The sequence below is a fragment of the Toxotes jaculatrix genome, chromosome 3, assembly GCF_017976425.1.
Source record: "Toxotes jaculatrix isolate fToxJac2 chromosome 3, fToxJac2.pri, whole genome shotgun sequence".
Classification (NCBI taxonomy): domain Eukaryota; kingdom Metazoa; phylum Chordata; class Actinopteri; family Toxotidae; genus Toxotes; species Toxotes jaculatrix.
This window is the reverse complement of record NC_054396.1, coordinates 9357442-9570765: the sequence shown is the minus strand read 5'-3', so window position 1 is coordinate 9570765 and position 213324 is coordinate 9357442. Positions and strand designations below refer to the sequence as shown.

Below are 213324 nucleotides of genomic sequence, written 5' to 3'. Positions count from 1 at the left end.
TCCCCGCAGTTTGAATGATTCAGGGGGGCCCAGAGCCAGACAGGGCCCCTGGAACATGCAAAGGACTATGGTTATTTATTGTGTCAAAGCTGTTGTTGAGTTGAGCTCGGTGGGGCCCAAAATGTTCCCCCATGTCCATCTTTATGTGAACAGCTGAGGATGCATGTTTTCACACTCACTCACATATCTGCCTCATTCTGTTTCCTGCTTATAAGTTAAGTTTAAGTTCTTAAGTTTTTTTTAGGTTTTATAATGTAGTATTTAAAATTCTGTATTGTTGTAACATTACATTTGCTGTTGCCACAGCCACTCTCTGAAACAGGTCCATCCTAAATAGGTCAGGGAATTCCCAATCCTATTCTAGGCTAGTGATGCCCTCCACTGACACACAGGATGACATCGGATCTTAAAAACACCATCATGAAACTGTAGATCAGCGGGCTACCCTCTGACACTTAAATAGTTAAACAGTCCTTTCCCTTGTCGGGCAATTAATTTGGTTATTCATGCTAGCATAATTTTCTCTGGGGGCCCAAAGTGGCACATCTCTTAATTAGTGACAATTTTGCCCCAAGTTAGGCTTCTCAGGCAGTCCTAGCTCTGTGTACAAATCCCTTCTCTTTTGTTCCTCTCATCCATTATAATTACATTCGAACCACTGAGCTAAATCCATTTTACTGAGGTATACATCCCTGGCGAGCTTTGAAATACCTCTTTTAACAGCAGCATTCAAATGCCTCCTCCGTTTGTGTGTGATGTGTTAGGATGGTTTTGCGTGGGTGTGCTTGAATGGGTGTGGCCATTCAGTTCAAGTCTGTTGAACTTTGACCCTGAGCGGCAATGACCTTGGTGAGTGAGGCCAATTGCTGTTGATCTCTAATGGAACTGAAAAATGGACAAAATACTACCACTACCTACTACTACTACTACTCATACTAATAATAATAAAAATAATACTAATAAAGTGAATTGTGGTACCATGACAAATTGGCCTCATAGTGAGACAAGACAAAAAAGATATTTTGGGGGAAAAATATCAGCATGCAGATGCAGCTACCAGGTTTGTTTGGCCTCTTTCCAACCATGTGGGTCTATTTCCTTGTCCAAATAAAGATGGTTGCCAGAAACATGTTTGACTTTTTTTGGTTTTCAAAGGGCCTCTGACATTTATCTTTCAAGTAAAAAAAGAAACAAAAAAAACGAATTAGCTCTGTGGCTTTCTGATTGTAATGATAGCACACCAGAAGATCACACTGGGGTTAAAGTGGCCCATTTGATTTAGGGAGTTATTGCCTGGGAGCCTCAAAGACATAATTGAGGGGGAAATCGCCCCATAAGCTGCAGCGCACGGTTAGTGGCTGACAGCCGCAGCGTAGTATCTGAGTTTACTATATATGGACAAAGCCAGGCTGTGCGAGACCTGCACCCGCTTCCGTGTTTGTGTGATCGGGGAGTGCACAGCCGGGGGAAGCTTCGCTGTCTCATTCATTTGGAAGAGTAACGTCAAGAAAGAGACTAGCAGAGAAAATGCCGCATGAACTGAGTAAGTCTGTCTTATTTTCAATGGCAACGGCCGAGAGGAAATGCGACCAAACCCTCATTCTGGGCGACACCATTCAGCACATCGAGCTAGTCAGCCAGGTAGCCCTCAGCTAGCTAGCCTCGCCCATACACAGCTGCGCGATTTTTGACACTTCGTCTTGCAAATGAAAGACACAATCCCGAAATGGCGCTGATTACACCAGATTTACTGCGGAGCCGTGTCCGAAAACCACGGTTTGCCGTGAAGATGCTCCGTCTCGAAATGCAGTCCATTGCTGTTCATTTAAGTTAGCGTTAGCTGGTTGAGCTAACGTCAGCCAGAGGAAATAGTTCAGCTCACATCGCTTTGTTATGACATGTCCAGACAGTCAGGAACCGCTGCTGGGGAAGTAGCTCACAGATACACTGCCTGTGGCTGCTGATCAGGCTCGGCTGTAATTTTAATGTCCATCTGCTGGTGAGCTTATATTTTCAGTTAAAAAAGTGATTTTTTTTCTCTTTTTTAATCTGAGAGCCAATGCGGAAGCTCAATAACTGCACCAACCCAGTTACGGCTGTCTTGTAAGCATTGAGATTTAATGATCTCTCCTAATGGTGAAAAAAAAAAATTGTTGAATTTACATGAATGTTTAAAAAAAAAAGACAGTTATTAGGTTATGTTGTTTTTTTTCTCTCTTATAAATAAAGAACTCAAACAACAAAATAAGCCATTAAACAATCTGTAATACATTTGGAAACAATTTGCCATCTTAGCACATAATGTTGCCAAAAAAGATTTCAGGAAGTGAACAGCAGAAAGAACATACTACATTTATATCCTTCTTCTTTTTTGTCATCTTGTTTTACAAGATAAAAACCGTGTATAAGCTGAAACTCCTCCGTTATCTTACTGATAGTCAGGTGTTTGTGATGCAGTGTCCAAACTCTCAGTGAACTTCATTTTTCAGGAGAAAAGTAAACTTCTCATGTACGCTGCTGTGGCAGCTTTGTACTAAAGTGGTCTGAACACTGTTTAGACCAGTGAGGACAGACCTGGCAGTGTGAGCAAAGTGTCTGGAAAGATCAATGACGTGTGAGAGACCATGTTCAACACATCAAGTCCCCAGAATAGCTAATGGAGAATTAGACAATGCTGATTAACTCTGTGTACTCTACTCTTTATGTTGTATCTAATTGTATCTGGAACTGTCGTAGTATGAGATGTTAGTCAAGGCAGAAGAAGTTACAGGTTTTCAAGCTCTGTCAATATATATATATATATATACTGTGTGGTCATTTCTGTCTGCAGACAATCCCTTATTAAGCTTAGTGTTTTGCATTTCCTGTCATGTGTCTGGCAACACCTTTCATCTTTCTTGTCATGTCTACTCTTTCAGAACATGTATTCGCCAGTCTCCCACAGATGGAGAGGGGAGTTGCAAAAGTGATAGGCGGCGATCCCAAAGGCAACAACTTCCTTTATACCAACGGGAAGTGCGTCATCATCAGGAACATCGAAGTAATTCTAATTTTTGAAAGCCATGTTCAACATATGTTGCTGATTGATTGATTAATTCATTCATTCATTCATTTATTTGGGTCTTGGCATTGGGTGTTGTTTTGGCCATTATTCGTATAAGTCACATTGACATTTTATTCACTAATTAGACTAAATTATTGTGTTTGTGCTGAGATTGCTGAGTCAAATTTTAAATAAGTTGACACCAGCCTCAGAAGTATAACTTCACTCCTGCTTAAAAATTTCAATATGGTTGCACCTCTGACCACACCCAGCGTCTGAGTAAGGTGTGCTCTGGGTGCAGACTCTCACTGTCACAGTGCCAGATTGTGCCGGTTGGACATAGTTTCCATTTTAATTCAGCACACAAAAGGGCACATGCAGCTTATGCTGACCTGAACTGATGTCTTGTGCGGCAACTGATTGCGGCAATGTCATGTGTAACAACATCATGGCATAGCAAGAGAGACTAGTAAAGACATGTATTTATCATGACTTGTCATTCCAAATGGAAATGGCATGGTTACCTTCTGCCAACACTTCCAATCTGTTTAAAGATGAAATCAAAGTCTGGCTGCAATGATAAGTTCAACTAGTTGCATACAAAGGGTTTAGCATGCTATTTAGCACTCCCCTCCCTTTTGCCACTACAAAACATGCGACACAATGCCTTAGTCAAATGGAGCACGGCCTGTGCACCTGTAACCACACCTTTAAGGGTGAGATCAGGGTGCTTTGAACACTGACTACAAAGCTGTGTTGAACTTAGATGCCTGTTTGCCTTTATCTCTCCTTAATCAGTCTTATGAGTAAAATGTAACAGAATTTTCCATTTCTTTGTACTGATTTCAAAGGGAACCACTTGTACCATTTGTCAGGCGCAGACTTGCTGATGTCTCACATTTCCTATGTATTACAGAACCCGGCTATCGCAGACATTTACACTGAACATGCCCATCCAGTTACTGTTGCCAAGTATGCCCCCAGTGGATTCTACATTGCATCTGGAGGTAAACAACCCAGAAATAAACTTGTGTCAACAAGCGTGTGCATGTAGTTGGTTATGTCGATGCTATAGTAAAGTAATTGTATTTAAAACCTTTTAGATGCATCCGGAAAGATCCGTATCTGGGACACCACCCAGAAGGAGCACCTGCTCAAGTACGAGTACACCCCTATTTCGGGCAAGATCAAGGACATTGCATGGACGGAGGACAGCAAGAGGATTGCTGTAGTTGGGGATGGAAGAGAGAAGTGAGTCCGAGGGGGGGGGTTCACACCATCAGAAATGGTTCGCTCATCCTCAGTAAATGAAAGCAGTTAGCCTCATTAAACTCTGAGTACACTGATTCATTCTCATTAGAAACTCCTCCTAAAGCAGGAAGTCACAGTGGCGAGTGTGCACTGGGCACAAGTCCATTATTTGCTTTAGAAATATTTCTTTTCAACACGCCAAGGTGTTTTTTTTTTTTTATACAATTATAGTACAATTATTATTAATGATTACTCAAGGCTCTGTCTAAAATGTCAGTGTGTGAATGCTATTTAAAGTATATTACTATGGAGCAGTTAAGGGCTTTCCAGCATGTTACTGGTTTTACCAAATCTGCAGGGCAAGATGAAAATAAATAAATGTCCGTAACATAATCATGATGCAATATTCTCTGTATGTTTTTTTTTTCCCATTTCATCTAGAGAGGCTTGTAGATTTGTTATTATATTAAAGTCTCTGAACTATTTTTATTTCTCTCACACACACAAACCTGGCACAACTTAATGTGTGTTCATCTCTTCCTGCAGGTTTGGGGCAGTCTTCCTGTGGGACTCTGGCTCCTCAGTGGGGGAGGTCTCTGGCCACTCCAAATTAATCAACAGTGTAGACATAAGGCAGAAACGGCCTTACCGCCTTGCCACTGCCAGCGATGACACCTGTGGTTCCTTCTTCGAGGGGCCTCCCTTCAAGTTCAAGTTCACATTGCGTGTGAGTTGCGGAGATTATCATATGCTTTTTTTTTTCCCCCCCCACCCAAGGCATTTGATAAATTTTTTGAAAAGGGCAATTGTGTTTAAGCCAAGTAGTTACATCCAACAAAGCGTTAGATTGAGGATCTTTCTTGTGACTTTGAACTAGCTGTCTTACTTGTAATGCCTGTTGGTCATCTCAAGTCTGTCTAACCCTGGTGGTTTTTGACAGTGTTGCCTTGTTTGTCTGTTTCCGTGTTACATAACCCACTTCCCCCATAAAGTCTTGGAGAATGCGCGAGTCACATTCCTAAAACCAGGCCTTCTCTCTGCAAACATTGCTGTATATTTTTGATCAGCAGACCTTTAAAATGTGTCTTCTACCTAAAGAACATGGACGTCTGGTTTTACAATTCAGTCTGCTGTTTTTTTTTCCACTATACAAGTTTAGTTTTAAGTATAAAATGTTTTGCACTTTTTTTTGGATAGATATAAATATATAGTTTTTTTTTATTTTAAATCAGCAACAACTGTTCTTTTGGTCTCGGCAGCAGTCTAAGGATTTTGTTATTGTACAGCTCTGAAAATATTCAGCACGAAAACTGTTTAGTTATTGTGTAAATAAACCTGAGCCTCGACCAGCACTGATGGTCTAAAAGGAAGGACTGAGAATTTGTGTTGTCTGATTATATGTTGTGATTTATCATAACAGGCTGAAAGTATAAGGGGCTGTGCCACATAAAATACTAATATGAACTGTATATTAAAGTGCACAGTCTTTCTTTATGAATAATTTTCCACAATTTTCTCTTCCCCTCGGTTTCCCTGGTGATTGCTAAAGGACCACAGCCAGTTTGTCAACTGTGTCCGTTTCTCTCCAGATGGAAGTCGGTTTGTCACAGCCGGTGCTGATGGCCAGGTGAGTATTAGATCACCAGGTGTGGGTGTGAAGGTTTTAAAGTAAGATTACCTTAATAAAGTAACTATCACTGTGATATTTACTTAAATAATATATGTATGATCTAGGGATAAATTAATGTAAACTACAGTTGTGTACAAAATAATGTGCCTCGTCTTCCTAACGAGTATAATTTCCACAGATTTTCATCTATGATGGAACGAATGGTGAGCGTGTTGGCTCACTGGGTGGAGAGAAGGCCCACAAAGGAGGAATCTATGCTGTAAGTGGATTTTTTTTCATGTAAAAAATGTAACACTACATTCCATATATTTTTTTTAATCTGTATTTGGTGAACTTCAACAAATCATCACTGCAGTGTTTTGCTTCTTTGGCGTTCTCTGGCCCAGTAACTTGGTTTACTGCATGGGTTTTGTTTTTCAGTAGCATCAGCTAAAGGAGAGTTGGCACGCAGTCCGCCCAAATATTCAAACTAGGGATGTTCTATGAAAACAGCCTCCTTCTGTACTCAAGTTACAGATTTGACTTTCCTTTGATTTATTTGTTTTCCAAATAGCATTGGTGTTTCTGTTGTTTCAGTGAATGTTTACAGGGCACTTCAGCAGTCTCTCACAACTTTTAGTACATGCATATTAAAGTTACATCATATTCTTTCAATCCCTGCTTCTTCACATCCTCCAGGTCAGCTGGAGTCCTGACAGCTCCCAGCTGATCTCTGCCTCAGGGGACAAGACCGTGAAGCTCTGGGATGTTGGTGCAGGTACGGCTGTCACCACCTTCAACCTGGGCTCTGATGTGTCAGATCAGCAGCTGGGCTGCCTGTGGCAGAAAGACCACCTCCTCAGCATCTCCTTGTCAGGATACATCAACTACCTGGACAAGAACAACCCTGACCGGCCCATACGCACAATCAAGGTAAGACTGAAATTTTTTACGTATATTTATTGAATATTTAAGTAAATATATTGAATATTATCAGTAGAGTTCCCTGACACAGGCAAAACCTCACACTAAAGCTGACATGAATGGAAAAAGAGCTGCTTTTGAAATTTCTGATTTGCTGAAACACAGTGGAAATGAAAACTTGTTGGTATTTATGATGTGTTACTGCACATTTGTTTAACATCTTGCATTTGTGAAATGTAAATCAGCGTCTCCAGATGAATAGAGGCTTGTTACTCTGTGCCCAAATGTGCAAATACATCCTGTGTATTTTAAATGTGTAGCAGGTAACTAGTGTTTCGTGCAACTCGGCGTCCAAAAGACATTTCAGTTAATGTCCTCTTGTTATGTTCCAGTTGTTCACACACAGATGTTGTTAATGTAAATAGCTAGATCAATATGTTTTGTTGTCAGGAGAGCTACCTCTTGCATAAAAGAATTTTGATAGAGATAGAGATAAAACAACCTTTCACTGGAGCTTAGACTGGAAGCTTCTGACTGACATACACATTTATCAGAAATGGCAAAGGCGGGTGTGTGGTGTAAAATTACACCAGTATTCTTCTTTAAGCTTCTGTCCCTCAAAATGTCAACTTGCAGTGGGCTGACCCAGTCACTAGACGAGATTTTATACACTGATTTATATTATATGTCACAGAAGGCAGCAGGACAGAAAATGCCAATCACTCTGTATCAGGTTATCGCAAAAGGATCTAATAATAACATGCTGCCAAATGTCTGGATGCTAACCTGAAATGCCCGTCATGGCAGGGGGTCAATATTGTGCAAAACTAGTCTCATGTGGCCTCATACATGTACCCCACTTAAAAATATATACTTTCATCCTACAGGGTCACAGCAAATCCATCCAGTGTCTGACTGTTCACAGAGATGAAGGGCGAACATTGATCTACTCGGGGAGTCACGACGGACACATCAATATCCTTTCAGTGATTAATTAGTGCCAGAAACGACTGTGAAGGACACTTGCTCACCCAAACCTGTCCTTAATATTCTATGTAGACATTTTTCCATTAAGAGGTGATTCATGTACCTTTTCACTGTGCATATAAAGACAAAGTCCACCGCCACAAGTCCCATCAGACAGCAATGATTCCCTGTCCTTTCAGTCGCGAGTTAGCCCATGCAGCTCGACGGCCGTGTCCAGAATGTTGCTGTGTAGCCGTGTTTCAAAGAAAACAAAGACACAGCAGTTCTTCATTTCATGGTGGCAGTCCAGTGTACTCACTCTGCCAATCTCCGGAAGATCCTGGTGGCTGTGGCTGAGTTTCACTGCTCTTTCTTTTTTTTTTTTTCCATTTGAAGACATGTGAAGGCACACAAACATTTGGTCCATGAGAAACTGCTTGCATGGTCATGGCAACCACATAGTATCCCTGCTAACGAGATATAATTGCCTATTGGAGGGGCTCATTTTGTATACCAAATTCCCAAAAATGCTCAGAAATGTCAGTTTTATATATTTCTGTTGTACAATTTCATCACAGTTGCTGCAGCAGAATGGTGTGGTCCACAGGGCTGAAAGCAGCACCAATGGCTAACGAATAAAAGTGAGGTTTTGTAGTCTTTGGCAGCTAAAGACATAGCCGTTCTGTTACTGTGACATTAAATGTCCATATTTTGAATGAGCTTTGTCCTTAACTTCCACCTCACATTACTGGGATGCTGAAACTGGGGAGAATGATTGCTTCGCAGGGAAGGGCCACAGCAACCAGGTGAGCAAGATGGTGACTGACGACTCCGAGCTGGTGACATGCAGCATGGATGATACGCTGCGCTACACCAGCATCAACAAGAAGGAGTACAGGTGGGCTTCGTTATATGTTGCTGTATAGATAACAACTATGAGATGAACTTAGTGGGAGTTTTAATGGTGGTGTGCTTTTTGTCTGGTAATGATAATGGAAGTCAGCCTGGATAAAGCAGGTGTCTGGTAGAGGTGAGATTCAGTTTCGATACTATTAACATATTCAATACTAAAAACAACTTGTTGGCATCTTTTATTGGGAATTAAACACTAAAGTGTTAGAAATCAATTAATAAAAGTCCCAATGATGTAATTAGAGTAAGCATCAATATGCGTCCATCCTTATGTCTTGACATCTAAAATCTTCAATGTCATGTCACTGGAGTTGTATGTGTCATTGGAATATCTGTCTTTTCTCGGCTTTTACCTGAAACTACATATTAATGTTCAGAATTTAAAAAAATGTATAATTATATTATAATGTATAATTATCATGTTAATATCCCTTTCTGCTGGTTTTCAGTGCCTCTGATGTGGTCAAGATGGATTTCCAGCCCAAAAGTGTGTCAGTAGCAGCGGGAGGGCTGTCACTGGCTGTGTGCATCGGGCAGGTAACATATTTGTCTTCATCTCTTAGCCTGATCAGGTGTTTAATTTAATATGCAAGGCTTTACATCATCCGCAAGGTGAAAACATGTATAAAAATGTAGGTCTTGGCCAATGTTGTGTCTTGTTTGGATGAAATCATTTCCTCCTTGTTTTTCCTAGATTGTCCTGCTGAAGGATAAGAAGAAAGTTTTCACACTGGACAATCTCGGCTACGAAGCAGAGGTCGGAGTTATCCACCCTGGTGGCACCACTGCTGCGGTTGGGGGAGCAGTAAGTGGAAGACACGTTATCTTGCTAAACATAAGCTCAGTTTTTGGCTGCCTCAGAAAATGCTTTTTGAGTGTGGAATAATGATATATTTAAATAACCTTGACAGGAAGCAGTCTGCACGCTCTTCAACACACCCTGATGACATTAGATGTGATATTCATTCTTTCCTTTTGTTTTGTTTTTGTTTTGTTTTTTTCTCCTCAGGATGGCAAAATCCATCTGTACTCCATTCAGGGCAACACTCTGAAGGACGAGGGTCAAACAGCTGATGCCAAAGGGCCAATCACAGACATGGCCTACTCTAATGATGGAGCCTATCTGGCTACCATTGATGAGAAGAAAGTTGCCACAGTGTATAATGTGGCAGACAACTACTCGGTAAAAAAAAAAATTGTCTGTCCTATAAATACACTTTTTGAGGATTATTTAAGATGCAGTATCCAGGCGAAGTGTAAAACTGAGTATCTTATTTATAATTATGTCTCACCTTTTTTAATTAATTAATTAATTTTGTTCCCAGGTCAAAAGTGAGTTTTACGGACACCATGCCAAACCAGTGACCTTGGCCTGGTCACCTGACAATGAGCACTTTGCAACTGGTGGGATGGACATGATGGTGTTTGTCTGGACGGTCGGTGACGCAGAGAAGAGGATCAAACTCCCAGGTAGGCCATGAAAGTGCACATGTACATTCACCCACGCCTGCCTAGAAGTACCTGGATGTTGCTCTGTAAGATCTATATTAATCCACTTTGCAGCAGTAACCAGTCATTCAAAAGAAAAGTTAGAATTTGAGTCAAGTTATGCATTAAGAATATCCAGCTGGGCTTAAAGTTCTAATCCTTGAGATTCCAGTCCTGGTTTGTTTAATTTTTTTTTTTTGACTGTTGGACTGAACTGTGTTAAGATGTCTTTGTAGCAGGTTGTTTAATGCTCTGATGTCTGCAGACACTCACCGGTTGCACCACGTCAGCGGCCTGGCCTGGATAGATGAGCACACTCTAGTCACCACCTCCCATGATGCCAGCATCAAGCAGTGGACTATTACATACTGAACTGCAAGCAAACATCCACATCTCCAGGGACAAGGACTACTGTAGAATTCAATCTTTTTTTTTTTTTTTTGTATTTTCACAATCTAAACGGTGTTCAATGCTGTCTGTAAACATCTGAATTGTAAATGGTTATGGATGGGAAAGGCTCCCATAAACGTTATCCAACATAATGTACCTTTGATGCGGCGAACCTCCAGTTACACCGAGATGAAACATACTATGTAACCATGAGTGCTTTTTACATCTCTTTGAGCGTTATGGACCCGGAAAAATTATTTGTAAGCTCAACATTCCATAGGAAATAGCTTTCACTCAGTTTAACTGAAATACTTGTCTGTGGTTGGGCTCAACGCATCCTAACTTAATGGATGAACCAAAAGCGAGTTGTTTCTCTTGTTTTTTTTGTTTTTTATCGACAAATTGTGGTTGAAAGAAATGAAACCTTTTGGTTACATTCCTGAAATGAGAAGTAACTGGTCCTAACTGCAGTTGCCTGTCACTTTTTATTTTCAAGGTTTTAAAGAGGGTGGGTGTTGTTGCTTTTTGCTTTGTCTTAGGTTTCATTCTTTTTTGTGATTTCATAACTCTTAATGTTTGGACTGGGGAGCAATAATAGGGACTGAAAGAACAAAGTATGTATGTACTCAATCAAGATTCTGTCTCTTCAGCTGAAGGTCCTGTGTTGTTCCTGTGTTTTTGTTTGGGCCCACTATGCTTGTCTCACTTTTTTTTTTTTCTTTAATATCTTTATGCATCCGCTTCCAATTTGGAAGTGACTCATCATTAATAATAACAATAATAATAATAATTAAAACAAAACAAACACTTTTTATGCATTTTCTTTCTTCAAGCAGTTTTGCACTTATTCTACTTGTCAGACCCATTTATGTGCAGGTTGTTCAGTAGGAATCTTAATCACACTTTCATGGTATTCAGGAACACACTGAACTGTGGGTGTTGACCAGTAAGGTCGCCTCTTAGTGGGGTGCAAATGAAAATGCCTCTTTAAAGGGAGCCTCCTCACCCACTTCTCTTCCAGGATTTCCCTGTGACTGAATGAGTAATTTGGCCGTTATGTGACTAATTGTTCTCTGGACTGAACCATCGTCACTTCAGTGTCTCCATCTTTTCTGTCTCCCTTTATTGTAAACTGTTTAATAAAGCAGAAATGAAAAGTATCTTTAAAATGGTACTTTAAGGGTCTGGTGCTGTACTTTTCCCTGTAGGTTTTCAAATGTTTTAAGGAACATTAAGGAACAAATAACTAATAGTCTCAAGGAGTTAAAAGACTGGCCGTGGTGACTGTGGCCACACGTGGTGCCACCTAAAGTATGAATCTATAATTACATTTTTAAATACTTTTAATTGTATTGCTTTACTAACAAGTACCCAATCCAATCCAAATCAAGTCTGCACAAATGCTAATTTGTGTGCTCAAATCGTTATTTTTATTCTATTGATTGATCAATAAGTTTAGTCAAAGCATGGTACAGAAATTATGTATTATTTTGATTATTATATACCCCATAACAGTAGTAAAAAAAGATGTAGCACTTGTCTACAATTAATAACCTAAATCTGTTGATACAGATCTTGAAACCAAGCCATTTTTGTTCCTAAGGGTTGAATGAAGGCAAATTTACTTCTTGTTTGAAGCTTGAAGACGTTTCACCTCTCATCCGAGAAGCTTTCTGAGACAGACACTGGTAAACCCCAAAGACAAAACTCCCAAAAACAAGCTAAGTGATGTCATCTATGCAGGCAAATGCAGCGAGGAGTGCTCCGACCTATACATAGGAGAGACTAAACAGCCGCTGGACAAATGCATGGCCCAGCATAGACGAGCTAACTCCTCCGGTCAAAACTCAGCCGTTCACCTGCATCTCAAGGAGAAAGGACACTCCTTTGAAGACAGTGATGTCCACATTTTGGACCGGGAACATAGATGGATTGAAAGAGGAGCTAAGGAGGCCATCCATGTCAAAACAGAACATCCATCACTGAATAGAGGGGATGGTCTAAGACACGAGCTGTTTTGAGATCCCTCCCCAAATGACTAACCCATCCACACCTGCTAACGATTCCATTTGTTCAGCAGGGTGAATGTTCCACCAAGTGGTTTCAGTCTCTCCCAGAGGTACCACCCACTAGGTGGGACAGGGATGAGTTTAAATGTTTGGACTCTGTAACCAGTCTCTAGAACTGAAGAAGCTTTTCGGATGACAGGTGAAACATCTTCAAGCTTCAAACAAGAAGTCCAGTTGCCTTCAATCAACCCTTAGGACCTGAATGAGGTGTTTGCCACAGTATAATGGTTTCTAATGGAGCGATGTGAGTAGCATATCCAAGTTTCTCAAAACCCTGTGTAAAACCAAGGTATGATGTTTGCGTGTGCAACAGATAAGCAAAATGCTCTAAAAATCAGATTGTAATCGGGATTCTCATGCACGTGTAAACACGTTTGACACTGAGTGTAATCAGAAGTGAAACAGGCTTGAAGCTTGCAACCTGAGGGGGATGGTGAAACACTGCTTTTCAGCCTGGTGTTACTTATTACCTTAGCTATGAATTGAATGAGTGAAGAGAACACACTCTCAAGCTAAAGTTCACTTAATGCTAAGTAAACCAAAATCTCTAAAAATTACTAATGGTATCAAGACACCAAACTAATTAAAATTTATGGAGGTCTGACTCACCTGCCAGACCGCAATGTCTCTCATGCCTCTGAGGAGACAGTTAAAAGTTTCTGCTGTGCTGGCTAGTTCACTCACTGTACATTAGGCTGATCACTTGTTCAGCTCAAATGTTAGAAATGTTCATCTGTCAGACTTTAATTTAGTTACAGCACAACCTTGAATTTACAACAGCTGGCTAATTTTCTGCTTTTGTCCATCAGGTAAAACAGTATTTAGCTGAAGTATTAGGGCCTCTATGAAAACACTTTGCCATTGTTTTAAGATACCTTCATTTAGGCAGGATGGCAGGAGTAGAACACAGATAAGAAAGAAAAGATAATTCAACATTCATTTGTTCATCTAAAATGTCAATATAAGGAAAGCTGTCCAACATAAACAGCAGTTAACGATAGATGCTCCTGTCTTGGTTCTTTGTTTTCTCAAGTCCACTTTCTTTCCAGTCCTGCTGCTCCAGGACAGAGGTAGGTGTATAAAATATCTGAAAAATAGCTGAAAGAAAAAATAGTCAGATGGTTTGTATTTCACTCACAATGTTTAGGCACAGTTTGCTCAACAGTCAAGAAACTGTAGAAGGTCAACAGAGAACTTATTCCTCTGTCAAACAGTAACCTGCCTTTCGGTTAACTGCACAGCATATACAGCAACATATTTAACACGTCTGTTAGAAGATGCAGTAGGAAATTGAAAGATTTGACTGAAACACACCGTCATTAATAAGGTTAGTGGAACAGAAACATTCATGTAGTTCTTAAATGTAAATGGCTGTGAAAGTGGTGTTCAGCATTTTACTCCATATGAGGTTGTATGCTGCAACAATGTGAGGTAAAACAACCTCAAGTATCATTAATGTCAGAGTTTAGAAATTACAGTAAGAAAACAGCCATGTGTAGACCACCTAAAATGAAGTGTTACTGCTGTAAAATTAAAAAACAAAGAGGAAAGGCTCAATGGGCAGGTAAGCTTGTTACGTCATTTAATTATTTTTATTTTTTTTGTGCCAGCTAAAGTTTATTATGTAACATTATCAGACAGAGAGCATACATTAGAGGATTCACTGAAAAGGAGGTGGCCCCTTTTACCAGTACTCCACACTGTGACTCCAACCACTTTTGGTTCATGTCCAGCTTCAGTAAATTAAGTTAGGAAGCTAGTTCTCATGTGATAATGGTGTCTTTTTAATTATGTGCCTGCAGTTGCTTTGGTAGTGGAATCTGCAAGAAAATCCCGATTTTGGACGGTGAGAGTCCTGACAGTTGGTTGGTGAGTTTTCTTTCTCTAATCAATTTTTTACAGACTGAATGACCCTGTTATCAAGTACGTAGTTGGGAGCTTCTAATCTTTCCATTCATTCACAGCAACAAATTTGTAGTGAGACGCAGCCGTACAGATAGTTCTCTGTGGCAACCAAGTGAAACTGAGCCAGTGATAGAGTGGGAAAGTCAATGTTTAACGTGGCTGCTTACTTCAGTTTTAACGACCAGAAAAAAAAGTGATCCCTGTGATAAAACAAAACTAGGACATAAGCTATGGAAAGAACTTTGTAATACTGGCAGAGTCAACACTGGTGTGGCTTTAACTGTCTGCTTACTTATCCCAGCACATGGGGACACGTGACACAAGGGCAGAACTACTTAACATACAGTGAACAGTACTGCATCTATGGATAGATAATTTAAAAAATGGGCCTCCCACCCCTCTTGTGTAGGAACCCCCCAGGCTGAAAGACACACAAATTGACTATAAGCGACTATGGTCGTTTTGTGCCCCTTTGTGGCCGTCCTGCATCCACTCGTTGTAGCTGCTTTTCATCTCTTCGTGTCTCTTGTGGTCATTTTGGGTCTCTTCATAATAGTTTTGCCTCTCTTTGGGATCATTTTGTGTCTCTTTGTGTTCATTTTGTGTCTTTTAACTGAGCTCTGTGACTTTCAAATAGGAAACAGTCACTTCATGCAGAAGCTCCTTCAGTAATCATCCATGAATGTATGATGAGATATTCAGTAGACTGTGCCTATGCAGTGCTGCACAGTAAGTCTGTAGCTGTGCGCTCTTGAACAGAGAGGCATAGGATACAGTAGCTGTAACTGGCATAATGAGGTGTGGAATAGAAAAGTTTGGAGCCAGTGCAAGATTTTGGCTATACACTGTATACTGCATAAACTTGTTCAAAATGTATTTTTGAGATTGAAATGGAAATATAATTTTTTTATAAATTTTTTTTCGTTTTGTCATCTCAAGTACTTTCAGTGGTTTGACACACTCTAACCGTGGATTCTTTTCACACCCCAGGAAACCTAATACTTCTGTTACCTAGACTCCAGGGCTGAGACAAGATGTCCCAAAGGGGGTGCTCAGCTTACAGGCCTGGGTTTCATTACTTGGCCATATCTTTTTTCCCATGGCAGCTCCATCCTGACCCAAAGGTTTCTCCGGCACAATTCACAAGAGCAAAACACCGACACTCAAGTGTAGTTGCTCGAGTTGCTCAATTCTCTTGCCGCATGGTGCAGCATGTCGTGTTTATGTCATGTTTTTGGCTAGTTGATGATAAACTGTAGGTGCTCTGAAAACAGTTTTCACATGCGCGAAACGTGGCTCACATGTTTGTAATATAGATAGCTGCCAGGCAGTAGTTTCAACAGTATAATTAATGTGAAGCCAAGGGAGAATAAAGCAGCCATTGATCAGAGAAAAAGCTGCCTGAGGAGAGGGCTTTTTTTGTGAGTGGGTGGGGGGTTGAAGACAAGCTCTTGTGCTGCTTTTATGTAACAAGCTGTAGTACGTCTACAATAGCAAAACCAGTAGCGGCAAGTTTTTCTTTCTTTTTCTAGTATGGTGTTGTCACTACATTTAAGAGCGATAAGTGGGAGAACTTCAGCTGGCTTTGCATGTTACCTCGACACACTGGTGTGGCAGAGATCTGTCCTGCCGTTATTCTGATCTAAAGTCCGTCTGATGTGGGGACGTCTTCCTGGACTTTGGCAGTTGTGTTGATGAAGGGGGGTGCTCCTCATGCTTACACAGGGTCAAGGAATGCAGCAGAACAATGGAGCATGGATAAGCTGGACATGCACTCTTCACTGTTTTTATGGTAGGAGAAAAAAAAAGACATCTTCGACCAGCATGGTATCTGTAGATTAGAGAATTTAAAGCTTGACAATTTCATCTCCTCAGTGACACGATGAATTTCATTTAGGCCCACACTGTTCGAGGTAAGTAGCAGGGTTTCTTTACTATGACTTAGATTTCCTTACTATGACCCTTGATCCAACTGTTGTCCGCATGTCTGACTGCAGAGGGCCCAAAGCCACTAAACTTTCTTTTGAATTTAGTTTCTGTTAAACATTATACATTGATTATCATGCAAGGCCCTGGTAATTGAAAGGGGCAACTAGGGTCATGGCACCATGTTGGAAGCAAATGGAGGCTGTGAGAGTTTGGATTTCATCATAAGGTTTTCACAACACTGACAGAGCTTGTTGAGTGTTCATGATTCAAGAGACAGTTTTACTATTTGGATTCTCTTTCAGTTTAATTGACCCAAGGTTTTGTTGAAAAATAGTGTCAGAAACAAGTGCCCTCCCCCACAGCCTGTGATGACACATGGCAGGAGAGCACTGATTTCAGGTCCCTGCATGTGGGCCACATCTGGCATTTACTATGCTGTGTTAAAAAGGGGATTAATTCTTTCCGTCAGTAAAAGCTTGAAAATAGATGCCACACACATTTGTGTGACAAAAAAATAGAATTTAAAAGGCTGGTGTGTATGATTTAGGGGGATCTATTGGCAGAAATGGAATATAGTATTCATAACTCTGTTTTCATTAGTGTGTAAACACCTGAAATTAAGAATCACTGTTTTTTTTTCGTTAGCTTAGAATGAGCCCTTCATATCTTCCATGCTTATGTTCAGTGCCATTGATCTGTGAGCATAACAGTCGCAGTTTCTGGCTGTGCAGAAAGGCCCATTGAAACATGTAGTGTGAGCTGAAAACAATGTACCAGATTAATAGAAACGCATCTTGTCTTCCCAGCTATAATCATGTTCAAAGAGAAATTTTAGACTGAAAAGCAGTGTTTAACTGCCCTCTTTGGTTAATCACACCTCCTGGGTGTGATCAGGTGCTTTGTCACACCTGTAACTACACTCAACAATACTGTCACAGGCTCCTAGAGTACACCTGTACATCACTTTCTGTAAGGTGAGACATTACACCACTGGAAGTCAGCAGAAACAAACTTTCCAGGGGATGTTAAATGCTCTCTAATGTCACATGGGATGTTTGGGGGTCATAATGATGGAGTCTGTACGTGGACACTTTCACAGCTTGTGATTTTATTCGTACCACAGTTTCTCCCTTTAAAGCGTGATTAGACTGTGCACCGTTTCCTGAATAAATGTACCCTTTAATGAAGAAGAATCAGTGGCCCATTTTTCATGTTACAATCACCCTGTGCTCTGTGAGGACGACTACGTTTTTGCAAATGAATTGAATTTGATTAATTGCTGCCATAATGCCCTCATTACTGTGACATTATGTTTAATAAAATGGTGATTATGGCTGCACGGCAGACTGCTCAGGTGCTTCTTGTTAAAGTTCTGCCTTGTTTTTCTCAGTAGAACAGTGTTATCAACTGACGCACATGCGTAGTTAATTTTTGTCTTCCCTACGATGTGGCTGACATTCAACTTTCATGATGACATAAGAAAAGAGAGAAGGGGAGAGGGACTCATCAGAGTTAATCATTTGTCAGTGTTTTAATCACGGTTGAATCCAGGTGATCTTGGGTCAGTAGTTTCCCTGCAGACACTGGATACACAGCCTGTGCACAGGTAAGTATGACCACAATGACATTTCTCACTCAGTCTGGTAAAAAATGTGAATCAATAGGAGGATTTTGGAATTTATTTTTTAACTTTATCCTCAGTGCCATGGCCTGAAATAGCTTCCTCTTTAGACTTACTGTTATTCCTTTATACCTGTATGTGTATACATTTTTGTTGCAGAGTGGTCTGTTGTAATAGAAAGGTCTTGCAATTTTATTTTAGATTTTTTTTGCATAACATTTTAAAGCATATTTTTATGTCAGGTAGTGGAGAGTAATGGTGAAATACTTGTCAATATAACTGTTTTATGATTATAAAATTAGTGGACCTTGGTTGCCTTTTTGAGGGCAGAGGATAATACAAGTACAAATACATGTATCCTTATTATAAAGTTGAGGTACAGTATGTTGTAGGGCTGGGTAATAGTTTCATATTATAATTTATTGACTTTCAGTGGAATTATATTGTATCATATAATGAGCTTATCTTTTTACAAGTTTCAATTGTCCAAATTAATGATTATGCATCACATGAGGTTGATCTCTTTCAGTGCACTGGACATCAGTTTGATTATTTTACTGTACATGTGATTTTGCATACATACCATGATCTATAACATAGAACTTTGATCAAATCATCATAATGCAACCATTTCACTCTCTCATACATAACTGAAGAATTTGACTAGAAAAAATGTAATTTTGGTAATTATAGTTTGTTTATTTTAAACAAGTATTACTAAAGTTGTTAGATTGGAGTAGAAGTTTATTTCCCCTCCATTCCACAAGGAGACACAAACTGGTGGTTCAGTGACTTGGTAGTACCGCCTACTTTTATAAATACAATCAACTGGATTGGGATCACCTGGACCTGGATTAAGAATTCCTCCTCTTTGTCTTCAAACACCTTCACCATAATTGAATGTTTGTAGGTGTCGTTTGAATAATCTTTAACAGTGAGTAGCAGTTTCTTTCTATTGTGTATTGTTTATTTATCTTTTTATCATGGTGTGCTGAAGAATTGACATGAAGGTTAATGGATAGGTTTTGATTTACGATCCGTTAAATAATATTATAAGTATGCATTTGGCTTATCATTTCTTTGGTCAAGGTATTGTAATTTGTTTCTGTCTTTGGAACCACGACAGCAATCACAGCAATCAACATTTACTCATTCAGTCATTCTCTAGATAAATTTACTAGATAAGTGATTGTGAACCTTGTTTCTTGTTGCTTTGTGGCTCCAGTTACAACCATAAATCCACATCAAAAGTAACCAAACTAAAAACAGCATCAGACAGCAGGAATAACTAAGATCTAATTGGTGTCTAGTGTTAATTCGTGTATTAATAGACCTGTAAAGCCTTCTTTTAAGGAGGTGACAAATTATTTATCTACAGTGATGCAGTATTTCAGAGTTGTGGTGTACAGAATCTCATACTCACTGTTATGTTGGAATGATAAAATACATGGATAGTATTCCATAATTTGTCTAGCTCAGCCTACAAATGCCTTTAGAAATGGTCTCTAGACTAATTTGTTTAAATACAGAGGTTACTCTGGCCCAGCCTGAGAGTGTGTGGCAAAGTAAACAGGCCACTTTGTATTCTCAATGCTAGAACGGGGACCCTGAAGCCGTCCTCTTTGCGCATAGTGGTTATCTTTAAAGTGACTTTAGGGTCATGGTCTGATGACAGAGATGAGGGGAGGTATCCTAAAATCAATACCCATGGTTCCTGATAACCACCCAAATCAAGTTTCCTCTGCATGTTAGATTAACAGCCAGACAGCTCAGTCCTCTGACATGAATGAGCATCTTTTCTCTGTTGCAGCTAGTGATTACAGTGAAATTACAGACACACTGCAAAACCACTCTACGGGAAGTCAAATTGAGAAGGTGCCAAATTAAATTTGACAAAGAACTCCTCTTTTTTTTCAAGGTCAAAGAAACTTTCACACTCAGCTTTTGATAGCTGTTGACCATAGAGCTGTAACAGTTGGAGGAATTTTTTTTAGCAGTGGATGTTTTTGATGTTTTTTTTTTGTTTTTTTTTGTTAACGTGTTTTGTAAAGTACCGCTTTACAGCAATTTAGGCTGGAAATAACCCTTAAAGCCTACACCCTGTGATAAAAATAGCCTGATGTGGACTGGTATTAAGATGAATGGTATTTAGCATTTCAACATCTCCAGCATCCAGATTAGAAATGAGAGTTATGGACTTAAAATCAAAGTAGTGCCTTAATCAAATGGTTGTAGTAAGTCGGGGTTGGATGAGAAGTTTTTGATGTGTCATGTGTCTCCTTATGAATTCGCTCCACAGCTGGGGTTTTTAATCCCGCACCTCAGGTCTCAGAGTCCTGCTGGTTTTCATTCTAGTCATCCAATCAAGGGACTAATTTCCATTCCTGCAAGCTGACTGAATGCTATTAAATGTAATTAACTGTGTGGTAGGAGAGGAAATCAGCTGTACTACACCAGGAAACACTGACTTCTATCAGTTCTATGGAAAACATCTACTTTTGGATCTTGTCTTCTGTTTGTTCATTATCTGCACAGCCCCTACTTAGAAAGTTACAGTCACATTTTTTCACAAAGACTGTAAAGAATGGACTTGTAGGATGAAATATGTCTAACGGTCCGTTGTCCTGCACCAACTGGGTTTGGTAGAAGCTCTGCCTCTGCCTACTTTCACACTACAGTTTTCATTCCAGTATATGAGTGTTACTGTACTTATTACCACTAGGTGGCAGACTGAGTCTTTTGTGTACCGTCTATCGCACTTGACCACCATTGTGGAACCCTGCACTGTGGTGCAGTACATCCAGGCCAGGCTCTGTTTTTTTTTTTTTTTTTCTGTTGTCAAAAAATTGGATAAAAATCCAGTGCTCCAAAGTGGAGTCATGATTCAGAGGTTTTTTGTATTTGCAAAGTGATCTGACTTTGTTGCCGTACTCACTTGACAGGTATTTTGAGTGGGTAAATCCTAAACTTGTGACCAAAGTTCTGATCTGTAATCCTGGGTGTTCTTGTACTGCGTGTCAGCACATAGAGGCACTGCCGTTTTCCTTTTCAGCAGATGATTCACTCAGTAGTTTCTATAATAAATTCCACTTCCCCCTCCTTGTTGTGAAACGTGTCTTGTGTCTTCCTGTGGGTACTCTGTATGAACTACACGTCTGATATGTTATGACCTTCTCATTCAAGGTTGCTGAAACTTTATGATGGACAAACCACAGAAGGAAGATCCGACTGACAACAAGATGACTGACTCCGAGAAGAATTCTGGAAAGGTTAGTGTGAATAAGTCACTGACAACACTGCAGCTAAGTGCACATTCTTCTGTCTTTTCAGCTGCCAAATGATGATATCTCTTGTGATGTATAAATATTTGACTGGTCTGGCAGACTGACAGTCCAGCTTTGAGAGAGATATGTAGGTCATGTCTGTCTGGCATGTTACTGTTATTTGCCTCTTATGTCATAGATTACCCTGTTCAGATGATAGGCACTGGACAGACTGGACAGGATGTATTTGTCATGTTACTACACTTATGTACACGACCTTTGTCATTTACACATAACACAAACTTCCATGCAGTTATCCTCAGTCCTGCTGCAGCTTTGTCAGACTTTGACCTGCTGCTGAAACAGGCCCTGTTTGAATCTGTGCTGAAATTGCATCTAAATTAATGAAAGTAATAAGAGTTCTAAGTTCCCTAAACCGAGAGGTTCCCATTTAAATCTAAGCATTTATCAAGCAGGTGTACGTTCACGCCTGTGTATCTATATTCATACCTGTACTGTTAACTGCCTACATCAGTTGGAGTGTGATGAATAAAATGCATAGATGCATAAACTGCTGTCATGTAAGGAATATGTGTGTGTGAGGGGAGGGCGAGGCGAGGGGACATGTTTCCTCTCTCTAAAGGTGGCTCAGAAGCAACAAATAGAATATCATGAATTAACTATCTGAAGAGTGAAAAAGTAATTGGATACATGAATAAATAATACAGTAAGCTAAATAATTTACTCGTGAATTGATTGCAAAACTTTTTTTTTTCTTTTTATCTTCAGATAGTTAATAAAATAAACTAAACATAAATGTGTTGTGCTCTTCTTTTTAATCTTATGTTTGGCTGTTTTTATTTTTTTTATTTTTGTTATTTTTTTCATTCTGGCTGATGTTTAATAATTTATCTATATTTATCTATTTTACATGTTCCCCACATAATATTTTCCTTTTTTTTCAGTCTTGCTCATATAATGATGAGAAAGCTAGTCTCAAATCTGGTTGTATCTTTATATCTTATTGGCTAACCACTGTTTGCAATGGGTATTCAATCTCTAGTTTTCATATAAACCCCAAAAATGGAAAATATTTTGAAAAAACTGAAACAAAAGTTAATCATTAAACATGAACTGGGACCAAGAAAATAAAATAAATAAATAGCTGGCAGAAGATAAACGGGACAGTAAAACACATTTGTTTAAGATTTTTTTTTTTTTTTTTTTTATGAAATGAGCAAAGGTAAAATAAAATATAACACTTTGAATTTTAAGTATTGAAATCACATTCATGAATGAATGTATTTTACCATAGTTTTAGCTCAAAATGCTTGTAAGACACAGTAGAAAATATAATTCACTGCATGAGTTACAAGATCTATTGTGCAGCTGGCTGGTTTTAACATTTATTGTGACTTGGGAAGTAAAAAGTCGAATTGTATTGTTTAATTGCCTCTTTCTTAGCTTGAGAACATGTATAATTTAAGTAGTAGTAAGCCATTTATATTAGGCACAATAACCTGACCACCAGTGATGAATCTGATCTTTTCAGAGACAAATTGTGTGTCATATCTATTTGACACCATTTGTTTTAATAAACATGCCAAAGAAAATATTCAATCCTTTTCCCTTAGTGTCTCAAATGACTTTTCCTCTTTCCTCTTAAACCTCTTGACTGGTCTCGTGAAAATCTGTGGATTTCTTAACCATGTGCAGAGATTGCAAAACAACTGCTAGACTGAGCATGTGAGCAAAGTTAAATTGTACAATAACCAAATAGGAAATGAAAATATTCTCTTTAGTCTCAAAATGTCACCAATATACAGTGAATGCTCATAAGTTTTTGTGCACCACTATGGATTAAATAATATTTAGGATGCAGGCCAGGAAGAGTATTGTGGCAAACAGCTTGCATGCATGAATAATTTAAAGGAATTGTATAGTGTCTAGAGCTGTCTGGATGATTGTCATTCTATTATATTCAGCCTCTTAAGTGGTTGTGTGGATTACTTAGCTGTGCATTCAGTCTACCAACCTGGTTCCTCTGTTAAGCAATCAATCTGTATGTTTGAGCTTATGTTTGATTGTTTTTTTTAACCATGCAACCTTCAAAAGGTAGGAAAGCTATCCAGCCATCTTCAAAATTAGCTGACGTGCAATGGCGATGTTGGCTGTCAGCCCAACACCTCCTGTGTTTATCTATGAAGTGCTGGGTACTGCAGAGCAAATTCCTTGATGTTTTTTTTTTTTTTTTGGCTCTTTGTTGTACCCATTTGAGTCTTGGTGATGCTTTAACCTCCACAGTCATGCCTTTTTCCAAAGTCTGTAAGATCATGCTTTAAGCTGACTCTCGGGAGTCCTTTATCATGCAGAACAAGTGTGGTAAAGAAGATGTTGTTTCATATGCCTGTTTATGTGGTGACATGCAAATAGAGAAGAAGGACTTTACTTTGGCAGAGCTCTACTGGGACACATAAAACAAGAATATCATTATTAATTAGCTATTACCATGAATCAAAGATAAATGGGAAGATTTAACTCAGTCTTTTAACTCATGTGGTTCCTTTTACTTTGACTTCTCATTTATTAGAAAGTACTACAATAGATCTAATCAAATTTTATAGGCTATCCTGGGACCATTGTATAGAGCCTAGTCATAGCCATGAGTGCCTAATTTAGTTCTTTTTCTTTGAAATTTAATTTCTCATCGCTGACAGCTGCACTATCAAATTTTAACAAGTGGAGAGGGCAACACTTTGAATGAACTGCACGTTCTTTTGCTTTGCTTCACTACATTTTAGCAGATAACCACCTGTGCTCACCATTATGAACTCTAATCCTTAACATCATCTTCATCTTCTCCTACAGCCTTAGCCCCAGTAGACCATGCTTTCTTTCCTGTTCCCACCACTAACCCTTCCTCTGTTCACCACTGCTGTGTCTTATTCCCATGTTCTGGATCATGTAGCTATGCCTCCAGGTTATTGCTTTGGCCTGTGGCCTGTCGGTGCAAGGTATAGGTTGATGCCGTACATACAAAAGATCTTCATTCTTCACTGAGACACATACAGGAGAGTGATGATTGCCTCTAGACTGGGCCCAAATCTGTTTCAGGGAGTTGTTTTATCATGATTACAGTCCAAACACTGATTAATATAAAATTTTTCAAGTTACAAGACCAAAACTGCATTATGAATCATCATTTTGTTTTTCCTAAAAAAATATTATATACTATTATATTTTATCATAGACAGAAGTATTGAAAAAAAAAGACCATTCTGGCCTGATAATGTCCCCAGTGGAAAAGTCAGGGCATTATCAGTGGGCATGAACATGTGTACCAGATTTCATAGCAATCCTTTCAATAGTTTTTAAGACATTTTGGACATTACCATCCCAAGAGCCATGAATGATCAAAAATATATATAAAAAACAGGTCTGACCTGTTCATGGAACATAATTTTAAACTCTGGATGAAAATCAGTTTTAAAAAACGTATCATTGTTTGAATAAGTCTAGATATTCTTGAAAATCTGTGAAAAGCTAAAACAGTGAGCTGAAGTCCTGTTGCAGATGCATAACATCGCACACATTTGATTTTATCTTGTTAGTTGCAGGAACTAAGTGTTGGTAATTGTAGTGCTGGACAAAATTTGGTCAGTCTGGTCAATGTTGCCATTGACTGTAAACATTATGATAATTCATAGTCACCAGAGGATTCCCAATGTTTCTGGTCACCTCTTAACTTTTATTCTGTCTTGTCAGGCCAAAACCTCAACCTGTATACAGGACACAAGAAATCAAATGCAAGAACTGCCATGAAAATCACAACTAATTTGTGCTCTCCAGAGTATGAACCCCTTCCATTAACACTCTGCACCATCTTCTGACCTAAATGTCAGCTTTGCACACAGGGTATCTCATAATCAAACTGCCACGATGCCGTGATTTTAAACACATTCATCCTCCCTGAGGGGATAAATGGCTTGATTTCCACCACACTGTGGCCTTTTCTCTTGTGCCACTTGTAGGACAAACTTTATGGTTTTATGATTTATGAAGTAGTGAGGTGGCAAAATCTCCATTATGCTTTTTGTTCTGTCTTAGTCCTTTGTATCATGAGGTTCAATTAACTGCTAGTCATGTTTCACACATTTAGACTGGTTATGATTTACTTCAGTACCTGAGCTGCTGATTCAGAGCATCCTTTTGATCTAATAATAGACCTATGTCTGTGTAATTTCATTCTCTCTTTCTAAACGAACAGTTATGTTTCTTTGGTAGCACAAGAATTTTAATGATACGTAGTACACTGCACATTTATAGTATACTGTCCATGCTCCACTGAAAGAACTTCTTCCTAACCTCCAGGGGTCTGTCTTTGCTCCTGTACTCACCACATGTCAAACAGAGCATGCACACGCCACCGTAAACTTGTCCATGTGTTGTGAGTATTTGTTGTTTCAGCAGTGACACACTCAAGGGCAAAGTGAAGGGAATAACCCACTTTTCTGGCCTAGATACCAGGGCCTATATGAAACGTCCTCTGCAGAATTTCCTCGCTTTTGGTCTCACCTTGACGCTGATTAGCAACAATGTGACCGCCACTGACAAGGCCTCTAATATGTGTGCTCGCATGTCTAGTATTAACCCTTGTGTTATGTGCTCTCTCAGCAGCAGCCACTCACAGCCTGTCTGTTGAGCGCAGCCTTCTTTGGTGCCCTGGGGTCATCTTTCCTTTACGGCTACAACCTCTCTGTGGTCAACGCTCCCGCTCTGGTGAGTCAAACTATTAGGTTGAATGTAAGCTGCCTTGCAGGGAACTACCATCGATTTCTCATATTTCGCCATCGGTTAGCACTACTAGAAATCAATAAACACTCATTCAGACGGTGCTTCAGAACTGGGCTTTAATAAATCTACGCTTGAATGAATGAGACTTTAGGTCAGATAGATACTCAGTCGTCTCCTATATTGAATTGATTGTCCAAAATGCAAACATTGAATCGCAGTTGGAGACGCTGTCCTTTGCCATTGACTGTTCTTTTATTTGTCATTTAAGTACTGGACGCAGGGTTTTAGGGCAAATAAATCTTCTGTTTGCTTGTTCCAGTTCTATTAAAAACACAGGAAAAAAGGACTAACCAGGCAGACGGATCAGACAGAACTGTTTAGATTCTGTAATTGGATATAACTAAATAAATATAACACTTTTTTGTTCAAGAATACTTTCATCCCACATGCATTCAAAAGCAGAAAGGAACGTTGATCTCCAAAGTTGCATCACAATCACTTTTTGTGCAAATACTTTAGCTGTTCTTCTTTTTTCTTCTGCGATCTCATTTTCAGTCTCACATGGAGGTAAATGTAATTAAAGTGAATATGTGTTTACTGGGTGGACCTTGTTAGTACAGGGCTGCCTGTCAGATAAAAGAAAAGAAAGACATCAGCAGAAAGACAGTTACATGTATTTAGCATTGCTTGGACCAGACTGTACATTTACACAGTCAGCTGATCATCTCTGACTGGTGAAACTGAAATGACAATTTTCAATAGCTTTCATGTACACGTACAGTTGGGTGAGAAACAGCATTTTCAGAGGTCACACATTTCCATCTGGCCCGCTGTTTGTTGCCCTACGGGTCATTTATTTAGTATTCAAACATAAGTCTCAGTTCTGCAGCTGCTGATACAAACGCAGGGAAGGATGTTGGGAAAGCAGAAAGCAGATTTCAGCTTACACTGAAGAAGTATGATGTTCAGATTGATACCGTATCTGGTAAAACGTGTGTGTTATATAAACACAAGCAGTAATGTTTGTTGCATACAAATAATGTAAAAAAGAGTTGAGGGTGCCATAAATGTTCTGATGTCGGAGTAAGTTTTCTGAAAATATTTAAGAACAGTGGGCAATCAATGTTCTATTGTATTTTTGAGGTTCAGTTTCAGTTTAGTTTTTGTCTTGTAGTATTTTTATAGAACATTAGATCTTCATTGCTAAACATGCAACAATCAAGTTAAGTTAGGAAAAAAAAAGCACCTTTAAGGTGCCGTGAGTTTGCTTTTCCTTTCTAGAGTACAGCCCACACTCAGCCTTGAAAAATGATGTCATGCAACATTTTTGATGCAGGAAATAAATAAATATTAATCAGGGCATTCACAAGCTATAACCAGTACACGAGAGTGATGCAACTCACTGTGGTTTGGGAATGAATAAGAACTTCTCCATTCCCAGAGACAGTGCAGTGGAAACAGGAAACACATGCTTTAATTTTTCTGTTTGCCTTCAGTAGAGGTGAATGGGAGTATATCCAGGATGGAAGTGTAACATGACCATGTTAGTTATTGTGTGTTAAGTGTTTGGCTGTGATCGAAACCAGTCTCCATGTACTACACTATTTAGTCCATTATATTTATTATCCACCATTTTGAGCGTTGTGCAACCCTACAGCTGTCAGTATTGATGGAAATTAATGATGAAATCATTCCCAAATCTCAATTTACTGTTCACTGTTGAGTGAGCTTCTGAGTGTCTATCATATGGGGAGTAGTGAACGAGGGAGCGAGGGAGTAAACAACCATAAACACTTACACAAGGCTTCACAAGGACTGTGTGGATGTTGTTTGATCACATTTTATTGACAGTGACTTGGTAACACAAACCAACAAAACCCCGCTCACATCAAACCAGTGAAAACAAGAAATACAGTCCAGTCTCTCATGTGAACCAAGCAGAACTGTTCCGACCTTGGTAGAAACGTTTATGTAGGACCCCATCATTCAAAATAAGAAGCTGACTGAGAAACTGAGCATAAAGGGTGGACGGTGAAAATTGTCCCTGGGCAGACTCAAACTGAGGTCATAGCTAGGTGCTGTGTGTCTTAGACTACTCCTCCAGGAGGTCCCTACATTTTAACCCAGTCTGACTCACACTGGGATAAGAGTGGAATGGGGACAGTACGAAGGTCATGATGTCAAACAGAGACATGATCCCCACAGCGTCTAAACCCTTCAATGACTAGCAAGAGCTTCACAGGACAAAAGTCACCGCACCATTATGTCTCCTAAATGTGACACTGGTTTTACAATTTACTGATTAATGGAGTTATAAATTGGTCAAATGCCACGTTTGAGTTGGTGTCACACTGTATTTGTTGTGTATTCCCACATTAACATCACCTACTGTACTTGTTGTGATGTTGGCTGCTTTCATGTACTGAACCGTTCTTTCACTGGAACTGTGGGAGAACAACGCTGTCATAGAACTGTGCTGTTTAATTAGGCCTTGTGTGTAAAAGTTGAACAAACTTGCACTATATTAGCCACAACTGCTGATGTGAATTCCCTGAGAAAGAGGGGGATGAAAGAGAAAGAGAGGAAACCTGGCATCCCTGACCTGTGAGTCTAATTGTAATTATGTGAGCTCCATGATCAGTACGGATTTGATCTAATGCCGTGCTATTCACAGTTTACCGTGTCGAAGAGTAAAGGATCATACATTTTCTCATTACTGCAATGTCCGTCATCTCCAATTTGTCCTCAACCCGTCACCAGCAGCAGGTGAATGACAGAAAAATATAGATTTACAAAAAGATGCTATCTATTAAAATTCTGCCCCTGGTCAGAATCACAAATAGCCTATGGATCACCAGCCCCTCAGTGCCTCTGCTATATCCCGCTTTTCTACAGGATCCTTTCTTGTATTTCCTGTTTTATTTTCAAATCACTGACCTTATGAGTTCACTGCTTTTTTACTTCCTACCTCTATGTTTTTCCCTCCAGTTTTCTTTGTCATCTGTTGCTCTTCAGTTAATTAGTCTTCAGAGTATTTATAGCCTTGTCTTCCCCGTTTTCAGCTGCCAGAACGTTATGTTGCTTCCCGTCTTGGTTCCGTGTTTCTGCCAGCTTTACTTGTGTTGTCGTCTTTTGCCTGTTAATTGGATTTTGGATTTCTGCCTGTGCTTTACTGCACTTGCTTGCCTATTTGGGCCGCTTCTCTGGTTTTGACCCTCGCCTGCCTCACCATCCTGTAAGCCTTTGTTCCACTTGTTTAATTAATCACCATACTCCATTAACTCTGCCTCTGGCGTCTGCTTTTGGATCCTTCTTGCACCAGCTGTGACGGCCTTTTATTATTTCTGAAAAGGGGCCAATGATCAGCTCTTAACCTTCTATGGCTTGAAGTTTTACATTTGGGGTTGGAAATTCACCACATATACTGAGAGCTTGGGTGTCCCTGATAGTATATCCATCATGACATTTGACCTCCGAATCTGATTTGAGGATCCTTGAGGATTTCTTTACATAGTCGTGCACATGCACATTTTTTTGTACAAAGCTATTTCAATTTAAACACCTTCAAAAGTGATAAGTAATAAAGTAAAGAGGCTGTGTGTGTAGTCCAAGAAGGTAGCTTTTTGCCTGAGGGAAAAACCATGGCACAGGAACAACACAATTTCTGTTCTGTAGCAGTGCCCAAGAGGTTCAGGGTATTACTGTGTGTAAACACTGTATGTGAATGACCTCCTTGGTGTCCCCTAAATTTCTCAGTAACAACCTACTTACAGAATGGGCAGCTAATGCTTCGCAAAGATGTAATTGCTCAAATTGCCCAGTGCCTTAATAACCAAGGCAGAGTCTGTTGGGTTTTTAATAAAGGTCTCAGGCCTGCACATTCTGATTGGCTTGAATTTTTCACAGGAGGCTTAATTAGACTGTAGAATTAGTTGGTATCGTTTGGTCTTAAAGGGTTGACTCTTGCACTGCATCATCCACCTCATAGCTTCTTCTCAAATAGTCTATTTGACATAGATGGATCATGTCAAATTCCATGCCATCAACCATAAAATATTATAAATAGATCATAATAAATAATAATATAATAAATATTCCATCAACACTCTCCTGAAGCTCCGATGGCAAAAATGTTCAGCATGCAGTGCATCCTTTAAATGGTCGAGCTAAGTCTTGTTTGCACAGAATAAATGACTGATCTACAGCCAGGGAATTGCTAGTTATTGCTCATTAATTCAGTAACTCCTGTCAAAGTCCCCTCTACTGTGCTTCTGCCAATGAAGCTAATTGTCCAGCTCATGTAAGTTGAGCTGTAGTTTGTTATTTATCCTCCTTCATATCTTCTGCTCACCAGCAACACGAGCTGATGATTAGGCTGGAGCTGGCTCCTCTCCACCGCTGCAGGGGGTCCACCACTGCTACTGCTCCTGCTGTTTTGACAAATTTCATGTAATATAAAGCAACAAGTGACTTCCCCCTTTTATGTTTGGTGAATGTAAAGTTCATTAAAGAACTGAGTGCCAGCATTTATTGCAGTGGAAATAACAAAACTTGGAGGAAAACTAAACAGAAGCTATGCTCCATTAATCAAAAGGTTTAATTGACCCCTTTAATAAGCAATCCATGAAAAACACAACAAACACATGGCATTATAAGTCTGTAAACCAACATTCAGTTTCTCCCATTCACAGCACGTGGGCCAATCTGAAAATGTTGTGCTCTGAGTGTCAAAAATTAGTGTAGTGTAACTTTACTAATAAGCAGTCTGCAGAAATTGTCTTTCACTCTCTGGTTTTCTTAACACAGTTGTGTGTCCCTGTGATAACAGCCACTAAAGATAAGTTAAATGGTTCCAGTGATTTCTGCACAGAGCTGCTGTAGCGTTTATCTGATCCCTGGTCAGCTGAACCACTGAATGATCTGTGTGGGTGAGGGAGTGGTGTGAGTTTGAGCCCCTGAAGACAATAACATTTCTGTTTCGTGTGTTTGTGTTGGGTTATGGATGGTTAGACGTCATGTCACTATGAGAAACAATTCATTTTATGTGTTTTTCTTCAAATAAGGCACAAAGGTCATGTATAAAAACCATGCATGCTTCATGTAATTCACTGTATTTCTTTATATACTCTGTTTTCATATAGGCAGTGTAAATTTTCCATACAAGAATAAGGTCTTGGAAGGGAAGGAAAACACGATTACTGACCTGCTGTATAATCTATGCTACTACAGGTTTCTACAGTGCACATAAGCATGTTTAAACCAATTTCCTGCATAACCTGATTGTGTTTAGAAGAAACGATCCTGGTGGAGGTCAGGAGTGAATATTTGTAGATGTGTGATTTCTTTAGTGCAGGAAGAGAAGAAGAGGAAATTTTAGGTGATCACATTACTAACGGAGCTCGGTCTAAGAGTGGAGTCAGATCCTTGGCAATTATTAATCCGTTCCATGTGATCTGGCTGAGTGAACTGTTGTAGGACTAGGGAGAAGGGTGATGCAAACCCTGTAGAAAACAGTGTAACCTGTGCACCGCTCCCTTCTTTTTTCCCAATAAAAGAATGTGTGGAGGTAACGTTTTAGTCTAATGCCACTCAAAACTTGGCACTCACGGGTATTCTGTGAGGTGCTTACATTGCCAGCCGTATCACTGCTGAGCCACAGCAGACTATAAAAATGACTTGGCTTCCAGTGCCAGCTCTGCTTTTGACACTATCAGGAGAATGACAAAGAAAGGCTCTCCACTGTGCATCAGCCTTTTATCACTAGATTTGCAAGGATACTGTTTTAATTCTCTTTGGTGATATGGTAATTCTCCAGATTTTGATTTTCAGACCCCAGAGCCGCCAGCAAAGATAATACAACATGAGCCTCAGATTCAAAATGCAAGATTAAAAAACAAAACAAAACTACCAGGTCATTTAGTTTTGAATGACACATTCATCCATGATAAGGACACTTCAGTCAAAGCTTGAGTGCTTTGAGACACTTGAGGCCGGTAATTTCAAACACAGTATTCACTGACTCATTGTAGCATGCACTTCAATCAATTCATTTCCTCAATGCAGTCACTCAGTTTGCTTTCTGGGCTTAGCACATCTAGTCTGGAAATTGTGACTGTATGCAGTTAAGTTTATTAAGTCTGCAACACAATTCGATGATCATTTAAATGTTAAAACACCAAAAATTACACTGTGAGCTGTGTACATTTCCACAGGGAGATGGATTACTGTATATCATCAGTACATTAGAACAAGAAAACAGGCACATTTAACTGGTAAATCATGCTCCACTGCTGTACACTTAAATGAGTAAATGTAACGTGTTACCTCAGTTTTTTTATTTTTATATTTACCTTCTTATATTCAAGATGGCAGGTTTTGAGTTTTCAAAGTTTAATGGAAAATATGTTATTTACCTTTTAAAAATATGATAAATTTGAAAGGTCTTTGTCTCCCATGCTTCTCCTGTATTGCAGTACATTAAAGCCTTCTACAATAAAACATGGATTGAGAGGTACGGACAGCCTATTGGAGCAGAGACAGCCACCCTCTTCTGGTCCATCACAGTGTCCATATTTGCTATCGGAGGCCTTCTCGGAGCCCTGTCCGTCTCTGTAATTCTCAAAATAATTGGAAGGTGAGTTGACGTTGACACGTGCTCGTTGACACGTGCTCATGATAATAACATGTATCACTGCAGTATTTCTTTTGGAATTGTCCTGGGCCCATTTTGCAAAAAGGAATGGTGGGTTTCACCCAGACTTTCAGATATAATGAAGCTGGTTCACTTTTACCTGAGGCACATGAATAGTAACCTGTGCTGCTGTGGTGTGTTTTCAGTTCACAAAGTTAGATCAAGATATAGAGGGCCAAAGAACCTGCCTGCTAACTGATCAACTGATTGGAAAAATGGAGTCACCATTCTACAAGGCTAAAGTACTGCACTTGAATTACAGTGATGAGAAATAAAGAGCACAAAGACATATCTACAGACGAGTATAATCACTTTACTTTCCATTAAAGTTAATCAGGATACAGTAAGAAACATTTGTACCAAACAGCAGGAAGCTCGTCGACCAGAAGTTTTCAGCGATGAATGATTTTTATTATTTTGTCAATATTTTATCATTATTTTTCGTCTCTTGATTCTGCAGCAGAAACTATTTTACATTTTAAAATGATCTGGGAGTAAGTTATTTGCGAGTTTTGTTCATCTTGAGATATACGTATGAGTAGCAAATGGAGGTCCAGGGGCCAAATTTGCCCTCATGGTCGGACAAAACTACACTTACATTTACATTTAATTTTAATTTTAATTTGGCAGACACTTTTATCCAAAACAGCTTTCAAGTGAGGGACAACACTAAAGCTTCAGCACAACAGGAGACCCTGGAGTATTAAGTATTAAAAATATTCAGACAAAGTGAAGAAGATCAGATAAAGAAGTTTGTAAAGCAGTGCTAGTCAGACATGCAAAGCCTTGCGGGTGCATACACAGACAGCTGCGGACACCAAGGACATGTAGCTGTTCTTACTATACAACCTTATAGTCCACTTGGAGTCTGCTTAGTGGGGAGAGTGTGTAGTTGGTGCCCTTGTATCGTAGTGCCAAACTACTGGGTAAATGGATGTCCACACAGATCTGCACGTACACCCTCTGATGACAAAATTTATGTCACTTGAACACTAGCAGACCTTCACGTACTGGTGGTACACTGGTGTTAAAGATGTTAGGAGAAGAGGCGTCCTCAGAGAAGATGAGTCTTCAAGAGATTCTTGAAGATGGAGAGGGACGCCCCTGCTCTCAGAACGCTTGGTAGCTCATTCCACCGTTGGGGGAACCACAAACGAGAACACTCTCTTCCTTGGAAACTAGGCTAACTTAGTCTTGTTAAATGGGATGTGCTTTCCTTCCAGTTCTAAAAAGAATCTTTTATGGGAGGCACTGCTCTTTTTCCCTTTTGCTCTTCCACTTTTCGTGGCTCGGTTCAAACACATGGCAAGATTAATCTTCATCCTAGCATATGACATGCTATTTATACATTTTTCATCGCCTGGCGGAATGCACAGTGCTGCCTGTTTTGAAGCTTAGGGGACAATGCTGTTTCTTCTCTTTTTTCTTTGTCAGGCTCTCGGTTCTTACTTTCTTTTATTACCTCCCATACCTTATGCACTTTCTTCTTCCTTTCACTTACAGCCTCTCTAAATCACTGTCTGCGACTATCAACTCACTGCAGGAAGTGTATGAATACACAGTGTGCGTTTAAACTTGCCATTACACGGAAGAGGAAATGGCACAGTGACTTTTCTCAAGGGATTCTATAATTGGGTCTAATACGACAGCCCTACAACACACATACTACAGTGCCTTTGTGAATCATAGCATCAGCTGAGACCGTCAGGCAGGTGTTGATTCAACTATCTGACTGAACATAGTTTTTGAGGCAGCATTCATGGTATTGAATGTGCAAGTAAAGAGGATCATAGACAGGATACTATCAAACGTCCCATACGTTTTTGTAAGTTATTGATTTGAATTTTTCTAAACGGCTTATTTAAATCATTTAATAATTGGTTTCACTGTCCCAGGCCTTTTTAGAAATTAGGCCTTTTTTTTCCTCCTTGTCTCTTGAGGTCTCCTTTGGAGGATCTTTATTCTGGGAGACACATGGGGAACGTGGTCTGCCTGTGGCTTGGTTTAGGTTTAGTTTAGGCTGACATCTGGTGCCTGAACTGAATCTTGTGTAGACTTGCTTAGGAGCAGCTGTGGTCGTATCACTGGCTGAGGCATAGAGGCATCATCGACCATAAGGTGGGCCTGTTCTGGTAACCCTGATTTGGACTGTGTATAGACAGTCATTCTTTTCTGTAAGTGGGCTGAATCACAGTGGCAGATGTGACAGTAACTGGGCCAGACCTGCTATGTGGGCCCATTTTTTTTTTTTTTTAAATCAAAGGTTTTGGTAAAATACCCTGACAACCTATTTTCTCAGTCAGCTTTTCACTATGATTGATGGGATCCCACATGAGCGCACTCTGTTTGTTTATTTGATAGAGAAATGTCTGTATTAATAGTTCAGACAGGTATAAAGAAAGGCAAAGAGGGAGGAATGAGAGAGCCCAATGACAAACTGTGGATGAAACAGATTAGCTGAGTTTTTCTCTGTTAAATTCTTGATAAATAATTCTTAAAGATATGTTTCCTCCCCCCGACTTTAAATTAGATTGATGCTTATTTAGTCATGAATATTTAATGTTGCAGAGAAATACTTCAGATTTAGAACCAATTTTTGAGGGGCTTGAAGGTTTCTCTGATTTACTTGTCACGTATAAATATTCTTTTTGTATTCTAAGTCTTACTCAAATAACCAAAATGTTATGTTTTTCTTTATCATACATGAAATCTGTTTGAAATCATTGCTCTCCAAATTCACTGAAGAGGAAAATTCAAGCAGACCTTGTTTGAGAGACCTTGTACCGCTGTGTGTACTGACATTTTCCCTGTTGTGTGCACTTACAGACACTTGGGCTCAGTTAGTATATTGTTTTCAGTATGTACGAAGAACTACACTTTACTGGTTTTCAAAAAGCTGTGGTGAATGCAGTGTAACAATCAGAACAAGCATAAGTTGTTATTACATGAATGCTTGGTGAGTGAGACAGTTGTTCCTATAAAGAACCAGTTGTAGTGGATGTTGATACTAATCCGGAGCTGTCGAACTGTGGCTTTTATCCCCCACTTACCGCACACAGGAGGTAGCATGTTTTTTACATACAAAGTTACAGTCATCCATACATTGTCTTCATGGACATAAATGTGTGGGGGAGAAAAAGTAATTTGCTTCAGACTGAGGCAGTGGCAGTGGTTTGATAACTTATTCTGCACTGTAAGATCCAGTCTCACAGCCGGTATGATGAGTTTTGTCAGGTTTCAGCCTAGCTGTGTTGAATCACCACCTTCGTGCAAGACTGCAGAGCTGTACGTCCTTCAACCCCCCTGGGACAGACTCCGGCACTGACAATATCACCCCAGTGCTCTGAAATGCTATACGTTCAAAGGAATCTATTATCCACTAATGATGAGGATGTCACTCTTGGAGCAGAGAAAGACTTATGAAGATTTTATTCTGAGTCGTTTGAGAAAATTAAGATGCCCTTAAGATTCACCTTGGATTTCTCAAGTGGCGACCCTCACAATGTTGATTAGGCTGAGTCATATTATTCATTCTCCCTTTATATTCTCTGCTAGACATCTGTGGGCCATCTGCTACTTTTGCACAGTGTCTTGGAAAGGTTGAAATTCAGATGTCAGGGAGAAGAGATGAATATATATTAGCAGATGAGGACACATAGAGCAATCTAAAAGAATAGTGGCCAAGAAGAGTGACCAAGTGATTCATTAAAGATTTGCCAGTGAAGCCAAGGGAATGGGCTTTTTTTTTTTTTTTTTTTTGTAAATTGTGATATCTGAATATTTCAACACTGAAACATTCTTCATATATAGAGATCACATGAAGGTCAAAGTGGTTAAAAAACGCTCTTTGCTTGCCAGTGATATCCCCTCAGTGAATCAGAGTTTTGTTAGATTTACACACGCAAAAGAGAAACAACATTGATCTATCTAACAAAGCAAACAAAGGAGATTATGATGCTGCTGCTGTAGTGTACGTGAGTGGATTTGAAATACTTCAAAAAGTGCTTCCTCAGACAGGGTTCAGTGAAGAAGCCTTCCAATTCAGATCAGACCCGCTCCTCTTGAGACAATCTCGAGTGCGTAGGAGTAGACCTTAGTGTGAGGGGAGATTTGGATCATATATCAAACTGCTGCTAACCACCTCACTGCAGCAGCAACCAAAATCAACTAGAAAACACATTTACCCTCAGTCTTTGACATTAGGTAATAGAACTTTACTCACCAAACACCAGAATTTCCTTAAACTGATTATTCTTATTGGAGCCTCCTAACAATTCTCATGCTCACCGACAAGCTGTTCTTATCATTTTCCATTTCATCTATAGAGAAAAGAATTGGTTTTGGGCTCCACTGCTGAGTCCAATTCTGTGACAATAAATGAATCATATCCATCCCCATATCCTTTCATTGGATGAACTGCAGTTAAAGTTAAAGTTTTTTGTTGGAATCAACTATTAAAAAGAAAGATTTTGATAAACTATATTTGGGTCATGAATGCTTAGTGATCATTTAGGAATTACCTTTTGGAGTAAAGCGATCTTCGTTCAGCAAACATTTAGGCTATTTAGGTCTGTGGAAGTGGTAAGTGAGGTCATAAAGAATTACCTGGTACTGTAAGTTTGTATTCACATTCCAAAAAGCCACTGCGAAGTGTAAATAAGTCAGGCATGAACAGCAGTTTGTTTATGCCTGGCTGTATGCCCTGTGCTTCAAGGGAGTTGAACTTAAACCGATACATTTACTATTAACCTGGCACATTGTTTGCCAGTTGTTATGCATCAGTGCTAGCACCAGCCATGACCAGAGGCTTTTAGGCTGTGACCACATTTCCTGCAACTTGACTGGTTGGCAGACTCAAAAAAAAAAAAAAAAAAAAAAAACAACAACACAAAGTGGCAATTCTAGTTGCTCATGTTCTGATATGAAGAAGTGTGACAGCTTGTTCTGCGAACTTGGTAATCATGGAATTTGTCCCAGTTTCCCTGTGGTATTTACACTTTGTTGGCTGTTTGAGGGCAACATCCTTGTAATAAACTTAGAAATGTTTGATGTTATGAGCGCATGAGGGCTGCCTGGATGCACCATTAGCCGAGGAGAGGAGGCCCAGATTCAGCCTGGCCTTCAGGTTCTATGTGGGAACTATGTTAATAGGCTGCGTCCCTCGGTGTGACGAGGGTGACATTTCACTGTGGTTTAGTTGGTATAATTGCTAAATTTTTTTGCTTTGTGGACTTGTACTGTTCTTCAGAATATCCACTCAGTTAATTCATTTCTTTATCCTCTTGGAGCCATGAATGTCACTCTTGATTATTCTTTTCTATTTAAGCTATTTAAGACCATTCTCACCTCTGCAAGTTTTTCTTCAAAACACTTCATTGAAATACTTCAAAAGTTAGATGAGCCTGCTGTGATTTCTCACAGATAAATCAGTGTATTTATCATGACAAAACTGAATTGATGTGAACCTTTAAACTTTGAAATGGATTAAGATTTATACAAAATTTAGAATCATTTTAACCTGTGCCTGACATAGTTGTTCTCTTTGCGGCTGTAGAAAGGGAACCTTGCTGCTGAATAACAGCTTTGCTGTGATTGCTGCACTGCTGCTGTCCCTGGGGGAGATGGCAAAGTCTTTTGAGATGCTCATCATTGGCCGGTTCATAATCGGGGTGGACTCTGGTAAGATTTTATTTACTCACGGCTTACCAAGCAGTGTCCAAACGTCACTGTGGAGCAAAGTACTACATTGTACCAATATCAATTGTTTTAATCATGTAAATCAAGCACAGACTTTGACAATATATTGGACTATATTCAAAGTTTAATGTAAATCTATACAGTGAAACTTACCTGCATTCAAACATGTGAAAGCTTACCATTGTACTTGCATTACACTGAGTGCCCCATATTAAAGTTGCCAAAACTTGGATATGAAGGTAAATTTTGCTGAGTCATATTTATCATAAAAATTACTTCACCATAAGGTTTTAACAGTCTACACGTTGATCACAGCTAAACAGATCTATCAGCCTCCAAACAGAGAAATACACATGTACCTGGGTTGCTGAAGACCGCCTCAGACAAACACTGTCAACTGTCAACTCATCTGCAGCCTCAAATGAACTTCATTTCTAAAGTGTTTGGTTAAGCTAATCAAAAAAAAAAGAAGAAAAAAACAAGTAACAAATCATGTAGATTTACAGGCTTTTGGCACACCGCCACCTCCAAGGAAAAGAAAAATCTACGGGAGTTGGCAGAGATCAAGGACAGCTTACTACTGGTGATCAGTGCCTTCATCTGTAATCAAGAGGAAGAACAGAACATCAGTGCTCATTCATCCCTGTCGTATGCGTGTTATGTTGCCTACGGACATAAATTTTAGGGTGATCAAACTGCAGTTAAATTGTCAGACATGAGCTTGACTTAGACCTGCTGCTGGCGAAAAAAAATTTAAATGTGCCAGAAAAACAGTTTTTTTTCCCCCAAGTTGATTAGAACCAAGCTCCTGATTATTTGGAGAAATTAGTGATGCCTTAACTTTTGGGCAAGTTTGAGCTCTTAATTCTGAAGTAAACCTCAGTTTTGGTAATAACCCGGCATATTTTTATTCTTGATTCTTGCAATCAGTGACTCTCAGCAATACACTATATATGTTTAACTGGAACAGACTGGAAATACACACGTTCACTGTGCAGCCCGATCCCTTGTTTGCAGTTTCTAAACCACGATATTAGTGCTGACCGTTTCTACTGCACAGGCCATCCATTCAGATATCCATGACGATGCCCTGCAGTTCATGACAGTTTAGTATTTCTTTTATGTTGCTGAAGGTTGAATACCAACAGTGCAGATGTTAGGCTTGTTTTTTTTTCTGTGCTTCAGTTCCTGTATTTGACTGATCTGCAAAGTAGCTAATGCATCATTTGATTTTTTTTTCTCTCTGACAGGTATAGCTCTCAGTGCTCTCCCCATGTACCTGGGAGAAATTTCCCCAAGACATATCAGAGGGTTCATTGGCCAGTTCAACTCCATCCTGATCTGCTTGGGAGTGTTCACAGGACAAGTGCTGGGACTGCCTGAGCTGCTGGGCCAGGTCAGTGCTGTTAAAGATGTCACTCATTTATAGTTTTTTGAGGCGATATTTTGAGGGCTTGAGTTTAGGTTTACAGTTGGTGCCATCTTTTACTGTTACTGAAGTCAGAAAATCCAAATTGGGACAATAAAGTGGAGCCTGAGTGCTGCTAATATGAGGTGAACAATACACAACCACCACAGCAACTTTCATAGTTTTTCCTCCACTCTTTCTGGAGAAGATTTATTGACTTTCTATGTCTGGAGACAGTTTATTGTTTGTTTTCTTTGCTTTGGGGTCCACATTCACCAGTGGTATAAGAACCACAATTTATGGCATTTCTACTTCACCTGCAGCGCTCATGGATGTCATGGATGCTGTCGGTAGGTAATTTGTTCTGACTCAACATTAGATATTGAATTTAAAGCTTCTACCAGTAAAATGTGAACCCTGAACTAGACATCTGTTGTTGCCGAGACACTTGTCATTTGTTCCAGCCTACTCTACAAAGACAAGGCCTACGTGCAAGTTGAAGGAACAGAACAGGATTTAAAATATGCAGTATATCCAGATGTTTTTCCTCTTTTCAATAATGTCAAATATGAATAAACATGGGTAATAATCAAAAACAGGAATCAAAAAAACCTGAGTGGGAAAACAGATTATTTATCTATGGCGGAAGATGTGCTAAAACAACAGCAGCTCTGAAAATTCTGCTTTTGCTGCTGTCTAGCAAATAAAAAAAATCCCATTCTTGCACAGTGTAGCTGCATCTCAAATGTTTTATCTATATTTCAATGCTTAGTATCTCTGTGCATTGTCAGAGGTGCAGCACAGACCATATCCAAACACACCAATTGTCTGTGCCATATAAATATAAATATAAAAAACAGTGAAAGATTCAATATTCAGTCTGTGGATTCATCTCATTCATTCATTTAGTTAAGACAGTGTAAAATCAATATGAAACCACAACATGATGAACACGTCCTTGGCATTTTAAACTTTGCATGTCAGTCAAACCTTGAGGTCACATGGGAATCAAAACAATAAAAAAAAAAATCCTCCACAAATGCAGCATAGAAAAGGAGTTTACGCCCTATTTACAGGAGCACAGGCACAGTCAGAGGACAAAAATGTGCAAAAATGTTAGACAGAATAGACAGATGGAAGTTACAAAATAGACCATGTCAGTCTATTTAAAGAAACCTTTACTGAACAGGAGAGTAGAACTGCAATGCCAGCTGCTTCACTTGATCTGTGTTTCTCAATTACAGCCCAGCGTGGCTGTGGTGCTCTCAATCTCTAATCCGCTACCTACGATGCCATCCTGACATCATTAGGTTTCACACCAATTCACACTTTAATTTCACATGACTCCAGTGACTCTCATATGTCTGGCACGTGACCTTAAAGACCTGAGCGACTCTCTCGTGATGTCAAGGTGTGAATTAGACAAAGGCTGAAATGCCAAGGACCTTCTGTGTGGCAGTGGAGTTGATGAAGCCTCATGGGCGAGTGGCAGACTTCTTCACCTCTGCAGCTACAGTCCAGTGGATAGTTTTATTTTCGACTTGACATTCAAGCTTGGAGAAAAAAAAGAAGAAAAACAAAACAGACTCCTCTGTTCACACATAATGACTTTCCATCACTTTTTTTGTTGGACAAATGAATAGTGCCGGCCATCTGACAACACTTTGCCCTTCAGCGACATGTCTTCCTCGGCTGCTTGAGTAATAAACTCACATTTTTTCCTTGCTCAGTGTTTGATTGGTTCTACCTGCCACTTGTTTCAATAAGACACTGGCATGAAACCTCAATCACACCTCATTTACCCTGGAGGAAATATTATCCCGTTTATCTTTTGGGGCTGAAAACAGACATTAGCCTGAGGCACATATGCTTTATGCCAAATTCAGTTGTGTAATGTGAACAGAAAGCCACCGATATAAAACGCTCTACTCCTGGCACATTCTGTTGACTCCAGCTCACTGCTTACTTTTGGCACTGTGCTGAAAAATTAATGACTGAATGCATTTCCTCTAAATTGCTTTCCCAAATTTGAAGCATGCAATTGTATCCAGTCGTGTCTGTTCAGAAAGTGTGAGTGTGATCAGTGGCATAAGTGTTGCTCACTACCTGTTATGTAAGGGTGACCTTGCGTTTGTGTTGCTGTTGTTCTTGGGCTGTAGTCCAAATGAATATATTACTAACCCATACACTGTGTTGAAGTTGGAAGATGTTAAAGAGAAAAATAAAAATACGCAAACAAATTCAGCAAGGTCAATTATAATCTGTCAAGCGAAACTGAGATATTTATTTATTTATGTTTAAAAATCTTGTTTCTTTCAATGAAAGATAGACAAGATGATTAAAGCTCGTTAAAAAGAATCCTTGTATTTTACAATGTGGCTCTTATTGTTGTAGATTTGACTTGTACATGACATGTACATCATTATTGTAGATAATGCTGCAGCTATAAAAGTGTAAACCTTAAAACTAAAAAGATGTGAGTTTGTCCAGCAGCAGCATTTACAGTGGCTCAGACTGGTGTTACAGCCCTAAATTAAAGACATGTAACTACTCTGGGCAGCTTCATTCACTCAGAGCTGTAAACCTGCGCTACTCCCTCGCTGCCCGCTTTTTATGCCTTCAGCCTGTCGTCACACTCGACTGGGAAAAAATGACAGACAGATACCATTGCTGTCATACACACACACATCATGTAACGCATTACAAGAACATTACCGTTTACGTTCCCAACCAATACCAGGATGTGTTTTGATGATTTTTCTAGAGTTTTGTCATTAAATTAATTTGAGATTGTTGGTGGTGTGCAGTAGCTTCAGATTTGACAAATTAATCACTGCTCACTGAAATATCCATTAGCATTTTAATACAATATGACTGAGTTTAAGAAAACAGAATAGCTTCTGTTTTCTTCTTAGTGACTATAGATTGGTGAATGAGGTGAATGCAATTCCTACATGTGTGTGGGTGCATTCAGCAACAGCAACAGCTGTCCCTGCATACCTACTGAGACAAGATGGCATGGAAGCATGCAGTGTCTGGATTCATCTGTATAATTGTTTGCAAATGATAATATACTTCAAAGCCACCATAGCCACTAACGACTAGACTGCATCAACATCCTGTTTTGTTTGGAGCTTATCCTTTGTGGTGTAACATATTTGCAGAACACAGTACTGCACACTTCCAGCAGTGCATTTGCTTTCATTCCAGCAATGACGATGCGAGCACAGCAAACACATTTCTCAGCCAGTGAATTTTGGATGAAGCTCCTATTTTCCATAATTTCTATAGGTCCGTGCATATACTGCATGAAGGCTTGAGTATTGTTGTGGCTAATCTGTGTTCTGTTAGCCTTGCTATGTCTTTTCTATGGTTTTCCTTTGGATCGAATTCACTGGAAAAGAAAAATATAATGCGTTTCTATGCCATGTCTCTTTCTTTGGATTAAAGATGATTGCCACCTTTTAAACCACTTGACTTTGATGTCAGACTCTGAATACTGTAGAAAGTAAAACATTTTTGAAAGCACAATTTATTCTTCCCTAAAATCAATGTGCATTTTCACTTTTACTTTAAAGTGAAAGAAAATATCAATACTCTTTGGATTGATATTTGTATGTCTCAGACTGTGAATCCCCTTCTTGGTGTTATTTTCGGATTTTCTTGTTTTCTTTCTGTCACTTTGCACTGACATTTACACATGGGCATAGTGTCCGAGTGTTGAGCAAAGCAGATACTCATTTTTAATTTATGAGTATTGGTTTGTTCCATCCATCATTTCGCCCTGCAGACTACCTTTATAAATATCAAATGGAGTTGTATGTCTTTGTTTTGTATTCATGTCACCTTGGTGACTGCCTGTCCTTGCCATTTGACAAGAGCGTCACAGACATATGTGACATATCTGACGATAATGCCACCATGGTCTTTGCTGGCCTTTGGTTATGAAACTCAAACAGGTTTCCTCTCAGTGGAGGCTTCTGTTAATGGGAGATGTCACTTGTTGAGAGTTGCAAAATGATGATAAGCTTTGACAAATGATAATTACTCTAACCTTCATGCTTTGCCACTGACCTTGTGCCAGTAGGGAAACATGTTTATTCCAGCATTACAGCAGGAACAGGCTTTTAGCCAGTCTGTCACTGAACTCTCCTGAGACACTGAACTCATCAGCATGCCTCAAACGCATCTCACACAAGTGCTGTTACATTCAGTGGCCTTAATGGGCCCTTATATGTACTCTAAATCCTCCATCACACCTAACCATGGCTTCAGAGGGTTGTGTAAATGGACAAAAAAAAAAAAAAAAAAAGATATGGTGTGTGTGTGTGTACTATGTGTGTACTATGTGTGGCTTAACATATACTGGACATCCACAGACCAGAAACAACCAAAACCACAAGAGTAGCTGAGTTTTTAAAAAAAAAATATTTTCTCACTCACTTCTCTTTGGCTATTTGCAGTCCATGTAATTGAATATTAGAGTTCTACCTGACTTGAAACAAGAAACACTATAAAACCTGTGGTCACATTTCCTTTAAGTAAGTTAACACTTAGGGTTATCCCTTTCCTGTAAAATGTCAGTCCCACTGAAATACCAGTTCCTTCAAATATAAGGCAGATCCCTTTAATATTTTAAGAATGGGACAGCACACACCTGCAAGGGCCAACTGTCAAATTGCTCTTCAGAGAGAGTATCAGGAAAATAGGCTTACAGAGAAGGTGACATTCATTACAAACAGCCACAGGCAGAAGGATGATGGGCTTTTCTTCTGATCCTGGCAGATCGCCACCTATATGATATTCCAAAGGCTGAGATTCTGGTGACGTGAGGTTTTTACCAACAAGGTTTTTATTTTGTGAGAATTTAATGTGGAAGAGGTGTTGTATTTATCCTATTTACACTGATATAAAGTCAGCTCTGGATACAGTTTTTTTTTTAATCACTCATAACTGGCAGACTAATTTGACATGACTAGAAACAAAGTATAAAGGGTAAACCAGTCCATTCCCCTCAGTCAGTTAGTTAGTCAAAATACTATCTTATCCCTTTAGGAGTTTAATCATTTTGGATGCCTCATGTGTTCTTGAATTGATAAAATTGTTTTTTTCCCCATTTACGTACCACCTGATGGCACTTCCAGGAAAACGCAAAATATTTCTAAAACTCGGGTAATCCCCGGTTTTCTTCCTGTAACCTACCCCATAATCCATCATGTGTTTAACCAGCGAAGCGAGTGACAGCTAATTAAATCTCACTGCCCTCTGTGGGAACAGAGATTTGCTGAGAATTAACTGTTACTGCCTGTGCCAAACTTAGTAAAGATTAGTACAGAGCAGGATCATTCCTTACTTGGGGAATGGGCTTGACTAAATTAAATAATTAAGACTGACCCAACACAAATAATATTATCTTGTATAATTAGATTTGTCAAAGATGTGGTCCACCTGACATTTCCATTACTTCAATCTGAGAACTTACCACTTCACACCAACCCTCTCTATGGCTCTGTGGTGGTGGTCCCTCCTGCAGCAACAGCAGTCAGGGATTCACGAAATCCACATTCACCTCTGTTCCGTTCCTCTCAGCTTCAGACAACTAAGGTGTGTTTCATCCTTTGCTTTTGTTCAATCACAGGATGACAATGTACACCCTCCAGCCTCTGCATTCTCAGTGGAGACAAATGAAAGGAAAAACTACATGGCTGTTGGAATACAGCAATAAACCATTTGTCTCCTTTGTTTAGTTTACTGTAAAAAAAAATGTATCACTCTATGTCATAGCTGAGCTTTCTGAGCTGTGCTTTGTTTTATCACCAGGGATGATAGGATCAGGGCCCAGGAGGGAGACACAGCCCAGCTTGCCCCAGTTAAAAGCATACTATAAGGCGTACATTTAGATTGTACAGTAAACAAGGCTGACACTGCACGTTTGAAGTAGAGAAGTGCATGTGAGCACTTCATAAGTTACTTTTGCCATGACCTCGTTCTGTACCTATAAATTATCCTTCTTTAACTACCACGTCAACTATGGTTTTCTATATTTATGCCAAATAGGCACAGTCCAACCTGATTATTAAGTGTTCTATGTGAATGTTGGATTGTGAAAGCCTGCCTCCTGCCAGTGTTCTACATACCTGGTTACTTACACATCTACATGCTGTAAACCCTCCCGTGATCAAGCCTTCAGTCGAGTTTTTTTCTTGTTTGGGGATGTACTTTTTAGGATGAAAATAATCAGTTTGTGAGTGAAGTTAGCATCAGCAACCTGTATTGTATCATACGAGAACAGAATATGGAGATAAAAAATTGATCTCTTATAAGATGTATGTAGTACAGACCACAGAAATCAATGCTCGTAGAACATGAATTAGATTCGTCTGTCGGAGCAGCCTCTGAAAGGTCTAATCTAATCGCCCACTGTAATCTCCAGCTGAGAAAAGACAACCCACAACTCAGCATCAGTGAGACCTCTGGTTTGTGCGGTATGATTACATTTACGCAGGTCACGCAGGATTTAGTGCACAGAGGATCACAGGGAAGATTTGGACTGTTACCAGTGTAGACAAGCCTGTTTTATCAGTCATATATATTTTTTTAATATTTATATATTTTAAGAAACATCTCTAAAGGGCATCATACAGAAACATAATTAAGCTCAAAACATCAGCAGCATTGTGCAAGATAATTGGGTTGTGATTAACTCATTCAGTCTTCTTTCCATGCTCATTTTTAACCATTGTTAGATGTAAATGTAATATGTTTTCTTCTTGAAGCTATTTACAAACTTGGATTCGTGAGTCATACCAACTCAAACATTTTTCTGTTTCCAATTTTTACTAATTTAAGTAAGAAACTGATGCAAAATTGATATGGGAAAATACAAATATGCTTAGAGATGAGTAACAGACATGGAGCCATACTGTAGATTCACATAAAAATAGTAATCTCTCTTGATTGTGGGATTGTGTTTATTTAATTGCATGGTTGTACACATGACTTGGTTTTGCTAGAATAGTCAAATACTTTTTCCCTAGCCATCTAAGATTTTTAATGTACAAATGTACATTAAAGCTGTATGTACATTGTATAGCTATGAAAAACTGTATGCACTCTATGTAATACTCAAAAATGCTGAAATACATTTCTGTTTGCATGTTTACCTACTGCCATAAAGTTTTTAATTAGAAATCTTTGCCTTAAAACCCATCACTAAAATGAATACATTTGGTATTTTCATTTGAAATTTGAAATTTTAAGCTGCACTTCTCAATAGTTTTATATTAACAGTGGATAAATGTGCAATGTCTAAGTGGTTGCTTGTTGTGACAAACCCTCAAATTATCTCTCCCCTGGTCTCCCCTGCTCTTTGGGGAATTTTATCCTCTTTCAGCAAATTGTTTTGATTTTACAACCCACAACTTCAGTGTTTTGGGAAATTTTCATGCAGCAGTCAGGTAGCGGACAAAGTTAGGGACAAGCTGGTGAACACTGTGACTGTGGAGTATTTAACAGATAAATAGCCAGATATTTCCCTTGAATGTTGGTGCATACAAAAAAAAAAAAAACAGATATAAGAGTAGAAGTGAATATTTACATTTATCACTTGAACAGAGACATGACTCCAAATGAATGCACATGTTGCTTTGTGTCTGATGGATGTGTAAAGAAGCAGCTGTATGCTAACATGTTGTGCTAACAGGCAATGATATGTAAGTGTTGTTTACAGCTTTTTTTGCCCTGCCCCCACTCGTCCAAAGAAATTATTAATATTACTTAATCTTCCACACTGTTGGAAGGCTCTGTATGTAGCACACAGAGCACAGTACTTTATGCCTTAAAGTATGATGACGTTTTGTTGGGCACGCACTATATAATATAAACAGTAACTTGTGAATATGGAGTAATTTACAGCTTAGGCTGAATAAATCTGTGTTGTTAAAGAAAAGTTAATAAAATTATTTAAAAAGTTTTAGTCTGATGAAGAAAAAAAAAAAAAAAACATCCAGTAAAGGTTAAGGAAGCGAATCCCCAACAGACTTTTTATTAGTTGAGAGCTGACATTTTCTCTCCAAAGGGCACCTCCTTCCACAGTCTCTGCTTAACAACACATATTCCTCTCCCTCATGTGAAATTATGAAGTATAGATTCTCTAAATTGATGCACTTGTGTGTCCTGTTTCCTTTTCCAAAGTATACGTACATATGTGATCAAGATCTAGTGAGCAGATGGAACATGGTTCAGGAGACTCAAGATGTCTTAAACAGAAGCACTTTTTGAAACTTGACCAAGGAGGATAGAGATGAACAACACAAGTTAGCACTGTGATGGCACCCAATTCTGAAGGATTCCTTCCTGGTAAACCAAAGGAATCCTTCAAAATCTTTCACATCATACTTTCTGCATGTCCAAATAAGGTTGTTCTTCATGGAGCCACATCACATCCACACATGTTCAGATTTTATTGGGTATCCAATCCTAAACATTAAACCACATTTACCTAAATCAAATTGTATATCTTCTCTATTTAGAGAGAATTTGTGTAACTAATTGACCTTTAAACACTGAAACACGGGTTGTTTGTTATGGCTGTTTATTTCTCTCAGCCAGAGGCTTAGCTTGTCATGTCCTGCATAGGGTCTGTTTCATGACCTTGGTTGCTATAGCAACTACCAATGGGCTCTGGCCAGCTATCAGTGTCTTCTCAGCCATCTTGGAGAAAAACAAAGAACTATTTTTGGTGCTATACTTATAAATGGCCATAGGCTCTAATGCCTATTACTACCTAACGACCTGGTAAAGGAATAATATTCAAAGAAGGAAAAATGCCTTCACAACATATAGGATGTGTGGTGACTGTATGCTGTCAGGTCAGTGACCTTCATCAGTATTGACTGGTACTTACACTGCTCTTAGATTGAATATTAAGCCAAGGAACATGATGTCTACAGTGTGTGTCAGATTCTTTCAGTGCATTCAAAGTATACTGTAATGGCATTTCTGGGAATTTTTTTTCATGATTTATATATTCATGCTAATTAACCCTGAATATAGTGTCCATATTATTAATCCATTACATTCATGTACTTCAAAAAAGTATACTTTCCTTTTGATCTCATGCTAATCCACCCTATCTCTAATACTAAATTAGATTTGGCATGTTCGCCTCAAATGAGGCGAACATGCCCAGCTGAGTAATCCATTCACTGCAGGATTTTACAAATAGTGGGCTGCATATTAAGATGTACATTGTTCTTAACAGCCTCAGATATTTTGTTCCAGACAGCTTGTAGATGTGATATAACAGGGCTAGACTTCAAATATAAGGATAATTTGAATGATAAGAAGGTGGGGAGATAGCGGGGTAATGAGGCTCTGTTCACATCCTTCCCAAGGGGGAGCCCTGACTGTTGGCGGAGTCCATTTCACTACATGTCTGGGAGAGAAAGCAAAATCATACAGCTGTGAGACCCAGACTTCCATTATCAGTTTACACTGTGTTCTTCTCCAAGCATACTGGACATTTCCCATGTTTAAAGACCTTATGAGGAATGCTGATTGTCAGAGGTTGAAGTGAATAATTCAGTTTAGGTATGCAATTTGTTTCAACAACATTAACTTTTTCCCATATTGATAATAATAATGGTGACCATCTCTTTGTATCTCATGATAACTTAAGAGGGGATTCAAAAATTTCTCCACTATTTTGTTTATTTCCTGGAGGAAAAGGATGTCCAGGTACGACAATCCTTCTACAGCTCACTGAAATTACCCTGTTTGAAACAGACTTTTAGGACGGCCTTTAGTAGGCCCGGTAGGGCTTCAGACTTAGAAGCCCTAGGGTCCACTCTGTACCTTGACAGCTTTGAAAATGAAGCAGTACATTCAAGAAAAGCAAGTATTGATCTCAATGGATCAGAGCATAACCATAAAATATAGTCAGACTATTACATTAATTTATTTACAGAATTTCTAATTAATAATTAATAATAAAATGAATAATAAAAATAATACCCAATATATTTAAGTTTTTGCAAATGTCCACTGCCAGAGATTAGAGGGCCAGAGGACCAGATTTTTTTTTGTAGAAAGCTGGTAACTTGTATTTTTCCAGAAATGATTAAAATCCAAGGTTATCTTGAATGACAAGTGGTTTTTGCTGTTGTTAGTAATGTTTTGAAAAACACTATGTTGCAAAGACCTTGTTTAATTTCAGTTTCTATAAATCTACCAGGCTTTGATACATATTTAGCCTCTCAGGCATTTTTTGAAGAGATTACTGTGTAATGGAACAGAAGCAACAGAGATGCATCTTTATGACCGCAATTTTTCTTCTCTGTATCCAAGCAGTCCTGTCCATACATTTTCATACCAAGTTGGTAACATCTCCAGTGTTCCTTACATTTCCTGTCTATACTTTGGTGCAGCTCCATTCCTCATGGGCAAGGATGTGGAAGAGGGAGTGTAGCTGGCAGAAGCAGGAGAAAAGGCAGATTTTGGAGAGTAACTGATTCCAGTAGCCTGCCCTGTGCATTAGCACGAACGGCCCCCTGTAGCTGATTTGCTGGAATAGTGTTTTGTGGCTAGCAGAGCACGAGGAGATATTCACTGAATCTGACAAAAAGTGGATAGAAATAGAATCGCTGTGCATACTTTTAATTTGGGAAAGCCCTTGACCAAAGTCACTTCCAAGACAAGAAGGAGGGAGAAATTAGAAATATATTTTGGAGCTCCCTGTTGTAAACATACTGAAAGTTAGTATACAGTCGCAACCAGAGTACAAGAGAATTGCCTAACAAGAATTATGATTTAGTATTTTTATTTTTTTTTTGTTTGGACTTCATGGATTAACAGCAGTAAGCGGGATTCCGTTCACAGAGACGTTTCAATCTTACTTCAAGGAAATATATGCATGAAGAAATGCTTCACTTGAAGACACATCTGTATGGTGTAGCTGTTCCATGTCTGAAGCTTTGATGTAGTTCTTTTGTTGATGTTTTGACTACAGGAGTCCAGGTGGAACTACCTGTTTTCCTTCCTGGCGTTGCCAGCATTGCTGCAGCTCTGTGTGCTGCCCTTCCTCCCCGAGAGTCCTCGCTACCTGCTGATGGAGAGGAGGGATGAGGCTGGAGCAGAAAGAGGTATTGCACACACTAACAGAAACTTGCCAATCCTCTCACTGATGTACATCTGCAGAATACATGCAGGCTGTCACACTAGGCTCTGATGTCTCAAATACTTTGTGCTTGTTATTCTTTAAGAGCTTTTTTTTTAAGAACTGAGACTCACCAATTACTTTTCCATTTGCTGAGATTTGTTGCTGTTGCAGTGGTGCGTTTTGCCATTGCCTTGACTCCGTTTTCACAACCGAGTTTCATTGTGTAGAACTATAAAAGGATAGATCCTTAAATTTTTCAAATCCGTCTTAAAACAAAAGTCAGGAGCCCATATGAACACTGAAGCAGGTTTTGCTTTCCTCTCCAGCCACCTCATTCATTTACAATTTATTTCAAATGTAAGGTATTAGTAAAAAAACAAAAAACTTCTCTTCTTACTGTCAAAACATTGTCTGTTATAGTTGTATAAATTGTTGTTTAATGTTGCTTTACAGCATTATAGTATAACTCTAGACTCCATGTGCCATTAAGTATGATAAAAGTTTAATTTGTCAGTAGTAGTTTTTTTTTAACCCTATATTTGTTTTCATTTTGGACAGTGGCTCCATTAAAAATATAGAGAATTAGCGGTTCTTGTTTGCAATGTACCCATGGATGGAGAGACATCTGTCACTGGATTACTTTGTTGCTAAAGAAAACTTAAAAACCTGATGATTCAAAAAAAAAGTTCAGAATCATCTTTTTTTTTAAATATATAATTTATAAGCAAATTTATGGATGTACATATACTATATGTATATACATATGTATTTCATATCTGTGTGTTAGCAGTTAATCCATGACCCATACCTTGTTTTTGCAACTCCTTTTTACCCCTTAGTTTTACATTGAAGTAACATACATGAATTTGGATCTGTGCTCTCAACTCTCAATTAATGTATATGCTTTTCCGAGACTTAAATGAGTAACTATAGTATGATCTTGTCCATATAAAATGCTATGACATAAAAGGAAACAGCATGGGGTACAGGCATAGCTCAAAGTGCATGTGTTAATGAAGCATGTAGAAAAATGTGACGTCAGATTTGGCTTTGATCAGGTTGTGCTCTTTGGTGGTTTGAGCTCTTTGATTTCTATGTCTATACATTATAGATGCATACTCTCTTAAGTGACTGGTTGTTTGTCTTCTTTGTACAACGGAACATCCTAGTTATTTGAGCTACCACTGCACATGGTACAGTATGTGCAACATCATGATATCTTTATGGCATCTGCTCACCTGTCTCATTCATTTGAAGATAATAACCTATTAACCACACGTGATAGAAACATATTAAGATTAAAAGAATACATTATGATCACACCACTGGTGTCCCCTATAGAGCGAATGTCTGTCGCTGACTGACTGACTGTCGGCTGATGAAAGTACACCAGCCGAATGCCGCGTGACAGAGTGATGAAGTTACACCACTGGTTGGCCAGCTTAATGTTGGAGTTTCCCCACTGGCCGCTGCAGACAACGTTGCGGTTATAAAATCAGGATTTTAACAGAGCAGAGCAGAGCAGAGCAGCAGCTTGAAAATGACTTGAAAGTAACTTCTGGTTAACATCTGGTCCTAATCACATTTCAGTCACTATTTCATTTTGTTCCATTGTCTGACAACCAAAATTTAATAAAGCTGAATTAACAACAAAGCTGTTTACATTTAAATGAAAACCGCTTTATTGGGAATTCATCTGTGTTAAATTACTGTATATGGGAACATAGAGAGTAGGAGACAAGCAAAAAGATAAAGAGCTGAAACCAGCCGACACTAGGCAGGGTGTAAATATGATGTGATAACATCACTAATTAGCACATTACATCATCTAGTGATTTTTTTTAACAGGCTTTAGCTACATCCCATTGAAAGTCGTTGACTTATTTCAACTACGTCCTCAATTTCGCATATTGACCATATTTGGTCCAGCCGTGTAGCAGGTCTTGACCTATTCTTGTGTAGATCAGCTTCTGGGAAAACGCACACCAGCTTGAGTTAATGAGGAACAAATGATTGGCTTTAAATTGCTTGAGGTCAATATATTTACAGTAGAAAGCCGAAAAGTAGTCTTCTGTTGATGAACGTTAAAGAGCAGAAGCATGTTAAACAAGTTATTTTCTCAGGAAAGACGTGTGTATCTGTATCAGAGACAAAGAAAAGAGCTCTGGAAAGGTCCTAACCAGTTAAGAGCTCCCACTTAGATCCTGAAATATGTTTTGTGACACAGTTCATCTGGCATGGCATTCTAACTGTGTACATCGAAAACAGATCTGGTGCCATCTTGGCAAAGTTATTGCATGCTTATTTTTCTTGGCAGCTCAAAAACAACATCAGAAAAATATGACTAACTAACCCACAGCAAAAAAAAAAAGGAAGAATTGTCTTTAAAATTTTCCATTTGCTCAAAAAAATGTACACACATTTAATAATTTTCCATAATATAATTTACTTTGTATTGTGTTAACATCTGATCTGTATCTGGATACCTTATCTGGATAAGGAAAAACACACTAATGCAGGGTGTAAATGCATTCAGAAAGCATTTTGATAGGAATGCGATTGGATTGGCCAGATTTTATCTGGAAGTGGTTGTTAGATACAGTATTTTATCAGTCTCAAAGGGAAATTGCACCAGTCACTTCACATAAATCACAAAAAACAATGAAGAAGATAACATGCAAAACTATTAAAAGCTAAATTATATGCAAGAACTAAATAAAGTATAAAGAATAAAAAAAAAAGACAAGCCCATAGCTTAACCATGCCCTGAATAAACACTGTACACCAGTAGTACTATAATACCGTATAATATAGTAGTAGTAATAGTATATCATAATACACTATACATTAGTAGAAGTTGGGTGGATATACAGTATATAGAGTGACACTTTATTGAGAAGTCCACCAGCACCACCTGATTCCTGATTCCATTCTAATTTCTAATTCTTATTCTTTAAAGTCTGATTCCTAGGAGCACACACAAGATGCTTTACACCTTTGGAACTGCTCCATTTGTGCTGTAAAATTATGTTACTCTGACATTTTTTTCCTTATTAATGCTTTTTATAATATCTGTAATAGTGTATCTTTGAAAACCAATTTGAACTTTGTGCATTGTAGTTAAGCTTCAAACTTTACTGTTAGAGTTGTTGGAATTAAGGAAGGTGCGTGTACTTCTTGATGGAACACTTTTATTTTTAGCCTAATTTCTCTATTTGCCATCTGTCTCTGTATATGGCTGCTCTCACCGATGCCAACCTTCAGTCAGAGAAGCAAATTGGAATCAAGAAAATGTGTTTTTCTCTCTGTTTAACCCTTTGATGTCTTCACCAAGAAGAAAGCAGTGGGAATTTCCAAAAGCTCTACAACAGCAACTGGACTTGCTTGAGGTTCTTGTCTCATCTCTCATCAGAAAGGTTATTCACCTTATTGTAGCATTGTTAACACCATGAGGGTCGTTGAGGTCACATCTGAGACTTTAGGGTCACATGAGTTATCGTGTGAATGGGTATCAAGCTACCTAGGGAGGGGTCTCAAGACTGCATTGCAAGTGTCTGATAAGTTGTGTCATAGACCACCTCCTCTGTTGAGTGATGGTCGTTCCAGTATGACGTAGATGACGTCAATCTTCTCTGGCCAAAATTTGCTCATTGATGTTCTCAAATGAGTGTCCCTTATCCTTCAGATGTAGGTGGACTGCTGAGTCCTGCTTCGAGGAGTGGGATTTCTGTTTTGTTTTGCCAGTGTACAGGTCTGTGCTATGCTCGCTGCACTGAACTGCATGCGCTGCATTGCTCTGCTTATGCCTGGGTGTTTTGTCCTCAGGAGCTTCTTCCTCAGAGTATTACTAGGCTTGAAACCCTCAGGGATGTGGTGTTTGTTCAAAATCCTCCTGAGATTTACAGATAGTCCTGTGACATAGGGAATGACAATGTAGTTTTGTTTCCACTCTGCCTGTTGTATCTCTTTTCAAAGTTTTGACAAAGGTCCAGTTTAGGTAACTAAATATTTCAAGTGCTCTCCTGATCTGTCTTTACTCCTTCTCCTTTCCCTCTGTCCTTGTGGACATGTTCTGAGGGTCCTGATGGATGTAGGGTCCTGATAGCCACCAGCATGTGCTCTAGTGGGTGATGAGAATCAAGGAGGAAATATTGATCCGTGTGAGGGGGGGTTCTGTGTACTTCGATGTTGAGGCTTCTGTCATCTTCAGTGTCCATCACATGGTCCAAGAAGGCCTGACTATTTCCCTTGACACCCTTCCAGGTGACCTTGATATTGCTGTCCACAGAACTGATGTGTTCTGTGATGCCTTCCACTTTCTGTATTTTGATTGAGATCCAGGTGTCATCCACATACCTAAACGAGTGGCTGAAAGCAGTTCCTGTGAAGGAGATCAGGGCTCTGTGCTTACTCCTTCCATATAGAGACTGGCCACTATTAGAGACATTGGTGAGCCCATGGCCCAGCTGTGCGTAGGGCACATATGTGGTCTGGAGTGAGGTTGGTTCTGATGGACAGATTGCTGTCTCGTGTCAGTCACTTCCTTATAGTCTTTACTGCTTCTGGGCTGGGAATGTGAAGAGTGAAGTGACATCGTAGGAAATCATGGAATCATCTGAGTCCAGTTATAGTTTTCCAACCATGTTGACAAAATCTTGGGAGTCTCTGATATGGTGTGGAGTGTTACCGACCAGAGGGACCTAAGATGCTGGCTAGGTGTCTGGCAATGTTGTAAGTAACTGAGTTGATCCTACTGATGATGGGGCAGGGATCCCTTCTTGTGTATCTTGGGGAGTCAGTAAATGTGAGGGGTGGCCGGATAGATAATAATAACTCACATGTGACCTCAGTGACTCTCAAGGTGTTAATGACCCCATAAGAGGTTAAATACTGGGGACCCCCCACCAGTCAGTCAGAATTGAAGAAGCATTTGGTAGAGATGGCTCAATCAGGTTGATTTAAGTTCATCATGTTTTTCAGTAACATACAGTAACTCAAAATGTACTCGACCAAATAGCAGAGCAGAAGATTGCTGGCAAAAAAAGACAAAGAAGCAAGCAAGTAGAAAACTTCATAAATCATCAAGTAATAACAAAAGTTAACATGGTGGGAAGTTAAACAATTGGTAGATTCTCCAGATTGTCCAATTATATTTAAAGGTTATGCTGAATTCTGATTCTACTTAATGGCTGATGAGGTATTGTGGTAAAATACGGTGTTCCTTTCTGCTGATTTATGCAAGCATTAGACAGCTGGTGTCAATGACAGGTTGTGTGAATAACTCCTTGAGGAAGAGATGGCTGGATAAAGGGCATCCTGCCCAAACTCCCCTCACATCTTCCTTACAACATTTTGCTGGCACGAGTCTGAACAGTGCTGCAGATCCATGTTGCTGGCTTGTGTTACAGCGCTGCGGTTGGGGGAATTGTTGTCAACACACAAATCTTGAGGGGTGGCCCTGTAGTGTCCTATCATCATCATCATCATAATACAGTGTCAGACAGGAACAGCATGTTCTCTTGCACCTCATCTTGTCCCTTGTCATGTCGTATATCTGCAGTAGTCTTGCCCTCAATTTAAAGGTTACTGAGGCTGAAGACGAAATAAGTTTGTGTCCTAAAGGCTGTCAGTGTCATTGCAAAACTACTCTTTCTTTTAGGATAGACTCCACAGTATTCAGTATTTCTAAGTTTATCTCCCTTTTCAGATTTCAGACCTTTTCATCTCCTAGAGTAGGACTATTAACTAAAAAAATGAGCTCTTACCTTCTCAGCACACCGATTCAATCATAAGTCATCACGCTATGTGCTTGCGTCTTTTATTTTTCACTTTTTTCTATATTTGTAGGTGTCAGATGGCTGAAGGCAGGGTGCCAAGGTTACTGGTCTCTGACTTAGCGTAAGGCGTGGGATTGAATCCAGCAGTTTTATTACTTTTTTGGCTGGCGGTTTCTGTATGCTTTCAAGCTCCCGATGAATACGTTTTCCACACTTATTTTGCTATTAGTCCCATTTTCGCCCCATCAAATCACCCTACCAATGCTATATGTTATCCTTTTTACATGTTTGTTAAGGCACTTCTTGATAGTCATTGTACAGAAATGAGTGGACCAACCAGCTAAACTAAAAGAACAAAGCTGATGATATTCTGTATGTTTGTTATCCCTATACAAATCCCATGAAAAGACAAAACCCACAACAAATTTATCCTGTAAACAAGTATTGTCTGTGTAGCGTATTCCTCTGTGTCGCAGAGATCCATTGTTTTCCAAAACTAATTAAAAACACACCACACTGTTGCATGCTGACATGTTCCTTTCTTACAATGAACATGGCCACTGTAGTTTATTTTGATTCAATCAAAACACACCATCCACATGTCAATTCACCAGAGTACCAGCAGCGTGTATAAATCTCCAGCTGGAAACAGTCCCCAACAAATGAACTATTTACTCTTGCTTGGGGAACATTTATTAAAAGCTACACTGTCTAACCAATGTAGGAAATTACTAACGCTTTTTTAAAAATCTTCATCTTCATTAGGAACCAGTGGGTCAGGAGCACGGTACTACAGACAGGGTAGGGTATTGTTGGTCTTTTCATGGGACTTGTTGAAAATGAGAAAATTAAAGATTAAAACCACCGTTATCCTATAAATTCAAGCAAAAATGCCTCCATACTAACCCTCTAGCCAGTACTGACCTGCGTTAATAAGAGTTTTTATTCCCATAGAAGTGAATCAGTCTGTCAGACAGGCTATATGGTCCTTTAATGGTTCTTTGTTGTGCCATATCCCTCCACCTTGTGACACTACGAGGGTTCAGGCTGCAACAGTGACATGAAGAGGAGCCTTACTGTCCTCCTGCAGAGGAAATAAAATAGGTTGCCTCCGTGGGGACAACACCACTGTTGCATATCCCACCATACTCTTACAAACATCAATATCATGTCACACCACTCACAGTGACAGCCCCAGTATGACTCTGGATTAAAGCAGGTTTCCATATTTTCTGCCAGCAGGGAGAAGCAATTGAGTTCTCATTTACATGTGCTAATATAAGTAATAATTACATAGACCTCATGAGGGGTAACCTGAGGGGTGTTTTCTCTCCTTTCCCTCATTGACTTATGGTTTTTACCTCACTGTAGGTTTTTTTTTTTTTAGATAATGGCTTTTAAATATTTGCAATTTTCAATGTTACTGTTTACAAACTGTAAAATGTTTATTTTACCTTTGTTCATCTGCTGACTTGAATGGGTCATTACTGGTGCTAAGTGTATTTAAGCGCTGAAATGTTCCTTTTAGGAAGGAAAACATTGCATTTCTGCTTTACAACAACAGTGAGAGGTACTTATTTGACACATTCGATGCCATTTTACAATTATGCGGTATCAAAACTGCAAAAAGCTCATCTGTGTGGATCTGTAATTCTTTGTACCAAAAATATGTGTAACATAGGTGTTTCCTGCTTTCTCTGCACTCGCACACCGTTAAATAATTATGTTACATCATGTACTGTATGTTGTGGACTGTTGGCCCTGAAAATACAATTTGGCATTGAAAACAAAACCTGTACTGAAGGAAACACTGGCAGCACTTAACTCTTAAAGGTTGTATTGTTTTTATTTAAACTATCCCCTGTGAGATAGATTTGTTCTATTAGAGGTGTTTTCAAACAGTATTTTTCAGGTTTGCGGGAGAAAAGAATTAATTAAAGGATTAGGACTAAGAAGTTGCTTTTTCAAACAATCAAAGGACAAGTGGGCAAAGGTTTACTTTTCAAAAAATGGGCTTTATTTTACCCCACATAAACATGCCAAAACACAAATTAATGAGAACAAGCAATTTTAGTAGCAAACTGGGCCCTTAGAAGAGGTCAACCACTCTACAACAAAACAAAATTTAAACTCAGCTAATTGAAAAAAATGAGACCTGGGGAGACATATATACTGGCTGATCAGACCATTAAAGACAAGGAGGGGAAAACAGCATACACAGTAACTTCAACTCTACAAAGAAACACCACTATCCCCCCCATGCTAATGCTGCTCATGGTGTGGTCCATTTCTTGGCTTTTGTATTTAAGCGGGCTCTGCACTCAGCCACCTCTTTTGGCCAGACCAGGAGGGAGGACTGATGCAGCAGACACGGTAACTGAAAGACAAAGAAAGTTTAGTTAATGCAACTTATCTACAAGGATTGTGACTAAACAGTGTAAACCAAATGTAACAAAATCTAGCAATAAACAAAATTTTAAATTGAATAAACCGTGGATGTTTTTTTATGTAGCTTAAATGACAAAGAAACAACAAAGACTGTGGTACTTGTCTGGGAGAGTGTGTGAAACCATAAATTTGTTTTGTATGTTGTGTGTGGTGAGACTTGAACGAATATAACCCCATTTCTATTTCAACTGTGTGGCTGTGGATACAGCCATCTCACAAACGTATATCTGACCAATGGCCCCATTTAAATGGTTTGTCGAAGTTGGTAGCAGTTCATTTACTTTGTAACATAGGTTAGCTAGCTGACACATAGCTAACATTAGCACTTAGCACCTCTGCCAAATCAACATGGCGTTAGCTAAAAGGTAACGATAACCCAGCCCAGTTCTGTGTAAAAACACCTACAGAGGGAAACAGACTGATTTTTGAGAGTACCAAAATTAGTGGGAATTTTTATTTTTATTAGTATTTTATTTTTCTTCAGTATTTTCTGAGATGGACACCATTAAAATTCTGTCTACAGTCCTATAGGTCAAACAGCAGTGTTTGCACACACACAGTCCTCATGCCTTACAAATTCTGCACAGTGGAACCATGTCGACTACAGACCAGGCTTTAGTTTGCAGGTCTTCCTGTCTCCTGTGTGGTAACTGGGACATGCAGACTGCTCTGCATGTCACCCACATCCTCATGACCTGCTTTTAGTCCCTGTCGGTGAGCAGAGATTAGCTTTTCTGGGTCACGTCCTTAACCTGTACCAACCTTGACTTTCCATAACACCAGGGATTCACCTTTACAGGAGAAAGGATTAAAGTGAGGAAAGAAATGTCTTAGCACCCACTCATTCCTTTCAGTACATCACATTCAAGTTGTCCAAGTTCAAACAACGTTCAAATGGCCAGGCTGTGGATGACTGCCAGAAACCTGGTTAGCTGTGTGCACTCAAATCTAAACCGTGACAGTTAATGTTTGAACGTGTATAAATAGGCAAAGCTGTGCAAACAGCTGATTCTTTCTAAGAAAGATCCACATTTAAGAGGTCTTACAGTTCACACACAAATCATTACACAAATTAAATTTATATATTCTAAATTTTAATAAATTTAGTTTCAGTTTATTCTAAGTGGCTGGTCTGTTTTTAACAAATTCATCTATTTGTGAGGATGTTTCTTCATTTGCTGCAGAATGAATTCAAGGTCTTTCATCTCAGAAGGACAGGTTTTTTTTTTTTTTTAGGCTTCTTCCTCCCTTTTTTTTTCATGTGTGGATATTTTTAACCCAGTGTTTGTGTGTCAGCCTTCCAGAGGTTTTTGGGGAAGAAGGATGTGTCTCAGGAGTTGGAAGAAGTCCATGCGGAGGCTCGAGCTCAGGACAACCTACACACTGTCTCCGTGTTACAACTGCTGAAGAACCCAGCTGTTCGCTGGCAGCTCATCACCATCATCATCGTTATGGCCTGCTATCAGCTCTGTGGCCTCAACGCGGTAAGCTGCAGCTCTTATTTCACTTTACTCAGATATTCACTGGAATCTTGTTCTTTATGTTATCTCATCTGACATTTAATGAAAAAAAATCTGAGATTCAATTGGTATTTCTAAAATAAAATTTAAAAATGTATGGGATATAAAAGTACTTTCTTTGAACACCATTTATAGTGCAAAGATTATGTGTATCAGACAGAGACTTTCTTAAGGATTCTCTGTCACACCTGCAGTTACACCTCAACCTTGTCAATTAGTTTTGGGCTTTGGTGGACAGATTTACATTAGTGCCATGACAGGAAGGTGAAAAGTCTCTTTTACTCGAGAAACTAAAACAAGAGAGAGAGTCATTCTGCTGCCTTCTTACCAGGCTACTCAGAAAGTGCCCAGTTGATTGTAACATTTCCCTGATGTAAGGAAGAAATCTCAGACAAAACAGCACAATATACATAAAACCCAGCTGAAAATACAGTACTGGCATATTGTTACCTTACAGAGTTGTTATGGTAGCTGCATGGTTACACATCCAACGGGAGCAACAGTAGCATTTATCTGGAGTCAACAAATGCATGTGCAAAATTCATTCAGTGGCAGTCAACCTATCAAAAAAAACAACAAAAAAAAAAACAGGTTGAGCTGAGGAAAACTACAGATTCAGGTGAAACTTTGCTGTGGGTTCATCAGTATGAACAGATTTTAATGCTTAGCCTGGTCACCACCTCATTGGAACTTTAATTTTTGTCAAGTCAAACATAACACATATTAAGCTTTGAGCTGATCAACCATTGTAAACCTTTTACTGAGACACAGCTGTAGCCTTGTGTAGCCTTAGTCAACATGACACAACTCCTACATCCCCAGGGCTGCACAAATACATAAACATTTAAGTGCCTTTTAGTAAGTTTTAGGTAATTTAGTATGAACATTTCCAGCTCTTTAAAAAGCACCAGTAATTTTAAGTGGATTCGTTTGGGGGGGAAAAAATGAACTGTTGGGGTGTGCTGTTCTATCACAGTCCCATCAGTGACCGAAAAAAACAATCAATACTGTCACAGCCCTGCATGTCAGTGGAGCAGGTGCGACAGAGTCCCTCTGGGTCTGTGCATGCACAGGTGTGACCCCATATTTGTTGTCTCTTAGAAATAAGGCCTTTCATTTGCACAGTTTTAAATTCTACTCTGAATAAGTAAATATTTTTTGAAGGTTAAAAGCTGTAAAAAAAAAAAAAAAAAAAGGAACCATAAAATAAGAACTCTTTGAGCCAGTTTCTTGCTCCTTTTATTTGGTAGTCTCTGTGTAGGTTTTCGGTTCAAGGCTATTGTGTATGAGAATGTGTGAGCATGGAGAATTGTGAGTCACTCTATCCTGTGCACTTTATTGACCAAGGGAGATGTTTAACCATCCTCCACCTGCTGTGTTGCAGTGCAGTTGGTGGGTGTTAATGACTGTTGTCCAATTATGGGACCTAAGCTCTTTGTCTTGGTTCTGTAGATGCGAAGAGTACCTCTGCATGAGGAAGAGTTATTACTGCTCACTGCTGCCATCCACCACCTGAAATAAAGAGACTGACAACAGTGAACAAAGAAAAAAAGACTTTAGGTGTTTTAAATTCCAAGGACAGCAACCTCAACAAAAACAACAACTTAAAATTAAAAAAGTTTCTACTGTAACCTTTAAAGACAGGCTCTGCTTTGTATTTAAATCTGTATAGAGCAGAAAGGTGAACATGTTCTATGGAGAAAAGCTGTAGTTTCAAATTTCCATGTGTCTATTAAGTCTATACTGGAAGGATGCAATCATCAAAGGTCTTTTTGAAACTGAAGTGAATGAAAATGACAAAAACAAACAAAAAACGAACAAAGAAAAAACGCTTATTTGACAGATGTACTGTGGTGGGCTGTATGCTAGGCATGCAAAAGCATTGTTAGCTTGTCTGTAGATTCATATTCAGGCTGAATATCATAAATAACAATATTTGTGCTTTATTTCTCATTATCAAATTTTCATATTTGATAGGTTGATGGAGTTTTCAGTGATATATGAGAAGACTAGAAATCACAAAGCTCATTTAAATTAACATAGATATGAGCATGACTTCATTTACATATACTTTCATTCCAAGAAGACAGGAATGTAATTTAGATCACTCTGGAGGTTTTCGTTTTGATTGTCGTATACTATTCACTCTCCCATCGCCATCAGCCCAGACTAATGGTTCCAGTAAATATTACAGTCTGAGAATGACTTGGTGATGTTTCAGCAGTTTATTGGGCTGCAGTCAAACTGAGGGCTGATGCTAACTTGACAGCTGAGAAATTTTCCTGCAGCCAGTGTCACAGTATCAGTGCTTCAGCCTGTCATAAGTCTGAAATTCTAACAATTGCGTGCATGTTTTGTACTCTCGCCGTTGTCTGTCAAAAGGACCATTGGAGAGAATAATGAAGGACATAGGTTAGAGGAAAGCAGAGAAAACAGTCAGCCAGGGAGTTCTATATGTTAAGTGTCCAGACAGTCTGTCAAGGCATGTCACTTAACTTCAGATTCTTAACAGAGTCGATGAATGACAGCCAGGTTTCATAGAACTTGATTAAAAGAATCAACCATCTAGCTTTTAAAGCAGCAAATGCTGTAGTATTTTGTCTATGTTTGGGAATGTTCTCATCATCACCTTCCTCACCAAATAGTGCAGTAAGGGAGCAGCAGTTCAAAGGTTGTCCCAGGATGCCTGTCCAGTACTCGTTAAGTGAAGAGCAAGACCCAAAGGAGTGAATAAGAAAACTGGTCTGGGACTCACCCCAGGATACATCTTAGCAAGTTTAGAAAGATGAAGGGCAGTAGGTACAGTGGAAGCCTGTATCTCACACAAACAGAAGAGTTCCAGATGTTCTCATCTATCTTAACCTGGACGTCCACCTCTCTGTGATCTTTGATTATTTCTAATAAAGTTTCTGATAGAAGCATTATTATTTTATGTAAGCTGGTAATAAGACGCTTATCCTAGGGATCTGTAGTGAGGATATCATCCAGAATAGAACTGTTCAAGGAAACTGGGGTAAATTAGACCTGATAAAATCCCTAATTTGCAAGTAAAGGCACAATTGAGAATCAGAAAGACTGTGTCTTTCCTGTAGATGAGCAAAGGAGGAAAATACACATCGTCCATATAGAGATCTCTAAAAGACAACATGCCTGCCACAGTTCAAAAGCTGAATCTTGTAGCGACGGTAGGAAAAGATGGTTCTGATCTAAAGGATTAAAAAAGCGACGCTGCTACATGCCCAGATTCTTAAAGAAATAAATAGGAGGACAAGATTTTTTCGTTCAGAAGGATAAAACCAAGGTTAAGGATGATGTGAGGAGAGCTGATGGAGAGAAATTTTAAGTGAGTGTAACCTCAATATTGACCCACGTGGACCATTTTCGGTTGGTAGAGAGAACGCTACGAATACTGGCAGCAAAATAAGATTCAGATTTAGGCAGGGCCATCCCTCCCCTTTGCCTTGGTCTTTGTAAGAAAGTTTCTTGGTGAGTTATTGTTCCAAAGAAATTGTGATAAGTTTGTCTAATTCAGCCTAAATTTAAAAAAAAAAAAATCTTCATCAGAATTGTGATACATTGGAAAAGGCAAAAGAACTTGGCTAAGATATTTATCTTGAGAGAGTCAACCCAACCCCGCCAAGGAGAGAGGAGAAGGAAGATCCTTCTTAAAGTTTTGGACCAACAGTATGTTGTGGCATGTGGGAACCTTCACACCAAGATAAGATCCACAATATTTAATTTTAATTTACACCATGTCTGCACAGCAGGTGCAGAAAGCAGCACATCAGCAGCAGCATTTTAGATTAATTCAGTGTCTGCACATGAGGTGCTCAGGTACAGTTCTACTATGTACGTCATCTCAATTTTGGCAGCACTTAGACACAATGTTATGCCCTGTTGTAATGAAGTGAAAGCATAAGTTCAGCCTTAACTAATAACATTGTTTAAATGCAATAAGAACATACTGTACATTTTATGAAATCTTTTAAACACCTATGAGCTCTAAAGCCAGGACAAGAGCCTGAGTGTCTGCAATGAAACCTACTGTATATAAAATTTCATGTTGTTCATATTGCAACAAAAGCAACAAAAAGACGAGTGAAATTTGGTTTATTTTCTCACAGATCTGGTACTACACCAACGGGATCCTTCGGGAAGCAGGCTTTGCAGAAAACCTTCTCCCCTACATCACACTGAGCACCGGGGCTATAGAGACATTGGCTGCCATCATCTCGGTAAGCATTGCTGCTTTAAACAACCAAACTGGTCTGGTTCTGGGCAACAGCCTGCTCTTGGAATAAATATTCATGAGACAGGTTTTGTTTCACTTTAGGGGAGGCCTTCGACCTGGTATTTGAACAGTTTTTTTTTCCCAATGCAAAAACAGCCAGAGGTTCGATTTTACCATCATCTTCTTTTTAATATCAGCAGGTTAATGCAACACCCTACCACTGGCAGCTCATTACTACAATATATATTAGTTGCATTGTTTGCTGTATTTAGAAATGTTTGTAATGCTAGTGTTAGATTAGACTCCTAAAATTTTCACAAATGGGATGAAAACACAAAAATCTGACCCGTACAAAAAAAAATAAATTTTAGCCGCTCAGCTGTAATCCTAATGCTCTTGACCACAGTTGGTTGGTGTGGAGGAACCTCTCAAATGAAAGCTGCTCAAACATTGTCAGCTGAGTTGGCAGGGCTGTCAGCAGGAGTTCATTCCTGCTCTGGCAGCTGATCTGTCACTAAATGACTGAGCAGAAAGCACTTTGCACCAAATATTTCAGCAGAGTAATTTGATGGTGGGAATGTCTCTGTCGGCAGCTTGTTAGGCAGACACTGTAGTATTTTATACTCGAGCATTATGTGGTGATTGACGTGCACTCATCACTTTACACAACACACTTAAAAATATAAATCATGCAAAAATCAATGAGAAAAAACTATGATAAAGTAAAACTACCAACAAGCCTCTTTTCTGTTATAAATGGTTAATTCTGATATAGAGCAGCATCAAGAGATGAGTCCTGTTGCAGCTTGCAGATATTTAACCTTCCATGTTATTTCTCCTCTTCTGAATTGCCAGTTAGTAAGAAAATCTGAGATTTTCTTACTAACTCAGTCTGAGATTACACCTGAGTTGCACACAACAGATCAATGAGTATACTTGAGTGTGATGTTGAGGTGTTTTTTTTTTTTTTTTTTTTTTTTTTTAAATTGTGATTCCGTCACAGCTTCTGTTCCCAAGCAGCAAAGAGCTGCAAATGACTTGTGTTCCTGAGAGGTAGCGTGGTGTGAGACGATGGTTAATTGCGGCTTTGACGCAAGTTGTTTCAGACAAAAGGAGTCGATAGTTTGCTGTATTCAATTTAAACCATTTTTACTGTTGCTGCAGGAATACATATATATATTTTTAGAAATCTTTCTTGTATTTTGAAGAATAAATTGTGGGTATAATTTAAGGTCCTGTGCCATAGCCCAGCTCTCTAAAATGCAAAATCCACCCAGGAAGGAATCTGCTTGAACTTAACACTGCTGAACTTTTATAATTCTAAAATAATAAAATTATATTGTTTTTGTTTTATATTACTGTTATTCTCTGCTGTTTTTATGTGTGATTGTGTATATTTTTGCCACTTTTATGTATTTAGAGTATATTTATTTAATTTCTGATAACTTTAATTAGTAAATTGTTTTGGCAATATTGGAGTTGAAGATTGTTATAATATCAATATTGTTATAATAAAACATGGCTGTTCGGGGGTTAGAACAGCATTCACATTTCAGGCAAAAGTAGAATATTTACTCATTTGTTCATAAAGCTGTGTTTTGGTGTCCATTCCTCAGAAAAAAAAATCTGACACATTAGATGCTGAATACTTCACTGCGTTCACCAGCTAGCTGCTAACTATCTGTCTTTTTGCTGTTTGGTGTTGGGAAGGTTGAGTGCAGTGCGCACTGCGGATCACAAAACCAAAGCAATGAGCTGAAAGAGGCTATAAAGGTCCACACAGCTGAAGGGAAACAGCACAGTCTGGTGATAACTCTACGCAGGGTTCTCACTATGAGCGGCCCCCTTTCACATCACATATAGTCATCTGACCCGTTTGTCTAGATCTATCTGTTAGAGCAGCTTTAACTTTATCTGTTAATTGATTCAATACGGTTATGTTGGACACTAAAGCAGAAGAACCTTACAGATCTTCTCTATTTTGGGAGACCTGCCTTCCACCTGTGCATGTCTCCTTAATTCAAACATCACATTACAGCAATTAAAAAAAACAAAAAAAAAACAAACAAAAAAATCCCCCCAAAAACAAAAAAAACCAACACAATGGATAGGGTCTGTTTTCTCATCATGTTCCAAAATACATCTAAAATTAATCTGTTGCTTTTTTTTTTATTTGTTGTTCATCTAATTTGCCTAAACCTGTTTGAGATGTGGTGGGAAAGCAAACAGAAATGAAAGAAAGCAGATTTCACTTTGTGAGTGCAGTTTCTGCATACTAAACTCTGCAGACTCAGCCAATAATATACCAGTTTAATAACACATCTGTGTGTCAGGCACAATCTTTTGTGCGTCGTTACTTTTCCAGCGACAACACTTTACAAAATGCAGCAGGGAAATACACCACCACAATACTCCGCCATCTTTCCTCATTTAATTAGTGTGTTAATGCCCTGTTTGCAGCTGCTATCTATTTCTGTGATTCTTCTCAGCATGAGCACATTAAAGTTGATCTTTGATCTGCAGCAGGGAGAAGACCCCACTGAGTAACTTAGCTACCAGTTGACTGACTTCAAACATGAGCATGTACCCTTCAGATATGAGTATTCCCTCCAGCCCAACAGCATCTCCCCATCAGCCACAGCCAATTCACCACCCTACTTATATTACTGATGATAATGAGCTACTGGCTGTCTAACTGTCATACACAACAAAGATGGAAATTATCAACATTAAACTCACGTATCCATCGGTTGTAAAACTGAATATGTTAATTAATCAATCAGACTATTTATGATTTTTAGTACGTCAGGTGCCACGTAGCATGTGGGGCCAACTGTGACTGCCGACTGCATCAGACCAGCCTCACATATGTGAATGTCTGCGACTGCCTGATTGAGTGAGTGAGTGACACTAATGGTCGTCCGGCTGAGTGATTGACCCACTGGCTGTTGCTCATTCAAAATAAATAGGTGTCAACAGTTTTTGTTATGTCATCAGGTGGGTGTTTACTAGCGATGGCCAAATGAAGCTCCCTGAAACTGTGAGGCTCTCCAGCCCATTGGTTCACCAGAAGGTTCATTACTTGAAGCTTCACTCAACAGTATTCACTAGCAACATCTACAGCTGAAAGTCAATCTGCAGCAGTCAAATCATGAATGTGGCTTTTAAGATAAAGCCCTGCTATCCCTTATATTACCACTGTGCTTCTCATTGTCATTGGCTCATTACTTATTAAACTTGTTTTTAAAGGGTTGTTAATAAAGATCAATGAACATTTGTGTTGGGGCCCTGTGTTGGGGCCCAGTGCTGGGGGGTGGGGGGTGGGGGGGGGGGGGGGGGGGGGGTACAAATTTTTCAAGGATGGAAAACACCCCCTCACATGGCAAGGAGGATGTGGGTGATAATAGTATTACTGCTACCACTACTATGATAACAACAACTATTACTGCTACTACTACTACTACTACTACTAATAATAATAATGATGATGATGATGATGATGATGATAACAAATACTATGCTAAACTCTGTTGCCAGGACAAGATGTGAACCAAACTTTCACCTATAACAGCCCACGAAGTGCCGGATGTTTAGGACGCTTATTTATATAAGCATCCTAAACATCCGGTCCAACTGGCTCTCAAAACTATATAAACCTCGAAGCGGGGCTTCATCTGCATTTTGTGCACACCTCAGCCACAGCCATTGTCAGTGTAGCTAGAAACTTTTACCGGAGACCGTAATCTACCAGATTGATTATTTGTCTGTTGTTAGCCTCTGCCTAAAATGGTGTGTGCGCGACTCACACCTATGGTTGATCTGGAGCATGTAAGCACAACATGATCCGTGTCTACACAGGCCTTTTCAGTGAAACTTTCATACTTTGACCATTGGTGGTCCAGCCATATAGGTTTTGACCTAATCTTATTTTGTTCATGGTGATGTTCTGGTTTTTTTTCTACAGCAAACAAGATAATGTAACCTGTACAAGGTTTGCTTTGTAACAGTATCTCAGCCACAGTCAGGAAAGGGCAAATGCATACATCCTTTGGGAATAAGCTGAACATCTGACATCTTCCTTTTTGAGAGCACTACTACTACTACTGAACAGATACCATTTGTATGAGCCTTGTGTTCACAGTCAGGGGACATCCGATGAGAAAGATTAATTTGATTTGCGGCTTCAGGAGCTTCAGACATTTATGATATTCAAATCAAAGTCTACACACAGCTTTCAAACGCCACTTTTTCTTTTATGTGGTAAACATTTCAAAGCTGTGTTTTAATCCCTAAATTCTGTGATATGTGCTTCTTAATATGATAAATTGAATGCACCGCAGGGAGCATTTGGCTGTAACTAATCTTATTACATTAGCAACGCCTTTACAGAGCTGCCAACACACAAACAATAATTTCTGACATGTTATTCAGGGATGTTTCATATTAAGAAGGGGAAGAAATAGCCACTATTGAAAGCCCAGTATACGCAGGGGCGGTTCACCTGCCCCTTCCTGCAAATCCTGCACTGAAAATCTGTGAGGAAAGATTAGTTGTCTTTTTGCATTCTGCAGTTTGGTGTTAATGAGTTTTGGGAGTACCCAGGCATTGGGGGCATGCAGAAGATGCCACCTTTCCTGGTATTGCTCTATAGGGAAATCAAGATTTGCTCTGCGATTGCAGACAAGACAGAAGAGGAAGACTGTCACTTATGGCTTGTTGACGTATTAAATCACTTGAAAGTAAGGAATTGTTTGGACCTGTGTTGAAAGAGACAAGAGGTTTAAAGTGATACCGTATTAATTATTTGGCTGTGTCCATACAGCAGTGGTAGTGAATATATTATCCATTGTTATTATGCAGCACATGTGATTTGTGGTCAGTGTAGCTGACACCATTTTCCAATGACCCCACTACTCTTGGTGTTTCGTGGTGCTCACATTCGTTGCTTGCATGGTATGGAGCTGGATTTTCAACCCGCCAATAGTGTTGTTAAAGGCAGTTCTTTTCAGTGTCCTGAATCACTAGAATCTGCTCATTTAAAAGATTTGTTAAAAGGAATCGTTCGACTCGTTCAGTGCTTGACTGGCGCTCTGACTGCACTGTCCCACTCAGTGAAACGAAACACGACCGAACAATGTGTATATTCCTCATGATCCCCAGCTTCCACAACCAGAAGTGCTGTTGCTGTAGCAAACACACCAAACTCTGTTTATAATTATTACTATTTTTAAAGTTTCCTCCTTGTGTATGTTTTTTTTTTTTTTTTTTAAATTACTCTTAGGTCTTTTTAGCCGATCTACGGTTTGCCCTTACTCTTAAACTTGCTGGTCCTGATTCCAGCTTTTTGAGCCACTGACTTCAGGGTTCATGTTCACTGTGTAGTACGTTCAGTGAATGAATCAGTGAACATGTGCTAAGGAGCGTGTGAGTGTAATATTATTGTATTATATCATGATTATTGTATTGTGTATCGCTGGGTTTTATATCATGTATCCCTGCGAATCAGTGGCTTAGATCAGTCACTCATTGATAGAGTGTATCCCTCCACATTTACTCGCAACTGAATGAGAGCTCAGCTGAACTGAGAAATGCATGGATCATTTCAGGGAGTGATTCAGTTCAGTTCATTCTGTGCCTATGTGGTGTGAGAGGTGAACCAGTGACTGTATAGCAGGTCAAAACCACAGTGTGATTTTTGTGTGAAGTAGATTTTCCTCTTTCTTTGCATGTCAAAGAAGGATGAAAGTGCACATTTAACATATTTTATTCAACATGTGTCAATGATGAAATTCCCAGGCCTGTCACTGCACCATGATCACTGAAAACAACATTAAACAGAATGTCTGAATGACATAGACAGGCCGCAGTGCTAAGAAAACATCCTTAGCAGGTCTTTCCAGTAACCGATTTATTTAATAATTAGTCAAACTTTTGTGCTTTCATTCAATAATGTAACATCGTTGAACTGTATGCACATAGAGGCAACAGTTGTCCTTGGACCAGAGCAACACTGTCTGTTTTCACCAGCTCATTAATGGACTCTTATAGTTGCTTGGCAGTTTTGCACCTCTGGTATAAGGACATCAGTCTCTTATTGCAGTACATTTATATGGCATAAGCATACCTCTTGTATTTATCAGGACACTATAGTATACAGTGCACAGGTTTTTAAAGGAGGGGAAAACTGCCAAAACCAGGCCCCATAACATTTACATTTACTGATTATGTATTCATCCAGATACCACCCACCAACCATGCCACTGGTCATCATACCCTTGAATTTCACCTGCACCAAGGGCCCACACATCACATGAATATAGAGTGCTAAATCTTTGAGATTTGATTTTGAAATCCCCTCTTGAATTATGCAGGCAGAAAGTAGTAGGGACATTTAAAGTTTTATGTTTTCTGTGTTCCCTTTGGCACTGCACATATCCTCTTGCTTAAAAAATATGTGTAAGAAGTAGGCGATAGTCTGTCCAATGGTTTTTAGAGGAAAAAAAATGACTGACACTACAATTAATTAGCTTACTGTATACAAAAAAACCCTTAACTGTCAGTCAGCTGTGTGTTCGTGAACAGTTAGCCATCCCACCCCTTTAATCTTTAATCAAAGCTTTGCTTTAGCTGCCTTAATTTTTAAATTCTCTTTGCCAGTGTACTATGCAGTGTGTATGCTTTCTGTCTTACGTATTCATATGAGTTTTATCCAGATGCTCTGGTTGCTTCCCACAGCCCAGACACATGAAAGTTAGGTAAACTGGAAACTGTAAATGTGTTTTGATTACAGTATGTGTGTGACACACACCAGCAATCTGTTCCTACCGCTCTAAAATAAAATGCATGCTGGGATAGACTCCAGTGACAATGACAAAATAAGTAGGTGTAGAAAATATATGGGATGGATGGATGAGTCAGTCCAGCTTTTTTCAGTAAATAACTGTATTTCTCAGCACCGTGGACACCTGTGGCTGGAGGATGGCCACAGATAAAATTTATCGTTTACAAGAAGAATGTTGCACTGACTGTGGAAGCTGCAGGGAATTGCCTTTAAGAAATGTTGGTGACTTTGCTGTGTTGTGGCAGCCTGGTAGTCTATAACACATATCACGTTAGACCCAAACTGGAGATCTATTTTGCATGTTTTCCTCTTTGTCATTTAATATTTCCTGACAATCTCTACTGTAAAATAAAGTTAAACGTGCCATAAAATATGTATTTAAAAAGTGATTAGGGTTTTTTTCCCCCCTCATCAGTCTCTTACGTGTCAAAAGTAAGACAAGGTGATATCTCTCATGTCTTCAAGATTTATCCTAGTACTTGAAGTAGGGTTTTGCATAACCAGACACCATCACACACTATATAATAGAATTTATTTCTTCCATATTTGCTGGCGACTTTGGTCTCTGTGAAAATGCTCCTAATTTCCAGTTACAGACTCAGGACAGGAGTCGAAGCTTTTACCACAGCAGGGCCGAGGTTTTGGAATAATCCGCCTCCTTAAAGATCGGCTGAACTGTTACGGTGCCTGTAGACTGCAGTATTCTGTCTTGCTGTATGTGTGCCAGTTGGACCCCTGCTTTTTAGGTACAGGTTTGCTTACACGCACTGACTCAGTGAGTGTATTTGTGTGTGTGTGTTTGACAGTTTATATAAACCGATTTTAAAACTTGCCACCAACCCCAGCTGTTTCTCTAAATTTCATGGAGGTCCTCTCCTTTTGTGCTCTCTTACTGTTATGATGTTTACAAGTTGAGCCTCCTCACCACGATTGCCTCTCCCCGGAGCGACTTCTTATCTGTTCATGTCTGTTTGCATCTGTTCATATCTTTTTCATTAGCTTTGTATGCATTCATGCCGTTGTTGAATTTTGCATCTCATTAAATCTGAATGCATCATTAATCATCGGTCAAAGACTTATTCATTCAACCCTTTATATTTAAGCTCTGTTTAACTCATTTTCACTATTCTATATTCTCTTTTTTTATTCAGCGTATTCTAACTCCTTTGTGGAGCACATGAAAACAAAAACAGGCATAATAAACGATTACTCAATGCTATGCGCTGACCTCCTGCCCCCTTTCTTGTGCCCTACTGCGCCATCGCCTTTTCACTGCTGCACACTTGTCACTACACGGCTGGCTAACACACAAGAACCGCGGACTGTGTGCCACCACTCATTAAATCACACAAACCCGGCTGTGTCGTCACACTCTGAAGCCCTTTGGCTAATTAAAGTCTAAACACAAAGAAATTATTATGGAACACAAAAACTGACCTTATGGCAGCAAAAACACATTTCATATTACAAGAATATACAAAAGAATAAAGTTACACATGTTATATAGAGCCACAGTCTATTTATATAACAAATTAACATTTGCTTGCTTCTTTAAATTTCTTCTTTATTATCTTTCACCATTTATCAGATAAATAGGATAGGAATATTCATACTGACAGAACTAAATGAATGCTTCATGGTAAATGTGATAAATGCTCTAGCCTGAGTAATTTTTAAGCCTGTGCAAGTTCCAGGTTTCCATGCTGTACAAATATGATTATCTGGAAATGACTTCCTCTGAAGGCAGGAAGACAGCCTCTGATATCTTCAGCTATGCTCACCGACTGCAGAACACCAGCGTTGCTATTAGTGTTCTCCTCTTACGTCTTTGCCCTACAAAGTAATTTGCGTGTTGATTGTCAAGTGTGAAGACAGTCACAGCGTCATTGTCAACGTGTGTCTATGCGACAGATTTCCTCATTCAAAGCCTCTCCCAAGGGTTTTAGCGGGGATGTTGAAGGGCCAGTGGTGCCTCAAGCTGTGTCCAGTTGTCTTTAATGGCTCATCTGCTTCTTGATGTGATGAATAATGACCAGAAAATTTAGTCCTGCCAACCATGAGCGGCTGAAATCGCCTGTCTGACCTCTGTCCATCAAGAAGCAGGAGATTGTGTAGCATATTTTCACATTGTGAGATGAGAGGGTGTTAATTTAATCCAGTTGCATTTATCGTTCACTGTTATTTTTTAGGACAAAACCTGGAAACGCATTATTGTTTTATGCAGTTACAAGTCATGAAAATGATTAGATTTTATTCTTATTATTATTGTTATTACTTTGGTGGTATGACTTACTCACTGATGGTGTTGTTGATACATGGACATTACCTGAAGATTTGAATGATGTAAAAGGGGAACGCTGAGGAAGCACATGGCTTACTAGTCTCACTAGTAAGCTCATAGAAGCAGTACATTTGGACGTAGTGTCAAGAAACAATGACTGTTTGAAACACACTCACTGAATGTCTAATACTCAAAAGGCTTCACGCTCACAGAGGAGTAAACACCTAAATGACAGCGTCAAGGATACACACAATAATACACATTTTTTTCTGTCTCCAAGGTCTCTTCTGAGAGTCTTCTTCACTTCTTTCCCCCCGCTCTTTAGCATAAAGGCTGTTACACACACACACATACAGAGTCTCATAAATATTCAATATTCAGCCTCTTACACCTTCACAGACCTTAATGAGCTGTGACTCTGCTGGTTGCTAGTGGATGGTGTCTGTGTGGGTGTGTGTGGGTGTGTGGGTGTGTGTGGGTGTGTGTGTGTGTGGGAGTGTGTGAGTGTGTGAGTGTGTGTGTGTGGGAGTGTGTGTGGCTGCAGTGTAGGTAGTGTCTGGAAGAGAAACGTCCTGTGCTTTCAGGGACGAGTAGGATGTGTGTACCCCCCCCAACACACATACACACACACACTCTCACACAATCTCACATATTTGTGTTACATTAGTTGTGAGGACACTCGATATAATGTGTTCTCTAGCCCCTTACCCAAACCCTAACATAAACCCAATCTAACTAACTGTAACCCCCCCAAAAAAACAAGTCTTAACCATCAAACAGCCATTTAAACTTGTGGATTCAAGCACTTTGGTCCCCACAAAGCTGCTGGACCCACATTTATAGAGGGCTCCCAATTTTCACAAATATAGTAAAATATAGTAAAACAAACTCACACTTTCTCTCTCTCATTCACACAAGCACGCAGTGAAATCCAATGACTTTTACACCAGATCTCAAACGGATACGGGGGCATAACCTGCTGCCAGTGGGAAGCTTCAAAATAAGAAAATAATAGTCTACATCAAATTTGGAACAATGGGAAAAGTCTTGATCAGGTTTCTTCTGGTGAGGTTATCCAGCACCTCCCCTCCATGCCACATACACACACATAGAAAAGTACCTCATCTTATGCTTTTCTGGCTTCACTCAGCAGTCCCCCTGTATTGGGGATACATACTGTATAAACACCAGTGACCTTTTCCACAACCTCATGAAATCCCACTGGTTTGGCAAGTTGAGGGCAGTGCCATGAATACTTTAATACTCTGAGGCCATGATGGAGGAAAGCCTTGCAGCTGTGGCTGGAGCTTTGCTTGGGGCTCAGTCTTGCTTTGATTGTGGCTGTGGCTGAGTCAGGTTTCCATCTTATGCCCCGCGCAGAGCCAACTAGAAAAGACCTGGCTGGAGAGCAAGGAGTGCCTGTGGAATTATTGATGAGCCACCTGCAGTATTGTGTATGAGTAAATCTTTATGTGTATGTCACTGTGTGTACTATATGATGCATTATATATAGGGCATTCTTTACCACCAAATTTATTTCAGTAGGATATACTGGTGGCTTGAAGGGTCAAGCTAATAAACGTGATATGCTGCCTCTTCCTTTAGCAAATCTTGCTGTCACATTAGTTTTTATTTTCGCGCCCTGTACTATGAAGTCTGGTAACATTTCCATGTGGCACACACAGCATGATTTAGAAAGGTAAAGGAAATGCACAACATTGCACATAGATGGTAGTTTGTGAAAACAGTTGGAGCTGTTGAAATATGACATTAGTGTGGTAACATTTGCCATTTAGGTCTCATCTAAACGAACAGTTCAGATGGGAATGTCAGGCATTTGGTCATAAACCAGTTAGTTGTGGGCAAATTGAAATTTTTCACCTGATGATGGCACTAGATGAAAAGTTAGGTGATCACCAAAATGATCATGATTCATTCGCTATATGAAATTTCATTGCAATTCATGCTGTAGTGGTTTAGATATTTCCATCTGGACCAAAGTGGTGGACTGACCAACCAACCAAGTGACATCCTAAAAGCCATGCCTCTAGCAATGTGTTAAAATAGGTCTATAGTCACACAGCAGTGGCCCAGAAACCCCTGGAAATGCCTCTGATAGTATATTCTTTCTTTTTTGTCCTGTCCCCAGGGCTTAGTGATAGAACGAATCGGGAGGAAGCCCCTCCTCATATTTGGTTTCTCCGCCATGGCCGTGTTCTTCAGCCTGCTCACAGTGTTCCTCACTTTCCAGGTAAGCCGCTCTTCCTTCACTTTGCCTCAGTCCTCGGTCTGGACATACTGTGAGTGAAGAGGTGTCACAGTGCACATAGGTGCTCAGTACAGACATCCAGTTAAAGTGTTAACACATCACCATCAGGATTCCTGCTCTGTGGAAACAATGTAATTATACATCACCTCTGCAAAATGGAATTTCTGCATCTCCAAAACATGAAAATTGTATTTAGTACGGTCATATCATGACATACCTTGTGCATTAAATGTTACCAATGCTTGGATCAATAAGTGCTTATTAGAAATATCTTGAAATATTACATACATCTATTGATTACATTTCTTGTATTTTTGGGCATCCTGGCTCAATAAACAGAAATAACAACAGGATGTAGTGCCATATCATCTCTTTCTCTCTCTTTCAGGACCGTGTGTCATGGATGCCCTACCTCAGTTTCATCTGTATACTGGCTGTGATTGCGTCCTTTTGCTCTGGGCCAGGTAAAACTAGCGACCTACATTACTGACTTAGATTTTCTCCTTTTTCTTTCAGTGTCTTTCTTTATTTTTCCCCTTTTTTGTTCCTCAGTCCTTCCTCTGCGCTCCACTTTGTGATGTAAATTGTCGAATAATCAATGTGAGTGAACCAGCTGCGGTAAAGTCCTCACAGGGGCACTGAGCTGTATTTGCAGTGGCTTTTGGTCTGTTTAAACAATAGGAATAATCCTCCAACTGGCGTGTCAGTAATTAGAATCACAGATGAAGGTGCTGTCGTATTAGCATACTGAACAAGAGCCATACAGTATATGTATATATATATGCACAGGGGACAGTGTGAGCGTGCACAGTGGCTCCTGGTGGGAGGCTGACTTTGAGATTCAAGGTGAGGCTATGGCTGTCATCACACATATACATTCATTGTGAATAATAATTTCTCCAGGGAGTGTTCATCCAACACAGTGCCTCAGTGTATCAGGATGAGATGAGAACAGTGGTGTAGGAAAACGTGGGACCCTCTTCATAGTGATTGCATACAGGAAACTACAGGGGGTACATTTCATTTTCCTTAACCTACAAATCATATGCTTGAATCAAGAGAAGCAAAGGAGGACATAAAAAGGTGAAACATCCATCCATGCGCACACAAAACCCCAGGCCGCACAGCTGCTACTGTCCTCTATTGTAACACCTCCATTGTAGCTTTTTATCATACAGTGCCTTGCTCAGGTGCACTTCTGTGGCAATCGTTAAGAGAGGACAGCCACACAGCAATGATTTATGGCCTGTTGAAACAAACGAAGCCCCTCACTGCTTAGGAACAGTGAATGACTGGGAGGGGATGAGAAGAAAATACACATAAGGGATGACCCCTGTAGTGCTTTGAGCTTGTGAGTGGATAAATGAGGGGCTACAATTCCTCTCAAGTCATTTCACCATGCAAACAGTGGCCTCAATATTTCAGAGTTTGATGAACACAAAGATTATGTTGCCCTAGGAAAGCAAAAAAGGTGATGAATTTTATTTTTGATATGATGAATTTAAGGACATAGCTGCTGTATGTTTGTAGCTGTGCAAAGATATTGCTTATAAAATCAGAGCCTGATTTCATACCTTGTCACTTGTAAAAAAAAAAAAAAAGTGTATGTTTTGCAATATTTTGTTGTATATACACCTGCAACTATGCATTTTCATCTACCTGTCCATCCTGGAGAGATGTGACTATCTTTGTGTTTAACTACAAATAACTAGAGAGATAAACCGCTGTCAGTACTGTGTGGGATTAGCCATGATAGAGATCTCTGTAAACAACCAGTGATCAGTAATGATATTTACAGAAGGCAATTTCACTTTCCATTTGCCAGCAAATCCCACACTTTTTTTTTTTAGAATTAAATATAATAAATAATTAAATATACTGTAAATCTCAGTATATAACAGCTTTTTCTAACACTAACACCGATAGTGTACAAGTAATAGCTCCCTGGCCTTGGTAGCAGTGTGTTCTGTGCCATAAAAATCTTGTGCATGATAAAGGCATGTTTGTGTGTCAGAGGTGCAGACGCTGCAAACAACTAGAATTTTACACTCCTGTTTTTTTGCACACTTAGAGCTTCCCAGGTATCATTACAGGCCTGACATTGATAATTAGAGGATCAAACTATGAGCTTTTTCTTTTGTTCCGTCTTCCCTCCTTTGCGCCTTCCTTTCTCTTTTGAGACTCTACATCAAGCCCATGAAAGCCTTTTTTGCTAAACTGACTTGATGTGAATTTGTTTCTGCATCACCACTTCTCTCATCAGCCTCAGACACTTTCTTCTTGGCCTTCGTTGTGTATTGTAAATTGTCCAGATGTGGCCATACCACACCTGTCCACTGGGCATCCTCACTTACTTTCCTCCTCAGTGAAACACCTGACTACCCTTGTAATCAGGCCCCTGCCAGCACAGCTGCTTCTTTAGCTTTCAGATATGGAGAGAAGGCATTTTTCACTCCTCTTTGCCGGATCGTCTGTGTTGACTTGTTGCTGCAGTGTTCCATCAATTTTTGTTACCTGTATCCCTAATTTGACTACCCGATTCTGATGTCCTGTCAGCTGGCTGATTTTCTATATTTTGTCTGCATTTGGGTCTTGATGCCTGATGTCTGCTACCTGATTGTGTAAAAATTTGCAAGACAATACCAGACAGAACAAGTGCACTGGGGTCCTGTGGTCTGTGAGGGTTCTTGCTTTCTGTCTGCAGGGCAGCTGTAATCACAAAATCAAACCTAATGTGATGCCTTGCTTGTTTTAAAGTGGTCTATTAGAAATAATCTCCTTGTTTATAAGAAATAATCATCAAAATCAATCAAGATATACTTTTTTTCTTGTTTTTTTGGTTTTGTGCTCCATAGCTCTACATACTTTGTGATATTCTGTGAGTTTCTGGTGTTTTCCCTGAGAACATATAACAGGGTTTGGATTAGAGTGTCCTCCCATCTTGTATTTCATTTCAGCAACTCTGTTCACCCAATCCGGCCCATGGTTCCCCAAAACAAGCAAAAGGTACAAAATCTTTGTTTGCCTGTGGGATATTGCTGTAATAGGCAAGAGTGCAGCGGTCAAACCTGTCACACTGTCAGCATAAGATCAGTGACACACTCACATCAGGAGTGGTACACTGATGGCGATGGTACCGTGAGGATCAGCTACTTGTGGCAAATTCAACATTTTCAGCAAATCAGTTTGCTTTTTAAATGTGGATAAACGACTATGCTAGCTACTATGGGTTTTTTTTTGCATTTCAGAGACTGGTTTGCCGCTCTGTACGCAGCGGTTTCCATCGTATTTTATACATTATGGATACTATATATTGTGGTCTGTTTTAGCTTTGCTTTTATCAAGCTTAATGGTGTGGAGCTTCACACTGAGGTACATTAGGAGTCAGATTAAGGCGGTGGGTCTTTATCAGTTTCCCTCAGAGCAATGTTCCAGAAGGTAATGTCTAAAGGACAAATGGTCAATTTGGTATCAGTTTTAATTTTCTCCTTTTGAAGAGCAACCAATGTTTCATTTTTTTCCTCCCCTAACACAATTTGGTGAGTTCTCTGGACTTGCGACTGGCTTCTTTGTCACCTACTGAGATGATTACAGGCTTGAATGAAATAGGTTAGATTAAAATCTCAATGCTGAAAAGTGTTATTTACTGTCGTTTCTCTCTGCAGCAGTAAGACTCTCCAGCAAAGACTGGAAAGAGAATAACTACTCAACTCTAATGTGCCAGACTGCTTTTTACAGTCATGCACACAGTTGAATATGTTGTTAATTAACTACAAAAACGTATGCTCTGTACTCGGTATTGAAGCTGCCATGTCTGAATACATGATTGAAATCTATGTCTAATTAATACCTACTCCGCCTACACATTACTGTTTACATTGTTGTACACGCCCCTCTCTCAAAATCGACCTGCATGCACTAAAGGATAGAGATTATATATCACCCAAATTACTGATTCAGTTCTTGGAACACCTTCATAAGTGATCAGCAGTTTTTTTCTCCTAGTATTTACAATCGCAATTTTACAAGTATTTTTTACTTATGAGACCCAGATTGGGCCAAAGGTGTAAAGTATATTTTCCTATTTTTATGCAAATGTTCATGGTATACATGAACTCACACGCAGCTCCTTAATAATGATACATGCCTTAATTGCGGGGCTCTACATATTTTGAAATATGCACCTTTACAAAAGAGGTAGGTAGCAGTCACTTTTTGTCATGCAGCACCCATCAGTTGTGTTATCTTATTATCTTTACTGCTCCTTTACTTGCTCCTAATACACAGCTGTATACTTTTCACTGTATATTCAGTGTTTAATTTATCTTCCAAGTCATATGTAAGAGTTGTGTGATGAGACAAAAACCTCAGACTGGATGAGCTCTGTTAAAGGCCTCTGCACTGAGGGTAATATCGCAGGTGGTCACACCCGTCACTTGATGATGGATGAGGCCAAACCTGGGGAATGTGGAAAAACTATTGAGATGGCATAGAACACAGAGTGCAGCAAAATACAACAAGATGTAAGGCAACATGGAAACTAGTCAAATCATAGAACTACAGTCTAGAGAAATGTTTAATGAAATCCATAAGTCATGATAAATTGGTTTTTCAGCAGCAATTTTCCTATGTGACAGATACTTGGAATTACAGGCTGCAGTTTTTATTAGTTGGGCTACTTTTTGTTTGAGATACTGTTTAGGTGGAATGATAGTGAGAGTAAACCTTATAAAATACAGCATATGTGGTGGGAGCGGAGGCTTAAGGAAAGAAGTGTTGCGACAATGCCACCTGGGGAATTTCACCCCAGGAAATAACTAAACTATACTAAGTGTAGAGTTGCAGGTTCTTTAATACCAATCGGGCAAGGGACAGTGTAGGAGGGTATAAAAGAAACAATGACTTTATTTAACACAAATAATTGACAAAATTGAAATATCAAAAAGAAAACTACAGGTCAGACACTAAGGGGTTAGGCACTATCAAACTAGCGCTTGGGCCTAGGGGTGCCAACAGGGCAAGGGCTTACCATGGCAGCTGGGAAAATCAAAAGGGGAAGGTCCATAAAACTAGTCACCCGTGACACCGCACACCAACAAAAAGGAATCGTGAAGAACAACACCACCAGGGATCAACTGCCACCTCAGGCCCTTGGCACCTGTTTAAAAGAAAAGAAAATTAAAACAGGCCAAGTGCTTCACACATAGTGCTGACTAAACAAATCAAAAACCCATTTCAAATGTACCAAAAAGAACAAAGTACAACAAATACAACATACAAAATACAACATACAAAATACAACAAAACAAAAAGCTACAACCTAAATAACTCAAGATAAATGATATAAGAAAAGGAAACAAAGAATTAACAGTTTAAAATATTGTGGGGGTTTCAGTGGAACAGACCAGCTCAGGACTCTTTGACGACCAGCACAGCGCCTAGCAGGTCGGCAGTGTGCAAAAGAGCAGCAGTCTGCGCCAAACGCCACACAAAACAGCAATATGGAACAGAAGCATAAAACAGAAACAGAGTCAGACAGAACAGCGACCAGAAACCAGAGCAGCACAGAACAGCAGAGTAAAACAGAACAGAACCACACAGAACAGCAGTGCCTCCCGGGAGTGGTAGCCAGTGGCAGGCCAAGCAATGCCAGGACTCACTCTCGCCTGGGCATACGGCGCAGCTACATGGAGGATTAGGGTTCGAGCCTCAAAGGCCGCGGCTCGACCACACTGCGGCACAAAATATATATTACTGGCCGACCTGAAGCCACAGACACGCAAAGACAGGCAGACAATGGTGACTTGCCAAACGGATACGCGAATGCACCCAGAAGAAATCCGTGGAAACAGGTGCCTCGACGGCTGCCACAAACAACAACTATTGCGTCCAATCGGAAGAAGTCGGCCATGCCACTCTGCCACACCAAGCCACAGTCACCACGGGGGATGAGCGGATCGGGAGGAGGAACCGAAGTATGGGCACACCTGCATATATATAGGGGCGCAACGCGCCTCCCACAACTCCTTGTGCCAGCAGTTGGCACAGTGCCATGTAGTGGCAGGGAGGGAGAAGATCCTTCGGCTACATCTACCCCCCACGGGCAGAAAAAACAAAAACCAAGGCCTGAAAATTACAGACTGGGAATTAGACACGGAGCCTCATTAGGTCGAGAGGCGAGCAAGTGGCCCATAAAACTACGTGGCACATGCCCTGAGTCCTTAGCGACTTAGCAGTGCTTGCACTTTTGAACCCAATCTTTGATGTCAGACCACATCCCTGGCCAATAGCAGCACTGCTGGACCAATTTTGTGGTCCGCACGATGCCCTGATGGCCATGGTCTTGGTGAAGCTGGTTCAGAGCCTCCTGCTTGAGAACTGCAGGCAAGATGAGCTGACCCTAACCCTAACTCCATCTTTCTGCACTAGGTGGTCCCACTGGCACAAAATTGCCATAACTGGCCTGAGAAGCTGCCGCCTTTCCACTGAGGTGGGTGGAGCCTTCCGCCGCCAAAACACCAACACATCCTTCAGGAGAGGGTCATTCTCCTGCAAGGATGAGAGATCAGAACAGAGTGTGATGGGAGGACTGAGACCAGGGTCTAGGTTACAGGCACCACAGGATTTGGATGTGGGCCTTGCTGAAGGCTAATGGGAACCAGAGTGCCAGGCAAGGAATGGGCAATAAGACGGGAACCAGATGCATGCTGCCGTGAAAGCGCATCGGCATTCCTGTTGCTACGGCCTGAGCGGTACTTGATGTCAAAGTCAAAGGCAAGCTGGGCAGCCCATCTGTGCTCTGTGGCACCAAGTTTAGCAGACTGAAGATAGCTCAATGGGTTGTTATAAGTGTACACAATACACTTATGCCCCAACAAATACTCCCGAAACTTCTCCATCATGGCCCACTTGAGCACAAGGAATTCCAGCTTCATTGAGCTGTAGTTGGACATATTGTGCTCGGTGGGCCGAAGGCCTCTGCTGGCATAGGCCACAGGTCCCCAAGGCCACTATGGCTGGCATCGATCTCCAAAATGAAAGGTTGTGCAAAGTCCACATAATCCAGCACCGGGGGCTGAGACCAACTTGGATTTCAAGGCCTCAAAGCACTCCTCACACTGAGGTGTCCATGCAGCACCCAGAGCCTGACTGGAACTCTTCCTGGACTTAGTGCCTCCTAGCTCAGCCACCAGCCGATGCAGAGGGCCGGCCAGCTTGGCCAAGCCCTCCACAAAATGGTGGTAATAGCTGGCAAAACCCAAAAAGGAGCGCAGCTCTGAAACATGACCAGGCCGCTGCCAATTAGCCACAGCCTCAATCTTCCTGGGGTCGGTGGAGACTCCCTGGCTCGAGATGACATGGCCCAAGTAACCAACCTCCTGCTGAAAGAATGCACAATTTTTGAGTTTGGCTTTAAGGCCTTCCTTTTGGAGCCGACCAAGCACCATTTCCAGCCTCTGCAGATGTTGCTAGACACAGGACGAAAAGACGATGATGTTGTCAAGGTGAAGGAGCAGGGACTGACACTGCTGATTACCAAACATCCACTTCATTAGCCGCTGGAAGGTTCTGGGGGCGTTACACAAGACAAAAGGCATGCGATTGAACTCAAAAAGACCAAATGGAGTACAGAATGCAGTCTTGGGCCGGTCCTACTTAGCTACAGGAACCTGATTGTATCCACTGGCAAGGTCAATGGTGGAAAACCACTGGGCCCCAGAAAGTGCATCCAGGCTCTCCTCAATGCAAGGCAGGGGGAAAGCTTCCTTCCTGGTCTTACTATTTAGAAGGTGGTAGTCAACACACAAACGCAGGCTCCCATCCTTTTTCCTCACCAACACAAACGGGGATGCGCAGGGACTACTGCTCTCCCTAATGACCTGGGACTCCAACAGCTGATTGATATGAGCCTTTAGCGCCTCATAATCTGGTGGAGGGATGTGGCGATACCTCTGCTGGACGGGAAAGTCATCAAGCAGTGGTATATCATGGGTAATGAGGTTGGTGCACCCCAAATCACCATCATGGGCTGAGAAAACTGACTCGTACTCATGCAACAGAGACTTCACACTAGTCTGCTCTGGCTCAGACAAGGCAGACAGACATAGTGACTCTATCCTATCAGGCACTGAGGTGGCTGCCATTTGGGAGGACACAGCTGCCACAGTTGACCTCACCTCAGTCACACCTGTGGGTAAACTAATGACCTGGGCAGAACTCAAAACACCAAGACCAGCCCATGGGTAAAGGAGGACCTCTGTCATCCCGACATTGACCACTGGGACGTACACTGTACCCTGGACAACCTGCACAAGGCATTTTGACGCAAGCAGTCCAGCTGTTAAGCCAGACTCAGGGGGCTCAAACAACTCACTCTGACCAGAAAACTGTTCTGGACAGGTGCTAGCAACCAGTTTCATCTCCCCACCGGGTATGCATACAGCTCGCTTGCCTCGAACCCTCACGGTGGCATTGAGGCTCCCTGGAACCTGGGCAGCACACTGGTGACACTTTGGCAAAGCCGCAATGACTGGACCAGGCGCCTATGACACAGAGGGTGAGTCAAAAAGAGAAGAACCATAGGTACCAAAAAATTCCCAATAAGACCGGCAAATCACATCCCAGGGACTGAAGACACCTTGCCACACAGTTCCACATCCAGCTCCAAATAGCCAATTTAAGGAATGGCTAGGCCATTAGCTGCTCGCAGCTGTAGTCAGTGACAAGAGCGAAGGCGATTGTGACCCCAAGGTGCAAACTGTGCCTGGAAAAAACTTCAGTAATGGTGGTTGCCATAGAACCAGTGTCCACCAAACATGGAACAGTAACTCCTCCAACCAAAACATTAATGTTTGGGAAAGAGGCAATTAGCTCAACTGTTGCCCCTTCCTGTGAGCCTGTGGACTCCCCAACTGAGCTGTGGCTCGGCAACTCAGCGGGCTTCAGTTTTCTGGCTGGTGGGAGGACTAGAACACCCTGACAGTGCCCGAATTCGGGCCGGTGAGGGAATTAGCACGAGGCTGCAGAAGAGCATGCTCACCATTACATTCAAAATGCCGACACCTCCTACAAATCAAGGTGCCATTGCGAGAAGCTTGGCCCTGGGAGTGAGGAGCCTGCAGCGAGGCTACAGTCTGCGTTAACTGGTGCAGCTGCTCCTGCTGACGCTTCAAAAGATCCATCAGCTCACTTAGGCCTGGCCCCTGGGTAGTAACAAGAGGGGCAGGTTGGGAACGACCCTGCACATCATACTGCAGACCATAAGTGGATGGCAACGAGAAGCTACGCCCCCTGGCACCCCCTGGAAGACCCTCTCTCTCCCACCTAAGAGCCTCGCTACGCAGCTCCAACAAAGTGACAGTGGGCTGGCGGCGAACTAGCTGTTTGAGCTCCCGGCGGAGAGAACTATCAGTAACATGCTCAATGAACTGGTCACGGAGCAAAACATCAGCATTAGGCATGCCATCAGGAGCACTCTGCTTAACCTGTGCCATTAAAGCCATAAGGGCTAAAGAAAACTCCAGCAGAGTCTCACCTTCTAGCTGGTGACGAGAGAAGAAAGCCTGCTGCAGGGTGACATAGGGCTGAGCACAACCATATAGCTCCTTTAAAATAGTAAAAACCTGGGCTGGGTCACCTCACTCCACACTGGAGCGGTACTTGATTTCCTCCCTTGCTTCCCCCTCCAAATGATCAAAAATAAAGAGGGCTTGATCAGCAGCAGAGAGGTGCCGGGCAAACACACATGCCTGTACTTCCTCTATCCATCCAGCTATTCCTATGCCTGTCTTACCATTAAACATGGGAGACTTACGGCCTCTTGGAACAACAACCAGCTGTTCTGTGAAAGCAGTGGCAACACCTGCAGATGGGGCATGACTAGCTGGAGCAGAGGAAGAAAAAGAAGCCCCGCCAAAATCCTCCAGGGGCACAGCACGCTCCTGACGAAGTCGCTCATTGTCTGCCCTGAGCTGTGATACTAGCTCCCGGAGCTGCTGCATCTCCTCCTCCAAGCTGAGGGGAAATTACAAAAAGCCTCACAAAAATATTACACAAAGTTGGATCCCAGAAGAACACCGCTGTTCTGATTGCACTGCTCATACACAATAAAATGTAAAAATACAGGACAAAACACTCTTAGATTAAAAATGGAACAATAACAGACAAATCAAAAAAGAAAAAAAAAAGAAAAAAAAAAGAAACCCACAAAACACGTCTCTGCCCTTTTCAAAAATAGTATCCTGCCGACAACGCCAGAATGTGGCGGTGTTGCAAGACCTCTTCCCTTAAGCCTCCGCTCCCGCCACACATAGTAGGTATGTATATATGACACCTCTGCAACAAGTTAGTTTGTTCAGATAAAATGCATTTATCAAAGAATCAGCTATTAAAAAAAAGCAAAATCAATAATAAATAACATCCTGTAAGCGGGTATTGTACGTGTAGCTGTATGATATGTGTGGCTGCTGGAGGTCTAGGTAAGAAATGTTTTGCTGATTTTTCACAGGTAGGCAGATATTCAGATGGTTTCAGTCAGATGATTGACAAGTGGAACTCCTGTCTACTGAAGCAAATCCTTTCTTCTGCCAAACACCAGAACTAGTGAGGAGCACCCATGGTGCTGATATGTCTAGTCAAGGTTAATTGGGTCCGTTTACTGCTGGAGGCTGTAACTGGGACTCACCATATAGATTCCTGAAGCTATTTTGTTCTGCTGTCTCTATGGTGACAGGCGAACAAATGGTGGGGAGATCATACTTTGAAGTTTTAAGGTATGGAAATGGTTGTGTTACAGCTGAAGAATAGCTCCAGTCCTGTATTTCCATTTTCTGACTCTCTCTGTTTTCCGAAGTTGTTGAATCAAAGATGTTTTAATGTACGGTTTTTAAAAAATTAAGTCTTAAGACATTAAGACTTTATTTTTCTAACTGAACTGAACTGAAGAAATCAAAACTGTTTTTTTAACTAAATTCAAAGCTTTTCCTCTTTTTTTCTGTCTTTTAGTAGGCTCACACCATCATCTCATTAACTGGGAATGGTTGATTTTCTTGCTGTCGTGTGTGTCAGATTTTGCCACCTTGTCAAACCAGCGAAAACATCTCTCCCCGAGTTGTTTTGCAGCCCTCATGATACTGGTGCCCATGTATGAAAACTAACAAGACCAGATATAAGAAACAAACTAACAAGACCGCATCATATTGTGGCTCTCTTTCTGCATCCTGCATTGAGAATGGGATGACAGTTGGCATTATGATACTTCATACATTATACATGTCAACACTGTAACTGCTGGAGGTGTTGGCATATAAGGGATCACACTGACAGATGCAAGTCAAAAAATATTAACCTGCTGAAAAATGAGAAGTGGGGGAGAAATATTTTTTCCTACAGTCCTTCTGTTCAGTTGATAAGTAAATACCATCAGCACTCAGCGGGTTGTGACTGTTCCCATGTGGCACAGCAGAAACCGACACCTCCTCAAAGATGCACTGATGTGTTCAGTAGTTTGGGACCTTTGGGACCAGCAGATCCCCCACCCCTACCCCACCTCATGCTTCAGATGTAGTTTAGTGTATGACAATTTTGAATTAGAACCACTTTAACATCTTTTCCAGCGAGGATATGATGAGAAACACCTGCAGCGTGATGTTCTTCAGTTTTGCTTTAATTACTGAGACATTAAAGTTCTTTTTTGCTTTCTTTGGTGTCATTTTGTTCCAGAGATTATGAAGACAGGGGTCCTTGTTCTCCTAATATGATGTTTCTGTGGCTGTGCCATTATGTAAATTCATAATAATTAACATCCCCTGATCATACTTCCCATTTCTGAGGCGATTGGGTCTCATCAACATGTAGTATGCAGTATGATATAGTTGAGAACAGATGCTTCTGAATATTTGATGTATGCAGAGTTTGAGTGAAAATGTACGTAGAAAAATATTCAAAAATCATGACCTTTTCATAAATGTAGTCTATTTGAGTCATACTGTATGGAGTGTAATTCTATGGTAATCATGTCATTGAAGGCAACAATATTCTCAGCTTGTGTCTCACCCATGCTTTATGCTCTTCCGGCTCTGGACGATAGCAGCGGCTCAGTTGTTGCCATAGTGTGAATTGCTTGGATTTAATTCTCAGCCGTTGTGCTTCCCCTGTGGATTTTATACATCATTTGCATGGCTTTTTTTTTTTCTCCCCGAGGAGGCATTCTCACAGAAAACAGCCCTGTTATAATAACACAGGGAGCTGCATTGGTGGAGACATGTTGTTTAAAGGTACTGATGAGACAATGAAATACAAACCAGGAGGTCCAGTAACATATTAATGAAAACTCTGGGTAGTATCAAGTATTTTATCTTTCTTATCTTTTTTTTCTGTTGTTACACCCTGTTTGAAGCTGATTTGGTAAAATATGGTAAAACCTTTTATTGTCAATCCAAAATTGTTCCTAGTATTCCTAAATCTCACTCGCATGCCTACAAATAGCCAATTCACAGCTTTGGCAACCGAAATTCTGACGGTGTTAGGAATTTAGGACCAAAGTTTTGCAGTGCAACTGCTGCCACATCCCACGTCTGAATAATGGCACATTACAGCAGCAGATTAGAAGTCTTGTGCTATGCGTTCAAGTTTGGTCAGTGCTGTGTTTATCAATCACTTACTAAATGGCACCATCTTGGTTTTGATGCTAACGTTGCTAGCAGTAGGTGGCTCCGCTTCAGAGACTTACTCAGTGTTTTTACAACAAACCTGGTGGCTGCATCGGCATGTTGATATTTCACCAAGCCAATACCGTGTTTGTTTTACACCCATATTCGGCCAAGTTGTTACTGTGCAGAGCTGAAAATAAACAAGTCATCACAAAACTGTGATGGTGAAATGATAATGAAAAAAACAATGTGGTTAAAGTCTTAAGGTGTGTGCCTCAAGTGACTTAGATTCTGCGCATTGTCCAGAAGCGTGAGCGTTAATATATCTGTATGTGTGGCTGTGTGTTCAGCCAGAGTTCTCTCAGACTCTGTCAACAGTACAAACCTAGCGTGGAGAAAGGTCTGCCAATGCGAAACTAACACTAGAAATATGATGCACAGAGGACCTCATTCATCAAGGTATCATACTTTCAGATCTAATCATAATGTGTAATTGGTTTGTGCTCATTTCACAGCTGAAAAAGTATATTAATTAATCCTGGTGATTCACTTATCACATAAAACAGAGATTAGACTGTTGCCTAGGATGAAAATAAACATTTCACACCCATGCTCCCACCCTTCAAACTTAACACCTAAATCTGGGTATTGTTTATTTTGGTGGGTTTGTTGTGTATCTCGAGGAAGCCTGTACAGAAATAAGCGCCGCAAAAGCTCATATTCTCCCTCACATCACTTTGTGTATGGTACAAACTCATCCCTCCTCCTCTGTATTTCTCCATATCTCACTCCCTTCATGTCTTCTCTTCAGTGAGCCCACTAGAGATGAAATTTGTGATCCAAAAAGAGAGTGAGCCTCCTCTGTTCTTCAGCAAGTGAACAAGGGGTGAGGGATCAATAGAAGCTGAAATTGAACGGTCCACCTAGCCAAAAACGAAAAAAAAAAAAAACCCAACAACTTTTGTCCAACCATTCTTTTTCCCCTGTTGATCAGAGCTGATGTTTTTCATCTGTCCCTCATTACAATAATAAAAATACCTTAAGCTCTTCTTTGTTTTGATTGCATCAAGTAAACGAGCAATAGAAACAATAAAACAATGAAAGCAGACGATCTGCAGGTGGAAACTATGCCTTTTAAATTTAAACATTAAACAAATTTAAACAAATTTAAACAACTACGGTGTCTGACCCATGCAACCTCCCACTCACTGCATTGTATAGTTGGATATGCAAAATGCTGAAAATAAGCATTTTGTAAAATTGCTGGAAAGGAAAACTTGACAGAAAATGATTTTCTTTATAGAAATTGGAACTGAATTTAAATTTGCATGGAAACTATCCTTCAGCAAGTTATTGTATGAGTCCCCTACTTGATTTGAATTTGAGGGAAGATGATATCCAGAAGCAAATATTTTGAGTGAAACGTAATAACTTGCAATATTCATGTTATTCACTCTTTTTTTCTACCTGTGTAAATCGGCCAATCAGCTCCTCCCAAGTGAAGCTCCCACTGTATGTTATTGCTTAGTCTTAGTTAATTAGGGTAAATAAGGAGACAGAAATTAGACACCACTGAAGTGGTTGTTTTACCATATTCAAAGTTCCAACATGTGTTTTGACATGTGTTCCAGTTAAGTAAATCCCAATTTCTTGTGCATTAAACTTTTGTACTTAAAAGTCCAGGAGGCAGGGAACATGCTGAATAATTCTGTTTATTTAAACATTTAGATTAAAAAAAAACAAAAACAAAATAAAACACACAAGCACATAAGAAACTTATGTAAAAGTTGCACACAACCTGGTCCATTACCTGCTTAATGTTCTATTGCTATTATCACTATGTTACATGTTATAACACAGTCAAAAGCTTGTTTCAATACAATTTGCAGACTTATCTACATCTTCACTGGCAACACATCCCCAGCAATGATGCCTTTGCTTGACATAATTGACCTGAAACTAATCCATTCTGTATCAGGTATCCCTGCCTTTACTGTGACGGCATGTGATGAGCTTAATTAGTACAGAGCATAATGAAACTGAATTAAAAACAGTTTCCTTTTGTCTACATAAAACCAAAATATTTAGTTTATGATAGATTGTCTGTCCAGTTCCAGTACTGCTAGGAAAAAGCCAAAGTAAACATCTGTTACTGTCTGCTGTTCATACCTTCCATTGGAATTAATGGTCTCAGTTAATCTAACAATGCAGAAGTTGTACACATAGCGTAAAACTTTCATGCATGTGCGCACTAAGACTGCCTTATAGCACTTTGACCTGAAAATAAATATTAACAAATATAAACATAACTTTTGCGTGGTGCTCATACAATTCACTATTCAAAATATAGATATCTATTGCTTAACTGGCTCTTATATGTATTGTACGTTCTTTTCCATTGCCCTCATTCAGAAGATCAGAACTCAGCTACACACATAAACTGCTTTTGTTGTTTGCAGCATCCCTAATTTTTAATGCATTAATCAACTGAAATAGACTACATTCATTTTCTTACTACTAATTCTTCATTGTGAGATCATTTATTGGATTATAGGCAGGTAGCTAAAAACTTACTTGTCAGTTCCTCCAGTGGGATTCTGTTGTTTGATATTGACCACAAGGTACAGGACACATCAGTTTCCTCCAAGATCAAGATGAAGAGTCTCGTATGCTTTTCCTTCATCTTTTCTATAGCAGGATCAGGATTGTCACACAAACATTTCCTCACTTCAGTAGCGAACAAATAAGCCCACCTGGTGTTTCTGAACTTTATTTGTGAGATAAAATGCTAATGATATTCTTTTGTGCTCTACGGTGAGAAGCTGCATGGAGTTGAATAGGGAAAAACAACTGCGGCAGTCACTATAGATACGCATTGTTCAGTGACAATAGGAAAATAATTGTTGTTCCCTGTCAAATCAAACTGAACCTTTCATTGTCCTAATGTAAATTGTGCGTTAACAAAAGAAAATGGCTTGGTCCACAGTATTTACAGGCAGATCACGAGATACAGCATAAATGCCACCCCTGGCTTTGATTTCCTTTTTGCTCCTTCTGAATACATTTTCCATCACAATATTTGTCCCCCAATTCAAATTAAATACTTCTACACTAAAGCTAAAGCACTTAATTGGTTATGACAGTTAATTCATGTTTGTTAATTTATTTAAGTTCAAGTTCAAGCAAATTATTTACAGCTGCCTCTAAGTCACTTAACAGTAAAGCATGTGCCATGATGAGCATTTACACTGAGCTCTTAAAGCGGCACTAAGCATTTTTTTTTTTTCCACTGTGCCGTTATACTGCAGAAGACCATACATAAACAAGTGAGCTTTTTACTAAATAAATGGCTGTGAATCTGGATCTGTGTTATTTTAGCATCTCCAACACATTACAGGGAGTCATTTGATCCAGTGTTAATATAACAAATAGCAATTTTAAGTCTGAACTTGTATGTACTTGTGGTCACAGACTCAGATTCAGAGCTTATGAAATGCAATGCATTTTTATGCATCAAACTATCCAAAAGTATATGGCAGAAAACTGTACAGTACATACATGTTAATGCCTTAGTAATGATACTCTGTAATTAAATAATATATAATAATGCAAATAATAAAGGGGCCATTGTACTTACTTTTGACATTTTAAGTACATTGTACTTTACTTGAGCAAAGTTTTCAAAGCAGTAAGTGTACTTTTATTGTTTCTTCATGTACAGACCAGGCAGACAAATGTAATGTAGAGCACCCAGTGACAACAGTTTTACATGTCAAAAATCATTGTGACTATGAATACTCCTTCCCTAGAGAAGGACTTAAGAGTTCTTCCAGCACTCTGCGCAAGACGTTCTCAGCAAGTGTGTCTTTTACTGACACTCAGCTCCGTAAAATGAAATGAGAGCCACGTTTGGCCACAACAACAAGGATCATTCATTCGAGTTTAATCTATTCTTTCTAATCATGGTGGTGGTGTGATTTATTATTATGCATGTTATTGGAGCTTTGAGGGGCAGTAAATGAAATCACAGCTGTTGCGGCACAAATAACTAGTTGTGTAGCTGTAATGAAGCTTTTTAATTATGAGTAAATTAAACTGTAAAACTGAAAGTTGGATCAAATATGCATCAGTTTGAAAATTTTGTGCCAGTTCAGAACTATGAGGCTATAAACGTGGGTTATGGTGTAAAATTAAATGGTATTACTGTGTTCACGAAAACTTTTGCTTGTTGATGCATTTCTAATGGAAATGTAGGACAAATCCATCATACACAGCACTCTGAGCTCTCTGCTAGTTCATCTGCAACGCACAATACGCAACTGTGCACCACTGTAGAATTTCCTCTTTTGAACAAGTGAAGTTTTGCTGCAGAGTTATGGATTTTTTTTTTTCCAGTCACTGTACACAGTATGGTCAAGCAGACCCTATGGATTCATCCTTGTTGGATGGTGTATTACCTCAGCGCTCCTGGGTAGAGAAAAGGCCATAGCTGGAAGAAAGCCAGAGAAGCGATCTTAAAGTGCTGACAAACAGGCCATATCGTATAAGACTGAAGACCACTGAAAAAGATGAATCGCCTTTCACCAGGGAATGTGGAAATGAACAAGTACTGGACAGTGAGACATGCTGAGAGTCAGCAGGTAATGAGAGATAACCGGGGTGAGATGTGAACACTTCCTGACAAGAGTGGCATCTGCTGATATATATATTTTTTTTTTAGGAGCCACAAGCAAAATATACAGGGACAGAAGTGACTAGAGGAGACTGTGGAGTGAAACCAAGCCAAGGTGAAACTTAATGATGTGTGGCAGCCAACATTAGATGAAGATGTAATTAAATGAGCAAAAGAAATGAAGGAATAAGTGAAGGCTGATGGGCTGCGAGTTTGTGAGAGAGACATGGTCTCAGTACACCTGAATTTATTTGTGCCTGGGTGTGCGTTTGGTGGCTCTAATCATCTTTGTATTCACCACCTCGCCTGGTTAATGCCTTGTTATTTATCTTATCTTAATCGTGCACAGACATGAAATTGCTCCTGTTTAACAGTCCTCTCTTGCTGCTCTGTATGTGGCTTGAATAATCTGTCATTTAGACTTACGAGTGAAAACTTAATCAAACACCTCTTTTAATGTGAACCTTGCCACAGTAACATTTAGCATAAAAACATAAATTGTGATTATAAATATTGAGAATTCATGTTAATCTCAGTTGTCCCGGGTTTGATTGCATCCCACATAAAAAAGGGGGCTCCCAGAGGACCAGATCCCTCATTGTTGTCATTTCTTGCTTAGTTTCTCCCACAAATATTGTTGTACATCCCAAAGCTGATGTCTACTGATGTGTAATATTCCCTCCATGTACACAAACCCCAGAGAGGGGTTTATTAAAAGCAGGAAACAATGTTTTCTTCACATAGATTGTACGACTGTGACATTAATCTTCTGCCAGGAGCCTGTCCTCCATAGGGAAGGTTTTATTCTCCTTTGGGTCCTGAAACATTTGCTATGGCAGAGTACACTTAAGATGACCCCACTTCTGAATTCATCCCTCGCTCGACAGCACCAGCTGGGGCAGGATTTTCTTCTCAGGGAAACACAAACTGAGGGCTCTGACAGCACTGAATATCAGCTTTTATACAACATCACAGTCAAGAACTGCAATCCCCTTACCACGCTCACCTACTGAACATCTTTACCATGGTGCTATACTCACCAGACTACACTTAGGGGATGGCTACAACCATGTGAGAAGAGCATGACATCACATTGTCACAACAATAAGGCACTAAATCAGTTTTTCCATAGGGCTGGGAATACTCACATGGAGCTGAACCGCAACCTTTCAAGACAAGTTAGCATGGTGTGAATGGTTTTCCACTGCAGCACAGCAAGGTAGTTTACCTTGATGACATGCTGGAGGTGTGCTGATTCATAAAAACCACTGTTGACCGTATTCTCAGTCTTACCAGCTCACTGTGGTTGTTTCTTCCTGCATTATTCCCCAGTCCATTATAAATAAAAATGGTGTAGAATATGTCCATATCTTGCTGTGTAGATTCAGCACTGCTAATGAAATTCCACGAGCTCTAGGATTAAAGAAAAAAAAAAAACATTGTAGTTGCTTTACAATAGAAACCTCCCATTGTTTTACAGATCAAAAGTAAAGCTGCAACAGCAGGAAATGTTCAATTTCCATCACCTGCAACTTAACACAACCCTGACACGGCTGTAAAGCTTAAGACTATTACTACAGATTCAGTTGCATGTGTTGACCAGTTTAGCACAACCGGACAAAATGGTGACTGCAAGAAAACATGTTAAGAGAGTAGCCGGTGATTGCCTTTCAAGCGCTGATGAATAAATTCCTTCCTTAGATGCTTAAAATATTAGTTTCTATCAATCTGTATGACATCTCAACCGCTAAAGAATGCTATAAAGGCATCAACACGTGAATGAGTGTGTTTGAGTTCAGTGCTTGTCAGATCTCTTTCCAGGGCTTCACACTGTCATCAATATCAACATGGATCCTTTTGTAAGTCAGGAGAGTTGTAGTGTGACCCTGAATAACCTCTGTTAAGCTGGAGCAACAATTTGGGCTTTGCAGACTTATAACAAATTAATTTCAGCTACACAAATGCACTTGGTTACAAGAGAAATGGTCATTTTACACAGAGTGGAAAGACTGAAAAGGCATTTTCAAAAATTGAAGAGCTGTTCAACCATTGCCCCACTGCTGTGTAACCCTGACACTTAAAAGTCATTTATGGTGGAGGACACTTCTGAAGGGGCACATTTATTCCTTTGTGACTACAAGCTCCACATGGTGCTCAACATAAGTCCTCCAAACAGTCTCCTCTGACTTTCTCTGCTCATTCCCAGACAACCTTGGTCTTATTGTGACTGGATTTAGTCTGGCCTTCTTCCCTCCCTCCACAGTTAACACCACTGTAATGATTGTAGCTGACAGGATCTTCAAGGCTCCTTTTTTTTTAAATCCCACAGCCCAAATGACCATCAGCAGGTGAAACCACCAGTATGATTAATCATAAGATTTTCTGTCTCCACCGACAGCTATTTTTAATAAAGGCCACAACTTAGTGTCACAACTGTGCTCCTCTCTCCTCTGGTTTCCATCTGCAATCTATAGTCCAAGCTGGGAGAGAGTAAATGAGGACCTGGGGATCACGCTGCAATGGTTTTCTTCAACCAGTGATTTTCAGGTGTGTGCAGAACGTGAGCTTAACTCCCTGCAGGTTTTTGCCACAGGCCTCTTGCCCTCTGAGTGTCAGACAAGCCTCAGAGAAAAGAGGGTGACCCGGGCAGGTTGTTTGGTGTTTGTCAGGTGTTGTTGTTTAACCGTGGTGAGGACACTGCCCGTTTTTCTCTCTGCCAGGATGCCTCAGGAACATCAGGCTATTGAAGCTCTGGCTGTCACCATGGGAATGAAAAATCAAAAGTCAAGAAATCACAAAAGTCATTTGGATTTAATCATTTAGGTGCCATGGATATCTGTAGTAAATTTCATCATATTCTGCCCAGTTGTTATTGAGATACTTCAGTCTGAACTAGAGGTCAGACTGACCGACAGAGCCATGAGGCTAAAAACACTTCAGCAGTACAATAAATCACTCAGACCTATAGACTTAACACAGATCCAATAGTGTTACCAATACAATAGATACATTTTAAATTACATTTACATTTACATTACATTTTAAAGGACGTATTCTGAGTCCTGAGTTGCTGCTATAATGTGCCCCATCTACTCTGACGACTGGACATATCTGCACTTCTGAAGTGACAGCGTGTCCATGGCAACTTCCTATGTCAGCCCCACATATCAGCTGCAGCATCCAGGGGCTAATAGCTTTACAATCAAGGAGTGTGTCTCTCCAGTAAAAGACTTCTGAACAGGAAGACTCTCCGATCCTTACTCATTTTAGAGAGCCCATTAACAAACATTAACTCAGTCCTATTTATAAATAGGACTGATTTTTATAGAATTGATTAGTCTCATCTCTTTTTTTTTCTTATTGCAGCTTTAAGTTATTTGAAAGAAGAGTGGATGATTTTTTGTTATTTGAAACGACTGTATGGACAAGAAGCTTACATTTGCTGTTAGCATGACTTGATTCTAAGGAGATTTACATTCAATAATAGTAGCTGATGCTGTATAAAGTGAGAGCCTCTCTAGTCCAAACACATAATTTGTCCTCGGTCTTTGCGTAGAGTGCTGGCTCAATAGAGGTTAATCTGCTGTCATGACATTATTTATCTGTTGAAGTCAGGTGCAGTGAGAGCAGCAGCAGCAGCCTAATGTTGCCAACAGTTTCTAAAATTTTGTCCCACTCTGATCATTGACACTGCCAGTGTAATTCTTTCTACTCTACCCCTTCCCTCGGATAGTTTGACTCATGATGATACATGCAACTCAACACACAGTTCATTATTACACCTGCTGTTCTTCTGTCATTGTAGTTTGTACACACACACACACACACACACACACACACACTGCATGTGCATTTTTCTGTGTGTGTCCGAGTGTTTGTCACTCATGTGTTTGTGTAGGAGGGTAGCACTGTGCAAGTGTGACATGATTATCCTATTATATAATTAGTATTTATTTATAGCTCATGTGCTGTTGTTAGATAATATCACAGGCATACTGTACATCTGTGAGCAGTGTAGCAAACCACATGAGTCACTACAAGGGCAAAGGTAGTGCTACTAGAATATCCTCCAGATTGTGGGAATTGACTATGAATCATTTGCCGCTGTAAGAAAAATTTGCCCTGTTAATAAAAATGTGATAATTAATATTTTCACATTAATGGACACTTTAAAAACATGGTTTTTAAGCTTAACCTTTTTCAGCGGTGAAGTAGGATTGCTGGTACGTTGATGAACTATACAGATGAGCTGGTTAAAACCCCTGTCAGAATCACTTGTGAGGGGGGAGGGGGGAGGGCGGGGGCGGTGGCGGTGGCCTCCGGTGCTGCCTCTCTGCCTGAGGCACAACAGATCAAGGCTCCAGCTCTGGTAGAGTGTGACCAACCTCCTGAAAATGTGATGTCTCAGGAGATCTAGCTGAAACAGAAGGCTGAGGCTTGTTGCACATCCAAAACCAGAAGAATTGCTGTTTAATTTCTGTCTGATCACCTTTGCAATATTGTGTAATTTTGTGCTGCTAATGTGATTTAGGCATATAGTCACTGATCTTTTTATGCTCGGCCTCCACTAGTAACCACCACCAGTATCTGTTCACTAAAAAAAAAAAAAACAAAAAAAAAAAACGATTAAAAATGTAGTCATCAGATATTTACGTGTTCACACTTGTTAATCATTACTGATGTTAAGGCTAAAATGAAAGCCAGAAGGATTCCTGAGGAGCAGGATTGATGAATGCTTCACTGAACAGATTACCAAAGTAGTATCCAATATTGATTAAGAAATAAACGTTTGACCATTTATATTGATGTGGATGTTGAAACTTTGTACTGACAAACCAGGCACATACCAATTTACTATTCTTGGGTTATGGGATTTTATGCATGTATGACCCACCTGCTCAGTGCTGTAGATACTGCATGAACAGATTCTAATGTAGCTGTTTTAATGGACTTTATATTAGAAATAAATAAATAAATAAATCTCCAGTATAAAAGGTTATACAGCAGAAACAGACTCATTTATACAGTTGGTCTTTAAGATGAATGGTGTGTACAACAGGACATATTTTGTGTTATTGGTTTAACAGGCAGTGTTGTAACAAAGCAGGCTATTATTTTAATTAGTAATTTACTCTCTAATTGAATGTATGCTAATGGCTGAGCTGCTGTGGTGTTTGGCTGGATGGGAAACCTGCATACTTTCATTTCATATCATTCATCTCATGCTGTCTCCTTTGAGGCCCTCCACAAACATATGCTGGCCAAATAACATACATAGCCTAATTAGTGTACAGTCCCTGGGCTCACCCCAGCCATCTGAGTCTGGAGCTGCGATGAAAGGCTGTAAAAATAAATCTGGCTTGACATGGTACATGCTGTGGACATAAGTACACTCAATTAGCCTCCTCAACTCAGTTAAGTTGTAAGGCTTTGAAATACCTTCACAGCATCATGGATCATGATCATGTGAAATACGACAAATAGATTTTTAGAGCCAGCAGAGGCCTGATTTATCAGTGTTTACCACACAAAAAAACTTATCACCTAACCTTTTTCTTTTCACTCTATCTTTCTCCCTCTTTTACACACACACACACAAGCTTCACATATTATTACGTGCACAGCTCCAACACAGCAGATTATCTTGGAACAGATCTAAACTGAACACTCTCACACACACACACACACACACACACACACACACACACACACACACACACACACACACACACACACACACACACACACACACACACACACACACACACAATCACTCACTCACACACACACAAGTACACAAAATGCCCACGTTGGTTAGCCACCCCACCCTCCTTGCATCGTGTGTGAACCAGATTTGTCCTTTCCCGGGAGAACCAAAATCAGCATTACTGTGACTTCATCCAGAAAAAAAAAGAGTACATATTACATTTATACAGATGTAATATATAATATATAAATGTGTTTCTTTTGTTAGAGTGATTTCTCATAGTTAAGAGAAGCAGGGCGTGCCTACGAACAAGTCACAGATAGTTCAAATGTGCTTTGTGGTTTCATGTAGTTTTGTAGTTAGCAGTTGTGTATGAGGTGTGTGCAGTGTAGGCAATGACCAGTAGAGCAGCACAGTACTTTTGTAATTGACAGCTGCAGCTGTCCTACAAAGTTTGATAGATTTATTTTGGTGATGAGAGGATGAGAAATGAGCTGAATACATCAACTGTTCAAAACCTTTGTATCTGTTCATATTGTGAGGGATTTTATGTTATTTCCAGGGAGATATGTCTGAAAATTCAGACCTCAAGTTTTTATTTTACACAAGGTGTCAACATGTGATCTGAATTTGAATAACAGTGGATAGCATCTGGACAAGGAAAAACAGATGTTAATGAAATGTATAAAGGCACATAGATGATAATATGATACGGTATGATAATATCAGACTAAACCTGGAGATGGTCTGGTTTGCATCGTGACTAGACTGCTCATACAGACCACCTGGTGGAAATGGAGCTTTTGTGTGGCCCTGATAAACTGCGCTTCTCCATGAAGTACTGTAAGCCTGTCAGGTGCTGTGTATGTTTATTTAAGAAGAGAAATTTCCAACACAACCAATTCCACATCTGTCTGTCAAGACGAGCATAAAATAGTAATTTTAGCTGATGATCTAATCACGACAATTGTCTTACATTGGGTAACAGGTGCCATTTAGGAGGCATGATCGAATCGCTGTTTCATGCTCATTCAGTCACCTGACAACAGAAATAGAAAAAAATGTCAGTGAGAACGACTGAGTTGTGAGTTCAGCTTTTTTCAGACACAATTCAATGACCACAGGGAGCAGGGGTAATCAGGCTGTGTCTGTACCACTTCTTACTAGATGATGGTTTTAAAGCACTATTTTGTTATTTGTTAACAAAATGAGAAGGAAAAAGAAGAGACATTTGACATTTCACTGTGGTAGAACTTTGCAGAAATGTTAACAGTGTTTTGATATTTATTCTTCTTGGTGAGGACGTACTCCACGGGGAACCTGGGCACCTGCACTTCCTGTCAGTGGCCATTAGTTTGATTTCGAAGTTTTGGCTGGTGACCGCTCTTTATTATGCACACAGTTGCTGTGTGAAATCTGGTCAGCGCTGTGCATGCACAAACGCACACACACAGTCACTTTTCATCATCTGGTCGCATTTGTTAAGGAATCTTATTCAAATAATAGGATGGTTTATTAACACAAGCACTTAAGTCTAAGAGGATGCCGAGGGCTAGTGTGAGCCATCCCTCCCTTTATACAGCTCTAAATGGTTTGTAACTCATTAACTGTCTTCTCAAAGGCAATTATGTGACAACAAATAGCCTGCTGTGAGGATAAAATGCAACATCCACAGATTTAGAAGAATTCAGCTTGCAGTTCTGAAGCCTCAAGTGATGCCTTTGTTGTTATTTCAGGCAGTAAAAGACGGTCTGCAGCCCTGTTTGTTGAACATGATGCTACACATCTTATGTCTTAAGGCGTTATACCATTAACAACGAGGGTAATGTGCACAAACAGGTTCAAACAGTCCAATATACTGTATATACTGAGTTTCCAAGGAAACTCAGGGAAAGGAAACTTAGATACAGTATATGACATATGGACATGGTTCACACACACACACACACACACATATATATATATATATATATATACATATATATATATATATATATATATATATATATATATATATATATATATATATATATATACATATATACATATATATATATATATATATATATATATATATATATATATATATATATATATATATATATATATAACCAGCTGAAATTGCTTACACACCAGTCTGAACACTATCTACATCCCTATACAAATATTGTGCCAGGCCACAGCTTATTCAAAAGCAGCCAGATAACACATAGTCCCGATAAGACATAACTTATAATATTATCAAAAGTGTGTGGCTGTGAATAATGTTTTTTTTTTTTGTGTGTGTGTGTCACTCCATCACTTTATCCTGTTGTGCGATTGTGTCATTGTGTTTTTATAATATCTCTGCCCATGTGTGCATTCAGACTTTGAAATGCACAGCATAATATAGTCAGAGATTCAAGCAAAAACTGTATTACAGTATGGACCTGTAATCATGTTTTCTATACATGGTTGCACATTGTACACACTCCAACCACAAATCACTAGTTGCGTGAACCTCTCTACCACCTCCATCTGCCCCCACTGCTCACAGAGCGGAGAAGGAGCTTCAGTCGCATTAGCAGCTTTTTCTTGCATAATCTCTGCAGCAGGGGTTAATTCAAGAACGCCTATGGGCCTGCACTCATATATCATTAAAATTGCCCATTACATTTTCAACAGTAGAATTCCTATTGCATCCACAACCAGGGGGACAGAGGCATTTGCAAATCCTGTCATTACTGCGTTTTGTTCCGCACAGAGACAGACCTGTGCTGTAGTGTTATTAAGTGAGCTGGGGTCATTGAAGTTGGCTGTTACACTCTAACGAGAATGTCTTGTCCCTGCTGGGGACAGGGATTGATTTTTCTTTCCTTTCATAACAGTAGTGATTAGTATAAAAGCTCTTCCTCATTTCAAAAGACCAAAATGTTCCTTTCATGCCATTAAAACAAGTTTGGAGCTTACAAATTGCTGAATATAGGAAGTGTAGGCGTCCCAACAGCCCACATCATTTTGATCTGAGGAAAATCTTCATACTACAGTATCTTTTATTGTTTTCTACTGTACTGTTTAGAGGGGAGTAGTTGCCTTTTGCTTTGTTTCTTTGATATATATTTTTTCTCTTTTTTGCTGAAATCTTAAATAAAAAAACAGTGGATATACTTTTTGGACAGAAGGGGACAGTCAAATACTCCTGTTATTTTCATCTAAAATCTCTAGAGGAAATTACCTGGAATAGATAAGCAGTTAAGAGAGTAAACAGAGAAGTCATGGTTTCTGATATAGAGGGACATTGTTGGCTGTCTGAGCATATAAACAGCTCTTGGATGGGCAGGAAGCTTTCCTGAGTGATGTGCTGAACAATGTGATGGGGGGAAAAAAATCTCATCCTTTGAAAATTACATGTATCACTGAGGTAAGAAACACCCAGTCACTAAGCTTAAAGCTACACTCCCTGATTGAGCATCTCAACCATCACTTCAAAAAGTCTTAAAATTTCCCTCCACATTCCTTCAGACATCAAAAACTCTTTCCAACTTATTTCTGTTGCTTTGAAACTCAACCATGAACTGTGTGGATATTGAAAGGAAAAATTTTGGAAAAAATACTGTTTCCTCTGCACTGATGGTGGAGTAAGGTACATACTTTTTCATGTCTCTAAACAGTTGATGTCTATTGTTGTTGTGTGTTATTCAGTGGCATTTGTCATACCAAACTAAAACAAAATAACCTGGACTTAAATTGGTTGTTGTCAAAAGTAAACTTCTATATGCAAATTTAGGTGTGAGGAGGGAAGATATCTTATTTTTTTTTACTTTTTTTAACTAGACAGCAGCTAAAGGAGACTAATTCTGTAGCAGCAGTGTTAGTGTCTTCAGTATAGTGTTTTGAATTGTTCTCCAGTGCTCTCTGTTGAGTTTGTAACAGTGTGTCAGGATAAATTACTACATTTTACATTTGAGCTCAGTGTGCCAAGTGTTTAAAGTTCAGCCTCCAGGTTTGAAATCACCAAAGCGTCCAAATGTCAACATCTGCTCTTGCAGGTTTGGAAATTTTGTTGCGCTCTGTACTTGGACACAATGTGCCAGAGGAATTCTTACTTTCAACAGAAGGGACGCCACCTTAAAAGGATTCAACTGTGGTTGTGGTACTGAATGTCAGCCCTTGTTCAACACAGTGACACAGTAGCTCTCTCACTGCATTTACAAACTAAACTGATCAATTTGTTCAATTATTATTATTATTGTAGAGCTGTTAACCTTAGGCTTGCAACAGCTTAAAATAATGTGTCAGCTCAGTCAAATAAATAGCTGATTGTATCCTCAATGTGGCCATGAAATGATAATATAATCTCAGTTCACATTATTTGATAAAAAGCGAATATGTGTTGTGTGGGAACTGAACAGGAGAATGGTATATGGTCTAATAGTGTCTGACATGCACCAACACAATGGGAATGGGAAACAATTCATTACTATGTGTAAGAGGGCAAGAAGAACAAATACTGAGATGATATCACTTATTCTACCTTCAAGTACAAAAGTTCATCCTGTGGTACGAAATCAAAGTCTGTTTGCTGTCTGTGTTTCTATTTGCTGTGTTTTGTTTGTTGTAACTCATAGTCTCTCTTTTCCTGTCTGTCCCTGTCAGGTGGTATCCCCTTTGTCCTGACCGGGGAAGTGTTTGAACAGTCCTACCGTCCTGCCGCCTTCATGATCGCTGGCATCGTAAACTGGCTGGCCAACTTTGCTGTGGGCCTCCTGTTCCCATTCATTCAAGTGAGTTACATCATTGAAACGTGTATACATTTTATTAGAGGCCAAGTTTCGGATCTCAGTCGGGTACTTCGTCTGTAGAGATGCTTCAAATAAACAAGTGACACTTTTCCCAAAATAAAGCATCAGGCTCACACAGTAAGCCGCTGGCTGATTGTCAGATAAACCAAACCAGCAGCAGCTCTGTTTGTCACTTCCACCTTTGTAATCCATTGAAGTTGTCAGCCCCTCATTAATCTCTACAGTAGCTGCCTGCCGCACCATGTTTTTGTGATTTGATTTGATATTTCTGTAGTCTTATCAGATAACATTGTCTGTTTTATATCCTACTTAAATGCATCTACTGAGCTCTTATGGTTGTTGTTGGTAGGGTCAGTGATCCCTGCAATTTATGAGCTTTTCACAATAACAGTTTGAACTTGATTGATGAGAGAGTATCTGACTCATCATACACTTCCACAAGTTTTTGTTCTTTTTGTAGTTAGCTGAATATCAGTACTGGATTATACAAATGAGTTGTTACAGAAGTTCTTCACTGTGTCATACTTGTGAATCTAATGATGATGATGGAAAAACTGAGCTTTCGGCAGCCAGTGCACACCAGTCCACTCCACTGACTTTTGCAAAGTAGCTTTCTTCACGCTGCTCTGGTATTTCTGGTATTTTCTTTTCTCAACTGTGGTGCAGAACGCTTTTAAGGGCAGACTTCATGTAACAATACGAGATATGGAAATGAAAACTCCAGTCGCTCTTGTAAGCCACTGTGATCGCCACCTTGGCTGAGGAACAGACTGCAAGCCTCAAATAGTTTTCCACAGGGCATTCACTTTTATTACTCGACCAAGACTGAGACAGTCTTTATTTCCCTCGTCTGCATGAGATTCTAACTTCATAACTGTGAGATAATGACAACAAAACACAATGTACAGGGGCACTCCACCCAATTCACACGTTCACTTTACTCGTCATGAGAATTATTATTCAGCCTTTGTTGTATAATGTCTTATTTTTTTTGTATATAAATGTATGATTTTGTATTGAGCTGTGAGCTCTGTCAAAATGCCTTTGTGTGCCCAGCAGTGGGCTTTGGCTGAAGAGATCCAGTGTGGACATTGACTGCTGCTGTGGTGCTGCTGACATGCTGCTTTTGCTGCTCGACCCTTGTAAACAAGGTGTTACGGGCGAAACGTGAGACATGACGGGAATGCTGAATATGAAGCATCAGACAGAATTGCTTTCACGGCCTGACAGGAGCTGTAGGTAATGGTTGCTAACAAAATAGAAAGTAACTGTAATTGATTTTCAGGAGCCAGTACAGTGCGTGTGAATGAGTCATGTGAGACCTCCACTTCAAGGAGGATAAATTCGCTTTTCTATGAGTGGAATAATAAGCAAATACAACGGTTTCAGACTGAAGAGCCTATTAGTGTCTGAAATTGGAATGTTTTCCTGGAAACTGCAGGGTCCTCTTTCAACTTCTAAAACCTGACTGTTGCTCCAGGCAGATCCACATCACTGCCTACTCTCATTTTATCTCCTCTGCTTCTTTCCCTACTGTCCCTCTCCTTCTCTTTCTTTGGTCTCACAGCCTCAGTGTTTTTCGCTTTATAGCCTCTTTTCTGAAGCGCCCTCCTAGGAGTACAGTGTGTTTGTACAGTTTGGAACTGGGTTTAGTGGTGTTAAGACAATATTTCCTGGTGTCTGCTTTTGGCCACTTGATGGATTGGTTGTGTTATGTTGAGGTTCAAGTTGAGTTTGGTGAATTGTTTTTCTTTTTTGCCACTTCAGCACTTCAAGACCCTTATGACTGAGCACTATAGCAGTAGCTGCAAGTTTTCAAGTTTCCCAAATGTTTTTCTCTCGAGCAATTCACCCATGTACTCCATTTCACCATCACCAAGTTAACACCACACAGTGTTTTGTCTTGGAACTATTTCTCATTTCCTCAGATTGTGTGCTGTTGTGGGCAAAAGTGGGAGAAAAAAGGGGCAGGCAAAGTGAAATTTGAAAGTGGCCTTTTAAATATTAAAAACAGGGCAACTGTGGCTCTGGTTGTGCAGCAGGTTGGCCACTAATCAATGGATCGGTAGTTTGATTTATCATAATTTTGAATATATATTTTTTTATTTTTCTGCATTAAATGGCTCACTTTCTTTTCTCTTTGTGTTCATCTTGTCCCTTTTGGGAAGTCTTTCTCCACTGTTTTTTGTGGATTCTTGTATTTATACAAGCCAAAAATTCCAGGTAAGAGAGCAATAAATATTAATATTAAATATTCTACATAAATTTTTCCATATTGTGTCTCTGTATTTTAAGTTTGGTCTGAGTCATGCTGTTTTCTCCTGAGGCCTTATCACTTTGTTACTTGGTCCTTATACTGTAGAGAAAACGAGGGCCCAAAGCAGCCTCAAAGCAGACTGTCTTCTAAGGATGATAAACTAATTTCACCGCATTTTAAATGAAAAACGGTGCATAAGGTGTCAATATAAGATATCAGTGATTGGAAATATATATATTAGGGAATGATTGAGTGCTGGTGTACTTACAACTGACTACAGCAACCAAAGAGTGCACAAACACATTTCACAACAACACTTCCTGTAGACGAATGTGATGGAAATATGTAGATAACACATTATTTTAGAGTAGTGAGATACTGCAGCTGTGCCACTGACACTGAGACATGTCTGCTGTAGTGTGCAGCCTTTCCACTTGCTCTACAGAACTCATGCACACCTCCAGGTAAATGTACTGGGCCTTTGTTGTTGTCCTCTTATCCCATTATTGGTCCCCAGGCCTCTGCTGCCTCCTCGCATTTCACAGATGTGACAAAACATTAGGAAACACTCAGATACACACAGAGAAAAAGACATAGCCGGCTGCTTTATCCAAATTACTTTTTAGTATATTCATTGCCTTCTTGTAGTCTTATCGGTTAGTAGGTTTCACAGCATGTACAGTACAAAGGCTAGTTTTCTCTGCCAACAGTACAAAGTAGTCTAATAGTGCAGGGGACTGCTACCCTGTTGAAATTAGCTCCATTTCTAAGTTAATTCTGTGTCTGTAGGAGATAGTGAGATCTCCACTGTTGCTGCACTCAGAAGTCCACCGGACTATCCAAACATGTAGCTCCCAAAAAAATGAATAACCCCAGGTTATCTGCTGTGAGTCTCAGGAGCACTGAGTCCTGCACTGACACCCCCTTTAACAAGGTTTGGTCTTTGTGAGTGGAATAGGATCTGTGGCCCATGAGGACATTCACTCTTTTACACCAATAATCCAAACCAATTTCCTCCACAAACCTGTGGGAGAGGCTCTGGTTGAGCTGAACCTTGCCAGCTCATGATCAGTGAGGGTAAAGGAAGCACACTGGACAGATTATATTTAATTTACATTACTCTTAAGAGGAACCTGGAGATTAGTGGAGCACCATCAGTTTTACTGACACTCAGAGATGGAATGAACTCATCACCTCGCTCACACTAAAGCAGGCTTAGATTGCAGGCACACCTCGGACAGCTCTGAGACATACCAGTGGACTAATAGGATCTGCAGTTTCCTTCTCAAGGCCAGCGCCAGGCGCAGAGCTGTCTTCAGCAACAGCACATTGGAATGAACTTCCTCAAAAGGATGTTGGTTCAGGGTGTCGGATCCCAGATCCATACCAGCGGGTTAGAGAATATGAGTCTGTGATAGGCCTCTAGCATGAAACAACACAACAGAGGGGGTGGGCTCAGTGTGTGGGCACTGATAAATTTCATATGACAGACGGATATGGCTGTCACATAGCCTTTGTTGTTGGAGGAGTCTATTCCTTCACCTGTCATGTCCCGCAGGAGGAACAACACACCAGAACAATAATTTGCCTGCTATTACACCAATTATTAACATGTGCCACTTTGTACAGCTAGCATGGATACTTTCTATAATTGCCGGGGGGGGGGGGGGGGGGGGGGGCTCTCCCTGGGGGCCATGCCCAGAGGTTTACCATTCTGAGTGAGAATGTTAAATTCCTCTGTGTGCCTGGAATAAAAATGTCCCGCACAACGGGAGCATCCACAGGTCTCCCAACAGGAGCTGGACTACCTCCAACACAATCATTAACTGTACTTTGTTACTCTGGCTGTGCTAGGGGGGGAACCAGGCATACTGTATCTCTGCCAAACCTGGCTGACAGCCCATGGGTTCAGAGGATTTTTCCCGGACAGGAGGTCTGGCCCCGTGTCCGTGGCTCCTGGGACTTGAGTTGTGTGCTGTGTCAGATGTGCAGAGCTCTACACTCTTAACCTGCAGTGCGCCAGCTCATCAGGCTGGGTGATATAAGCTACCAGGGTGACGTAACCTGCTGTTAGGAGCTTTTTTTTTTTTTTTTATTATTATCTTCATAAATGTGTTACCATTTCTTAAATGTGGAATCTGAAATCTGAATTCACCATCACTTAATTCCTATTCAGAAAAAGAACATTCCCGTAGGATTTGATTCTGAAATCCTGCTGGGTTTCAGAGCCACCTGGACAACTATTGTGTGCTCCTGTGGGACCAGTTTTGTGGATTTTTGTGACAGTGAAAGCACAGGCAGATGAAATATGCTGGAGCCGTGTTTTCTCAGATGATGCCAAGCTGTGGAGTTGGCTGCAGAGCTCCTCTTTGTTTCAGCCTTACCAAGTACTAGGACTGAAAACAGTGTCGCTCGCTGCAGTGAGATTGCTCACCATAACTCACAACTGATAAATAATATCTGAGATGTTTTTTTTTTGTTTTTTATAATTCCTATTAATTGTACCTTTTATTTAATTTACTATACATTACAGTCTCCCTCTCTTCATGCTATATTTCAATATCACACATATTGAGACACTGCAAATTAATTTCAGCTACCTAAATAAATGCCCTGTGCTCTCAGTGATTAAAAAAAAAAACTTATTTCTCAGAGTGGTACACCCTTTGTGGACAGTTTACTTCTTCAGTACTCAGTACTTCTTCAAGATGTTTTGAAGGACTCAAGTTGTTAAGTACTGCATCAAGACAGGAACTAAACCAGTTGTTTTTCTTTTGGTTTGTGAGGCACTGTGGAGGAATTTCGACTGGCTGTGCAGAAAGATAGAAAATGTGAATACAAAGTCAAGGAATTCCCTGTAACCAACAGCAAGCATCTGATCTGCAGTGAGAATGAACAGAATAGATAATGAGCCTGAATACATGCGTTTGCTCATTACTGAAGGTTTTTTTTTTCAGCTGGAGAGGGAGCAAGTTTTTGTTTCTTGAGGAGTTTTTTTTTTTTTTTTTTTTTTTGAGGAAACAAAATGTACCATAGCTTGTACTTATTGTGTATTCTGTATTTACTCTCTCTCTCTTGGTCTTGTGCTTCTTCTTGTGCTTCTTCTCCCTCTCTCTTTGATGTTTCATAGCAGTCTTTAATGTCTCGGCAGGCATCCTAAATGAGTGCATTCTTCAACCTAACTGCACCAAGTCAGATCCAACTGGCTGTGATGTACTTTGAAGCTTCATTAATCATCTTTCACAGATCTGTTTCATCTCCGTCTGTCAAATCATCACATTCATCTCGACCAACAGATGATGAATAGGGGTCATATACCTGAAGACGATCTGATGACAGCACCCTAAGATCAACTGTCACTTCATAGGCTAAATGTGATCTTTAAACGTGTATCTTGACCTGTAGTACACATCAGCTCTATCTGTTTATAAACTCAGTGCTACTGTGGAGAAGCACAGAGGTTGTTATTGAATCGCAGGGAGGAGAAATCAATGTGACATTTCAGTTTGAAATGGTCACATCTTAAGAAGTCTCGCTCTTCATTTTACTGCCCACGTACTTGTGCACCAGCCCTGGTCTCCCCTTTGCTCCTCTTATGCCTCCTTTGTCTCAAAGTGTCACGTCCTCTTCCTTTCTCCTCCTCTGCAGTACACTCACATCTTTCTCCCAAGGACTTTAGCTAAGTGATTCACCGAGTAGATGAAACTTCATCAGCTGAACTTCAGCTTCAAGCGATCATAGATATGTCTTGGGCCTCTCTGTGTCATCATCCTTGACTGTCCCTTTGTCTTTTACCTTTTCACTCTCTTTCTAACACATCTCTCTCCCAAGGACACAAACAAAGTGGTTTGGTCTGTGAGCTGTGTGTGTTTTAAATCAAACATGTTATTTAGAGATTAGCTGTCTCCTGTCACGGCTTTTTCCTCTGTGCTCTACCCTAGACCTTGAGTGTCATTTAGTTATTTCTAAAGCTTTGTTGGTATAGTTTCTCCTATCAGAGCGTAAGCATTAAAGGAATAGTTCAGCAGTTTGGGAAATATGCTTTTTTGTTGTTCTTTTGGAGATCGATATTATTCTCATGTGTAGGCAAGATGCCGCAAGAGCCAGAAGGTGATTAGCTGAGCTTAGCACAAAGACTGAAAACAGAGGGAAACAACTAACCAGGCTTTGCCCAACATTTAAAAAAAATGTCTAGCAACACCTTAAAAGCTTATCAATTAACACAATTTGTTTTGTTTGTTTAATCCATATTCAAACATAAAAGTGAAAACAAACAAATTTGTACTTTCATGGGAAGCTGCAATCAAATATAACCCTGAATATGAGACGACCCTGGTGAAAGGATGACAGCTCATTTCAGAACACGAAACACATCACATCAGTCTTCTCCTGATAGGAACATTTCTCTGAGATACTATTAGTCCAAAGAGTTAATTGTTAATTGTTTTCCTGGCAGGAAAACAATTAACACAATAGCTGATTTTGTAAATATATAATTGTTTTGTCCTCCAATATAAAACAACCCCCACTTTTCTGAATTTAATTTCCAGAAATTTTCAGCTCTGTACCTATTGACAGACACAAGATTGGTATTGATTGTCTCATCTAACTTAAAATAAGATAATGAGTATATCTAAAAAAATAATAATTATTATTATTTTAGACAGTGATAAACGTATTTAGGAATTTTCCACTATATTTCCACTATGCCATCAATGCCTGGGTAATTTGGAAACTGATGACATTTAGAAAAGATAATCAGATTGATATTTCGAGGAATAGCATTTAGACTAAAAGTCTTATCTTTGTGTTTATCTGACGGTGCTTTGAGTTTTATATATTCAATATTATATTTCCTAGTGTGAGAGAGGTAAAGTCCTACTGTCTGCCTTATAATTACCCTCTGTGCTGAGGACATAGTTCAGCTCTGCTTTTTATAGAGACACAAATTTGCCCTTGGTCATAATGTCCCACTTGTCCCTCATTAGATCCTAATGGCATTTGACATTTCAATCTTTGTGAGTTGAAGAAATATAGACATGTACACTGCAGTTCATACCAAATTAAACCAACGGTTTTCTTAACTTACTCAGGTTCTTTTCCATTCAGGCCTTCATTTGCAGAAAAAGCCAGGGGATTTTTTTTTTTCCAGCTGTGTACAAACAATAATTTACTGTTAATAGAAATACCTGGTGCAGGTTAAGGAGCTTTGCTTAAGCCTTTTATCTTTCAGAAGGCTTTTATTGAGTTTCTGTTCTGTTTTTATTCATTTCACTGTCTATGACAATTGTTTTTCATACCACAACAAAGTACATTGCCGGGGACAGGGAACATCTTCATAATATTAAAGTCATGATTAAATGAATACATAAGGTACACAAAACATTTACTTCAAATTGAAGTGAGCCTTATTACATACCTTATTCTAATTCCAATCTTGGCAACATAATTTGAGCAGATTGCTTTCTTCCCAAAATAGTCCCCTCAAAACCTCAGCTGACTTAAGGTGAATACAAGAAAACATCTCAGTCCATGCTTCAGAGCTCTGAGAGGCAGGACAGTTAATACTGGTCAAACTACACATGTGCACTTTGTGTCTCTGCCTAGTAAATTGCAGAGTGTTTAATTTGTTGCATATTCTTTACTTAGCGACCAGACAACATTATGGAATCTGTGATGTGTGATGCATGAAGATTTACATGTGGTTGTGTTGGTGCTGCCTTCACCTGCTCAATCACATTAATCACACAGGATTATAGACAGACTCTGCTGTTACATGAAGCCCAGTATGCATCACTTCATAAATCTACCGCCCGTGACGTCACTTAAATGATTCGTTCTGCTGGGACTTTAATCCAGAGGCTATCAGCATTTTGTGTGCCTCATCTGCATCTTTAGTCTTGTATTGAATTTTTCAAACACTCCCTTGTGCCTAGAAAGACTGTAGTGTGCATGTGTGAGTTTCAGAGCATTGTAACTCAGGAGTCTGACCTCTAGTCGATGCAGTTAGATGCAGGCATTTAGCCCCAGGCATTCATCAGGACTTTTGCAAGCAGGATTCAGTTATAGTCACACTCCGCTGAGGATAAGCAGAGACGACATGAGCACAGGACGTTTCAGGCATAACCTTGTTAAGTTCTGAAAACAGGCGCGGGGATTCAGAAATCCAGGAACATATCACTCTGCTGTATCCAACAATAAACCTAATGTGGCGGAACTACACAGGAAATGCAAATTACCTTGTATTGCTGTACACCAATCTCCATTACAGCGTGACTTTAGAGGGTGAACGGTATGTCTATTTTCTGTTCACGCACAAGTGCACACTTTATAGCTCCACAGTATAGCTCACGTCATTAAATAGCATTCTCCTACTGATGCAGTTAAATACCATATATGCCCTATAAAAATCCTAAACCACATGAAATAAAGAGAGATTTACACTTTCTCAAGCTACATATACGGTTTATAGACATGATCAAGGTAAACAAAATGCTAAAAGGTGACATTAATGACTACATAACAGGACTTTCACCAGTTTAAGCAAGGTGAGCTTAAGGGTTAAGTTAAATCTAGTACTCAACATATACCTTGCATAAATAAAGTTTCTTTGGAGCCTTACTATACTTATAGCCCATGGCTATGGATCTACACTTCTTGCAGTAAGAAGAATATCCTGCCTTCTGCTGCTGCTGCCTTTACTTTAAAAGCTATATATATATATATATATATATATATATATATATACACACACATACATACATACATACATACATACACACACACACACACACACATACACACACACACATATATATATATATGTATGTATTATTTCAGCCCAAGATACACACATGCACACACGCACATTCAAAGTTTCTCTTACTGTAACCTGAAGGACAGAAAGAGTTAGACAAAAGTCAGCGCAGAAGTTTGAGATCACAGTGAAACTTTGCTCGCGGCATGTTGGACATTGTGGTGACGTTTGGTTGACCTTCTGTCAAATGTGTTCTCTTTAGCCCCTGCAGATGAACCTAATTTTGTCCTTTCAGTCAGCTGCTCCAGTGTGTCATGTGTCGGGGGCAAAGAGTGAATGATGAACCAAAATAGCTGGAAAGGATGTATCAAACACTCAGATCGTGGTTTCTTAGAGGACAAAGTTTTTATTCTTACAGAATCAGTCAGGGGTATTTTTTCTTATTGACTTTAAGGGGCAACACAAACAGGGCACAAAAATAAAACAAGAGAACAGATCAGATCACTTAAAGCAGCACAAACTGGTACTTTGGCTCACACTGATTACAGGTTTCCTGTATGTGCTGTGTTAGCGCCCCAATTTCACAGGGGAAGCAGCTGTGTGCGTTAATACTAAAGCTTAAGTGCCCAGATACAAACACATATCTCTCAAAACAACTTTTTCAGTTTCAGCATGTGTATACACCTTAAAAGTACCCTGTGGAGTTTCTGACTGCTGCTGGTGTGGTGCAACAATGTTTTGATGAGCACGTCTCGCAGTGCTTGTACCTGATGTTCTGCCACAAGCTCGGGGGTGAGGTGGTGCATATTTCTGCCAACTGCAGAGGCGATAACAGTGGACATGTAAAGGAGACAAAGACAGTGAGCCAGTGTAAACAGTGCAGGTTTGAACACATTTGAAAGGGCTTTGCAAAGGTATTATGAGGTAGGAGTTTAATGCAACATGGTTGTTAGAACTTCCAGATAAACAAATTAAATTTTGGTATTAAAAAAAAAAAGTTTATAATGAAAACACTCTTACATCCTCACATATCAAATATGACAAAAAATTACTTCATCATTCTTTCTTAAATTTGGACAGTTGCAGAGAGAAACTTGTTTGTGTTTTGTATAAATATTTTTGTGTTGATTTATACAAGAGTCTACTGCAGTGTTTTGAGCTAAATGCTAATGTCAGCATGTTAACATGCTGTGACAATGACAGTGCTAACATGCTGATGTTTACAGCTGGTCTTCGGTCTCAAAGCAAAGTACTGGACAAACTGATGGTGCTAGATGGGAAGTTAAGGGATCACCAAAGTCATTGCAATTTATCCTCAATGGATCTTTCATAGCATCCATCCAATAGGTGTTAAGATATTTCAGTCTGGACCAAAGTGATGGATGGAAGCAGAAATAAAAATGTCTATAAAACTAATTTCAAATCAAGCTAATTAAGTAGGTACACTGAGTTTTCTTAATGTAGTCATCTTTCTGTCTTCAAATACAGTAACATTTTGTCCAGTTGATGTAGAGTCTTGCATTAGAATTAGATTATTTCTTCATTAAAAATTTAAGTGAATGAAGCATCCTGTTTTCCCACTATAATTAAGCCCCTGTTTTATGTAGGTTCCTCATTTTTATGGATCAAAGTGTTTGGAGTCTCTTTTCTGTTTTCTTTCTCACAGTGTTTACTTGCCCTTTAGTGCCTAATCACGACTCACAGTGTAAACAGGTAGGATGTATCTGTTGCCAGAATTATAAAGCAGTATTTTGGAAGTAATTTAAAAGCATTTACACAAAAGTATTGAACTCCACCACTTTCAGTGTGTCAGAGATATCAGTGTTCATTAGTTTTAATGATCAGGGGAAGGGCGGGAGGAGGGTGTCTCTGTGTTGTCAGGAAAGTGCCAGATCTTCATTGTTATGTGGAGGGTGCAAGCAGATCCACATGACACCAATTATACGCCTCACCATTGTCTCTCTACACTGTCTTCTCATTCTCTCACGTCTGATTTGAACTAGTGAGCTTAATGAACCTATATGTGAGCATGCGAACAGGTCAGCCCAGCTGTGTTGTGCACAGATAAGGAGACAGAGAGAGATGTAATGTGATGATGAAATAGATGGCTCCTTCACTTTGACTGGTGTACAGTGAAATTAGTGGCAAAAAGGCGGAAGTGGAGCTGAATGTGTAATTAGGCAGATAATAAAGGCACACAGCGAAGAGGTAGAGACCTGTAGAAATGGATTTGGAGAGGTAAAGAGAAGTGTGCAGGAGATAAGGGTGACCAAGGCAAGGAGGGAACGGATAAGTGTGAGAGACAGAAAGCAACAAAGGCTTATTTTTAGCCAGCCAGTGCCACAAATATTGCAGTGTTGGTTTTGTCGGCTGGGGTTGTGCTGGGCCCACTTACTCCCAGGCACACACACAGGGCATCCAGATCACAGCAGTGACTCACTGGTTTCTGACTGGCACCTGAAACCAGCTCTGACCCCAGTTCAGAAAACACTGTCACTGTCACATCCCTTTACCTCTGTGACAGGCCACCGCTGAGGTGTCACTTGGGCTTCTGTAAGGGACCGACTGGTACTGACTGCCTGCTGGCAGTAGTAAGGGACTGACTGGGACTGACTGGTTCATTTCCCAAGTGACATTTGGGAAATGAATAAAAATATGTTATGAAATTTAAAGACATGATTCTTGGCAATAATAAGCTGTATTATCAATAGTCATATTCTGTATTCAGTCTAACAAATGGATGCCGAACAAACAACAGAAAGTATTCTAATATTAAATAATGTCAATTACTGCTGCTGTTTGTAACTCCAAACCCCCACCCCCGCACCCTGGGCCAAGAAACCCAGACTGCCAATGTCACAAATCACAAATTTACCGCCAGGGGCCATTAATAGTTTGAGTCGAGCACGAGCTGATTAAGTTATTGGCTCCCACTTTGGAGCTTTCACTGATGTCTTTATCTATGAATTATACCCAGACAGTACTTATTTTGTTATGCTCTAGGGTTTCAAGGAAATCCCAGTGAAAGAGCAGCAGTTTGCTCTGTCTAATATTAAACATAGTTTTATCCATTCAGATAAAAAGAAATAAAGCAAATCAAAGGTGAAACAAAAGCCACAATGATCTCTACAAGGGGATGGATTTAAATTCAGTTCAATTTAATAGATTCCTTTGTCATTTTTGTTTATTTTTCATTCGGACTGTAGCATTGGTGTGATAGTCATATCTCCAATACAATATAGTTTCTTGCCACAGTAACCTCTTATATTTTTCCCACGAAGAAGTAACTGACCTCATTAAACCACTGTTGAGGCAGATTTTGATGTCATAGCACTGGGCTGATTATCAAACACCATCAGTTCATTTGTAGCTGACACACTGTCTGCAGCCTTTGCAGTTTGCTAAACTGAGAGCCTCATTTAAACTATCCACAGAGATTTATTATTTAGCTTACCCTTTTCCTGCTTTTATCTCACCTTTTTGTTTTATTCTCTGAGTACAAATCTAAATTTGGGAGAAACAGGCTGGCAATAATGGAAGAAAAAGGGATTGCTGTGCACAGTCTGAATCGCAGTAAAACCGCTGGCAAAGCAAATGTGTTACAATTCTTCCTTAAGACATTATGACACCTTTATATGTCATGGCAGATTTATGGAGGTTAATGGAACCAAAAAGAAAAAACAGAAAGAAGACAATAGTCACAATCAAGTTCAAATGATATTGCAAATATTTGACAGGTCTATAATCTTTATAAAGAAGCTAATAATCCAGTTAGGTATTAACCATGAAAATGAACAGTGATGCATTATAAAATCATGTTACACACATATAAATTAACAGGGCTGTTGAAAACCACATTACTGGCATTGTTTTAGTTTTCGCAGTTTTCATGGAAAAGACATTCTCCTCTGAATCCACGGGCTCTTAATCCTTAATTAAGGATGAGAAGGCTCAAAAAAAAAAAATCTGTGAACATTAATAATGTGAACATTAACCAATGGGTAAGTGCTGAGAAAGATCGTGACACCACAGACCCCTCTGGTGAGAATGTCAACTATTATTTCAAAGGTCAAGAGTGAGCTTTCAGACAGATTCTGATTGTTTAGACTCTTTTTCAACGTAGTGTACAGCTACATTATCACAGTCCACCTTAATTCAATATACTGTCAAAACATGTATCTCCAAATTTCAGAAATTTCAAATGATAGTTTTTCATTTTGGGTTATGAAAATTCCTGACTTCATAAACAAAATAAGCCTTTTAAAAAACCCTATTTTTAAATTATCCTCAAAAACTGCAAGAAAACAAACCAGTTTTTATTTAATCATGAAAAATTGATGTTTTTTTTTTGAGATACATGATTTTCACATGTAATGTATTAATCAGTGTGCAGTTATTGTTGCCATTTAGAAATGTAATGACTTGTCTGCATTTACTTTCAAACACTGAACTAAATGCATTTGACAAACAGATGATTTATTGACTCTGTAAAATGTACAATGGGGCAGTAATAACAGGCTCAGTTTGTTTATGACAGCTGTAAAGACTAATGGGCCATCAAGCTTGATCACATTCATTAATCAACTGAGTTTTTCATGTGTTTGCATGTGTTGCTAATGAGTTAGGATTATTGGGCTTCTGATGCATTACTGCTGCTAAACGATTGTTCAACTTCCTGTTCCTCTCGCAATATGACAGCAATGATATATAGTAATCCATAAAACCTCTAAACAGCCCAGTGTGATCTTATGTACAGCTTAGTCTTTCATGCATCGCATGTCCTTGTCCTTGAGTGTATCTCCCACTGGGAAGATTCAGTACAATGTATAACAGCCCACACACATGCAAATAATACCCTACCATCACAGCGCACGCCCCCAAACACAGATCATGACTCAGTGTTGCCCCAGAAACCAGTCACTGTGACAGGACATTTCCCAGCCACAGACAGTCGCTGGACCAGGACTTTTTTTTTTAATGTCTCCATCAGATTTGTGTCCACAGTGTTTAAACATCCTTCTCTCTTCATCTCTTCATCTCTTCACATCCCAGTGTTGTCCTGTCTCATTTTGCACTGTCCTGTCCTGTCCTGTCCAGTCCCATCTTGTACCTTCCTTTTGTTCCTTTTCTATCTCCCTCTGTCCTGTCTTGCACTGTTCTGTCCTGTCCCTACCCATTTTGTTCCATCCTCTCCCATTCTGTACTGCCATGCACATCATGCAGTGTATTGTCCTCTCTTGTCCCATCCTGCACTGGCCCATCTTGTCTTGCATTGTTCTATAATAGACTATCCTGTTCTGTCTTGTCCTATCCCTTTCCCATCGTGACCTAGACTGGGTCTTTTACTATTCTGTTCTATCTCATTCTATCCTGGTCCGTCCTGTCCTGTCCTGTCTTGTGTTGTCCTATCCCGTCCTACTCTATCCAGTCTTGCACTTTTCTCTTCTGTCCCGCCTGGTCCCAGCACAGGATTCCCCATCTCTTCAGCTGCCAACTCCTTTCTCACTCTCTGTGTGTGCAACATGTTTTTGAACATTAAACGTGAAAATATGATTCATGTTTGTATGTTTGTGTGTCTGCGGTCACTGATGGGTCTTTGTGTGCATGCCTAATTGTTTGTGCGATTGCACCGAACTGAACCCAGCTGAGCCACCACAGCAGATCAAAGGCTTAGCCCCGTGTCAAAGACGGGACTGTCTCATTCTCCTCAGTCCACAGGGCTTGCAAGAATTCTATTAATGACAGACGGATGCAGAAAAGTCCTGGTTGTGCCATGACTCATCGCCTGTGACAACTGGGAGAGAAAGGCGGCGTTTACTGAGGAACTTGCTAACTTTGCAGATGAGCGTTATGTCACAGAGGCGGCACGGAAACTGGGTCAGGCCCTTTGCAGGATGCTCTGTTTTTTTTTCCTTTTTTTTTAGTGCTATTATGAAATACACTCAACAGAGGAAAACGGTGTCAGAGGCTAACAGCAGTGGTGATATAACCGCTGAAATCAAAGCAGTAAGTAGTTCTTCACTGAGGTCATGGTTGTTTGGACACTGCATTTCTAATAGCAGGTACATAGCACTGCATTTGAGTTCTGTCCCCTCTTGAGCATGGGATTAGAGCTCAGTGACACACTGCTGAGGGTCAGTCAAGTTTCTCTGCCCCCTCAAAATCTCTCTCTCTCTCTCTCTCTCTCTCTCTCTCTCTCTCTCTCTCATACACACACACACACACACACACACACACAGCCTCTCTCCATCTCTAAATCTCCCTCTGGGTAATCAGTCAGTGTGTATTTTTAAATCTGTCACTAATCTCTATTATTGGCATAACACACTGGACAAGGTTAGCTTTCATACATTGGATACTAGGACACAGTTCAACGCACAAACACGTACAAATACTGTTCAAAAATCTAAAGTGGAAACATTCTCTGATTTGCACATACCCTCACAGCACCTTTTCGTCGTAAAAATCATGGGGATGTTACGACACCCTCTGCCATGACACACACAGATGACAAAACAGATGCCACAAACAGCGTCTCTCCGGAGCTGGCAGGAGTTTAGGATGTCTGAAAAATGGCAGGATTTGGCTCTGTGAAAGGGGGGGGGGGGGCTGTAATCATCAAATGGTTCATCTGATTTGATAATGAATTGTGTTTAATGTTGAAAACAATGAAACTCTGTGTCATTTTAGTCCTGAAATAACATCTGTGCTTAGTGTCAATCAACAAAATTTAATTTCCATCTGAAGGAAAATAAATAAATCTAACAGATTTCCCTCCCTGTCTGTTTTCTCTTTGTGTAGGAAACGCTGCAGTCCTTTGCCTTCTTGGTGTTTGTGGTGGTCTGCATCTTGGGATCTATCTACCTCTATTTTGTCCTCCCTGAAACCAAAAATAAAACATTTATGGAAATCAGCCAGAGCTTTGCCAAGATCAACAAAATCCCTGTCCCCTCCCCCGGCCATGAAATGGAGCTGGTTCTGTCTGCTAAGTCTGACATGAATGGAAAAGTCCAAGATGTTGCTAAGATGGAGAGTTCCTTCTAAGTGAGCAAACTACACTAACCAAGGGGAAGCAGAGTTGAAATTTCAAATAAAGAAGTATTTGTTTGTACATATTTATTTAATCACTGTGATCAGTGAAATGAAAATCCATGCTTTTTGGCAATAACAGTATATTTTGGTATTTTGTATATGTTTTGTATGACTGGAATATTTAATTATATTACAGAATTTCAGTTTACAGCAATTATTTGTCTAAGTCTCTTAATAAAACGAAACCAGAAAACCAAAACAATGAGTTGAAAGAATCTAAAATGCTCCATAACACTGAAGGGAAACTGTAGAGTTGAGTATTCATTTCACTGTGGGTTTGTCAATGCAAGTGGCCACTTTCACATTACATTATTTGATCCATTGTCAGTTTAAAAATATTGGTCATAGCAGCCTTAATGAACTAAATATACTACCTATTAAGGTAAAACAAAGATGTGCTTGAGCAAATGGAAGCCGATTGTACTTAATGAATCACAAGCTGCAGGAGCATCCCTTCATCTTGGTTAAATTTCATCTTTGTTGTTGTCCTTCATAATGAGTGGGAGGCAGACGTGTCTGAGCAGAGACATATTTTGCAGGATTATAACCCTAATGCTGATGTCTTGGTTAACTTCCTAATATAGACAACAACAGAGAGAAGCCAGATCCCGCAGTGAGACTGACAGGGACAGTGTTTTGGAGCCACTCCAAGTCTGAAAAGAGTCCAGGCTACTTCCCACCAGATGGCGGGAGCCAGCGGAGGAAGTGATCTGAACAGAGGCAGACAAGCGTGGCATTGGATGGCAGTCACAGTTTGCTCCACAGTGGGGTGTACTCAACATTTCAAAGTCCACTGCCTAGAGGGCTAACATCCCACCCGCTCATTTAGACTCACAGAGACGCAGATACAAAGGTGTGTGTGTCATGCCATGATAAAGGGTGTCCAAGTATTCAAATCCCATTGTAGGAGAGAGGTGGGGAAATTTCAGTGCATCATCACTTTCAGTTTAATTCCTAATCATATCCAGTGAGTTAGCACTGCAGATTACATTTGTCCAACGTACAAGCAGGCATGGAAGTGAGGTGAATACTAAGTGGAAGTCTTGTCTCTCGCAGCTCTGTTCCAGCATGTTACTCTTGAGGAGTGATATTCTCAGCAGCGTTAGTTTGTGGGTAATTGACAGAATGGTTTGGTGGTTGTTGTTAGTGGGAGAGTAATTAGGTTACCTCATATCTGCAATGAAATAAATACTATACATTTAATAAGATGCACTGTATGGTAATGCCGTCTTTGATAAATTGCTTTGTCCAACCTCTTAAATATCCTCAGAGGAAGTTAAATTAATTTTGCATTATGCAAAGTAAGAAGTTGGCGAAGAAGTGTGTGCGTGCGTGCGTGTGTGTGTGTGTGAAGGGGAGGGGTCCATTAGCTCTAAGGAAGGCTCACTTTAAAAGCCAAGGGAAATCCATGACCAAATTATGCAGGAAAATTAGTTTTGAGTAAAAACTATTTTTCATCTAGCGTTGAGAATACTCCAAAGCATTCATTTTTCAGTGAACTAGTGTTTAAAAACCATCATCAAGTCCTCTCCTTGGTTACAAGTTATCCAATGTTTAAAAAAAAAAAAAAAAGTGGTAAAGTAGGTAATTTTTATTTCCTGCCACCTTTTAACAGCTCTCTATTTGTATTAACTGTGCAAAATATGAAAATCACAACCTGTAATAGTTGTTTTTTCTTTCCCATTTATTTTAAACCGAGGTTGCAAGTGTTCATTTAATTTTACGAGTGGTTAACAGTCCTCTGTTGATGTGATGAAACACTTAACAGTCACTGGTTCTGTCCAGTGTCCCTGCTGGCCTAATTCCAGCAGCACCTTTACCCAGTGAGGAGACACTGAATTAAGTGTGCCCATCAGACTGTAAAGTAGGTCACTGGAGCTAGAAATATTGTCTTTGCAGTTCCTCGCCACGCACAGCCATCAGTTGTTAGAGTGGTAAGCAGTGGATTAGGGGACCAAATATGGTGGTTCAGTCGGTCCATGCACACAAGTGTCATATTTCCTACTTGGGTGCCCCGACTACCTCCACACATGAACAAGACCAAAATAATATCTTAATATGATTCATGTTGACTTTAAAATGTATAGTAAATCGGTGTGACAATTTTTAAACAGATAGACAGATTTAAAAACTTTGAGGTTTGAGTGTTTACAGTAAATAAATATTTTTTTAAGTATTTTTTTGGTCCCAGTCCCAGCGTCTTCTGCCCTGCAGTTCAGGCTTTGACTGTGACTGTGTATCTTGGAGGCTCGAGTGTATTTCCTGTACAGTGTCTTAATGCTTTGCAGTGACAGGACGTGGGACTCTTCACTCTGCAGGTGTCACCTCAGTGACGAATGGGCCGTTTTGTGCTGTTTTTTTTTCCCCCTCCACATTGTCTGCCTCCACACCTGAACTGTTAAAACCAAACAGTTGTCTTTGCTCTGTTCATAATGCATTAGGTTACCTCTCTGAATGAATCACACGCTGTTCATGCATATTACAAAAGAGTCAAAATATACAGATGCTGTTTTTTGTACCTTTTCCTGTACAGTCATCAAAACCACAAACACTGCTTATGCTCTATGAAGTTTCCTACCTTACCGTTGTCTCAGACTAAAAGCATTTATCATGTAGCTGACGGCAAGCATGCAGCATCTTTCATATTGACCCGCATGCTTCCCTCAGTGAATACATGTACGTACAAACAAATGTCCCAGATATGATTCCAATCCAGGTTTTGATCATAGGATATAATGTTTTCCTGGGATGTACACTACCCTGGCCATTCATCTCACTGTTTGCACATGTTTAAATCTTTATACTTTTAACATTATCCAAGTTTTTAATCATCTGTGTGTGTTCAGACATGTATTTGACTGCTCAACATCTCTGCCACTCTGTCATTTCTGCACAGACAGAGTTACCTCAGCAGTGGAGGATTAACCCACTTTGGTTTCTGTCTCACCACTCTGCTGGATTTGACTTCCCCATCCCCACCATTAATGGAAAACAAATGCGACAAGCAATACTCAGTTTATCCTCTGAATTACCAGTGTCACAACTCTAATTGCACTCGCGTGTAAATCACCATTATGCCTTTTGCAATCATTTTTGTTTTCTCTTTCAGGGTCTGGATAGTGCACGTGTTCGACATATCCCCAGAACATATCATATATTTGTTCTGGGGAAAAACAGGTAGTATATTCAGGTTTCAAAGCTGGGATAAGAGCTGACAGGTATCCGTGATCTGATATTTACAAGCACAAATGCATATGTGGGATTGTCCAAAATCCGATAATAACCTGCCACTACTTGTGTGCATGTAAACACACTCAGTGACAGGTTGACTTCCTTCACCACGATGCAGTCTTTTCTTGACATTTAATATTACAGGCACATCTCTTGTTGCAAAGACCTGTTGCTTCCCGGCCTCCCACACCAGCATCTTAAGGCACTTTGCTGTTTGTGTGGTATATTCATCTTTTGATCTTCTTTTGCAGTCTGACCAGGGAGTTGATCATTTGAACCCTGTCAGCCAGCAGGAGGGCTTGGGGGTATTCTTGAAACTCTGAGAATTTCAACTATGTTGCGGTGGCTGTAGCTTCAAGACCTTTGTTGACATCTGCACTTAATAAAACAGTGATTTGGCTAAAGGGCCCTTCCACTGGCAGCTCCATTAGAAGGCGACTGTGCCCGAAGCATCTGTTTTCTCCTTCAGTCTCAGTAGTGTTAGTTTACCACAAATGAGCTTGAGCACTTTAGACACCCTCAGGTAAATATTGAGACAGTAAATGTGTCTGGGAGTTTGGTTGTCTGTGTGTTTAAGTGCAAGTGAGCATAAGAGCAGTGGAGACAGGTGCTGAGAAGAGAGAGATTGTGGCTTTGCTTCAGTGGGTTTCTCTCTCTGGTTCATTACAGTTGGCTAGGCTAAATTAAACAGTTGTGTAGGCACAACTTTTCCGTCCATTGACAGCTGTGATAGGAGGAGGAAATGTTTTTACATGTACTATATGTAACATTCAGAAAACCTGTGTTATTAATGACACCATTGTCCATTAATTCAGCTGCTGCCATCATCCTGTTGTTCACAGTAGGTGTGAGTGTCCTTTGCATCGGCCAAAACATACATGACATACATGAGACTGAACATGACTTACATCATCATCAGCATCATGTTGGTAAGTAAGGTAACCAAAGTTTCACTGTTATTACAGTTTGACTATAAACTGTATTAGACACAATAGACTTTGACTCTCCAGCGCTGCCCAGCTCTAATATGTGGAGATGGGTCTGACTATGCAAGACTATAGTTTGGCTAATGTTATGGGGTTTTTTTTTACGCTAATTGTATTAATGCATTCATCATTTCGTGTATCAGTGTAGTTAACCTTGCTGTATCATGACACCCCTGGTTAATTTCACTACTACTGTCCATCCAGAATACCTCAAATATGGAAGTTATCACAATAAAACTAGCCATTTCATACATTTTCATTGTTTTCATTTCAGGATTCCAGTTCTGAAGGATATGCAGCTTTAATAGAAAACATTTGACAGTGATGCGAGAGGAGTAGGGGGGGAGGGTGAGAGGAAGGGGGGGAAAGGGAGAGGTGCTGATATGGGGCTGGGGCAGGAGCCCAGGGTAGGACAGAGGAAGAGCAGAAGCTGGTCCTGTTACTGAAGAGGACAGACTCCAGGTTGCTCAGCTGACTGCTGGCAGACAGCAGAGATATGCAGATTGGTCAGTCACACACACACACACACATACCTATCTATCTATATATATAGATAGATACACACACACACACACTCTTTAACCCCACCCCCACGACAGGGCTGCAAAGGGCTGATAGGCTTTTGGATTAAAACTTCATTATTTCAATGGAGCCATTTCTCTGGCACTGTCTTAATTCTCATTCCCTTTTATTACTTCACACTACACGGTGTATTATGAGTTATATAGTGAGAATAAATGACTCACCGTCCATCAGCCCAATTAAATTCTTAAACCTTGCCCTGTTACAAAATTATCTCATTAAATGTAACATGTCTGACATAAACACCAACAGTTCACATAGATAAGACCGATCTGTAATATCACTGACAAAATAACAAATGTAAATGTACAGTAAAAGATCATTGTCATCATGGTCCCATTCTAAATTTACCCCAGACCAAAGGAGCTGCACGTGGTGCTGGTCCACCTGCTGAGGAGGTATGATGAGAGGTTGGCCAGGCATCTGGAAACAAGCAGTTTGTTCATGTATGTCCAATCACATCCAGACAGACCTAATCGATGCCATTAGCATGGTAATGCTGGAAGAGATGAAACCTGAAGTCAGCCAGGAACCTTTAATCTTTGTCCTGTTAGACGAAATGACAGACACGTCCAACGCTGCCCTGCTGTCAACTGTGCTTTGGTAAGTGTCTCGACATGGGGGGGCAGAGAAGTGTTTCACGGCCCTCTCTGATGTGAGAGAGAACCTCACTGCTACTGCATTGTTTCGGCTTCTCTTTTTTATTTTTCAGTTCAGCTTCAGACTGTGGAGAGAAATTGGTGGCGCAGACCTACAACGGAGCTGCAGTTATGTCTGGAGACTTGAGTATTTTGTAGGTCAGGGTAAAACGAAGGGGTTTTTTTTTCCACCTTGACTGGGCTTTCATCCTTTTTCAGAGCATCTGCTAAACGAACAACGAAATTAGATGTTATAGTGCAGAGAAGATGTCCCAGGCCTGCACCAACACAGTGGAATTGTACATATAGGTTGGATAATATGGCAAAAGAGCACTACAGTTCACCGATTTGAGCATTTCAGTGAGGAGGGGGATGTCAATTTTGTGCTTTTTATTGTGTAAAATTCAGGTTCCTCTTGGAAATCTTTGTAGAAATATTTTTGCACACTGATGTGTTGTTCGGTGTTTTGTAGTCAAAAGAAATTTACTGGTGTACTGGAGAAGTGAGGAGAGTGAGACGTGTTCCCCGCTGTCTTTGCCACAGCCGCGGAATCAGCTGGAAATCCAGACCAGAGACCCAGGCATTCTGTGAGCGCTGTGAGCACTGAATATGAATTTCACCAGTTGTACTCAGATGTCTTTGACACAGTTGCATCCCAACTGCTTAAAAATCTTGGATCGCTTGAGAAGCTGAAATTCATTGAATTGCTGAATCTAGCTAAATTCTCAGACTACAGCAGAACCTTTCCTGAGGCAGCTTTCACATTACTGAAAGAGACATACAGGCATTTCTTTGATGTTGTTCTCCTCCACAACGAGCTCTCAGTGCTGTATTTATCGCCCAGCTTGGCTAAAAATAATGTTGCGGAGCTGACATCTTACATGAATGAAACTGGGATCACAGAGGCCATGGGAGAAGTCTACAAACTTTGTTGTCTTCTCCAGACTGTTCCCGCATGTACAGCGTCAGTGGAGAGAACATTTTCTGCTCTGAAGAGGATTAAAACTTTCCCTCGAATCACTTCTGATCAGTCAAGGATGTTTTTTGGTCTGGGCCTATTGGCAGTAGAGCAAAAGTGGCTGCTCAAACATGAAGGCTGAGGACACACACTATGATAAAGTATTTGGTAGAGTATTTTGTGAAGAAGAGCTGACACATGAAGTTTGTACACAGATCAACTGTGTAAAATACTGCTGCCAACCCACTTGGCCATTTATTATAGAGGAGGAACAAAATCATGATTTTCTACTTAATTTCCATACGACTGATCCTCCAATACTTGTCTGCTGCACAAATATTATTTATAGAATATATTATTAGAAATACTAACAAAATTAACAAAATCAAGAACAAAATTAAATAGTTAATCATTAATAATAACAAGCAATATAAATATCCTAAACAATTCCCATATGTGCATCAGAGTGCATCCAGTCCTGCCATAAGTATTTGGACAAACAAATATGTAAAAACACATATTAACCTGAGTCATAAGGGAAAGATCCAGCATTATTGCTCATGTTTGAACTTCAGTAGGCAGTTTTAGTAAATAATTTTCCACATTTGTGCACCACACATGTATTAAGGGATGTACTGCATTGAAAATAATTTAACAATCACATTTTATTTTTGCAGACGTATCTCTTCAGTCCCTCCGCTGTTGTGTCATATGACAACCTGCTCACTGCTGTGAGGTACTTTGGTCTGCTTCACTGTCATCAATGTCTTATCCTGTATTCTACTGTCCTCTGCCCTGGTACGAAAACACTGCTTTCATTTACTGTAGTCTGCAATACTGGTTTCAGATGCCACGGCTAGCACAATTGTTAACACACATTCTGCTGTCAAATATAACTATGACAACAGGATGATAAGTTACAGTGTAATTCGCTCATTTACTCACGACTGCTACCTCTTTACCCATGATGAATGGACAGTTATTCTAATTTTTCACTGCTGTGACTCACTGGTCTACCTCATTTCTGTGAGAAATCCCTGTCAGTAACATTGTTATCAGTCCTCCTTACGCCTGTAGCCCTGGTCTTATCTTTCTACTGCATTGGTCCACCTTACAATTATAAGATAACCTTGTATGTCTGGACATTTTTTTAAATTACACCACCTACGCATTTACCATGTATCATAATACCCAGGTGTTTAAATTCAGTTCTGATTTTTTAGTTATCATATTAATATATTTTCCTTTCTGTTGATCAAGGTGTTCTCTGTGCAAGATCTGCACTAAGTTTGAGAAGTCTGAGACAGCTATTGAGGCAGTAAAAACAGGAGTCTGCATTGCCACTTGAGTGTGTCATTGTCAGTAAATGGTCATTTTTCTACTATATTGAATATTTGACATGTTAACTGTCAGTTCAATGCTATTATTCTAACACTTCTTCAGCCAGGAAAGTGCGCAGAAAGGTGAAGCTGTCCTGGCAGAGTGCAGCTAGATGCAGGCGGTGAGGTGGTGCTCTGCTCCGGCTCTGCTTGCCTATCTGTAAAAGTCACTGCATGCCACTGGCACATAAGCATTGATCTGTTTCACACAGACTTCACCCTCTAATGAGCTCTATATGGTTAAAGAGGGACTGAAAGCCAACGCCTGTACTCGCTATTGTGACAGCAGCACAACATCACTGACCATGTATGCACTGGTTACCATGACAACAGGTTACCGTTCTCGGACTCAACAACCCGGGGCAGAAAGGCAGAATTCACTGCTCCAGTTCATGCCTGATTGACCTTAGTATGGGAAAGTCAACTCAGTCAGGCAGCAATATGGCACCTCTCACCACTGCTGTAGTAGAGGGAGGGGGTCGTCACGCTAATGAGTCAGTCATGCTAATGAGCACGCTGCTAGTGGCAGACAGCGCTGCTGTATTTATTGTAAGGTACTCTGGGACACATCACGCTCAAGACATCTGGCCAGCAGCAAGATCCAAATCTGTAGGTTCAAGGTGCACTCAGCTTGGACGAAGGAGCACCTGCGGCATGAAACACACAAACGGCCATCATCTGTAACCAAACAGCTACCACACACAGAAAACCATGTAGGAAGTTAAGCCCAGTGTCCCTTGGCATTATGTCCATGTTGGACAGTTCTGCACCTGATGATTTACGTCCACTGCCAGCATTCACTGCCACTGCAGGAAGTAGTGTGTCCTTTGTTGTAGTGTGGAGAAAATTACTGGTGTCTTGGTCAGGCCAGTGGATGGACATGTAGCATGTCTGACTTCCATGCAGGAGACTGGAATTTGCATCCCTTCATAGAGCTGCTATTACTGCTATCGCCTTTTTTATTTTAACTAAGCGTAACCACAATCCTTTAATAATCTTACCCCAGTGTGTGTTCCTCCAGAGAGTTAGATAAGGATAAGAAGATTGATTCAAGTCTTACATAGGTCTGTTATATAAAGCTACAGCCAGCCGTCAACTGGCATAGCCTAGCATAAGGAGTAGACACAGGGGTGTTGAAACTGTCTGAAGGTAACAAAACCTACCAACAAGCACCTCTAAAAAATCACCAGTTATCACGGTATCTGTGGTTTTTCAGAATTTTCCAATATTGACATTCTAATCTGGTAATAGGGCAGGGAAGCAGAACACCAAACCACGTGCCACATATAGATAATGCAAACCTGAGGCAGTCTCATCAAATCCAGAGTAAACACATTACACTTAACCCTCTGACCATCAGCAGGTGGGGGAGAGGCCTAGACCAAAGCCTCGGGAAGATGCGAACCTGAAACAACCCACAGGTAATAAGACATAACAGGTGAAAGCAAAGAACAAGACCTGCATAATGATATGATCGCTCAAGGACAAAGGATGAATTTTGTAGAGCGCACTTGAAACACTGCAGGAGAAGCTACGCCAATCTGCGCATAGACATGTAAACTACTTCCACAGAGTCAATGTGCCACCCTCTGTTTGGAAAGGAGCCGTGAGCCCCATTGTTACAACAGATGAACAGCTGCTGTGAGCGTCTCAGAGCATGTGTGGTTCCACTTAGTATGCCAGGACATGCACAAGACAGAGTGATGCAATTTCTTTAGTCTCCCCCCTCATTCCCTGGTGTGGTTTAGGGGAGGGGGACATTCAGCTGAGCTGTCTTGCACCTAAAAAAAAAACAAAAACAAAAAAACACCTGAACCTGTTTTAGGCACACAGCTGATTGAACAAGACAGTCAGTCAGTCAGTCCTCTTTTTCTCCAACACTGTGGACAGCACATTGTCTGGGTCAGCCACATCTTTGCAACAAACCAGCCTTTTCCCCATTTGGGCCCAAGGTCAAGCTTCTAAAGCCCATTAGAGGGCCACCAAGCCTGTGTGAAACAGACAGAAACTGACAGTGAAATAGACAGTGTCAATAGAAATCGACTCCGCTGTTTGTCAATCAAACTGAAGTGTCAGTTTTCTGAATTACTGTCAGCTACGACCTGGGGAAAAATATTCACTTTCTGATGGTTTTCCACTTCTCAAATTATATATACATTTATAAGTCTGTTACCAAGATAGATGAAGTATTTTATCCTGTCTTGATGTTGTCTCTGACAAAACACAGACAAACTCTTTAAATAGAATATTCTGCCGCAAACCAATTTGTCAAGAAAATGAGAGAAATTCGGCAATAAACTTTAAGTCAACATGTAAACAGAGAGACAGCAGCCTCCCCCGGAAACACTCTCACAAGCAGTTGTCTCACTTTCTTTTTGTGCAGTAAATTGCCTCTGTCAGTGAGTGGAAAAATCAAACAATCATTCTGTAGATGGATTATTTAAAGTCTTTCCAAAGCTACTCGGGGGAACTTTCTTCATAAAGCTTCAAGCCACATAGCACATAATGTTCAGATGATTCAGCAGTCAGAACCTAATGAATAAAGCTGATATATACAGAACATCATGGGGTTTCTTCATCAAAGCTAGGACCAACAATTCTATAATGATACTCATTAGCTTGATCATCTGTCAAACATACGTTATACTATCTTTGCACATAAATATGTGAATGAAATGAGTTATACTTGGAGCATTTTGTACTTAAGATCTATACGTGATCAAGAGTCAGTCTCAGTTAATGTGGCTACGTACTTTTCTGTCCTCACAGTCGTTTATTTTGTTTCACTCTGTCACTCACACAGCTACAAGCCAATGAGGCACAGTGAAGGCCGACAGTGCCTTGTTCACTTCACCAGTGCACATGAAATGGGCGTTGTTGAGCTTTTGAAAAATGGCCAAGCAACATTCACCCACCCGTGCTTTGACTGATGAAGTGTATGTGTCCAAGATGTGTCTTAGTGCTGGCAAGCAACATAAATTGTACTCAGCATGTGCCCTGTGTTGAATTTAAGATGTACCTGATCACAGAGTGTGATGCTCTCAAATCTAAGGTTGGGAGATGTAATCGTAACATGACTCTAACTGTGTGGCCCTGTGTGATGGCTGTGTGTGCTGTGTGCTTTTGTTTCCATGATATTGAAAAGGTCACACAATGTCATATTACATTATGGCAGCATTATAGGACCCATATACAGTACTGTAGTACCATAGCTGAAACTATTTTGGATATACTGAAAGGGATATAGTATGCTCGGTGCGGCCACGTGCACCTAATCTCCTCTTTGCTAGCATGTGCGTACTGTCAACAACAATTAACATGCGAGCCACGGTCTCATTTGTGTGGGAGTTGTTGTTGCTCTCTGACATTGTCGTGGATGTTGTAGAAGAAGAAAGCAGGAAAAGTCAAATGTTATGTTTGTTTGGTTCTTTATAAATATGTTGGTTATCTTATTACCAGTGTGTTTTTGAAGGATGTGATTGGATTGGGTTCCCACAGATGAGTGAGCCAGTCAAAATCAAATTTGAGAGTTATGCACCAGGCCCATGCACTGGTCACAGTATGAGCTTTCTGTAGATGATCTGTATCAGCATATATGTTGGCTCATAAGTAACCAAAAAAACTGCAGTACAAAAAGTTGGAGTAGTCTAGAAATAGCATCAATTAGTTTGTCCAGCAGTGAGCACTGACAAGTTTAATTTTCAAGTGTAAAATCTCCTTTCTTTTTATATCTTTGTTGGAAATTCATCCAATATGGAAAACATGACAGAAATGGGGCATTTCTGTTTATTTCATGTATTAATTTAAAGAACGTTACACTTTCCTCATCGCTCCCCACAGAGCTGATATTTTTGTCTGCTGCAGTGACATTTAAGTCACACGCTTCAAGTACGTCATGATTTATGTGTCTGTGTCTATTGCACTTTGTCACATTTTGCTTTTATTGATTCACCAACTTTCTCCACCTCAGCCCAATGATATATTTGCACTTTTTTTGTGTGTGTTCCTGAAACATAGGTTTGGTAGCATGTACAACCACCTCCCCCCCCCCCCCCCCCCCCCCCCCCCCCCCCCGGAGGTGGTGGTTCATTGGAGAACCTGATGGCAGTAGCAGGTGAAGCATGTGGATTGTAGCTGCAGGAAAAGGCAGTTCATGCAGTCAGGAGCTGCTGACATACTGTAAGTAAGAAGAGGATTACACAGTCATGGCTCAGATGTGAACCAAAATAGAACATCACAGTTACTGGCCCTAAAACCCAGAAATATTTGTGCCATGGCTACTGTCACCATATTTCCAAAGCTTTTCCTCCCTCAGGATTTTCAATTTATGCTTAAAATGTGGTTTTCAGTTCACATAATCCTACTTACTGTACCTGCTTGCTATGATATACATTATAGCCTTTAATATCTCAACTGTGAAATTTTATGCAGCACAGTGTTAGCTCTCAAACATTGTTTCTGGAGATTATCATGATTAGTACATTACAACTAATGGGTGTTTATCATAAGGTTCATTTGCTACAGAGCTTATTTTCTTTGTGCCAAAACCCAATCCACAAAATCCATTGGAAATCTGCTGTGAGAAACCTGAGCAGATGCTGCATTTCAGGTTCTGTATCAGTGAGATTGAGCCATAACAGAAAAGTTGTGGGCCATGAAACCAAAACAATGAGCTGAAAGATGCTAAAACTGTCCCCTTAGATGAGAGGAACTGCAGAGTGATCATTCATTGTTAGTTTATCACCATGAGGTACCCCGTCCCGTTACACACAGTCACTTGACCCATTGCTAATATAAAATATGAATTAGTGCAGCTTTAAGTAACATAGTTGTAGTAATGTACATATTCATTATGGTTAGTAATGAAAGTATCGCTATCACAGGACAGAAAATCAAGGTATGAAAAGGAGCCACTTGCCTCAAAGCTGTTCCAATCATGAAACGTCACAGACATCATGCATTTTGTCCTAAAACCGATTTGAAATCACTGAACGGGTGTATCAGCTTTAATAAGTTGAGAGGATAAGTGGAAGCTTCCGGAGGTCGTGGCGGTCGAATAGTTTATCTTTGCTTTTGTGCTCGACCTCACAATCAACCTTGTTTCCAGGGAAGCTATGATCCATCCCACTGGAGGAGATACAGAACATATTTTTCTGTCGTTCTATTATAAGATCACAATTTGCCCAGTAATCTAGGCATGACATGAACAAAGTCACCTTGGCCTGGTCGACATTGTCTTCCCAATTTCATTTTCCTATCTCATTGTTGAGGGAAGAGTAAATATGAAAGCTCTGTTCATTCTAACCATTGCACATAAAGGGGGCCCCGTCGCGCTCTCCTGAGCTATTTCTGAATTTCTTCAGGGCGACCACAAACCATACGCCTTTGAGAGCAGAAACTTATTTCTGCTTTTCAAACATTTTGATGATCTGTGTGAGGCACCACGTGAGTCAGTCAACTGTTGGCGATGCAGATTTTCAGGCTGGGTCTCGGATGTCGGACTACAAACAGATCTCATCATCTGCTAATGTTTTGCAGAGCGAATGTTTCTGTGCTATTAAAACTTTTCTACATTTACTTGTGTTCAGTTGAAGATAGAAAATAACATTTTCTATCACTTTAACAACACTACATAATGTTAACAGGCACTTAATGCCAATAAAATCCAATTCTTGCCTGGCTGTCAGACTCATCAGTCTCAGTCTGTGAACTCCTTAAATGTAATTAATTAGTGACAGAGCGATACAGTTTCCACAGATACCGCTCTAATGAAATCCTTACATGCTGCTCATTAAACAGATATTTTGTGTTAAGAAAACAAAATGAAACAGTATTTAATTTTACATGAACCACATTCAAATCAGGAATATTCACTTAAATAACATCTCTTTAAATAAATCCTGATGCACATACTTCACTAATTATAATTCTATGCTGATTCAGTGTCAGACAAATGCATGTAGGTCAGTGCGTGGGTCTGTTGGCCTAATGGGAGAGAAAAACACCGTTCATCTCTTGAAAAAGTCTCAAATGACAGTGAGCCAGTACACCATCTGTACAGCTGCTGATTGCAGCAAACTACAAAACAGAAGGTTAATGTGGAACTGGGCCACATATTTCCTTCCAGGTCCACAAATAGACTGGCTGGTGTTCAGTCACAGGGAGTGTTTCACTCACATTCCCCTCTGAAATCTCCTAATGCCTAATCATTATCATCCCTGAAAGACGATGCCACCTTTTATCCGGAGGCTGCGCAGAGGGATTTTATTGGTTTTAAACTTACAATGATCATAAATTGTCCAGTGAGAAAACACTTTCATTTAAAGATCTCTAATTGTATCAGATGAGCATAATTCGCCTGCTGGAGCACCATGTGACTGGGAGCTCTCACAGTAATTACACTGGATTAGCCTCTGTCTACATGCTAAATTCCTGCAACATGTGACGTGCCCAAAATGATAATTATTTGGTTCAGCTCTTCTGTTAAATAGGAACAGTCTCAGTTACAGGTTCCTTCTGCTGGGCAAGATTGTGTGATTTGACTGAAAGCTCCAGAATGGCAACTGAACTGATCTTGTGGTGACTCATGATCACTGCCAGTTTCTTAAAAATACTGTAAAACATGCATTGCTTACATCCATCTTCTCCCCTCCCTACGCTGGATATTTCTTGTTGTGTTACTGCCATTGCTCCATATCTCTCTTGAATTCTGTAATTTTTATATATTCATTTCTGTGTAGCAGCACTATTTCAATAACAAGAAGGTATAATTGTGAAAAAGAATGACAGCAGTCTATGCTGAATAAGCAGCAGGAATCAATAGCTAGTCCAGCATTATATTAATTGCTACATAAACTACTGTATTATCTAAAGAAGATTTCAGCAGATCCTTATTGGAAGTGTAAATCCCCTAAAATTTGACACCTCCACGATTCCTCTGAAATATCTATTTCCTTCAATAATACAAATGGTTTAGTAATTAATGCCCTGGACTTAAAAATGGTAACTGGCAGCTCAACTCCAGGTTTCAGCAATGAGAGACTGATAACATGGAAATGTTCCCGGAATAGGGGAAATAAACATGAAGCTCAACCTGTTGCAATTCTCTTTCAAATCACTTTACAGGGAATTGCAGCAGGATTTTTGTCTGTCAGGAGGAATATGAATGTGGCAGCAGCTATGGGGAGATTTGTATAAAAACTAAAGAGATGTTTTCCGTTAGTTTGATCAAAGAAAAAAAAAACATAATTACAATATATAACATAAAAGCATTTGTCCCTGAAAACAAAAGCAATCACAGAAAGTCACAAAACTTGGAGAACACTTTTTTATTTTACATAAGCAGTTGTAGCCTTCTCAGTGCAGTAGTCTACATTTCATTAAGCAGGTTCTTTGGCAAAACGTATACATAAATTTTGATGAGAAAAGGCCCTTTTTTTCCAAGACACAACTGCTTTCAAAACCCAAGTTCAAGTTTTACACAGACATAACAGCACAAAGAATTAGAGAACCGACCTAGAATGACCCTATAGACAAGAAAGAAAAAGATTAGATTGTAGGCTAGACATCATCATGGCCGTGAGAGCTTTACAGTCAGTCAGTTTAACAGCACTTTATAGTACAACTTTTTAGTGTCAACATGATACCACTGATATTAAGATTCAAGTCATACATACTTAATATAGGTCTTTGAAACGAATAGGAACAGTGAACGGCTCCAGCAGATCTTGAATATTTTCATCTGAGTTACTCCTCCCTGTACTGTCTCAGTCTAACCAGCAGGATCCTCTTCTCTTCATGCCACCTTCTGTGCTCACAGAGGTTGTTGGTTATCTTTTTTTTTCGCTAACAAAAAAACAGCCTTTGAACTCAAAATGTTGTTAGTTTTAACAACATAAATGTGTTTCCATGTCTTGATGTTGCCAGAGTATAGATGTTAGACGTGTAACCACCTCTCAGTAAGAGCTTTATACAACATACAGCTTCATCCAGGTCATGTAGCGATAGGAAGACACCACTACACAGCAATCCATCCAGTAATTGCTGAGATGTTTGAGTCTGGGCCAAAGTGGTGGACTGACTGACTGACTGACTGACTGACTGACCATCATTGTCATCTAAGAAGACACTCAGACATTATGATTGATGAGACTGTGTAAGATAAACATTTTCGCTCAGCAGAATCTAATACAGTTTATTGTATTACTTTAATGTAACTGAAACATCAATCCTAACTCAGTCTAGAAAAATGCAAACTAATGTGTCCATTAGTGTGATTTGACTGATGATCTTTAATTATTTAATATACTTTACCAAGGTTTTTGTTTTTTTTTTTTGTTTTTTTTTGTTAAATTGTAAGGATCGTTTTATTGTCATTGCTGTCTCTCAGTTTGTGAGTAATCCAGCTTTTACCCTGTCCCTCTCAGGGGTTACAGTGCGTGACGGCGGTTTAAAAAAAAAAAAAAAACACTGTAGAGTATTACAAAAATACAATTTCTTCAGAAGAATAGCAGGAGAGATCTTTGAAAATGGATCTAGCCCCAAGTTCTCTATCAATTCGCTGCAGGGGTTCCTTTCAAGGCAGCGACCACATCACCAAGATTGCTTTTCTCCTCTTTCTGATTGTGTTTCATCAGAGCAGATGCTCTCCTTACCTGCAGGGATTTATTCAAACCAATGACAACGACAAGAGTTTTCTCCTAAGCTTTACTGCAGACGATATGACAATCAGACAATGTCTGCCTGCTGTGCCAATAGCTGGAAATTTCAAAACCAAAATGCTGAAATGACACCATACCACACATCAGTGACTGAGGAAAAAAAAAAAAGAATGAAAAAAGGACAAAAATTCCCAAGAGAAATTCAGTGTAAGTAAAAGGATGTGGTGTTCTGTGTCATGAAAGCAAACAACAACAAAAGCTGTTATGTCATCCAAAAAGTGAAGGATGGCTGTGCAAAGACCTCATTTGTTCCTGTGGCTTTAAAGTATGTTCACCTTAACAGATGCCACAGGCATGTCACCTCTATATTTTTGTTATTTTAAAGTGACACTATGCAGCTTTTGAAAGAAGGAATGTCACATTCTTCTTCCTATAAATAAGTGGTTTTGCTGCACCAGCTTGGTCTGGTATGACCTGTAGTTCATGGTGGTTAATGTTAGCTAATTAGCAAACTTCAGATAAATCTATTGTAGTAGTTTACTTGATGAGGAATTGAAAATTGAAAATTTACCAGTGTGCTGTTTAAATACAATAAATGAAATTCTAATAGTGATTTTTGTGCATTGTTACATACGTGTGCTTGGTCATATCCAGTTATGTGTATGTAAAAGTTATAATCTCTTAAAAACTATTTTGGGTATGGATTGAAGTGTAGCATTGGCCTTTGCAGCCCATTTTGTCTCAGATGTTAGAAACTGAACTGAGCGGCTCTGCTGCAACAAAATGTTTGTGCTTCTCTGGGCGCTCAGCCGTCACTGGGCTTTCTGAGGGATTAAAGGAAAACAGTTTTCATTTTTCATTCTCAGTTGTAGGAACACAGTTGTATTAAGAGTTGTATATTGTGTTGTGCACTCAAAGGTGATGGCTAGTGTTATGTACTGTGCTGCAGGATAAATGGCCTATTTAAAGACTTCTGCAGTGTTAATTCTGCCTCACTGATCCCTGCACAGCTATAATGAGAAGTGTCTCAGCGCTTAACCCCAGAGAAATGCTGACACAAGCAGCACTCAAGCCTCCCTGGGAATGTTTTTGCTCCAAAATGAGTGTTCTTTGAAACCTGGCAACAATTCAGTGAAAAATAAAAGGTAGAAGAACTTGCTTTAAACTTTATCGACACTTATATAAAGTGTCATTTGAAAAAACAGCTTCCTGGTGTGCAGTGCAAAGTAAAACTTTTTCTTTTTGTTGTTGTTGCAAAAACTCTCTTTAATATGTAGCTTTTCTTGATAAACACTAAATCTAGAAACACTGGATTTTTCTTTGTGAGAATACAGACAGTAAAAAGCAAACAAAAGTCTTTATATTCTCTTTGCTGGAGCTATCAGGGTGCACAGTGTTGGTGCACAAGAGGAAGTCTTTTACAGGAAGGTCTCTGGAGAGTCTATAGCAGTGATGAATAATAGATGAACTGTATTTCTGGCTGTGTTCTGACGGAAAGATAGCAGCAATTACACATGCCTTTGCAGCAGAGGGCAGAGAAGAGGCAAACCTATGCTAATATTAGCTCAAGAGGCGAGACACTGTGTAAATATATCAAAACATGTTGGGTTTCCCGAGGCCAGATGTGCATGCAAAATTTAAGACTTAAGATCATAAATGAACACCGTTATTGATCTAATTTTGAATGATCAGCCCAGTTTGGTTTTAGATCTCTCAGGTGACACTCAATAAATAGAGAAGGAAAGTATTGTCCCTTTCAGATATTAAATGCGGAGACATGCTCAACCTGCTGGGGTCCACCACTTTCCCTGAGCTTAAAAATTGCAGGAGGTCAGCAGAATTCATATTTGGCAAAGGATGACTGACAGCTAGTTAGAGCTGTACAGCTAACGATGTGGGGGAGAATGGAAAGTAGAGGGCCATTAACCTCTGACTTTCTTCAGAAAGGAATGATGTATTGAAGCAATATAGCGCACAAAGCCTGTCGACTATCGGCAAAAAGGAAATAAAAGAAGAGCTTTACTGTGAGGAGTGTCAGAGACAAGAGACTGATGGCAGACTAATAAAGCATCTGATTCCCCTTTCCCTTCATTTGACCTTTCTTCTTCTTTCTTTAAAATGCCAGTCATCAATTTACATAAAGTAATCCCAAATTTAGATGTGATTCATGCTCCAGACAGTGACTTCAGTTGTGTCGCAGAATCATTCTAACTCTTCCTAAAGCACTAATAACTGAATTTTGTCCTGTAATTAACATCCACTAAGAACTCTTTCAGCAACACATGGTGTTTGTTTTCTGTTCTTTATTGTCTTCCAGCTCTGAGGGTAAATAGGGCGTCTATAAATAAGCAGACAAAGCTGGTATTTAAGACAGGTTGAACACAGGTATGCCTCCCACAGGGAATCCAGACCAAGCGGAGCCCACTTCCTTACCCAGGTCTCCCTCAGCCTCATTGAGAGCTCATCTAGAACAGGCCCAAGGCACAGAGTGAGACCTGAGATTGAAGCTGTTTGAAGTTTTACATTTAAAAGTTGTGCACCTTGACCTCGATTAAGCCCTCTGAGTGCTGAGGAGAAAAAAAAAAGTTACAGTCAAGAAGAATTTGCAGCGACGGGAAGAGATTGGTGTGCATGGCTTGAAGGCTTTTAGCTGGCAGACTGTGTAGAGATCTGTAGGTCCAGGGCTTGAGGAAATAACAGCTGCAGGTAGTTTGGTTTTCAGTGTGGACACACAGAACAACAAACAATAACTTCAAGGGAAATAAATATGAATCCTAAAGGTGAGATCCTGTGAAATGAAAAGTTTTATTCAACAATGATATGTCCTAGCTTTAAAGGACTTGGTTGGCATTTTGGTAAATACTTCACTTTCTTGCTGAGAGTTAGATTTGAAGATCTAAGTCTCAGCAAGAAAACAAATGTGTATTTCCCTTGAAGTGGAACTATTTCTTCAAATGACATTTGATATCTTAAACAGGAAAAAGTGCAGGTCAAGCAAACAATGACAATATTTAGTAGTAATCAATTCATTTCTGGTGACTGGATGTTCATTGATGAACCTGGTAATGTCCTTAAATAATAATCCTTTAAATCCAGATTATTACTTGTTGAATCTGCTGATCTTCGAGCCTGTAGACCTAAAAGAAGCACCTATACTATCCAGGTTATCACCTAAACCTAAATAATATCCATCTTGTGCAAGCAGTAATAGGGTGAGTATCGCACCTCTGGATCCATGGTGCAGTCATTTAGCTTGAGCACACTTAGATTCTGTAACAGAGGCTGTTCTGAGTCATTAAATGGTCATTTCAGCCCACTGTGGGGCACTTAAAGAACACTTTGGTTGTTCTGGAGAGAGTCAGAACTGTGCAAGTAAACACTAATGCCATAAACAAACATCATGGTGTTTCAAGCAGTATGAGAGAGTATAAAATACAGTTATTCTGGGGGTAAACTGTATTGAGTGCAATAAATTGATAGGCAATGAAGCAGAATAGAAAGTAGTGAAATAACAGCAGCTACTCATCCATGGTGTCTGCAGTGTCTTACAAAGATAACAGGGGCAGTTGTGCCATTCTAAATAATTTTTATTTTAAACGATGGGTCCTCGATTTCAGACATAAGCAAACACAAGCACACTTCTCATTTCGAACAGGCAACTGTATAATTTTTATGGCAGAAACTACAGCTGTCGTTCGCAGATTTTATCAGCTGTAATTAGCTCTTTAACATTGCCTCCTTGAGCTGGTTGATAACGCTGTCTGCAGCTGACTTGTTTTTACATAAGAACTCCAGCGAGACTCCAAAACATTCATAAATATACGCCTGATGGCTACTTACATGATATCTTGCAATCAGAATTGAAGGTAACAACTGTGAGTGGGCCTGCTGGAGCAACAGAGCTGCTAATGTTGCACTAAGCTCTGATTTAGTAGGACTGACCGCTGCGTGGTAATTGTTCCACTCCTGAGCAGAGCTTTTTCTTTTTCTTTTTTTTTTTTTTTTTAAGTACTATAACATGTAATCTTACAAAATAACATAGCAAACTCTAGCTCCCAACACACTGTTTGGCCTTGGTTGGAAGTACAGGTACATATAGAGAAGAATCCCCATGGCTGCTTTAATGGCTGCCTCAACTGTGTGAAATGTGTGGGGGTTTTTTTTTTGTTTGTTTTTTTTGTTTTTTTTTGACTGACATAGCATTTAGCCAGTTGTTCACAACAAAAGGGAAATGGACGATTAGGAGGAGAGAGCACCACACCCAGCTGAGGGCTTAGAGTGGAAAGAAAGAGGACACAAACTAGCCTCCAGCATCCCAAGGAGCTGTCACATTGATGCAGTACACTCAGACAAAATGTTCAGAGTACATAATTCCCTGGTCTCTTCAGTTTCCTGATGCAGAAGTCAGAGAAAAAAACGTAAAGGGTTCATTTTAAGAGCAAGTAATCACCAGAGAGTTTTTTTTTTTTATGTGGAAACTTGCACCAGAGGCATCAGATACAGCCTTTTTTGATCTTGTGAGCTGTGTTACTGTCCTGTTATGTGTGTGTGTGTGTGTGTGTTTTTGTGTGTGTGTGCGTGTGTGCGTGTGTGTGCGTGTGTGCATGTGTGCATGTGTGTTTGTGTGCACAAGTCTGTGAATCTCTGAAAGATGATAAGCCAGGGATTTAGGCCATGGTTTTCTAGGTTATACCTAAAAGCCACCTGTCCATCTAAAACTCAGTCAGATGATTTAAAATATTAGCACAAAAATAAGTGCTCATGTGACTGGAGAGGAAATCTCTCTGCCCCATCTCTGTCTTTCTACGTGTCAACCCGAAAAGCCCCAAAGCCCCAAAAGAATAAAGCAGCACTTTCTGCTGACTGTTGCTGGCTGTCCATCTGATTTTTGAGAGTAATTCTTTAAGTAATTCGGAAACGCAGGATTAACACCCACTAGGTGCATTTTAAAGAAGGCACTGACAAACTGCAGCTCTTAGAAAAGCTAAGAATCCAACCATTAAAATCCTCCAGGTCTCTAAGGAGACAGAACTAAATGAGCCCATCAAGAGGCTGTGTGGCAGCATGTGGAGGGATTTGCTTCATTACGGGACTGCTGCCAGTCTCCTTCCTGGCACACAGTGCAAATTCAGACTCATTCACAATGAATTCAGTCTTTTAATTTTAAGTTAAAGTAAAAACTTCAATGCTTCACTTTTCGGCATAACGCTGACAATAACTGTGGCGGTGAATATTTCAATCAAAGTGTTTTAGACATTTTTTTGCCTTTCTAAGTATTGAGTTTGGTATTGATTATATGTTTAAGACGAGTATCTCAGCGGAATCGTGTTATAGACACAAAGCAGTTTGATAAAAGCAAAACTAAACTACTTCTTGTCACTCGAGCAGCCTCATTATCCCCTGACTTCGGGGGAAATCACGTCAGTAGTCAAACACAACACAACAGAGGGAACCTTAAAGTGGCACATTCAGTTTATGTTTTTTTGATTAAATGGGATGTTTTTCATGAATTTTTAAAAAGGTGGCTATCACTCTGAATCCTGCAGGAAAGTTTAAGTAGCAAAGAATGAGTTGTACTATCTAAAAACTAGACAAAAACAAAAACAGTTGAAGGTTTTTACTGTTGTCACCAGAATAACAGAGGACTCATGAGTCCTCTGTTATTCTGGTGAATATTCTGGGGGGGTTAGCGTCCAGCCTGTACATTTCTTTGCTTTATTGCTTCCCTGATCTTTTACAGTCTCTTTGTGGTGAATGCTAATTTTATTCCATTTTATTTATGTGTTTATGCTGGCACAGTACATTATGTGCTGGCACAATACACTAGAACAAAGGCCAACAACAGACACAATGCCTTCTGTCGCTTTACACAGGATTTATGTGCGCGCACACACACACACACACACACACAAACGCACTCTCACACAATGATCTATCATAATCCACAATGAAACAGTGAATCCACAGGAATAATTTTCCATGTGCAAATTAATTACTGGTGAAAGAATGGCAAGAACAAGTCTTTTGTATTCTTCTTAACTATAGCCTGATAAGCTGAAAAACAATATCCTTTGGTGCTTGTTTTTGTGCCAAACCCAACCAAAGACAGATACAAACGTTGTGCACTCTTCTTGTAATTCAACCAGTATACGGTATATGAAGAGAACCAAAGCCTGGAGCTAGATTCATCCTGAAAATCCATCTTTCTTTTTTGTCATCCTGTGCCCAGGTGCCCGAGAGCTGTTTTGACCCTGCGCAGTAAACATGAGATTGACTTCTATAGTGAAGAGAAAACACTAGACACCCGTATTTGCAATGCAAATTTCCACCACAGGATCCAGTGGCACGACTGTGAAGGACACCTACAATCAGTGAAACTGATTAAAATTGTATTCACACTCTTCTCATTTATTTTGCCTTTGGTTGGCTTTTCACAGCTCCTAGGCCGATTGTTGCTGTTGCCTCAGCCGCTCGGAGCACTGTAATAGCCAGACGTCACTTAAATTCAGCTGCAGTGATAAAATTCCAATTTGTTTGTATAATTAATGGAAACCCCTGCATACCCAGCTTCACCACTGAAATGATATAATAAACCTTTCAGCCCACAGAAATAAATCAGCCCTCCCCATCATTCAATTGTTTGCAAATTCTCCAGGTTAGGAGGAATATATTTATTCTATTACAGGCTAAATGGCATCACATGAATGTCAAGGTGAGCACATGGACTTCACCTTCACATTGAGATTCAGGAGATTTTGAACTAGATTAAAGAGAAGCAGGCGTATTTTGCAGTTCACCCTCAACCCATGCATGCAGTGCAGCAGGAAGGATCTCTCATAGCACACCGAGCAAAAAGTATCTCTGAGCTGCCAAGAAGGCTGTAATTGAAGTTCACTCTCTCACATTCTCAAAGACAACTGCTGCAGAGAAGTAACCGAAACACGCTGCAACAGTCAATCAAATGTTTGTGCAGCTCTCCTCTCCAAGTTTTCTTTTGTGACCCAATGGTTTTCTGCTCTGCTTGGCTGAGGTGTGTGTGTGTGTGTTTTCTTTTTGCAGTAGTACTTGTCTTCATGCTGTAGAGCCCAAACAGGCACATCTTCCTCGTTAACGTTTGGCAAACATTTAGCGTCACATGATTATTGATTAGCTTTGGGAAAACATTTCTCTCATCATGCACTCCTGTCCATGTGTTTCTGCAGAAAGTAAACAGAGAGAGTTATAATTAGTTGAAGCTATGTGGTTATATTTGACTTTTTAAAGTGCAGCAATTATCCACTGCTAATGTGTGCCTGCATAGCAGAGATTCGCCTCTCATTCTCTGCTCTGGCAGAACAGTTTGAGTGGCAGGGTGTGAGTCCGGGGCTGAACCTAAACTTTCTGGGGCCCAAGAAAAGCAGCCAAGTTTCTACTCATTAAAAAAAAGAATACATTATACTTGATCTGCGGGGTGTGAAAGCATGAAACAACTAGCTACATAGCTATATGGTTGAAAAAAAAGTTCATGAACAGAAGAAACAACTCTTATAACTCATACAGTTCTTAGACTAATATGAAAAGGTTAAAGTGCTCCCAGTAACCTATACCTGCTCTATGTGAAAAGTGCCCAGAGGTAATTCTGTAATGATTTGGCACTAGATAAATAAAACTGACTTGACTTGATTTGACTACTACATCCTCTGTGGAGACTGTCCTCCAGTGAAAAATGAGCCCATAGGTCGTCTGTGCAAGCAGCTTATAAAAAGTTCAGATTTATTGTTAGGTGACCTAGCAGCCATAATAGTTATGAAGTACTTATTTTAACCCAAACCACAATGTTTTTCTAAACCTAACCAAACTGTGACCGTTCCATAAGCTTAACTGTGTGTCATGACAGCAAAGGTCCATCTGCCACTGAATGAGCACTATTTCAGGAGAGTCTTATCCGCGGGTAGGGACAGATGACAGGACTTGCTGCACTTTTCAACCAAAAATGACATCAGTGGAATAAATATGTTCGGGCAAGATAAAACAAGAACACAATGCAAGGCTGAATGACTGAAGTGAAACAAAAGGCCCATAGAAAGGGCCACAAACCAGATGTTGACTAGGGTTAAGTTAAAAAAAAAAGTAGTAAAATGATTCTGAAAGAAAACACAGTCAGCAGTAATAATGGGGTGTCATGTAAAGTAAGACTCAATTTTCTCAACCAGAAAAATGTGGACAAAATGCAAATGAAGTTCTGCTTAGTCACAGTTTCTAAAAGTAATAAGAAAAAATGAGACTGAACTGCAGAATTGATTATTAAATATTCAGTAGCATTAAAAAAATAAAACTTTTAATTTAATTAAAATTTAATTTTAAAGCTATAAACAAATAAATAAATAAAAGTAACAGACAAACTACAAGGCATAAGATAAGATAACCATTTTGTTTTTTAAGATTAATTTTTCACTCTCAAAATGCACAAAACAACAATTAATTACAATTAAAAGTACTAAAAAGGAGAAAATAAATAAAAATAAATTGGCCAGAAATGACTGGACCTCACATTCATAGATTCTCTGTTTGCAGCTGCTGCATGAATCATGTTATATTTTCACCCCTAATGTGACACTGTGTTCATCTGGTGACACTGAAATATTTGAGTCTGAGGTCCTGCTGACGTCCTCTTCACTGACCCTCCAGACAGTCCATTTGATGAGAAGCTCTTATCTCTGTCAACACAAAGCCCTCAAATGAAGAGCTACATAAAGAGGTTTTGAAGAGGCTGTGTGTCATTCACTCTAAGAATGACTTGGCTGGACTACTGCACACACACACACACAGATTTCTTAGCAAGCTTCATTTTGTTTTTCACTTTTCAATCTTTCTTTATGAAATGAAAGTCTTCATTCAACATTTTGCCCCAACGATCACTGTGATGATATAAATTCAGGCCCGCTGAGTCGGGGTGTCAATTCAGCCTCTTCCCGGTCATTCTTTTAAACTCAGAGAATTGATCCATCCATTAGGCCCAAGGGCGTACTCCTTATCGCTTTCTTCATTGTCTCGTCCAGCATAACCTCATTGTTCACTTATCACTCCCGGGCCGCTATGTGGGTCAGGGTTACTTACTTGAGCTGCTGGGTTGCCTTGGACGCCACCTGATCTTTACAGTGGACATTTGGGAAATAATATGCTTCTGCGAGTGTAATTTGAGCAGAGCGTCCCCTGCAGCCTGTTACCAGTAACCCTGTAAGGCTGCAGGATGCAGAGATGAAATGACGACCGCAGACAGAGTACTCTTCCTGGATCTTCCTGCTCTCCTTTAACCAGCGGCCTACTTTCAGTGAGACAGAAAATGACGCTGCCTCTTTGGTTGTAGTGAGAGATGTAGGAGAGAAACTTCAAAGCCAGCGAACAGGATATTGCATGTGGTTACATCACAAATGATGATATAAAACAAAGAAAAGTGCGCTAAATGTTGGGCTCAATGTTTGACAGAAATTGATCTTGGCTGAATATTTGAATATTTCACCCACAGATCTGTTTTTTATTTAGTTGTTCCATTAAATACATACATACATACTTTGTTCAAAAAAAACATCAAAGCAGAAGGGCAGAATAGTTGGATCTTGAACAGTATTTGCAAGGTGCTGATAAGAGCAGTGTCCTTTGCAGCAGCAAACACTGGACATGACAGAGCACAGGAAGGAAAATCTGTGTCAGCAGTACAGAAAGCAATAAAGATATAACATTTTCAGACTTAGCTGCACTAAGAACTGTGGAAAAGACGTGAAAAAAACAGCAGACAGCCGTGATGGACCCCGAGAGACTGTAAGCACAAACCATGTGCAGCTGGACAAAAGAGCTGAGGTGACAATGACATACCACCAACCAGTTAGTTAGAGCAGCAGCTGTAAAGAGCTGAGGTTTCTATATGATGTTTGTTGCTCACCTCAGTGACTGACTGATGGGTTAAGTAGGGAGCTTTGGGTATCTGAAGGTCAGTAGGTTAGTAGTGGTGATGCTCTAAAGGTCAGACTACACAAAGTGATCATGACAGTAATTACCAGTTTGTGTGACTAGGTGATTATTCACACTATTGATTATCTAGAAGTTTTTTTTTGTTTTTTGTTAAGAGCAATCGACTGTTACTGATTTAGGATGTGGGATTTCACTTTAAGTATAGCCTACATATAGTATAACTAGATCTGTGATGAAAACCTGAGTAAGTGTAAACCCATCAGAATTGTTATATATATATATATATATATATATATATATATATATATATATATATATATATATATATATATATATATATATATATAGATGGAGACAGAGATAGATATAGACACAAAAAACATTTCTTTATTTGCTTCTTTGAAAGGAATGGTTAAATCTTCTGGGAAATACCCCAGGACCATATAAAGTGTATTATATGTAATTCCTGATACCATGATCCCAGTCTCACACATAAATACATTTCATTTGCACCTTGTTCCTTGCGATTGTTGATGCTTCTGTTACCACTGAGGCTTTGGAGAACATTAGTCACTGTTGTACGGTGGGTCAGTCTTCATCTAATTACAGGCTCTTGGAAACCGGATCTGTTAAGTGTTTACACATACAGTACATGCACACATGGGTCCGTGCACACATACGCATGCTTGAACAGTTCACACACATCCACTCACACACAAGACACAAGAGGCTGGTGTCATGCTAGGTCACTGTGCAGCTCTAGCGTGTCTCTTGGGGATAGCTTCCCTAATTACAGTTTACATAGCAGGTGCTACACAGGCCATAGCTTCTCTTAATGGCTCCTCTTATGCACAATCAACTCCAAGCAAACTTAAAGAAAAAAAGCATCTTTCTTGTCAGCCAACAGGTCTGCTTTAGATTCATGAATTACATGTATGTTGGGACATAGCTATCGATCTTGATTGCTAGAATTCCCATATTACAGAGAGACGGCTTAGCTTTGTTTTTTTGTGCCTGTGTATGAGTGTAATATCAGATTGTGGGACAAAAAAATCACTGAAACGCTGGCAAAGCTTAAGAGATTGTTTGGAATTGGGAGAAGACACAAAAGCTGAAAGCATGAGGTCAAAGAGAAAGCAATCCAAAGGGAATGAAAGAATCAAAGGCGTAAAGATTATCAAAGCATCCACTGTCAAAGAATCTTACAGAGACACGAAGAAACAAGAGGATCAATGTTAAGACCTAAAATACTTGGATGATGCAGGAATAAAAGAGGCCAAAAGGGATTCAAACTGAAAATAGATCATTGGAAAGCAAGAATAACTCAAAACTGTCAGAAAGGAAGCAGGTCTGTGAAGATGATATTGAAGTGTTCCCACTGGTAGCATAAACACATTTCAAGTTACTAAAACCACTTGGGCAAAAAAAGTCTCTTCTGTTTGTGGAATCAAAGAGATCTTGATCAAACATAAACATGCAGGGTCACCTTGGAGCCTCAGCTTTTGTTTACAGCAGGTTTCAGGGATGGATGCTGAAAACCTGGGGAAAAAAATGCTCCAACATTACATGACAACATGTTGATTCATGGGAAGGCAGGTGCTGAATGTGAACAGGAAATTATACAGCTTTGAGACAAAAATCCAGACAAGCCAGTGATGTTAACTCAAACCCGGATAAACTGACAAATAGATTAAGGGATTATTCCTCTCCTCCCTTCATTGAGTTAGATGTGAAGACAGATACTATCCTCACATATGTCCTTTCAACATGGAGAGTCATCAACTGGTTAGCATAGTATAGCATTAAGACTGGAAATAGAGGTAGGTAAAAAATAAATAAATAAATAAATAAATAAAAACACTGCAGACCAGCACCTTTAAAGCTTACTAATTAACATGTTAGATCTCCTTTGTTTAATCCATACAAAAGCCTTGAGAAATAATGTAAAAAAAATGCAAGTAACAGTTGTATGAGAGATCGTGTGACTTCTGAAGTCTGCACTGGTTGCCTGGCAATCCCATATGGCAAGAGACTCCAAGAAGTCTCTGCAGCCAGCTATAAGAAATAGTCTGGTACATAACCCCAAATACAACAAAGGAGACTGAATGTGTCTCACCCTGCAGCAAGCTAGCTGCTTCAACCCTGCTTCCAGTCTTTATGCGAATAAGCTAAGCTAACCAGGTCCTGGCTTCAGGTTCATATGTAGAAATCTGCAGCAAAGTCAAAATGTCATAGTCAGATCATCTGTGAACATAATGATTTAACATAGTATGAATGGTAAAAATTAATCAGGCATTTAATTGAGCTTAATAATTTATTATTTCTCCACCATTTCATAAGAGTAGGCTTGCATGTTAACATTAACATGATTTTAGCACTATTTTAACATAATCTGTGACAGAAAAAAAAAAACAGTTGTGGAGCTGATCATTTTGATGTTTCACAAATACTTGAATTAGGTGCTTCCGACCCTAATCATTGGTTCAACCACACCTACACCCATATCACACCCTGCCCTAATGTCCTTGAGCAAGACTCTGAAACTCTCCCTGCAGCATTCAGCAGACAAAGGTGGAAAAGATTCACTTTAACCCGAGGGTGCAGTTGTTCAATAACAATTATCAGACTTAGGTGAAGACTGGAAATAGCATTCTGATTGATCAGAAAATTCAATCTCCCTCCCAGAAATTGGCAGTTGATGAGAAATCTAGTTTAGACAGTTAGTTGAACAAATGCTGTGCAGAAAAGGTGAACATGCAATGGAAAACTAAAATAAGGATAAACAGAATCCCAATAAGACATGAGGAAACATAGATTGCAGAGGAATTTCAGACATTTGGAGGCAGAATAATGGCTGACAAGATCAAAGATATAAACCGATGCTAATCTGTACAACACTTAAAAAACAAAAGAAAAGAGGCCAGTACAGAGGAGATGTTGGTCTTTGTACCTGGGACTCTTAATGACACCTGACAGACAAGCTGACTCCAACATATAACTTTCAATTTAAACAGTTTTATTTTTTCGTGATACCTAGTTTTTTCGCACCAGGAATGTCGCTGAAACCTCTGAAGGAATTCGAGGGACTGAAAATGAGGATCTCTGTCTTGCTTTTCTTTGGCTAGAGAAAGGTTTTGACTCTGTCCCTCTTCATTAGTGTTGCTGCATCAATTTCTCTGTTTTTGTGCAGCAGTTAATAATAGATGCAGATTTAGCGAGATAGATGCAGAGAATAATGACGACTCTTGCTAGCAGATTTTATCGGGTCAGCTGATGAGGCTAGCAAATGAAGCCAGGCACTGGTGAAATGCTCCCTTATACTTTTGCTCTTGTGTTTTTGGAAATATTAAAAAAATAAAAATAAAAATAGCCACCCTCCAAACTCTTTATATACTGAGTATCTCTCTTTTTAGAGCCCCACACAAGAAATCCAAAGCTCAATAGACCTGCTGTTCCTATAGTTGCCAAGCTATTATTGGAAAATCACTGTTAGTGTGAGGGGTTTAGCAAACAGTCAATTGCAACTATTTGTTTCTACGCCTTTCTGCAGCCCATTTTTAATAGTTTATACTATGTACTGTATCTTTCATACATTGCATATATTGCACATTGTTTATTTTTGTATACTCATGTATTTTTATTGGATTTATTTTAATGATGCTTGTCAGCAGTTTGCATTTTATCTTTGTAAGCAGATCCAGTTTCCCATTTTCCCAAAAACTGCCTTAGAGACATAGACTCAGTTCCTGAAACTCGAAACCATCAGGTATGATTTACTGGCCTCGAGTGAAGGTGTCCTGAGATTTTTAATATGACACCACATGCACTTCGTTTTCTGCTCTGTATTTCTGATTGGATTTTTTTGTGCTTCAGTATAGACGAGCGGTCTACTGACTGAAATTCTCATACTCCTTCATGCTGATTAAATCCAGTTTTAACATACTTTGTCTGCTTTGAAAGAGCCATGCAACCGTCAAAGTAAAGTGGATTTTTCAAAATTATCTTCTTGACCAGATTATTAGACTGTGACCGTTGTGTTACATTGTGTTAATGCCATGATTGACAACTTTACACATCTGTGTTGAAGCAAAGTCATATGGAATTTCTCTTTTGTCTATAAACTACATATACTATAAACATTACATATAGTGCAGCAGTGAAATTCATTTGTCATTGTGACAAATGAATACACTGTGACAGCCTTGGCATTGTGGGAACTGACAAATGCTTCCATCTCAGTTCAAAATTGTCAGGTTTGTCAAACACAGTCTCATACAAATGTCAAACCTATATTTGCTGCCCATTATGTTTATTTGGCCATAAGTCGGGGCATTAAAATATTTCTTTTCGGATTTAAATGATGATCTGTTACACAGCCTACATTATCTGATAATAAAGAACAATACCTTCCTAATCAGATCCTCCGTACATTCGCTTTGGTAAATGGATGTGTGTTTGTGTCTGGTGTTCAGAGAACCTATTTGTTTGCTTTCCCCTTCCCTTGATGGAAATACTTGTTACATTTCTTTTTTTGTCATATCTATAGTTTACATAAAATTCACTTGACAGCTTGATGGAAACGCTGAGCAGTGGCAAAGTAATATCAAGCTCCATTTGTCTAGGAAATGCATTGCACTACTGAGCATGCAATCTTTCCAGTGGCACAGATGAGAAACATGGAGCTTATTAATCAGAACCATGGAACAGTTACTTCAGATCTAATTTCCATCAAGCCTTATATCTTTCAATTTTTCCTCTGCAGTTACTCATGACTTATTTCTCTCTTAGGGCTGAAACTGATTGTTTTTCCTACGGTTGTTGTGAAAAAGTGACATTTTGCAAATCCATCAACACTGAAAGATTTACTTAAATCTCTAAATGGTTCCATCAATGATTTTAAGCAGAGCCAGTTTGTATTTTATTGGAATTTACAAAGATGGCTTATTCACAGATCACCTGAGTGTGAACCCTGCCTCCACTCACTTTAGGAACCTGTCGCTATAAGGTTCATATATGAAACATAAATTGATGGATCTGAATAAACAACCCTGTGTGGACTGCTGGAGGAAAAAAAATGGGAAAAAATTTAACATGCAAAAACTGCACATTTTGGGGGGCACTTGCAAGCAGAGGAAACATTGCTTGTTTACACATGCAGCAGGCACAGAGCAGCATTAGCATTCATTTCGAGGTTTGTTGCTGGCCTTCTGGTGGAATGTAAGTACAATATTCACCCTCTATTTGTTCTTTTTTGGTCTTCACTTACTCCTGAGGGAAATTTCTGGCTCTTTAGCTGATAAACGCTCCACTATATTTGCCAGATAGCTGCTAACTTTGTCTGTCTGTTATTTGGTCCGGGGCAGGTGGTATACACTGAGTTTTTTTAAACCATCTATAAGGCTCCACAGAGCTGTACAGGAGAGTCAGATGAGCAATCCCCTTCACATTTACTATTATACTGTTGTGACACAAATATGAGTTGCCTGAATTTTGCCAGCATTTCTCAATCACCACTTTACTATCTCTGGGCAAGCCCAGACATACATACATTCCCCTAACCCCACACAGTCCCACACTGACACACGCATAAATATCCACTGCTGTGTCAGTCGACAGGGCTTGCAACCTGAATCGGTTTTAGAACGCGACAAAGCGCCAGCCGCTACCCACCTACCTGCCACTGATAAAACGTGGATGACTCCCTGTGTCGTCACAGGTCAGCACTCAGAGAGACAGCACAGCAGTACGGATTCAGTTACACCACCTCTACTCTCCATCCACCCCCCCCACCACCACCACCCTGCTCCTACTTCAAATGATAACACAGAGTGAAAAAGAGGTCCCTCCTTATTTTGTGAGGGTACTCTCCAAGAATTATTCCCCATCTGACATTTAATTTGCTCTCCTGCTGCAGGACCAGATTAATTATTTATACTCTGTACTGTTTCATAAAAATGTAGTATACTTTTTTTACCTGCTGTCTTTGCCATATCCTTGGAGATGTTGCAGTGACTTTCAGAACAGCCTATCTCTCTCTGACATTGATGTAGGCATATATTGTGGAAGAACTGCACATTTCTTGGTACCTTCCACCTCCAGAGACCAGTTTTAATTATTCTGTCTCCAGATAAAGAATGCTGTATATGTCCAACAATAGATGATCACCCCATGAGACAGTTATTTTCCGCACCACGTAACACGTTCCACTTTACTAAAGAAATTAGTTAACCTATGATTGTGACATGGCTGCTGGATGATATTACATTTTGTGTCTCCCCTTTCAACACTAATGAACAATTCAGTCATTATATAATCTATCGAAATGCCATCAGGAAATGTTGTGTTGTTTGTCAGTTGGTCAAAACTTGATAATAATTATCTGATCACTGTGGGCACCAGGGAAGACAGAATATTATGTAATTGTCAAACTCCCACTTCTGTACACTGCGTGCTCGGGTATGCTGGTACCTGATACAGCAGTGATGTCATCAGCAGTGGCCTTGTGGGACTGAATTAACAGCAGGAAAACAGCATAAGCTGCATACTAATCAGCCTTTTAATTAGAACACCGATCTAAACAATCAGTGCCTGAATGGAGCTCGGAGAACATGATAAAGGAGGTTTTTGACATGATGGCTCTTTCTGTAGCCTCTCTATACATCTCTGGAGGATGAGCAGAGATTTGTTTCTGTTATTGTGATTCTGTGTGATGGTTCTGGAGCAGCTGTGCAGCTGAGGTCCAGCACACGAACCATCAGAGACGCAGAGAATGAAGACAACATGAAAAGCAGCATCTGTTCACCTCATCTCAGAGTCTGAACCAGGAGACATGAGTCTCCGTCTGAAGCGTTCAGAGACGCGCTCGCACAGATTTGCGAGGCTCTTTGTTATCATCACCGCCTGATAAAAGCAGGGTTGAAAGCTTGACAATCCAATTGAAGCATGCTGTACTGAATAAGCAGCTAATGCCCTGTGATGCGTACAGTACAATAACCAATGTTTGCTTGATTGTGATCATCTCAGCTGGATATGTGGAAGTATGATGTGAAATTACTGAAAACAAACTGAGATGATGTGACTGTATTCAGCATCATTTGCTGATAAGGAACCTATTGGTTTCAGACAAAGGCAGAGCTTCAGAGCTATTCTTGAGAACCCAAGCTGAGTAGAACCCAAATGGGTCAGCCTGGTACTGTATCTGTCTCAGTATCTGGTTTATTGAGCCACAAACCAATGATAAACAATCTCAGTAGTGATATGAAGTGTATTGTGAAAAAGTAGTATGATGCAATGTAAATTTCAAAGTCGATCATTTACATAAGAGGTCAGTGTAATAGGACAATTACATGTAATCACAAAATCTCAAAAAAAAGTTATGTCAGATGATAAATGTCAAACTGGCATTAATCACTGGAGCTATTTACACTGTGAAGACAGTGCACCACTTTATACAGTTCTATACAGTTTATACAGATTGACTGCATCACACTAAAGTGCAGCAATATGCATTCTGAATATTATTCAAACTTCAATGACTGATCAGGGAAAATGTCCATAAAGTTGTGGTGAGAGGAAAATAACGACGTCAGCTGAATAATTTGGCAGAAGCAGAGGTCGGCTTATTAGGAGTAGCAGTGGGATTAGACTTTCACTCTTTTGTCATTGAAAATATCTGCACATAGATCTATGGAGGAGAGGTAAATGTCTCTCTTAAAGCAGCAGCAGAATTCATATTTCATCCATGAGGATAACATGCTGAATGACTTTGGCCAAAGTTGTCATGCTGCTAACTGCATGACAAGTCAGTAGCCAAATTAGCATAGAACTTGATCTGAAGTGAGAAATTTCTCTTCCATTTTATGCGCTTTTAAAAAAAAAAGTGTTTGAACACATCCAAGCTAGCTGTGGTTTGTAATTTGTTAAAAGCAACAAAAACAGAGAATTCAGACAGATCAAAACTGATCAAAAATTTGTTTTCCCATGTTCAAATATTTGAATGTCAAATGATAAGTGACAGCCATTGGACTTTTTGGACTACAGTGCAACACGTGGTAACCTGTTACCCAAGGTTTTTCATCTATAAACTTAGTCCACATTTAAAGCAGGTATATATTGTTTTATTTTATCAATGTTTCAAATGACAATATAAAAATGATGTGAGAGGAAATGTGAGAGGGGATGCTTGTGATCATGAACCAGCAGAGAATTAGGATCGAAATTTGCTGCTCAGCTTCAAAGAGCTTGTTTTGTGTACCTGTCCATCCTGTAACTTTACTGTTCTGACTCCTTCACACCGCTATGTGAAAGCTTTTGGCCACAACATGCAGCTGTTTTTGGCAAAAAAAAAAAAAAAAAAATCCCTTATACATTACCTGTTCTGCAGCAAACAGTAGACACTATGTTACTAGCTAATGCACTTAATTAAGTATTTAGCAGCTAGAGAGCCAAAGGTTTCCCTCAGGAGTTGGTAGAGACCAAAAACAGAGTGTAAAGAGAGTGAATACTAGATGTAAATTTGCAAGAACAGTACTCCAAAAAAAAGCTAATGCCACCTCTGGAGGTTAATAAATCATGAAATATTTAAACAGCTAATCTGCACCTGCATTTTGTGAAACCAGATTGTATCACAGCAGATGATCAAGCTGATCACAGTTTGTGGCAGTCTTCTCTCTGCAGGACTCTTCTTCGTGCACAGGTGTCCAAAAGCTCATAAACAATCGCTAAAATATTTACAAGCGGTCTGCTGCAGAATAGAAGTTGCAAACGAATACCTGACTGACAGAAAAATCCAAAATCCCAAGTATGTTAACTAAAATTAATATCAAAGACAAAAGATTAATTTGCTAACTGTGGCCAAGCATATAATCACTCTGGAAACAGTTGTATTGTTACAAAGTCAGGTTCCTTCACACACTCTTGCAGAGCAGCTCTTAGTTTGGTCTCTTCAAAGCAAGAAAGTCTCAGTCCTCAATAAATCAACTCTGTCCATCATCACAGGGAAAATCAAACCAGGGAGAGACAATGACTCAAAGAGGTCTGCTCCGAAATAATAGCTTTTATGATAATGAATCATTGTGCTTCATGATAGTAATTGCTTTCACATTTGTCATTGTCTCATTTCAGCAACACACCATCGTATTTGGGTACTGTTAACCTGAAGGGGATGACCTGTCTGACAGAAAGCGCCAGGTCGTTTCCTTTGACAGTTTGGTGGCCGACCTCATATCTGTTTAGGATATACACACAGCAGTCAGGAGGATCTTTTTCTTTGAAGTCCCCTGGGGCACAGCCAAGTGGATCACCTGATTTGTTTTATGTTTCATAATGGTATTATGTTGAAATCCTCATTGCCTCCCAAACTGTATGCTTTACAAAGCCGCATCTCACAGTTCGCTTTAGAATGATGAATCATTGATAAAGTTTTTGCATTATTTTTATATCACAAGGCATTTTCAGATCATTTATTAGATAAATAACCGATTCAAACAAGATAGAATCAAATTAACAGAGACATGACATGGGACATCTAATTTCCTGCAGAGCAGCAATCAATTATCACTGTCTGATAGATGATACCGAGGAAATGCTAAGGAATGCTGAGTCACCAGGCAAAAGATCCCCAGATGATTGATTTATAACAGGAAGTGTCGCAGTTGGTGACCTACAGCTCTTTGCGCTTGCATTTATTTAGACTGGATGCATGATTGGCCTCTTTCATTGGTCAGCGGGGAGCATTGTACACCTCACACAGTAAATGTTTTCATCCTTCCCATAAAACTGTATAACTCTCGCCTCATTGCCTTCACTCTGTGCAGGTAATTCGCCCAGTTGTCCTTCTGATGACACAATTCACTGACCTGGACACTCAACAATGAAATGTAATGAAAACACATCAGAAGCACATTGTGGTAATCAAAGAAAAATGTTTTCTTTCCATGTCTCCTCTAATTATGACGTGGTATCACATTATTTCCTGCTGAGCATCTCATAATTATGACTTGACATCTATAATTACAAGAAAGCTGTCTCACAACTACGAATGCTAAATGCTATGTTGTAATTATAAGAAGATCTGTCAGTTCTCAGTCTTATCTGATTGGTTAAAGCTCCGATTCCCAGTGACTTTTGGTAACTGCACCCATGAGTGTTGATTTTTATTTACTCACATGTCAGCTACTTACAGTGAGGAATGCAATTGTACGTACTTCTGAAAAACCAATCAGGATTTAGCAACACAAGAATCAAAATCTGATGATAGTGTCTTTCATTTGTGATCACATCACATCACACAGTCATGTGTTATTAGCTGAGTTTCTGTTAATTTAAAGATAATACTAATACTAATATACAATAATACCCCATATTAAGTCATGGATATTTAAGGTTATAAAGAAACGAAGAACAAAATTTCCCGCTGCATCAAATTTTCTTTAGGAAATAAAGGAAAATTAAGTCAGAGACTGAAATGGTGATTGGCTATTGTAACGCGTTTCTTTTTTTTTAAAATGTTCTCGCAAATTACATATGTTATTAGTCTTATAGCAGATTTTTATGATTTAGTAACCTATTAAAAAACCTATCTGGGGTTTTTCAGTTGCTTAAAGGAACATGCTTTTCCAGTTAGATGTATCCAAATGGATAAAATTCATATCGCTTTTCATTTTACACATGCACATTTTAGGCTGAAATACAAACAAATTCCTGACAAAGATGCAACTATATTGCATTTTCAGCCTTAGAACTGCATGTTTATACTATTTAAATGTTGATTATCAGAGATTAGTTCTAATACTGTGCCTTCCTCCTGTATGACCTTGCTTCATTGTTAAATAGCTCTTAGCGAATCAGGGAGAAAATGTGAGAAAGGGGCTGTGATGAAGAAACACATTCAGAACAGTATCTTTGAGTATTTGTGCATCTTACATCAACAAAACAGAGAAGAAGGGGTTTTGCAATGCCCGTCTGAGAGACAGCAGACCAGTGGCCTCTTGGGAAAAAGACACCAGTCTTTCTCTCCATTCAAGCTCACTGAAAGTAACTCAAAACCACAGACTGCGTCAGAGATAGGAAGCGGATGCAATGGCAGCGAGAGGTGAAAGAAGGCGTTTCAAAGAGCAAAACATCTGATCTTCAAAGCTGAACTGTTCTTATACAGATATGCAACAATGGTTTGGTGAGCTGAATGAAGTCGCTCCTTTAACAATGCAGGTCCAAAGACCGGAGCCTCGGTGAGACAGTCTCTTTGATTGTGAGAATAAAACATGCAATCATTAAAATTTAGGTGGGAATTGAAAGAGTCACGGTGTAAAGTGGAAGTGTAGGTGTGTGACCACGGGAGGGGAGAAGAGACGGCAAGATACTAATATTGGTGAGGTTTCTCCCAGGTCAGTCATGGACTATCTGATAAAACAGGAGAATTGAGAGGAGAAATAGCTCTGTGTGTGTGTGTGTGTGTGTGTGTGTGTGTGTGTGTGTGTGTGTGTGTGTGTGTGTGTGTTTATTGTATGACAGAATACAGACACAGTGAAGAGAGATTCAGAACAAAACTCTTGTAACAGTAGTGCATCTATGTGTTTAAATGTGTGTGTTGTATGTGCGTGCATGTGTGTGTGCAAGAGGAAAGAGAGTGATTTTGATGAATGTGTCCTGACGGATGGTGTAACCCCCCTAAGCCTGCCTCCACTTCCTCTTCAGCCCTCCTGTCATGGCTGAATATCGAGGTCAAACCACCTTTCATATCTGTTCCACACTGCAAGGACACAACGCAGAGAACAAGTAAACACCTCATCCCCTGGGGATGCTGCTGTTTTCTTATTTTTTTTATTCATTCCACCTGTGATTGCTCCAAGTAACAATCCAAAATATTGCCTGAGTGCATGATTATATCTTGTAGAAATGGAGACAATGAAAATAATCTCAACGATACTTAGTATCATCATTCCAGTTTCAGTTAGATTAGCAGCAGCTGCATGGAGAAGTTATGGCCTTCACATGATGGCCTCCACCTTTAATTCTATCCTCCATATGAGGCCAGCTTTTTAAAAATGCAGTGTCAAAGTGCACCGATCCTTCAGGTTTGATAAAAATTGCAGCGGTGGCGTCTGTGATCTTGAGTTTAATCACAGTGTGACGAGTTGTCGATGAGATATCGCCTACATTTCAGGTCTGACAGACACAACCTGATCCGCAGTTCAGTCCCCTCCTGTCTTCTCCCATCTTTCATCTCGGGGGTGAATCACTGATCAGCAACAGGGTGGAGGTGGGAAGTGAACAACAATGTAGAACAGCTTCAGGGCTTCAGTTAACAGGCTTTTGTATCAATGTCTTTTAATCTAATTCCCTTGACGGCTCTGCAAATTTAGCCTCTGATGAGGTAAAAATAACAGATTGTCTGAATTTTGGAAAAACGTGTCCATAGCGAAACTTTACAGGAGAACTGCAGTGTCGTTTAGAGTTTCAGCCATTTACGTGTCTAGATTACATTTCCCTCACTCAACTGCAATGTCTCAGTTATGTAAAAAGGTTTTCTACATATTTTCAGCATTTGCAAATGTGAACTCCATAAACGTTGTACCTGTGTAGTGATGGGGAGTCACTAAGTACATTTACTCAAGTACAATTTTTTAGGTACTTTACTTGAGTATTTCCATTTCAAGCTGCTTTAAACTTCTACTCCACTGCATTTCAGAGGCAAATGTTAACTCAATACATTTGACTGGTTACTTCTCAGATAAAGATTTTACATTAAAAACATTTGATGATGATTAAACCACCTACCACTGTACACCACATTTTTGCGGATAATACTTTTGTACATTTACTTAAATAGTAGTTGAATGTAATGGAGTATTTTTACATTGTTTTATTAGTACTTTTATTTAAGTCAAGGCTCTGGATACTTCTTCCACCACTGCCTGTGTATGTCAGGTAAATGACAGTGAACAAAACTTCAGGCATTGTATGGTTTAACATCCAATTAGGCTTCAGAGAAAGTAGACAAAGTTTTCAAAAGGCAAATGGAGTTATATTGTTGAGGATTTATTATCTTGTTTTTTATGCGGTACACAAACTTTTTATGGGACATGGTATTCCTTATGGTATGCATACATCATGTAAATGACTGTGGTGTCTGAGATAATTGGGACAGACTTCATTTTTCTTTAGTCTACAGAGCTGCAATATACATATTTTTGCTATCAGGCAGAAAATGGCTTGTTTATCCTATACCCTGTTCTCTTATTAGTTTCAATACTTTTCTCTCATCTTGCTGAGATGACCACTTTTTTTTTTTTTTTTTTTAAAGAGAGAGAGAGATACTTTGGGCATGAGGGTAAAGTAGAGAATAAAAGGTCATTTCAGGATTGGAAGGCGTAGGTTGAGATACATTTATTTATTTAGATATTTATTTATGTATTCAGATGTAAACAACTGCATATTTTGTCTGTTAACTCGCATGTGCCAAGACCTATAAAAGAAAGAAACAGTGAAGGGATTTGCTCACAGTGGGTTTTGTTTTCTGTTGGCAGAAAAGCTGAAATGACAGATGCTGTTGGCAGTTCAACAAAGTGTTGCAACTGAGGCATTGTGTTTGCAAGTACTGGTGTAAGGGAAGGGCTATATGAAGTATAGATACTGGTTCAAAAAAAAAAAAAAAACAGAAAGCTCAGTGGCCAACAACATACGCCACTAAGAAGAACAGAGCTGCTTCTTCCAGCTGTGTTTTGCCTCCATGTTTTCTCTTTCTTTTATTACTTTGCATACATAGAAACGGTGCCACTCTATTCCACAGGATTCAAACCTTTCTGCCTTCTGCCAGAGGAAATATATCAGCTGTCTGTAACTCTGGAAGACAGGTCAGACTATTGAAGTGTCCTAGAGGAGCAGCAGCCTATAAGATGCACACCACGTCCCCATTTTGAGTCCTCTGGGGACCTTTGTTGCATGTCACGGCTCCCTCTGCCTTTCTGTGCCAATATTTCCTATCACTCTCTGCTGTCAGTCTGTCCAAAGAAGGCAAAATGCCAAGAAAAAGAAACCTTTAAAAAGAACAAGTCAGACGTGGACATGCGTTAGAGCAGAGCTGCAGCTGAGTACGGGAAAAATGAAAGTGAAACTGAAGGTGAAAATCCACCAAGCCCACAAGTTTGTCCATTTGTGAGACCCATAAACACTAATGTCCACTTCAGGAAGATACCAGAGCACTCTGTTCCTCTCAGTATGACAGCATTTTATTAGACAAATGATGACACACTTCACTGTTTAAAGGACAGTAGTATACATTCAGATCAGGTCATCTGTACAGTACAAAGATAGGTGTGGGGGAGGTGATGTATGACATCCAGTTGTGTTGGCCCAGTGGCCTCACATGTGTGTAGGCTTTCTAGAGCAACAATTCCTCTACTTGACAAAACACTGTAGCCTTATTGTGTCAGCTTTATTGATTCACTCCTTGAAATCTTTGGTCATTTACGACAGTCTTCATTCTTTCCTTCTCTTTTCTTAGCTGACGGTGGTTGATAAAGCAGAACCATTCAGTAATTTTGGCCTCATAAGAAATTAAATATCACAGAAAAGAGTGATAGATTTGACCATTAAAATGACTCCACAGATTCCACTCAAAATTATTTGATTTGGATTAGTGATGCCGGTATAAAGAGGCTCACTTTTATGTGTTTATAGCATTAGATTTTGTGCTTTTACATTATGTTTTGCTCCATCAAATCCTCTGGCCATCTGAGCCTGGATAAAACTGCATAATAGTCCATATGGTGCAGAGCAGGTGTGCTGGAGGAGTCACTGGGGTGGGTGCAGTGGGTAAACACTGTAATACTGCATTTGGCATCATGTAACTTAAGCTCCATACAACACATTCCTTTCATGTCTCAAAAAATTTCTTTGACTAAGCAATAAGGCGCTGAAATGACTGCATTTGAGTTGAACTATCTTGATTGCACTGTAAGGCTGCCCTCAGTTTTTCATACTCAGTGGAATGGCGGGCACTGGATTCACATGAGGTTTTTAAGCAGCAAAAAGGTTTTCTTCATTAATCCAAAGTGAGTCTTTACAAACATATTCCCCCTCCAAGTGGATGGACATGAGACACGGACGCTCCGAGTAAAGCCTTCCAGTAAACAACAGTTTCAACAACACTGAACCTTTGAACAAATGAGCACAGACTTCACTTGTCATGTAAATAAACACCTACACATCACTTTTTTTTCAGAACAGGACAACAACATCACATCTCATATATGACGAAATGCTGAGGCAGGGTGGGCTGGTGGCTACAGGGACATGCCCCCTGCTTTAATGTCTATGACAAAGTCACTAGATCCCTCACTAGTTGCAAGGGGCGCTGGCTCAATAGCTCAGAGGACCCTGACCTGTGGGCTCCCTGTGGAGAGGAGCTTCTGGGACAAAGGGGACTGAATGAAGATGACATTATTATCAATACATCCAATTACGCGGGGGGGGGGGGGGGCACAAAGTTGGATTCAGTGTAATCCATTGGGTGTGAATGGTGACATCCTGTCAAGACTGATATCTGCCTCGCAGTCCTCCAAGTCACAAACCGAGTCGGTGGCGTTTTCATTGTTGTGAGAAAACTGTGAAATCCTGTCAAAAGTCTCTTCATGCTCAATACATTCAACCACGTTGGGGATCATGTTGACATACGCGTTCGCGATTTCCTTGTGGAAGAGGGTATCTTGGTTATATGAGACCAGCTCGTTGCTGATGTTAACAGTTTCCACCGGCGTGTTGGAGCAGAAATAACGACAGCCCAAGAGGCTGGCGAAGGCCTTCCTGAACTCGGCGTTGAAGGCGTATATGATGGGGTTCAGGGACGAGTTGGTCCAGCCGAACCACACGAAGACGTCGAAAGTCGTCTCGCTGACGCACGGTAGACCCGCGTCCCGGTCTGTGGCCGGCCTGTCGCAGAACGGGACCATGCAGTTTAGGACGAAGAAAGGTAACCAACAACACACAAAGACACCCATAATCACCGACAGAGTTTTGAACACTTTGGTTTCCCGTTTAATCGACGTTTTCAAGGTGTTGTGGTGTTGGCACTCTATTCTGTTGGTCCTGCAACTTTGCGCGTGTTCTGCCGCTCTCTCCAGCGAGGCTATTCTTCTAATTTGTATTTGTGCAATCCGGTATATTCGTGTGTAAGTCACAATCATAATTGCCACGGGAATATAGAAACTTATCAAAGAGGACGATATAGCATACTCTCTGCTCAGGCTGGAGTCGCAGTTTTCCTCCATCTGCCGACGCGTGGAAGAGTTGTGCGTCCCAGCCATTTCGTCACCGCTGGCTTTGTGCCAGTTTAGCTGGACCGGTATGAATGAAATGAGCACAGACAACGTCCAAGTGATGCTAATCATAACAAAGGCAACACGCTGGGTCATTTTCCTCTCGTAGCGGAAGGGGCTCGAGATGGCCCAGTATCTATCCACGCTGATAATGCAGAGGTTGAGGATGGAGGCGGTGGAGCACATAATGTCAAAAGCGACCCAGACGTTACAGAAAGTGCCGAACGGCCAATACCCCGCCACCTCTGCCACAGCTTTCCATGGCATCACGAGGACGGCCACGAATAAATCCGATAGAGCCAAGGAGACTATGAAAATGTTGGTGACTTTGGTCCGCAGGTGCCGAAAGCGCAGCACCGCGGAGCAAACCAGGATGTTCCCCAGGAGAGTCCATAGGATGAGCAAGGACAGCAGACACCCCGTCACTGTACGCACCACCATATCCTTCCTCCCGTCGCTTGTTGCCTCTGTTTCGGTGCTGTTCCACATAATCTCTCCGAGGGGTGCAGGCACAGAGTCAGTCCCCTGCACCGATGAGAGATACTTGGCTGGGTTCTCCATGTGCCTCTTCAAGTAAAACTGCAGTCCATTGCTCCGTGCGCGGGGACGGGCGCAGTTACCAGCCACTCACCGCATAGTCCCCATTGACCCGCTCGGCTGCCAGCCTGATGTGAAGTGCAAAACAGACGGGAAGAGAGAAGTGAGCGCGTTAAAACTGAGCCGAGCGACGTGCCGGGTGCGCTGAGGGGCTGAAACGCAGCAGGCAGTGGCGAGCGCATGTTGCAGCCTTGCCGGTCTGTTGTGTGACCTGGCTGCCTCTGTGAATTTCTCAGTCCAAGATATCCTGAGTGTGGTGTGGGTGAAGAGGGAGTCCCTACAGCCTAACACACACTAACCTAAAACCAGGGCTGGGCGCATAATCACGCCTCCTTTGTGCGTGGTGTTACGCACAACAGTGCACTGTTGGGTGTGAGGAAGCCCTCAACATTTTGAAGGCATTCGTGAGTGGAAACTCCAAAGAGCGTCGGCTAATACAATGCCCAATTCAGTCGAGAGCTTTCTTTCGTTCAGTTGTGTATTGTATATCCTCTGGTGTGCATTATCCTTACTTGACATGACACAATGCCGCAGTAATGGCAGTGTCAATACGGTGTGTTTTTGTGCAGGATGAAATTGCGTGTGGACTGTGTAGAAAAAATATTAATAAACAACCACTGCATGAATTTCAAAACACATTCACCTAGTGAGTTCACATGTATAATGAAGTGGAGGTACAGTCATTGTAGATAGAAATGAGCCTCACATGAAGTCTACATTAGCACTTGCAGAGCTGTCCATGGTGCTGAAACAGCAGACAGCCTGGAGCATATTGTACTCATAGTCCCTTCAACAAGCAGACACGCCTCCTGTCTGTCTGTCTGTCTGTCTGTCTGTCTGTCTATCTATCTATCTATCTATCTATCTATCTATCTATCTATCTATCTATCTCTCTCTATCTCTATCTCTCTCTCTCTATCTATCTATCTATCTATCTATCTATCTATCTATCTATGATCATAACGTTTCACTGCCTTGAAGCCTGACTGAGCACGAATTTGATATTTATTACCAATACCGTAATTTGTCATATACACTCCCCCACCTCAAAATAGGACTGTGGTGCATGGTTAAAGCCACCCAAAACTCTTTATAACACATTGTTTTTTTTATGTAAAAGTTTTAATACGCGCTGTAATGAAAAAAAAAGCCACTCGGTCTTTTTTAAACGTGGGGAAATTAATCTTTTTCACAGTATCACTGAACGTCGGTGGTTGTTTGCCCTCTGACGACTCTGACGACTGGAGGTCATAGCTCATCCACTTTTCAGAGTTGCCTGAACAGGTGAGTCACATTCACACTCTCTGCGGGCATGTTAAGCCAGGAGCTCTGCGCGCGCCGTGCGTCGTGTGTCTGTGCAACAGCAGCAGCAGCCGTTTCCGGCTTTAAAGCGTCACGGATATTTTTAGATGTGTCTGCGTGCCTGTCAAATCGTTCTGACACTACGTCAAAATAATCTCCCCGACGCCCGATGCCAAATTCTCCGGAGTAACCTATAATCTCGGGATGTCGTGTCAGAAGGCAACCTGTGTCCGACACAACGATGACTTCTTTGCATACAGACGTTACCACAGCCAGTGAATTCATATGCTTTGATAAAATGTGTGATGCCCATGCACGTGCACCTCTGACTTTGACCTCTGCCGTGCTTTTAATTGGAATATTGCAGATACATATTAATTAAAAAAAAAAAAAAAAAAAAAAAAAAACACAGATCACTATTAATATGAAATCACAACCTGGAGGCACAGTTGTGTTTTGGTGAGACTTTATATTTATTATTCTGTATAAGTTTGTGTTGCTTTTATTTCAACTGACTAACTTGATGTATTGTATTATTGCTGTTGTTATTATTGTGAAAAGCATTTATTAAAGAAGATGTCTTAGCACAATAATCCCAAACTGTAGCTTCCTAAAGCACAGGAGCTTTTGAGGTGTCCTATCAAACTCTGAAAACACATAAATAAGTGGCGCCATCCAGTGGTGCAAAGGTCTACTACAATTGCAGACGGTTATCAGAAGTTCAGTGAAAAAGTAGGAGACAGAGAGGAGATCCTAGTGTTAAAAAACAGATGCCATAAGGGGAGACAACATAAGAGACATGACACAAGTCTTGTTTATGAAAGAAAACTATTCTTTATTTCAATAGGCAAAAGATATACTTTCATCACTGTTGTACACATCATTTCATATGACCACCATTGGAATTTTGCAAAATCGTATCACAGTTTCTGAATGATTTTGATCAGCATGGCAGTATTTACAGAGATGATAAACAGTAATATTGCAGTTTGCACCTAAAAACAAACAAGTTTTTACCACAACTTGGCACATAGTGAGAATACATACAACGCATAGCACCAGGCTGAGAACTTGCCGGACATCTGGCTGAAATTATACATTGATTTGATGTAAGATTGTACAGTACAACTAGACAGTATATGTGTGCTTTATATCAAGAAGAAACAGGGTATGTTACTGTACAATCACAGAACTGGATGTTTTTTTTTTTATTGCTGATTCTTTGGATGTAAACATGTGATCTCTAGTCTGGTGTAGCAGCTGTCATCATGCCAGCATGTTTCTGATTACTGTAATAATCATGGAGCTACTGACAAACAAGATTCCCACTTTAAACATTACAGATGCACCTGATTTGAACAATATTAAACCAGTGCCCTTTTCACGTTAGCAGACATATATTCAGACATATTAACAGTTTATGGAGTGGAAAAATCTTTGGCAGTAAATTTGTTATCTGACATTGTATTTCTCTATATAATGTGGATACAGATCACAGGATGCTAAGTATGATTGGAAACAGTGCTACCCAGTAACATAATTTTATCATAACTTTCCACTGAACTCGAGAGAACAAACTATCAGGATGTAAGAGGATGCTGATGAACCTTAAATGACTGAGAGTCATTTGCTACTTCTGAGAACTGTAGTCCAAGTCATAAAGATTATTCAAAACATAGTGCTGTTCTAAGATTGTCATTATTCTTGTAGCTCAAGTCTTGCCATCCATTAGACTAACTGAACTACTAATTAAAGTAAATGAGAACCATATCCGTATAGAGTATGCACATTTCAAATGCAGATACAATATGGGTAAAGTGGTACTCTGTGAAGTACAGTACTATTACCTTATCAGATATATGAGATTAACAGGTGTTTCAGTGGCATGTCTTGTATTTTCAGATATGAAAATCAAGTAATCTACACTATACTGTCAGATACTAATACGAAACAGTACAAAATGTGTCAGATACAGCATTTACATTTTACGTCGTGCAGCAGTAAGAAAACCCTACTGAAGTGTGACTATAAAACAAAAAGTACAGAGGGCCCTTCTGTTCTGTGCGTCACCATCTTTAATGAAACTTTCGTTGTTCAAGGTAATTCTTCAAGGAACACAGGGTATTGGTTCGTCTTCCTCTGTAATCCCCACATTGAAGGATCTGTGTTTTGTTTGGCTTGCTTTCAAGTCTGTTGGAGTATGACCCAGACTGCCTCCTGAACGGTTGACCTGCGCTATGAGACACTCTCGGGAGCCGGAGGTGACAAGTGTTCTTGTGCTTGTTACCTGGCATTGTCAGTCATCTGCTACTCTGTCAGACCCGGCGAAACACCTCAAAGAGGGAGGCAACTGAGTGCATGCGGTAGAAAAGGTTCAGAGGAATGGCAAAATTGAGAACTGTTGTCCATATGCTGAAGCCGAATGTCTCCTGTTCCAACCCGTTCTCGTACTGTGGCCGGCAGCCAAAGGCAGGAAGGATCCACAGCTGAAAGACAAGAAGAAATCAAATTAATTAAACCCGCATTCACTGATTTCCCAGCAACCTGCAGGAAGTCCGACAAGCTGTAAACAGTAGACCAGCATATATTTACTCTCCTAACATCCTAACGTTAGCATTCATTTGAGGCGTGTGTTTGAGGTGTTTCTGGCCACCCGATGAATGGTAGTCCAATATTTGCTCTCCTCTCAGCTCTGTTTTGGTCTTCATCAACTCCTTAAAGGCAAAGATCTGGCTTTTTAGCTGCTGAATGGTCCACTAGCTTCACCAGCAAGTCCCTAACTTTGACTGCTGGTTATTTAGTGTTTTCCCTAAAAGCAGCTTCAGGTCCTGTCTGGAAAAAATAGATGAGAGCAATGAGACTGAACCAAAACAGTATAGTTGGGTGACATAAAACCAAAACAATGAGCTGAAAAACACTAAAACACTTTGTAGGCCTGAGATGAAATGAAGAGTCGGGTGATAATTCTCTGTGGGTTTGTCACTATGAGACACCTGTCACATTAAACATAGGTTTTTATCAATCATTAATATTGATTACAGCAGCTCTAAAACAACAATCTGCTGCTTCCAATAAAATCTTACAGGAACACTGAGTGGAAATCTGGATGGACAAATCAGATTTGGAATCACATGAGTATTTCAAATAGCTGGTTACCATTGTGTGAATTCTTTACACAGCAAGAATACATTCAATCTCATTTAACCTACACTCAGTTGTAAGTAATTATTTGATTGGCATACTCACCGAAATGTTGCACATTATCAGGAAGACAGCAATGTTCTTCAGGATTTGCCTCTTAATATTTGAAGGCTCCTCTACTTTGTTTCTCACAGGCAGCGGCACCTCCGATGGTTTCCTCGGACATGTGTACACCGGGCCGCCCTCCTCCTGCTCGTTCTCCATGGTGACGCAGGCCCTGTCTGGAGTCTCGTAGGCTCGGTTGATGATGCCGTTGTATGGAGGGGCTAAAGAGGAAGTCACCGAGAAGATTTCTGGAGCAGGTGGTAATTCTGAGTCCTCCCTTTCTCTATCCTGCTGCTGGCGGTAAAGAGACTCTATGATAAAGAGGTTCTGCATGTACTTCTCCAACACAATGAGCAGAGAGTAGATGAAGTTTGTCCAGAGGTAAGGGGGGCTGCTATTGGCACTCAGCACAGCCACAATGCTGCACCAGGACATAAGCCAGGAGCCGATAGAGGATCCAAACAGCAGCTCTGTGTCCAGCTGTCGTGACGGGTTCTTGGAGGTGTCCAGTGGCATGTGGTCTGCTCGGTATATGAGTAGACCTGAAGCACCAGCTAAGCACATGAACACCAGCATCACAATGCCGTAAATGTAGAACATGGAAATGGCTGACTGGCGTGTTTTAAGGGACTCAACATAGGTGATGTAGACCACCAGGATCCCAATAGTGCTGGCCAGGGCAAGTAGACCCAGAATGGGGCCTACAGACAGGCCCTGGGTTTTGGTAGCCAGCCTTTTCCAATTCGAGGAAAGGTCAATGGTCCGACCGATGTTCTTCCACATTACAAAGAGCATGGCAGAGACAAAGATGTGGTACTCGATATTGAAGGGATAGAGATAGTAGAGGCTGGTGGTGAACATGGAGCAAGTGCTGGTGGAACAGTTGCAGAGAGGCTCTGACTGTTCTGGAAAACAAATAAAAACAGATACAAATGCATGAGAGATGTGAAAAATAAAACCATACAAACATATCCAAACATTAACCTTGTTTGTCTATCTTAAAAGACAATATAAAAATAACCATCGATCGGGACATAATACTATACTGATAGAGTGAGAAACCAAAAGCATAAATATTAGAATAAACATGCATATAAAATAGAATAAATACATACAAGATATTTAAATGGTCAGTATGCTGGTCTGCTAATCATATAATTTTTTAAAAGAATATTCTTGGTATTTATTGTACGCCTCTCAACTCCTGGGTGTCCAGGATGCCTATTTTAGCTGCTTCTTGATTAACTTTAATCTCAACGTTTTTGGATTTGTGATGAAACTGAAATTTGAAGCAGCTAGAACAGCCAGTATTTCTTTTAGTGCAGTGTAATTTTAAAGTTTCAAGCATATTTTGTTTTTTAGATCCTGGTATATATATATATATATATATATATATATATATATATATATATATATATATATATATATATATATATATATATATATATATATAATTATCTTTTGCAGCACAAAACTCCATAATAACTTTCTGTCTTAACTCCTGATGGTCAGTACACCACCAGGAGCAACTGACCATCATGGACGCTGATGACAATACACTGTTTATATTCACTCACTCCCTTTAAAGCCCACCCCAACATATGATAGTAATGCTGTTGCCCTCTAGAGATCATCTCAACAAAACCCTGCCGTGTGCCCCTCACCCCAGCCCCTTCTACCCCCCACCCCGCAAAGGCCACCTCTATGGTCCTGCACCCTTTAATTAAAACGGGAACAACAGTCAGGGTGCAGCCAGCCTCACAGTCAGCCGGATATGAGGAGGAGCAGCCGAACCCCCCAACCCTAGGCTTAGATGTATCAGTTACTGTAATTGCAGCACCCTTGGGAGTAAGCAGCTTGGGGACAAAGCCGTCTGAGGTCAAGCGGGGGGTTGCCAAGGAGGGTGGTGGTGGCTGAAGTGTGGGGAAAGGGCCAGGGAGGGGGCCTCAGCACTAGCAACAGTGTGTCTCCTGAAACCTAATAGAGAGACGTTCGACACAAACAAGACTCGATGGGCCTGCAGGACTAACTTCCCTTCCCCTCACAAACCCTCCTCTCCTTCCTTTTTCTTTCATCCATTGAAGTAAGATCTCAAGCGCACTATTGTACTTTTCTTCCAGGTACAAGCCAGCAATCGACCTCTTGGCCCTTACCTATGGTGAGGTTTTCATAGCCCAGGGCAGAGAGTCTTCTCATATGGTTGTTCAAGAAGTGCTCGGCCTCTGACATCACACCGGTGCACCACAGGAGGAGGTTGGTAAAGACTGCGTGGATTACTCCAAATCTGAGGAGACAAACAAGGTTGACGACCCTTCATCTATTAGCATGTGGCAGTGTTATGATACAGTTTGTTCTGACATGTGCGCATGCAGATTTCCTATGTTTTTACATTCTTTTGTCACTGGTGAGGTGTTTCATTACTCTGACAACAATGTTTTTATCAGATTTGTTGGCATAGATTATATTGTTAAATCATAATGTCACATATTTCACATACCTCTCAAATGTTTCAAAGCTCTTGATGACGTCCTTGATGTGAAACCAAAGAAAATGCACCTAAACACCAAAAACAAGACACAGAACTTTAAAATAAGAGGCCCGACAAAACATTACCAAAAACATATCGTATAAAAACACATTTTGTAAACAGTTAAATCAACTTGAGGCGTATTTAAATCCCTTTACTAGAAGGATTTCCCTTTTCATGTGCAGTTACACTCAAATAACATGGACAATGACAGGATTATATTGTTGCAGCAACTCTGTACACGCCTCAAAAACAAAGAGCACATTATTCAAAGACCTGCCTGGTTAAGTGGTGCACAGGGGGAAAAAAGACACAGTGTCTCACACTGCTGAAAGATTATCACTTTATTGAAATTAAAGTGGGGTTGTAAACTTGCCTGTGCTATGGTGTGGGTTGCATGGATGACAGGATATACCCCGAGCACAGCCGACACACAAGACTGATAGCCAACATAATACCCGATTCGAAAAGCGTCCATAATCAGTGAAAGGAGTGCAAGGAGAGTCAAGCCACCTACCGAGAAAAAAGACATGAGGATCAAGTTATTGTTAGGACTGATGACAAAAAATAAAAAGTTTTCTTTGGCCATATGGAAAATTTTCAAGTTTTCGTTAATTTGTACAAACACTTTGGTCCTATTCATACTGAAATACACTTCTTTAGTCTCCAAACACGTGAACAGGAATAAAATTAATTTGCCGTGTTACTCATTTACTTGTGTAAACTTGCGCGTAATGCCAATAACTCACCTCTTATCCAGGATGTGGTGGCGTGGACGTCTTTCTCGGTCCGCGAGTTCTTCTGTCTGTCCCGTACCAGAATGTACCACATCATCCAGATCAGCTGGAGGATCATGAGGCAGGTGACAAAGGACAGCAGGTGCTCTTCCTTGACATCGGGGTCATGGTGCGTAATGGCCAGCATCAGCGCAGCCCCGATCAGCAGCAAATTGGTCCCGTACTGACCGCTGAGGAACTCTGCGTTCTTCTTCGGATAGTCCGCTGACAGTTTGAGTTTTAATTTGGTGAAAATCTTCTTGTCGTGCTCGGAGCTGGACGACGAGGAGGAACTGTGACAGTACTTGTTCAGACACATAATATCCAGGCCGCTGTGTTCCACCATGGTGGGAGACATGTATAAAAATCGCAGTACCGAGAGAAGAGTAAAGTCAAAGTCGCGCGCGCTATAAGTGCATTTGAGGGAGGCCAGGTGCGTAACCTGTTGCTACAAGGTGGGGATTCAGACGGATAGGTACCGTGCCAAACATGCTCATTCAATCTTCAAGGTTCGGCTCAGTGGCCACGCATAGTTTCAATGTCCAACCTCGGCGAGGATGAACATGATAGATGCCACTGTCATCTTGAAACCCTGAAACTGAAATGTGTGGTCGTGTAACAGGCTCGCTGAGTCACTGAAAATAGAAGATTGCGTTTCAGTCTTTGGTGATCCCAGACCTCGGTCTTCTTGAAAGCCCCATATGTTTCAGAGAAACCACTGGGCTTGCTGTGCCAACCATTCAACGCCTAAAGCAAAAACACTGAGCACGGAATTATCCACAATAACAGAAAAAAAAAAAAACACGAGCTTCGCCCAAATCCACCTCTTGAGCGCAGCTGCCAACCAGTCTTTCCAAGTCTACTGAAATCCTTTCAGGACGGCTATCGGGTGTTAAGGCCTAGATGAGATGAAAAGGAAGATGACATTTCACAAACCTGCGATGTTTACAGGCTGGAGGCAAGTGACCTGTCCTAACTTAATGCGCTTCAAATCCAAGTGCCACTTCCTCAAATCCTTATGTCCACTTGTGGTTGAGACATGGTGGTTTGTTTTCAGGTTGGGGAAAAAAAAGAAGAAGAATCAGATTTCAATGGTCAAATTCACAATGGCTTTTTGTGAGCGAATGTCAAGAAGGCGAACATTGACACCGGTCGCCGCAGAGAGCTCTCCTGGATGTGACCGTGCAACCTCTGGTTCATTATAAATAGCCTGGGACGGATGCACACAATCAGCATAACAATAGAAAGTCTGCTGACATAGATTGACAGGTGATTGGTATGATGTGAATTTGTGGGGGGCGGTGTAGAGGGCCTTTTAATCATGCATCTCCTTTAAAAAACAAATATGGCTCATTTAAGAAAAAAAAAAAGTCTAATTAAAAGGCAGCCTAAAACACAATTAGTGAAACTGATAGGCTACATTCACAATAGCTCCTATTCTGCTTTGGGAGTCTTCTCAGTCCCTCAGGTCCCCTGAGTCAGCTATAGTCAAGAAGACTGGACTCATTTTGAAAACCATAACAAGCCGTTGCAATAAGTGGTTGGTTTATAGTTGAAACAGGGTGATGGTCCTCACGAGGATAGTTGGCGGTTAATTAGCACAGAACAATAAATAAATTTTAACTTCGTTTAACTCAGCAAATGTGAACAGCCGTAGTCCTGACTTTTTTAAAAAGCAGCATGAACTCACAGGGCACAGCAGCTATGACAGCTGTGCTCGAGGCACAGCCTAATAGTGCGCCAGGAAGCACACGAGCGTGTCCTCCTCGAGCGCGTGTGTGCTTTGACGGACAGTTGTTTTTTTTTTTTACAGTATAACCTGGTCGGTTCACACACAGCTGTCACACATTAGTGGGGTTCAGGCCTGTTATCTAAGACACGTTTTTAAAATTCAAACAGCAATTCTGTTTATTTTCCTTCAGTAGCGCGTGGAGGAAAACAAGACACCACATTTTACCGAGCCTCTATACGAACCGTGCGCGCAGCTGTGGTGTTGTAAATTGGCTTAGATTAACCGTGATCTGAGGAGGACAAATTATCTCTCTTTCAACTTTTCTTTCCAACCACGGGAACCCTCTATCTCTCATTAGCTAGAATACTTCACTCCACAACAGCGTCACGAGGACTGGACGCATGATCAAGTTATGGTCCTTAACAGCTCATCTGAACGCCCATCCGCCGCTGAGTATCGATTTCTTGATCACTGGGAATCAGCGCGATAGACAGAGGAGTCTAAAATCTGTTTGTTGTCGCGGAACATTAATGAGCGGCTGATTAAGTCTAAACATTTTGATTCAATTTGGAAGCCTCTTATTAGCTCCCCGTTGTTTGCACATCAGGGGCATCAAAACAGTCCCTTCAAACAATCTAACTGAATTTGAGTAGAGACTGAGGGCAGATCGTTAACAGCCTGACTCATCGTAAAAGCTTTATTGTCATCTTAAAAAGAAAAAAAAAGTTTTTTTTTTAAGGCTGAAGATCAATGTGCTGTTTTTATTTTATGATATTCCACTTCATTTCAAAGGGAAATATTTCTATTATTCACTCCAATACGTTGAATTGACAATAATATATAGTTACTTTTAAGATTGTATAAAACATAAAATGAAAGTATGAAATATGTTGCAATATTATAGATTACAGAAATCAATACAAAGTACTGTATGTTGAACATCTATTATTAAGGCACAGGAGACACAAGTCAAACTTAAGTAAAAAGTTGAACTTCTTCATATGTAGGGCCTACACTATGTAGAAATGTTACTGTTTGCTATGTGTAATGGGGAATAAACAAATAGTCACAAATGGGCCTTTAAAATACAGAAAATGGGATGTGTAAAGTGCAGATGATAATAATATTATACTGAGCAAAAGAATTTGTCCCATGACAATGACCTTTATTAAACACAGAATTAATGTTTTATTGGTGTAATGTAATCCTGCAGCAGCAGTGAGTATTGTTGCTTTGTATCACCTTGTATTGAGAGGTTCCTTAACCGTGTCTAAGCGTTGTTGGACACAAAAATAAGAAACACAACCCAAACACATAATTTAGTCAAAAAACTGAGCATTATGAGATTCTCAAGGGGGTACTGTATTGAATTGAAATAGATTTAATAGGTATATAAACTGGTAATTGTCTTGCTAAACTTGTATTAAATGTAGTGATAATGTTATGTGCAACAGGTCAGAAAGTGTTCATTAAAATCACATTGAAATGTCCTCTTAGTCACAGGTAAACTTTTAATCAAGCTGGGAGAGGTTCTGAATTCAGGACAGGGTTTAGTTGCAACACTGAACACTGTTTGTAGTTATTAAATTATGTTTCCCACCCCACTGTTGTACTTTGTCAATTAACAGCAACAATCTTACACAGTTATTGAAATTAGATATAAAATTTATTAAAGACAAAAACATTTTACAGGATATAAGTTGACATCCTTACATACTTCACCACAAACAGCTCAATAAAAATAAAAATATTTTAAAACTTGGTCATATTAACAGCAGAAAATGGTGGAACACTTTTTCTTAAAGCTTTCTCCTTTGCTTACACACACATTCTATAGATGAGCACAACAGGCAAATTTCACAGACGTCATTATTAATAAAATTAATAATGGCTGAATTCCATTCAGCTACTTCAGTCTCAGGGTCTCTGTATTGTGCATACTGGCTCAGTGGTACATTCACTGGCTGTAGAGCCATCGTGTGTTTCCTGTTTCTCTACCAGTGTTTTATTCTGAAGACAAAGTGTGAGGTTTAGTGAACAGGAGTGTAAACAGGGGAAATGCAGCAGACAGCGAGTAATATAATTATGTAAGCAAGAGGTAAAACCAAAAGCTCAGCACTGTGTTCAACAATACATCATTCTGAAGCTGCAAAAAAAACCATGGGTATTAATTATGTAATATTTCATTTCACTCCACATGTATTTTCAACAATTTATGGCCAAATACAACATTGTGCATAAAAAACATACATTTTGTGAAAACTAAAATCATCACCATAAAAAAAAAAAAAAAGTCTCATCCTCACCTGTCACATTCATCCAAGCAAAGAGATGAACATGACCACACCCATGAACTGTGTGAAGAGGATGAGCGGAGTGAAGAAGGACCACACTGGCCACAGTGCAATGTTAAAGCTGAAAGAGAAGGACAAATATGCACAAATACTGAATTTACTGACAAAAGGAAATGTTTGATTAGAAACTACTGCTAACAGGTGCCCCCTAAACTGTCATGTTTTACACATGATGTGGCAGTGATCTGTAGATTATGATATATCCACCTCATACAAAAGTGGAAATAAAATGTAAAAAAACTAATTAAATAAATGGATGTAACAAGCTGTTTTACTAGTGTTAACACAACAACACTTGGAACATACAACACCAGCAGAATTCAAAATTAACTTTTTTTTTTGCATTTGTCAGCTTCACACTTTCTTCTAATCACTGCCTCCCATCAACCATGTGAATGACACAAATTCACATGAAAATGGACACATGATTTAAAATAGGTAGATTAGCTAATCACAGGACAAAGGAAGCTAAGTGGCCCGTTTGATGAATTAGGCCCTTAACAGAGATGATTATTTCCCTTCTCAGCCCCTCATCTACCACAAAAAAAAAACCCTACAGTTATAAGATGAATGGATGGTACTACAAAAAGCTCTGTGTCAAAGGTCCCACTGCATGCTCTGATGACACGGAGATTAATTTAAAAATTACTCTTAATTTGTCCTGAATGTCACTGATATACAGAGATAGATTAGCACTGGTGTAAATAATATCTTGAGTTTTTAAAGCTTATGAACTTTACCGGTTGTACATATCAGATCAACAAACGGTACACTTTCAATGGCCGGTTACTTATTTATGCTTCAGATAAATAAAATAAAGCATGTGGCAATTTAGTGCAACCAATCTGACCAAGAATACAAGGAGATTTCATTCAACAATTAACAGAGCATTTCTCACATGGATTTAAAATATCACATAACCACACAGGTGTTTTTCATTACTATGGCTAATTAGACATGAAAGTGAGACGTGTCTGTTCACGTCCACACAAACTAAGTGAAAACACCTTTATTGAGTGTACAAGAGGGATGCAACGGTCATTAAACGGCAATAGGAAATATAGATATCAACACTTAATGGTTGATTAATTATTATGGATCAGGTTGCCTCTACTACCGAACCAAATGAGAGTCAACCCCAGCAAATTCCAACAGGAGCTCTACCTGTCCAGTGGGAAACAGCAGAGAGCGAAGTAAAGGCGCTGATACAAAAAGTCAAGCTTTTAGAAAGCCAAATGCTAAAAGGCAGGCCAGCGCCTGTCTAAAAGGCTGGCAAATACACCACACCCCTGCCCACATCCTTTTGTGTACTCTTTGTCTAGGCCAGTTTTTCATGGTTTGGGCTAGGCCTCTTAGATCAATTCAAGGAAAAACTAAATGTTAAAGCATAAAGTGACATTTTACACAATAGTGTCCTTCCAACTTTGGCAACGATTCGGGGAGTGTCTTTTTGTGTTTCAACATGACAGCTAGAAGTTTGACGGATATTGGATTTCTGAGGCAGATGCCAACATCACAACATCATCTCACCTCTCATGATGTGCCCTTTGAAACTGTTAAATTAAGCACATAAAAAAGGAGAGGTACAGTACATCAGGTGTTGTTACAACATAAATCTAATGCTGTTCTGCTTTCTAGTTTGCGGCTTTACTTTTTTTTTGTCTCTTTTACCTGCATGATGCAGCAATAAAAGCTGCAGTGGTGAGGGGAGGAATGGCAGGGTACTCTTGGTCATAGTGCTGAATGCCTTTGAACCACTCCAGGTACAGAATGCAAAACATGGCCAGAGACAGGCAGATCACAAGGAGTACCAGACCCACATTGAACCACCAACTGGAAAAAAGGAGGTTAAAAAGAGGGTAAGTGTATTTAAGACCTGAAGACATTGTTGAAGCTATTCAAATACAAAAGATGGCCTTATTAACAATGGCCCAAAAGCTTCCCAGCGCTATCAGATACCAGTGGTTTCACCTGTATCATTTACCAGTGGTACCAATGAAAAAGAAAACAACAAAAAATTATCTTTGAGCTTTTCTATGAGCTTCCATAACAATAGAGGATTTCTAAGTACTGCTTACTGTGTGTATAGGTCATTTACAGTGCATGTGTCATTGGTGAAAATAAGTTGAATGATGATCTCATTTACCTGCTAAACTGCACACAGTCCTACTGGCTACCTAGCACGCTTTATTTACCTTTGAGTGTTTATAATGTAGTGAATAGAGAATGTGTGAATGAGATCTGAAACCTTGAGATCACCTTTTGATATCATCATTCTCCATGATGTTGCGGAGGAAATCCACGTAGTAGGTCACGCCTATAGATGCCAAGATCCAGAAAACGGAGTGCCTGTTAATGCGAGGGAGAGGTTTGGCATCTTTTTCCTCCTGACCTGAAAGGTGAGAGAAAAGAAAACAACTGTGCCAATATTCTGAGAATGGGAGTTTCAATCTATGTGCACACTTCGTAGATGATTTACTCAATGAGGAATTTAAAATTAGAGATTTAAGCACAGATTATAACAAACTGATTCACAGCAAATCACACTTGTGATGTTATCATTAATTAGATCATAGTGGCACCACAATAGTGGCACCATGGAACCTAACAAACTGCAGTAGGTAAACAACATGCTAAGAGGAACTGAAGGGGTTACAGTATGGTATATAATTTACTACCAAATATGAGATTTGTCTTGCCTTAACAGAATGTGCTAAATCACCACCTTTCAAGTTTAAGAAGCTTTGGAGGTGAAACTGATAGTTTTCTTTGAGATAATCTTACTTCTCAGAGAGCTATTAATCTCTATAATTTACTGGTTGATTAAACATATCAGAGCCTGTTGTTGGCTGCTGAAGTGCTTCAGTGTGCTGGTGTACTCTGTGCAGAGTTCACAATGAACTCCATGCCCCAGACAAATAGTTGGCCTACATTTTTAATCAAAGCTATGCCTAGTGGTCCATCTTGTGTACAAGATACACTATAGGAAGTCGCCTTGCCAGAAGGACCACTGGTGATATGTAAACTGGAATATTCGCTGTCATTAATATGAAAGGGATGAGCACTCAACAAATGTTTGGTCCGGTGCTTGTATTACAGTCATCAGTTTACATTGGCAAAGAGATGACCCTGAGCACAGCATAGGAGTAAGGTTTCCCTGTGCTATGTTGCTGAGCTGACACAGCGTTTGCTCACAGTCAAAACAATCAAGAATTGCTGGATTTCTGCCAGTGAGGGCCTCAAAGTTGGACAATTGTGCACTGTACAAGCTGCCTACAAACCCCTCTTATTAGAGAACATGCTGCAGTCACCATTAGTATATACATACAGCAGCAAGTTTATTAGGTACACCAAGCTAAAAACACAGCAGGCGTAAAGTAAACCATACTTTCATGAACACTGAAATGTTCAGTATTTGCTGAAACTGTTTTAGAAAAGTGTTGAATCAACACAGTGGTCATTTTGGAGGATGTATTTTATAGTGCTGTTGAACTGTATTACATTACAGAGTGGTGGTGGTGTTATTTAGCCTACCCTCACTCACGGGGTGGACAAAATAATGGAAACTGAATGTATTTCTCATATATTTTAAAGGGTCAAGGATCTAGTTATGTTAGTCATCTAGGTCTAACAGTTGGCTAATGTTTGTCCAGGTTAGCCAGCGAGTTGTGTTTATTCGACACTATGCCACTAGCATTTAGCTACAGTGACCGGAGCTATGCAACGTCCCCACTGTGTTTATAACGTTAGCTCTGTCAGAAAAGTTGGCTAATAACGTTAGCCACCATAATGTTTCTGGAGCTTACTCTTTTCATCTTCGTCACCCGATGCCGTTGTTTGCATAAGAAACTCCGCATCTCTCTTAAACCTGTTCCGCAACGTTGCCAGCTCACTGTCGTTGAGCATTATGTTGATGCTATCATTGACTTGCAGTAGCTCTGAAAGCTAACTAGTGATTAGAAGGCACTCCCTCTTAGACTCACAGTCGCTTTTTTTATGACGCACTTGAAGAGCGACAGGTGTAGTATTTTTTGTTTGTTTGTTTTTGCATTATAAATAACTGTCAGGGCTTAGCTACAGAAAGACAATAAAAACATAATAGGTAAATAAACAAACAAACAAACAAACAAACAAACAAACATAACGTAAAAGTAGATGAATGGAAATGAATGAATTGTTTAAAACTGCACATGGTTTGATTAAAACTTTAATATTTTCTTTTTTTTTCTTACCTGTGCAAATAAACAAAACTAAACTGACATGGTTCACAAGGTCCCTTTCCAATATAGAAAACAATGTTTAATTTTTCTCCACTAACATGTATGAATACAAATCTTGGCCAATAGGAGTACAACAACATAGTACATTTGTTTTGTGTACATCTTCCTTAAGGAACTTCTTGGTACAAACCAACAACACACAAACTAGGCCACCGAGCCAGGAAAAAATGTACCATCAAAAAGGTTACTGAGGATGATAATAATAAGACTGACCAGGGACATTTGCTCCCATCCCTCATAAACTTTGCAGAATGCATAGTAGCTGGCTGTTTGCCAGAGTTTATCTTGAATGTATACCTTTACATAGCGCTGGCAAGAATCTGACACTGCTGAGACCTTTGTCCTATTTCACTCTCAATTAAAAAGTTTCAACGAGGCAAAGACAGGGCATGTGCAGTGAAGAAAAGTGAATAATACTTCATTGTTGGCTGCTACCACTCATTCTGTATGTCAGCAGCAAAACACATCTGCCCACTTTTGTGCCCTGTTTCTCAGGTATAAACAGTATCTGAAACTAATGTGGACTAATACAACAGTCCTGTAATAAATCCTAACAGAAGATGCACCAGATAAGAGTGCTACCTCACACTCTGAGATGCCACCCTCAGAAGTTTGGCGCTTTCTTTGAGGATTAGTAAGGCCAGTAATACCTGGTCATGTTTACCACCACCCTATCCCAGCACGAGGAGCATACAATAGGTGTACTCACTGCTGGACAATGCTTTCTGTGTAATGACAACATTAAAGTGAGACTGTGTAACCTGCTGAAAACAATCACCACATTGACAATACCAGGATAATGATACATGCTAAAATGTAGTGCAACTATAAGGCAAGCAAAGATTGTAAAGCTAGCTAAATAATGTTTTTGCTAACATTAGCCACAGATCATACCAGATGGTACAGAGTATGGTCTATAACAGCAAAACTCCCGGGGGGGGGGGGGGGGGGCTGCATCAAACAAGGGTATGTTTTATCACTGAAGTAACAAGTGAACAACATTGTAAATTAAGTCAGAAAACTGACTACATAATGTCAGCTACACAGCAATATCAATCAAATTATCCTGAATACTAGCTAACATTAGCTGCTATAATCTAATGGTCACACGAGCAACCCAGTGTGAGGCAGTAAAAACCCCAATGTCTTGAATCAAACAAGGAAGGGTGTGTTTTATTTCTTAGGAATTAAACTTTTCATTCAGAAGATAAATATTTTTTCTTCTTTCAGAAATTGCATAGTCTCACTTTAATACCTGAGGTACCCATTAACTTGGAAAAGACATTGTTCAGAAGTCTATGGCGGCCATTAAGATCACAGCTTGGGGATGACACTGTCCCATGCAAAACACACTGGCCACACAATTCATCCTGCAATATTTAATTGCACAATTGAAATGTTGATCTGGCAATCCAGATTTGTTTTGCAACATAAAGATGAGCTTAGTTTCAGTTTTTCTGGGTATCCTGTGGGGTCAGGATTAGCATTAAACAATACTGAGTCCCACTCAGGACTAGAAAACACTGTTTTAATACTAGCAAACTTGAGTAACAGCTTGACTAATACCCAAAGTATGCAATATACAATTACAGGTAGGCAGTGTGATGAATGAGCATCAGTGTTAAACCTGCTGGGATTAGCAGAGCTTCATAAAGCTGGGCAGATTTCCTCCTGTAGCTCCTCCTGTGTGTGTGTGTGTGTGCCCAGGGTAAAGAGGCTGCTCATTCTAGCGGTGGAAAATCAGACAGCATTAAAACTTCACCTGAGGCTGACACCAAGCATCTTGCTTCTATGGAGCTTCTGTGTCCCTGGCCAAGTGAACCCCGTTCGGGGTGCCGAGGAATGTGCATTAGCTTCGTCCCGTGTGAGAGTCAAATTCACCTCAGGTGCACCTCTCCTGTTTCCCTTCCCCCACTCCAACATCCAATCCCACAGATAAGGTGCCATTTCCCAGCCTTACCATGGGCTTGGAATGTAGAAGAGCGCAGCCATCTATCACTATTGTCATTTTATGCATTAAACAACACTGACACATTCTGGTGTAATTTGTAAAACCCATGCTGACAAGGCCCACTGCAATCAGGAACAGGACACATAATTCAGTTATAAAATGATTTAATCTTTGAGATTATGTCATCTGTATAAAAACATCCGAGGCAGGATGACAGACAACACTGGCCTTTAAATTTTAAAAGTCTATGAACAACATACATTTCATGTCAGAGGGGTGAGATAAATACATCTACTTTACAAGTTTAACTCTGTCTTTCAAAACTCTAAACTTGGGATTGTTGTTGATCTTCTTGTTGAATAACGCGAGCACCTCCTCTTCCGTTTTAAAATTTCCATCACCAGTGAAAGAGTAGTAGGCTGCCAAAACCTGTGAAAGAGGAACAAGCCCTTAATATCACATCAAACCAAAGACAAGTCTTACTGTCAAATAATATTTATTAGAACGTGATGGGTTTAGAAGTCAGATAGGATGCTGTGCAAACAGAGAACTAGAGCCTCATGCACACAGAATAACTGAAACACCCCATGCCTCACCTTCTTCCTTAGTTTCTTCACTGGCAGTTCCTGGTCAGGTGAGTCTCTCAGTACTGCCTTGATACTCCCCTTCCAGTTGAATTTGCCTGTAAGTGGATCAGAAGCATAAAATGTAGTATGGAAAATATTCATGGAGGCTCATTTTCTCTTTGTCAACAAAAGAAACAGCACTGACCTCTAGTGGTTTTACTATCTAACACTATTGTTTACATGCTAAGACGTCTATCAAAGTCATGTATCAGACCATGTTACCTTTGGAAGCTGTTTGATCCTCTGTCTCCTCTGTATCAGCAGCCTCTGCTGTTTCGTCAACTGGAAAAGAGTTATATATTAAAACAAATCCTGAAAGACAGACATCTACATTTTTAAAAATGTAAAAATCAGAAAAGTAACCAATCATGTGTGGACCTTCAGAAAAATGTCTGACTTACTCTTTGTTTTCTTGCTAGATGTCTTATTTTCAGCATCGTGCCCATTCTGCTCTTCATCCCCATCCTCTTCGCAGCTGTGCTTTCTCTTTCTGTCCTTTTTTTTCTTTTTGCCTGCCTGGTCATCCTCTGGTTCCTGTGTGACTATTTTTTCTGCTCCTTTCTTAGCTTTCCCGTTCTTCTGCTGACGAGCTTCTTTGCGCTCCCGTTTGTTCAGCTTCTTCTTCTCAACATCTGGCTGGCCGTTCTGCTTTTCATCTCCATTTGTATCTACTTTGACTTCAGCCACTATCTGTTCATCTTTTTTAGCCTGCTGGGGGACCTCTGGAGCCTGTCAGATTGGGTGGGGAATGAAAATCAGTTTAGATACTGAAAACATAGGAAAACATAGTGTACAACCAACACATAATTATATTAAATGGATGAAAAATTATAAATATTTATAACATGTTTTTAGAGTATTTTGGAGCCTACTGTTGCACTTCAGTGAACTAAACTAATACTACTCAGCTCGCCCACCTTATCTGCTTTATGCTGACAGTCAACAATTAAAATGCACAAGGAAACAGACAAACAAACAGACAAACAAACAAGAGTAACCTTTAAGCAAAGGAACTTACATTGTCAGCTGCACCGAGGATGTCCCAGACTTCATCGTGAAGACTGGAGTTGGCTATTTTAAGACTGTTTCTCATCCAGTTCTGAGGAAGAGGCACAACACGAAAATAATGAGTTTATGCATTCAAGTCCACACTCCCACTACACACACCCTCATGCTTTGATTACCAGAGAGCCTGCTCAATAAAGCATAGAATTAGTGTTACAATGTGAATAAACACCAACCTGAAACTTGGCCTTCTTTCTTGGGACGTTATCATATGTACTGACTTGTGTGAGCACATTCTTTAGCTTTGCACTGATCCCAGGTTTGTTCATGGCTTCGTGGATTCTCTTCAGTAAAAGAAATATCAAGTTAGCTCAAAACACAAAACATATACACACAGAAAGCTTTCATAGAGCTGGGCATCATTTCTCTGCATTTCACCTGGATCCACTGCTGCTGTTTCACGTCTCCTTTGTTTGCCTTGGCCTCGTAGCCTTTGCCTCCATACTTCTGGTCTTCACTGATGCACTTAACGTGGTTCTTGTAGTCATCACCCCTGTTCAGCAAGTGCAGAGAAACAACATCGCACACATGCAATTACTCTATGGGATTAAGTGCAGTACTCAATCTATCTATGAAGCACAGTGAGATTGGGAGCTAAGAGGCTAAATATAGCTTGAGTAAACAGAAAAGGAGAAGACAGTAAACACTGTTACCAGAAGTCTTTTCCACAGTCGATGCAGGACAGCACCTGGCAGCCCCGGCACATGCTCACGTGTTTATCTACCTGACCTTTTTTCAGGGACTCGCCGCACGCGTTACAGGTGAAAAACACCATTTTGATGAACTAAACTCAACCGAGCCTGCTAACACACCGAGAAACTGAGATGAAACAAACACAACAGGTACAATCCTCCTGCAAACGTGGGACCCGACAGTCCGCAGCGCTGATACGAGCTAACGTTAGCCAAAGACAGAAATGTAACGTTATCCCAAGCTAGCAAGTGTTAAAATAAACCAGCTGTCTGGACTATGGGACGGATTATCAAAACGTATAAATACGGTAAGCTGCAGTGTTAAACTAGGCTTGCTTCGAAATCGCGTTTGAAATGAACGAAGATCATGCTCTTCTCCATCCCTGTAAAACTTTTCAAAACACACGTGACCACACCGACACCCGGTAGCTACATCGTTGGTCTTCCGTGTGCAAAAGCAGCCAAAGAGAAGTTCTTACCGGAGAGGAGCCAGATATTGTCCAAGCCTTTGTTTTACACTGGAAAGCTACATCCAACGACTTTTGGTATGTCAGCTACAACATCTTGTCACGTTAAAATACATTGTACAGTCACACAACATCACCCGAGTCCCACAATGTTTTCTTTTTCGTTTTATGTGTTTCATGTTGTGGCGGCTCGAAATACAAGTTGCACCAGGATGTGATGCAACGTTATTGCATCTGGAAAAGTGACCCATCATCCGTATGAAAAGGTGGTAACCTTTAATGTAAGTCTGTATTTCTGTTTTATCACAAACTTTACTGAATTAAAGACATGCAGGACTTTCAGTTTTGGTCGAGACTGTCGTTCTTTGGCGCTACGCGGATTCACACCACGCCCCGCTGTGGTTGGTTAGCATAGCTTTGTGGTTCGCTAGTTAGTGATTTTCGTCCAATTTTTGCATGGGTGGTCTCGTAGCACTGACACACTGGATTCTGCGCGGTCGTTGAATTAAATATATGGATATTACCTTTTGAAAGATGTTGCCTGCACTCGCTTGCATCGCTTTAAATCGGGTTGCATTTCAAAGGTTAGCTGACCGGAGGAATGATTAATAAATTACATGTTGTTGTTGTTTTTTTTCATGTGTCCCCTTGGCTAGCTGTTTAATGGAGAAGTTGGAGCTGAGTGGTTCAACAGCTGAGTGACCATGGACCCCCTGTCCAGCCACAGCTCCTACCTGCTGCAGCAGCTCCAGGAGCAGAGGATTCAGGGACTGCTGTGTGACTGCATGTTGGTGGTCAAAGGTGTCTGCTTCAAAGCCCACAAAAATGTCCTGGCTGCCTTCAGCTCCTATTTCAGGTGCATGAATGTCTTATATATTTAACTCAGTGGCACATCAGTGAATTTTTTGAAAATTTTCACTCTTTTCTCGTTGATCTTTCCAGGTCTTTGTTCCAAAATAGTCAGAAGAATGAGGTGTTCAACTTGGTTATCCAGGATGTCAGTGGCATCGGCCAGATATTGGACTACATGTACACCTCCCACCTCGACATCAACCAAGATAATGTACAAGCACTGCTGGACATTGCTCAGTGCTTGCAGGTTCCAAACGTACAGAGCATGTGTAATGCTTTCCTCAAGCCTTGTCCTCCCCCAGTGGAAATCCCGTCATTTTCTCTCCCAGGCATGCTGAGCTCTGATCACGACTGCCTCTTGGGGAGCAGCCTTCCTCATGATGTTGACCTCCACTGTCCCTCTGAAGCCCAGAGGCCTGGCCTCAGCAATGACGTGGACCACACCAAAAGGATGCCAGTTTCTGTGCCAAATAGCAGCTCAAACTGTGACACAGCTAGCAGCTCTCAGGCACCTGTAGAAAAACAGTTAGTCCATGGCTACAAGCTCCGTAACTTCTACAGCAAGCAGTACTTTAAGCAGACTGCAATTCAGACTAATAGTGCAACCTCAAATCAAGTGAACCCTTTGGTGGTGGTGGAAGAGCAGCACTGTCAGCTCGGGGTCAACCAGGGCAGCAGCAACACACCTGTATGCTCAGGCAACACAGTTCAGCCTAATCCTCTCAGCACATGTGGAGCAGTGGAAAAACACGCTGCCTCCTCTTTAACACCCTCTGAAAATTTAAGCACTCCCAACTCTGATCCCATCGATTCAATGCTCAACAAACCAGTGCGTCCAAAGAAGGCTGTGTACCTGAAAAAATACAACTACTTGAGGTCTCAGAAGGCTTTGGAGGAGATGTGTGCTGAATCTGTCAGTGAACCCGTCCTTAGCTGTCCCAAAGAGAGTCATCAAGAAGAGCCTGTAGTCCAGCCTGAAGCTGCACAGGCTCCTGTTGAGGGCATTCCTGCAGGTGGGGAGAAGGTTCCTGAGACGGTAACAGATGCACAGCATCCCAGTCCTCCTCCTGTGACCCAAGAGGAGCAAAATCTGAAGACGGTGCCAGAACCACAGCAGCAGACAGGACACAAGCAGTATTGCTGTGATGTGTGTGGGAAGATTTTCAAACACCCGAGCAACTTGGAGCTGCACAAGCGCTCACATACTGGTATTTATAGTTAAATTAACTTATAAGCATCAATGATATACGGTAACATATCTTCATTTGTAGGAAATGTTTAGGATTAAATGTATTAATGTTTTCATACCCAAATCAACATTTCTGGTCACAGGTGAAAAGCCCTTTCAGTGTAATGTTTGTGGGAGAAACTTCTCACAGGTACGGTCTGGTGTATTATTCAGATTTAACTTAGTTGTTTTTAAGTGGCCAGATTAAATTGAGATATATAAGTGATTTTATTTTACAGGCTGGAAATTTACAGACTCACTTGCGGCGACATTCTGGAGAGAAACCGTACATCTGTGAGTTATGTGGTAAAAGGTTAAGTATCTCCTATTTATCCCCTGTCCTTATTTGTATTTTAATATTTTTCTTATTTTCCTTTCCCCTGTTTAGGTATTTTTTGGTCAGTTCTCTACTTGTTGTATGTCTGCTTTTCCTAAGAAAACATATAATGATCAGGTATCAGGTATACCAGTAATTATTTTGCATTTTAATAATACCATCTTTAAATTACATATTGAGACAATTGTAAAGAATTTGTGGTGATAAGTGACTGACAGAATAAACTGAATTAGCTCCTGTAGTGCCTCATTAATATAATATTCAACTGTGGTTTCCAGCTTTACAGCGTCGGGGGATGTCCACCGTCACAAAGTGGTCCACACAGGAGAGAAGCCACATCTGTGCGATATATGTGGTCGAGGTACGTGACATCTCTCAACACAAAAAAATTCTCTTGTGTACACAACACCTAACAGTCACTGTGTAGTTGTAATGGTCTCATTTCTTAAGGTCAGCTTTGTCAAACCATTAATATTGGCGATCTGGAAAATTGTGACACATTTTTTTGTTTTATGTGATTGGTGTTTTACTCCCTGTACATTCTTATTGCTCAGGATTTAACAACCTGAGCAATCTCAAGGAGCACAAGAGGACTCACGCCACAGACAAGATGTTTACCTGTGACCAGTGTGGAAAGTCCTTCAACACGCACAGAAAGCTTCTGAAGCACAAGGCCCGCCACGCTGGAGAAAAACCACACAGCTGTGCCACCTGTGGTAAGGAGTAGTCTGTATCTCATTTGAAAGTATTATATATGTTCTGGCAAATATATGTTCTTTGTATATTCGTCTAGTGATATAGTTGCATTAAATATGTAGTCATATTTAGTAATAAAAAAATCTAACCTGGTGCTAAACAATCTTTCAGCCTTAGATAAGTACTATGGACTTGTTTGTTCTGTTTGCCAAGATATTTTTGTGTTCACACCTGCCAGTAATACATGACTAAATAGCTTAATAGACTAGAATTGACTTAAGTTTTCCGGCCATCAGAAATAAATGTCTGGTATTTTGTCATTTCTTGCAGCAGGGTCGATTCTTGATCATTTCTCAGAAAAGGTTATTTGGCGCCATCTAATGGTGGATTGCATTATTTTTACCTGCTAAGCTGAACAAAACAAAAGGCATATAAATGCCTGAGAGCATGTTTTAAACTCATCCTGCACGGTTCATCACCTAGTTGCATATTTTCTTATTCCATATAGACTGCAGCTAATGTCTGCACAGTGTTTTACACTTGGTTTACATCTTTAATGCAGGGAAGTGCTTTATTGGCTCAGGGGACCTGCAGCGTCACATACGTTCTCACACTGGTGAGAAACCCTACATTTGTAATGCCTGCGGTAAGAGCTTTACCCGCTCTGCCATGTTGAGGAGACACAGCAGCATGCACTGCAAGGGGGCTCCAGCCGACTGTCCGGTCACCGACGACTCTGAGCAGATGGGTAGCTCAGATGGAGCCGCATCGTTCCCTAAACCTGTTGGCCAGAGTAAACCCCCTGTCTCTACCAGTGAGCAGAATTTCTCCGCCATGTTGCCCCATGCAGGGCTGGAGAAACCCTCACCGCCTGCTCCTTCACCACCGCAGCCAACACCTCATATTAAGGCTACTTCTCCCAGCATGCACCTCAGCCCAGCTTCTACCCCCACCCCTCTTCCAGAGCTGCGGTCCCTGGTGCCACATCACCTCCTCTCCTCCAACCATCAGGACAGAAGTGCAGCTCTGTCTGCTCCAGACCACATGAAGCTGGCCAAACCCCACCTGTCTCAGGAGGCTGTGTATGGTCCATATGTGGAGAATGGAAATATGTCAGTGGACATGGGCAGAGGTCCGGTGGGGAGGCCCTACCTGCCTCCCACAGACAGTCACTGCAGTTCACTTACTTCTTCTAGCAGAACCAATAGTGGCTCCTACAGGTCCAGCGAGGGCCAGTTTATCTCCAGCGTAGCTCTGTGGGGCCTGGCCATGAAAACTCTGCAGAATGACAATGACATGGAGCAGTAAAATGCTTCTTCAAATAAGCACAGAATAGCCAGTTCAGAGGCTACACGCTTTTCACATATGTTTACTCAGCTCATTTTAACTGTTGCGACCTGGCTCTTGATTGATAAAAACAGACTTGTATAAAAAAAAAGAAAAGAATGGCAGCTCTTATGATTAAGCGAATATAAAATAATAATAATATGAATTATTCATAACTGGAAATGTTTTATTGATGTATGAAGAGAGTTGCCATTGCTCAAAATCAAAGTAAGTGCTTCCTGATTTTTCTTAAAGTAATGAAATAATACATTTACTCATAGGGATGAAAGCTGCCATTGTGATGCGTTTCTGGCTAAAACCCCAGTCAGCAATGTTGCTACAGGTGGTGGAGGACACCTGTAGTGACATCACTGATTAGGGTGTGGCCTGAAGTGCAACATGCTTGGATATTAAAGCCCATAAAGAGCAGTGCCGCTGCAGTTTTTTTGCCCTCTGTGGTTTTGCGTGGATCTGCTCTCTAAGTTTCCAGCTAAGCTCGTCATCATGTTAATTAGACATTTTACAATTTGTATATACAGCACTGCACTTTAAAATTTACAAATGCAGACCTATTTTTAATGATCAGTGTCAAATGTTGATTAGTATTATATTCCTATAAGAATAAATGATGTACATTCTATTTAATGTCAGTGTCATTTAATAGAAAACATTTTTTGTTTTGTTTTTTTGTTTTTTTTTTAAGAAATTCAAACAGTCTGTGTCTTGAGGACACAAGGAAGTAGGATTTACACTTTTTTTGAGTAATTAATCACTCTAATAATGATTGAGATGTGTAGTGAAGATCTTATCATTACCACTAAAAGAAGATGGGATTATCACATATTACAGGCAGATGTACTCACATAAATATACACTGAAATGGAAATACATCAGTTGGTTATTTCAAAGTTAAATGTGTTTTATTTGTCATATAATGACCAATTTTACATCAGCGTGTTTAACAGTTACGTCTATATAAGGGCTTTACTGAGCAACTGAATCTTGCAGTTGTAAAGTGTTATGCTGTTAAACAGACCACAGAGGGAGCTAGAAATCACATGCTACAGTTCATGGGAGAATGTGCAAAGAAATTTTGTCAGAAAACCTCAGATAACTGTAACGTCACAGGTTTGGATCTGAGCTGTATTCTTCAGATCAGATGATGGAAGTTATCTCTTGGAGAACACAAAAATTATCAATGACTCAATTTATAGCACCATGCACTGTACGTAGTATCATGTTGTGTCATGTCTGTCCCCTTTGACCATGTGCCTGAAGGTATGAACATTGCTCACGGGATGGATTTGGCTTTTACAGAGACAGAGTCAGTGTAAGTCACAGTCACCACACATCCAGTAAACACTGTGCACCAGTAAACATTGTGCAACACCACGGCAGCATGTGAGACTCGTAAACAGTACACTGAGCAGAACACATTCACTAGAAGATAGGCAACTGATAATTGGCCGTCATTGTCACAACATACAGGCCCCGTTACTCCATGCCTGCTGGATTAGTTGCCTAGCAACACATTGGCTAAGTCTGTTATCATGGTGTTCATTCTCCTTCATTTCCCTTTGCATCTGTCCTCCAACCACTGATGGACAACATGGGATTCTGGGCAGGAAAGTGTACCTGACCCTGATGCTTCACACTCTGAGAAGAGCATTGTGTGTGTGTGTGTGTATGTGGCAGATTTGTGAATGTCACAATGGTCTTGCATTCTTGCTTTCTTTCTACAGTATATGACTCTCTATACCTGTCTGTTAAAGTTATCATTTTTCTTATTGCACAGTCTTGTTTTGCAGTTTCTGCTGAAAAGCTGTGAACATTTCACACGGCATCGAGGAGTAATTTAAATGCTGGTGAGCTTGAACACGTTCTCACTTTGCAGCAGACACCAAAGTGTGAGAGTGTGAAGAAAACCCTTCTGTCCTTCCCAACATGGAGGAAGAAATCTACAGCACAGTAATACCAGCCCTGATTCCTGGTCCTCATCATAGCAAAGCTCCCAGTTCCTAACCCTTTGCATTATTCGAGACAGACCCCCCTCACAACCTCCTTAGAGGACAGTATGCCAAAACAAGGCAAAAGAACAATCTCATCCCACATGCCATCACATTTTTTTTTTTGCTTGTTAGCTTGTTATGTTTGTTTAGCTGCAAGCCTGTGTTTTCTATCACTGTGCAAATTTATACAACTGTTTTCATTGTGTAGGACTCCCACGACGAGTAAACTGAACTCCATGCGTAAAATTGGTGGAGTGGCCTTTTAATTACGTGTGAGAGCTCAACAGTGGTAACCAAGTCGATGAAAGAAACTTTTTCATTGTAACATAGAAAAATAAAAATCATGCAAAAATTAAGCAGTGGCATTGCAAAGCAAAGCAATGATGGAACCAAAGCAGTTCCATGTAGTATTCACACACAAAAAATGCTCATTTCGTGGTGATAAGTACGCCAGTGTTGCTATCTGTCACCAGGATGAGTGACTTTGAGGGTGAATTCTCTCTTCCCATGACCCTCTCTTCTCACTCTCTTTGTTTGTCCCTGTCGCTCTTTCTCTCTCTCTCTCTCCTCTCTCTCTCTCTCTCTCTCTCTCTCTCTCTCTCCCCCCATCATGCTAAAGTTAATCCTGATTATGTACGCTGTCTAACTGGTGCAGAATGAGACCAGGGCTAATGCCATTTTACCCAGAAACATTTCCAAAGCTCGTCTTTTGTTCCGGTATCTAATCATGTTTCATTGCTTTGTGTTGTCACAGGCATATGAGGATAGGTTTAATTAACAAGCGAGTGTGAAATATATGAATCCCTCCAAATTCAGCTAACTGTGACATTTAACCGCAGAGAATGAATGAATATTTCATATTTTTGCTGCTTTTCACCGAAATGTGCATCTTTGACACAGACGGTTCCTGTTTATCTCAACATTTTTTAAAGATTCTGTCCATTTTCTTTTATTCGTATGTAGAACATCCTTCCATCCCTTCGTGCTCTTACGACTAACAGTACAAAAACTCTCCATTTCTCTTTAAATGTCATGAATGTTTCTGAATATTCTACTTCTTCTGCATTCTGTATTCACTATTATTATTGCGTTTGAAACTGCATCAGCACCAGAAGATGTGGACGTGCTCTGGCAGCGGCTCCAGCTGAGCAGTAATTGCTGTGGAGTTGTGGCGTGTTGCATTGTTGGATGAGATGGATAAGTGGCTGACCTAGTCTCCGCGCTATAATTCCTCTGTGTGTCGCAATATGAAAGAGGCTTAGCCAGAGAAGAATGGAGATTGTTCCTGCTGTTGCTCTGCCGTCTCTCTCTCTTTTTCTCATTGCTTTTCTCTTCTTCTCAGACGGTACCTGCTTACTGCCATCGCGTTCGGATTTCCTCTGAGTGTGCTACTCATGCAGTCTGTGACTACACAGGTGCTAATTTGGCATAGATCCATTCACAGTGTGTAAGCAGGTTAAGTTGAAGTCATCATCAGGCTCACTTGTAATAAGGTGTTTTAACACACTGATCTGTGTGATGAGGCTTGGAGTTAAAATGCATGCATGTTCTGCAGAAATAAAAGGGAATTTGGATTCTGAATCATAATCCTGTACCTGTCTCCCTGCTTATTATCTACTGCTCTGCTTCCTCTTGTATTTTGCCTGTTTTACACATACACACACTGGCCTTTAGCTACTGTACCCAGGTGTGTTCCTCTCTGGCTCTGCAGTACACTTTCAGTTTCTTGAAATGCATTTTGACACCTGTCAGTGTGTATGACAGGTTATTCTCTGTTTCTCCCCCGGAGCAAAGAAATGAGGTTGCTTCAGCACATACGCATACAGTAATAGGCTCGGGACAGGGAGGAACAGGGAGTTGGTTTTCCAGCCAAACACCGGTTGTATTTTGAAAGCCTGTTCCAAATATTGCAGTCGCTCAATGTGGGAAAGTTGAATAATGATTGGCTACATCTGGGGTCCCCTCAGGTGCTTTGTGTCTATTTGCAGATTCTTATTTCCCAGCATGCACAAAGACATGGCAGCAGCTCTTCACCATGGGTGCGTTAACAGTCACTTGAGCTTCAAATAGTCACAGGCAGAACCAAAACTGTGAGATAAACATGGAGGAGACCTCAAACCTTAGATATTACTGTGTAGCATTAACTAATGTGACTGAGTCAGACTTGCTTGACAAGTGGGTCCAGTGCCATGACTTTTCTTTTCCATGGATTTTCAAGTTGTTAATAATTTTGTTCAGGTTGTCAGATGGCTATTGCTTAAATGCTCTCATGATCATGTTACATCAGGTTGGTGGAACCCGGTTGCAAAATGAAAATTTGTTTATATGGAAAAATAAGTTGTGGGTCAGTTTTATCAAATCATGCCAGAAAAACTGTCATGATATTGCTCAGTTTTTTTGTTTTTTGTTTTACTATAGTTTACTGTCTGCACAATATTTCTACGATCGCACACTGTGCAGTCAGGTTAAATGACAAAAGCCAGTAGAAGTGTTTCAGCTCATTATCTGAAACAGATCCTAACTAAAAGGATGAAGTACATATGAGAGACTCCATTCTTCTTGCCAAGATCCTTTTGATTTCCTGTGGTGAAAATATTATCCAATCAGATTCAATGTTTCCCTAATCGCATGGATAGAGCCCTTCAGGCAGGGAGTGTGTGTGTGTGTGTGTGTGTGTGTGTGTGTGTGTGTGTGTGTGTGTGTGTGTGTGTGTGTGTGTGTGTGTGTGTGTCTGAGCATGAAAGGGAGAGGGGGACAGAGACGGTGGAGGAGAAAATGAAAGAGTAAAAGCGAAGGAGCGATAGGAGAGATGTTGTAAAATTAGCCATGCTGTCAGAGCAGTTTACACTTGGCTTTGCAGGAATTGTCATCAGTGTAGCAGACTCAGGGAAGTCCCCCTCGCTCTATCATCTTGCCTGCAGTGAGATTCAGGCTCTCTCTTTCTATCCCTCTCTCTCTGCCTGGACAAACTGATTAGATGACAAATTGCCAAAGCTCCCAATGAATCTGGATAAAAACAGCATTCAGTAACAGTCAAGGATCATCAGACAAAGTTACCTGTGTCTGTGTGTGTGTGTGTGTGTGTGTGTTTGTTTCTGGTTGTCGGAGATTTGCACAACATTAGTCTCCACACTGAAATGTATTTCCCAAAATGACAAACTATTCCATTAAAGCCAAAAACACACCTTCAGTTTGTTTTCTCAGCATAAACATGACTTTTCCAAAGGCTTTTTCAAAGAAAAAGTATTTTGCAACATTATTATATATAGGTACATATAGTATAGGCTATTTTTGAACTACTACAAAACATACAAAAAGAATATTATTTTGATATGAAGAGAACTAAATTTACTTTTTTGATTCATTAATCTGACAAATTGTTTCTTGCTTAAATCCGTGAGCTAAAGCAAAAACATAACGTAACCATAGTAAATTTAGATGTTGCTGTGAACACTAAGCATATATTGGAAGTTAAAAAGTAAATTACCCAAATACATAAAATAACAAATCTGTTCCCTCCAATGGCAAAAAAATGAAGGCGTCCCTCCTCTTTGACGAGACCAATCCCTGCCTGTCTCTATGGCAAATTCTCTCTCAGAAAAAAATAAAAAATAAAATCCACACACAAAAGCCGAAGAGGGCTCGCTCGGCTTTTTCCGGTCAAAGTCGGAATCAGAGCCAAGAGCCCCTGCCTGGACTGTGACGCGCGGCAGACACATCAATCGGGTCTTGACTTGTGGGTTTAGATTGTTTACATCCAATCAAACAAGTAAGAAAGGAAGTAGTCTTCTGCTGAAATGGACACCGCTAACCAGGTGCGTAAATAAACGAAAAGAAAGATCATGTTGACTCAGAGATGTAAACAGTTACCTGCTAAATTGGCCAATGTATCGTTAATTGGTAATAGAAATGAGAATGCTTTTCTCCTCCCTCTGTGCCTTTTGCAGCTTGCATCTGCGGGGACGTTTCAAGTGCTAAAATTACCTCTGGGATTTATCCGTGTTTTGGAGTGGGTGAGTTGGAACTTTGATTTTGTTTGCATGCAATAACTTCCCAGTGCACTGTTAATACATCAATGAATTATATAATATAGGATGCGATGAGTGCCTATGGTGGTGTTAGTGCTCCTGCACTGAGTAAACATCTGGTTTGGTCTTGATAAATTCCTCCGTCTCTCTGCTGAAACTTAAATTTTTATCACATCTATTGGGTTTTGCGCCTTAATGGTGGTGTTTGTGTTATTTACCCGCAATCAGCTTGACTGTGATCCGTTTCACCGTGACTAAATGGCTCAAGTTTATGTAAGGATTTACAGCTCCGTGGGAACTAGATGACATTGGAAACCGCTATGAAGCTTTTCAATTATGCGTATTTTGGATGCGTTGTGCCAACCCAGTGCGTTTTGCGCCAGTCTACGAAAAAAATGCCCCATTTTACCCCAAGTGAAATGATATAACAGGGATCAACAATAAGAACGGGGTGTCCTAGCGCTGACTGAATCAAAGCTTTACTACCTCTTTCTGTCTGGGTGCCGTTTGTAGACTCTCGTGTTTATTGTACACTGCAGAGAAGCCTAGAGGCAAAAAGAGATAAGTGATTTCCTTTGATGTGAGTTTAGAGAAATTACTGTAGCCATGAGGGTATTGAGCTTGTGCACAAATAGGATGTGTGCATGTGTGCGTGTGTGTGTGAGATAGAGAGTGTGTGAGCTTGTCTCTCTCACTTTTATAAATGCCATCAAATGTGCAGAGAATCCTCAAGCAGCAGTCTCTGTTCCAGAAAAATCAAATAGAAGCAGATTTTTATTTATTTGTTTGATATGCAAAGGGAGTGAACCTCACTCCAACTCACTTTCATCAGACGTGTAACATTTTAGGCGAGATAGGGCAGATGTCTATCAGTGAGGTGAGTTCCCGAGTGCATCTGTTTCAGCTGTTTGTGTGTGTGTGACCAGATTCACTGTGATATTTGTGGGCCAGAGCCAAAGAACAAGCAGATGATCCAAAGCACCATCTGTATGATGAAGATAACAGTCTGACATAGCTCCCTCTGTGTGTCTTCAAGTTGTGTATGTGTGTGTGTGGCGGAGGGCAGCATGTGTGATTGTGTGAGCATGACTGCACACTGTCCAGTGACATCCGGTGACATATAGATCCACCAATCACCTGGTATAGCTCACACGCACACACACACACACACACACAAACAAACATCACAAGGGCAGGCTACCTCCACAGCTTCATGGCACTGTTATAAAAGTGACCTTTTCCTTGCTGCATCTTTTTTTCACCCTCCCCCACATCTTAAGAGAGGGAAACTTTTCCAACACCTCTGCTGGACAGTGGGCTCATAAAAATGCAAACAATTCAAATTGCGACCCATGTATTCTAATTTATTCTGTAGCACATACAGTGGTGAAGCTGGGGTCAGGCTGTTCCTCTCTAACTCAATAGCATTAAAAATTCAGAACTAAGAGTCTCCTCTTCCTATTCACCTGGCCACTTCACTAACAAATCAAACAAAGTCTTAAGATAAAATAAACAGGGATCATGCCTGATGCAATGGATGACACTAACAGTGCTTTTAAAAAGGAAACAAACAGATAGAACCTTGCAATGGGATCACACCAGCCGCAATGCCATCAACATGTCGCTGTTCCAACCCATGAGTATTCAGTAGCCATTTTTACGTAATTTATAATAACTTAGCCTTCATTATCTTCAGCTCAGCTACACATCTGTAATGCTTCTTGGCTGTATTTTGCACGGTGGCAATGTTATTATATTGACAAAATCTGCCCACAGACAGACATATAAACCCCTGCCATCATGCTTAAAACTGCCTCTGTGGTAGTTCCCACTACAGTGAATGTCTCCGAGAGGACCACTCTTTGCCATGGCGACACACACACATGGACTCACAAAGTGAAAACAATACCAGCCACGCTGCCGCAGCTGGTAATAACCCCAAATTTGTAAGTTTTACATGTCCCAGTCTGAGGTCCCAGTTGGATGTGAGGCGTGAGGAGCCTGCAGGGACAGTTTCCCACTGTCCTCAGCAAGTGACATCCAGCTGGGACATGATGCCTCTCTAACAGCAGCATCTGACACTGGAGGATGAAGAAATTATGAGCTAAGTATGATCACATGCTGAAAATAACAAGTAAATTATATCTGTCATTGAAAACACTTTGCATTGATGCCACAGCACAGTCTAGTTGACCAACACAGTTTCCTGCTTGTGTAATTAATTACTAACGGTGTAATTATTTGGACATTCACCACAGTGGTCATGTATGTGTGTTTTCATGCATGCATATACAGTATGTATGTATATATGCAGCTGACCTTAAACTGACACAGCAGTCACTTGTGAAGAGTCTGTAAAAGCATGAAAATAATGTTTACTTCAATCATGCTTCCTAATCCAAAGGCCTGCAGTGAATTTCTTTGCACATTACAACACCAGCAGAAACACGTCTGTCAGTTTGGTTTGTTTATGTGCCTCCAGGCTCTAAAGGCTTTTGTTAGGGCAGCGATTGACATTTACTTTGTTAATTATAATGAACCCTTGACTGTATGGCTGATTGGTCATGTGGACAAACAGAAGGTTGTTTAAAGGTTCAGTCAAGATGTTGCTGTAGACTGGTAGGTTTCCTACAGCTTCAGTCAGAACTGGGTCTGCGCATGGGTAAGGCAAATTCATAATCAGCCATGTCTGCAGGAGATTCTCTTGGCCTGTTTGGCACACTGTCAGTGGCTGGCATATTCTGCTCCAAACAGCTGTAAGGTCCCCTCCTTTCCACCATGGACCAACTCAAGCAGAAGCTGTCCTTTGAGATGTGCCCAAACTCTTCACTGCGCGCGTGTGTGTGTGTCTTCATATATATATGTGTGTGTGTGTGCATGTGTGTGTTTGAGAGAGATGGAAGGAGAAAGAGAGCAAAATTGTTCAGTTGATTGAGCACATGATGCAAATGATATACATGCATTTGCTATGCGCTGAAGCATTGTCGTGACTGTTACATCATCTCACACTGCAGATTTGCAAGTACTGTATTGACTCAGAGGCTTCCTGTACTGTGCAAAAACTCAGGCTGATGAGTCACAAACAATGAGTTCATCATGAGTCTTATTTATGAGTAAGGGTCCTCCTCTCATCCAAAACCCAGGACTGACCCACTGTGAAGTCGTCCTCAGTACCTTACTGTACGCCACTTTAGTTTGCCTTGGGGTTGGCACAGCATCGTGTGTTTGTGTGTGTACCAGATAAAACTGTGCCACAACAGAGGCTTATTGGTTTCAGCTACTGCTTGGACCTGACTGGAGAATTATCTCCAACACAGAATACATATGTGTAAAATTTAAAAAAAAAAAAAAGGCCATTCTAAGTCTGGTCCCTGTAGTTTTTGTTGCCATGCCTGTTGACTGTTATTTACAATGATAACATCGAGTGAACTGTTTTTTTGTAGTATAGCACAGTGGCAACTCTTCTCCAAAGAAATGATCATCTCAAGTTAAATTCAAGAGAGTTAAACTTTTTATGCAGATTGAATCAGTATTTTGAGTTTATTAACCTTATAGTTCTGAGGCACTCAGACGCTCCGTTATGTGGGTCAGGTAGTTTGGCAAAAATCAGGTGTAAAAATCCCTATGTTACACCTGCTATTTCACTGTGATAGAACAATCAGTCAGTGAAAGATATTTCATATCTTCTGTTACTCATATCATATTCAGGTTGGAGCTACAGGTTGTGGAAATTAATTAGACTTAATCTTAATTAATGTTCATGTTGATTACTTTAGTAGCTGCCACTAAAACTGTAGTGTCTCTGGCTTCTCAGGCAAAAAGAGTTGATCACAGAGCTACAATGAATCTTTGATTTGTATTTATTTATAGGTTAAGTCACTTGCTAGTAATTGAAGCTGAAGTTAATCAGATTTAATAAGCGATTCAAAAGGAATTGGATTTGATAAGTGGATTTGATTCTGGATTCAGATTTGATAAAATGCTATTGAACCCCAACCCTACCCCAAAGTGACATGTCTCAGGCAAAGCTCCAGCATCCTCCCCACCTGATGAACCATAAATGGCATGACAAAATGATCTTTTGTTCATTGCAGCGTAGAGCTAGTTGCACGAGTGTTATTGTACAATATTACTTATTTAAAAATCTATCTGATGAAGTTTCATAAAATGATTCTAGCAAGAAATTCTTCTCTGTCATAATGTCAGTTTATCAGAACTGAAGCACATGTAGTCTAAGAAATATTAACAAATTGTTGTTAATTTGACTTTATCATAATTTATTAGCAGAATCCGAAGTGATGTGTAGATGCTGAATGCTGATTAACAGAAAATATTTTACAGTTGCCCAGTCATTAAAACTGCTTGTGATATATTTTCTGTCAATCAGCAAATCTGTTAATCAGCATTCACCATCTACATGTCACTTCGGATTCTGCTAATAAATCCTAGTGACATTAATTCTTTTTGCATGTCATATTACTGCTGCACATATTCATTGCAAATGCCCTTAGAGTCAAAGCTGTTATACCTAGTGTATGTTAGGCCATTGTATAAGTAAATATGTGATGCTCATTCATAGATTCATTTTAGTCAGAAATAATCTGAAATGTTTCTCTGATTAATGCAGACATCTTTTGGGCGTGGAGCCCTAATCACCAAACATGACACTGAATGAATATTATTGCAAAACTGAGTGAGACAAGCCAGAATTACTCTGTAGTTATGCAAAAACACACCACAAATTAAACAACTTTTGAATACTGTGGCACTGGCAAAATTAGATTCAACTCTTCTCCGGAAAAGCAATCTCTGTTTTTTTTTCTCTCTTTCTCTTTCTCTCTCTATTCTCTTGTCACATTTTGTGTTGTTTCTCCTCTGACCTATCACCTTGGTAATGTGTTACAGTGAAGGGTTTGACAGATTTCTGCACAATGGTCACGATAAACATTTGCATGGAGGAATAAGCGTACACACATACACACACACACACACCCCAAAGGAAAACAAGGGAAAGCAGGGAGATGCAGAGAGATTGTCGACAGCTGCTGACAGATATCACAAGAGACTTGCCAGGTCAAAGATCTGTTTTTCAGCTTTGAAATCACTCATTCCCTTTTGACAAGGGGACATGAGGCGGGGGGGAAAAGTGACACCTCTGGATGACATCAGGCTTGAACATTTAAACAAACATTTACATCTCAGTGTCATGGAGTCGGTTTGGGTTAGGCAGGTGAATTAGAGCACTAATGTCTTTTAGACACACAGCAAATCAGTATGAGAGGCTATTTCACCTCTCTGTCAGATGTTGTTAGGAAAAAAAAGTGGAAAGTGGAAACTTATGCAAAAAAATCTCAACATTCTCCGCAGCAGGTGAAGTCTGTCATCTCTGATATCTGTCAGTCAGTGTAATCTGCAAAGTCCGATATTGTCTGATGCTTGATATCATTAAAATGTTGATTGTCCAGTTGTTTGGAGGTGAAAAAGCACACTGGGTTTGAATTGCTCGCTCCAGCTCACCTTTTCAGTTGTTACACAAATACTTGTAGTACTTTTCATGTGCACAACTGAGTGCAACACTGTGGATTTTTTTCCAGGAGAGACTGAAGAGTCTGAAAATAAGCACTATTATCCCCATATTTATTGTGTCTCTTCCTTCGTGTCTCAAAAACATAGTTGTAACTGACTATAGAAGTTCAACAAAGGCCTGGTAGACACAGTGTAATTTAATACTGACTTGAACACACGAGGATGTTTGTATTTCTAGCAATTAAAATGGATATTTATGGACCTTCTTTGTGTAACATTACGGTTTGGTCCTAATTTTCTCCACCTTGAGGTTTTAGATTATTGGGCTCTCGCCTTTTTCCCATCCAGAGATGAGATCATACTCTGTAATTACAGAATCACTACATGGAGGATATGTTCGCTATTAGTCACTGAAGTAACATAATCACATTGTATACAGTATGTATTAGTTTGGACCCTGAAAACAGAAAGCAGAGTCATTTCACTTTTCATTTCACTATAACCTCATCATTTCCAGTGTGGTCTTAAAATAAGCTTGGTGCGTTGTGGTAGCTGATGAGCTCCTGGATGTGACGTGGCCTTTCCTGACCCATCAGGTCAGAACTGGACCACTGCCTCCCCATCAACCCTCAGATGATGGTCCGCCATCTGTGACTCAGGGAAAGGTTAGCTTGTCTTCTCCTGTAGGTGGGCATGTCTTTTCAAAGGAGACATCCCACACACAACACAGTACATGGAAGAGCACAGGTGTTGAGGCAGTGTGTACACAGACAAGAGCATAAAGAAATGGAAATGCCACAAAGACACACTGTATTTATATTATTATATTACTGAGATTAAACTGTAAATGGAAACTTTGTGTTGTTTTAAAAAAAAAGGCAAAAAAAACATCAAATCCTCCTTGGGAGGGAGTTTGTTTTTTTTTTTCAGAATGTGGTTGCCAGGAGCAGTAAAGGTTTTTCACTCTGATTTAAGAAATATTTCAAGAGGGTTTGTTTCTGTAAGTTGACTAACAGCTGCTTAGTCATCCACCTCCTGCAAAACTTGGCGCCATTTTTCTTTTGCTGTTTTTCAAGACTGTGCCTTGGTAGCTTGTGCACAAAAACAGACCTATTTGAGTGCTGAACAAATCTGAGATGTGGGCAGTAAGTAAGAGAAACCAGGATACCAAACTCCCTGAGATGCAGAAAAAGTTCCTTTAGAGGTAAGAGTGACATCTTCCAAGCAGAGACCAAACAAGATTAACCATATCTCCCACCACCTGATCCAGCTGACTGATCATCTGTTCTACTGCCCAACACACAGAGCTGTGCATCCGATGATGTGACTACAAATTAAATCAAATCATTAACCTGTACTATTGATGATAAATACAGGTTTACATGGTCTTTGTTGTGCACAGTCTATGACTATCAAGTCCAATAGTCAAACACCACCATATAGAGAGCCAAAGTTCCAGGAGTAATAAAAAACCTTATCCAAACCTGGCCCTGTACATGGACTTCTAATATTCAGTTTAGAAGTGTGTTAGGATCTGACATGATTTTCTCCAGATTTAGATTTAGATGTAAACCCACCACCATATAGAAACACACATAGGCACACATAGTGGGTTTGTGGTGCGTTTCCATCAGGTGCCCCCAGCTTTATAAGTGCAGTGACTGTCCCCTCAGGGCACAGGAGCCAGGTTCCAGCCAGGTCACCTGAATGAGTAGCCATGGAAACCCCATGGGGAGAAGAGGAGCACCAAGAAGGAACACTGTTACAAAAATAAATGTAGATTTTCTGCTTGCTTGTGGTCAGTCAAGCTTACAGAGGGGGAGACCAGAGAGATAGAAGGAAATATGAATCTGGGATGTGCAGGGCACAAGGCAATCCTCATGCAGGGAGGGATTAGCTGCTGCTAAATGAGCTACTGATTTTGTTCTTTGGTGTTGCCAAAGCAAAGATCAGACAGCTTTCACATGAAGGATTGTGGATGTCACCTCTTTGTGTAACTTGCTCTGTCGTCAGTGAAGTAGTTGGGATTTTCTGACCAATGCACCAGCCAAGATCAGTTTCACTGAAGTATAATCACATCAGTTTGATGAGTAGGAAAAAAACGCTTTGTCTTGAGTGTGACAGTGAGGATGTAATTGACAAGGTGTCATCTGCTCTTGTTCTGTTCAGCTTCTTCTGTCAAAATTCTAATATGAAACTTATCATGGGAAAGGAAGCTTTTTTCTTGTGATTTTAAGTGAATTAAAAACAAAAAAATCACAAAAACTAGATACTACATTAACTTATATATCTTATATATCTTAACACTGGTTAGTCAGAGTGTTATCCCTCATCACTGTTTTGTAACATTTCAGTTCAAATGTGCATCGGACTGTTCATCCCACTCTGCTTTCATTTCTGATGTGTGTTTGTTGATTTGTTTTGTGCTTAACTAGCTGGCATCAAATTGCTCATGATTGCACACTGGCAGACCGCAGCAGTGAGAGCAAGTGAGACTGTGTGTGTGTGTGTGTGTGTGTGTGGCTAATGTTTCTGCCTGAGTGGAGAGAGGGATATTTTTACTCTATGTTCATATGTATACAGAGTGCGTGCTCCCATCTAGGTCCTTAAACAGTTAAACACACACACATTCACAGAGCGGACAGACACACATGCAGCCATGCACACACAAACATGGACATAAAAAAGAATGGAAATACTGTTTGAATACACAGGCGTGAATACAACGTGAAGAACGCAAACAGACTGGAGATGTACTGTCTGGCAAAAAATTCAGGTTCCATACTGGTGACATTTTAGTCAATTATTTCCACCAGATCCATCCATGTCTTTCTGTCAGTCTCCCTAACGCTACATCTGCCTCCATCTAAGACTTTAAAGTAGAATCTCTATGACTCAGTTTTGTCTTCGGTCTTTAACATCATAAAGACTTGGAAAATACTTTCAAACATTTGTCACCCAAAAGTAAATGCAGAAATTGGCCCCCTACTCTACAGCTACTCTGGCTAAATGCGTCTACTTAGGGGCAACTTGTGGGCTAACCAAACTAGCTGCCTTTTCATCTACCATAATATACATTACATAGTATGTACACATTATGTAACCCCAATATTCACATTCTTTCATCTGAGTTTTTTGGCCTCTACCAACCTTTGATGGAAATATCTGGCTCTTTAGCTGTTTTCAGTTTGTCGCTACTGTGTCTGTCTGTCTGTGTTCGGTGCTGAACAGGCATTGGATTTTTAGAGGGTTTTTTATTCACTCAAAACAGAAAAATTCTCTATAAATTTCTCTGTAAAGGACCAGTGTGTAGAATCGCTTTCCAAGCATGTAGGAGAACCTACAGAGGCCTTCATGTAACGTAAAACGTGAAAGACGCCTTCTGAAGCCAGTGTTTGGTTTGTCTGTTCTGGGCTACTGTAGAAACATGGCGGACTCTGTGGAAGAGGACGTGTTTCCATTGTAGATGTGAAGAGCTCATTCTACGATAGCAAAAACACAATGATTCTTAGTTTCAGGTGATTAGACACTAATAAAAGCATAATTAGGAATATTATATATATTCTATTTCTGCCAATAGATCCCCATAAATCCTACACACTGGTCCTTTAAGTCACATTTTGATGTTTGTTGCTGCAGTGTGGCCCTCCCTGGTACTGTATCCCAGAGTGAGCAGGTTAGAAAATAACTTGGAGGTTCTTCTGAGCTGACTCACAACAAAATTTTCCTTACATTTGTTATATTGTATATGTTCTAGCCTTACAAATTTATTGCAGTTTGGTGTGTTTTATTATTTATTTTATGTTTTTTAAATGGTCTTAACTTAAATTTCAGGTAGCAACTTAATAAGGTCTTACATTTACTTTTCCAGTACCTCAATCTGTTCCCTATTCAGATCACACAAGTAGTTTTTAGAGTAGTTTGACTCTAATTTGTAGTAGAGGATAAGCAATTTGAGAGAGCTGTGCTTCCCTCTTTCGATCTGTCTCACTCTGTTTCATCTATCTTTTTCTTTCTGTCTTCATAAAGAGTGTCCTAGATTTTTTTTTTCCTCTCCAAGTCAGGCAAAGAGAGGGGCTGAACATCTGAGGCGTTTTTCTCCTCCTGAGGCAGCCACTTGACACCCGCAACGATTCATATCAACTTGAATAGAGCAGGTGGACGGTGTGTGTGTGTGTAGGTGTAGCATCTGTGAGGACGGTTTTGCAGAAAATGTCAAGTGCAGCTCATCAGTGAATGCACCTTTTAGCTTGTCTGCCACTTAACGTGATCCTCACCTCCCCACTCGGTTCTACCTCCGCCGCTTCCTCTGCCGCTCTTATCAGATCCTCTTGTTTAAACAGCTCCTCTGTTTTCTCTTCTTATTTTATTTATTTTACAGCCAAATATTCTTCATTTTACCAGGCCACCATTCCTTAAATATTCTGTCTTTGTGTCGTTTCTTTGCCTGGTTCATCATTTTTACCACACCCTATTTGTTTTCCTGTTTTCCACAGAGGAGGCTATTTGTCCTGGACAGTGGGTCTGATGGCTGGTGGTCATGTCTGCCCTGAAGCTTGAGGATACATTTCATAATCCTCAGCCAGCCTCCACTCTTCCGTAGCATTCACCCATTTGAGTCTCCCCTGCATCAAGTTCTCCTCAGACAGAATCCTTGCACTCTTGTCCACATCCACTGATTTAAATCTGTAGATAACATCACAAGCTGTACTTTTTATCTTATTGAAATGCATTGATATACCTTATTTTGGTTTGAAAGCAAATTATGATCTTCACATTAGTACCGTGCTGCTCAGTGCCATGTAGGTCAGTGGAGAAGAGGGCAAACAGAGAGAGATATTTCAGAGCTTTGTTTGCACTGCAGACGGTTTTCATTCCTCTACTCTGACTTTTCTCTGTATCTGTCTCTCTCTCTTTCTCTCTTGCTTTCCCTCCCTTTCTATCTCTTGTTCCCTGAGGAGCCCAGCTGGGAGAGGCAGATAAACACACGGGGGCGTGGGGCTTAGCACCCACCCTCCTTTCCACAATGCCACGCTCTCCTGTTCAAAGGCCCCCGCCAGAAATGAGAGGGGCTAAACCCAAGCCGAAAATCACAGGGAGAGGAGGCAGCTGCAGGAGAGAGAGAGTATATAGACATAGAGAGAAAGAGAGATGTTTATCTGAGGCTGTTTGTGATAATTACGAGGGAGTATTTATTCTGGTCACTTTTCTTTTACCGTTTGTTCTGACAAGCACATGCTACAGTGTGCATGTATGGCGTTTATGAGATCTTTTCGCTGCCTGTAAGTGCTGCATATTTGAATTTGTTATGTGTGTGTGTAGACATATGAGCACATTTCTTTTGTCTTCTTTTGGCCTATCATTTGTCATGACCAAAGTCAAAAAAAGTGGATCACATAAGCTGTTTTCTACTGAACTCTGAACTCTGGGGTGTAAGAAGTCTTTGCCCTTTCACCCCTACAGCACACAACTGGAGAATGTTTGTGTGTTCAAACCTACTGGAAATACTCCCTTTGGTTTAGGTGAGGGGTGACGCCTGGGTAGAATGTGCAGGAGGCAGGATAGAAATGTCATCAGCATGGCCACTCACTCACCGTGAATTCACCGGTTCAACTGATTTGGACGTTTGCGTTCACACATACAGCTCCTCTGGGTAATGTCTAGGAAAGTTTGGGGCTTCAGTGCCTGTGTGAAAGCAGCTTAAAAACACTTCAGTAGAGGAATTCCCTGCAGAGGTTCCAGCTGTGTACCTTGACACCCAGGTAAGCAGCATTCATCCTCCACCTGAGGCCTGAAGCTGCAGGAAGCAAGTGGAAAGTGGAGCCCCCGGTTCATCATACGGCATTTGGCTTTGATCTGAGCAGACCTTATCCATGCAGCCAAACCTAGCTTATAGTCCTTTGTGACCTAGATGCCAATTAGATTATTGCAACAATGCCCTTGTGAGCAGGTATTCAACAGTAGCTAACAATAGTTACTTAGCCGTAATGTGAAGACAAGGACTAAAGAAACATGAGGATAATAGACATGGATCTCTTTTCATATCTGCTGAAATCTCTTTTGTTGTGTGCACGTGGGTCTGGATTTATCAGCTGTGACAAAGCTATGATATAACAATCGAACGGTCAACCAGTTCTCTCGAACAACTCGCCTGTTACAAAAATCATATTTTGATTAAAGGTTATCTTCACTGTTCTCACTGATCTCAGTGTAGACTGTGAACAAAGGCTCTGTCCTGCTTGGTTTGAAGGATGAATTCATCAGAAAGTAACAAGTAGCCACTACACTTGAATCTACCCCACGTGGAGATTTGATGGATGGATTGTCCTAAACTCAGTGAATGCATTCAGCCACAAGGTGGCATAAACCATCTGATAGTGATTTTTAGCTCGCTTCATGTGATGAGTTAAATGGCTAACATATCTTGGGCTGTTAGGTTCCTAACTTCTTACAATATGTCATACCAGTTCTTTTTTGTTGCTTATAAAAATTTGGGTACCTCAAAAAATCCATAGGGCTGGATTTTCCTTTGTCATCAGTCCAGTTAAACTTGGCAGAGAAGAAAACATGTTCTTTTTTGAAACACAAACCAGATGAAGATAATACTCTTCCTTACTAAATGCTGCATTTTCCACCCTGGACAATCTGAAATGCTGGTTTACATCAAGTTTTATTGGGTTTTAGTGAGACATAGAACTAGGTGTCATCCGCATAGCAGTGGAGTTAATGTAGACACTTGCTTGAGACAAGCGTGCACACACTTAATCTATTCATACTGCAAGAACATGCTCACACATATTCCCAGGATGAGAGTGGGTAGCTGAACGATCTGTTTGCGCCCTCCAGAGGCTGAGGGGCTCTCAGTCTAAAGTGACATTTCCTCCCCAGCTGTTGGCAAGCTGCACGTCCAGCTGCCTGTAATATGGGAACGGGGAGGCTCGCGCTAACCAGGCGTCAGGTCTGATTATGGTGATCATGGTTGTGAGAACTCTTGAGGCTATAAAAGCTTTATAAGGAAAAGCTGGGCTGAGAAAGAGAGAGAGGGAGAGAGAGAGAGAGAGAGAGAGAGAGAGAACATACTAGGGGCAGGGGTTGTGTGTGTTCGAAGGTTGGATATGTGTATTTGTCTGTGATTATATATTTGCAGCATTTCCATGTTTGTTGGTTATAACCAACCCAATTGCCAATTTTAACTCCCAAGGCACCAAAACCAAAAGGGAAACATAATTTGGTACAGGTGTACAGGAGTGTGCCATCAGTATTCTTAAATATAAAATCCTCACATCATGTATCAGTTAGATTTTAATCAAAAAAACTACTATCTGTACTATGTAACTACTATGTGGCTTAAAGTTTGACATTTACATAGTGAATTGTATTGTACATCATCTGCCATAGAGCCCTGGAGCTATAAGGAAGCTGTATGTTTTGTGTAAATTTTACCAGTCGTGCACACAAAACTGCTACACTTCATGTCATTAAACCTGCTTATCACTTTTAGAGCAAAGCGGAGAGAGAAGAGCTAATTATCCCTCTTCTGTTTATCAAATGAGGCAGGCAAAGCCGTGGCAAAACTTTTCTGCTCACAGCTCCATAATGATGTCTCTTTGGGCCACAGTATTGTTGGAGAGGGCAGCAGAGGCAGCGAGTTAATTTAAAAACAGCAGCGTTAGGGATTGTCTGTGATCGTATGGTATACTTTGACTAACTCACGCTGTGTAATGCATTTTCTCAGTTGTAGTGTTTAGAGACCAGTGTTATGACACCCTTGATAAATGAGGGTTAGTATGTGTTTTTATATTATTGAAAGTGATGATATGAAGACTTAATTTATTGTATTAGCATCCGATGTGTGAAGGCGAACAGCCAGCTTTAAGTATGCCACTGTACATGTTAGCAGGTTCAGCTTGAGCAAATGCATTTGTCTGCTGTCAGTGATGTGTTGAGCTTCTTGTTAAGGAGCTATTTTTGCTGCTTTTCAGAATATTGTCCCTTTATTAGACTCATAATTCCTGTTCTTAATCGTTCTCATCATGTAATATAATTTGTAATGCTTATCTGTGGTACTTGTACTTTGAGCGTTTCCATTTTATACTAATTTATACCTTAATTCCACTACATTTTAGAAAGAGGTGTTGACCTTTGAACTCCACTTTCATCAACTCAAGCTTTGCTCAACCAGAAGCAACATTAAAAAGCTGTTTATAGTGCCAATGTGACACAAAGATGTGACCTGTGACCACCCAGCATCACCCCAGTTTGTGGGTCCAGTCTATGTCCTGGGTTTTATTATTTTTTGTTGCTTTAAGTCAGGTATAAGTACATGACCTACTTACTTTTTCCTCTATCCTCATGGTCCTAACTCACTTTCTCTTTCCATTTCTTTCTTTCTTACCTCATAATAATCACAGAAGCTGTAGATGGTTGAATGGTAGAGGAGTGAAGAGACGTGAGACAGGGTGAAGCAAACATTTATACTCAGCCACACAACAACACACACACACACACTGCTGTGCTTTCCTAAGGCAGCCTCTTCCAGCTTCTGTTTCATTATCACAATGCTTCTGGGAGCCCAGTAGCATAACAAAGCTGTATTATACTGTATCCTCCCCTCTTCAGTCAGTATGGTTGTAATTGCTCCAGTGAGATCTTTTTTCTTTTTTCTTTTTTTTGTGGATATAGATTTTCAACAAACACTGTGGATAGTTTTTCAATATGTGATCATTCTGTTTGTCATCAAACTGTATTATAATTAGTAATAGAGGATAAACTGTTAAATCTATATTGATTAGGTTTAAGACTGAATTTTGTCTTTGTTTCACTTCAACCACTTATTGTCCTTCTCTGCTACACTTCTAATGCAGTTTTATTGGCCAGATTAATTCTTATAATTCCTGTTCTTAGATTCTTTTAGGCTGTTTTTGCTCTTGTGTTGATGTTTACATGCACTGAATGGATGTGTTTTTCAGTAAGTGTGGTGGTGAAGTTATTATCACAGTGGATGGAGCACAAACGGGGCTCTCTTCCTCCAGACTCTGAGACTCTGTCCTAATTCAGCTCAGCCCACACACTCACTGCAGCTATTGCAGTTCATGTGCTGATGTGGCCAAAAAATGCTATCAGTTGGTGTTAAATTGGCTTAACAGCAGAGAAATTGTTGAGATGTCCATAAGCAAAGTGTTTAAAGTGAGGACTGCAGATCCTCACCATTTGTTACTGGAGCCTGGTAGAAGAAATTAACTCCAGTTATGGTTTCTGTGTTTCCTGTGACTCCATTTTGAGGTGTAAAACTCTTCATGCAACAAACTCTTAAAGTCATACTCCAGTAGAATCGGGTAAAAATATTAATGCTGCACTTACCAATATTTTTCTATTAATGATGGATCAAATTATAATGTGCGAAGTGAGAAGTGTTGCTGGTAGTGACAAGCTAATAGAGAATTATCACTCAACTCTACAATTGATCTCAGATAGACAAAGCGTTTTAGCCTCTTTCAAATACTTGTTTTGATTTTTTTGGGCCACCAACTTCATTGTTTTGATTAACCCCCACAGTTAACATCAGTTCTGCTCACAGCAGCAGCAGGCTGATGTTGTCAGCAAGCATTACCTGTCCAAAACAGCAGACAGGCAAAGTCTTCAACTAGTTGGTGAACATGGTGAAATGTTTAGAAACCTAATAACAAGGTATTTTCCTTAGGGAGTTGCACTGCACTGCACTAACTGCACTGCAGTGTGTGAACATACTTATATGTATGGTCACACACCAGCATTAGCACTGTGTTATCACACAAAACAGCCTGTAGTTTATGTGGTTGATTCACATAAACAACAGGCTTCCACAAAAAGGCCACCGTCTCTACTGGAGTCCAGACATCATCAATTAACAAATTTCAGCTTTAAGTCTCTAAACAGTATAAAAAACAACAACAACAAAAGCAACAGCTGTGTCTGATTTGGTACTACAGTGTCAAGAAAGTGATTTTATCTTTAACTAAAAATGCTGTGTCTAAAAGAACTGAAACTGACCCCAATCCAATGTTAATGTGTCTCTAGTAAAAACCAGTGGGATTAATACTCTGCCCACACGTCAGTCTACTACAAAGTAAAGCACTGTCTCCTGGATCATGGTCTGGGTGGTAATCGCATGAAAAAAAAAAATCTCATTCCCAGTAGTTTGTAGACCCTATTTCCTCCTCCTTGCTGAGGAGCCAGCTCAATATCTGCGCTACTGGAGAGGCAGCAAAGCTCCGAGCCAAGAGCCGGCACTGTTCTCAGGCCTCTGATAATGTAATTCATTAGAGCTGATGCTGCTGTTCTCACAGTTGTCCTCCTTGTAACAGCACGTTGAGACAGATACAGAGGGGCTGAGACAGAAAGCTGTGGGTCTGATGACATTGTGACAGCATCACCTTGTCGCAAGTGGGTGTGTGTGACTGTGTGTACATGCAAATATGGTGCTTGGTCTGCATGAAGTGGCAATAGAACTGTGCTTTGCAAGTTATCTGTTGCCTCACTGCAAATCAGTTGTGCTTCAGAGACATTTTCAGAGCAGGCATCTGATTTTTGTCTTCTTTATTTCATTGTGCAGCTTTTTGCCATTTTTGCTTTCGCGACATGTGGGGGCTACTCTGGGCAGCTGAGGGTCAGCGTGGACTGCATGGAGAAGGCCAGCAGCAACCTCAGCATCGGCATCGACTTTGCTTATCCATTTAGGTGAGTGGGCTTCGTTCGTAGTCTCAGGGTTTGATGGCAGGAGTGTGAACCTGTGTTTACTCCGATGCTAACACAGTATGTGATGATTCCAGTCACACTGGCTCTTATGAATGCTCCCAAACTTAGAATAACACTGAACTTACTGATGTTAGGTGTTAAAACGGGATTGCAGTTATCAGAGAATCTTCAGAGTTTGCTGAACCACATAGGGTATTTTTACTTTCCAGTAGAAAGACCTATTTAGGTAAAACAGTAGGATTAAACCACTGTACCTTTCTCTGTGTTTGCCAGGTTATACCAGGTGTCCTTCGAAGCGCCCGTGTGTGAAGGTACGAGGAGGGAGCGCGTGTTCCTCATTGGAGACTATTCATCCTCTGCCGAGTTCTTCGTCACCATTGCTGTGTTTGCGTTCCTCTATTCCCTGATGGCCACCACCGTCTACATCTTCTTACAGAACAAGTACCACGAAAACAATCGAGGACCACTCATTGTGAGTCTAGTGGCCTCTGAACTGGAACCTTTTTATAATATTACCATTGAAATATTTTATTATTCTGTTTGACATCTTGTGCTGACTCTGTCAAAGGAATTATAAAGCCACAAATATCAAATATCTGTACAAAACAAGCACCTTTCATGTCTCAACCTTTCCTGTCGCCTCTCTCGTTCCTGCCCATCAGGACTTTGTAGTGACTGTGGTGTTTTCCTTCATGTGGCTCGTGAGTTCCTCTGCTTGGGCAAAGGCTCTGTCTGATGTGAAAGTGGCCACTGATCCAGATGAGGTGCAGCTCCTCATCTCTGCCTGCAAAGTCCAGACCAACAAGTGTGGCTCTGTGCACGGATCACGCTGGTCCGGTCTCAACACCTCAGTGGTAGGTTTACATGATGTGTGCCCCAGACAGTGAATGAATAAGTAAAATAGACAAGTATCCAATTTTCTGAAGTGTGCTTAGAATTTTGAAGTTGAATTATTTGAAATACTAATCAAGTAAGTGGAAAGCCTTAAACAATTAAGCGCCAGTTCAAGTGTAGAAACTAAAAAAAAGATGTCAGCTGTGGCTTTGATTGAAGTGTAACCATTCAAAGCACTTGGGGTAAGAGTTTCTTGTTCTCTTCCTCTTCAGGTTTTTGGGTTTCTCAACTTTGTTCTGTGGGCTGGAAACATCTGGTTTGTCTTTAAGGAGACCAGTTGGCACAAGGGTGCTTCAAGGTTGGCAGGTGGGGCGTCTGAGAAACAGGCCGGCACCTTTAACCAGCAGCCCTACAACCAGGGAAGCTTTGACCAGTCGGGGAGCTACAACACCCAGGGAAACCTCGGCCAGCCGTCTGAGTACGGCCAGGTGGGAGGGCCCACCTCATACTCCAATCAAATGTAGCTATGCCTTTTTGCTTCATGAGTGGCACTTCTGCATTTTAAACCAGGGCAATCAGTTGTGAAAGGAGAGGAAGAAAGTAGAGTTAACTTTCATCCTCTGCTCAGTTTGTTATCAATCTGTCTTAGCAAAAAAACAACAAACAAAAAAGATGGTCATAAAAAAGGAGTCAAAGGTGTCATAGGACACACATTGTAGATAGTATTGTTGTGTATTGTACAAAATTATTAGATATAGTCTTTTATTTCTTCTCTCTCACAGGTGTTGTTTGCTAAATGTTGTATTTCTTGTAGTTCGAAACTCGTTAGTGACAGTTTCTTTCTCTGTGCTTGGTAATTGACATTCACTGTTTAGACTGGCTGTCTTTTTCAAACTGGTTTGCACTGTGGTGGAAGGAAAAAGTGCTCTATGTTTGTATAATTCTTCAAGTTTTCAAGTGCATGATGTCGTATGTGTGCTAATATGCTCTCTGTGACAGTCAAAAAAAAAAACATGCATTTATCTCTGAAAGTTTACAAA

The 213324-nt window shown here is 40.2% G+C and overlaps 8 protein-coding genes across 18 annotated transcripts; 4 read left to right on the top strand and 4 right to left on the bottom strand.

Annotated features, from left to right (window-relative positions):
• Nucleotides 1-1411: 1411 nt before the first annotated feature.
• Nucleotides 1412-11393, top strand: wdr1 (WD repeat domain 1). Its single transcript, XM_041034763.1, has 15 exons — nucleotides 1412-1543; nucleotides 2919-3040; nucleotides 3960-4050; nucleotides 4147-4294; nucleotides 4841-5021; nucleotides 5844-5921; nucleotides 6103-6183; nucleotides 6603-6836; nucleotides 7715-7802; nucleotides 8538-8691; nucleotides 9155-9242; nucleotides 9400-9510; nucleotides 9715-9888; nucleotides 10031-10175; nucleotides 10459-11393. Exons 1-15 carry the CDS (start codon nucleotides 1528-1530, stop codon nucleotides 10563-10565), a joined length of 1818 nt encoding a protein of 605 aa, XP_040890697.1. The 5' UTR covers nucleotides 1412-1527; the 3' UTR covers nucleotides 10566-11393.
• A 3014-nt stretch (nucleotides 11394-14407) lies between these two features.
• slc2a9l2 (solute carrier family 2 member 9, like 2) lies at nucleotides 14408-121248 on the top strand. Of its 10 annotated transcripts, XM_041033917.1 has the most exons (14): nucleotides 18936-19041; nucleotides 21291-21376; nucleotides 26045-26149; nucleotides 32638-32798; nucleotides 38410-38534; nucleotides 39803-39948; nucleotides 50969-51101; nucleotides 60640-60827; nucleotides 64988-65098; nucleotides 76366-76467; nucleotides 76874-76949; nucleotides 104150-104277; nucleotides 120111-120353; nucleotides 120986-121248. In XM_041033917.1, exons 2-13 carry the CDS (start codon nucleotides 21305-21307, stop codon nucleotides 120351-120353), a joined length of 1590 nt encoding a protein of 529 aa, XP_040889851.1. In that variant the 5' UTR covers nucleotides 18936-19041; nucleotides 21291-21304; the 3' UTR covers nucleotides 120986-121248. The 10 variants fall into 10 exon arrangements, with proteins under 10 accessions (XP_040889858.1, XP_040889852.1, XP_040889850.1 ...); XM_041033924.1 differs by lacking the exons at nucleotides 18936-19041; nucleotides 120986-121248 and adding an exon at nucleotides 14408-14521 and having other exon boundaries at nucleotides 26048-26149; nucleotides 120111-120563; XM_041033918.1 differs by lacking the exons at nucleotides 18936-19041; nucleotides 120986-121248 and adding an exon at nucleotides 14408-14521 and having other exon boundaries at nucleotides 120111-120563.
• Nucleotides 121249-162277: 41029 nt separating this feature from the next.
• Nucleotides 162278-163660, bottom strand: drd5a (dopamine receptor D5a). Its single transcript, XM_041034263.1, has one exon. It carries the CDS (start codon nucleotides 163658-163660, stop codon nucleotides 162278-162280), a length of 1383 nt encoding a protein of 460 aa, XP_040890197.1.
• A 3464-nt stretch (nucleotides 163661-167124) lies between these two features.
• Nucleotides 167125-171893, bottom strand: otop1 (otopetrin 1). The gene is made up of 6 exons (XM_041034519.1): nucleotides 171521-171893; nucleotides 171148-171284; nucleotides 170742-170800; nucleotides 170398-170528; nucleotides 168245-169149; nucleotides 167125-167484 (listed from the first exon to the last, which is right to left on the bottom strand). The coding sequence occupies exons 1-6, from the start codon at nucleotides 171891-171893 to the stop codon at nucleotides 167314-167316; spliced, it is 1776 nt and encodes a 591-aa protein (XP_040890453.1). The 3' UTR covers nucleotides 167125-167313.
• A 3692-nt stretch (nucleotides 171894-175585) lies between these two features.
• On the bottom strand, nucleotides 175586-179601 carry tmem128 (transmembrane protein 128). The gene is made up of 4 exons (XM_041032914.1): nucleotides 179440-179601; nucleotides 177893-178025; nucleotides 177305-177466; nucleotides 175586-175694 (listed from the first exon to the last, which is right to left on the bottom strand). Exons 1-4 carry the CDS (start codon nucleotides 179537-179539, stop codon nucleotides 175595-175597), a joined length of 495 nt encoding a protein of 164 aa, XP_040888848.1. The 5' UTR covers nucleotides 179540-179601; the 3' UTR covers nucleotides 175586-175594.
• Nucleotides 179602-182017: 2416 nt separating this feature from the next.
• Nucleotides 182018-184659, bottom strand: lyar (Ly1 antibody reactive homolog (mouse)). The gene is made up of 8 exons (XM_041034164.1): nucleotides 184209-184659; nucleotides 183934-184048; nucleotides 183732-183839; nucleotides 183509-183589; nucleotides 182892-183219; nucleotides 182713-182772; nucleotides 182461-182546; nucleotides 182018-182293 (listed from the first exon to the last, which is right to left on the bottom strand). The coding sequence occupies exons 1-8, from the start codon at nucleotides 184328-184330 to the stop codon at nucleotides 182156-182158; spliced, it is 1038 nt and encodes a 345-aa protein (XP_040890098.1). The 5' UTR covers nucleotides 184331-184659; the 3' UTR covers nucleotides 182018-182155.
• A 274-nt stretch (nucleotides 184660-184933) lies between these two features.
• zbtb49 (zinc finger and BTB domain containing 49) lies at nucleotides 184934-189774 on the top strand. Of its 2 annotated transcripts, none has more exons than XM_041034969.1 (8): nucleotides 184934-184995; nucleotides 185371-185570; nucleotides 185657-186774; nucleotides 186899-186945; nucleotides 187034-187107; nucleotides 187410-187492; nucleotides 187686-187847; nucleotides 188390-189774. In XM_041034969.1, the coding sequence occupies exons 2-8, from the start codon at nucleotides 185419-185421 to the stop codon at nucleotides 189133-189135; spliced, it is 2382 nt and encodes a 793-aa protein (XP_040890903.1). In that variant the 5' UTR covers nucleotides 184934-184995; nucleotides 185371-185418; the 3' UTR covers nucleotides 189136-189774. The 2 variants fall into 2 exon arrangements, with proteins under 2 accessions (XP_040890903.1, XP_040890902.1); XM_041034968.1 differs by having other exon boundaries at nucleotides 187034-187248.
• Nucleotides 189775-194885: 5111 nt separating this feature from the next.
• Nucleotides 194886-212927, top strand: LOC121179146 (synaptoporin). Its single transcript, XM_041033797.1, has 6 exons — nucleotides 194886-194977; nucleotides 195110-195175; nucleotides 211308-211432; nucleotides 211724-211922; nucleotides 212113-212304; nucleotides 212557-212927. Exons 1-6 carry the CDS (start codon nucleotides 194960-194962, stop codon nucleotides 212806-212808), a joined length of 852 nt encoding a protein of 283 aa, XP_040889731.1. The 5' UTR covers nucleotides 194886-194959; the 3' UTR covers nucleotides 212809-212927.
• Nucleotides 212928-213324: the final 397 nt, after the last annotated feature.

Coding starts and splice junctions, on each gene's coding strand:
- wdr1 (XM_041034763.1), top strand. Junction 5,022..5,843: donor AGTTCAAGTTCACATTGCGT/GTGAGTTGCGGA, acceptor TGATTGCTAAAG/GACCACAGCCAGTTTGTCAA. Junction 6,184..6,602: donor ACAAAGGAGGAATCTATGCT/GTAAGTGGATTT, acceptor CACATCCTCCAG/GTCAGCTGGAGTCCTGACAG.
- slc2a9l2 (XM_041033917.1), top strand. CDS start 21,305: ATGATGGACAAACCACAGAAGGAAGATCCGACTGACAACAAGATGACT. Junction 26,150..32,637: donor TGGTCAACGCTCCCGCTCTG/GTGAGTCAAACT, acceptor CCTGTATTGCAG/TACATTAAAGCCTTCTACAA. Junction 51,102..60,639: donor TGAGGCTGGAGCAGAAAGAG/GTATTGCACACA, acceptor TTTGTGTGTCAG/CCTTCCAGAGGTTTTTGGGG.
- drd5a (XM_041034263.1), bottom strand. CDS start 163,660: ATGGAGAACCCAGCCAAGTATCTCTCATCGGTGCAGGGGACTGACTCT.
- otop1 (XM_041034519.1), bottom strand. CDS start 171,893: ATGGTGGAACACAGCGGCCTGGATATTATGTGTCTGAACAAGTACTGT. Junction 171,285..171,520: donor CACCACATCCTGGATAAGAG/GTGAGTTATTGG, acceptor TTTTCTCGGTAG/GTGGCTTGACTCTCCTTGCA. Junction 170,801..171,147: donor CAACCCACACCATAGCACAG/GCAAGTTTACAA, acceptor TTTGGTGTTTAG/GTGCATTTTCTTTGGTTTCA.
- tmem128 (XM_041032914.1), bottom strand. CDS start 179,539: ATGCTCAACGACAGTGAGCTGGCAACGTTGCGGAACAGGTTTAAGAGA. Junction 178,026..179,439: donor GGGTGACGAAGATGAAAAGA/GTAAGCTCCAGA, acceptor CTCACCTTTCAG/GTCAGGAGGAAAAAGATGCC. Junction 175,695..177,304: donor TTTATTGCTGCATCATGCAG/GTAAAAGAGACA, acceptor CTTCTCTTTCAG/CTTTAACATTGCACTGTGGC.
- lyar (XM_041034164.1), bottom strand. CDS start 184,330: ATGGTGTTTTTCACCTGTAACGCGTGCGGCGAGTCCCTGAAAAAAGGT. Junction 184,049..184,208: donor GACTGTGGAAAAGACTTCTG/GTAACAGTGTTT, acceptor CTTGCTGAACAG/GGGTGATGACTACAAGAACC. Junction 182,773..182,891: donor ATCTAGCAAGAAAACAAAGA/GTAAGTCAGACA, acceptor ACTCTTTTCCAG/TTGACGAAACAGCAGAGGCT.
- zbtb49 (XM_041034968.1), top strand. CDS start 185,419: ATGGACCCCCTGTCCAGCCACAGCTCCTACCTGCTGCAGCAGCTCCAG. Junction 185,571..185,656: donor GCCTTCAGCTCCTATTTCAG/GTGCATGAATGT, acceptor TGATCTTTCCAG/GTCTTTGTTCCAAAATAGTC. Junction 187,249..187,409: donor AGAAAACATATAATGATCAG/GTATCAGGTATA, acceptor TGTGGTTTCCAG/CTTTACAGCGTCGGGGGATG.
- LOC121179146 (XM_041033797.1), top strand. Junction 195,176..211,307: donor TTATCCGTGTTTTGGAGTGG/GTGAGTTGGAAC, acceptor TTCATTGTGCAG/CTTTTTGCCATTTTTGCTTT. Junction 211,433..211,723: donor GACTTTGCTTATCCATTTAG/GTGAGTGGGCTT, acceptor TGTGTTTGCCAG/GTTATACCAGGTGTCCTTCG.